At 42.6% G+C, this 288358-nt stretch overlaps 3 protein-coding genes, 2 long non-coding RNA genes, 2 other non-coding genes and 1 pseudogene across 27 annotated transcripts; 6 read left to right on the top strand and 2 right to left on the bottom strand.

Annotated features, from left to right (window-relative positions):
• Positions 1-15684: 15684 nt before the first annotated feature.
• On the top strand, positions 15685-15808 carry LOC123575402 (U6atac minor spliceosomal RNA). Its single transcript, XR_006700693.1, has one exon. It is a non-coding gene; the product is annotated as a U6atac minor spliceosomal RNA (small nuclear RNA).
• Positions 15809-33731: 17923 nt separating this feature from the next.
• PABPC1 (poly(A) binding protein cytoplasmic 1) lies at positions 33732-51812 on the top strand. 2 transcript variants are annotated; one of them, XM_005563816.3, is made up of 15 exons: positions 33732-34429; positions 37518-37711; positions 37910-38025; positions 40161-40300; positions 42552-42646; positions 42933-43070; positions 43263-43358; positions 46019-46291; positions 46528-46618; positions 47736-47846; positions 47928-48082; positions 49056-49140; positions 49683-49813; positions 50339-50432; positions 51364-51812. In XM_005563816.3, the coding sequence occupies exons 1-14, from the start codon at positions 34237-34239 to the stop codon at positions 50429-50431; spliced, it is 1911 nt and encodes a 636-aa protein (XP_005563873.1). In that variant the 5' UTR covers positions 33732-34236; the 3' UTR covers position 50432; positions 51364-51812. The 2 variants fall into 2 exon arrangements, 1 of the variants encoding a protein (XP_005563873.1); XR_012416564.1 differs by lacking the exons at positions 47736-47846; positions 47928-48082 and having other exon boundaries at positions 51364-51428.
• A 3884-nt stretch (positions 51813-55696) lies between these two features.
• On the top strand, positions 55697-60500 carry LOC135964784 (uncharacterized). Its single transcript, XR_010577420.2, has 3 exons — positions 55697-55815; positions 58081-58131; positions 59324-60500. It is a non-coding gene; the product is annotated as an uncharacterized lncRNA (long non-coding RNA).
• Positions 60501-71908: 11408 nt separating this feature from the next.
• Positions 71909-72012, bottom strand: LOC123575353 (U6 spliceosomal RNA). The gene has a single exon (XR_006700650.1). It is a non-coding gene; the product is annotated as a U6 spliceosomal RNA (small nuclear RNA).
• Positions 72013-111132: 39120 nt separating this feature from the next.
• SNX31 (sorting nexin 31) lies at positions 111133-182469 on the top strand. Of its 8 annotated transcripts, none has more exons than XM_065519476.2 (14): positions 111315-111490; positions 111589-111663; positions 124988-125102; positions 129552-129616; positions 137702-137812; positions 142316-142406; positions 143314-143401; positions 146842-146911; positions 154987-155079; positions 158589-158792; positions 166359-166472; positions 171160-171237; positions 178308-178364; positions 181397-182469. In XM_065519476.2, the coding sequence occupies exons 1-14, from the start codon at positions 111425-111427 to the stop codon at positions 181487-181489; spliced, it is 1320 nt and encodes a 439-aa protein (XP_065375548.1). In that variant the 5' UTR covers positions 111315-111424; the 3' UTR covers positions 181490-182469. The 8 variants fall into 8 exon arrangements, with proteins under 8 accessions (XP_045254502.2, XP_065375548.1, XP_005563868.3 ...); XM_005563811.4 differs by having other exon boundaries at positions 181394-182469; XM_045398567.3 differs by having other exon boundaries at positions 111133-111663; positions 181394-182469.
• A 15068-nt stretch (positions 182470-197537) lies between these two features.
• On the top strand, positions 197538-240206 carry ANKRD46 (ankyrin repeat domain 46). 13 transcript variants are annotated; one of them, XM_005563810.4, is made up of 6 exons: positions 197538-197593; positions 226533-226623; positions 227437-227533; positions 231194-231531; positions 233047-233205; positions 238215-240206. In XM_005563810.4, exons 4-6 carry the CDS (start codon positions 231221-231223, stop codon positions 238429-238431), a joined length of 687 nt encoding a protein of 228 aa, XP_005563867.1. In that variant the 5' UTR covers positions 197538-197593; positions 226533-226623; positions 227437-227533; positions 231194-231220; the 3' UTR covers positions 238432-240206. The 13 variants fall into 13 exon arrangements, with proteins under 13 accessions (XP_005563867.1, XP_005563864.1, XP_073855326.1 ...); XM_005563807.4 differs by having other exon boundaries at positions 227437-227538; XM_073999225.1 differs by having other exon boundaries at positions 197538-197923.
• LOC141407442 (glyceraldehyde-3-phosphate dehydrogenase pseudogene) lies at positions 208097-209404 on the top strand (annotated as a pseudogene).
• Positions 240207-259219: 19013 nt separating the features above from the next.
• Positions 259220-266972, bottom strand: LOC102142417 (uncharacterized). Its single transcript, XR_280108.5, has 3 exons — positions 266826-266972; positions 259857-260027; positions 259220-259602 (listed from the first exon to the last, which is right to left on the bottom strand). It is a non-coding gene; the product is annotated as an uncharacterized lncRNA (long non-coding RNA).
• Between the last annotated feature and the right edge of the window lie 21386 nt (positions 266973-288358).

Here is a 288358-nt window from a genome sequence, read left to right as displayed (position 1 = left end):
CATCATGAAGTCAGGAGTTCGAGACTAGCCTGGCCAACATAGTGAAATCCCGTCTCTACTAAATATACAAAAAATTAGCCAGGTGTGGTGGCAGGTGCCTGTAATCCCAGCTACTCAGGAGGCTGAGGTAGGAGAATCACTTGCACCCAGGAGAGGGGAGGTTGCAGTGAGCCGAGATTGCACCATTGCACTCCTGCCCCGGTGACAGTGCGAGACTCTGTCTCAAAATAAATAAATAGGCCAGGTGCAGTAGCTCATGCCTATAATCCCAGAACCGTGGGAGGCTGAGGCAGGTGGATCACATGGTCAGGAGTTCAAGACCAGCCCGGCCAAGATGATGAAACCCCGTGTCTACTAAAAATACAAAAATTAGCTGGGCGTGGTGGCACACACCTGTGATCCCAGCTACTGGGGAGGCTGAGGCAGAGAATTGCTTGAACCTGGGAGGCAGAGGTGGCAGTGAGCCGAGATCATGCCACTGCACTCCAGCCTGGGCGACAGAGCAAGACTCCGTCTCAAAATAAATAAATAAATAAATAAATAAATAACTGGAGCCCCGGAAAAGTGTCTGCTCCATGGAAGCTGTGACCACAAAGGGACACAATCACTATGATTCATAATGAAGAATCACAGGGAGAGAGCGAGAGGAATACATATTCTGACCTTTCTCTATTTCTAGCCTCCTGCCACCCACTGGTGCCTCCCATTGACTTAACCCAAGCCTTCCAGCAAGGGAGCCTAGGTAGTGCACCACATAGACATCAGCCTTCCGGGCACAAAGCGAGGCAGAGAAGGGCAGAAAATGCATCAGTTAGTGGGCTGGGCACTGTGGCTCCCACCTGTAATTCAGCAATTAGAGAGGCTGAGGCAGACTGCTTGAGGCCAGGAGTTCAAGGCCAGCCTCGGTAACATAGTGAGACCATGTCTCTGTGAGGAAAAAAAAAAAAAAAAAGCCGGGCACGGTGGCTCATGCCTGTAATCCTAGCACTTTGGGAGGCCAAGGCAGGTGGCTTACCTGAGGTCAGGAGTTCAAGACCAGCCTGGTCAACATGGTGAAACCCCATCTCTACTAAAAATAAAAAAATTAGTCAGGCATGGTGGAGCATGCCTGTAATCCCAGCTATTCGGGAGGCTGAGGCAACAGAATTACTTGAACCTGGGAGGCGGTGGTTGCAGTGAGCCGAGATTGTGCCACTGCACTCTAGCCTGGGCAATAAGAGTGAAACTCTGCCTCAAAAACAAACAAACAAACAAAAAATAACAAAAAAAACCAACAAATAGTGGGTGTGGTGGTGCACAACTGACAACTGTAGTACTTCCAGCTACTCCGGAGGCTGAGGTGGGGGGATCACTTGAGTCCAGAATTCAGGTTTCAGTGAGCTATGATTGCACCACTGTACTCCAGTGCCTGAGTAACAGAGACCCTGTCTCTCTCTTAAAAAAAAAAAAAAAAGAAGAAGAAGGCGGCCAGCGTGGTGGCTCACACCTATAATCCAAGCACTTTGGGAAGCTGAGGCAGGCGGATCACCTGAGATCAGGAGTTTGAAACCAGCCTGGCCAACATGGTGAAACCCCATCTCTACTAAAAATACAAAATTATCCAGGTATCCTGACGTGTGCCTATAATCCCAGCTATTTGGGAGGCTGAGGCAGGAGAATCATTTGAACCCCGGAGGCAGTTGTTGCAGTGAGCTGAGATTACACCACTGCACTCCAGCCTGGGCAACAGAGTGAGAGAGAGAGAGAGAGAGAGAGAGAGAGAGAGAGTGAGAGAGAGAGAGAGAGAGAGAGAGAAGAAAGAAAGAGAGAAAGAGAGAGAGAGAAAGAAAGAGAGAGAAAGAAGGAAGGAAAGAAAGAAAGAAAGAAAAAAAGAAAGAAAGAAAGAAAGAAAGAAAGAAAGAAAGAAAGAAAGAAAGAAAGAAAGAAAGAAAGAAAAAGAAAGAAAGAAAGAAAGGAGGGAGGAAGGGAGGGAGGCAGGGAGGGAAGGAAGGAAGGAAGGAAGGAAGGAAGGAAGGAAGGAAGGAAGGAAGGAAGGAAGGAAGGAAGGAAGGGAGGGAGGAAGAAAGGAAGGGAAGGATCAGTTGGGAGTTGGGATAGAGTTGGGCACTCAGTCAGTTCAGAGATACCCTTGAGCTCTTCCCTCAATTGCCCTAATCCTGGTGATACTAGTCCCAGACTATCCTTTTCCCCATATTTTCTAGGTGCCTGGTCTTTCTGACTCTTCCAGTCTTCATAAAACTGCTCATAACTGGAGCAAATCCTCTAGTTATGTAATGTAAACCAGTATAATTCAAGACCACCCAGTTCCAGTTAAAACCTGAGAGACTAAGACAGAAACAACCATCAATTCTGCATCAATCACTAGAGATAAAAATCTTTGTAATCCACCAAACTGTAATGTCTAGTAACTCAGGGCTAAGAAACAAATTTACTTAACCAAAGATTACTTTTCAATTAATTGTGCAAAAGTACATGCAAACCACACAAAAAATGAAAGTAGCATCCAAGCGGGAGCAGGATGTTTTGCGAACAGTTCCTCCGTGCTTATAAATTCATACTGGATGTGCATAAATCCAGAGAGGCCAGGAGTTCACCCTAACTGGAAGAGAGCCTCTCCTCCCCAAAAAGGGACCTCTGCACAGTCAGCAGGCCAGCACGCTGCTGTTTGGCCTGAAAAAGGAACTGGCCGAATGCCAGGATGAAAGTTTTCTTTTTTAGCAACATGTTCATCATTGTCTTCATCAAAGTGACTATAAAAAAATGCCACACAAAAGAATGACATAATCCTGGACCTGCCCTCTGTTGTTTATAGTATAAGCAAGATTTACTAGTGCAAATAGGTGTGGACAGATTGAAGACATGTTATGGTGAACCAGCAAAAAAAGAAAAAAGAAAGAAAAGAATTCACAGCCTACACACAAAAGGGATAACAGCAAGAGTTAACAGAATGCACATACAGTAGTCCTATGGGGTAGGTATTATTATTATCCCTTTTCTATAAAATATGAACATGAAGTTTTAAACCTCACATTCACATAGTGAGTGGCTGGTAGAGCCATGTATACCTAACAACTGGCTTGGGTACCTGTTTCTTTTTCTCTCTCTCTCTCTCTTTTTTTTTTTTCGAGATGGTGTCCCGCTTTGTCACCCAGGCTGGAGTGCAGTGGTGTGATCTCCACTCACTGCAACCTCTGCCTCCTGGGTTCACCATGTTGAAACCCTCCTGGGTTTCACTATGTTGGCCAGGCTGGTCTCCAACTCCTAACCTCAAGTGATCTGCCCGCCTTGGCCTCCCAAAGTGCTGGGATTACAGGTATGAGCCACGGCACCCAGCCTCGGATACGTGTTTCTGTACAGCCAGTATGCGTGGTGTCTGACAGACCCACCTGCCGATCCAACCTCCACTACACTAGTTGTTTGATCTTGTAAAAACTCCTTGACCCTCTTGGCTTTTATTTTATAAATAAGTTTCCTTATTTCCAAAAATGGAGACAGGCCAGGCGCGGTGGTTTACGCCTGTAATCCTAGCACTTTGAGAGGCCAAGGCGGGTGGGATCACTTGAGGTTAGGAGTTTGAAACCAGCCTGGCCAACATGGTGAAATCCCATCTCTACTAAAAATACAAAAATAATTTAGCCAGGCATGGTGGTGGGCACCTGTAATCACAGCTACTCAGGAGGCCAAGGCAGGAGAATTGCTTGAACCCAGGAGGTGAAGGTTGCAGTGAGCCGAGATGCGCCACTGCGCTCCAGCCTGGGTGACAGAGGGAGACTTTGTCTCAAAAATAAATAAATAAATATAAATAAAAAGGGAGAGAATCGCATCTACTTTGAACAGGTATTCTAAGGATTCAAGGAAATGTATATATGGGAAGTAAAAGTCCTCAGTAATTGGCAATAATTATTAATAGATAATAATAAGAAACTATAAAAATGGGCATGCAAAAAGTTTTCACTAACCTAGAAAAGGCCCCTGTAAGAGTCTGTTCTGAACCCTTACAACGAAAAGAACGCCTGGGGGTGCTGAGCAGCTTGGTGGCCATGACAGGAGGATCCCTTGAGGCTAGGAGTTCCAGACCAGCCTGGTCAACATAACAGACCCCATCTCTACAGAAAAAAAAAGAATGCCCAGGGGCTCTCAGCATGTGTGTACTGAACTCCCGCCCTTGCCCTCCTTGGCTCCAGGCTACAAGCCTTCTCTTGTTCTCTGTCCCTCTTCCGAGCAAATGCACTGCTGCTTGACTTCTGACTTTAGGGCCCTTAGAATTTTTCAGACGGCTCTAAGGCCAGAAGTTATCCTCTTTCCTGATAAACCAGCCATGTGACTTGTACATCCTGCAGTGCTGAGAGGAAGGAGGGCAGAATGGGAAGTGGGAAAGTTTGGCCATGGGGAGAATGCTCAGGCTACTGAGCTGAGATTATGAAAGGATTATTGATGGAAACCTTCACTAGGAAAGGAAAAGACTTCAGGGGAGGCTCCTTGAATTCAGCTCCAGCAGAATTACCAGGACCACCCATCCCCAGCCTGTTCCCTTCTTCTCCCTCTTCCCTCCTCTTCCCAAAGTGGTGAGTTCTGTGCCAAGACACACACACACGCACAAACAAAAAACGAGAAGAGGGACTTTTAGACTCCACTAGGAATCATTCCATTTGGTGTATAGTTTCTAGGTTTGGTCTGTTCTCACTGGTTTTACATGGTCCAAAGCCCCACCCAGTGCCAGCTCTGGATTCAAAAGGTTCCAAGGCCAAATCTAGTCCAGAGAGGTGGCCAGGTTCTGGGAAGCCAGAATTGCTGCTTCAGAGTCAAATCCAAAAGGCAAGGCCAAGATGAAAGTGGGGAGATTCACTGGGCATGGTGGTTCATGTCTGTAATCCCAGCACTTTGTGAGGCCAAGGCGGGTGGATCACGAGGTCAGGAGTTCCAGACCAGCCTGGCCAAGATGGTGAAACCCTGTCTCTACCAAAAATACAAAAATTAGCCGGGTGTGGTGGCAGGTGCCTGTAGTCCCAGCTACTCGGGAGACTGAGGCAGGAGAATCGCTTGAACCCGGGAGGTGGAGGTTGCAGTGAGCCAACATCGTGCCACTGTACTCCAGCCTGGGTGACAGAGCAAGACTCCGTCTCAAAAAAAAAAAAAAAAAGAAAATGGCCGGGCGCGGTGACTCATCCCTGTAACTTTGGGAGGCCACGGCTGGCAGATCATGAGGTCAGGAGATCAAGACCATCCTGGCCAACACGGTGAAACTCCGTCTCTACTAAAACTACAAAAATTAGCTGGTCATGGTGGTATGTGCCTGTAACCCTAGCTACTTGGGAGGCTGAGGCAGGAGAATCACTTGAACCAGGGAGTTGGAGGTTTCAGGGATCTGAGATCACGCCACTACACTCCAGTCTGGCAACAGAGCGAGATTCTGTCTCAAAAAAAAAAAAAGAAAGTGGGGAGACTCGTAGGGGAGCATAGGAAACTGGTAAATACAAGATCACTTGAGCTTAGAAGTTCAGGACCAGCCTGAGCAACATAGGGAGACCCTATCTCTACAAAAAATAATTTTTAAAAAATTAGCCAGGCATGGTGGTACATTCCTGTAGTCCCAGCTAATTGAGAGGCTGAGGCTAGAGGATCATTCAAGGCTGCAGTGAGCTTTGATGGCACCACTGCAGCACTCTAGCCTGAACAACAGAACGAGACTGTAAAAAAAAAAAAAAAAAAAAAGAAAAGAATAGGCCTACAAGCCAATAAAATCATGTTTTAAAATAATTTTTATGAAAATGAGGCAGTTTGTGGCAAATTTTTTTAAAGGCAGAATACAAAGCCATATATTAACAATGTCCAAAATGAGTTGAATATATATGTATATATAATTCACAAAAACTTTGATTCTGCTTGTAGCTGGGTGATTTTAATTTCCAAGTTTATTTTTTCTGGATTTTTCCTAAATAACATGTATTGCTACCTAGGAAGTTTTTTCTGAAAAAAAAAAAAAAAGAAATAAATGAATCTGGCTGGACGCAGTCACTCACACCTATAATTCCAGCACTTTGGGAGGCTGAGGTGGGCAGATCACTTGAGGTCAGGGGTTTGAGACCAGCCTGGTTAAAATGCGGAAACCCCATCTCTACTAAAAATACAAAAATTAACCAGCCATGGTGGTGGACACCTGTAATCCCAGCTACTCGGGAGGCTGAGGCAAGAGAATCACTTGAGCCCAGGAGGCAGAAGTTGCAGTGAGCCAAGATCTCACCGTTGCACTGCAGCCTGTGTGACAAAGCAAGACTCGGTCTCAAAAAAAAAAAAAAAAGAAGTAAATGAACCCACAGATTAGTAAGTAGTAGTTTCCTGTGAAGTGAATTATGGGTTCATGAATATTTTATATTTCTTCATTTATATTTTCTGTATGCTTTAGATTGTTCTACATCAATATATATTGCTTTTATACTAAAAAATTAAGTTTTCATAAGGGACACAGTAACAGTAGAAAATAAGGGAAAATCTACAGTTGCCCAGTTTTTGTTTTTTGTTTTTTGTTTTTTTTTTTGAGATGGAGTTTCTCTCTTGTCACCCAGGCTGGAGTGCAATGGCACAATCTCGGCTCATTGCAACCTCTACCTCCCGGGTTTAAGCGATTCTCCTGCTTCAGTCTCCCAAGTAGCTGGGATTATAGGCACACACCACATGCCCTGCTAATTTTTGTATTTTTAGTAGAGATGGGATTTCGCCATGTTGGCCAGGCTGGTCTCAAACTCCTGACTTCAGGTGATACGCTTGCCTCGGCCTCCCAAAGTGCTGGGATTACAGGCATGAGCCACCATGCCTGGCCGCACAGTTGCCCAGTTCTAAATCTAGAAACAGTCCTTTCTCTTTCACTTCCTACACCCAACTTATCAGCAAGCTCTGTTAACCTTACCTCTGAAATGTATCCAGGATCTCACCTGTTCTCCTGCTCTTCCTCCATTGCCACCCTGGTTCAAGCCTATCACCTGGATTATACCACAATAACCTCCTAACTGATCTCTCTGATTCCATTCTCTGCCCTATACAATCACTTCTCCATGTCATGGCCAAAGAGAGCTTCTGACACATAAAGAGGATCATGTTGGTCCCCTGCCTTAGAACCTCCAATGGCTCCCAATTACCCTTACAATAAAACCCACACTCCTCACCCCAGCTGGAACTCATGCTTCAACCTCCTCTCCCAACACCTCTCCCCGTTGACACCTCTCCCCCTCGACACTTCTCCCACTCGCTCCTTCTTTTTGTTTCTCAAACATGCCAGGTCCTTTCACACTTTAGGGAGAGCTTGCATTTGCTGTTCCCTCAGCCTTCGAGCCTTCATCCCACGGATCTTTAGCTGCCTGTTCCTTCTTCTCATTCAGGTCTCAGCTTGAACCTCCTCTCTGCAGAGGGGCCTTTGCTGAGCGTCAGAAAGAGCCCACCAGTCCTCTCCAGCTGGTCACTCTCACTATAACCCCCGATACTTTCTATTTTCTAACTGCCTGCATCACCAAAGTAAAGAGAAGCTACTTTATCCTTCTTATTCAGCCATTTTCCCAGAACTTAGAACAGAGCCCAGCACAAAGAAAGCATCAACTATTTTTAAATAAGATTAGGGGAAAGGTGGCTGATTCAAATTACAAGTCTATACTCATCAAGAGAAAGGAAGCAAAATCCTTTCCTCTGACCAATTTTTTTTTTTTTTTTTTGAGACAAGATCTCACTCTGTCACCCAGACTGGAGTACAGTGGTGAGATCACAGCTCACTGCAGCCTTGACTTCCCAAGCTCAAGTGATCCTCCCATCTCAGCCTCCCAAGTAGCTGGGACTTCAGGTGCATGCCACCACGTTCAGCTAATTGTTTCTATTTTTTATAGAGACAGGGTCTCACTATACTGCCCAGGCTGGTCTTGAACTCCTGGCCTCAAATGATTTTCCCACCTCAGCCTCCTAAAGCACTGGAATTATAGGCTTGAGCCACTGTGCTCCACCTGGACTTTGCATTTAACAAGTAAGTTTATGCCGTCATGTAGAGATATGATTTTAAATGTATTTGATTCAATAACATATATACATAGGTCAATATTCCCTGGATGATCCCCTAGGTCCCTTTTCCTAGAGGCAACTACTACTACCAACCTGATAAATGATTACGTCATTCATGGGATTCACTCATGCTTACTGGATCAGAATCTTCAGGCTGCAAATATTTTCTCCAGCCCTTCCCACATGTTCAACTATCACAAAGACTTGTGTAATGAATACAAGATACAAAATCAGAAGATTGTTTACCAGTTTTAATTCAAATTCTTACCAGGCTATTCCCCAGCCCTTTCAGGCCCTAGAAAGGCCTATGCCATTTGCTGCAGTTGGACAAGTTTCTAGACAAACTAGAAAATCTGGATTTCAGGACAAGCTCAACGTCTAGACAGACAACACCCTGGCGGTGGTTTCAGAGATTAAGAGATGTACTCCCCTCCGATATCACCCACATGGGCTTTCTATGACAGGCACAACTCCATCTCCTTTGCTCTAAGGCAGTGTGGTTTCATATGGGGTCATTCAAAGAACACGGGCTAAACAGCCTGGATTCAAACCCCAGGTTTACTTCTTGAAAACTGTGTGACCTAGGACATCTTGCTTAACTTCTCTGAGCTCTTTTCTCTAGTATAAAATCGAAGAATACCTACCTCCTAGTGTTGTTGTGAAGATTAAATGTAATGATATACGTGAATGGCTCTCAACAAGTAGTCATCTCATGGTTAAATGACTTCGGATTTATGTAAAATTCAGATGACCTCCCCCGGGGGTGTCTTCCATGACCGACCACACCCGACTCTGTGGCATCAGCATCTGCAGGTCCCCGAGGAGTCTCTCTCTTCCTGTCTGGAGTCAGCCCCTCTGCAGTTGATCTCCATTGCAACCCTCCTCCTGCTCCTCCAGGATCTGCTTTCATCGTTAGTTTTTTCTCTCTTCTATCTTGAATCTCTCTTTGTCCATTGACTCTCTCTTCTCTCACAGGTTTGCTCAAGTCTTTTTTTTTAAGGCAGACTCACTCGGCCACCCAGGCTGGAGTGCAGTGGTGCCATCATGGCTCACTGCAACCTCAAACTCCCAGGCTCCAGCAATCCTCCCACCTCCTGAGTAGCTTGAACCAGAGACATGCACCAGCATGTCTGACTAATTTTTTATTTTCTGTAGAGATGGGGGTCTTGCTATATTGCCCAGACTGGTCTTGAACTCCTGGGCTCAAACAATCTGCTCACCTTGGCCTCCCAGAGTACTGGGATGACAGGCATGAGCCGCCATGCCCAGTCACGTCTTTCATACTTGAAACAAAAAGCCCATTGGTAACTCTTGTGTGTTTTCCATTACTTCCCACTCTTGTCTTCTCTCTTAACAAGATTTTTTTTTTTTTTTAAGTATGAAAAGTTTTAATCACTAAACTTAAAAAGAGCCTGAGCGACTGGTCAGACCCCTCAGGCTGGGACAGGACTTCTAAGATCAGCTCAAGCCTGAAAGCTAAGTATACCTCCCTTCTCATGGAAGAGCTGGCTTCCATGTTGGTGATAAATGGATCCTGGCTGAGGTCTGGAGCAGAGTGGGACGGACTGAACAGTGACAAAGGAAAGGATCCCAGTTCCTCCACAACTCTTCTCTGCTTTTAAGAGCCTGGGGAAGGCTGGGTGTGGTGGTTCACACCTGTAATCCCAGCATTTTGGGAGGCTGAGATGGGAGGATCATTTGAGGCCAGAAGTCTAAGACCAGCCTGGCCAACATGGCAAAACCCCATCTCTACTAAAGATATAAAAATTAGCTGGCCATAGTGGTGTGCACCTGTAATCCCAGCTACTCGGGAGGCCGAGCCGGGGAATCGCTTGAACCTGGGAGGCGGAGGTTGCAGTGAGCCGAGATCAGGCCATTGCATTCCAGCCTGGATGACAGAGCAAGACTCTGTCTCAAACAAACACACACAAACTTGAATGACTCTTTCTTCCCCTCGAGACGTCTGGATCTCCTTGATTTGATCCCTATCTCTCAGCCACCCCCCAACTTTCACTAGTTGTCCTCCCACTTTGCTGTGCTAATTCTCTTCTCTGTGCCTTGGATTATGCTGGGAATGCCCTGCCTACCTCCCTTTACCTGAAAACCTTATCACCTTTTAAGATAAAATTCAGATGTTATCAGCCAGGCGCGGTGGCTCACGCCTGTAATCCCAGCACTTTGGGAGGCCGAGGTGGGTGGATCACAAGGTCAGGAGATGGAGACCATCCTGGCTAACATGATGAAACCCCGTCTCTACTAAAAATACAAAAAAAATTAGCTGGGCGTGGTGGGGAGTTCCTGTAGTCCCAGCTACTTGGGAGGCTGAGGCAGGAGAATCGCTTGAACCCAGGAGGCAGAGCTTGCATTGAGCTGCGATCACACCACTGCACTCCAGCCTGGGCGTCTGAGCAAGACTCCATCTTAGAGAAAACAAAAAAAGCAATTCAGATGTTAATATCTCCAAGAATCCTCCCCTGAACCCTCAGGCAGGATTGTGGCTACCTTGTGATAATAAATTCCAAGAAGACTGGCAGCCTGTCTGCTGAGATATTTCCTAGCTGACTCAGAAATCTGATTTCATCAGCATTTTAAGAACAAATTAGCCAGGCGTGGTGATGCGTGCCTGTAGTCCCAGCTACTCAGGAGGCTGAGGTAGGAGGATCCCAGTAGCCTGGGAGGTATTTCTCAGGAAATAAAGTTTTCCTCAATATCTCCACTCCTCACCCCACTTTCCCTGCACAGCTCTCACCCCATGCTTCTGATAATAACAGATACATGTGAAAGTTTCTAGTTTCTTTCTTTCTTTCTTTCTTTTTTTGAGACAGAGTTTCACTCTTGTTGCCCAGGCTGGAGTGCAATGGCGCGATCTTGGCTCACTGCAACCTCCACCTCCCGGGTTCAAGTGATTCTCCTGCCTCAGCTTTCCAAGTAGCTGGGATTACAGGCATGCGCCACCATGCCCAGCTAATCTTGTATTTTTAATAGAGACAGGGTTTCTCTGTGTTGGTCAGGCTGATCTCAAACTCCCAACCTCAGGTGATCCACCTGCCTCGGCCTCCTAAAATGCTAGGATTACAGGCGTGAGCCACCACACCCGGCCTCTAGTTTCTATTTGGCTGCTACAGAGAGGCCTTCAACAAGAGCTTGGAAATACAGTTCAGCTCTTGAATGATGACTTTAAGGATCTTGATGACTAAGGATCAAAGTACAAGCTGAGAGGATGGCTTTTACTAACAGGTTCTTCAGTAGCTACATTAAAGGATTAATGAGCAAGAGGCACCCAGGCCAGGGTTTGGGGAGTGACTTTTGGTAGGCCAGGAAAGTAAAACGGGAGTCACATAAACTAGCATGGGTAGTGATTATCCAGACTTCAGCCTGGGATGAGGGGACACAAATGAACTGTCTTCTGATATCATGGTCCCTTTGGCAAACCCATTCCTGATGTAGAGATAGAGGCATCAAACTTTCACCCCGATTCCACCAAATGCTTGATTTACTCAGCTTCCATTGTTCTGATTTTCATTCATCTCCATGGGTAGGTCTGTTTGCTATTTATAACAATAATGACTATTACTATTTTGCCAACTACATTGACTTTAGTAAAAGGGTAAGTCTGTTTGCAGGGAAAGAGTGCATTAGTCTCTCACATTCCAGTATTACAGTTTTAAGAAAATTATCATTCTTTTTTAAATTAATCTGTTCATATCCTGCTTCATGCATTACATTTTTCTTTCTTTTTCTTTTTTCTTTTTTTTTTTTTTGAGACAGAGTTTAGCTCTTGTTGCCCAGGCTAGAGTGCAATGGCGCAATCTCGGCTCACCATAACCTCTGCCTCCCGGGTCCAAGAGAGTCTCCTGCCTCAACTTCCCAAGTAGATGGAATTACAGGCATGCGCCACCATGTCCAGCTAATGTTTTGTATTTTTAGTAGAGATGGGGTTTCTCCATGTTGGTCAGGCTGGTCTCGAACTCCTGACCTCAAATGATCCGCCTATCTTGGCCTCCTAAAGTGCTGGGATTACAGGCGTGAGCCACTGTCCCTGGAGACTTTACACATTTTTCAAGAAAATAGTTAATTTGAGCCCACCGCTAAGAGATGAATTTTTGTCTTTCTTTCTTCCCCTTCCTTCCTTCCTTCCTTCCTTCCTTCCTTCCTTCCTTCCTTCCTTCCTTCCTTCCTTCCTTCCTTTCTCTCTCTCTTTATTTCTCTCTCTCCCTTCCTTCCTTCCTTCCTTCCTTTTCTTTCTTTCTTTCTTTCTTTCTTTCTTTCTTTCTTTCTTTCTTTCTTTCTTTCTTTCTTTCTTTCTTTCTTTCTTTCTTTCTCTTTCTTTCTTTCTTTCTTTCTTTCTTTCTTTCTTTCTTTCTTTCTTTCTCTTTCTTTCTTTCCTTTCTTTCTCTATTTCTCTCTTTCTTTTCTTTCTCTTTTTCTCTTTCTTTCTTTCTCTTTCTCTCTCTCTCTCTCTCTTTCTTTCTTTTTTTTTTTTTTCATGGTGTCGATCACCCAGGCTAGAGTGCAGTGGTGCAATCACAGCTCACTGTAGCCTCAAACTCTTGAGCTCAAGCGATCCTCTCACCTCAACTTCCCAAGTAGCTGGGACTACAGGCTCCAACCACTGCACCTGGCTAGATTTTAAAAATATTTTTGTAGCGTTGGGGTCTCAGTATGTTGTCCAGGCTGACCTTGAATTCTGGGCTCAAGTAATCCTTCCACCTACGCCTCCCAAAGTTCTGAGATTACAGGCATGAACCGTTGCACCCAGCTCTTGGTGAAAATTTTAGGCAATGATTCCTCTCCTCTATCTCCACTCCAGCACTATTTTCAAGAGCTGCAGCTCTTTTAACAACTTGTTAGGGTTAGAAGTTGCCACAGCAGTAAAATTGTGGTGAAAAGAACATAGGGAAGTGATGGAAGCTCAGTGATCAGACCCTGAGACCTATAGAGAAGGAAGGTGAGGAATAGCGCTGTTTTGGTGTTTTTGTTTGTTTGTTTTGAGACAGAGTCTCACTAATTTTTTTTTTTTTTTTTTTTTTTTTTTTGGTATTTTTTGTAGAAGCGGGGTTTTGCCATATCACCTAGGCTGGTCTGGAATTGCTGGCCGTCTGGGACTCCCAAAGTGCTGGGATTATAGGCCACCACGCTGGCCAGCACGGTTTATTCTGTGCATCCATACCTAGCCCCACCCCACCATCTCAACCTCAGTGGATCTCAAGTGCAGTCTCTACATCAGTGGCATCAGCACTGCAGGGGACTTGGTAGAAATTCAGCGCCTCACCTCTGACCTACTGAATCAGAAACTCTGGTGATTGGACCCAGCAATCTGTTTGAACAAACCCTCGAGGTGACTGTTTTTGGATTTGAGAATCACTGATCTAGGGCAGAGTCCAGGGCCCTCCTCACAAGGCACACCCTGACCCATAGCCAGGCAGACCTGCTTCCTGGATGGGTTCCTCCTGATGCTAGAACGTGGCTTTACCCTGGACAACGTCAGGGGCCTCGTTTTATGTATTCCCTGGGTCTAGCACACAGGAAGTATTTAAGAATGGCTAATGGGCCAAACTTGGTGGCTCCCACCTGTAATCCTAGTACTCTGGGAGGCCAAGGTGGGTGGATTGCCTGAGTTTAGGAGTCCCAGACCAGCCGGAGCAACATGGTGAAACCCCGGCTCTACTAAAAATACAAAAATTAGTTGGGCATGGTGGCATGCACCTGTCGTCCCAGCTACTCAGGAGTCTGAGGCAGGGGAATCACTTGAACCCGGGAGGCAGAGGGAGGTTGCAGTGAACCAAGATTGCACCACGACACTCCAGCCTGGACGACAGAGTCAGAATCTGTCTTTAAAAAAAAAAAAAAAGAATAGCTAATGAACTAAACTGAAGTGCATATTTTATATGTGTTTGGAATCAGTTCATTTATTCCATTCCTTAGCTCTCTATGATTCAGCAATATTCAAATTCTCCTCTCTCTCACACCATTTCTTTCTTTCTTCTTTCTTGGGGGGAGTGGGGGGACAGACTGTCACTCTGTTGACCAGGCTGGAGTGCAGTGGTGTGATCTTGGCTCACTGAAGCCCAACTTCCTAGGCTCAAGCAATCCTCCTGCCTCAGCCTCCCAAGTAGCTGGGACTACAGGTGTGCACCACCATACCCGGCTATTTTTATTTTATTTTTGCTATGCTGATCAGGCTTGTCTCGAACTCCTGACGTCAAGTGATCCTCCCATCTCAGCCTTCTAAAGTGCTGGGATTACAGGTGTGAGCCACTGCACCTGGCCTCACATCATTTCTTTCAGTTTTCCCCAGGGTTTCTTTTCTCCCTTCCCCATCTCCCTAATTCCAGTGTGCAGAGCTCTCAAACCATCCTGCTGTGCAGAGTCCATGCTTTCCTCTCTAAATTCAGTCCTTCGGAAATGTATTCCATTCACTGTCCCAAGTATCACAACCATGGCCTATCTTCCAGACACAGAATCCACTTGAAGGCCCCAGCACACAGCATTCGGCGTCGCTACCCCACGCTCTCTACCCCATCATTCCTCCTGCCCACCTGCCCCCAATGTTTTAACTTCATTCCTTCTGTGATTGGTCCCACTATTTTCTTTTACTGTGGCTCCTACTCTTACTACTCTTATTGATATCCCTAAGTCTGTCCTCCATCTGTCACTTCTATTCCCTTCTATTCCAGTTGACGCCACGATAACTAAAGTCTTCATTCCTGGTCAACTATGAGTGTCTCCTAACTGTTCTAATCTCAAGTATCTCCTAGCTCTGATCCAAACCGTAGCGCATTGCTCTCAGATTAACTTTCATCAGACACCACTATGGTCATGACAGGGAGGGGTACACTGCAGAACAAACTATAATGCACAGGCACCAAGCCTATCACCAGGGAATTGGCATGCGCCCCTCCCATGGAGTCCACCCACCTACCTTATCCTCAGAGCTTGACTTCTCTCCCTCCCCATTCACTCTAATTTTCCTCCCTTTTCCTCTCAGACTGTCCTCTGGAATTGATAATTTATTGCGTCCGCTATTTTACTCCTAACTTATTCCTGTCATCCCCTTTCTTGGGGGGGAGCGGGGGGACAGACTGTCACTCTGCCGCCCAGGCTGGAGTGCAGTGGCATGATCTTGGCTCACTGCAAGCTCTGCCTCCCAGGTTCATGCCATTCTCTTGCCTCAGCCTCCCGAGTAGCTGGGACTACAGGCGCCCGTCACCACACCCGTCTAATGTTTTGTATTTTTAGTAAAGACCAGGTTTCACCATGTCAGCCAGGATGGTCTCGATCTCCTGACCTCGTGCTCCACCCACCTCGGCCTCCCAAAGTGCTGGGATTACAGGCATGAACCACCGCGCCCGGCCCTATTTTGGAAATTTTAAGAGAAATTACAACTTACTGTATGTATTAGTTTAATGTATTTGTTTAATGAGAATTAAGAATTTGGAAAAGTGTGTTAATCAGAAAATTGATGTATTTGAAAAATAATCAAATTTTTAAATTAATACGTGCAATTTAAAATGTTTAAAATGATTAACCAAGTGGCTCAGACACGGTTTGATTTTTAAATAGCATAATAAAATTGAAATGTTTAATGTAAAAGCTTGAGATTTTAAATGTGAAAGTAGTGAATATTAATTTTTAAAAACCCAAGCAGTGTTGTATGAAAGGAGAGAAAGTTAGCACACCTCTTGACAAGGATGAAAGAGGCCCTCAAGCCTGACAACACACACATAGTTAAGGCATTGCCACATACTTCGTGGCATCTGACTATCTTTAAAAAATAATTTAAAAAAAAAAGTAACTTTTTTACCTTTTTTTTTTTTTGAGACAGGGTCTCACTCTGTCGCCCAAGCTGGAGTGGACCTCGGATCGCTGTAACTTCCACGTCACAGGCTCAAGTGATCCTCCCACCTCAGCCTCCTAAGTAGCTGGGACGGAAGGCACTCACCACCACATCTGGCTTTTTTTTTTTTTTTTTTTTTTTTTTTTTTTTTTTTTTTTGCGGAAACAGGGTTTCTCCATGTTGCCCAGGCTGGTCTCAAACTCTGAGCTCAAGTGATCCACCTGCCTGGACCTCTCAAAGTGCTGGGATTACAGGCGTGAGGCACTATGCCCAGCCCCAAGTAACTTTTTTTTTTCTGATGGAGTCTCGCTCTGTCGCCCAGGCTGGAGTGTAATGGCGCAATCTCGGCTCACTGCAACCTCCTCCTCCCGGGTTCAAAGTGATTCTCCTGCCTCAGACTCCTGAGCTGCTGGGATTACGCTACCATGCTCAGCTAATTTTTTGTATTTTTAGTAGAGATGGGGTTTCACCATGTTGGCCAGGCTGGTCTTGAACTCCTGACCTCAAGGGATCTGCCCACCTCAGCCTCCTAAAGTATTAGGATTACAGGCACGAACCACCACAACTGGCCCCTAAGTAACTTCTAAATAATCATTTCAGGGTGAAAAGTCCTAATGAGTTTTTAAAAAGCCTTTTATCTTTCTTTTTTATGCTACCATAGAGAAAGTTCACTAGGAAATATCTGAATCTATAAATGTAAATTCTTTGTAATAGTAAATGTACAAAAAAAGTGCATTTGAGTTGGGTGAATAGGCAGCAAGTGTGCAGAGTTGGGAAAGCGAGCCAGAGGCTAATCAGAATGACACAACACAAGCTCTGACTTCTTACCTTCTCTCCAGACTTGTTTCTCCAGTTGCCTACAGACCTGCAATTGAACAACCTTGCTTCATCTTCAACTTTGCATTTCAAAAACTTAGCTCATCACTTCCTCATCCCCATCTCTCTATTCTTGGCCTCAGCCAAAAGGCTTCCTGTCATAAATAATGTGTTTATTACACCATAATCAGCCCAGCACAACAGGCTGGTCGCCTTGCAGTCATTTTTTCACTCTTTCCTCTCCTTCTCTTTTACTCTAAATCCATCAGTCAGTCCTGATGAGCCTTTCACGCTGGGCCCACTTTGCTCCAATATCCTCAGTCACCACCATCAGCTTCGGCCACGTTACCTCATGCCACGATTACTGCCGCAGCCTTCTGTCAATTTCTCCTGCTGCAGTTCATTCCACACAGAGCTCCCACAAGAGCCATCAAACTTTGTTTTCATCTCTAATTTTTATTTGCATAAGCTTTTATGGATTCCCCAATGTCTGTCAAATAAAACCCAAGCTCCCTTTGCTATCCAAACGTTTTTACCAATAGGGGTACTCTTAATCTTCATCTTTTGTTATTCCTTGATGGGACCCCTCTGTTTGGTGAAGCTAATTTGCTGGTCCCGTTCTCCAATGGCGTTGTGCCTACACACACATCTTTGCACAGGCCATTTCCTCTGTCCGGAAAACTCTGACCCCTCTTGATTTCCACCCCTCAACTCTAGTTTCTTCCTCTCCTTCCAAACCTTGTTAAACACTCACCTCTTCTGACGCTTTATAATATATCTCATTTGGCTATAAACAATTCGCAATCTCCTTGGCATCAGTACACATTTCTGTAATTAATTTCCACATGTTTATATTATTCTGTAACAATGTCTTTGGTTTTACATGTGTATTATTTCCTTAAAAGAATATATAAAGTTTTTGGTTGGGCACGGTGGCTCGTGCCTGTAATCCCAGCATTTTGGGAGGCCAAGGCAGGTGGATTACTGGAGGCTAGGAGTTTGAGACCAGCCTGGCTAACATGGTGAAACTCCATCTCTACTAAAAATACAAAAGTGCCTGTAGTCCCAGTTACTCTGGTGGCTGAGGCATGAGGATTGCTTGAGCCCAGGAGGCAGAGGTTGCAGTGAGCCGAGATCATGCCATTGCACTCCAGCCTGCACGACAGAGCAAGACTCTGTCTCAAAGAGAAGAGAGAGAAAAAAAAAAAGGGCTATATAAAGTTTTTAGAGAAGAGTTTTACCAGAAAAATTTAATCCCTCCTAAGTTGCAGTAACCTCACCAGTAAAATGGCCACAAAATGCTTTACAGAGTAGGGGGCTTGGGAATATCAAATAAATTGACATCAATAGAAACTTTGCAGATTGGGCACAGTGGCTCACACCTGTAATCCCAGAATTTTGAGAGGCTGAGGTAGAAGGATCACTTGAGGCCAGGAGTTTGAGATCGGTCTGGGCAACTCAGGTCTCCAAAAAGAAAAATAAAAATGTTTTACAAACTTTAAAGCACCAACAAATGCACATTCCCTTTGTTTTCTTTTCTTTTCTTTTTTTTTTTTTTTTGAGACAGGGTCTTGCTCTGTCACCCAGGTCAGGGTGCAGTGGAATGATCTCGGCCCACTGCAGCCTCAACCTCTCGTGCTCAAGCGATCCTCCAACCTCAGCCTCCTGAGGAGTTGGAACTACAGGCTTATGTCACCATGCCCAGCTAATTTTGTCTATTTTTTGTAGAGACGAGGTCTCACTATGTTGCCCAGACTGGTCTCCAACTCCTGGACTCTAGTGATCCTCCTGCCTCAGCCTCCCAAAGTGCTGGGATTCCAGTGTGAGCTACCATGTATTTTTTGGTAATGACAAGGTAAGCACTTGACTAATAAATTTTGACTAAGAGACAGATACGTGTCAACTTAGTGATTCAACAAGATTATAAGATGAAGAGCATACATTATGGCATAAGCAGCATCACTTCATAAACTGCAATCACAGCAGAGCAAGCAGCCTAGTGATTCAAACACACTGAATGTCTATGACTTATAAAACAAGTTAATGGGACTCCAGATAGAGGCTAATGAATCAAAAACCTCACATAAATCACTGTTTCTATGAAAGTAATTCATTATATTTATTCAATTATGAGGGACTATTTGAAAAGCATAACATTTGTCCAAATTCCCCCAAGTTCTGATCCTATATTTGAAAGGCATTCAAATTTGCTTATTCAACCTTTTTTGCTTTAGCAAATATTAGCTGTATACCAACTATATACCAAGCTCTATTTTAGGCCCTGGAGACATACCAGTGAAGACAGTTCAAGTTCATGTTCTCAGGGATCTTATATTTCAATCAGATAAGTAGCATTAAATAAACAAAATAATTACAGATTATAGTTAAGTGCTATGAAGAAAGCAGAATGGGGACTGGGTGGGAAGGACTATGGATGGCATATTTAGGGAAGACATCAATGAGGGTGCCTTTTTTGTAGAGACAGGGTCTCACTCTGTCATCCAGGCTGGAATACAGTGGCATGCATGATGAAGGCTCACTGCAGTCTCAAATTCCCAAGCTCAAGTGATCCTCCTGCCTCAGTCCCCCAAGTAGGTGGGACTACAGACATGTGCCACCACACCCAGCTAACTTTTTTAAATTTTTAAGAAATTTTTTTAATTTTTTGAGATGGAGTCTCACTCTGTCACCCAGGCTGGAATGCAGTGGTGCGATCTCGGCTCACTGCAACCTCCACCTCCTGGGCTCAAGTGAGCCTCCCACCTCAGCCTCTGAGTAGCTGGGACTACAGGTGTGTGCCACTACACTCAGCTAATTTTAGTATTCTTTTAGTACAGATGGGGTTTCACCATGTTGGCCAGGTAGGTCTCAAACTCCTGGCCTCAAGTGATGTGACCATCTTGGCTAGAATTACTGGTGTGAGCCATTGTGCCCAGCCTAATTTTTCCAAATTTTAGTAAGGACGAGGTCTCACTATATTGCCCAGGTGGGTCTCAAAGTCCTGGGCTGAAGCAATCCTCCCTCCTTGGTCTCCCAGAGTGCTGGGACTACAGGTATGAGCCACCATGCCAGCCAGGATGCAGGATGAAGTAGAGAGGCACAGGAGCCCAGGAGGGAGCGTGCCGGCTGAGAGAAGAGTGAGTGCAAGGGCCCTAGGGCAGCAAAGAGCTGGCTGTGCTAAGAGGTCTATGTGGCTGGAGCCTCCTGATTAAGAAGTCTGGAGCCAGATCACACAAAGTTTGGTGAGCCTTAGGGAGGAGTTTGGATGTTACTCTTTGTGCAATGGAAAACCACTAAAGGAAATTACATAGTATTGAAATTTAAATTGTGTTATTTTTTAAACAGTCATATTTATTATTATATCTTGGGTCACTTCACAAAACTTAACTAGATTTTGTTCAAAATACAAGTTTTTTTTTTCTTTTTTTTTTTTTGGAGACTAGCTCTGTTGCCCAGGCTGGAGTACGGCAGTGCAATCTCTGCTCACTGCAATCTCCACCTCCTGAGTTCAAGTGATTCTCCTGCACCAGCCTCCTGGGATTACAGGCATTGCCACCAGGCCCGGCTAATTTTTGTGTTTTTAGTAGAGATGGGGTTTCGCCATGTTGGTCAGGGTGGTCTTGAACTCCTGACCTCACGTGATCTGCCCGCCTTATTCTCCCAAAGTGCTGGGACTGTAGATGTGAGCCACCATGCCCAGTCCTCAAAACACAAGTTTTGAAAAGAAAAAGGACAAGGTATTTTGAAATGCGAGCTTCTGCATATGGGCAGGGTGCACTGAGGAGCGGCTGTCATAGGCTCTACTTGCTGTTATTATCACCTGTATTATGAAATTATGATTTTTTGAAATTATTTTTGGAGAGACAGGGTCTCACTACATTGTCCAGGCTGGTCTCAAACTTCTAGCTTCAAGTCATCCTCCTGCCTTGGCCTCCCAAAGTGTTGGGATTATAGGAGTGAGCTACTGTGCCCGGTCAAAATTAGGATTTTTAACATTTCAAATGCAAGCTATCTCGTTGACTGTCAAAATGGCAGACAAGTCACCTTCAGGTATCTTTTAAAACAGATTCTTAAGACTACACAGTCATAGGAAGGAGACAGTTGATGAACTGATATAAAGTAACCCTTAAAATATGTTAAGAGGAATTAAAAATGCCTTGTGGATAACAATGATGTGCTAACATTACTTGTAAATGCATAAAGTATCTCTGGGATATATAAGAAACTGGTAACATCGGTCACACCTGTGCTGAAGAGACCTGGGTTGCTGAGGGATAGGATGGGAGAGAATTCTTACTATACATCTTTCTGTTGTTTTAGTGTTTTGAAACAATATGAATTTACCTATTCAAACAATAAATTTAAATTGTAAATTTTTTCAGTATAGATCCTTATCTGAAAGAAAATGGACAATGTTCCAGAATTGATGAGAGGAAATTTGCATCACTGGGTAAACCATCTATTTTTTTTTTTTATGTTTTCTTTTTCTTTTGTTTTTTTTCTCAAGAGGCCACACTGAGGAAAAACCATCTAATTTGAAGGAAGTTTAATAGAACAGTGCAGTGGCTCAGGCATATAATCCCAGAGCTTTAGGGGCATCTCTTGAGGCCAAGTGTTCTAGAGTAGCCTGGGCAACATAGCAAGACCTCCTATCTCTACAAATCAATTTTAAAATTAGCTGGGCATCGTGGCACAAGCCTGTAGTCCCAGCTACTTGGGAGGCTGAGGTGGGAGGATTGCTGGAGCCAGGAGTTCGAGGCTGCAGTAAGCTATTATCACACCACTGCACTCCAGCCTGGACAACAGAGTGAGATCCTGTCTCTAAAAAAAATTAAAAGTGGCTTAAAATCTAGACGTATATTGTCCAATACATTAGTCATTAGCCACATGTGTCTATTTTACTTTAAATCTAAATTAAATGAAATTAAACTAAAAATTCAGTTTCTTGGTCACAGTAGCTACATTTCAGTGTTCAGTAACCATTAGCTACATGTGACTAATGGCTACCATATTGGTCAGCCCAGATATACAATATTTTCATCATCATGGAAAGTTCTATTGAACAGCCTGCTATATACTTAAACAAAATGCCACCAGGGTTACAAACTACCTCTTAAAATTTATTTGACAGGCTGAGCACAGTGGCTCACACCTGTAATCCCAGCACTTTGGGAGGCTGAGGCAGGTGGATCCACTGAGGTCAGGAGTTCCAGACCAGCCTGGCCAACATAGTGAAACCTAGTCTCTTCTGAAAGTACAAAAATTAGCCAGGTGTGGTGGCATGCACCTGTAATTCCAGCTACTCAGGAGCCTGAGGCAGGAGAATCACTTGAACCCAGGAGGTAAGGGTTACAGTGAGTCACTGCACTCCAGCCTGCGTGACAGAGCAAGACTCCATCTCAGAATAAATACATAAATAAAACAAAACTTAGTTAACCGAAACAAATTCGAATATATTCCAACACCAATTTTCCTGAGATGATTCACTAAAATGACATTTTGAGGTGTAATCAAAACCCTCAGTACTCAATTTCAAAGGCAGCCAGGGATACCCTGGGAAGGTGCCTACATACACAAATAATTTCATCACTACAAAAAAGCAGTTTGCACTAGTAGACACAGGTAGTTATGGCCTAAGAGTTAAAGAACTATTTTTCTCAATGTAAACTTAAAACTAACATACTTGTTATTTACTGAATTTGGTATTCTGCACTGATTCAATAAATGAGTCAGTAGTGCTAACATGATAACAGGGTAAATAATGAGATTGATTATATTCAATTTCTTTAGTACAATTCATCGACTTTTCTCATTTTTGCTATCATTATGAATTCATCACCTCCCTACTTAAAGCATTTCAACTAACTATAGCCATCATTTTCCTTTTGATACACAGTTTAACAGAATTTAGTCAATGGGTGTCCCATTAAACTGGCTTCCGTATTCTTCCATTATTTTCAACACTGTTATTTTTATTTGTATATTTATTTATTTATTTATTTGAGATGGAGTCTCGCTCTGTCACCCAGGCTGGAGTGCAGTGGCATGATCTTGGCTCACTGCAATCTCCACTTCCTGGGTTCAAGTGATCCTCCCACCTCAGCTTCCTGAGTAGCTGGGACTACAGGCACACACCATCACAACTAGCTAATTTTTGTATTTTTAGTAGGACAGTGTTTTGCCATGTTGGCTAGTCTGAACTTGAACTCCTGACCTCAAATGATCCTCCTGCCTCAGCCTGGGATTGGGATTACAGGCGTGCTGTAAAATGCTGGGATTACAGGCGTGAGCCACCATACCAGGCCCCAACACCATTATTTTCAGAAAGTACTTGCTTTCTGGCCCAAACAAAAGGTTCCAAGACTCACCTGTGCTTCCCTAGACCCAGACATGGAATCAGCCATTTTTCTGAGGTATGTTGGTTCTTTTAAGTGAAAAATGGTTTTAGACCTTAAAATTTAGCCAGCAGGAGTGCATATGATCAGGCTCACGTTGGTGGTGTAATATTGCTCCTTGACAATTTCATTGAACAAAGTTAGAAAAGACATATTCTATTAAATGTTATTAGTTTGTATTAATATTTTCAACTTAGTTCTTACGTTACTGCATGTCTACTCCAATTTTTTATTTTTCTTCCAAGTTATAATTGTAATTCTCTTTCTTTATAATTCAATGAAACATGAATTATCACTCTAAATAAAAATGTTAAATTCTTAACAAAGTTAGCATAATCCCTTCTTTTATTTGGCAATATAAAAAAGCATGAAATAGTAATGCAATTATTAACACTAACAGTAAAATACTGAATAACGTTCAAATTATTTGCTTTTCTCTTATAATGTATCTCACTAAGGATGACCAAACCAATGATTTTGTCCCTCACAAGAAGTCTCCATTTTGTTTGCTTACTGAATACTTCACGAATGTGCGGTTCCATCCTCTTAGTTCACATGAGAGCATTGGCAGGCAAACAACTGACACCTCTGAGTTCTTAGACGGGAATGGCTTTCAGCGTCTCAATTTTCCTCTTCAGAGGCTAGGACTTTTTAAACATGCAAATTATCTTATCAATAGTTAAATGGCAGATAGGCTACCTTCACATTATCTTTTAAAAATAGATTTTTATATGGAAGGAAATGAACAATGTTCCAAAATTATTCATGACAAGGAAATGGTATAATGTAGGTAACTTGAGGTAATTCTAATTAACAGTAGGTTATCATTCAGACAATACAACTATAGATTTGCAAGACAGAGACACACTGGACAGGTACCTACACACAACATTCTGTCATGACAATCATTCGACACACACTTGTCAGGACATAGGCCATTACCACCATTCAGCGTAAACATATTTTCTTGCTCAGCCTGTGAAGGAGCCAAAAGAAAGATTACTAGAAGGAAGTTATTCATACCTGGTTGGCTTCCTAGAAGAGAAAACAAACCAATGAACCATAGTTACAGGAGCTGTCCCATAATTAGTAATACAAAGCTGGAACTGATTTTGTCATTTAATCTGATAGGTAGGTCATTTATGACTCACAAGCGCTGCCTGGCACCTCTGTCATGGCCTATCCCAGAGAAGGCAGTGCTACCACTCAGCACACTGCTAGTGAGCCTGGACCTGTGTCTGGCTGTGAGCCGACCTTATTTGGGCCTCACTTGGCTCCCCTGAGCTGTTGTTTTAAGCAATAGGGCTCCTTAAGTGGTGACTATTATCATTTTTTTTATTTTTCATTTTATTTTATTTTATTTTTTCTGAGACAGTTTCACTCTTTTGCCCAGGCTGGAGTGCAGTGGCATGATCTCGGCTCACTGCAACCTCCGCCTTCCGGTTTCAAGCAATTCTCCTGCCTCAGCCTCCTGAGTAGCTGGGATTACAGGTGCCCGCCACTGTGCCCGGCTAATTTTTGTATTTTTAGTAGAGATGGGGTTTCACTATGATGGCCAGGCTTGTCTCCAACTACTGACCTCAAGTGATCCACCCACCTTGGCCTCTCAAAGTGTTGGGATTACAGGCGTGAGTCACTGCTCCCGGCTTTATTTTTTATTTGGAGACAGGGTCTCACTGCGTCTCCCAGGCTGGAGTGCAGTGGTGTGATCATGGCTCACTGCAACTTCCACCTCCTGAGCTCAAGCAACCCTCCCACTTCAGCCTCCCAAGTAGCTGGGACTACAGGTGTGCACCACCACACCTGGCTAATTTTTGTATTTTTTGTAGAGATGGGGTTTCACTATGTTGCCCAGGACAGTTTGGAACTTCTGGGCTCAAGCAATTCACCCACCTCAGCCTCCCAAAGTGCTGGGATTATAGGTGTGAGCAACAGTTGCCCAACTCCAGCTCTTTTAAAAAGCCCATATAAAATCACTGATATTTGAGATATGTTGCCTAAAGGGTGCACCACCATCAGTTTCTGTAGATTTCGTAAGCTTTATGTTAAATTTAGTTCTCAACAGGAATGCCACTAGTACATTACAATTTGCCATTATTTATTTTTCTTCGGAGATAGAGTCTCGTTGTGTTGCCCAGGCTGGAGTGCAATGGTGTGATCTCGGCTCACTGCAACCTCTGCCTCCCAGGTTCAAACGATTTTCGTGCCTCAGCCTCCCAAGTAGGTGGGACTACAGGCGAGAATCACCATGCCTGGCTAATTTTTGTATTTTTATTAGAGACAGGGTTTCACCATGTTAGCGAAGCTGGTGATATGCCATTACTAGGAGTTGACAAAAGAGGCTGGGCATGGTGGCTCATGCCTGTAATCCCAACACTTTGGGAGGCTGAGGAGGGTAGATTGCTTGAGCCCAGGAGTTTGAGACCAGTCAGAGCAACATAACAAAACCCTGTCTCTACAAAACATAAAAAATTAGCTGGGCATGGTGGCACTCACCTGTAATCTCAGCTATTCAGAAGGCTGAGTTGGGAGGATCACTTGAGTCTGGGAGGTGGAGGCTGCAGTGAGCCAAGATCGTGCCACTGCATTTCCAGCCTGGGCAATAGAGTGAGATCCTGTCTGGAAAGGAAAGGAGAGGAAAAAAGAGGAAAGGAAAGGAAAGGAAAGGGGAGAGAGAAAAAAGAAAGAGTTGACAAAAAAAATTGTTCTTGCATTAAAAACAGTCACTTGAATGTGGCTTTTGTTTCAGAAAAAATAGAATATAAAAACAAATAAAAACAAAAATCACTATTTAAGACAACTGCCCTAGACAATTTCTCTAGAAAGTAAGCTCCATAAGGGCAGACACTTTAGTGATTTTAATGTTTTATAACAACATTTATAACAACACATGCTGTAGGCCTAAAAAGCATTTGATCTGTAGTGAATGAATAATTGATTTACATAATTCAATGTCTTTAAAGAGCTACACAGTAAGTTCTTTAGAAGATTTACTATAGGAAAAAAAATTAGTCTTCCTGAATAAAACTGTTGTGCTGCTTTTCATTAGACAGTTAGGAACTTATTTCTTTGACTTCCAGGAAGATGAAAGTGAGGCTATTCCAAGAATATCTCAGCTGGTCTTCCTTTGGCTCTCATCTTTCCAATCCAGTACTTTTACACCACCGCTGGAATTACCTTTTGGAAAAAACCTGAAAGCCAAAAGTTTAGATCCTGTGTTCCCTTTTCATTCAAGCCCTAATCTATTGTTTATCGTACTTGCCCCCTCTCCCGCCTGCCTTTACGCCCTCCTATTCACCGTTTCAGCCAAGGGTTCATCATCCCTTCAACACATGCTGCTTATTTCCACCTCCACCACATTCCTGAGGTTATTTCTTCCACCTTACAATGCCCTTTCCTCACTCCAAATGCTGGTCTGCCCCCCGTCATTCCCACATCAAAGGCATCCTTTGAAATTTGCACTGCCTGTGTTTGAATCAAAGTTGTTCTACTACTGAAGCCTCAGTTTCCTCATTGGCAATACTGTAGTTTCCTGCCTGTTAGGATTCTGTGAGGAGGCAATAAAATTATCCAGGTTCAGCCAGGAGCAGTGGCTCATGCCTGTAATCCCAGCACTTTGGGAGGCTGAGGCGGGCAGATTACCCGAAGTCATGAGTTTGAGACCAACCTGGTCAATATGGTGAAACCCCAGCTCTACTAAAAATACAAAAAAAGTAGCTGGGCATGGTGGCGGGCGCCTGTAATACCAGCTACTCGGAAGGCTGAGGCAGAAGAATCGCTTGAACCCAGGAGGCAGGGGTTGCAGTGAGCTGAGATTGTGCCATTGCACTCCAGCCTGGGCAACAAGAGCAAGACTCTGTTTCAAAAAAAAAAAGAAAAAGAAAATTATCCAGGTTCAATAAATATCCATGCTCCATTAATATTAGCTGTTAATAAAATTAAAATTTCTTCTATTTATCTGAAAAGTATTTTTGTCATTCTTTATATCTTCTTGTTGTTTGTTTAGAGACAGGGTCTCGCTCTGTCACCCAGGCTGGAGTGTAGTGGTGCAATCATAGCTCACCGCAGCCTCAACCTCCCTGGCTCAAGTGATCCTCTTGCCTCAGTCTCCCAGTAGGGGGGACCACAAATGCACACCACCACACCTGGCTTTGTTTTGTTTTGTTTTAACTTTGTAGAGATGAGGTCTCACTGTGCTACCCAGACTGGTCTTGAACTCCTGGCCTCAAGCAATTGTGCCACCTCGGCCTCCCAAAGTGCTGGGTTTACAGGTATGAGCCAGCCACCATGCCTGGCCAAATATTTTATATCTTTTTTTTTTTTTGAAATGGAGTCTAGCTTTGTTACCCAGGCTGGAGCACAGTGGCATGATCTCAGCTCACTGCAACTTTCACCTCCCAGGTTCAAGCAATTCTCCTGCCTCAGCCTCCCAAGTAGCTGGAATTACAGGTATGCACCACCACGCCCAACTAAGTTTTGTATTTTTAGTAGAGATGGGGTTTTACCATGCTGGCCAGGCTGGTCTCGAACTCCTGACCTCAAGTGATGGGCCTGCCTTGGCCTCCCAAAGTACTGGAATTACAGGCATGAGTGACCATGCCCAGCCCCAAATACTTTGCATCTTAACCTATGTTCTTAAAGTATTTGTGCCTTAAGAACAGTGATCCTAGAATATGACCCATCACAAGAATATTCTCACTTTGACCCCTCTTGTTAGTTTTTTTGTTATGCATCTAATATTTAATATTGTCTCAATGGGGTCATTGCATTTTTCTGTTCTCTAAATTAGTTCAGGACAGTAACAGCTGTATCTCTTTCATGTGTCTGCATGTGTATGTTTGTTTTATTTTTTTTTGTCCCCCCCCCACCCTCCTATGTATGTCTCTGTTTAATACTTCTGTCATATATTTGACCTCGGTATCTACCAAATCAATTGATGTGTGTTAATAGAGAGATATGAGGTACTCAATAAGTGGTAGCACCGTATATTATGCTATTTAAGTTTACATATAGGCCAGGCGTGGTGGCTCACGCTGTAAACCCAGCACTTTTGAAGGCTGAGGCTGGTGGATCACCTGAGGTCAGGAGTTCAAGACCAGTCTGGCCAACATGTTACAAAAATGAGCCAGGCTTGGTGGTACGTGCCTGTAATCCCAGCTACTTGGGAGGGTAAAGCAGGAGAATCACTTGAACCTGGGAGGCGGAGGTTGCAGTGAGCAGAGACCGTGCCACTGCACTTCAGCCTGGGGGACGGAGCAAAACTCTGTCTCAAAAAAAAAAAAAAGTTTACATATAATATTTTACTCAGGTCTTACAAGAATCCTATTAGGTAGGTAATAGTATCCTTGTTTTGTTTTGTTTTTGTTTTTGTTTTTGTTTCTGAGATGGAGTCTTACTCTGTCCCAGGCTAGAGTGCAGTGGTGTGATCTCGGCTCACTGCAACCTCCACCTTCTGGGTTCAAGCGATTCTCATGCTTCAGCCTTCTGAGTAGCTGGGATTACAGGAGCATATCACCACACTTGGCTAATTTTATGTATTTTTAGTAGAGACACGGTTTCACCATGTTGGCCAGGCTGGTCTCGAACTCCTGACAAAGTGCTGGGATTACAGGCGTGAGCTGCCACTCCTGGCCATAGTATCCCTGTTAGATTAAATGATTATTATAACAACTACACTGGTTTAACATAGATGGCTATGCCATTAGAAAAGCACCCTGTAAGAAACCCTAGTATTTTGAGATTTCTCTTATTCTACAACAAAATCATTAACCACATTTTTTCCCAATATTGTTTCTGTGTTTATGACTCTGTGTTTATGACCCTTGACTTTATGACCCTTGATCCTGCCGCAGCATGTTACCTCTAAACTCCAGGAGCTGTTTCAGGGAGTGTTTCCTGACATGCTGGCTGGGTTCTCATTTCTTTTTTTTTTTTTTTTTTTTTTTTTTGAGACGGAGTCTCGCTCTGCCGCCCAGGCTGGAGTGCAGTGGCCGGATCTCAGCTCACTGAAAGCTCCGCCTCCCGGGTTCACGCCATTCTCCTGCCTCAGCCTCCCGAGTAGCTGGGACTACAGGCGCCGCCACCTCGCCTGGCTAGTTTTTTGTATTTTTTAAAGTAGAGACGGGGTTTCACCGTGTCAGCCAGGATGGTCTCCATCTCCTGACCTCGTGATCCGCCTGTCTCGGCCTCCCAAAGTGCTGAGATTACAGGCTTGAGCCACCGCGCCCGGCCGGGTTCTCATTTCTAGTGCTTAGCTTGGAAGTAGTGGACTTTTGGTACCCAAAGTCAGGCAAGCAAGGACAAGCAAGGACTTCTGGACAAAAGGAGTTTCTGAACCTGCAAAGCTGAGGATGCTGTACGGCGGTGACCCCACTAATGTTCTGAGATCCCCTCTTTGATGTTAGCAGTCTAATTGCCATCTTCTCAGAACTAATGTCAGGTTACAACATCAGACACACAATCTAGAAACAGGACCCCATTTCAAACTCATATAAATTCCTTCCTTCGTTCTTGATTGGTATGAGAAAAACATGTAATGAGTACGGAAGAAAACATAAACTCGAAGTGAGTCTCATTTCAGGAATTCCTCCGATCATGGGCCTGACAATTTGCAAATCTGAGTAGGTGTTATGTTCCTCACCAACCCGGCAAAGCAATTAAGTGGGTAGCTCATCTTCTGAAACACTGCATAGTTTTGATTTTATCACAGACAGCATATAATATTTTTTTTCTATGTCAAGGATCTATAGAAAGTATACCCCTTCAATTGAGAGGGATCTGCTCTATTCACTTATTATCCATTTCAAATATATCTTTCTATATTACCTAAAGCTCTTACAAGGCCAGGCAACTTTAATTTATCTTACATTACACAAGATACTATAAATTACCCTGGATATATTCTGAACATATCCTGGATATAACCTGAAAATTACTTATAAATTGCTAGTGAAGTTCAAGTGAATAAGCTCTCCGGAGAACTTTACAGTTTACTCATTAAATAAAAACAGGTTAATTGAATGACTTTAATGTCATTAGATATTCTTAGGCACCCACAGTGAGATGCTGCACATATAAAGACATTATTCTGTCACACAGCTTGCAATCTAAAATTAGATAAACACAGGCAAGCCAGATAAACATAGACAGCACATTTTTTAAGACAAAAAAAATGATGGGAGATAAAAATGAGAGTAGTGAATCAAAAAGGCAGAAGGAATCAACAAATATTTCATCTTCTGCCTTTTATTCGTAGCCTTAATTACTTCTATCACAAGCAATCAGACTGCTAACATCAAAAAGGGGGTCTCAGAACATTAGTGGGATTACCACTATACAGTGTCTTCAGCTTTGGAGGTCCAGAAACTCCTTTTGTCCAGGAGTCCTTGCTTGTCCCTCCTTGCCTGATTTTGAGTACTAAAAGTCCACTACTTCCAGCACTAGAAATGAGAGCCCAACCGGCATGTCAGGAAGCACTCCCTGAAACAGCTCGTGGAGTTGAGAGGTAACATGCTGCGGCAGGCCAAGGAGTCTGGAGGTGAACACGGCCCTAGGTGCCCACGTGACCATCAGGTTGAGACCTCCCAACTAACCCCCTCCTCATCCTATATGGTCAGTCCATAAGGCCTAGCTGGTCCTCTCCTGAAGGTTTGAAAAGAACCTCTCCTCTTAGGTTTCAAAAGAAAAAATACACCCTCAGTGTGCCAAGCTTCATGGTAGATGATAGGGATGCAGATAAACATGACATAAGCCCTCTTTTGGAGCTTACAACTTATTTTGGGAGACAGCTCATAAACAGACTATTTTGATATAATGTAGTAAATGTAGTGTCGGGGTGTGGGGAGGGCAGGGGAAAAACCGAAGGAGGGGTGCCCAATCCTACCTGGTGGTCAGGGAATGGTTACTGGGGGAGAGGAGGAGGAGTCTGAGAGGCAGAATCAAGAGAGTGTAGTCCACACGCCAAGAGTGTGTGTGACAAAAGAGAGGGAGGAAAACAGTGTCAAACTTTGCAGATGTCCAGTAAAACTGACCTGAAGAAAGTCCACTGGATTCATCAAATAGAAAGGGATCAATGGCAACTGTTGACGGGGCAATTTGAGTGGAGCTGGAAGTCATACAGTAGTGTTGAGGAACTAAGGAGAGATAAAGTAGAAATGAAAAGCTTGGCTATGAAAAAAAAAAGTGAATGAGAGAGGAATATGTCATTAAGAGAAGACTGGTTTGTTTTCTTTTTGATCCGAATTGACCAGTTTCTGATCTGAGCGAAAGGAGCTGGCTGTTGATTGATGGATCAAGGGAACAGGTTCTTGGTTTCACTTCCAGATGCCACTCCTGTTTCCTCCTGGGCTCTGACTCTCTCTCCTATTCTATTAAATAGCAGTTGCCTTTCCTCAGGGATGGACTTTGCTTCTACTTTCCCTTGCACTTACTCAACTGTACCTCCATAAAATATGACAATGACATCTACTAAACCCAAGAGCCACAGCTGCATGGACATCCTAATGACTGACTCCCTTCCCAAACTATGTATTCTCCTACAAAGCACTAATATCCTTTTCTAGTGATGAGAATGCTTCCACTTACCATCCAGGGAATCATTGCCTGTCAAGCTGCCCTGGAAGCCTAACTACTGTTTTTATTTTTATTTTTTGAGTCTCACTCTGTCACCAGGATGGAGTGTAGTGACATGATCCTGGCTCACTGCAACCTCCGCCTCCTGGGTTCAAGCGATTCTCCTGACTGAGGCTCCTGAGTAGCTGGGACTATAGGTGCACGCCACCACGCCCAGCTAATTTTTGTATTTTTAGTAGAGACAGGGTTTCACCATGTTGGCCAGGATGGTCTCGATCTCTTGACCTCGTGATCTGCCCCACTCAGCCTCCCAAAGTGCTGTATTACAGGGATGAGCCACCGTGCCTGGCTACTTTTTGTATTTTTAGTAGAGACGGGGTTTCACCATGTTGGCCAAGCTGGTCTTGAACTCCTGACCTCAAGTGATCCGCATGCCTCAGCCTCCCAAAGTGTTGGAATTACAGGCGTGAGCCACCATGCCCGGTCACATTTTATCTTCTTCCTAATAGGAGCAAAATGGTATTTATGTGGGATTCCATTGGTTTAAATTCTATTTAAATGAGAACAGATAAAAAGTACTTAATTCCACATCTAGCAATACAGTTGGCATCCATTAAAGTTTATTGAATTAAAGAATAAATTGGACAGTCATTTAACTTCTTTGAGACTGTTCCCTTAACAGTAAAATAAAATTATTACTACTTGCTCCACCTCCCACACAAGATTGCTCTCAGGAACAAATGATAGTATGTTTACACAAGTGCTTTAAAAACTGTAAAAGCACTTTACTACTTTCGAGTGGAATTTGTATGTTGATTTAATGTCATTCCTACAGCCGATTTTTATTACTATCAATTCGTTAAATGTAGCATTCCTATTAAAACCCACTACTAATGTGCAGAATTGTTTTATTTATCTATAATGACGTTGTTTTAGACTATTCCTAATTTTGTCTGGTTGCAGGGCTGTGGTGCCATATAGTAGTGATTATGACAAACCCATACTTTCAGGAAAAACATTCATTTTTCTCCACTCCTGGTTTCTATCGCCAAGAAATGTCTGGCAGAAGCAGCACAAATCACTGACTCCAATCTAGCACCTTAAGGTAAGAAGTGATCAAAGACCCCCAACACAGCTATCCCAAATTAAATCCACTTTGACCAACGACAATCTCCAGTGAAGACACGGAGGAGGATCGGGCTGGAAAAGCAGAGGACGAGGAACCTGAGGGGCCCTCCCCTCTCTCTCCCTCCCCCCACCCAACTCCCCGCCGGGAGCTTCGCGGGTTGGCGCCGGGGTCGGGCGCGCAGGACGGTTGCGGGTCCCGGAGCGGGCGGCCACGACCCCCGCAGCCAGTTGGGGTCAGCGAGCGCCGCGGCCGTTGGGGACTCCAGCTCCCAGCAGGCACCGCTTCTGCGGCCGACGCGCGTGGCGGCGGTGCCCGCTGGGACTCGTAGTGCGGTCCGGGTAGGAGAGAGCGGGGAGCCACCCCGGATCCATCTACGCACGTTTCGGAAACCGGGCCCGGAGGGGACCACGCCCGCTCACCCGTGCCCGGCGTCCCTCGGAGCTGGGGCGAGAGAAGCCGGGCCGGCCGCGGCGGGAAGAGGCCCCAAGCGGCCGCGCACGTGGGGGGTGGTTAGCGCGTAGGAACCCGGAAGCCCCTTGCACCGCCCACCGCCGCGGTGACGGGTTAACGCTCCTCCTGGTGGAGGCGGGGGAGGGCGGGGCGGAAGGCGGGGCCGCCTCAGCCGACACCCCCGAGGACCGCCCGCGTGCCGCCCTCCCCTCCCCCACGGACGCGACGCAGCGCGAGCTCCGCTTCCCCGGCCGCGGCGCCTGCGCAGAAGCCCCGCCCCTTCGCCCCAGCCCCACCCCCACAACGCAGCCTCCGCCGCCGCCACCTCTCCCTTCCTCTCTGCTCTTTCCTGCTGTTTTCTCTTCCCTCCTCCCCCTGGCCTCCGCGTCTCCTCCTCCTTCGGCGCTGACGCTCGCGTAGGGCCCTGGCGTCAGACGCGCGGGGGCGGGGCGAGTGCGGCGGGGGGTATAAGTACAGGGTGCAGGAGGCGGTGCTTCCCCTTCTCCCCGGCGGTTAGTGCTGAGAGTGCGGAGTGTGTGCTCCGGGCTCGGAACACACATTTATTATTAAAAAATCCAAAAAAAATCTAAAAAAATCTTTTAAAAAACCCCAAAAAAATTTACAAAAAATCCGCGTCTCCCCCGCCGGAGACTTTTATTTTTTTTTCTTCCTCTTTTATAAAATAACCCGGTGAAGCAGCCGAGACCGACCCGCCCGCCCGCGGCCCCGCAGCAGCTCCAAGAAGGAACCAAGAGACCGAGGCCTTCCCGCTGCCCGGACCCGACACCGCCACCCTCCCTCCCCGCCGGCAGCCGGCAGCCAGCGGCAGTGGATCGACCCCGTTCTGCGGCCGTTGAGTAGTTTTCAATTCCGGTTGATTTTTGTCCCTCTGCGCTTGCTCCCGCTCCCCTCCCCCCGGCTCCGGCCCCCAGCCCCGGCACTCGCTCTCCTCCTCTCACGGAAAGGTCGCGGCCTGTGGCCCTGCGGGCAGCCGTGCCGAGATGAACCCCAGCGCCCCCAGCTACCCCATGGCCTCGCTCTACGTGGGGGACCTCCACCCCGACGTGACCGAGGCGATGCTCTACGAGAAGTTCAGCCCGGCCGGGCCCATCCTCTCCATCCGGGTCTGCAGGGACATGATCACCCGCCGCTCCTTGGGCTACGCGTATGTGAACTTCCAGCAGCCGGCGGACGGTGAGCGCCGGGCTCCGCGGTCGGGCGGGCGGGCGGCCATGAGGCTCGGGCGGCGGCGGCGGGCGGGGTAGGCCGGCGGGCCCGGGGCGGGGGGCGGGAGGGCATGTCACCCCGCGACGGCCAGCGGGAAGGCGCCGGGGCCCCTGGAGTCACGTTCCCCGAACCGGCGGGGACTCGCGCTGCCGGCAGCCGCACGCCCGGCTACTTCCTCCTTTGCGACCATTTTCTCGGCCTCAGACGCTCTCAAACTTTAGGGTGATGACGCGCCGGGAGGGTGGGTAGATTCGGTTCCTCCGCCGCGCTCCCGCCGGTGGCCCCGGGATTCTGGGACGTTGAGCGCTGAGCTCCCTTCGTGGGTAAGAGGTGGAGGCGCTCCCACCACCCGGAGCTCCTGCCGGCGCCCCAGCCTGGGGAGGAAGTGCAGTTCGGTGCTCAAAAAATACCACGTGTTGAACCCTGTAACCTCGCAGGCCCGAGGCCTGCTCCTGCTCCTGGCCCAGTCGCCTGGGGGAGCCACCAGGCCTTAGAATAAAGTTCCTGTGGCGATGTGTGGTGTGGTGGTGGTCCTGAGGCTTGTGAGTCCACTCCCCAGAACTCATCAGTGACTGATGGATCTAGAAATGGAATTTAATGGAGACGTGCATTTGGGGGTTTCCCCTAGATCAAGCATTTCTTTAACATTAAAAGGGCAGAGTGGGAGGAGGGGTTGTGGGAGCCGACCACTTTGAAGGCCAGTTTTCTCAGGCAACTTAGACTGTGTTTAGTTAAATTTTACCTTAGATTCACAATACTGGTAGTTTCGAGTATATTATATGTTACCTTCTGAAATAGTTCTTGTCGTTTTGAGGGGCTTTTCTCTATAAAATAGTCACTTTTGGCTATAAAATATTACTTTAGTGTAATTCCAACTGGACCAGTCTTACCTGTAGCATGCAAGAACTTCAAGTTTCTCTTTTTTTTTTAAAAAGTGGCCCATGATACTTGTAAATCTTGGGAAATGACTGAGTACAAACCAACAGAGATTAAATTGAGCTTGAAATTTATGGGGGGGAAATGCAGCTAACTTTGTGCTTTTATTTGGAAGCTAAACAGTTAACAGAAATACAATTTTGTAAACAGATAATATCTATGATGGTCTGTTGAGTTGCTAGGATTTGTCTTTAGATCAATTGGCTTTGAGAAGTCAGCTTCATTCCATTTTACAGCCCAATTTTGCCTTTTTCCCCCCTACAGGCTGGCCACTTGAATATGTGTCAAATAATAGAAATAAGAATTCGTTTTTATTTTAGTAGAAAATGCCTTAAGGGTGGGATTTAAGCTTCTATTAACATTCATTCAGTAGAACTTAGGTTACTGATCAGCTCTTAACTGTCTAAAATTGATACTGATTTTGGAAGCGAGTATTGAGTGACACAGAGCCAGAAGTTGTAAAACTGCACTGCAGGTTTCCTGCCCTTTTGCTCTGTAAGCAGTAACTCCAAATGTCACTTCGTAACAGTTCTTGTCAACTTTAGGCAGGATGTATCAATGCGTGTCAGATGCGGGTAGATAACTTTGGGGCAGGTTATCACAACCTAAGAGTTGGTAGAGAAAAGACGGGAGTGAATTCTAGAGACCGTAAAATGGTAACTTGAAAGTGTTACTCTTTCTGAACTTGACGTTTTTAAATCCAAAAAACAGTTTTTACGTTTCTTGGGGTTCGAAGAGTTGAACTTCAGGTTGCCGTGGTTATAGTGTACAGTATATATTATCAGTCTGTACCAGTAAGACCAGTACCCTAACTACTGAAAAGAATATGGCAGTTTTCCATTTGTCTAGTTCTGTGTGTACAATTTGCCATCCAACTAATTCAGTGGAGTTCTTGTTCTTATTTTTTTAAAACCTTATTGCTACATTGATAGGCAGAATAGCTTCTGAAAGTGACCAGTTTTCAATTTCATAGGAAGAGGTGACTCATTGAAAAATAGCTCAAGCAAAGTCAGCTAAAAAAAAAAAAAACTAGGGAAGCTGAGTAGGTGTGGTCACTTGATAATGAGCTAACAGCTGATTATCACTATATTCTAGAAACTGGAACTTTCATTTATAAAAAAGGTGGCTGGAAAATTCGTCCTGTGAATAATTTTAAATTTACATTGGCATGGATTTTGTGGAAATTGTTTCAGGACTTAAAAGGGACTGTTTTTCCTCTCTTGGGGGACCAGTCTTTTCATTTAAGGATGTGTTATTTCATTTAGAGCCTTTAATGGTACAGGAATACATCCAATTCAATCCTTTATAGACCCTGAAATTAATTGTAGATTTTGAAATTTTCTAGCACTATTCAGAAATAACTAAATCAATTGTTAAGAAAATCAGCGATCTAAAGTGAAATTGATTTTATGTGTCAAGAAAGCGTTAATAGTGATTTCTGAATATTGCAGACCTGGTGTTTTTAAAATTCTGTGATTATGAAACCGAGTATGTCCAACTTCACATTAGCTTTTGAAAGCATGATTCAAATCTTGGTCTAGCCTTTCATTTTCTTAAATGGAAGTTGTGCCATGAATCACTGAAATCCTCCCTCCTCCCAATAATTAAGAAACTTTCATTTTTTAGGAAATGGACTGGTTTTCGTATAATATTGTCAGTCATTAGCAATGAAATGATCAATTTTAGCAAGTAGTTGGGAAGAAGTTAAACTATTGAAATCTGTAAACTACTTCCAGCTTGTAGATAAATCTATTGGGTAATGTCTTATACTATTAAATGGGTCATATGTGAAGGAATTTGGATTTTGTTAACTAGGGAAAAAAAGTGCTTCTAGATTTAATGGCAATTAAGGCAAGAGATTGCTTCAGGAATTCATTAATTATTAGCAATATGGCATCCTTTTATATGTGAGAAATTTCGGGGGCTTCTGGTATTTGTCTTTGCTTTATACAATTTAGGTCCTACACTAGTGTGTGATACTTGAAAAGGTCTAGCCATCTTGAAGCTTAAAGAGGAAGTGTTCAACTGTGAGACCATGTGTCCACCCACTCCACTCACCATAGTTTATGTAAAGTAGCCAGCAAAAATAATATTGACTCTGAAAATGTCTTTCCTGCAGCGGAGCGTGCTTTGGACACCATGAATTTTGATGTTATAAAGGGCAAACCAGTACGCATCATGTGGTCTCAGCGTGATCCATCACTTCGCAAAAGTGGAGTAGGCAACATATTCATTAAAAATCTGGACAAATCCATTGATAATAAAGCACTGTATGATACATTTTCTGCTTTTGGTAACATCCTTTCATGTAAGGTAAGCCAAAAATGTCCGGTAAACATGTTTATATTGTTGAGCTACTTTTAGTTTAGTGCTTGAAATAGGAACTGTGCTGTAATGGATATCTTTATTTCACAAATATCCAGGTTAGATGGCTAACAGGTTGTTTCTCAACACTGAACAAATGTTAAATCAATAGCAAATAAAGAAAAATGGGTATACGTTTTTCCCTAGGTGGTTTGTGATGAAAATGGTTCCAAGGGCTATGGATTTGTACACTTTGAGACGCAGGAAGCAGCTGAACGAGCTATTGAAAAAATGAATGGAATGCTCCTAAATGATCGCAAAGTGTAAGTATAAATAACTAATCATATTATGAATCTTATTTTTAATAATTCCAAATCCATTCATTTTAAGTTAATATTTGTCAGGGAGAAGTTAGATACACGTAAGATAAAAGAATAAAAATAAAGATGAATAACAAGAAAATTGAATACAGTTGTACTGGAGTGAAAATAAGCTAATCTTGATTTTTATAATTGAATTTTTTACACAATAAGTATAACATACAAATAACAGGTTTAGTATAATTAACATTCATGCCAAAAGGAAAACAGAAGATAGGTAAACAGAAATATGAAGCTTTTTCAAAATCAGTGCATTAGTGAAAAATCAGGAATTCAGACCTAATATTCATAATTCTTGAGGTACTGGTTAAATTAGCCCATTTTATAGGTGAGGAAACTCAAAATAATTTGCTTTTAAGTACTGTAAAATGAGAGACATACATTACTCACAAGTCTGGCCGCGGTGGCTCATGCCTGTAATCCTAGCACTTTGGGAGGCTGAGGTGTGCCCATCACCTGAGGTTGGGAGTTTGAGACCAGCCTGATCAACATGGAGAAACCCCATCTCTACTAAAAATACAAAATTAGCCGGGCGTGGTGGCACATGCCTGTAATCCTAGTTACTCGGGAGGCTGAGGCAGGAGAATCACTTAAACCCAGGAGGTGGAGGTTGCAGTGAACTGAGATTGCGCCATAGCACTCCAGCCTGGGTGACAAGATTGAAACTCTGTCTAAAAAAAAAAATTAGTACTCACAAATGCCTGTCACCAGTGCTTTAGGAGGAAAAAAAAGCAAGCCCAACCCTGGCAGGATCCAGAAAAGAATGCTATATTGCTCTTTGGAGTAAAAGTGATAAAACTCTTTTGGAAATTTGTAGCTGTCCTATGAAGAAGTACACAAAGTGTCTTTCATAAAGTTTCAGCTTTACTGCAGTGTGCCTTTCTTCCCAGCCACTGGGAAGCTGAGGCAGGATGCTTGAGCCAAGACTGTAGTGTGCTGTGATTGTGCCTATGAACAGTTATTACACTCCAGCCAGGGCAAAATAACAAGACCTTGTCACTTAAAAAAGTTGCAGCTTTATTTACAAAGCAGAAAGTGATGCCCACAATGAAATACACTCCCTTTGAGAACATTTATGAAACTAACAGCATAGTGAAGACCAACCATATTTTGTGGGGAGATAAGGCAATTATTTTTATTTTACTTTTTATTCCAAAGCTAGGTTAGAGATAAGGAGATTTAGATGACTAGGGTTAGATTATGGAAGATGGTTTTTCCTTCTGCTTTGCTGTGTATTACAATATGCTATGACACACGTGCTACCTTTTCTTCTTCAGTGATACTTATTCTTTTTATTTTTATTTTTTTGAAACATGATCTTGCTCTCTTGCCCAGGCTGGAGTGCAGTGGTGCAACCTCTGCCTCCCGGGTTCTAGTGATTCTCGTACTTTAGCCTCCCAAGTAGCTGGGATTACAGGTGTACACCACCACACCCAACTAATTTTTGTATTTTTAGTAGAGACAGTTTCACCATGTTGGCCAGGCTGAACTTGAATTTCTGGGCTCCAGTGATTATGCCACCTTGGCCTCCCCAAGTGCTGGGATTACAGGTGTGAGCCACTGCCTAGCCCAGTGATCCTTGTTGTGAATTACTACTCTTACATTCAGGAAAAATTAAATTTTAGTGTCATTTTGTTGAAAATGCTGCAGTTATGTCAGGCTGTTGTATGTTAGAGTACAGGATTGGGAAGTTTAAATTTTTATTCTAGGAGATGGCAGAGAAAGCGCAACGGCCACTTTGAAATGACGATGAAAGCTTTTTAATTTGATAGAGGTCTTTTTATTGGCATGGTACACATGCACTTCCACTCATTTGTATTGATGGGAGTAATCCCTTTAACCCTGGGTTAGCTAGAGAAGTGTGTATTAAAAGTTTCCTTTTTTGTGATTGTAGTTAGAGGTTTATTCATGTATTTCATGGTGTCATATCTAAATTATGGCCCTATTTCTCTTTTGTAGAGTGCTCTTTATTAGGGATTCTGAATATTCTCAGTAACAATAACAAAACCAACCATCAGGCTTAATTAATTTGAACTTTATAAAATAGTATCTAATGTTATAGTCCTTGTATATCTTAGATTTGTTGGACGATTTAAGTCTCGTAAAGAACGAGAAGCTGAACTTGGAGCTAGGGCAAAAGAATTCACCAATGTTTACATCAAGAATTTTGGAGAAGACATGGATGATGAGCGCCTTAAGGATCTCTTTGGCAAGTTTGGTAATGTGTCTTAATTAAATTTTTACACACAAAGTTCTGAATTAGTGCTCAATGTTAATTTTAGCTATTACTTTATACTAAAAATGTCAATAAAATTAGACTTACGTGGTACTTTAAAATATTTGTGGTTATTAGAATTAAACTGCTGGCCATCTATTACCCATAAATAGAATTCTATCCAGGTTAAAGGTTAATAGCATTAGATTAGCACAGTAAGATATGACTAAGTAATTAGGACAGATTTTAAAATATTTTAAGAGGCTGGAGATATATATATGTGTGTGTGCACGTGTGTGTGATTAGAGATCCCGTGTCATCAGAAGTATACATTTGACACAGCCAGCTTACAGTGGAATGCAGTCTCATAGGACAATAAAGCTGGTCAGTTTAAGTAACATCATGTTTGAGCAGTTTAAAACAATGATTTTTCAGCAATGAAGCCAAAAATCCAGATTTTCCAGTGATTCCTTGGGATTTAAAATACTTATTTCCTGCATTTAAAAATAACTTCGTAAAACTTGAAATTAATGAAGCACAAACCAGCCTTAGTTTAGGTAGGGGTGTAACAGAAAATAACTTTTAAGCGTACACGTGCAGATGATTTGCTTGACCCTGCCCTTTGCACTTTTTGTTGAACTTAGAGGTGGCTTGCTTTTTTTAGTATGTCAAATAATAAAGAATTTGGAAATATAATACTAAATCTAGTACTTTTTTTTTTTTTGACTCTTGCTCTGTTACCCAGGCTGGAGAGCACAGTTGCGTGATCTTGGCTCACTGCAACCTCCACCTCCTAGCTTCAAGCAATTCTCCTATCTCCTCCTTGAGTAGCTGGGATTACAGGTGTGCGCCACCATGCCCAGCTAATTTTTGTACTTTTAGTAGAGTCGGGGTTTCACCATGATGGCCAGGCTGGTCTCTAACTCCTGACCTCAAGTGATCCCAGCCACCTCGGCCTCCCAAAGTGCTGGGATTACAGATGTGAGCCACTGCGCCTGGCCAGGAAATGTAATAGCTTATTGCCATGCTAGCATGTCACATTGAGCCCTCCACTAGAGCAAAAAACATACCATTTTGCACAAAGATAATATAAAATGTAGAAAGTGACATCATGTTTCACAGCTCAACCCCCAAATTGTCTTTAGCTACTGTCTTTTATATATTTCAACTATCGTGTTTCTTAATATCTTTTCATTAGAAGCTATTTGTAAAAGTTGATGTTGTTAACTACCTATCCTATGAGTAATGCTGCATAAGTTGACCACAAATATGTGAATATGTCGTATTTTCTTTGGCCTCAGGAGAGAGGCACATTCAGAAGAAAATCTGCCTTGGCCCATACATCTTCTAAATTTCTGTAATCAAATGTGATTTTTAACCTTTTCTGCCCCACTTGCTTGAGAGACCACCTGCCTCAGTTACTTATCTCTCCCACTTTAGAGGGAGTTAGGGGAAAACATGTCTTCAGAAATAAATGCTTCCTCCTCCAGGTAATTCACCTGTGTCTTTAAAAAAAATTTTTTTTTCCTGTCTTTCAAATTCCTAAATCACCTGTGTCTTACCAAAGAGTCCAACCATGTATTCCCTCCACTCCCTATTGAAAGTCAGGTAGGCCAAGGCTTAAAAAATACTTGTGTCTTAATTGATACAAAGAAAATCAAATTGGTCTGGCACAGTGGCTCATGCCTGTAACCCTAGCGTTTGGGGAGGTCAAGGAAGGAAGATCACTTGAAGCCACAAGTTTGAGACTAGCCTGGGCAACATGGCAAGACCCTATCTCTACAAAAAGTAAGTTAGCCAAGCATGGTGGTATGTGGGCCAGTAGTTCCAGCTACTCGGTAAGTTGAGGCAGGAGGATCACTTGAGCCCAGGAGTTGAGGTTAAAGTGAGCTTATTCATTGTGCCACTACACTCCAGCCTGGGCGATGGAATGAGATACTATATAGAAAAGGGAAGGCTTCAAATTATTGGGTAAAAAACGCAACTCTGTTTTGTGCTAGAGCTGAGAATGAAACTTTTTACAGCCATTTAAAGTAAACCTCCTTAAATGGAAGGAGGAATCCTTCAGGGGAGGGAAGGTATTTACCTTCTTAATAATAAAGGGTCTTTCAAGGTGGGAGGGAGGAGTCAATTTATGGAGTTTTGAAATTTTATCTCATTTTTTTCGTGGCTTTGTCTTTGCATATTGAAATTTGAAATGTATAACATGAATATTGTATGGAATATTTTTGATTTATTTAAGAAAATTTTTTAGGGCCTGCCTTAAGTGTGAAAGTAATGACTGATGAAAGTGGAAAATCCAAAGGATTTGGATTTGTAAGCTTTGAAAGGCATGAAGATGCACAGAAAGTAAGTGGTCTGTATTCAGCAGGAAGAAGGGGGTGCAAAGTTGAGTTGCTCTTGTGTTGAAGTTTATGTGCATACTAATAGCTATTTTACATGTTCTTATATTTTCAGTTATTTGCATTTTATGCATTAGCTTTGAGAGTATAAATTGGTAACCTATGTTGTCCCAAAACCTTGAGATTTTGGGATGGGTTTGTCTTTAGCTTTTGTGACTTAACAAATTCGTCTTAACTGTTAAGGAAATGAACTATAAGTTGAAAGTTTTGTGATTTTTTTTTTTTTTTGGAAGGCTGTGGATGAGATGAATGGAAAGGAGCTCAATGGAAAACAAATTTACGTTGGTCGAGCTCAGAAAAAGGTGGAACGGCAGACGGAACTTAAGCGCAAATTTGAACAGATGAAGCAAGATAGGATCACCAGATACCAGGTTCATTTTTAATTGAACAAGCAAAATAAGACAGGGATGAGGAAACCTATTTTACGTTGATTTCAGTTACTCCCAGGTAACTGGAGGGTTTGAGAGGGGAATAGGAGAAGAAACATGGGATAAAATAATAGGAGATGTAATTAGGTACCACCATGGTTTTCTTTTTCTATAGTTTTCTTTTCTTCTTTTTAGGGTGTTAATCTTTATGTGAAAAATCTTGATGATGGTATTGATGATGAACGTCTCCGGAAAGAGTTTTCTCCATTTGGTACAATCACTAGTGCAAAGGTAAGAAAACATATGGTGCAGTTTTTTTGAGGTTTGATAAAAATTCATACATGTAGATATATGTATATAAATTTTGCATTAATTATAGCCATTAGAGAGGTGTTTGCTTCATTACTTCTAAAACTTATATTCACATTTGAAGTAGTTGTCGTAGCCTAAGGGTTAACTTATAAATGGCAAGTGCTGAACTCTTTGCTAAGGAAGACTGATAATCCTCACATGATATGCAGTATTCCAACAATTAGTCATTTTACTAAAGCAATTTATTAGGGACTTATAATTGTTAGTATAGTTCTGATCTGTTTGTTCATGTCTACAATTCATTCTGGGTAGTCAAGCCCCAATTCCTTCCCCTGCCCCCTAGCAGTAAGAAAAGAGATCATATTTTTTTTACTTGAAATGAGAGATTAAGAAACACAACAGTAGTATTCTAGTACAGATTCTGAAATCTTGATTTAAGAAGTTTTCTTCTAGATGTTTTTGTCTAGTGTCCGTGGGCCAAGAGTCCCTCTATATGCAAAGTTTTGTGCATATGTAATTTTGCTGGGGTTGGGGAAGAGTGCATAGAAAAAATTACAACTCAACTGAACTGGAATGATGCTGTGGCTGATCTTTCTAGTCAGCTTTTCCTGGCAAGCCCGAGGAAGCTTCTGTGAGAGTGAGGAAATGTTAGGGGAAAGGTGTGTGAATACAAGTAAGATGGAAGTCCTATGGTTGTCTTGTGTTTCAGATTATGCTTTTTATGTAAGAGTACTTAGAGTATGATAGAATTTATTCCTGAATGTTTTTGTCTTCAGTGTGTTCCCTGGATGTTGTTTAAATTGAGTGTTGTGCATCAGCATATTTTGAATGTATGAAGCATGCATGTTTTTCTGTTTCTTGAGACAGGATCTTACTATGTTGCCCAGGTTGGAGTGCAGGGGCATGGCACAGTCACAGCTCACTGCAGCCTCAGCCTTTCCTGGGCTTATGCCAAGCTTGTCCAGCCTGCTGCTTGCAGGCCACATGCGGCCCAAGAGTGCTTTTAATGTGGCACAACGCAAATGCTTAAACTTAGGAGGGTTTATTTTTTATTTTTTATTTTTTTGCCTTTTTTAAAGATGAGTCTCACTCTCGCCTGAGCTGGAGTGCAGTGGTGCAATCTCGGCTCACTGCAGCCTCCGCCTCCCGGGTTCAAGTGATTCTCCTACCTCGGCCTCCCGAGAAGCTGGGATTACAGGCGTGCGTACGCTCAGCTAATTTTTGGCATTTTGAGTAGAGATGGGATTTCACCGTGTTGGGCAAGCTGGTCTTCAACTCCTGACCTCAGGTGATCTCCTAAAGTGTTGGGCAGGCGCGAGCCACCGTGCCTGGCTGATTGTCTTTTTACTGATTGAGGGAACATTTGTTTTATTATTTTTTTGAGACGGTGTTTTGCTCTTTCACCCAGACTGGAGTGAAGTGGCACGATCTCAGCTCGCTGCAACCTCCACCCCCTGGGTTCAGGCAGTTTTCCTGCCTCAGCTTCCTGAGTAGCTGGGATTATATGCACCTGCCACCACGCCTGGCTCATTTTTGTATTTTTAGTAAGGATGGGGTTTCTCCATGTTGGCCAGGCTGGTCTTGAACTCCTGACATCAGGTGATCCACCCGCCTCGGCCTCCCAAAGTGCTAGGATTACAGGCATGAGCCACCACGCCCGGCCGAACATTTGTTTTATATTGGAAATATTTTCTTCGGATTTTCCACTTTATGGACTTCAGTTGTGTGTGTGTGTGTGTGTGTGTGTGTGTGTGATCTTAGAAAGGCTTTCTATTTCTACATTTTACATTCAGATTCAGAATCTACCTGGCATTTAAGATTTTTCAATGTAATGTGAATAAGAGTTCTACATTTTTTCATTTGTCCCAGTGTATCATATATTGAGTAGCCCAAAGTCCTTTTTCCCCAGTACTTTAAAATGTTAACTTTTAACACAATGAATTCCCATAATTGCTTGGGTATATTTCTGAACTCTTATTTTATTACCATTTGTTCCTGTGCCACTCGCATACTGTTAATTTAGTTTTATAGCACGTGTATATATGTTGCTGGCCTAGCGAGTGGTTCTTTGCAAGTCTTCATTTCTCATTTAAAAGGTCTTTGCAATCAATTTTAGAGGAACCTTCCTCTTGAGTGTTCTTTGTAGTGTAATATTTATGGATCCTCTGCTCTTGAATGTGAAAACTTTAAGATGTGGGTATTGTAAGATGCAACTACTTTTTTTCTCAAAGGCATAGTAAAGCATCTTGTCAGCTTGAATTGTTAGAGTAGTCACAATTTAATTGGGAAATGCTTCCAGTGGTGCCCAAAAGCCCATTTAGTAGACCTGGGATGTATTTATTTAGATAATTTTAATATTGAAAATACAATCAAATTTAGTATCTAAAATCTTTAAAAGTTTCTGTGCGGCCTTCACTTCTGTCAGTTCTTTGGCTTGACTAGGGCAGTGCATGTGTGTAGTTTGCCCTTAGTAACTTGGGTATTAAGGAAAAATTGTGAACTCAATGGGTGAATACAAGATTAAGCATTAATATGGTTTAGTTATTTGATTCGGTGATTTATCATTGTCTAAATTGTAATACTGTTTTTATGTGCCTCATTCTACCATTGCATTAACTTTTTTTTTTTCCTTTTAATAGGTTATGATGGAGGGTGGTCGCAGCAAAGGGTTTGGTTTTGTATGTTTCTCCTCCCCAGAAGAAGCCACTAAAGCAGTTACAGAAATGAACGGTAGAATTGTGGCCACAAAGCCATTGTATGTAGCTTTAGCTCAGCGCAAAGAAGAGCGCCAGGCTCACCTCACTAACCAGTATATGCAGAGAATGGCAAGTGTACGAGCTGTGCCCAACCCTGTAATCAACCCCTACCAGCCAGCACCTCCTTCAGGTTACTTCATGGCAGCTATCCCACAGGTAGGTTTTAGGAGGCAACCAGAACCATGAAGGTTTTCATATTTGGTCATTTCTAGTGTTTTTTATGCCCCATGCCCCCCAAATGTGAAACATTAAGAAAGGTGAATTATGATTGAGTTGGAAAAAATGCCTGAGTGTGAAGGCCTGGTAAATGTTTTGAAAAAGTACGTATAATTTATTGCATTATTTGCTTTTTTCTTCAACTGATAAACTCATGTGCTTTTTTTTCCCTGCAGACTCAGAACCGTGCTGCATACTATCCTCCTAGCCAAATTGCTCAACTAAGACCAAGTCCTCGCTGGACTGCTCAGGGTGCCAGACCTCATCGTAAGTATTTTTTCTTTTAATTAAGGTTGGGGATTGAGTTTAAAAATACGCATTGGGTAAAACAGCTCTTCTATATCAATGTTAGGTTAACTATTGCATTTCACGTAATTTGTGGTTATGGATGTTCATTTTTATAGCATTTAAAAACAGTGCTAAGATAGTAATGTCTACAGTGGTTTGATTTCCTTTTATAAGAGTTTTGGGAATAGGTACAGCTCTTCTTTCTTTCTTTCTTTCTTTCTTTCTTTTTGAGACAGAGTCTCGCTCTGTTGCCCCAGGCTGGAGTGCAGTGGCTCAATTTCGGCTCACTGCAACCTCCACCTCCCAGGTTCAAGCGATTCTCCCTGCCTCAGCCTCTGGAGTAGCTGGGATTACAGGTGCCCGCCACCACACCCAGCTAACTTAATGCATTATTAGTAGAGACGGGGTTTCACCATGTTGGCCAGGTTCGTCTCGAGCTCCTGATCTTAGGTCATCCGCCCACCTCAGCCTCCTAAAGTGTTCAGAGTACAGGTGTGAGCTGTGGTACCCAGCCAGTTTTGTATTTTGTTAGGCCACAGTTTTAAAGGTCTCGTTCCATTTAATCATGTATGAGAATCAGAGTCGTGGCATTTTAAGTCTTGTCCTGTGGAACAGTACGTTATATTCCAAGAGCACTTAGAGTTTATTTTTTTAGACAGAGTCTCACTCTGTCTTCCAGACTGGAGTGCAGTGGCATGATCTTGGTTTACTGCAGCTTTCATCTCCCGAGTTCAAGTGATCCTCCGGCCTCAGCCTCCCAAGTAGCTGGGACTACAGGCACACACCACCACACCCAGCTAATTTTTTAAATTTTTTGTAGAGACGGGATTTTGCCCTGTTGGCCCGGCTGGGAGCACTTAGAATTTTACCATGATTTTGTTCCAGGTATATTTATAAGTACTCATCCTGTATGAATTAATGTTTTTACTTACTGATGCTCTTGAGTCTGGGAAAATGGCAGATGTAAGACTCAGCTTTAAAAAGCTTTGTCACTTTTTAGTCTTTTATGCAAACCTCAGATCGAAGAAAAAAGCATGAACACTTTTCAGTCAGTAAATTTTCCCAGTTAATGTATATTCAAATCTTTAAAATGCAGCATTCCAAAATATGCCCGGTGCTATCCGCCCAGCTGCTCCTAGACCACCATTTAGTACTATGAGACCAGCTTCTTCACAGGTTCCACGAGTCATGTCAACACAGCGTGTTGGTGAGTCTTAATCCTTCCTTTAAAAATTGATCACCAATTTGAAAGAGCAAGATAAAAATACAAAACGTTCTTATTTTTTAGCTAACACATCAACACAGACAATGGGTCCACGTCCTGCAGCTGCAGCTGCTGCAGCTACTCCTGCTGTCCGCACCGTTCCACAGTATAAATATGCTGCAGGAGTTCGCAATCCTCAGCAACATCTTAATGCACAGCCACAAGTTACAATGCAACAGGTATGGATTTAATGATTTCTTAATAAAAATCACATTTCTTGGGTGAAGTCAAAGGTGTGAAGACAGCTGGGTACAGTGGCTCACACCTGTAACCCCAGCACTTTGGGAGGCTGAGGCAGGCAGACTGCTTGAGACCAGGAGTTTGGGACCAACCAGCCTGGGCAACATAGCAGGACCCTGTCTCCACAAAGAAAACTAGCTGGATGTGGTGGCACATGCCTGTAGTCCCAGCTACTAGGAAGGCTGAGGCAGGAGGATTGCTTGAGCCCAGGAGTTTGAGGCTGCAGCAAGCTGTAATCCCTGCTGGGTGACAGCAAGACTCTGTCTCAAAAGAAAAAATGTGAAGACACCTGCATGATAGATTTTTGAGAGCTTAGCCTATCTGGATCATCCTGCTAATATGATAGTACGTAAGATGTCTTATGCTTCAGGAATTGGTGAAGCAGCCAGAAATTCACATCCTAAATCACCATGCCTGGTCTAAAACAACTATTATAAGTAGCTATGGGCCGGGCGTGGTGGCTCACACCTATATGTAATCCCAGCACTTTAGGAGGCTGAGGCGGGTGGATCACTTGAGGTCAGGAGTTTGAGACCAGCCTGGCCAACAGGGTGAAACCCCAGCTCTAAAAATACAAAGATTAACTAGGCGTGGTGTGGCACATGCCTGTAATCCCAGCTACTGGGGAGGCTGAGGTAGGAAAGTTGCTTGAATCCGGGAGGCGGAGGTTGCAGTGCGCCAAGATTGCGCCATTGCACTCCAGCCTGGGCGAAAAAGCGAGACTCCATCTCAAAAAAATATATATATATCTATGGTATATGATATATAATAACTACTTTAGCCTCTGATTCACTGACTCAACTTCTCCACCTCATGTTTCGACGGAAGTCTACCACTTCAGCAGATGTCCATTGATGACTGTATTTGCCTTTTTTTCTGTGCTTTAAACTTAAGTTCTTATTTTCTGTCTAGCCTGCTGTTCATGTACAAGGTCAGGAACCTTTGACTGCTTCCATGTTGGCATCTGCCCCTCCTCAAGAGCAAAAGCAAATGTTGGGTGAGTACTTTCGTCTCACCTTGCCAGTTTAAAGAGACTAGAAAATATAGGAATCACTTAGGAACCATTTGTACCTAAAATTGACAACTAGGGCAGTGGAATTGATCTGAATTGGCATGAATGATTATGATACACAGTTGGTCTGCCTAATTAAAACCACTGGAAAGCCAGTAAGAAAATGTATTGTTAGTAATAAATAGGGTAGTAGGGCATTAGTCACTGTGGGCCCTCACTACATTTTTGAGATAAGGAATTTGGAAGCAAATGAGAAGAAAATTTGTGACTTTGCCTGAACACCGATTTGACAATCTAATGGTAACATTGCTTAATTGGCAAGCCGATAATGTCAAGAGTTAATTGCCTCGTGGCTGATTTTCTTAACTCTGTTGTTCCCATGAAGACATAATGAAATTGTGGATTATGGTTTATTATATACGTAAGACAGAAGTATGGTTCTTAAACCCCAGTTTAATGTGGTAATTCAATGCAGTTAAAAACTTTTTTTTTTATTGAAGGGAGTTTTTGAATGTTTCTGTTCCTAGGTGAACGGCTGTTTCCTCTTATTCAAGCCATGCACCCTACTCTTGCTGGTAAAATCACTGGCATGTTGTTGGAGATTGATAATTCAGAACTTCTTCATATGCTCGAGTCTCCTGAGTCACTCCGTTCTAAGGTGATTTAAATTTATTTACCATGTTGCCTCTTTACACAGTTATTACATGGCTTTTTATGGGGACTTAATTGTACAGAACACTTACATCATGTTATATATAAGCCATGTACAATTGTAAAGTCTGCATAATAACCTGTGGTGCTATTATCCCCATTTTATAGATAGGGAAACTGAAACAGGCTGAGTAATTTGCCAAATGCCTACACAGCTCTTAAGTGGCAGAACCTGGCTTCAAATCCCATCAGCTCCAACAGTCATACTCTCAACTGCTGCTGCTTTCTCTAGTGGAGACAGAAATATTTTTCAAGCATGGGGAGGACAAGGAAAGAGAAGTGCAAGGGGGCGATTCATAATTCTAGAATAATGGTGTAATGGAACTCAAAATTGAATGTATATAGTTTAACATAACAATTTATACTTTCATCTGAGGGAAGAAACTTACCTTTGTTGGGAATTGGTATGTTACCAATATGAAACTCTTCATTTCCTTTCCTGAACCAGTTTATCTGTTTGCACCTTTCTTAGGTTGATGAAGCTGTAGCTGTACTACAAGCCCACCAAGCTAAAGAGGCTGCCCAGAAAGCAGTTAACAGTGCCACCGGTGTTCCAACTGTTTAAAGTGAGCTTTTCCCTCTGGTTTATTGTTTTAAGCTTATTTTCTTCATCTTTTATTAAGTTTGTTGAGCATATTTTTGAAATGTACGTAGTAAAAGATCATTTTACAGGTCATTTAAATGTATTGCTAATTTTTCAAGGAAAAGTAGAACTAACTATAGAGGAATTAAAGGAATTTTAGCTGTTAACTGTTGGATTCTTAAAATCCCAGCACTTTCAGGTTTTTTTTTTTTTTTTTTTTTGAAATGGAGTTTCGCTCTGTCACCCAGGCTGGAGTGCAGCGGCGCGATCTCGGCTCACTGCAACCTCTGCCTCCTAGGTTCAAGCAATTCTCCTGCCTCAGCCTCCCAAGCAGCTGAGATTATAGGCCCATGCCACCATGCCCAGCTAAGTTTTGTATTTTTACTAGACTCGGGGTTTTGCCGTGTTGGCCAGGCTGGTCTGAAACGTCTGACCTCAAGTGATCTTCCCATCTCTGCCTCCCAAAGTCTTGAGATTACAAGGCGTGAGCCACTGCGCCCTGCCAGATTTTGTATAGTAAAATATATTAAATGGCCTGTCACAGGTTGGCTTTCATGGTTACACCTTTCCTTTTCGGGTGATGTCCTTGGGTTTCTACTGCTGTCTTTCATTACTCCCAAGAAATTGAGTAGTGCAGCCAGGATCAGGACCAGGGATTGGTAAATCTTTTTTGTAAAGGGCCAGATAGGAAATATTTTGGGCTTTGAGGACCATGTTATCTCTGAAATGATCTTGTTCCAATGTTAACATGTCACGACAACCGTATACAGTATATATACAAATGAACAGTTATGGCTGTGTTCCAATAAAACTATAGATAAAAACAGGCAGCTACATTGGATTTGGCTAGGGGCTTTAATTTGCTACTGACAAGTGATAGTCCTGGTCTTAATTTATTTTTTTAACATTTACAGATTGATCAGGGACCACGAAAAGAAACTTGTGCTTCACCGAAGAAAAATATCTAAACATCGAAAAACTTAAATATTATGGAAAAAAAACATTGCAAAATATAAAATAAATAAAAAAAGGAAAGGAAACTTTGAACCTTATGTACCGAGCAAATGCCAGGTCTAGCAAACATAATGCTAGTCCTAGATTACTTATTGATTTAAAAACAAAAAAAAAAAACACAAAAAAATAGTAAAATATAAAAACAAATTAATGTTTTATAGACCCTGGGAAAAAGAATTTTCAGCAAAGTACAAAAATTTAAAGCATTCCTTTCTTTAATTTTGTAATTCTTTACTGTGGAATAGCTCAAAATGTCAGTTCTGTTTTAAATAACAGAATTGATAACTGAGCAAGGAAACGTAATTTGGATTATAAAATTCTTGCTTTAATAAAAATTCCTTAAACAGTGCACGGTTTTGCTTTTTTTCAAAGTCTTTATAATTGCCATGCATAAATAGGTAATATCTTAATGGTGCTGAGCTGACATAAGAATCTTTGAAAAATGTACTGTTAAGTTCAAGGGGTCTATTGGTTTTATGTAAAAGGCACAAGACAATTCCTGTAGTGCATTTTATGAGTTAAGGTTTCCATATGGATTATGATCTTAATATTTCATGTACAAGACTGACACCCATCAGCTTTTGAAGATAAACCAGTTTATGGGTTTTTTTTTTGTTTGCGGGTAGAGGTGGGGTCTTCCTATTTTGTCCAGGCTGGTCTTGAATTCTGGGCTCAAGGTATCCTCCTGCATGAGCCACCATGCCTGGCCTGGCCAGTTTATGATTATATTGAGGTTTCTAGGCTATGAGATTATTAGCTTAAACTCTTACATCATGTAAAACAATGACAGCTACTCTTGAAGAGGATGTAGATAAGATAAGCTTTGGTATGATTTTAATATTAAAGTGTTAAAAGTTATGATTTGTTTTAAACCTTATTTTTGTAAGGTCTTTAATTTGGTAGTTCATGATTGTGACTTAATTTTAGTGTAATACCCCAAGTACTTGTTAAAGGTGAAGATATGGGGTTCTTTTAGGAGGATGGATTTACAAGATCTAGCCTGGGGTATAGGGTATCTGCATAAAACTGATAACCCAGGCAATTTACACTTTTGAGTTTTAACTTCTAACCCATCATTCTCTGTGGACTACTGCCAGAGTTGTTAGCTTTCTAAGTTAAACATGTGGTTATCTCATTCCATGCTAAATAAACAATTCTATTAACCTTTGGGATTAAATAAATCCAAACAAAACCCTGGCTTGTGACAGTGGCAGCCCTCCCTGCTGATGAAGCCTAGTGATGCTTCCGTACCTAGGATGCTTTTCACTCTGGCTTCTTTTGAAACTCAAGATAATACAGACTCCACCCTCCTACCTTTTAGCATAGAACAGTGCATCCAGTGGGGATCCTGATTATTTTGTGTTTTGCCTCACTGCAGACATACCCTCTCGGGCTGGTGGTTCATTACAATTTCTTCTGAAAGATTTTCTTCACTGTGTTAAGAAGGTAGAGAAACACCTTATTTTTTCAAAATTGTAATACAAAATGATTCAAATTTTGAGGATTTAAAAGAGCTGGCTATTTGGAGACACTTGAAGTCAGATCTATAAAGTTCACACGCTAGTTCCAAAATCTAGTGCCAGGTTGGGTTATAGCTTTCTATGTTAGGTGGCTGATTGGAAGTCAGTATTTGTTGTGAATTCGAAGATAAGTCATTCATCTGTTCTTGAAATGTCTACTTTTTCAGGTGTAGCAAACTAAGTGGCCAGAGTCAACAGCTCTGGAGAGTAGACATTTGGATTCTTGCAGGAATTAAGGAAACAGAGTTGATCCTCATTTGCAGATTCCATATTTGCAAATTTGCCTGCTCACTGAAATTTATTTGTAACCCCTATATGCTGCTTTCATGGACGTGTACAGAGCAACAAAAAGTTTGCGTCACCTGACATCACACTTCCAGACGAGTATCCCTTTCATGGTCTCTTGAGTACTGTGTTCTTGACATTTTTGTGCCTTTTGTGGGTGGATTTTGCTGTTTAAAATGGCCCCAAGGATAGTGCAGAAGTGTTACCTGGTGTTCCTCAGCACAAGCAGGAAGAGATGAGCCTTTTGGAGAAAATGGGTATTAGGGAGGCTTTTTTTCAGGCATGGGTGTCATGAGGTATATGAGTTCAGTATTAATGTATGTTAAATAAGGTATCTCAACAGAAACACATAAAACAAGGTCATGTATTAATCGCTGGACATGTCACAGGCTTACAGGAACCTAACCCTGCCTTTCCTCTAGGGGGGCAACAATTTGGTACAGGTTGATTATCCCTTTTCAGAAATGCTTGGGATTTTGGAATATTCACATATACAGAATGAGATCTTGGGGATGGGACTGAAGTCTAAACACAATTTATTTCATACACGTTACAGCCTGAATGTAATTTTATACAGTATTTTCAGTAAATTTGTGCATGAAACAAAGTTTTGACTGTGACCCATCACATGAGGTCAGGTGTGGAATTTTCCACTTGTGTCATATCAGCACTCAAAAGTTTTGGGTTTTGGAGCTTTTTGGATTAGGGATGTTCAACCTGTATTTTCTAATTCAGTGTTCATGGTGATTTATTTCTTTTTTGAGACAGAGTCTTGCTCTTGATGCCCGGGCTGGAGTGCAGTGGCACGATCTCGGCTCACTGCAGCCTCTGCCTCCTGGGTTCAAACGATTCTTGTGCCTCAGTCTCCCAAGTAGCTGGGATTACAGGCGTGCACCACCACGCCTGGCTAATTTTTGCATTTTTAGTAGAGACAGAGTATCATCATGTTGACCCGGCTGGTCTCAAACTTCTGATCTCAGGTGATAACCCTCCTCAGCCTCCCAAAGTGTTGGGATTACAGGCGTGAGCCATGGGGCCTGGCCCATAGTGATTTCATAGAATATAACTGCTATGAGTAAAAAAAAACTGACTGTAGTTGTATATGGTAAATAACGTAGCTTATAATCCACAATGGTTTGTTTGAAACTACCTAGTTTCATAGCAGGATTTGAGATGCAAAACAGAATAAGACAACTGACATTTTTTGGGCTACCATGTATCTTTTAAAGCATGTATATGACTGCATCATTTGACAGTTTTGACACAAACTAATAGGTGACATTTTTCTGTGGATACTAGATGTATGATGGTTAATTAGAAACTTCTGGAATCTTTTCTCTGTTTCAATATGTATGCTAAGACTTGCATAGATGAAATAAGCTCAAGTAATGTGCCTTGTTTATAGTATGCTATCTTTGGTTTGGTTATGCGAGAGACGTTAATGGAGAGTACTTTGAAAATTGCTTATTTTTGGTTTAAAATTGTGATCCCAGATTATTCATTTAAAGCAAGTATATGACTTTTTTGTTGTTGTTATTGTTGTTTGGTTTTTGTTTTTGAGACAGAGTCTTGCTCTGTTACCCAGGCTGGAGTGCAGTGGTGCGATCCCAGTTCATTGCAAGCACTGCCTCCCGAGGTCAAGCAATTCTTAACGTCTCAGCCTCCCAAGTACCTGGAATTACAGGTGCACAATACTACATCCGGCTAAAATTTTGTAAAATTTTTAGTAGACAGAGTTTCGCCATGTTGGCCAGGCTGGTCTTGAACTCCTGACCTCAAGTGATCTGCCTGCATCAGTCTCTCAAAGTATTGGAACTACAGGCGTGAGCCACCATGCCTGGCCGAAATCAAGTATATAACTTTGAAGAGCATCTGGATACTTAACGTTTAATGAGTGCAGTAGACAAGTTGTCATGGAAGCAAAGTAAAATCCTAAGTCTGAGTTGGAAGCACCATGGGTGGAGCTACTCAATATACTGCCTAACACTGTCCGACTATGATAGTCTGCTTCTTGGCTCTCTGCTAGGAGACCTAGCCAGTCATAGGGACGTCTTTGAGTAAACCAGTCAGGGCAGACACACAATGCCAGTGCTACACCAACGAATTTTTTTTACTTTTTTGTATTATAGAGACAGGGTCTCACTCTTGCCCAGGCTGGAGTGTAGTGACACAATTGTAGCTTACTGTAGCCTCCAATTCCTGGGTTCAAGAGACCCTCCCACCTCGGTCTCCAAGTAGCTGAGACTACAGGCACTTACCACCTTGTCCAGCTAATTTTTTTATTTGTAGAGATGGAGGTCTTGCTATGTTGCCCAGGCCAGTCTCAAACTCCTGGCCTCCCGAAGTACTGGGATTACAGGTGTGAGCCACTACACCTGGCCCCACACCAATGATTTTTTAATTTTTATATTTATTTTTTATAGAGACAGGGTCTTTGCTCTGTCACCCAGGCTGGAGTTCAGTGGCATGATCACAGCTCACTGCAGCCTCAACCTCCTGGGCTCAAGCCATCCTCCCGCCTAGCCTCCTGAGTAGCTGAGACCACAGGTACACTCCACCACATCTGGTTAATTTATTACTTTTTTAGAAATGGGGTCTTGCTCTGTTGCCCAGGTTAGTCTTGAACTCCTGATTCTCCTGCCTAGGCCTCCCAAAGTGCTGGGCTTATAGGTGTCAGCCACCATGCCTGGGAATGAATTATTTGTCTTCCATTTTCTAGGCCTCATATTGACTCTCCCTCTTCAGTAAATATAGCCTGTCTTCTAAGTTAAATTTAAGGGTTTTTAGTTACCACTTTGTATAACACTCAGATCACTTTGATACATCTTCTGTTGCTGTATCTTCTCTACCACCTAGTTTCACATGCTAGAGAGATACATGGCAGAATTGCAGGATAACCTAATTTTTATTTGTTATTTATTTTTTCTTGAGATGGGAGTCTTGCTCTGTCATCCAGGCTGGAGTGCAGTAGTGCAATCTAGGCTCACTGCAGCCTCCACCTCCCAGGTTTAAGCGATTCTCTTGCCTCAGCATCCGGAGCAGCTGGGACTATAGGCACGTGCCACCACACCCAGCTAATTTTTGTATTTTTAGTAGATACGGGGTTTCGCCATGTTGGCCAGGCTGGTCTTGAACTCCTGACTTCAGGTGATCCACCTGCCTTGAACTCCCATAGTGCTGTGATCATAGGCATGAGCCACTGTACCCAGCCAGGATAACCTAATTTTTAAATTTTAGATAGTATTATTTTATTTGACCCTCAAAATCATGGCAAGTTTGCAAAATACTGTATTATCTAAAAAGGTAGAAAAACATGCAATTTATTTTCTTTGTTTACAATATCCCCAGAAACAGAGACAACATGAGTTTTTCATTAGCTCTGATGTTCTTTTTGTAGAGAAAAAGCTCTACATGTTAGAATATTTGTCCTTTTCAGAAAGTTCCCACAAGATATATAATCATTGATAAGGCATACATGAGCAGCTGGATTTATGATTGGTGATGGGTTTTTGTTTCTATACCCCACGCCAAGTGAAAAAAAAAGTGTGTGGTACATGGAATATTTTTTATTATGCTTATTTGGAATTGCCAGGTAGATGGCCACCTGACATTCAAAAGTATTTTATCAGCCCCTAAATGTCAATATTTCCCAAACTATTTAAATCATTAGAAGACATTTTTGCTGTTAAGAATAAAAAGTTGTAATGTAAAATGGACTAAATGCCAGATTATGTGCTAAACAAGTCCTTTAAATTTTTAAGTTAATATTTTTCTTTTTTTTTTTTTTTCTTTTTTCTTTTTTTCTTTTTTTTTTTTTTTGAGATGGAGTTTCACTCTTGTTGCCCAGGCTGGAGTGCAATGGCACAATCTTGGATCACTGCAACCACCGCCTCCCGGGTTCACACGATTCTCCTGCCTCAACCTCCTGAGTAGCTGGGATTACAGGCATGTGCCACCACACCCAGCAGCTAATTTTGTATTTTTAGTAGAGATGGGGTTTCTCTATGTTGGTCAGGCTGGTCTCGAGCTCCCAACCTCAGGTGATCCGCCTGCCTCAGCCTCCCAAAGTGCTGGGATTACAGGCATGAGCACTGCGCCCAGCTTTAACATATTTTTATAAGCAAATCATTTATAAATACGGGTGACTATTCTTTACAAATCCAATTGTGATGCGCTGGTAATTTGATGGCACTGCAATTATGGCCAACAATGAAAATTGTAAAATAATTGCCTGAGGAACCAAGCTCATGTGCACTAAAAAAAAAAAAAAAAAAAAAAAAGGAAGCAGGGATTCTTAGAAGATTGTTAGAGGTACAGAGCAGTGAATTTTTTGGAGATGGAGTCTTGCTGTGTTGCCCAGGTTGGAGTGCAGTGGTGCAATATCTGCTCACTACAACATCCATCTCCTAGGTTCAAATGATTTTCCTGCCTCAGCCTCCCAAGTGGCTGGGACTACAGGCACCCGCCACCATGCCTGGCTAATTTTTGTATTTTTAGTAGAGACAGGGTTTCACCATGTTGCCCAGAGTAGTCTTGAACTCCTGAGCTCAGGCAGTCTAGTTATCCTGCCTCGGCCTCCCAAAGTGCTAGGATTGCAGGTGTGAGTCACTGTGCCTGGCTGATAAGCCTGTTTTTTAATCAACTAATTTAAAAAAAATTTACCAGAGCCAACTCGGAATTAACATTTGTAACTGCTAATATTGAGTATATGTATGTGTTTACTTATCAAGCAAACTCTTTACATGCCCTATCTCATTTAATTCTTAAAACCACCCCATGAAATTGGTTCAGTAATATGTTCTGATTTTGCAGATGAGGAAACTGAAGCATCAAACTGAACCGTTACTTGTCCAAAGTCACAGAGTAAGTGGGGGTGGAGCTGGGCTTTAAATCCAAGCCGATGTACAGACTCTAGAGTTCACGCTTTTAGGCTTGGCGTAAACTGCCTATAAACTATAAAAAAGTAAAACTCCATAAAATCTCAGGTGCTTGGACTACCTTCAGTCTGAGAGATGGGGGATGGGGAGACACAGGTAGCAAATTTTTATGTTTATTAAAGCATGAAATATAAAGCAAAAACAAAGATGCTTTTTTTTTTAATTTAAATTTTTATTTTTTTACGGAATCTCACTCTGTCACCCAGGCTGGAGTGCAGTGGTGCGATCTCAGCTCACCACAGCCTCCACCTCCCAGGTTGAAGCATGTCTCCTGCGCCAGCCTCCCAAGTAGCTGGTACTACAGGCACATGTCGCCGCACCTAGCTAATTTTTGTATTTTTAGTAGAGATGGGGTTTTACCATGTTGCTCAGGCAAATCTCGAACTCCTGACCTCAAGTGATCTGCCTGCCTCGGCTTCCTAATGTACAAAGATGCTTTTTTGTTGTCATATTTTAAGGCAGTCAAAAGGAATGAGAAAGTCATTGTTTAGAAGAAAAGGAATCGTAGTGACGAGTTGTCTTGAAAGAGAAGAAAAAAGAAAGTTGAAAAACAAATAGAAGAAAAAGGAGATCTTTACCCGTGCTGGGTATAAAATTCTAAATCAGGATACTTCCTTTGAGCATCTTCGACTGCCTGGGGAATATCAGACATTCCTTTAGTGGCCTTGTGAACATTTTGCTGAGCTTGTTCATATTCCTGTTCTAGGTTCTCTTAGAATTGATAAATAGACTTAATGAAAACCTTTTAATTACCATGAGTTTTTAATAGAACATGTGAAATTAATGTTCTGACCTTGTATTGCACTTGTGTGCCAATTAGGAAGATGTTTCAACCTTTTCTCAACAGTTACTAAGAAATATGTTGGATAAAACACGGATTACTACTGCTAAAGAACTTTCCAATAAATTGGGAATGTTTTCTTTCAGATAAGTAACACAGACTACCAGTTAAGTAGCAAAGCCCAATCTAGAACTCCTGGCTCTCTGACATCAGGGTCTGTGCTGTTAACTTGTTTAATTTTGCTTTTATTTCTCTTGCTATTTATGAAGACAAGAATGTTTGATATTTTCTTTACCGATTATATTAATGAATAATAACTACTGTCATTTAAACTTAGCTTTCATCTGATCTCGTGGAGATGACATAGATGTTTTGTGCCATGTGAGTGTAAACATTGATCCTGTTCCAGCTCTTTCCTTGAAGAAACAAACCAGTGGACTTGGAGAGGTGGTGTTATTTATCATGTGTGAATTGAGCCAGAAGACATCTAGCATACCATAAATAAGCTCCCCTTGAAGAATTTCCATTTAATCACATCTTTGATACATGGCAGTTTGGGAACATCACCCCTTGCCTTGCTTTGGGTTTTAAAAAAATTATTCTTTGTTTTTACTATACCCAGATTTTATGCATGATATTTTAATGGAGTTATTTATGTACAATTGATATAGCTTTATGATTTTTGACCAATGTTTCTTTTTAATTTATTTTTCATTTTTCATTTTTTTATTTTTTTGACACGGAGTTTCACTCTTGTCGCGAGGCTGGAGTGCAGGGATGGGATCTCGGCTCACTGCAACCTCCACCTCTTGGGTTCAAGTGATTCTCCTGCCTCAGCCTCCTGAGTAGCTGGGATTACAGGCGCCCATCACCACACCCAGCTAATTTTTTGTATTTTTAGTAGAGAAGGGGTTTGTCATGTTGGGCAGGCTGATCTCGAACTCCTGATCTCAGGTGATTGCCCGCCTCGGCCTCCCAAGGTGCTGGGATTACAGGCATGAGCCACCACCCCCGGCCTATTGTATTTTATTTTTTGAGACAGAGTCTCGCTCTCACCCAGTCTGGAGTGCAGTGGCGCAATCTCGGCTCACTGCAACCTCTGCCTCCCGGGTTCTAGCAATTCTTCTGCCTCAGCCTCTGAGTAGCTGGGATTACAGGCGCCTGCCACCACGCCCAGCTAATTTTTTGTGTTTTTAGTGGAGACCAGGTTTTGCCATGTTGGTCAGGCTGGTCTCAAACTCCTCAGGTGGTCTCAAACCTCAGGTGATCCACCTGCCTCGGCCTTCCAAAGTGCTAGGATTACAGGCATGAGCCACCGTGCCTGGCCCTGACCAATGTTTATATCCTGTAATCACTCATATAAAAATGTAGAACATTTCCAGTACCTCAGAGGGTTCCCTTGGGCCCCTACTCAGTTAATATTTGCCCCCTTCCCCAAAGGTAGACATTCTTCCTATGTCTTATATTTGTGGTAGCTGTTTTGAATTTCATGTAAATAAATACACACATACTGACTTGTGCTTGTCTGCTTTTGTCCAACTCATGTCTGAGATTTCTCCGTATTATATGTAGCAGTAGTTAGCTCCTGTGTTGCCGCATAGTACTCCATGTATGAATATACCACAATTTATTCCTTCTGTTGATGATGTAAACTTGGGTTTTTAGTTCTTGGCTGTTAGACAAAAAGCAAGCTTGTGACTAGGTCTCTGAATCACAATAAGGCAGCAAGCTGGATATTGTGTGCTGCAGTGATAATTGCTCTGCTAAGGCCACCAGCAATCTACAACTTGATTTATTGCGTTGAAACAAGGCCAGAAACTCCAGAGACAATGTAACATTGATAATTGCAGGACAATCAATGTTTTCATATTGATTCCCAAACAAGGGGAAAATGTCTTCAAAAGCTCTGCAAAATCAGAGCAAGTCTTAAAATGAGAACAATTACTGTCCTCATAAAATGAAATGTCTTGAAATGTATGCTATTACTACTACTTTGTGACTTCAAAACAAAGCTACGTATAACTTCCTTTCTCTTAATTCACCTTTTCTCCGGTGTTAGGAAGGGGTTTTGCTATTTAAAGAAGAAGAAGACTACAACGCTAATGACAACTACAGTGATAAAAACAATGACGATGATTCAGAAATTTGCATTGATACCCACCCCTGATGTTTGAATCCTAGATGGGGTGACTCTAGCAAAATGGAAAAAGCACGTAGAGCCAGGCCTATCTCTGTAAGAGCACTTAAGAGTAGGGGCATGACTGGGGTATTCTCTCTCGCTTTACTGCTTGGCACATTCAGTAAATACTTGTTGAATGAATTCAGTAAATACTTGAATGAATGGTTCAAACATGAGATGCCATTTTTCTTCAGGTTATGAATTTCTAAAATTAGAAAATGATTACTTGAGACATGGCATACTTCTTTACTTTTCAATGAAATAATTCAAACTTAAAATTGCAAGAATAATATTCAGAATTTTCATATATCCTTTACCCAGATTTACCAGTGTTTAACATTTTGCCACATATTCTTTTTTTCATTCCCTGCATATGTGTGTATATATATATATTTTCTGAACCATTTTAGAATAGGTTGCATATATCATTTCCTTTTACCTCTTATTACTTTTTTTTTTTTTTTTTTTTGAGGCGGAGTCTTGCTCTGTCACCCAGGCTGGAGTGCATTGGCCGGATCTCAGCTCACTGCAAGCTCCGCCTCCCGGGTTCACGCCATTCTCCTGCCTCAGCCTCCCGAGTAGCTGGGACTACAGGCGCCCACAACCGCGTCCGGCTAATTTTTTGTATTTTTAGTAGAGACGGGGTTTCACTGTGTGAGCCAGGATGGTCTCGATCTCCTGACCTCGTGATCCACCCGTCTCGGCCTCCCAAAGTGCTGGGATTACAGGCTTGAGCCACCGCGCCCGGCCTCCTCTTATTACTTTAAAAAATTCTTTATATATATAATTTATAGATGGGGGTCTTGCTATGTTGTCCAGGCTGGTCTTGAACTCCTGGGCTCAAGCAGTTCTCCCACCTTGGCCTCCCAAAGTGTTGGGATTACAGGCATGAGCCACTGCGCCTGGCCCCCCTCTTCTTATTTGTGTATTTCCTGAGAACAAAGGTGTTCTCTTATATAGCTATACATCGATTATTACATTCAGGAATTTAACATTGAAAAAATCGTAAGTCTTCTTACCTCAACTTTTTCAATTGCTCTGATAATGTTCATGAAATTTTTTTCCCTCCAGTCCAGGATGATGTTTTGCATTTTGTTGTTTTTTGTTTGTTTTGTTTTCTTTAGTCTGCAACTGTTCCTCAGGCTTTTAGTAGCTTTCATTAAATCAATCCTTATTTTACAAATGTTCTTCAATTTGAGTTTGTTATACATTTCCTTAAGATTAGATTTCAGCTAACTTATTCCCAACCCAAATAATGTATTTTTTCCAGTGTATCACATCCTGAGGCACATTTTGTTCCTCTCTTCCTCATTGATGATCATTTTGATTAAGATGTTGTCTGTTTTCTCTACTGTAGAGTTACTGTTTTACCTTTTGTAACTAATTAGCAGTTACAAAGTGGAGAGACACTTTGAAGCTATTTAAATATTCTGTTCCTCACCAAACTTTCCCCCTAGATTTAGCATTCATTAATTATTCTTGCTTGGACCAACCTTTACGAGGATGGTTGAGAATGGTGATTTTCCAATTTCATAAGGTTGGTTGAGAATGGTGATTTTCCAATTTCATAACTCTCTTTACATGTTATCAGTTGGTATAAGGAAGGGCACATCCCATTCTTATTGATTGATTGATTATCAGTATGACCTAAAGAATTCCTGTTTTATAACCAGAGTTATAATCCATTATATTCTTAGTTTGATGCTCACATTTTCTCACAATTGGCCAGTGGTAGCCCGTTCAAATTGGGTCCTGTGTGCATTTAACAATCTCCTATCATGTTTTGAACACTTTCTCACTTCTTGGCTTAACAAGATGTTCGAGATTTATTTGGTACTTCCCTTACCCCAGCCCTGGGACCAGACATTCCTCTAAGGAGTAAAAACCAAGATAAGGCTTTAGGTGTGCTCATTGCAACTGATTTGACATTGTTTCTAAGCCCTTTCAGAGTTAGGAAATTTAAGTGTTATAAAAGTCCATACTGATAAGTCTCAATCTCAATCCAACCTCCGATTTTTTTTTTTTTTTTTTTTTTTTTTTGAGATGGAGTCTCGCTCTCTCACCCAGGCTGGAGTGCAATGGTGCAATCTAAGCTCACTGCAGCCTCCGTCTCCTGGGCTCAAGCAATTCTCCCACCTCAGCCTCCCAAGTAACTGACACTACAGGTGTGTGCCACCATGCCTGGCTAATTTTTAATTTTTTTTTTTTTTGTGGAGACAGGGTTTCCCCATGTTGCTCAGAGTGGTCTCAAATTACTGGGCTCAAGGGATCCTCCTGCCTCAGCCTCCCAAAATGCTGGGATTCCAGGTATGAGCCACTGTGCCCGGCCTAATTTTATTATTTATTTATTTATTTATTTATTTATTTATTTATTTGAGACAGTGTCTCACTCAGTCACTCAGGCTGGAGTGCAGTAGTGTGATTACAGCTGGCTAATTTTTTAAAATTTTTTGTTGAGATGGGAGTCTCACCATGTTGCACATGCTGGTCTCAAACTCCTGGGCTTAAACAATCCACCTACCTTGGCCTCCCAAGTGCTAGGATTACAGGCGTGAGCCACTGTGCTTGGCCCAGTGTAATTTTAATCTGCATTTCTCTTACTATGAGTGAAGCTAAACATGTGTGTGTGTGTATATATATATGAGCATATATATACACATATATATGAACATATATATACACATATATATGAGCATATATATGTGTCATGCAGGCTGGAGTGCCGTGGGGCAAACACGGCTCACTGCAGCCTCAACATTAACATCCTGGGTTCAAGCCATTCTCCCACCTCAGCCTCCCAAGTAGCTGAGACCACAGGTGTGACCCACACATATATATATGTAGACCACTTTTATATCTTTTTGAATTGTCTGTTCATGCCTTTTGGCCATTTTGCTATTGGGTTTTTGGACTTTTTGTCCTGCTCAATTTTAAAGACAGTTTTATGTGCTGTATCAGGGATAGTAACCATTTGTCTGTGATGTACGTCGGGAATACATCCTCCCAATTTGTATTTTGTCTTTTAACTTTATTTACAGTGTTTTTTTTTTTTTTTTTGTCATGCAAAAGTTTTTTTATGTAGTCAAATTTATCAATCTTTCATTTCATTTAGATTTTGAGTCATAATGAGAAAGACTTTTCCTACACCCATTTTATGGAGAAATTTGCCCACGTTTTCTTCCACTATTTTTAGTTTCGTTTTTTACATTTAGATCTTTGATCTATTTGGAGTTTATGCTTGTGTGAAAAGATCGTGTGAAGAATGGATCTAATTTTACCTTTTCCCAAATGGCTCTCCAGTATTTTGTTTTTCTTTCTCTTTTTCTCCCTAAGCCAGACAGATTTGGCATGTTTGGTTGTTTGAATATCATTTATTTAAAAGCCCACCTTTTCCCTGGTGACTTCTGGTACCACCTTTATCATACACTAAATTTCTATTTGTAATTGTGTCTATTTCTGGGCTTCCTATTCTGTTTCATTAGTCTATCTATTCATGCTCCACAATGATACTCTATCATACCAGCTTTGTAATGTGGTTTAATGTCTTACAGGACTGGTATCTCCTCAGAGCCCTTCCTTCTTAGTTTTCCTAGCTATCCTCACATATTTATTTTTCTATATGATCATTTCAATTTGTCTATCTCCAGAAAAAAAAACAAAAAAACCTTTTGAGAATTATATTCGGATCACATTAAATTTATATATTGACTTAGAATTGAAATCTTTTTTTTTCTTTTTGAGTCTGAGCCTCGCGCCATCACCCAGGCTGGAGTGAAGTGGTGTGATCTCAGCTCACTGCAGCCCTCTGCCTCCCAAGTTCAAGCGATTCTCATGCCTCAGCCTCCCAAGTAGCTGGGACTACAGGCGTGTGGGCCACCATGTCCAACTAAGTTTTGTATTTTTAGTAGAGACAGAGTTTCACCAGTTTAGCCAGGCTGGTCTTGAATTCCTGATCTCAAGTGATCCTCCCACCTTGTCCTCCCTCTCAAAGTGCTGGGATTACAGGCATGAGCCACCACACCCCACCTAGAATTGAAATCTTAATGAAGCTGAGATATCCTAGGCAAGAACAGAAGTCTTTCTTTTTGTTTAAGTTCACTTTCAGGTCTTTCAAGAGTGTTTCATAGTTTCATTCATACAGGTTTTGAACATTTCTTGTTAAGTTTTATTTCTATTTTAGCTTTTTGTTGCTTTTGTAAATGGGGTTTTTTCTTCCACCATTATATATCCCAACTGGTTATTACTTGTGTATATGAAAAAATATTACTTGTGCTGATTTTTGTATGTTATTTTTATATACTGCTACATTGATTTTCTTTTTTAAATTGAGTTTATTTTATCATTTTTTCCCAGGGTCTCAGGTGTGCTGTCATGTCATGTACAAATAGAGATACTTTCACTTTTTCTTTTCTTCTAATTTTTATGCCTTTGCTTTGTCTTGCTTTTTTATGCCTTTGCAATTGTATTGGTCAAATACCTGTTGTGTGAATACTAGTGGGCCGGGTGTGGTGGCTCACACCTGTAATCTCAGCACTTTGAGAGGCCTAGATGTGCAGATCACCTGAGGTCAGGAGTTTGAGACCAGCTTGACCACCATGGTGAAACCCCGTCTCTACTAAAAATACAAAAATTAGCCACGAGTGGTAGCAGGTACCTGTAATCTCAGCTACTTTGGAGGCTGAGGTGGGAGAATTGCTTGAACCCGGGAGGTGGAGGTTGCAGTGAGCCGAGATCCCGTCACTGCGCTCAGGTTGGGCAACAGAGCCAGACTCTGTCTCAAAAAAAAAATAAAATAAATAAATAAATAAAGTAGTGGAGACAGTAGGAATCTTTGTCTTGTTTCTGACCTTAGTCGAAAAGTCTTTAGTATTTCACTGTTATGTAAGATGCCAGCTTTAGGATGGAGATATATATCTCCATATACCTACACACACATGTAATTTATATAGGAGATACGTGCATATAAATATATGTACTGATGTATATATTTTGAATAAAGTAAAATATATGTGTATGTATGTTCATGTATGCATATCCATTATGAATTGTGTCTTTTAATATTAAACATGTCCTTTGACACATTTAATACCTTATTGCTAGATATATAATGTTATGTTTTTCTTTATGTAGTACATCTTTACTATTTTTCCTTTTGGTATTTAGGAACGTTTTCATTTTTGTTCTAATTATATTACTTTTTTTTTTTGAGATGGGGTCTCACTCTGTTGCCTGGGTTGGAGTACAGTGGTGTGATTACTGCTCGCTTCAGTCTCAAATTCCCAGGCTCAAGTGATCCTCCCACTTCAGCCTCCCAAGTAGCTGAGACAACCACTTATCACTATGCTTGACTAATTTATTTTTTATTTTTTGAAGAGGTGAAGTCTCACTATGGTGCCCAGATTGGGTCTTGAACTTTGGGGCTCAGGCGACTCTCCTGCCTCAATCTCCCAAAGTGCCAGGATTGCAAGCGTGAACTACCGAGCCCAGCCCACCTGTTTTTGTTTGTTTGTTTCCGAGACGGAATCTTGCTCTGTCATCCAGGCTAGAGTGCAATGGCATGATCTCTGCTCACTGCAGCCTCCGCCTCCCGGGTTTAAGCAATTCTTTTGCCTCAACCTCCCAAGTAGCTGGGATTACAGGCATGTGCCACCACGCCTGGCTAATTTTTGTACAGATTTTTAGTACAGATGGGGTTTCACCATGTTGGCCAGGCTGGTCTTGAACTTGTGACCTCGTGATCCCCCTGCCGCGGCCTCCCAAAGTGCTGGGATTATAGGCATGAGCCACAGTGCCTGGTCCCCCTTTTTTTTTTTTTTTTTTTTTAAACTAAACCTTTTATTATCTGGTCTGTCAATTTTTTTAATGGTATCAACTTACAATCTAACACTCAATGATCTTATTCTACTTTCCCTTCTCTCTCCTCTCTCCCTTCTCCTCTCAATTTTTGTTTGTTTGTTTGTTTGTTTTGCCCTTTTCTCTTTTTATTTTGGAAACTTGCAAATGTGTACGAAAGTATATAAAGTAATAAGGCCAGTGTTCCTATCACCTGCTTTCAACAACTCTCAACATTTGGTTCATTTTCTTTCATTTACATTTCCCCAATTCACATGTCCCTAGATTATTCTGAAGCAAATTTCAAACCTCATATCATTTTATCTGTAACTATTTAAAAGTATATATAAAAGATAAAGACTTCAAAATTACTGCCACAATACCATTATCCCAGTTAAAATAAATGAATAAGAATTCCTTTTTCTCTCTCTTTCTCCTTTTTTTCTGAGACAGAGTCTCACTCTATTGCCCAGGCTGGAGTGCAGTGGCAGGATCTCAGCTCACTGCAACCTCTACCTCCTGGGTTCAAGTGATTCTCCTGCCTCTGCCTCCTGATTAGCTGAGACTACAGGCGTGTGCCTCCATGGCCAGCTAATTTTTGTATTTTTAGTAGAGACAGGGTTTCACCATGTTGGCCATGATGGTCTCAAACTCCTGACCTCAAGTGATCCACCTGCCTCAGCATCCCAAAGTGCTGGAATTACAGGCGTGAGCCACCGTACCCGGTCAAGAATACCTTAATATAAAATATCCAGTGAGTGTTCAGACATCTCCAGTTGTTTTATAATTTTTTTACATGTTGTTTGTCTGAATTAAGGTTTAAATAAGTTCTAGTTATTTGTGTTGGTCAACATATCTCTTAAGCTTCTTTTAATTTAAAGGTTCCTGTTACTGATGACTAGGGATTCTGGGCACTTTTTTTCTTGCATACTGGCCATTCATATCTCTTATGAAGTGTCTGTTCAAGACTTTTGCCCAATTATTTTTAATTGGGTTTTTGTCTCCTCATAGCTGAGATGTAGAATTTCTTTATATGTTCTGGATACAAGTCCTTTGTCATGTACATCTGTCTTGAATATAGTCTCCCATTCTATATGTCTAATAGACAACTTATCTATTCATTCTCTTCACGGCATCTTTTGATGAGCAGAAGATTTTAATTTGGATAAAGTCCAGTGTATTTTTTTTTTTTTTTTTTTTTTTTTGAGACGAAGTCTCACTCCGTTGCCCAGACTGAAGTGCAGTGGCACGATCTTGGCTCACTGCAACCTCCACCTCCCGGGTTCAAGTGATTCTCCTGCTTCAGCCTCCTCTGTAGCTGGGATTACAGGCGCAGACCACCGCGTCTAGCTAATTTTTATATTTTTAGCAGAGAGGGGGTTTCACCATATTGGTCAGGCTGGTCTCAAACTCCTGGCCTCCAGTGATCCACCCACCCCAGCTTCCCAAAATGCTGGGATTACAGACATGAGCCACTGCCCCCGGTCATGTTATACTGAATATTTTAAGTATATTTTATTATGCTTAATTTTACTATATTTATATACTATACTTAATTATATATTATACTTAATTATACTATAATTCATTATATTAAGTATATTAATATTTTAAATTTTAACAATTTAAAATAATATTTTTAATTGTTTGGAGGTGAGGTATGAAGAGGCACCAAACAGCACAACCTTAGAGGCTAACCCAGTTACAGCATATTTTTTAAAGGTGTCTTCATTGTTTTGTTCTTGCTCTTATTTTAAAACTAATAACTCCTCTTAAAAACTAACTCAGAATTCAGCAGAAAGTAAAAGTCCTTCATAATTGAGGGGGGTGGGGGGTGAGATGGTGAGTTAGGTCTGAAGTGAAACTTAAGTCCATTGCACCTAAAGAAAGATTTTACATTTTTAAACAAATCAAAACAATCATATCCACGTCCAAGCCTCCAAATCCCCTACAACAGAGTAGCAGAATCAAAATGTCTTGCTTTTGTGCTAAGCTTTTTAAAATAAATGGAATTTAATTTTTTTAATTTGAAACAATGACAAAGGCTATGGAAAAGGTGGAAACACAGTACAAAAATTTATTTTCTAAACCATTTGAGAGTTGCTAACCTAATGCATCATACCCCAAACACATATTTATTTCCTAGAAACAAGGACGTTCTCCTCCATAACCATGAGACCGCCATGGAAACGATCAGCACCATCGAATTCTCACGCCCCACTCAAGTTCCTTGATTACTTCAATAATGTCCTCCATAGCAAAAGGATCTAGTTCAAAATCGGGAGCTACATTTCATTGTCGTGCCTAAAACATAAGAATTGCTCATTTGCTTTGGAGCAGTTCTTCAGTCTATCCTTGATTTTCATGACCTTGACACTTTTGAACATTATAGACCAGTTATTCTCTAGAATATCTTTCAATCTGGAGTTGTCAGATACCTCTCTATTATTAAACTGAAATCTGATATTCCACCAAAAACATATTTTTGGTGGAAATATCACAGAATTGACATTGCACTCTCCTCATGACATCCTGTCTGGTGGCCTGTGATTCTATTTTATCTCATTACCAATGGCGTTCGTTTTGAGCATTTGATTAAGTTGTTATCTGCCACTGTAAAGTTGCTATTTTTCTCTTTATAATTACTATGTTGTAGGGAGGTATTTTGAAACTATGTAAATGTTTGCTTGCCCATCAAACATTCCACTTGTTCAGTGATTTATTTGTATCTGTATGAGTTTATGGTTTCCTATTTTAGTCAATGAGTTATAATCTATGACTATCATTATTTAAAATTTTTTTTCTGTTTTCTTTGGTTCCCCAGCAGGAAACGATGACTATCATTATTAATTTTAGTGCTTAGATTGTCCCTGATGTGACTCGTGGCAGATCCTTCAAGTTGGCTTCTTTGACCTTTTGACATGTCCCTATTATTCATTTTATTGTATTTATTTATTTATTTTTCGAAATGGAGTCTCACCCTGTCACCCAGGCTGGAGTGCAGTGGCGTGATCTTAGCTCACTGCAACTTCTGCCTCCCAGGTTCAAGCGATTCTCCTGCCTCGGCCTCACCTTGTTGGCCATGCTGGTCTCGAACTCCTGACCTTGTGATCAGCCTGCCTCAGCCTCCCAATGTGTTGGGATTACAGGTGTGAGCCACCGTGCCCAGCCTACTTCCTGGCTTTATGGCACAAGATGTGCCAGTCTTGTCTAATACCCTCCCTGCCCCTGCCCTGCGGTTACCCATTTTTGCAAGAAGCCCTGGTTTCTTTTAGTGCAATATGGCATTTGGAAGCCAAGATCTGGGTGTCAGGTGTGCTCCCATACATCAGGGTGGTCACTGCACCTACGCTCCCTTTATGAACAGAACTAGGGAATATAGGAAACACATCCAACACCTACTGAATCAGTCTGCAGTGTTAACAAGATCCCTAGGCGATTTGCATGCACTTTAAAGCTTTGGAAGCACTGCTCATCTACAGAGTAGACTCTGCTCTCCAAGCTAGCTATTTGAGTGTCAGCCATCGTGTTGCACGTTAGCCATCATGTTTCATTTCAGCCATCAGGAAGGAGGAGTGGAACAAAAGAATTCACTTCCTGTTGAGTTAGGTCCCTTGAATCCCAGAAGTCTCTCAGAACACTTCTGCTAATGTCTCATTATTTAGAACTTAGTCACATGCCTACACGCAAAGGAGACAGGGAAATCTAGTGTTTTAGTTGGGGGCCATTGCCCAGCTAAATAAAATTAATGTTCTTTTTTTTTTTTTTTTTTTTTTTTGAGATGGAGTTTTGCTCTTGTCGCCCAGGCTGGGGTGCAGTGGCACGATCTCGGCTCACTGCAACCTCCACCTCCTGGGTTCAAGCAATTCTCCTGCCTCAGCCTCCCAAGTAGCTGGGATTACCAGGCATTCACCACCACACCCTGATAATTTTGTATTTTTAGTAGAGATGGGGTTTCACCATGTTGGTCAGGCTGATCTCGAACTCCTGATCTCAGGTGATCCACCCACCTCGGCTTCCCAAAGTTCTGGGATTACAGGCATGAGCCACCGCTCCTTGCCTTAATGTTCTGTTTCTAAGGAAAAAAAGAGATGCTAGCTATTGGGTGGGTTATAAGAGTCTCTACACCTCTGGTCTCTCTTAGTAGCAGCCTGTGTGTCCTCTCAGCATACAGGGAAATTGTTGGTAGCAGCAGCCAACACCGGGCACAACAACCAATCACCCTTATGTGGACAGCGGGGAAGTCACTATGGTCAGCTCACAGTTGAAGGACAAATGTAAAACCCCTACCTCAACTCTCTTTCTCTTTCTTTCTTTCTTTCTTTCTTTCTTTCTTTCTTTCTTTCTTTCTTTCTTTCTTTCTTTCTTTCTTTCTTTCTTTCTTTCTTTCTTTCTTTCTTTCTTTCTTTCTTTTCTTTCTTTCTTTCTTTCTTTCTCTTTCTTTCTTTCTTTCCTTCCTTCCTTCCTTCCTTTCTCTTTCTTTTCTTTTCTTTCCCTTCCTTCCTTCCTTCCTTCCTTCCTTCCTTCCTTCCTTCCTTCCTTCCTTCCTTCCTTCCCTCCCTCCCTCCCTCCCTCCCTCCCTCCCTCCCTTCTTTCTTTCTCTTTCTTTCTTTCTTTCTTTCTTTCTTTCTTTCTTTCTTTCTTTCTTTCTTTCTCTCTCTTTTCTTTTCTTTCCCTTCCTTCCTTCCTTCCTTCCTTCCTTCCTTCCTTCCTTCCTTCCTTTCTTTCTTTCTTTCTTTCTTTCTTTCTTTCTTTCTTTCTTTCTTTCTTTCTTTCTTTCTTTCTTTCTTTCTTTCTTTCTCTCTCTCTCTCTCTCTCTCTCTCTCTCTTTCTTTCTTTCTTTCTTTCTTTCTTTCTTTCTTTCTTTCTTTCTTCCCTTTCTTCCCTTTCTTTCTTCCCTTCCCTTTCTTTATTTCTTATATGGAATGCTTTGGAATTGGTGTCATCCTTGCACAGGAGCCATGCTAATCTCTGTATCATTCCAATTTTAGTACATATGCTGCCAAAGCGAGCACTCTTTCTTTCTTTTTTCTTTTTTTTTTTTTCTTGAGACCGAGTCTTGCTGTGTCACCCAGGCTGAAGTGCAGTGCACTCTCTGAGCAGCGCAATCTATGCTCACTGCAACCTCCACCTCCCGGGTTCAAGCAATTCTCGTGCCTCAAGAAGCTGGGACTCATGCATCACAAGAAGCTGGGACTACAGGCATGTGCCACCAAGCCCAGCTAATTTGTATTTTAGTAAAGATGGGGTTTCACCAAATTGGCCAGCCTGGTCTCGAACTTCTGACCTCATGTGATCCATCCCCCTCAGCCTCCCACAGTGCTGGGATTATAGGCATGAGCCACCGCACCTGTCCTCTTTCTCTCGTTCTCTCTTTTCTTCTTTCCATGAGTGCACTGGTGCAATCATGGCTTACACCACACTTGAACTCCCAGGCTCCAGAGATCCTTCCACCTCAGCCTCCCAAGTAGCTGAGACTACAGGTACACACCACCATGCCTGGCTACTTTTTTTATTTTTTAAAGATGGCATCTTGTTGTGTTGCCCAGTCTGGTCTTGAACTTATGGCCTCAAGTGATCCTTTCACCTCAGCCTCCCAAAAATGCTGAGATTACAGATGTGAGCCCCTGCACCCAGCCCCAAACCCTCACTTTGATATAGACCCTGTTACTATCATGCCCACCAGTCCTATCTGCCCGGCCCCAAACTGGAACCAGGGCCAGAATTCAAGGAGCAATAAGGTAGAAAAGAATGTTTGGAAGGCACTGTTTCACACAGTAGCTCAGCTGGCAGACTCTGAAAACAGATTGCTCAGGTTCAAATACCAGTGCCACCACTTATCAGCTATGGGGTTTTCAGTAAGTGATAGCTCTTTGCTAGGGCTCAGTGTACTTGTATTAAAATGGGGATGAGGCTGCGTTCAGTGGCTCATGCCTATAATCCCAGTGCTTTGGGAGACCAAGAGGTAGGTGATGGCTTGAGCTCAGGAGTTTGAGACCAGCCTGGGCAACATAAGGAGATCTCATCTGTACTTAAACAAAATTTTTAAAAAGTAAAAAAAAAAAAAAACAAAAAAAAAAACCCAGGCACAGTGGCTCATGCCGGTAATCTAAGCACTTTGGGAGGCTGAACCCAGTGGATCACAAGGTCAAGAGACTGAGACCATCCTGGCCAAAATGGTGAAACCCCGTCTCTACTAAAAAGACAAAAATTAGCTGGGCGTGGTGGTGTGCGCCTGCAGTCCCAGCTACTCAGGAGGCAGGAGAATCACTTGAACCCGGGAGGCGGAGGTTGTAGTGAATCGAGATTGCGCCACTGCACCCCAGCCTGGTGACAAAGTGAGACTTCGTCTTAAAAACAAACAAACAAACAAAAAAAGTGGAATGGGTGTAGGGCTACCTCACAGGTTGTGGTGAAGATTTGATGGAAATAACTATTATGCAAAGCTCGTGGAGCACCTAGCCCACAGTGAGCTCCCATACACCTTAGTTCTTATTACTAAGCAGAGACACCATAGCAAAGATAGCACCGCCCTGGAGGTGGCTGCCAAGCCTGACGGTGGGCTCAGGCCCAGAGACCCGTTCCACAGAAAGTACAGAAACCACGAACTTGGAGGTGCCATCGATTTACTTAGTACTAAAGCATTCAGTAAAAAGCCCAGTGTTTCCACCATTTTGGAGAAGATTGAAGCGAGCTCCATTTGCCATTCTACACCTCTGTGACGGGCACCCAGGACTTTCCTGTTTTGTTACTGCGTAGACAGCGTCTTTTCTTTCCCCGAGTTTGCTTTTTTTTTCTTGACTGCTGGAAGTATTTCCAACAGATTTTTTTTTTTAAAAACAATATTTTGGAAAAAAACAAGCAGGGAAACAAATTGACCTGCTAGATAGAGCATTTGACTTTGCACACATCCTCTGCAAGACAAAACCTGCCGCCACCCCTGCCCCTTTACAAGAACTTAGCAAACCCTCGCAAGTCTGCATCCGTCACTCGATACGTGAAAAGTGGCACCATCATTTTCTTAGACAAACATCCTGGCAGTTTGGCTTCTTTTACTTTGTCGTTAATACAACCGGTTTGGCTGAGTACCTGAGGGAACCTTGAAAGACCAGTTCTTATTATTTTAACTTCCTCCCTGGCTTATCATTTTGGTGTATAATTCGAACATATTTGCCAATGGCCTCTAGGTACCACTGAAAGAAATACCTAAGATAAACAAAGACCATTTTTTCTTCTTAAGATCTATGTCTCCACATGACAATGGGGAAAGATTTAAAGAATGCCAAAGAGTGCACGAGTGTGTGTCTTTGTGGGTCTTTATGCAAAACTAGGACTAAATGTTCCTGTACAGTATGACTGTAGCTCATTCTGCCACTTCCAAGGCTGGCTGAAACTATTGGAACTCATCTCTGTCCTTTTAACCTCCAACTCAAGCTGGGGCCAAGATGCCACCTCAGGGGCCAGGGAAGTGGCTGAGAAGAGTAACAGTGCCCCTCCTGGCGAGTGCTTATGACAGTGAATTTGACAGTAGGAAACCTCCCCCAGGGGGCTCCTGAAGCAGCTGGAACGTGACCTTTGGCGTCTTGCCCTATAGCATATGCAAACTCATGTTTAACGGCAAATATAAATGTAGCAGTTACTACTAAGTATCTCAGGGCAGCCAGAGACTGGCCACTCTATGTTTTCCCTGCAGTGGCTGTGGTAGCTACAGCTGGGATCTGTTCAGCCATTTTTTCCATCCTTCTTTTCCTGGTAACAGTACCACTTCTCTTCAGAAAATCTCTCCCAAACTCTACGTGAATCCAGTGAGTTTGATCAGCCACAGTACCTGATCCTGTCCATAGGGGTGAGAATGGGATCCAGCCAGGCCAAACTTAGTCCTGCATCCCTTTGGACATTGTTGAGTAAGCTAGAAAGCTGGATGTCATCCTCGACAACATCCTCTCCCTTACCTGCCATATCCAAGCTCCCAGATCTGCCAATTTTGCCTCCTGGATCTCTTTCCTGTCCATCTCCTCAATCACCCAAGTCCCAGCTGTTACTATCTAACTTCTCAGTTAGTGTCCTCCTAGCTGATGCTCTCACATTTGCTCTGGGCCACCTCCATGCAGCCTACTGCAGCTGGAGTCTTTTTTTTTTTTTTTTTTTTTTGAGACGGAGTTCTGCTCTTGTTGCCCAGGCTGGAGTGCAATGGCGCAATCTTGGCTCACTGCCACCTCCACCTCCCGGGTTCAAGCGATTTTCCTGTCTCAGCCTCCTGAGTAGCTGGGATTACAGGCGCTCGCCACCATGCCCAGCTAATTTTTGTATCTTTAGTAGAGGCGGGGTTTCATCATATTGGTCAGGCTGGTCTCGAACCCCTGACCTCAGGTGATCCGCCTGACTTGGCCTCCCAAAGTGTTGGGATTACAGGTGTGAGTCACCATGCCTTGCCATAGAGTCATTCTTTCAAAGGACAAATATGATTGTGACACCTTACCCACTCCCAATTTTGGTCTCGGCTTCCTACGGCCTTAGGATAAATGCAAAATTCCTTAATGTGGCCCATAAGCCCCATGGATTACTCCCCGCGCCTCTCCTGTCCCACCTTGTCCTGCTCTCTCTGTTTTAGCTACTAGACATCCTTGCAGCCCCAGTTTCTGGTATTAACTAACATGCTCCTTTGTACATAGCGGTTCTTCCATCCAAAATGCCCTTTCCCTAACCCTCCACCTAGGTAATTCATCCTTTTTGTCTTAGTGCAAGCATCATTTCCTTAGGGAAGCTTTTCCCAACCTCCAGGGTCAAATCCTCCATGTACACTCTTAAAGTACCACCTATCTCCTTTGCAAAGCACTTGCCACAGTGCAGCTTCACACTTGCTGGCTAATTGATTTATGTTTGTCTCCCCAGTGATTATGAACTCCATGGGGCTAGGCCTAGTACCATTTTTTGCTCATATTTGTTGAATGATTGGCAGTAAATGAATTGGTCCAAGAGGAGGGCATCCAACATAAATCAGGCCAACTGGAGCCTTTCCCCCAAATTTCCCAAATCAAAGTGGGAGGAGAGTTGCTCTCCTTTCCTCTGGGATCATAAGATACAAGGAGGCAGGTTCTGGGTTGCAGATGACTATCTTTCCTGCCTTATGTGCTCACCTGTCTACAAAATAAAACCTGGCAAGTAGAGAGGAGAGAAGGTCCTGCCAGGTAGGGTCCCTCATTCCATCCCCAGGTCTCTGGGCTCAGGAACTTTTCCTTCAGTTCTCCAAGCCTCCCAAGTCATTCCCAGTTGTGAAAGCCAACAGCTCTCCAGTTTAGGCAGGCTTGTTTGAGTTGGGGTTTTGCCACTCACAAAATAAAGATCTCTGGCTAAGGCAAGTTAACCCAGTGGCCTGGGTCTAGAGATCCAGGACTGGAGAGACATTAGGTTAGGACATTAGGGAAAAAACTGGCCTAAAGATGAGGTAAAACTTGTATCTGATAGGCCAACTTTGCCTACTACAATTAGACTGCACAGATGCCCATTGCTATCTGCCATAGAAAAGGTGTTCATAACCTGCTGGCAAGCATTTGTGGCATGGCTGAGATATTTCATTTGAATGGTGAGTACACGTCTGCAACGAACAAGCAGCCACATGTCTAAGCAGTCATCCGGTGATGCATCACACATGCATTGTGCACCTATGAGCAACACAGATGCTACAGGAAACAGTGAATAAGCTTCAGTCCCCTGAAGAGGTTTATAGCATAGTTTGTTAGGGAGTGTGGCACAGACATAAATAGAAAGACAGAAAGTGCCCAGACCTCTGATGGAGCTCACTCCTGAAAGGCTGGTAATAACTAACATGCTGCTTTGTACATAGCGGTTCTTCCATCCAAAACGCCCTTTCCCTAACCCTCCACCTAGGTAACTCATCCTTTTTGTCTTAGTGCAAGCATCATTTCCTTGCATGAGGGGCCAGGCAGCATGCCCAGGAGCACAAACTTCGGAGCCAGGAAGACCTGGGTGTGAATGTCGGCTCTGCTGCTCACCGCCACTCGAGCTTACATTGTTTCCTCTGCTGTAAAATGGGGATAATCATGCCCTTGTGGGTAATCAGGAGGATTGACAGAGATAAAATACATAAGCTCCTCAGCAGAGGAGCATTTGGCAAATTGAAGTAAGTGTTACCTTATGCCCAGGTGATACGTTGCAACCCACCTAGACAGTCCCAGGCCCAGATCATACTGTTTCACCCCCATGAAAGACATAGCTCTTGAAATCCCAGCATTAGGGATTCAGTTTGGGGTTTATGGTTTGATTGCTGGACGACCCCTGTTAAAATGTATACACACTATTTAAAACCGCTAATACTTTTTTTTTTTTTTTGGATATGGAGTTTCGCTCTTGTTGCCCAGGCTGGAGTACAATGGCGTGATCTTGGCTCACTGCAACCTCTGCCTCCCAGGTTCAAGTGATTCTCCTGCCTCAGCCTCCCAAGTAGCTGTGATTACAGGCATGTGCCACCATGCCCGGCTAGTTTTGTATTTTTAGTAGAGACTGGGTTTCACCATGTTGGTCAGGCTGGGCTTGAACTCCTGATCTCAGGTGATCCACCCACCTCGGCTTCCCAAAGTGTTGGGATTACAGGCGTGAGCCACCACTGTGCCTGGCCTAAAAGTGCGAATACTTTTATTTGTACTTTTTAATTAGTCATTGGAAGACATAGACACTTATCAAGGGTCAGTTACATTGATCAGCAAAGAGCAGAATAGGACTTGGAGAAGGAGGGAAATGATAATGGAGCCCTGCTGCATACTATGCACCGTGGATTGTGCTTCTCACATCAAATTGACCTAAGCTCTTGGTGGCCCAATTTCCACAACTGAAGACCCTAAGGACATTTAGTCAGGTATGGTGGCATGCACCTGTGGTCCCAGCTACTCAGGAGGCTGAGATAGGAGGATCGCTTGAGCCTGGAGGTCAAGGCTGCAGTGAGCCCAGATAGTGCCACTGCACTCCTGCCTGGGTGGCAGAGTGAGACCCTGTCTTAAAAAAAAGAAAAAAAAAAAAAAAAAAGAGCACCTGTCTCATAGGATTGTTTTGATAATTAATCAAAAGCACTTGCCACCGTGCTTTAGCAAGCCAGCATTGGAGCCCACGTGTCTGAGTGGCTAGGAAGCGCTTGAAGCCAAGGTCCATTTGGTGAGGGAACAGACAACAAAAGAGGAGAAGACCGAGCACGGTGGCTCACACCTGTAATCTCAGCACTTTGGGAGGCTGAGGTGGGCAGATCATGAGGTCAGGAGTTCGAGACCAGCCTGGCCAACATGGTGAAACCCCATCTCTACTAACAATACAAAAATTAACCGGGCATGGTGGCACATGCTTGTAATCCCAGTTACTCCGGAGGCTGAGGTAGGAGAATCTCTTGAACCCGGGAGGCGGAGGTTGCAGTGAGCCGAGATCGCACCACTGCACTCCAGCCTGGGTGACAGAGCAAAACTCCATCTCAGAAAAATAAATAAATAAATAAACAAATAAATAAATAAATAAATGAGAAGAGAGGGTGCTAAGATACCCTCCGCCAGGAGCAGGTAAGGATGCTGTGCTAACACGACCAGGTTGTACTGCTTCACCGACTGAAAAGGCCACAGATGCAGCTGGAGCCTTTTACAGTAGTAACCTGAAAGAAAACGATGTGACCAGACCTCACTTACCTTCAAGAAATCTGTTCCTGAACTTTCACCAGTTCTGAGAATGTCACATTTCAAAGTGCTTTCTCTCCTCTTATACTTTCCAAGACCTAAGATGTGCTCTCTATCTGGATTCTAAGACAAATGAACTGAAGATAAAATGATGCAGGCAGGAAAGAAACTTGGTTAAAAGATCTAAAAGCAACGTAAACACTGGGACTTCTTATTGCAACAGTCCACAGGGGGGCATTGCATGCCAGTTCATAATTTGTGGAATTTTCCATTCCATTGCTAGACACCAGAAGATGAAAAACAACTCCTGGACATAGACAAATGACAACTCCATTATTGTCTCAATGGGGAAACTTGCTGGTCTTCATTAATTCATGCTCCTCTTTCCTCTTCTGACTAGCAAGCAAAGGGTTAATGAAAAAAAATTATAGTCACTCAGCCTGAGTCACTCCCACAGTTAGAGGAGGCTCCCCAGCTGCATCAGGGACATCCAGGAGCTTTGACATGTGCTCGATCCCCAGGGCCTGTCCCTTGGAGAACCTGATTTAATAGGCCTGAGGTAGGAGGTTGGGGGCATGGTAGAGACTTTTTTTTTTTTTTTTGGTGACGGAATCTTGCTATGTCACCCAGGCTGGAGTGCAGTGGTGCAATCTCGGCTCACTGCAAGCTCCGCCTCCCGGGTTCACGCCGTTCTGCTGCCTCAGCCTCCCCAGCAGCTGGGACTACAGGCGTCCGCCGCCACACCTGGCTAATTTTTTCGTAGTTTTAGTAGAGATGGGGTTTCACCATGTTAGCCAGGATGGTCCCGATCTCCTGACCTCGTGATCCACCCGCCTCAGCCTCCCAAAGTGCTGGGATTACAGGCGTGAGCCACCGCGCCCGGCCTTTTTTTTTTTTTTTTGTAAACAGCTTTATTGGGATACAATTCACATACCATACAATTCACCCTTCTAAAGTGTACAATTAAATGGGTTTTAGTATACCCACAAAGTTATGCCAAACAGCACCACAATCAATTTTAAAACATTTTAACCAACCTCAAAAAGAAATCCTGTGACTATTAGCTGTCAGTCCCCAATCACCCTGTCTCCCCAGTCTCCCCACTCCTAGGCACCCACTCACCTTTCTTTCTTTCTTTCTTTCTTTCTCTTTCTTTCTTTCTTTCTTTCTTTCTTTCTTTCTTTCTTTCTTTCTTTCTTTCTTTCTTTCTTTCTTTCTTTCTTTCCTTCTTTCTTTCTTTCTCTCTCTCTCTTTCTTTCTTCTTTCTTTCCTTTTTTCTTTCTCTCTTTCTTTGTTTCTTCTTTCTTTTTCTTGCGTTCATTCGTTCTTTCTTTTCCTTCTCCTTCCTTCCTTCCTTCCTTCCTTCCTTCCTTCCTTCCTTCCTTCCTTCCTTCCTTCCTTCCTTCCTTCCTCTCTCTCTCTCTCTCTCTCTCTCTCTCTCTTTCTTTCTTTCTTTCTTTCTTTCTTTCTTTCTTTCTTTCTTTCTTTCTTTCTTTCTTTCTTTCTTTCTTTCTTTCTTTCTTTCTTTCTTTTCTTCCTTTCTTCTTTTTTGAAACAGAGTTTCACTCTTGTCACCCAGGCTGGAGTGCAATGGTGCGATCTCTAAAAAATTAGCCGGGCGTGGAGGCGGACGCCTGTAGTCCCAGCTGCTGGGGAGGCTGAGGCAGCAGAATGGTGTATTTTTAGTAGAGATAGAGTTTCACCATGTTGGCCAGCTGGTCTCAAACTCCTGACCTCAGGTGATCCGCCTACCTCAGTCTCCCAAAGTGCTGGAATGATAGGCGTAAACCACTGCCCCTAGCTCATCTACTTCCTGTCTCTATAGATTTATCTATCCTGCATATTTCATATAAATTGAGTCATATATTAATATTTTGTGATCTTTTGTGACTGGCTTCTTTCACTTTCCACAATGTTTCCAGGTTCATTCATGTTGTAGTATGTATCAATATTCCATTGTTTTTGTGGATGAATAATATTCCATTGTATGGATATCCACATTTTTGATGGACATTTGGGCTCTTTCCACTTTTTGGCTATTGTTAATAATGCTGGTATGGTTATTCATGTACAAGTTTTTGTGTGAACAAGGCTTATTTTTAAGTGCTCCCTGGTTGGGCACGGTGGCTCACACCTGTAATCCCAGCACTTTGGGAGGCTGAGGAGAGCAGATCGCCTGAGGTCAGGAGTTCAAGACTAGCCTGGTTAACATGGTGAAAACTGTCTCTACTAAAAATACAAAACTTAGCTGGGCATGGTGGCACATGCCTGTAGTTCCAGCTACTTGGGAGGCTGAGGCAAGATAATTGCTTGAACCTGGGAGGCAGAGGTTGCAGTGAGCCGAGATGGTGCCACTGCACTCCAGGATGGGCGACAGAGCAAGACTCTGTCTCAAAATAAATAAAATAAAATAAAATAAAATAAAGTGCTACCCTAGGAAGCTGAGGCAGGAAGATCTCTTGAGCCCAGGAGACTGAGGCTGCAGTGGGCTGTGTTCATACCACTACACTCCAGTGTGGGCGACAGTGTGAGACCCTGTCTCAAAAAATAAAAATAAAATAAAGTGCTCCCCTAGGTCAGTGGCTGTCAGCCAGTCTTGATTTTTTTACCCCCAGACGACATTAGGCAATGTATGGAGATATTTTTGGTTGTCACACCTGGAGGAGGGGTGGTCCTGGCAGCAAACAGATAGCAGCCATGGATGCTGCTAAACATCCTACAGTGCACAGGGCAGCCTCCACAGCAGTCATCCTGTGAAATGTCTATAGTGCCGGGGTTGAGAATCTCTGCCCCAGGTGACTCAGGTGCACAGCTAGGAGTCTGGGAAGCCCTGAGGGTCCTTATTCTCCCTTCTTCCAACTAAACCACATCTAGACAACTTCGAACCTTTCAAACCTCCGGCCTTGGCTCAGTGCAGTGGTTCATGCCTGTAATCCCAGCTTTGGGAGGCCAAGGGGGAGAATTGTTTAAGCCCAGGAGTTAGAGACCAGCCTAGGCAACATAGTGAGACCCCATCTCTACAAAAAAAAATCAAGAAAATTAGCCAGGTGTGGTGGTGAATGCTTGTAATCCCAGCTACTCAGGAGGCTGAGGCAGGAGGATTGCTTAAGCCCAGGAGGTTGAGGCTGCAGTGAGCTGTGATCACACCACTGCACTCCATCCTGGGTGACAGAGCATGACCCTGTCTCTCAAGGAAGGAAGGAAGGAAGGAAGGAAGGAAGGAAGGAAGGAAGGAAGGAAGGCCAGCTTTATTTTTAAAGTCTTCCAGAGAAAGAGGGATTCTCCCCACCTTTTTTTTTTTTTTTGAGACAGAGTCTCACTTTGCTGCCCAGGCTGGAGTGCAGTGGCATGATCTTGGCTCACTGCAATCTCCGCCCCCCAAGTTGAAGTGATTCTCCTGCCTCAGCCTCCCCAGTAGTTGGGATTACAGGTGACTGCCACTGCGCCCAGCTAAATTTTGTATTTTTAGTAGAGACAGGGTTTCACCATCTTGGCCAGTCTGGTCTTGAACTCCTGACCTCGTGATCCACCTGCCTTCACCTCCCAAAGTGCTGGGATTATAGGCGTGATCCACCGCGCCCGACTGAGAACCCATATTCCTTAGAACTCTTTCCAGGGTCTGAAATTTATTGTTTATAATAAGGATTCTTAACCCAGGACTTGGGGCAGTAGGGAATTTATAAACCACCTGAAATAGTTTACAAAATTGTAGGCACATGTAAGTTTTCCTGGAGAGTGGGTCTTTATTATAAGTAGGCATGTGAGCCAGATCCTTCATGTCTTCTAAATCAATTTTCTCTTATCCTGAGTTTTCTGCAGCAACTCAGATAATTGTTATCTGATGTCAATTAATCAAGACTCAGAGCTGAAAGGGAGTCACTGTGCGGATAAGATGGAGGTTAAGCAATTAGTTTGTCCAAGGTCACCCTGTTGACTGGTGGCAGAGACTAGCCTAGACTTGTTCTCTATCTCTCACAGGGAAGGGGCCTTCAATAGAATATGGTTAGTGGTTAAGAGCAAGGGCCTTGGAGCCAGATGGCCTGGCCTGGCATCCCTGTTGTGCCACCTGTGGTTGTGTGAGCTTGGGCAACACACTTCTTTTTGTGCTTCAACTTCCTTATCTGAAAAATAGAACTAGTAGTAATAACCAACTAACATGGTTGTGAGAATTAAGTGATTCAAGTACTTAGAATGATACCTACCAACTGGAAGAGCTTTGTTAGTTTTTATTTACATGGTGCTGCTCTCTATTTTTAAAAACATATGAATAATAAATGTTAAAATATAAAACAGCTGGACATGGTGGCTCATGCCTATAATCCTAGCACTTTGGGAGGCCTAGGTAGGAGGATTGTGTGATATATATCACATATATTATACATATATATCACATATATATTATATATCACATATATATTATATATGATATGTAGATCGTATGTTTTATGTATATATAACAATGCTGACATCATTCTAAATGTAATATAATTTCCCATTGTCATGTCAGTGTGACTTTTTTGGATGGCTCTGATGTTCAGTATATGATCTGTTGGATGGCAATAAGTGCTCTATAGAACAATAACAGGGGTAAATGGGGCAGGAGTGAAGGGGTGGGAGGAGGGCATGGAGGGGTTTGCATAGGATGTTCAGAAAAGGCATCTCAGAGGAGGTGACATTTTAACAGAGACCTGAAGAAAGTGAGGGATGAGCCAGGTGGCCATCAGGGGAAAGAACATCAGGCAGAGAGAACAGCCAGTGCAGAGGCCCTAGAGTGGGGATGTGCTTGCTTCAGCCATGAGTCCAGAGTGACTTCCCCCAAGGAAGGGAGAGCAGGAAGAGATGAGGTCAGAAAAGGATGGGAGCAGGGTGAGTTACTACCCCATGTGAACTGCTGGAAGCTGGGTAGGAGTGATATGGCCTGGCTTATAGGAGGGGAAAAGGATAGAAGCAGAGGGACCAGTTGGAGTCTATGTTATTACTCCAGGTGAGAGAAAATGGTAGTTACACCAGGGTGGGTGTAGGAGAAGGTGAAAGGGGGTGGAATTCTGGATATATTTTAAAGGAAAGCCAACAGGCTTTGTCAATGGATGAGTTATGGAGTGTGTGAGGGAGAGAGAGAGAGTCCAGGGTGTCTCCAAAGCAAACAGTAGCCCCCTTCTACAACACAGTTCAACTCCTGTAAATGTTAATATGTTAAGCTATATTTACACATTAAACATATTTAACTTTAAGCTCCTCGAATGCTAGACTAAGAAGCTAAACCTTCCCCAAATACTTAAGCCACCATAGGAAAGCTAATGAATTAAATGAGTAACAACAGTGATTTGCCAGTTATCTCAAACATTACAATATTGTTAATAAACTTGAAAAAATGCTATTTTATTTTTCAACTTAAAATCTAAAGTCTACAATTGAATACTCAATTACACATTTTACACTGGACTCCCAAGGCTAATATGTTGCATACCCTACCATGCCAAGTCCTCTTAAACATCACAAACATTGTATCATTGCAGGTGCCTATTGATAAATATTACATAGACCACTTAATTAAATGTAACACAAAAACATTGATACAGTGGATTTAACTTTATTATCTCTAAGATTAAGTCTAAGAGTTTCCTGGGGTAAAGTCACATACCTGGGAAGGAAACATTCCAGGCAAACTAGGGGGTACCTTCTATTGACTAGGCTAAGATTACTGACCAATCAGATAGTTTTGACCAGGACGCAAGTTCTGAAGATACAGAGATCTAAGCAGAGTTTTGGGTGTTTTTGTTTTGGTTCAATTTTTTTTAATGACAAGAAGGAGCACGTTGAGCCTACAGGAAAGGATTTCTTGCTTTCCCAGAAGGTTATGGTGGGTTGGGGTTTAACAGTCCCCAAATTTAAATTGCTCAAATACTCACTGCTTAATTATTTTGTAATTTTTGTTGACTTTATCCCCAGATTTGAGGAGACAATATTTTATAACTCCACTCAGGTTGCTTTACCACTTGATGGGATTCAACTATGAACATGGTTCTTAAACTTGGCTGCACAGTGGAATCAACAACAGAGCTCTGTAAAATTGAGGCTGGTGTCCCACCCAGAGACACTGATTTGATTGATCTAGGGTGAGGTCAAGGCATTGGCATTTTAACAGCTTTCAGGTGATGCCAGTGTGCAGCCAGCTTTGAGATCTATTGGTGGAAAGTGCTACTCTTGTTAAGTGTGAGGCCACAGCTTCCCAAGTCCTGATCATGTGGCAATTCAGGGAACTCTTTAGGGTCTTGGAGTACCTCAGGGGCCAGGGCAGGAATATTTACCAATGTTGAAATGATGCAGGATATTTTTTAATGCTGCTTTGCCAGCTGGAGACCGCCACAGTTGGCAATGTTCCCACTTACTTGGCCTGCTGGACCACACCTGGCTTGCGCTCTGGGGTGGATCCTGCAGCCTTTGCAACTGCACACGCAGCCTGCAGCAGGAGGGAACATGTGAGTGAGTGAGCGTGTGGTCCAGCCGGCTGCTCCAAGCACTGGCACAGTCGTGGGCTCTGTGCAGGGCTTGAGACTCGACCAGGCATGTTGCGGTGGACTCCAACGTCTAGACAAGGGGAATGCAGTGGCACCCGAACAGGGATGCCCATGACCCTGAAGCACTAGGGGGGCGTTACAGCATGCTAATAGCTCTTTTCTCCTGCCATCCACGGACCAATGAATGGGGGCATATTAACAGCTCTGTCAGTCCTGTTGCTCCACTCTGGCCCTAGGCTCTGGAACTAGCCCAGCCCTACCACTGCTTCCTGCCATGTGGGGCAGCTACCCTCTGCCAGCAGAGGCCAGAAGGGTTATAGTGTTACAGACTTCTTCATATTTGTGTTTGGTGGGTCTTAAGCTCTTGTCCCACATCCAAGAAGAATGAGATTACACTGACAACTGGATGGTGAGGAAGGCGGGCAGAGAAGAGTTTTACTGAGTGACAAAACAGCTCTCAGTGGAGAGAGGACGTGAGGGTGGTCCCCCACCTGAAGTCAGGTGGTCTCTCTCTCAGTGTGGCTGGGTCCAGGGCTTTTATGGGCTAAGAATTGGGGAGTGCATGCTGATTGGCTTGTGAGGTCTGCAAAAAAGGCTAAAACAAAAGTGCCACTCAAAAGTGGGCATGACAGTGTAATAAACCAATTAGGGAAGGGCAGTTATATGTAAGTAAAATAGGTAAAGAGCGGGGATCAATCAGAGGTAAGTGTGCCAAATAGGAAGAAAGGTTCTCGATCCAGTCCATGAATTTATCTGGGACTTATGGCTAGGCTTTAAACTGTCCTCAGCTTGAAGGTGGGGTTCCACTGGGAACCCGTCCCTGTCTGCCTAGGATTTCTCTGCCTCCTGCTTCTATCCATTCATTCCTCTAGGGTTTGTTGAGTGCTAACTCTGTGCCAGCCACTCCCCAAGATACTGGAGGTACAGCAGTGGAGTAGACAAATCTCTGTCCTGTTGGAGACTGTATTCTAGAGGGGAGGTGGTTGGCAGTCAAGTGAAGTCAATAGATAAGTGACAATGTAGAGAGCAGCTATAGAGCCTAGTGGTTCAGAGCCTGGACTCAACCTGGCTGGAGTCCAAACCCTGGCTGTGTGTGACCTTGGGCAAGTTACTTAACCCCTTTTGCCTCAGTTTCCTCATTTGTTTGTTTTTTTGTTTTGTTTTGTTTTGTTTGAGATGGAGTCTCGCACTGTCCCCTGAGCTAGAGTACAGTGGCACGATCTTGGCTCACTGCAACCTCTGCCTCCCAGGTTCAAGTGATTCTCCTGCCTCAGCCTCCCGAGTAGCTGGAATTACAGGTGCCTGCCACCGAGCCCAGCTGATTTTTTGTATTTTTAGTAGAGATGGGGTTTCACCATGTTGTCCAGGCTGGTCTTGAACTCCTGACCTTGTGATTCACCTGCCTCGGCCTCCCAAAGTGCTGGGATTATAGGCATGAATTACCGTACCTGGCCTCCTCATCTGTAGAAAGAAGATGATGAATATACAGCATTAAGAGTGAGCACTCCAGCCTGGACAACAAGAGCGAAGCTCCATCTCAAAAAAAAGAGTCAGCTCTAATATAAACGATGGACTCTGGATGATAATAATGTGTCAGTGTAGACTCATCAATTATAGCGAAAGTACCACTCTGGTAGGGGAGACTGTGGGGTGGGCAGCAAGGAGTGTATGGATGGAAATTCTCTGCACTTTACATTCAATTTTGTTGTGAACCTGAAACTGATCTAAAAAGTAAAGTTTATTAATTTTTGAATTTATTTATTTGTTTTCCCACTATATTCCCACCTGTTTTATCTCACTATATTGACCAGACTGGTCTCAAACTCCTGGCCTCAAGCAATCCTCCCAACTTGGCCTCCCAAAGTGCTGGGATTATAGGCATGAGCCACCACACCCAGCTTATCATTTTTTTCAAAAAAGATGATAAGAACAAGCTCAGTACCAATTCATAAAGTTATTGGGAGAGAATTAGTGTTAATGCCCTTAATTAGCTGCGTATGGTGGCATGCGCCTGCAGTCCCAGCTACTTGGGAAGTGGAGACCAGAGTACCACTTGAGCTCAGGAGTTCCAGGCATCTATGAGTTATGATAGTGCCTCTCTATTCCAGCCTGGGTGACAGAGTGAGATCCTGTCTCAAAAAAGAAAAAAAAAGTTAATGTACTTAAAACACAGCAATTTCAGATAAATACATGCACACACACACACACACACACACACACACACACACACACATATGTATTTTGAGACGGAGTTTTGCTCTTGTCGCCTAGGTTGAAGTGCTATGGTGCGATCTTGGCTCACTGCAACCTTTGCCTCCCGGGTTCAAGTGATTTTCATGCCTCACCCTCCTGAGTAGCTAGGATTACAGGTGTGTACCACCCGCCTGATTTTATATTTTCAGTAGAGACGGGGTTTCACCATGTTGGCCAGGCTGGTCTCGAACTCCTGACCTCAGGTGATCCACCTGCCTCGGCCTCCCGAAATGCTGGGATTACAGGTATGAGCCACTGCACCCGGCCTAAATAGAAAATAATAGGAAGTAACCGTTATTTTAACATAAGATACTGATAATATTTTCTTCTCCAGTTTTATTAATGAGACTATTTTGATGAAAAATCAAACTAGGTTAGGGGATAAAACAGGCAGGAATAAGAGAATAAGGGCTGGGAGGGGAAGTGAGAGGGGTTCTTTTAGCTGGGTGTTTAGGGAAGGGAAGGCCTCTTTGTGGAGGTGGCAGTTATGCAGAGACCTGAAGGAAGAGAGGAATGGACTCATAAACTATCTAGGGATGAGAAAACAGCCAAAAATAAGGGCCTGAGGCAGGAGTCAGCTTGATGGGCCCAAGAAGAAGAGGGCAGCAATGCATGGCGTGGAGTGAATGGGGAATGAACCCATGGTGTCATCCAGCACTTCTGCTTGTGGATCATGATCTCACACTAGCTATGAGTCTCAAGTCTTTGTATCACTCGGTCCTGTACCAGGCCATGGAATATGCTGTGCAAATGTTTATTGAATAAAGAAAAAATAATGATTAACCCGTACAACCCCTCCATCAGCAAATTAGAATATCAATATTCTAGGCTCAATTGTTCACTCCCTAGTTCCAGGCACAACCCAGCTGAAAGAAGTGATATTTATGGAGCTCTCCTAAGGCTTTGTTTTTATTAAAAAATATAGAGTTCAGCCCACAAGGAGGATGTCCAGATGGGCAATCAGTTGATGAGAACAATGCAAATCCTTTGCTTGGTTCTTCCAAGTGAGTGGATTCAATTCCCTGGAGTGCCATTATTATGTACAACTGCTTATATGCAGTCAGGGGTTACCAAAATTAGCCCTCCACTAGTATTTCCTGGGGACTGATTCAACATTCAACAGAGGAGCTTGGCTGCCAAGCCCAGCTCTCTGGCATGGCCATCTCCCACTGTGCACAGCATAGCTGGAATTCCTGCCAATCTTAGGCAGGAAGCTTTGTTATTGTTGCATCATCGATGTTGTTTAGAGGGGATCATGGCTCTCTCTTGCAGTTTTCTTGCATTTCAATGATCATTTTCTGTTTCTCTTCATCCTTAGCAATTTGGTTTGTTGTGGACTTGTTCTGTAAGCCCTGCAGGCTATAGTAGGGAATGTTTTGTCAACAGTTTACCATTTCTTAGGTTTCTAAGTCTTTTTCTATGTTTTTTTGTTTTGTTTTGTGCATAATTGTTGCTTTAGCCTGTCCAGCTTCCCTTCTGCCTTCATGTAATAACGGCACCCCATTTTCCCTTTCGGGAGCCCCTCCCTACTCCATGTCACCTTGAGGGGCTATGTATCTTGGGGTCCTACCTATTCTGTCTCCCTCCTTACCCCTTTCCAAAGGGTGCCCCACTAGCCAAGCTAGCCAGGAGCACTTTCTTTCCTGGTCACCCCTTGGGTTCAGGAGTGGACTATGACCCACACTAGACCATCTGGCTCATCCTTACAAGTTGGCAAGGTGATGCTCATTAGGAGGGAATACACAGTCCTCTTCCTCTAAGACAGTGGTTCTAAAATCTAACACTTCCTTTTTATAAACAAGTACTTTATTATCCTTTTAATATACTGAAAGGTAATTCATAGATAATGTACATGTTATTTAAAACTTCAGGCAGGGTGCAGTGGCTCACACCTGTAATCCCAGCACTTTGTGGGTGGGAGAATGGCTTGAAGCCAGGAGTTCAAGACCAGCCTGGGCAACCAAAAAAGACCCTGTCTATACCAAAAAAATAAATAAATAAATAAATAAAAATCAATATGATGCTCTAACTGTAGTACAAAAGAGAAATTATAATAGCTTATAATAAAATAAAATCATTTTTAAAATAGCATGTAATAGAATAATAATGCATCAATATGTAAATGCATGGTTATGCCCACACCAGAAGACACAATGAGAGAGTCGGATGCTTGCTCAAACATGTAGAATCACCGTGAGTGTGACAGCCGCAGATGAAGCCATATGCAGGTGTGCTGTGTGACACCTTCAACACCATAAGTGGCATTGCCATCGGCGATGTGGTTTCTGAAACAGTGAAATCATGAACAGCCCTTGGCAAAATTTCAAACAAAAGAAAATACAACTTTCCCTTGTTTTACACAAGGTAGTATGTATGGACAACACAATATATATTAAAACTGTGCAAGAAATACTTTATACATAAAATGGGGTTAAGTCTAGGCTCAATTAATTACAAATAGGCTTTCCACCCACATAGATGTCCAGTTGGACATTATAAATTTGTGTGGGACACAGGATAATTCTTTGTGTAGGACTATTCCACGTTTCACAGCAAGTCTAGCATAAAATGTAAGCAGTAGCTTTCCACTTCATTGTGACAACCAAAACCATCCCCACAAATCCCCAAAATGCTCTTCAGGGGGTGCTACTGACCTCCCCTTCCACACATGGAGAAGCACTGTTCCGGGATGAGTGGCTGTAACTGCCGGCAAACCAGAGTTACTAGTAGTCATCTTTCCCAGCTTCATGGAAGCAGCCATCTATAGAAGCAGCAGATGAAACCAACATGGAGAGGAAGGCAGAAATGAGAAGTGGTAAGAGAGAGGCAGAGCCCCGAAGGTATTATTTGAGCTCCCAGATTCATGTATGCATGATGTCAGATCACATCTGTATTTCCCAGTTCGCATGAATGTTCAATTTTCTTTTTGCTTGAGTTACATTGAGTGTAGTTTCTGACATATGCAACCAAAAATTAAATCAGACTTATACTTATTTCAAAAGGCCGCTGTACATATAATTTAACCTTTTTGTTTTGCTTCTTTAATGATATTTTATTATTATCACAAATTTATTTTTTAGTCCTGTAAAGTAGGAATAGAAAGAGGAAGTGAACTCCAGAGTGCTGTGTCCTAGCAGGTCAGACTTAGTAAAGCCTGTGAGCACAGGGCCCTACCTTTTCTTTTTCTCATGGAACTGCTACACACACACCACACGCGCGCGCGCACACACACACACAGGCACACACACACGCACACACACACACGCACACACACACACAGGCACACACACACACACGCACACACACACAAGCGCACACACACACACCACACGCGCGTGCGCGTGCGCACACACACACACAGGCACACACACACGCGCGCGCGCGCACACACACACGCACACACACAGGCACACACACACACGCACACACACACACGCACACACGCACACAGGCATATTCATGTAGGATGGCCACGTTCTCTGCTGATTAGACCAGGCATGGACAAATCAAATTCTCTTTCCCAGGAACTTCAAACCAGGGCGCTAGCAGACTGAGTCACTCTCTAAGGCTGGAACTGTTACAGGTAACATGAAAACGAGGATGGAGAAGGGCAAGAGTTATACAGTGACTATATTCTTCCAGGTTATTTTGGGAGGAAGGGAAAATGGATTAGCAGATGTGCAGAGAAAAGAGATACAGAGAGTTTCAGAAACTTTCCAGTTTCAAGATCCATCCCTTCTCAAGACGCAACTATATATATCCTGTCCTACAGTTCTTAAAAGAATCCCTGTGCACTAAATGCATTTCCCCCTTTTATTCAGGATGTCTCAGCCATGCACGGTGGCTCATGCCTGTAATCCCAGCACTGTGGGAGGCTGAGTTGGGCGGATCACTTGAGTCCAAGAGTTCGAGACCAGCCTGGGCAACATGGCAAAACCCTGTCTTTACAAAAAAAAAAAGGATATTTCTAGTGAGTTTCTATGACAAGTGTCTAAAGAGTTCTAAGCTCACATCTCACTTCTATAGCTTCTAAGTTTTCTCCTCACATCAAATTAGATAGAATTAGATCAGATTACATCATAACGCCACACCGCATAGCAGGATCAGCTTCTGCAAAATTGCCTTCAAGGGGTTCGGCTCGGGGATGGGGAGGTAATGTGTTGCCTTTGGGTTTAATCAAATGTCAACATAAGAAACAACTGGAGTTGTGGTTCAAATTCAGGCTCGGACTCTCATCAGCTGTGTTTCTTTAGGTAAATTACTTCAGACTCTCTTGATCTTTAAACTTGGGACAATAATAACCACAACAGCTAACTGAGATGGTAACAAATGTGCTTAGCACAGCACCTGGGCCTAAGTCAGGGCCCAAACATTGTTTCTCCTATGTCTTCCCCTTTCCTCCTTACCACATTTCAAGAAAAGGAAAATGGGCCAGGTGTGGTGGCTCATGCCTGTAATCCCAGCACTTTGGTGAGGCTGAGGAGGGTGGATCACTTGAGGTCAGGAGTTCAAGACCAGCCTGGTCAACATAGTGAAAACCAGGATCTACTAAAAACACAAAAATTAGTTGGGCATCATGGCGCGCATCTCTAATCCCAGCAACACAGGAGGCTGAGGCAGGAGAATCGCTTGAACCCAGGAGGAGGCAGAGGTTGCAGTGAGCTGAGATCGCGCCACTACACTCCAGCCTGGGTGACAAAGTGAGACTCTGTCTCAAAAAAAAAAAAAAAAAAAAAAAAAAAAAAGGTGGGGAGGGGGAGGTGAACTCCAGTATTTTCAGGTTGTTTAGCTGTTAACCAGTTCTTCCCAAAGCATTAGCACAACAGGCAGTATCTTAGAATTTCAGATCTAAGATTATCTTAGAAATTCTGATAAAGTACAGAGGTTATCTAGTCCCACCCCCTCACTTGATTTTATTTTTCATTTTTAAATTTTTTATCAAGACTGTAGTTGTATACAGGTTAAAGAATCAACTAGTTCTATAAGATTTATGTAGATGAGCTCACTCCATTGTCTCCCTCTCAAGAGGCAACGTTTTTCTGCATCTAGCTGATCACCCTCTATGCCACCAGACGTCATGCTTGTGATGTCACTTCTTTTCTGGAGTAGGCACCAGCCACTGATCTCCCACTGTGGAGAATGAAGATCTGCCTCCTCGTTTTGCAGATCAGAAAGCGGATATGGTTAGAGCCGGGTGATTTGTCCAAGGTCATACTGAAGCAGATAATGGAATAAGGCCAGAGACCCTGCACTTTTTAAAAGCTCCTTAGTATGTTTTTCACACTCAAGTTTGAAAGCTACTCCTAAGGCAGAGAGAGAGAGAAAGCTTTGGAGGCAAAACTGCAGGATTTAAATCTCAGCTCTGATGCTTTCTGGCTATGTTATCTTGAGCAAAACTTTTCTAAGCCTCAGTTTCTCCTTCTTTATTTTGTTTTTTTGAGACAGGGTCTCACTCTGTCACCCAGACTGGAGTGTAGTGGCGCGATCTCAGCTCACTGCAACCTCCTCTGCCTCCCAGTTTCAAGTGATTCTCGTGCCTCAGCCTCCCAAGTAATGGGGACTACAGGCGTGTGACACCACACCCAGCTAATTTTTGTATTTTTAGTAAAAATGGGGTACACCATGTTGGCCAGGCTCCTCTTCAGCTCCTGGCCTTAAGTGATCCACCCACCTAGACCTCCCAAAGTGCTGGGATTACAGGTGGTAGCCACCGCACCTGGCCTCTGCTTCTTTAAATTGGGCACATTTTAAAGGACTTATAGAAATAAAGTGAGATGACATGGTTAAATGTTGTACAAGGATGAGTGATGATTGGGAGTTCCAGCTACAGAAACTTGGGCATGTTACTTCACTTCTCAGAACCTGATTTTTCTCTTTAGTACCGTTGAGCAGATAATACCAACCTCATGGTGTTGTTTGTAAGATTATATGAGGTAGGATTTGTAAAGCAAAACTGAATCCTTGGTATGGCCTGTGGGAGCCCTTGCACTCAGCAACCCCCCATGCCTCCTGCACTTTCCCTCCAGGTCACTGTGTCTCCAAGAGAACTTGAAGCTTGCTTTCTTTCTTTCTTTCTTTCTTTCTTTCTTTCTTTCTTTCTTTCTTTCTTTCTTTCTTTCTTTCTTTCTTTCTTTCTTTTTTGAGATGGAGTTTTGCTATTGTAGCCCAGGCTGGAGTGCACTGGTGCCATCTCGGCTAACTAACCTCTGCCTCCTGGGTTCCAGTGATTCTCCTGCCTCAGCCTCCCAAGTAGCTCAGACTATAGGCGCCTGCCACCACACCCAGCTAATTTTTTATTTTTAGTAGAGACGGGGTTTCACCAGGTTGGCCAGGCTGGTCTCAAACTCCTGGCCTCAGGTGATCCGCCTGCCTTGGCCTCCCAAAGTGCTGGGATTGCAGGTGTGAACCACTGCGCCCGGCCTGAAGCTTTCTTACATTTGCTGTTTTTTTCTGACTAAACTCCCTTTGTTACTGAACAAAAGGGATTCGGTCTAGGTCCTGTTGCTCGCTGCACAGAAAACCAATCAGTGGGACAGCAGTATTGCCAGAAAATAAGGCTTTATTATATCACAGGTAGCATCAGCCAAAGAGATAGGAGCTAAGCCTCAAATACATCCCGCATTTCCAGTTAAAGCCAGGCAAGGAAGTGGCATTGGCCAGCAGGCAGCAGGTAGTTGAATGAGGGTTCTAGAGTCTCACTGTAACCATGTGTAGGAAAACAGGAGTTGGGGGGATGGTAAGGAAGGGGAGTGGGTCAACAGGCAGCAGGTGCATCTCACTGGGTGAATGTTCAAGTTTCTCAAGCTTCAGTTCTATGGGCATTCAGGTTGTCGGAAAATTGGGCTGGTTTCACCTTCACTCTCACCTTCTACGAGACCTCTTCATCTAGCTAATCTCAACTCATGCTTCAGACATTGATTAAATGTCCCTGGTCCAGTAAGCCTTCCTGTGCCCAGACTCAGGGCTGACTTCCCCAGAGCTGCACCTGCTGTGCACAGTCACTGCTCTGTGCTTGCCCTTCCTAGAGTGGATCACGCTTGGAATCTAATCCACTTGTGTTCTTTCTTGCTGAATGTCTGGCTTCCCCGTAAGGCTGTACGAGCACATAGACATCTACTGTGGGACCCACAGCCCATCCACAGTGCCAGACCCGCCGTAGGTATCCACTATATATTCATTCTCTCCTTTCTTGGCTGAATACCAGGCCACCTCGCTTGGCCAGCTCACTGCCAGAGCCGCCAGCTCAACCTTGCGCCTACAACTCCCTGACTAGAGATGCAGAAAAGCTGGTTGTCCCCAAGTTCATGTTTACTTAACCGAAATCAAAGTCCGATAGTTGAATAGTAAGACAAGCTCAGCAGGCTGGACATACCCAGGCACATTCTTATTTATAGTGCACCCTGGCATGGCTGAAAATGCCTTTCCTTTATTCTCCAGCCATGGAGCTGTGGTTCTCATTTCTGCTGAAGAAACAAAATCTTCTTTATATGACCTTTTACTCGATAGGGTTTCCAGAGGGCCCCACTCTGACTGCTTCAGAGCTGGGGGACATCGCCGTCTTAATTCACATGGTATCCTCGCAACTGAGGAAGAGGAGCCAAAAAGAATCAAAAGCAGAAACAAAACAACTCTGAAAAAGCATTCCTCAAAAGCCCTGTGTATTCAAAAAAGCCTTGGTTGGGTAATTTCCAGTTGTACTGTCGAGAAAAGAGCTATCTCTGTCTTTTAACTCTCAAATACAAAGATACTGCTCAGTGGCAATCAAAGATTCCTGATTTTTGTTTATTTCTTTTTTCATTTTTATTTTGGATTTGGGGGGTACCTGTGCAGCCAATACACTGCATGATGCTGAGGTCTGGGCTTCTAATGATCCTGTCGTTCAAGTAGCAAACATGGCATCCAACAGGTAGTTTTTCAACCCCCGTTCCTTTTGGAGCCCCAGTGTTTGTTGTTTCCACCTTCGCGTCTGTGTGGACCCAGTGTTTACCTCTCATCTACAAGTGAGAACATGCAGTATTTTGTTTTCCGTTCCTGCATTAATTTGCTTAGGATAATGGCTTCCAGCTACATCCATGTTGCTGCAAAGAGCATTATTTTGTTCTTTTTTTAAATAGAAGAGCATTGATATTTTTTCAAAAGTCAAAAATATGTATTTTTAAATTAGGCCAAGTGTGTTATGATACTCTATTTTTGGGAACAAAAATTTCTAACACTGAGCAAATTCCTACTTCAAAATATTTCCATTCAAGCAACAGCTGAAACAGATATTGTAGAGGGGACTTAAACATCTGGTGGGACAGTTTAGATGAGAAAGGATGGCAGTTATTTATTTTTATTTTATTTTTTTGAGACGGAGTCTCATTCTGTGGCCTAGGCTGGAGTGCAATGGTGCAATCTCGGCTCACTGCAACCTCTGCCTCCTGGGTTCAAGTGATTCTCCTGCCTCAGCCTCCTGAGTAGCTGGGATTACAGGCACCTGCCACCACGCCTGGCTAATTTTTGTATTTTAGTAGAGGTGGGGTTTCACCATGTTGGCCAATCTGGTCTTGAACTCCTGACCTCAAGTAATCTGCCTGCCTCCATCTCCCAATATGCTGGGATTACAGGCGTGAGCCACCATGCCCGACCCAGCATGGCAGTTATTAAGAGCTTGGGTGCTGCAAATACATGGTATATAGGGTCCAGCCCTATGGGGCTTGGCGGGTGTTCTCCCTGTGTGCGGAGACAAGAGATTGTAATAAATGAAGACACAAAACAAAGATATAAAGAGAAAGCAGCTGGGCCCGGGGGACCACTACCATCAAGATGTGGAGACCGGTAGTGGCCCCGAACGGCTGGGCTCGCTGATATTTATTGCGTACAAGACAAGCGGGCAGGGTAAGGAGGATGAATCTTCTAAGTGCAATCTCTTAGAAGGTGAATACTCTTCTAGGGTGAAGCAAGTCACGTGATTACAGGATAGGGGGCCCTTCCCTTTTAGGTAGCCGAAGCAGAGAGAGAAGGCAGCATAAGTCAGCGTTTTCTTCTCTGCACTTATAAGAAAGATCAAGGACTTTAAGACTTTCACTATTTCTTCTACCGCTATCTACCACAAACTTCAAAGAGGAACCAGGAGTACGGGAGGAACATGAAAGTGGACAAGGAGCGTGACCACTGAAGCACAACATCACAGGGAGGGGTTTAGGTCTCCGGATGACTGCGGGCAGGCCTGGATAATATCCAGCCTCCCACAAGAAGCTGGTGGAACAGAGTGTTCCCTGACACCTTCAAGGAAAGGAGACTCCCTTTCGCGGTCTGCTAAGTAACGAGTGCCTTCCCAGGCACTGGTGTTACCACTTGACCAAGGAGCCCTCAAGCGGCCCTTATGCTGGTGTGACAGAGGGCTCACCTCTTGCCTTCTAGGTCACTTCTCACAATGTCCCTTCAGCACCTGACCCTCTACCCGCCAGTTATTCCTTGGTTATATTAGTAATACAATGAAGAGTAATATTAAAAACTAATGATTAATAATGTTTATACTAATGATTGATAATTGTTCATCATCATCTCTATATCTAATTTGTATTATGACTATTCTTATTCTAACTATTTTCTTTATTATACTGAAACAGTTTGTGCCTTCAGTCCTTTGCCTTGGCACCTAGGTACTCTTTTGCCCACAATGGTACAAGTGCCATCTTTCCCCCTGCCCCTGACAGGTGTTGCTAAGTGATCATAGCAGTTTAGCACGACAGTTGAGAATACCAGCTCTAGAATCACACTGTCTGGGTTCATATCCTGGTTCTGTCATTTAACAGCTGCGTAACCTTGGGCAGTTTTCTCAATCATGCAGTTCTTCAGTTAGCTCATCAATAAAGGGAGGAGCAGAAGAGTACCTACTACATGTCATGAGGTTAAATGATTTAATATGGCCACGCACGGTGGCTCATGCCTGTAATCCTAGCACTCTTGGAGGCCAAGGCAGGTGGATCACTTGAGGCCAGGAGTTCAAGACCAGCCAACATGGCAAAACCCTGTCTCTACTAAAAATACAAAAATTAGCTGGACATAGTGTGGTGCATGTCTGTAATCCCAGCTACTCCGGAGGCTAAGGCACAAGAATTGCTTGAACCTGGAAGGCAGAGGTTGCAGTGAGCCAAGATCATGCCACTGCACTCCAGCCTGGGCAAGAGAGCAAGATTCTGTCTCAAACAAAAACAAAAACAAAATAGGGGCTGGATGCAGTGGCTCACACCTGTAATCCCAGCACTTTGGGAGGCTGAGGCAAGAGGATCTCTAGAGCCCAGGAGTTTGAGACCAGCCTGAGCAAAATAGTTAGACCTTGTTTCTACAAAATTTTTAAAAAATTGGCCGTGTGTGGTGGTGCATATTATAGTCCCAGCTCCTTGGGAGGCCGAGGTGAGAGGATGACATGAGCCCAGGGGGTCGAGGCTGCCGTGAACCATAATCCTGCCTGGGTGACAGAGTGAGACCCTATCTAGATTAAAACAAAACAAAACAAAACAAAAACCCAAAAAACGACATTAGCTATTATTATTTCCCACTAACCTTATTCTTTTTAACACAGGGCCTCAGGTGTTCACTACCTGAATCAGAGTCAACACTCAGTTCTAGCCTTATCGGTTATCCCTGGTTTTGATGGACTTTTTTGATCCTCTTGCATTTATGAGAATTTATGATTATATAACTTTCTAATCCTCTGAACCTCTCTGGGCCTTAGTGTTTTTTGTCAGTAATATGGAACTTATAATATCTACCTGCTTTTCTGGTAGGTAGGATTGTTGTGAAGATTGAATGTTCACCAAAATGCTCCTAAAAACTGTATGATATGAGGAAAATATAAAGGGGTGATCCATGCTGCATTAGTGCGAGTGTGTGTTTGCCAGGGCTTGGTCTGCCAACAGAACCCGATACTGAGTAGAACCTCTCAAAGCAGCCCTTTTACAAATATTATTCAGATTTATGATTTTAGAGTAAATGCCTTTGTGATCTCATTCTATGGCTAATCATTGGGGTCTGTGGAGAGGAGGGATTCAGAGCAAGGACACTGGAGTTTGACAGGCCCAGGCCAGGTTGCTAGGAGAGGCCAGGCCAGGCTGCTAGGAGAGGCCAGGCCAGTGTTAGTGTGGAAGGCTGAAGAGAGGAACTTTCTGGGCATCAGGTTTGATCCCTACAGAACCTTCTTCCATTGGGTCAGGGACCCCTGCCACTTGAGTTAGAGCCCAGTGCTGAGTGACATTGCAGGACCTGGTTTGACCTCTTGTGTAAAACACGATTATTTAGTATCACTCTGAAGAGCAGGCATAGGTAAAACATTGTGTTTACAGGAAACAGCATATGTTAGTGGCTAATAACTCAAATGAAGTAAGTTTAAAATAAATAATAAAAATTGCTGCAAAGAGTTTAGGCTTAGAGAGCCTGGATTCAATTTCTTTCTGGCCCTGCCACTTTTAAACAGTGTGACTGAGACAAGCTGACCTCTTTCTGCTTTAGTTTTTTAATCTGAAAATCGGCATTCTACTATTACTATTACAGCTAATACCATTAGCTAATCTGTGGGTAGGTGTGAAGATTGAACAAAGTAGTTTAGGTAAAATGGTTCTCTGGAAGATGCTAAGTGCTCAAAGAAAGGTAAGTAATAATCATAATAACTGATATATAATTTAAGCAAAATCATTTCCACTGTCGTAATTTACTTTCAGCCGAAGAGTGATCTCAATTATATTTTCATTCTTTTTTCCTCCTGTAGTTCCTAAATCATTTTTCTATCTGTTGTTAATCCTTCTATTGTCATCTTTTTCATTATATGGGAGAAATGATACAGCAGAGTTGTCAGTAGATCAAAGAGTTTGTCTCATTTTACCTATGAAAGCAGAATAAGGAGAAAAAGGAAAAGGATTATTAAGTGAAAAAAAAAAAGCTCTAAAGCCGTATGTCTTGACAGACCTCATTTTGAGGGTGGGGGGTAACTTATAAAGCCAGAGTTTAAAAGACTGGAAAGATATAAACTAAAATTGTACCAAATGTTTGCCAAAAGATCCAAACCAAAACACAAATAGTAATTACTCTTTGTCTTGGGGTTGAGGAAGCTTTTTACTCTCTTCTTTTGGTTTATCTATGTTTTCTAAATTTTATACAATGAATGGATATTGCTTCTACAAAAAGAACACTTAAAAAATAGTTCTGATATCTACGGAGTTGCTACCTTTGTTCAGAAAAGCAGGAAACATTCTCGTTACTTGTAACCAATAAAGATAGCCATCTGTAAGCAAGCAAAAATAATTAAAATGCCTCAAACCGAGTATCTTAGATATCTGTCTCTGAGACCTGTACATGGGACAGCCTCAGGCATCTCCTGCTGTGCTCCTTGACCCTGAATGAAAAGAACAGTGATGTTCCCCAACGCCTTTTTTTTTTTTTTTTTTTTTTTTGAGATGGAGTCTTGCTCTGTCGCCCAGGCTGGAGAGTGGAGAGTCTGGAGTGCAGTGGAGCTATCTTGGCTCCTGCAACCTCTGCCTTCCGGGTTCAAGTGATTCTCCTGCCTCAGCCTCCCGAGTAGCTAGGATTACAGGTGCCCACCACCAGGCCCGGCTAATTTTTATATATTTAGTAGAGATGGGGTTTCACCATGTTGGCCAGTCTGGTCTTGAACTCCTGACCTCAGGTGATCCACCCACCTCGGCCTCCCAAAGTGCTGGGATTACAGGCATGAGCCACTGTGCCCAGCCAGCCCCCATGCCTTCTTATGTCCCTTACTTAATTCTTGATCCTGCTTTGTAATCCATATGTGAATCCCACATGAATCTAAGTTCTTCTTAAATCAACATATTTCCCGCCTTTACAATGCAGTTGGAAGCAGCTGTATTAAAATTTGAATTCCCCCAAGCCTAGCAGCCAGTGGGCACAGAGTAGGTCCCACCAGGAGTGATCAAACAGCAGTCATTGGTTCACCCCTAACCGAGACCTTGACTCATCTCAAAGAAGCTCTTGAAAAGTATGGTGATCCTGGAAACATCTCGTGTGTGCTTACACAAAGTCCACATTGGCCATGCCCCACTGTGGTCCTAGTGTCTCACAGGTCACTGAAGAGCCTGGGCACTTGAGTTTCAAATTCTGGCTGTGGGACTTACCAGCTGTGCAACTTTGGGCAAGATACTTAACCTCTCTGATCTCAGTTTCCTTGTCAGTAAAGTGCATACAGTAGTATCTATTTCATAGGGTTGTTGTGCGGATCAAGTGAAGTAATATTGTAAAGTGCCTGAATAGTGTCTGACACATGGGACGTACCCACTGCATGTTTACTGTGCTCTTTAATACTGGCTAATGCCTCTGCAGCAGCATTTGAGCATCCACTCTCTGTCGCTCAACAGGTTCCTAGCAGCACAAGAAACAAACTTCCATTCTACGAATGAATGAAAAAGACTTTGAATAAAATCCCAGGCAATGTTTCACAGACTGCAGTTTTGTCCCTGCAAGCTGCTTGGATGAGATTCTAACGCAGCTTCCCAGGGAGGCATTTCTCCAACAGTAGCCTCCATCTCCTAGACAGCATGCTGGAGCCAAAATTGCAGCCTTCAGAATCTTCAGAGCTGTGAAGGACTCTGACCATGGTGGGTTTTGCTCACTCTCCAGTAGTTTTCACACTTGGGAAGCATTACCATCCCGATGCCCAGGCTATCCTCCAAAAACCAATTAAATCAGGATCCCTGAAGTTGGGACCCAGACATCAGCATTTTTTTAAAGCTTCCCAGATGATTCCCATGGTCAGTCTAGGCTGGGCTGAGCTGACCTGCCGAGGTCTAAACAAAATGCAAAGTATTTGTAATATTTCACAGTGGTAATAAATCACAGGTGGGGACCATTTTTTTAGGGTTGTCTTTGTTGTTGTTGTTATTTTTATTTTTATTTTTTTGAGATGGAGTCTACCTTTGTCACCCGGGCTGGAATGCAGTGGGGCGATCTTAGCTTACTGCAACCTCTGACTCCCAGGTTCAAGGGATTCTCCTGCCTCAGCCTCCCAAGTAGCTAGGACTACAGGTGCCCGCCAACATGCCTGGCTAATTTTTTTGTATTTTTAGTAGAGACAGGGTTTCACCATGTTGGCCAGGCTGGTCTTGAACGCCTGACCTCAGGTGATCCACCTGCCCCGGCCTCCCAAAATGCTGGGATTACAGGCGTGAGCCACTGCGCCCAGCGATGGTGACCAGTGTTACTACTGAAAACCATCAGCAGATGTTAATTTCGTAAACTGACAAGAATGAAGGGCAGAAAAAGCTCAGGTATGAGACCCTCAAGACACCAAAACCGTAAGGTATTTATTCTCTTGCCTGTGTGAAAGACGCTTGGTTTTGAGGGGTTCCTGGTAGTAGTGCTTGTGTCCTGGTATTTTACAGAGCTTTATGGGAACGGCACCTTCCATCTGCAGACATCCACCTTGCTCTCCATAGAATCCCCCCGGAGTCCAAAGAGAAGACCAAGCTGGGTGAGCCTCACATCTCTGAAGTGGCCCTGCTCTCTCCGGTCTTCTGGGGTCTCACTGAGGAGAGCTGATAGACAGAAGGTAAATAACTGGCCTCCAGCGGTGCTGAAGGCTTCCCGACAGGAAGCCAGGCCCGGAATCCTGGAGCGGGGGAGCTGCGGAGAGTCCCAGAGGAGCTGGGGGCTGGCTCAGGGGAGGCCACTAGGGAGGCACTAGGGAGGGTCTAGTAGGGGAATGTCCCTGGGGAAGCTCCTTCTGCTCACTGTGCTTTTGTTTCTTCAAATATAAAATAGGTATAATAGCGCCTCTTTCAAGGTCACTGTGAGTTAGTACAGAATATGAAAAGTGGGTAGTGCTTGGCCCTGAGAAAATCTTCCAAGGGTTAGCTGTACTTACTAATACTATGGAAAGGAGCGATGATGATTTAGACTTTTCTACACCTTGGCTGAAATTTTCCTCAATAACATTCTCATCACCTTTGAGAGGCAGAAAACTCTTTTCCATTGTAGCTTTTGGGTAATGCTTTGAGTGGTCCTTAGAACTCTGATGGTCAAGATTTGTATTTATGTTATCATCATGATTGACATCCACGTGACAGCAATAGCGTGTGTTCACTTTTATCTCACTTCTTGGAGAAAGTCATCTGTCTTGTATCATTCTCATTAAAACCACTCATCTTTCCACACACACAAAAAAGGCTGTGCTGCCCTTTGGGGCAGTTGCCAAAGTGGGCGCTTGCTCCCAGCCCCCTGTGGGGATAGGTCAGGCTCAGAAAGGACATATGGACCAGGCTCCCAGGAGACCAGTGTGCCAGCCAGCCTCTGCTCATTAAGGTGCCACGGGGATGGGCATCTTTCCGTGAGACAATATTCCTGTCTGGGCTCTGCAGAGCACCACCCCCTTCCTGGTATTCTCAGGAACCCGAATGACTAATCAGAGGCTGTTTGGTGAGCATCGGTTCGAAGCAGAGAAAACTGGATGGTCTTGAATGAAATTTTACCCTGGCTGTACAGAGCTTGCTGAACTTTTCCTGCACCCATACTGGGGATTAGAATCCCCATCTACAAGATGCACCTCCTCCTCCTGTGAACGGACCGTGGAGCAGCCTTGGCTTATTGGAAGCCTTTTCCTAGGCAGTCCACCTACTCCTCAGGACCCTGAATATTTCACATCCTTTTCCAGACACTCACAGGATAATGGCATTGGTTAGAGTATGGGTCTAATTGCACTTGGCTCCCAAAGAAGTCTTCCGGTTGCCTTGGCCATACCTGGCAGGCTTTGACTAAGACTCAAGACCATGAGTCCACTTCATTCCTCACCTCTGGGCCTTCGCCAGGTGACTGCACCCTCTCCCGTGACCCTGATTTTGACCCGTATTCCCAATCCCCGTCTTGTCCCTCCACTTCAGATTGGCTCCCAAGCCCTCCAGCTGGACCTCCTTCCCACACATCCAAGCACAGTCTGGACTCCACAGCTACACCTGCTGCCTCCCCAAATGAGGTCCCCTTGGCCAGCAAGCCTGTTCCACCCAAACCCAGAGGCAGCCTCGGGGCTCCCTTCCCTCCCTTTTCTTTCTTTCCTTTTCCTTTTTTTTTTTTTTTTGAGTTGGAGTTTTGCTCTCGTTGCTCAGGCTGGAGTGCAATGGTGCGATCTTGGCTCATCTCAACCCCTGCCTCCTGGGTTCAAGCACTTCTCCTGCCTCAGCCTCTTGAGTAGCTGGGATTACAGGCATGCACCACCACACTCTGCTAATTTTGTATTTTTAGTAGAGACGGGATTTCTCCATCTTGGTCAGGCTGGTCTTGAACTCTCGACCTCAGGTGATCCGCCTGCTTTGGCCTCCCAAAGTGCTGGGATTACAGGTGTGAGCCACCGTGCCCAGCCTCTCCCCCTTTTCTTTACTTGCCATGCCTGATTAATCCAAGTCTTGTGTCACTTTCCCTCCTCATTTTTTTTTTTTTTACAATACATTTTAACAAAATATTAATTTACTGTAAGGCATACCATCTTTCTGTGTAAGCTTCGTTAGTATAGTGAATGACTGTCAAATGCTTGCTCTTGCACCTGTATTTCTTCAGAATTCAATGCCTGGTTCAGTTTTTCCATACTTCTCACTGCCGGACTGGGACAGAGCAGGCTCACATCTGGAAATCATTGTCGGCAGCAACTATTACACATGAAGAGAGGATCTAAGAGAAAGGAAATGAAAACCACCAGAAAGTGGATCAAGTACAAGTAGCCAAACTTTGCAATGCATTGTGAAAGGATCCCAAAGTGGTTTAGGGTCAACAAATCATTAAAGCCTAAATGGTTATCTTTTGGCTTTTTGAGGACGGGAGCCATTTCTAGCTAATTACACAGTTTGTGCTTTGATCTTAAATTTTTTATTGTTTGTTTGTTTGTTTGTTTTTGAGACAGAGTCTCACTCTGTCGCCCAAGCTGGAGTGCAGTGGCGTTATCTCGGCTCACTGCAACCTCTGCCTCCCAGGTTCAAGAGATTCTCTTGCCTCGGTCTCCCGAGTAGCTGGGATTACAGGCACCCACCACCACACCTGGATAATTTTTGTATTTTTAGTAGAGACAGGGTTTCACCATGTTGGACTAGGCTGGTCTCAAACTCCTGACCTCAGGTGATCTGCCTGCCTTGGCCTCCCAAAGTGCTGGGATTACAGATGTAAGCCACCATGTCTGGCTGTTTCTTTTTAATTTATTTTTCAGAGCAGAAGTGGAAGTTTCTTAAAAAGCTTTAGAACAGTAAGGAAAGGAAAAGAACAGTAAGGAAAGAAAAAAAGGAAGGAAAGTACACTTGGAAGAGGGACAAGCGGGTGACTTGAGAGACCAAGCATGCTTCTTAAATACATCCTTTTGGACACCGCCCTAGCCTAGGCCTCTGTCTTCTGTTGACAGACTTTCCTGAGACATTAGCCCCTGCGATGTGAACAGGTACAATGTAAAACAGAGTCCCAGATTTCCTTGCTGCAGACATCTCAGAGCCCTCCATACACTAAAGCACTTTGTGAACATCCAAGTGGGGTTATCACAGATGATGCCACCCAGGCCTCCCACCCAGTTTTTGAGGAGCACTTTACGAAACTCATATTCTACAATCTTTTCTGTCAAAAAACTTCCTTGCTGGTCTGACTGCCTCTAGTTATGCGACAGCCCCCTCATTCCCTGCACACTGGCCACAGTGATCTCCATCTAGAACACATGCTGTCCACACCTTCTTCCATAGGTAGCTCTTCTTCATCTACAGGCAAACTCCAAGCTTCTTGGCCCAGCAGCTGCAACCTTCAAAAGATCAGGCTGCCTCCCTCCCCAGCCTCACTGTCCACTTCTTAGGCCTCACCTATACTTCTCCATAACAACAAACTCCTGCTGATAAAGACATACTCAAGACTAGGTAATTTATAAAGAAAAAGAGGTTTAATGGACTTACAGTTCCACGTGGCTGGGGAGGCCTCACAATCATGGCGGAAGGCAGAAGGTGAAAGGCACTTCTTACATGGTGGCAGACAAGAGAGAATGAGCCAAGCAAAAAGGGGATTCCCCTTATAAAACTATCTGATCTCGTGAGAGGTATTCACTATCATGAGAACAGTATGAGGTAAACCCCCATGATTCAGTTATCTCCCACAGGATCCCTCCCACAACATGTGAGAATTACGGGAGCTGCAATTCAAGATGAGATTTGGGTGGGGACACAGCCAAACCATATCTCCTGGCTTTTTGTTTTTGTTTCTTTTAATTACCCCAGGTCTTTGCTGTGTTGCCTTCCTAAAATGCTCTTACCAGTTAACTCTTCCTGAATAATCTCTCTCAAACATCACCTTCTCCAGAAAGCCTTTCCTTCCCCGCTCCTCCTTTGTGCCTGCTGGGTCAATGTCCCTCCTGTGTGCTGTTGTGGCTGACTGGACGTCACTGTGCCCCATCCCCAAGGTGCTGGTATTTAGCAGTTTTTGAGTATTGTCTGCCTCCTCTTACTAGGCAGTGAGGCAGACAATACTCTGGCAGCTGGCCCCACTTGCTGTTTCATTTTTTTTTTTTTTTTGGAGACAGATTCTCACTCTGTCGCTCAGGCCGAAGTGCAATGGCACAATCTCAGCTCATGCAACCTCCACCTCCTGGGTTCAAGTGATTTTCCTGCCTCAGCCTCCCTGACAGCTGGGCTTACAGATGTGTACTACCACGCTTGGCTAATTTTTGTATTTTTAGTAGAGACAGGGTTTCACCATGTTGGCCAGGCTGGTCTCGAACTCCTGACCTCAAGTGATCCCCATACCTTGGCCTCCCAAAGTGCTGGGATTACAGGCCTGAGCCACCTCACCCGGCCCCATCTGTACTTTTTCCATTTTCATCTTTCAATTCCCACATTGAATGTGGTGCCTGCACAGAGGCCCTGGAAGGGATGGGTGCTTCTCAGCAGCACATTCCCAGGTGCCCTGGGGTGGGGGTCACTTCTGCCATAGCTCGATTCCCAGCAGTTTCATTTCCATAGAATGGTATTTTCCTGATGTCACCCCTCAAATCTGGAGACTCTGGATTTTCCAGAGTTCCTCACATGAGTAAGTACAGACTGAAAAGTTATTTTTGTTTGGATGAGTGATTAGGAGCGAGGGCTTTGGAGACTTTCCAGGCAGCCTGGATTTGAACCTTGACTCTTCTCTTACAAACTGTGTGACTTCGGGTGAGTTATTGATTTCCCTCCACCTCAGTTTCATCTCCTATAAAATAGGGATAACAATCACACCAAAGACCATGGCAGTGGCTCACATCTGTAATCCCAGCACTTTGGGAGGCTGAGGTGGGAGGAGCACTTGAGACCAAGGGATTAGAGACTGGCCTGAGTGACATGGGCAAAACCCCATCTCTACCAAAAAAATAAAAAAATTAGCTGGGTGTGATGGTGCACCCCTGTAGTCCCAGCTACTTGGGAGGCTGAGGTGGGAGGATTACCTGAGCCTAGGGAGGTCAAGGCTGCAGTGAGCCATGATCATGCCACTCCACTCCAGCCTGGGCAACAGAGCAAGACCCTGACTCAAAAACAAAAACAAAAACCAAACCAACCAAGTTCAGATGGTTGTTGTAAGCATTAAATGAGTTTGTGCATGTTACACAGAGTTACGTCTGGCCCAGAGTGAGTGCTGTGTAGGGTTAGCCAGTCTTGTTACTACATTCAGGACACTGTTCCTCAGATTGCAGGTCTCCTTTCCTCTGAGCTGCTCTTTCTCTGTTCCATTCTCCTCCCAGATGCACACATGGCCAGGGGCTCAGCCCTCTGTTCTCTGGCATGAGGCTGACTGTGGCCACAGCATCAGTGTAGGTTTTTCTCATGGCTGCATAACAAAGTGCCTCAAACGGATGGCTTACAACCACAGAAATGAGTTCTCTCGTAGTTCTGGAGGTTGGAAGTCTGAAATCAAAGTGTCGGCAGAGCCATGCTCCCTCTGAAGGCTCTAGGCTGACTCCTTCCTTGTTCTCCTGAGCTTCTGGTGGCCTGAGGCGCTCCTTGGCTTCTGGAAGCAGAACTCCAGCTCTGCCTCCATGTTCACATAGCCTTCACCTCTGTGTCTCTGTATTTCCTTTTCTGTGCCTTATAAGGACACACTAATTGGATATAGAGCTGCCCTAATCCAGTAGGATCTCATCTTGAGCCTTACCTTGATGACGTCTGACAAGACCGTATTTCTAAATCAGGACACTATTCAACCAACTACAGTGAGTCTCTGAGTTTAGATGTTCTGGGCCAGAAAATCCTCCAGGAACCATGGACATTTTAGAACCACTAGTGTGATTTTGTAGTTCTCCTATGTATCATATAATTTTGTATATTTCCTCAAATTCCAAAAGACCCTAGAACACTCAACACAGACCAATACAGGTAAAGACAGAGAAAGACACACATCCCAAGCCATCCAGCCTTACCTTTCTGACTCACTGGTCTGAACCCCAAGAGAGTGAGGAGGAGGTGGGCAGATGAAGAAAGATACACAGGATGTGAAGCCTTAACTCTGCATACTCCACCTTCCAGCTCCTCTCCCTTTCTGTGTTTGCTCAGTATAGGTGTCCACCAACCAGGAATCTCTTCCATGTTTGCTCAAGACCGTTTTTTTCATATGGCGACAGTTTTGACTGTTGGGATGATGTGCCCAACACCTGGGCTATAAGAAAAGATTCAGCAAAGGAACCCATAATGCACATTGGCTGAGGTGTAGAGCACCAGCCATTAGGATCCACCTTGTTGGTTCCCTTGTGGACCCTACTGCCCTCCCCATCCCAGAGGCCCAAGGGTGTGAAGGACTCAGGAGAGGTGGAAAGTTGCACAACAAGACAGAGCCATACCTCATTATCCATACCTCCAAAACAGTGTGGGTACCAGATATCAAAGAGCCAAAAAGATTACACACCAAGTAGATGAGAGGCAACATGCAAATAATGCCTAAAGCTTTAAAAGTAGGAAATAGTGTACTTGTTCTATAACACTATGGACCACACTATAGAAATTGCCTCTTTTTAAATAAGCTTAGGCTCCATGAGGTTAGGGGACTGAGGCTGCCATGTCTAACAGTCTCACTGCAGCACCTGGCCCATAAGAAGCACTCAATGAATACTCCCTGAATGAAGAAATATTAAACTTTGATTGAGTGCTGAATCTGAGCCAGGCACAGAGTAAATTAAAATACCCCTTGGAAACAATATAGAATTGATTCAGAAATTGAACACCATAAACGTTTATTTCAAACTCCATTAGGAATTAAAAACTTGTGGGCTAGGCGCGGTGGCTCACGCCTGTAATCCCAACACTTTGGGAGGCCAAGGCGGACGGATCAGGAGGTCAGGAGATCGAGACTATCCTGGCTAACACGGAGAAACCCCATCTCTACTAAAAATACAAAAAATTAGCCAGGCATGGTGGCGGATGCCTGTAGTTCCAGCTACTTGGGAGGCTGAGGCAGGAGAATGGCGTGAACCTGGGAGGCAGAGCTTGCAGTGAGCCAAGATTGCGCCACTGCACGCCAGCGTGGGTGACTGAGCAAGACACCATCTCAAAAAAAAAAAAAAAAAAAAAAAAAAAACATTAAAAACTTCTGAAGGGTGCACTTGTCAAGTCATGGTACAGATTTCCCCAGACACCCCTGAAAAGCAGCTTCACAGAGCACAGGCTCTAGAGGCAGACCACTTACTTCACATCCCCACTCTACCACTCACAAATTCTGCAATTCAGAACAAGTTTCTTCATTGCTCTATGCTTCAGTTTCCCCATCTGTGAAATGAGAATAACATCAGTACTTACTTCAGGCAATTGTGAGAATTAAATGACTTCATTCATGTAAAGTGTTCAGAGCAGCGCCTCCAATCGCGTAAGCTACCATTATTATACTTATCTCTTGGTTATGTTTGAAGATTGTCTTGTAGTGTGGAGTCCACAGAAGGAGCTCAATAATGTTCACTGACTGAATGACTGAATGGCTACAGCAGACGTCAGGTGTGCAAGAGGACAGTGACTTACACAGAGGCCTGTCCTGTTCCAGTTCAACTCCCGGGGGGCACTTAGTGAAAGGAAGGGAACGGCCCTGTGTGGACATCGCCATGGGGTGAAGCCAGAGTCCAGGCCATTCACTGGAGCAAGAAAGTTCCAGGAAGGCTGGGGCCACTTCTGGGTCTAACCAAAATGCTCTGCTTTGCCCTGAAGATCAGACCAGATTCCGGAGCTGCCCTGATCAGCCTTTGCCCCAAGAGGCACTCAGGAATGCCCCTGGCCTTCATATAGGGAGGCCTTCCAGATCAGAGATGGCCTATGGGCAGGGGAAATACCCTGAGGCCCATCTATCATGGAGTGAAAATTCCCTTGAAGTGAGTAGAGTTATTAACATGATTTCATAAGAAGGAACTGCAGCTTAAAGAGTGCACTAATTTCACACCTGTAATCTCAGCACTTTGGGAGGCTGAGGTGGGTGGATCACCTGAGGTCAGGAGTTCGAGTCCAGCCTAATCAACATGGAGAAACCCTGTCTCTATTAAAAAATACAAAATTAGCCAGGTGTGGTGGCATATGCCTGTAATCCCAGCTACTCAGGAGGCTGAGGCAGGATAATCACTTGAACCCGGGAGGGAGAGGTTGTGGTGAGCTGAGATTGCACCATTGTACTCCAGCCTGGGCAACAAGAGCAAAACTCTGTCTCAAAAAAAAAAAAAAAAAAAAAAAAGAGACCACTAATTTGCCCAAGACCTCTCAGCTAGAAGCCACTAAGCCGGGACACGAATTCCTGTTGCCATTCTCTTAACTCCTATATGATATTGCTTCCCTCACTTAATGGCCGTATGTCTCGATTCCCTTTTCTATAAGACCAGAACTGTCAATCGCTCCTAGCCCAAGGTGATTGTGAAAATTAAATGACATAGCGTATGTCAGGTCCTGGCACACAGCAAGCACACAGGAGGCACCGGTGTTTGTCAGGCGCCACTTCCCCTTCCCAGACATGCAGCTCTTACCCAGAGATGACTGGCATTTGAAAGAACTTTCAATGATCCTGATGAAGTCCTGCAGTAAATGACTCAGACCCATGAAAAAAATGCCCTGTGAGCTTGGACAAGTTCCTCCTCCCCCTGGGCCTGTTTTGTCCATGGTAGGATGTCCTCTGTTTACCTGGAAGAGTTATGGGTGGATTAAGGGAGAGAGGGAAGAATAGAGTTAGCCCAGGGCTTGCTACAGAACAGGTTGGCGAGGCCTGCAACATCTCTGTGCTCATTGATCACGGCGAGGTGGGAGGATTTCTAGTCTCATTTAACTAAAATAAGAGAATTAGGAAGATTATTTTCCACAGCAACTAAAAATGAGAGACTGTTTAAAGAACTTGCACTGGGTAGTCCAGAGAACCAAGTGTTCACGTGAATGCACCTGTCTAAAAATGAGGGCTTCTCAAGGATCAAGAGAGACCCAAGCCATTTCCATTTTGGGGGGCTTCTGGTATTTAAGGGGAAAAAGCAAGATTGAAAGAATAACGCTAAAGCAGGGTTGCATATATTGCTGAATGTCTTGTGTTACATTTAACAAATGCCAATACAAAAAACTGACCAAACATAACCCTGCTAATCATAAGGCAGTTACCAGATCTATGTAATTCCAGAAATCTTAATTAGTGCACTGCAGGCAGTGTTGGCAGGTAATGGAACTCAAACTGTTTTCAAGCCCCTCGCGGGCCTGCTTGGAGAAAATGCCAACAGTGGCCGATGTCCGGGGTGGGGGTGGCCGTGGATGCGCCCCAGCCCCGGTCGCCACCTATTCCGGGACCGAGCGGCGGGGCTGGATGGGGCGGGCACTGGGAGGCGGCGCGGCCCGGCCCCGGCCCCACCTGTGGATGCCCCGGGCCGGGAGAGCGGGCGCCGGGGTTCGCCCTGAGTCGCGTAGCAGACCCAGCTGCGTCCGCTGCTGCCGAGCTCAGAGCTGCGCACCGCGCCGCCGCCGCGGGTCGGGTTTCCAGCGCTGCTCCCAGGCCACCGCCCAGCCATGAAGATGCATTTCTGTATCCCGGTGTCCCAGCAGCGGTCCGACGCGCTGGGGGGCCGCTACGTGGTGCGCCCAGGGCCGGGGTCAGGCTGGGCAGGGAGGGGGCCGGTGACAATGCTCACCTATCCCTCGGCTTACCCGGGAGGGGGTGTCTGTGTTTGCAGCTGTACTCCGTGTACCTGGACGGGTTCCTCTTCTGCAGGGTGCGCTACAGCCAGCTGCACGATTGGAACGAACAGGTGAGCAGGTTGGAGGCGGGTACGAGCCCATCCACTGAGACAGGTGGAGAAAGTTGTCCCCCAAGCGCTCTGTTCCTCTGACTCTGGCAAGACACTGGGCCTTTCAGGGCCTCGGGCTTCCTATCGGGCTTCCTATTGTGAAACAGGGTCGTGGTAAAGATGAACTGAATTGCTTGGCATACAGTTGGATGAATGCACGCTGCGGCTCCTGGTGGCCTACAGCTGTGAGATGAGGGAACGGGGCGTAGGTGATTCTCCCAAGCCCCTCGCAGCCCGGTGATCTCCGCTAGCCCGGCCTGGCAGGGCGCTGGGGCTATGCTGAGCCCCATTTCAGTGCCCGCTGTTCCCCAGGACAATGTCTCCCTCCAAAATGAACAAACTGGGTCTCCATCAAGGCCTAGAGTCTTTGGAGTCTTGTACATGGGTATTTAATCTCCTTTGTCTCAAGAGTTTCTTAAGTTTGCCCCCTTTAAAAAGGTGTGTCACTAGTTTTGTTTTCGAATGGCCATGAGGCTTCAAGTACTGGCAGGCTGGGAACCAGGGAACATGAGTTACCAAGCTAGCTAGGATTGTTTCTCACCCTGCTGTCTCCACAGTATTTTCTCTGGGAGGCAGACTGATTTATTAGTCTGCTCTAATGGGTTTCATTGTTCTTATAAGGAGGTGTTATAAGTCTTCAAAATGGATTAGAGAAGTAAATGAAAGTTTAGACATAAGCTTTACCCTCCTCCTCCACTCTCCCATGAATAGTGCTTTTTTTGTTTGTTTGTTTTAGATTTTAGATTATAAAGAGCACATACCTAACATTAAAAACAAAAGTATAGCCCAGGCACTTTGACTCATGCTTAAATACTAATACTTCGGGAGACTGAGGCAGGAGGATTACTTGAGTCCCAGAGTTTGAGACTAGCCTGGGCAACATAGCCGAGACCTCGTCTTTATTAAAAAAAAAAAAAAAAAAAAAAAAAATAGAGAAAACAGAAAAAGCTTGCCCAGAGGCAACAACTATTAATTTTTTTTGAGAGAGAGTTTTTTCAGACAGTCTCTGGGTTTCTAGTGAGTTAGATACGCCATGTTTCATTTAACCATCTTCTGTTGACCGACAGCTTAGTTTGTTTTTTCTGCTATTGAAATTGTCACTGTAGCAAGCCTTCTTGCTCACACATCATAGTGCATTGGAAAGTCCATTTTCAAGGTGAGATTAAGTATCTTTGAAGTCAACCAAGAGCAGTTGTAATGTGGTTACTAGTTAATTTGAGTGGTCTTCTTTGTGTTACTAGTGCTGTGACCCAGTAGGTCCTTTGGAACGATTGTCAAATGATTGAATGAAGAATGGCATAGATTCAGATCTCCAGAAGATAAGAAGCTACTTGTGACTGAAACACATGGGGAATTGTGAGGACCGCAGAGGCAGGGATCTCAGAGGAAGAGAAATAATGGGTGTCTTAGGCATTGGCAGGGGGAGGCAGGGTATCCTCTCCTACCCTCCTCCGTCTTCCTGCAGCTTGAGGTGGGGAAGGGAAGGGAGCAGAGCAGGAGGCAGCAAGACAGCCTGTGACTGATCAACTGCATCCTGGCTGATCGCCTCACCTCTCCTCTGGCCTTCAATTTTCTCATCAGAAATAATAAGCAAATAGGTCCTTATGGGTGTCAGCCTCACAGTTTGCTTGTGAAGATTAGGGGCCAGCTGTTCGTAGAGCCTGGTACATAATGTATGCTCAGCAAACATTTGTGGACTCAGAGGCTTCAAGCATTCCTGAATCCGGCCCTCCTTACCCAACAGACTTGGGAAAATGCTTATTTTCAGGAAAACTCAGATGAACCAAATCCTGGCAGGTCCAGAAGCAGAGGCATAGAGTGAGTAACTTTTATTCTTGATCTTCTATTTGGTAAGATATGAAGTAGAAATTGTCTGTTATTTACTATGGGGGCCTTTAAATAAATATTGAATTACCATGGCTTAGTGCCCTCAATAGGGTATACAATAGATTTTAATAAAATAGATTTTAATAAATATTTCCTATTTGTCCCAGATTTCTCAAAATCCTAAAATGGAAATTTCTTTGTCTAGTTTCCAACTTCCATATATCTTATATCAATATTTATCATTTTCCCCCTTTCTATACAAACTACTACATTTTTAAAGAAACTATTTAGATCTTAGATGGCTGGTGGTATTTATAATCAATATGAAACAATAACAAGTAGTTACTGTGTGCTGAGTTTGGTACCAAACACTTTACCTGTAATAGCTTAATTTTTACAATAGCCTTATTATAGGCTAGCATTAGAATTAGTCCAATTTAACAGATGAAGAAACTGAGGCACAATTTTCCCAAAGTCATATTGTTACTGTTGGAGGCAGGATTTGATTTCCAGAACCTGCTCTGACCTATTACATTAATGTGGTTTCTTTCTAAAGTTGATAAAATAAATCGTATTAGTAAAACAATGAGTCAAATGACTAAGTCCTAAACTAACATACTTTTACTATATTTTGGAATCGTGTAATGAAATAAAATTCCCCAACTTTATGAGTTCAGTGTAATGAATTTTGGTAAATGTATACAATTACCACCACCATGATCCAGGTTAAAAATTTTTTTTGCCTCACTCTAAAAGTCCCTTGTCCTTGAAGGAAACCAAAATATTTTATCCCAAAATGTACTATTATGACATATTTCAAGATGGCTGTGTAGAGAGCTGGAAATATCAGAATAGCTGAAAAGCTGCCTTTTGTGGGGGAGATTTGCACCCGTAGAGAGAATTTGTATTGATGCAGCCAGGCTTTCTCTGAAGTCCTCTCTTGTTCAGATTCAGGAAATAATCACGGAGAGTCTGACACCTTTAAACGTCTGAAAGAAATGTTTACCAACTATTCTCTCTGAGAGCTGCTGCCTGTGGGTTTCCTCTGTATACTAGACCACCTTTGCTAGCCAGGTCTCTCCTCTTCTTACCATGACCTGTCTTGCCACCATAACCTGATTTGCCACCATAGCCTGTTTTTGGCCATGCTCTAAGCCCTGCTTTTTTCTGTAATCTCAAGATGGTATAAAACCATCAACCATCTGGTCATTTCTTTGAGTTCTTATATTTTGGAAGACTCTCGCGCATGTTAGTGAATTTGTATGCCTTTTCTCCTATGAATCTGCCTTTTGTCAGTTGATTTTTCAGTGAAGCTTCAGAGGATGAAGGGGAAGTTTGCCCTTGGCCCCAATATTCTTTTTGCTCTCAATCCCCTTCACTCAGCCCTGACAGCAGGCCTCCAACATCCACTCTCTGTCATGAGAGCTCCAGACACAGGATTTTGTTCCAGCAAGTCCCCAGTGAGGTCAGCAGTTTAATCATCATCATCACTCTCATTTTATAGGTAAAGAGTCTGAGGCTGGGTATGGTGTTTCACACCTGCAATCCCAGCACTTTGGGAGGTTAAGGTGGGTGGACTGCCTGAGCTCGGGAGTTCAAGACCAGCCTGGGAAACATGGCAAAACCCTGTCTCTACCAAAAATACAAAAAATTAGCTAGGCAAGGTGGTGCTCCTGTAATCCCAGCTATTCAGGAGCCTAGAGTGGGAGGATTGCTTGAGCCTGGGAGGTGGAGGTTGCAGTGAGCCCAGATTGTGCCACTGCACTCCAACCTGGGTGACAGAGTGAGACCCTGTTTCCAACAAACAAACAAAAAAAAACAGGAAGAGTCTCAGTAGGGTTGCTAGATTTAGCAAATTCAAATACAAAGTCCTCCAGTTAAATTTAAATTACAAGTCAACAACAAACAATTTTTTTTAGTATGTCCCATGCACCACTTGATACATATTTAATTGAGCATCCTGTATTTTATCTGACTACCCGAAGTCTGAGACTGAAGGGTTGGGTGACCTCTCCCAGATACTTCTCAGCTAGTTTTTATTTCTCCTATTCAGTGGAGGATGTGAAACAGCTCAGAATTCTTAATCTGATTTAACACAGAGCACTGTCAAAAACGAAATAGTAGAAAGTCCCATCTGTGCGTGTGTTTGGGGAATATGAGTTTATTTCCAGTTTATTTTCTGGGACGTTCTGCATCCTGATAGGATAGTTTTCATCTATAGAATTAACCAATTATTTGCTTAAGAAATATTTACCAAGTTTCTATTATATGCCATGCATTCTGTTAAATTACGACTATTACTGTAGCATGTGTGATCTTCGGCTTTAAGAATTGGGCTTATATTTTGCATGTTGGATAACGAGATTGAGGGGCAGTACCTGGCACAGGTGAAGTGGCCTCTACTCCATCTCAGCCAGGGTATGTGGAGAGCTAATGCATAAAAACTGGACCTGTGTTGGCCAGGAGCAGTGGCTCACACCTGGAATCCCAGCATTTTGGGAAGCCAAGGTGGGTGGATCACTTCAGCTCAAGAGTTTGAGACCAGCCTGGGCAACATGGTAAAAGCCTGTCTCTACTAAAATACAAAAAATTAAGCCAGGTGTGGTGGCATGTGCCTATAATCCCAGCTACTTGGGAGCTACTTGGGAGGATGAGAATTGCTTGAACCCAGGAGGCACAGATTGCGGTGAGCTGAGATCTCACCACCACTGCATTCGAGGCTGGGCAACAGAGGGAGACTCCGTCTCAAAACAAAAACAAAAACAAAAACAAAAAGGAAAAACTGGACCTTGGGAAGAGGTGGGTGTGTTTCCATGGGCTCTGCTGTGACCTGCACCCCCTGTCATCTTCACCTGCAGCCCTGTCTGCAGTGAGGCTCCCTCAGGCTCTGGCAGCTTGACCCTGTGTGCTCAGTGCTGCCCGTCTTCCTGCTGTGTGAACTGGCTGGCCCCAGCTTTTCCTGTGCCTTTAGATAAACAAAACCAGTTTGATTTATGCTCCTGCTCTTGCCGGCACCACCCTGCCCAAATAGATTTAAAGAAATCTGTGAGGGAAGCATTAAATCAGCTCATTTCGACCAAGTTACAGATGAGGCCATCTTGTGAAAGTGATATGGGGCTCTGTGAACAGTGATATGGGACTCCATTTCTTTGTACTCTGCCAGCATCAGACATGGCAATGGGGACAAGTTGGGAAAGCTTGCAAAGGACCCGACAGCAGGAGGGGAGGGCTGTGCAGCCTGTATGCGCTGGTTCAGTTGTCCTCCCTGCCAAGTGCTGACCCAACCTGGCTGCTTCCCCTCTGACCTAACCTGATCTCCTCTTTCCCTACCCATACCTCCTGTTCCTATCAGGCTGGCTCACTCTTTGTCTCTGACTGCCTCACTTCCTCTACTGGGGATGACTCCTGGTTTTAGTCTACCTGTCAAGGGAGCAATCGTTTCTCAAAGCCCACCTCAGTCCCATCTCCTCTAGGAAGTCCCCCTTGACTGCATGAGATGCCTTTCTCTGATTGCTGTGCCACCTCATGTTTCAACCTTGTCATGTTCCTTCCTCTTTTTGTGTGTATATTGTGTCTTCCCTGATTATTTACAAGCAAAACGCAAATATTTGAATGAAGGGACAGAATGAAGGCTTGTGGGTATGGAACACCCAGCCTGGAATTCTGCCTTGGTAGTTGCTCAGCAGAGATTTGGCGGAAAAGGTGATGGTGGTGGTGATGACAGCAGTGAGAAGACTGACTCCATCTTCTGCCAGTCATTAGCTTGGATGTCCTAGTTTTAAGTCACTTCATCTCCCTGAGTCTGGGGTTGCTCCTGCTCAAGGTGGAATTTGACAATGTTCGTGGTGCTGAGGATCTATCTACCTCGTAGTACTGTTTTGAGGAACAAATGGGATAATATGCAAGCTCTAGGCCATGCTCTTAGGGGCTAGATGCCACCACCCAGACTCTGAGCTGTGGCCCATTATCTAGTGAATTTGGGTTTTTAACTACAAGGGGACTTGGAGAGGTGGGATGAATGAGTTGACTTAGAAACAGACACCGTTTGTGTCTGTAATTCTACTTGTCCCTGGCCATCACCATTTTGGCATAGGTATGGGGGGGTTGTGGATGCAGTAAGGTGGGGGAAGTAGTTGACATTTTCAACTGACCTGTAAAGTCCTCTTTATGTTAACAGGGAGAGCTGTACGAAGAGGAAGTTGGTACAGGAGATTGTTCTGGGATTTTTTTTGTTTTTGTTTTTTGTTTTGTTTTGAGATGGAGTCTTGCTCTTTCACCTAGGCTGCAGTGAAGTGGTGCGATCTCCGCTCACTGCAACCTCCACCCCTGCCAGGTTCAAGTGATTCTCCTGCCTCAGCCTCCCGGGTACCTGGGATTACAGGTGCCCGCCACCACACCTGGCTAATTTTTGTATTTTTAGTAGAGACGGGGTTTTGCCATGTTGGCCAGGCTGGTCTTGAACTCCTGACCTCAGGTGATCTGCCCGCCTCAGCCTCCCAAAGTGCTGGGATTACAGGCATGAGCCAACGCCCGGCCTGTTCTGGGGTTTATGAAAATATTTGTCAGATAACAGTCTTAAAAAAACCCCACAATACCCCAAACAAACAAAAACACCACATAATAAAAGAGCAGAAGAGGTATGTTTTCCTTTTGATCTCTTTAAATAGGTTTTTGAAAGACAGATAGGGCTGAACTGTAGTACCAGATAATTCTCAGTACGCTGGTGGTTTTGATAGCTCAACTGTGCACCGAGACCCATAGAATAGGTCATCTTTTGGTGGCGTTGAATTTGGATTTGATTGTTAACTTTTGGCACATTTAAGTACTCAGTTTCTTTTATGTTCATTGTCCCCCTTAGATCGGTATCAGAGAAGGGAGGGGAAAGATTCCTTGACAAGTCAGCTCAGGTTGTAAAAACCTGCTGGGAGGGTTTCTGCTCTGTGATAGGTATTAGAACCTTAATCCTTGTTGATTTTTCCCCAGATCTTGGCCTCAGAGCTTCCCCAAGATACTGCCTTGTAGATAGATAACTCAGGCAGCCCTGTTCATTCAAGGCTGCTGTGATTAGAACTGATTCGGGAGCATCTGCGACATTAACAAACACATGCCAATGAAGACAATTGCCTTTTCAAGATCACTTCATCAGTTAGCCAAGAAATAATTGTACACAAGAAGTCAAATTTTTGCTTCTATTTAATGGAATTAGCAGAGATGGGTGCATCAATCCCAGGTTGTTTCAGCAGCACTGCCTGGGATAATGCTCCAACTGGGATGCCTTTTGGCAGTTTCTGGAAGGGCAGAAAAATTTCCTTGAGTTTAAAAGAAACAGAATTGTCACTACAATATTTTATACTAGGTTTAATCATACTCTAGCCTGGGCCACAGGAGTCTCAAAAAAAAAAATTATTCTAGGTTTAGATGAGAGATTGCAAACCTAAATGGCTACAGGCAAGTTTTTATATATATACATATATATAATATATATTATATATATATAATTTTTGTTTTGTTTTGTTTTGTTTTCTTGAGACAAAGTGTCACTCCTGTGGCCCAGGCCGGAGTGCAGTGGTGTGATCTCAGCTCACTGTAGCCTTAGCATTGACGTCTCCAGCTAAGGTTATTGTCCCATCTCAACCTCCTGAGTAGCTGGGACTACAGGCACATGCTACCACACCGGGCTTAATTTTTTGTATTTTTAGTAGAGACAACATCTTGCCATGTTACCTAGGCTGGTCTTAAACTCATGGGCTCAAGCAATCTGCCTGCCTAGGCCTCCCAAAGTGCTGGGATTACAGACATGAGCCACCGCAGCCAACTGGCAAGTACTTTAAATGAGAGACGAGGATCAAGTGAACAACAGTGGAGAGTGGTGGGAACGGCTTAGGTCCCCTCACCAGACAGTTGCCTGAGTGTGAACCCATTGATTGCAGATCTCAGTTTTCAAGAGAAGCCAGAACATCAGTTTTTTTTTTTTTAATAAACTTTATTTTTTGAAACAGTTTTAGTTAACAAAGAAGATAGGACAGAGGGTTTCCATATAATCCACAGTTTCCTCTATTATTAAGGTTTTATATTAATATGGTACATTCATTACAATTAACAAATCAGTATTGATACGTTCTTATTAACTACAATCTATAACTTTTCAGACGTCCTTAGTGTTTACCCAATGTCCTGTTTCTCTTCCAAGACCCCGGCCAGGGTTCCATGTTACATTGAGTTGTTAGGTCTCCTTAAGTTCCTCTTGACTGTGACAGTTTCTTAGATTTTCCTTATGTTTAATGACCTTGATAATTTTAAGGAGTACTTGTCATATATTTTGTAGAATATCCTTCTTGGAATTTGTCTTACATTTTTCACATGATTAGATGGGGGTTACGGGTTGGGGGGATGAAGACCCCAGAGATAAAGTACCACTCTAATCACATCGTATCAAAGGTACCTGCTATCATCTGACTTATACTCTTGATGTTGATCTTCTTCACCTGGGTGAGGTAGTATTTGTCAGGTTTCTCCACTGTAAAGTTCCTCTTTGTCTTCTCTTTCCATAGCGTCCTCTTTGGAAGGAAGTCACTATGTGCAGCCCACACTGAGAGTGGGGATTTATGCTCCCCCTCCTTGAGGAGTATCTATAGAAATTATCTGATATGGCCCAGCGTGGTGGCTCAGGCCTGTAATCCCAACACTTTAGGAGGCCGAGGTGGGCAGATCACTTGAGGTCAGGAGTTCAAGACCAGCCTGACCAACATGGAGAAATCCCATCTCTACTAAAAATACAAAATTAGCCAGGCGTGGTGGTGCATGCCTTTAATACCAGCTACTTGGGAAGCTAAGGCAGGAGAATCGCTTGAACCCAGGAGGCAGAGGTCGCACCATTGCACTATGGCCTGGGCAACAAGAGCAAGACTCCATCTCCAAAAAAAAGAAAGAAAAAGAAATTATCTGATGTTCTTCTGCACAAGAGATTTGTCTAGTTGCTCCTATTTATTTAATAACAAGTCTATAAGGACTCATGGATATTCACTTTATACTTTGGGCTATATTTCACTACTACTTGGTTGGTCAAATGATTCCATCTTGGCCCATGGAAGCCTTTCATTTTGCTCCTTTGTCTCTGAGGTACTCCCATTTGTGACTTGTTTTTTTCATTTGTTTTGAATATTTCCTTACTTTCTGGAGCTACAAGATACTCCAGGCCCATCTTGTATATTTCCTGCCTCAGTCCTAGAAATCAGCCATTTCTCCATAGATCCTTGGTTGCATTTATTGTAGAATGGTATTGGAAATTAAGATCTGGGCACTAGATATGTTCATTGCTACTGGAGTGTTGTTGCATCTATGTCCTCTCAGCTGACAGAGCAAGGAAATATATGTGTGTATACTAACCCATGTATATGGACATATGAACAAATATTTCTATATGTAATCATCTGTATCTATATTAAACTAAACATGTGGTCATACTAATATATTCAACTCTAGTGCATTATCACATGGATCATTCTAGCCCTTTTCCCTTATGTGTAAACTCCCACTACAACAGTTGGAAACCTGACTCCCACTATCTGCCATTCATTTACTTGTTTGATTCTGTATACACATGTAGGAGTATAGCGCTGTTAACCTATACTCCTGTGGGAAACAGCTTTATCAGCCAGAGTCCAATGCCTGTGTACAGTTAGCTTCTTTGCCTTTAGTTTACAGACTCCACTCAGTTAAAGCGACTTAGGTCAGCACTTTGTTTCTCACCACGTTCAGTGAACCGGTTTCATACATTTGTAACGTAGTTTTATCACATTCTACATTCCATCCTCAGATTCCCCCAACCTCCTAAATTATTTCTAAAAATATTTGCAAACATGAAGCTTCTGTTGTAAACTTCAGAAAACATGAAGTTCTGTTGTACTTTTGACTAATGCATAGTGTCATGCATCCACAATTCTAGTTTCATATAGACTAATTTTATTGCCCTAAAAAACTTCATGTGTTTCAGCTATTCAGTACCTCCCTGCCCCAAAACTTGGTGGCTGTTGATCTTTTTATAAAGTCTCTGTACTTTTGCCTTTTCCAGAATGTCATATAAATGAAATCATATAGTATATAGCTTTTCCAGACTGACTTCTGTCACTTAGCAATATTTATTTACGTTTCATTCATGTCTTTTGTGTTTTGATAGCTTATTTCATTTTATTTCTGAATAACATTTCATTGTGTGGATATATCACAATTTGCTTATCCATTCACAGATTGAAGGACATCTTTGTTGTTTAAGTTTTGGGGATTATGAATAAAGTTGCCATAAACATTTGGGGGTTATGAATAAAGTTGCCGTAAACATTTTGTATGGACAGTTTTCAAATCAGTTGGGTATTTATTGCTGGATTATAGAGTAAGACTATGTTTAGCTTTGTAAGAAATTGCCAAACTGTCTTTCAAAGTGGTTGTAATATTCTGTATTCTCTTCAAGATACACATTTTTAAAATTTTAAATCACACAAATAACTGCTGTTACCAAATTCCAGTTATCTAAAAATCAAACAACCAACCACCAAAAAAATGAATGAGGGGACCAGGTGTGGTGGCTCACGCCTGTAATCCCAGCATTTTGGGAGGCCAAGGCAGACGGATCACGAGGTCAGGAGCTCGAGACCATCCTGGCTAACATGGTGAAACCCCGTCTCTACTGAAAATACAAAAAAAAATTAGCCAGGTGTGGTGGTGGGTGCCTGTAGTCCCAGTTACTTGGGAGGCTGAGGCGGGAGAACGTAGTGAGCTGAGACTGCGCCACTGCACTCCAGCCTGGGTGACAGAGCGAGACTTGGTCTCAAAAAAAAAAAAAAAAAAAAAAGCATGTTTTGCCCACAGGCAGGCAGTTAATAACCGCTCCAGATGTTAGACCAATGTTTTTCAATACAACTTTTGTGCTGATGGAAATGCTATATATCTGCTTTGCCCAACTGAATAGCAAATTACAATATTTCAAGTGGCTATTAAGCATTTGAGATGTAGCTAGCAAGACTGAAGATTGAATTTAAAAATTTTATATTATTTTAATTAGGTTCAAATTTACTCACAGGTGGCTAATGCCTATCATATTAGATGGCACAGTTCTGAGTCATTGTAAGAATTTTGGGTTTACTTGATTGAGATGAGAAGTTGAGGAGGATTTTGAGCAAGCCAGTGGAATGATCTGACTGACTTTTCTTATTTTAAGAGATGATAGAGTCTTGCTCTGTTGCCCAGGCTGGAGGGCAGTGGCTATCATAGTGCATCGCAGCCTTGACCTCCTGGGCTCAAGCAACCCTCCTGCCTCAGCCTCCCAAGTAGCTGGGACTACAGGTGCGCATTACTGCACCTGGCTGACTTACATTTTAAAAGTATCACTTTAGGCTGGGTGCAGTGGCTCACACCTGTAATCCCAGCACTTTGGGAGGCCGAGGCAGCCAGATCACCTGAGGTCAGGAGTTTGAGACCAGCCTGGCCAACATGGCAAAACCCCATCTCTGCTAAAAATACAAGAATTAGCCAGGCATGGTGGTGCACACCTGTAGTCCCAACTACTTGGGAGACTGAGGCAGGAGAATCGCTTGAACCCAGGAGGTGGAGGTTGCAGTGAGCCAAGATCATGCCACTGCACTCCAGCCTGGGCAGCAGAGCATGAATTTGTCTCAATAAAATAAAACAAAATTAAAATAAAGTATCACTTTAGATGCTATGTTAGGAATAGACTGAAGGAGTCATGGGTAGGAGCAGAGAGGCTTGTTGGAAGTCTACTGCAATAATCTAGAAAAGAGATGACAGTGGCTTGGACCAGGGTGATGGTAGTGGGCATGGAGAGAAGTCCTCAGATTCTTGACTTTTTTGAAGTTAAGGCCTATCTATGCAAGGTAAATATTTGCCAAATACTTACTGTATTTGTGACAAAGGCCATGGAATTAAAAATTCTTACTGTTTGCAGCCTCATTTTTCTTATTCCATCTTTCATTTTCTTTAAGCCACTGAGTATGGTAATAGTAAGATTTCAGCCCTCCTGCTCTAGAGGTACCATGTTAAAACCTGATTGGATTTCTGAGTGGTTTCCTTTGTCTTATTTTCAGGAGAATGATTCTGTGCCTTACCTTCAAGCTGCCACTACAAGTGTAGGGCTGGAATAAAGATGCACACTTTTCGTTCTTAATTTTAAAATAATTTTTTATGCATCCACTCTTTAGGTTCCATAAAAATAATTACTACCATGGTCATGGGTCATAGATGAGTAAGTGGGAGAGAAGGGCCTGGCTGGTTTCTACTTGGGATCATATGTCAGCATTATTGGAATTCTGTAACCAGCACTGGTCCAATAGAAACATAACGTGTGTCTCTCGGCTGGGTGCGGCGGGCTCACGCCTGTAATCTCAGCACTTTGGGAGGCAGAGGCGGGCGGATCACCTAAGGTCGAGAGTTCAAGATTAGCCTGGCCAACATGCAGAAACACTGTATCTACTAAAAATACAAAATTAGCCTGGCCTGGTGGCACATGCCTGTAATCCCAGCTACTCAGGAGGCTGAGGCAGGAGAATTGCTCGAATCCGGGAGGTGGAGGTTGCAGTAAGCCAAGATCGAGCCATTGCACTCCAACCTGGGCAACAAGAGTAAAACTCCATCTCAAAAAAAAAAAAGAAAGAAAAGAAAAGAAAAGAAAAGAAAAGAAAGAAAGAAAGAAAGAAAAAGAAAGAAAGAAAAGAAAGAGAGAGAAAGAAAGAAAGAAAGAAAGAAGGAAGAAGAGTCACCTATGTAATTTAAAATTTTCTGATAGGCACATTAAAAAGAGTAAAAGGAAACAGATGGAATTAATTTTAATAATATATTTTATTTAATTCAATGTATCCAAAATATTATCATTTCAACATGTAATCAATATAAAAATTATCAGTGAGATATTTTACATTCTCTCTTCTTTGAAATTTGGAATGCATGTTATACCTACAACACATCTCAATCCAAACTAGTCACGTTCAGGTGCTGATTCACCACAGGTGGCTGGTGGCTACCGCATTGGGTAACACAGCTGTAAGCATATGTCAAGTTCAGATTTGGTGGAGGTAGGGTTGAGGAATTTAATTCCCATTGTCATTGATATCACAGACACTATTGTGGAATGAATCAAGATAATATAGTATGATGTGAGCAGTGGCTAGTCTTGTAAAACAAATGAAAGATAAACATACATCTCAGCTCTACGAAACTTAGACTGGAGCTGCCGGTCTGTGATATGTCTAGTAATATCTCCAGAATATATACTGAAATAAATTCCTCCTTAAGAAAATCAAATTGTCCTCTTTTCCCGCTTTGAGCCACCAGGAAGGCTTAACTTGAAATAAAGTGCTGGGATGGGACTTGCCCTAGAGGAGGCTTTAGTAATCTCATCAACCCTGAACTGGTAGGTCACCTGCCTAACTGTGTTTCCTGGATCTTTCAGCTAAGGCGGGTCTTTGGAAATTGCCTGCCACCCTTCCCACCAAAGTACTATTTGGCAATGACCACAGCTATGGCTGATGAGAGGAGGAACCAACTGGAACAATATTTGCAAAATGGTATGTATTTGCAGGGTTTTTTAAAAAACAGATTTATTGCAATGTAAGTTATATGCCACAAAATTCACCTGCTAAAGTGCACAAGTCAATTCTTTTACAATATATTTATGTAATTAATTGTGTGACCATTACCATAATCTAATTTTAGAATATTGTCATCACCCCCAAAAGAAACCTCATACCCATTGGCAATCATCCTCTTTCCCTCCCCCACCAGGCCCTGGCAACTACTACTGTAATTTTTATCTCTAAAGATTTGCCTATTCTGGACATTTCATATATAAGGGATCATATAATATGTGTTCTTTGTATTTGGCTTTAAAAATACTTTTTTTTTTTTTTTTTTTTTTTTAAAGATATGAGGTCTGGCTGGGCATGGTTTCTCACACCTGTAATCTCAGCACTTTGGGAGGCTGAGGCAGGAGGATCACTTGAGGCCAGGAGTTCAAGATCAGCCTGAGCAACATAGAGAGAACCTGTCTCTAAACAAAATTTTAAAAATTAGTCAGGTATGGTGGTGCGTGCCTATAATCCCAGCTACTCAGGAAGCTGAGGTGGGAGGATTGCTTGAGCACAGGAGGCTGAGGCTGCAGTGAGCCATGATTGCTCCACTGCACTCCAGCCTGGGTGACACAGCAAGACAGTGACTCTAAAAAAGATCAAAAACAACAACAACAAAAAAAATAGATGAGGTCTCACTATGTTGCTCAGGCTGATATCAAATTCCTGGGCTCAAGTGATCCTCCTGCCTCAGCTTCCTAAAGTGTTAGGATTACAGGTGTAAGCCACCACACCCAACTTAAATGTCTCAGCAGTTATATACTTGCTGATTTTATTTTATTTTTTGAGACAGGATCTTTCCCTGTTGCCCAGGCTGGAGTGCAGTGGCACAATCATGGCTCACTATAGCCTCGATGTCCTGGGGTCAAGCAATCCTCCCACCACAGCTTCCCAAGAATCTGGGACTATATATGCAACACACCATGCCTGGCCAATTAAAAAAAATTTTTTTTTATAGAGATGGAGTCTCACTATGTTGCCCAGGCTGGTCTCAAACTCCTGGCCTTAAGCAATCCTCCCATGTCAGCCTCCCAAAGTGCTGGAATTACAGATATGAGCCACTGCACCCAGCTAGTATTTATTTATTTATTTATTTATTTATTTATTTATTTATTTATGACAGAGTCTCGCTCTGTCGCCCAGGCTGGAGTGCAGTGGTATGATCTTGGCTCACTGCAACCTCTGCCTACCAGGTTCAAGTGATTCTCCTGCCTCAGCCTCTCAAGTAGCTGGGATTACAGGTGCTTGCCACCATGCTCAGCTAATTTTTGTATTTTTTTAGTAGAGATGGGGTTTCACCATGTTGGCCAGGCTGGTCTCCAGCTCCTGACCTCAAATGATCCACCCACTTCAGCTTCCCAAAGTACTGGGATTACAGGGGTGAGCCACCATGCCTGGCCTACTTTATGTATTGATATAATAATGTTCAATGTATCAAAATCAGGAAACAACATTGATACAATGATGTTCAATGTATCAAAACCAGGAAACAACATTGATACAGTAATTTATCTAGAGACCTTATGCAAACTTCAACAATTAGGCTAGGCATGGTAGCTCATGCCTGCAATTCCAGCACTTTGGGAGGTTAAGGCAGGAGGATCCCTTAAGCCCAGGAGTTCAAGGCCAGCCTGGGCAATATAACAAGACCCTGTCTGTACCAAAAAATAAAAAATAAACAAAAATTAGCTGGGTGTAGTGGCACGTGCCTGCACCTACTTGGAAGGCTGAGGTGGGAGGATTGCTTGAGCCCAGGAGTTTCAGGCTGCAGTAAACTCTTATCTTGCCACTGCAGTCCCTCCTGGGCAACAGAGAAAGACCCTGTCTCAAAAAATAAAGTCAGCAAACATAAAACTGCTGAGACATTTAGGCTGGGAGTGGTGGCTCACACCTGTAATCCCAACACTCTGGGAAGCTGAGGCAGGAGGATCACTTGAGCCCAGGAATTTGAGACCAACTTGGGCAACATAGATCTCGTCTCTTTTTATTTTTATTTTAGAGTCATTGTCTTGCTGTGTAACCCAGGCTGGAGTGCGGTGGTGCAGTCACAGCTCACTGCAGTCTCGACCTCCTGAGCTATGATTTGAGCAACTGCACTCCAGCTTGGGTGACAGATGGAGACCCTGTCTCTAAAAATAAATAAATAAATCATCACCAACTATTATACTAATGTCCTTCGTAGCTCAAGAAAAAAGATTTTCTCCTGTATGTTGACTTTTTTCTCTTAAAATATATATCTTAGAGGTCATTCTACATCAGCAGTCATAGATTTATCTCATTATTTTTCATGGCTGCATCTTTTTCTTAAACATAGTACGTAAAAATTCTAGAAGCCACCTATTTCCCATTAACTTTTTTTTTTGTTTTGTTTTTTTGTCATGGGACCATACTTCTTTTTAGACCTACTGAATGAGCTCTTTCAAAGTTCAAGTTCAAAATGTAATATCTTTTGAATTTTCATTCTCCCTTGGTTTGTTTTCTCAAGTCTCAGCAAAATTCTCCTTTAATACCTGGCCTTTTTACAAGTTCTCACACTGCTTAAGGTTTTGCTTTTCCAGGACTGGTCTTTATTCTTATCAGAATGACTTGTGTACCCTCTTTGACAAGGTCAAGTAAGAAGACAGTACGGCTTCGCCTCATGACTCAGAGCACAGGTTCTAGAATCAGACCCAGTGTCAAATTCCACTTTAGTTCCTTACCAGCTGTGTGACCTTGGGCAAGATACCTACCTTCTCTGAGCCTCCGTTTTTTTTGGTCCATGAAATAGAAATAATTTACCTCAGAGTTTGTCATGAAGATTAGATAAGCTAAAATATACAAAGTTTTTAGCCTAGTACTGGTACTTAATAGTCATGCAGTAAATACCAGTTGGGTGAATACCTTTTTCAGCAGCTTTCCTCATTCCCAATAACTTATGCTGATGAATATAGCTATTCATAGTTTGACTATATGCCCCATTGCGGAAAATAATGCAAGGGCTTCCCCTCCTCCACCCTGGGCATTACCCCTCAGAAAAGACAGAATGATTTTTATAAATAGTTTCTCGTGTTGCAGGGACTTTCTCTCTTCGTTTATTTTGAAAAACATGATGTCTTTTGGGAAAGGCACAGCCTGCAATGAAGTCAGTGATAAAAAATGCTGGTAGAGGATGTTTAATGAAATTAGTAAAACAGGCCGGGCATGGTGGCACATGCCCGTAATCCCGGCAACTTGAGAGAATGAGGCAGGAAATTGCTTGAACCTGGGAGGCGGAGGTTGCAGTGAGCTGAGATCACGCCATTGCACTCCAGCCTGGGTGACAGAGCAAGACTCCGTCTCAAAAAAAAAAAAAAAAAAAAAAAAAAAAAAGAAAACAGTAATGAAAACAGAAGGAAGAAAGAAATTTGGCAGCATTTAGTAAGTATGTAACACAGGATATAGGAGAGGATCTGTGGCAAGGGGGGTGAACCAGGAGGAACCAGGCTGGGCCATACTTTGTGGGTTTGCAGTTCTCATGGGGGTGTGTCTGCCCCATCTGCTCTGCCCATATCTCCTGGCTATTTGTGTCAGGAGCTTTAAAACTAAGGGTGAAAATATTTTTGTTAAGTATAGAAGAATGAAATATTTTAAATCTCTCTGACTACCTTGTCATTGGTTTTTTTTTTTTTTTTTTGGTAACATCTTGAGAACTCCTATCATTCAAAGGGGTGCTCTTGGCTGGGCGCTGTGGCTCACACCTATAATCCCAGAATTTTGGGAGACTGAGTCAGGCAGATCACCTGAGTTTGGGCATTTGAGACTAGCCTGGCCAACATGATGAAACCCCATCTCTACTAAAAACACAAAAATTAGCCAGGCGTGGTGGCGGGTGCCTGTAACCCCAGCTACTTTGGAGGTTGAGGCAAGAGAATCACCTTAACCCAGGAGGCAGACATTGCAGTGAGCCAAGATCACATCACTACACTCCAGCCTGGGCGACTGGGTGAGACTCCAAAGAGGTGCTCTCAATCGATGTTTCTTGGTTGAATTACATTTTCAAATTACCCTGTGTCTTGTTAGTCTGGGAGTCTAGATGTAGGTTTTAAGATCTTTCTGATTCTTCATATAAACTTCATTATCATCCTGGTAAGGCAACAAAATAGATGTTGAGTAGTATGGGTGTGTATAAATAAAGTGAGATGCCTGGGAACACTGTCACCCTGGATGGGTGTCATGAGTTCCTGTTGTTAAGGCTGCCTGTAGGAGGCAACCTTTGGGGGTTTTCCTGTATTTGAAAGGTTTCAACATTCATCACTTCAGGGAGGAGACAGAGCACTGGCAAGGCATGAGCGATCTCTAGAGGACACAGCAATTAACAGGCAAGGCCCAGCCCAGCTCATGCTAACCTGGCTCACCGTCCATATTTTTCAGTAACCATGGACCCAAACGTGTTGAGAAGTGATGTCTTCGTTGAGTTTTTAAAACTGGCACAGCTGGTAAGCTTGCTCTTCTTTAATGGGGCCATCATTCCTCTTCAGGACACTCTTCATGAACCATGTGTGCAGGTACACACACATGTGTGCACTGGCCACAGCCCCACAGAGCCTGGACTTGGGCAAAATATATTCATTTCAAGTCAATTGGGGGATGGTTCCTATTTTGTTCTTTTGGAGGTTTAGACTTTAGATGGAAAGTGAAGTGTGTCACTTGACCTTTGGCTCATTTTATTAAGTAGATCCCTTTTTCTGTAGCCTAAGAATCATACATCTCAAAACAGGACATGAAGAAGAGGACCTTTGAGTATAGTACAAGAACTACAGCCTTTATCATTAAGGGTTCCCGTAACATGTCTCTGACCCTGCTTCTGTAGCTGAGATTTCCAAGTGGGCCACAGTGAAGACATCAGGAAAGCAGGCCATGCCGGCTATTCCTTGTGTATTCTCTACTTCTACCTTTATTGTAAATGAATCATGGAGAAAATTCAAAATAAACAGAATGACATACAGCAACTCCCTTTCCTTTGTTGATCTAAAGAATCATGGGTCACTTGCTCCCTAGGCTGAAACTGTTAAGTACATTTGTTCAGAACAACACTCATTCTAACGGCACATAAAGAAACATTGTTATGCCTGTATGTATGAGCTTGGCTGGAAAAGCTCTGAAAGAATTGACGTTCTGCAGTAATATGATACTAGTTAACTGGATCCTTAGCCAGGGGAGGGAGGAAGGATCGGATTTGCAAAAACTGGAACACATTTCATTCATTTATTTACTCATTTATAAAATAAAATCCTATTGGGTTCTCAGAAAAAGTCTCATGTAGACAGGGGTTCAAATGTGTTGGGATATTTACTGGCCCACTCAACCTGAGAAATGGCCCTAGAGCCTTCTGTTCTGTAGTGGTTCATATTTTCACATTTGCTTGATGGTTTGTATATACACATACTTTGTTATTCTTTGAAAAGTTTGTTGTGGAAGTGGTGATGATAGTAAAATTCAAATAGCACAAGTGTATACAATGAAAAGTAACTTTTCTTCCCTTATGATTCCCCTCCTCAGTGACAACTGTTGTTTATAGTCTAATAGTTTTTAGTGCTCTTTTGCTATACATACATGCACATATATAAGCATGCATATATACACATACATGCACATATATATACATACATGCACACACACAACCATGTGTCACTTAACAATATGGATTCCTTCTGACAAATGCATCATTAGGCAATTTTGTTGTTGTGTGAACACCATGGAGTGTACTTACACAGACCTAGACAGTAGAGCCTACAAACCTGTATACTACGTTACAGTACTTCATACTGTAGACAATTGTAACACCATGGTATTTCTGTATCTAGACATAGAAAAGGCATGGTAAAAATATGGTACTATCATCTTATGGGACCACTGTCATATGTGCAGTTTGCTGTTCACCAAAATGTCATTAAGGAGTACATGACTACACACACACACACACACACACACACACATTTTATTTTATAAACAAGCGCACACTCAACACACTTTTTGAACTTGCTTTTTAACGACTGGGTGCTGTGGCTCACGTCTGTGATCCCAGCACTTTGGGAGACTGAGGTGGGCAGATCAGCTGAGGTCAGGAGTTCGAGACCAGTCTGGCCAATGTGGTGAACCCCTGTCTCTACAAAAATAAAAATTCAGCTGGTTGTGGCGGCTCACGCCTACAATCCCAGCTACTTGGGAGGCTGAGACAGAATTGCTTGAACCCGGGAGGTGGAGGTTACAGTGAGCTGAGTTCGTGCCACTGCAATCCAGCCTGGGTGACAGAGCAAGACTCTGTCCCGAAAAAAAAAATTTTTTTTTAAATTGACCTTGCTGTTTAAAACCTATGTCGCCGGGCGCGGTGGCTCAAGCCTGTAATCCCAGCACTTTGGGAGGCCGAGGCGGGCGGATCACAAGGTCAGGAGATCGAGACCACAGTGAAACCCCGTCTCTACTAAAAATACAAAAAATTAGCCGGGCGCGGTGGCGGGCGCCTGTAGTCCCAGCTACTCAGGAGGCTGAGGCAGGAGAATGGTGGGAACCCGGGAGGCGGAGCTTCCAGTGAGCCGAGACCGCGCCACTGCACTCCAGCCTGGGCAACAGCGTGAGACTCCGTCTCAAAAAAAAAAAAAAAACCTATGTCTTGCAGATCGTTCTATATCTGCACATATGATGGTACATTGACTTTAGTTCAGTCATCTTTTGGGGGTGCATTATGGGTTTTGCTTTCCGTCATTCATGGGATCATTCAGTGTTTCTGAGCTTTGTCTTATATATCCTTGTTTGTTTGTTTTTCAGACGGAGTTTCACTCTTGTTGCCCAGGCTAGGGTGCAGTGGCATAATCTTGGCTCACCGCAACCTCCACCTTCCGGGTTCAAGTGATTCTATTGCCTCAGCCTCCCAAGTAGCTGGGATTAAAGGCATGAGCCACCACGCCCAGCTAATTTTTGTATTTTTAGTAGAGACAGGATTTTTACCATGTTGGTCAGGCTGGTCTTGAACTCCTGACCTTGTGATCTTCCTGCCTCAGCCTCCCAAAGGGCTGGGATTACAGGCATGAGCCACCCTGCCCAGCCAGTTTTGTATATCTTATTTTCCTGATAATTTGAAAGGTTTTATACCTGCTTTTAGTTCTTCAATATTTTGCCTTTGTGACTTCATACAAGAGCCTTATACCTCTAGCTGTGTTTTTCAGTGCCTCTTTTTACTTTTTCTAACACAATTTTCACTTTTGTAATGGCTTTATTTTCCTCTTCCATTTCTTCCATGAACTTTGCCAGCTCACTTTTATATCTTTTTGTTATCTTATTTCTTGAGGCTTTTATCTATTTTTTGAGGTCTTCATTCAGAAACACCTTCTTTTTATTAACCCATCCATCATTTTCATCTGCTTAATGATGCAATTTTTTTGGTATATGTTTTTTGCCTTTCATTGGTCACGTTTCTTTCCTCCTTTCTTGCAGGATTTTTACATAGGTCTCTTGCCAGTTATCTTGAGGTCATCAATCAACTTTGAAAGGGGCTGCTGTTGTGAGCTAGCTGTTTGCTGACACAGTATTGGGGAGGGGGCCTGAGTTGAATTCATTGAATCTGTTGTATTTCCAGTTCTTGTTTCTTGTTTCTGAGCACTTTCTTATGAACACTCTACCCTAAGGCCTGAGTAGACTGTCTAGCAGCAAAGCTTTAAACCACAGCTCCTCATACCATGATCTAGCCTTCTAATATTTTGATTGACTAAGATCAGCATCCCCTGACCTGGTTTAGGGGTTAAGAGTTCAGGCTAAGTAGTGAGATGGCCTCGATTCAAATTTTGGCTACCCTACTTTTGATTTATATGACTTGGGTCAATTTACTTAGGCTTTTTGTGCCACAGTTTCCCCATCTGTAAAATGGGGAGAAGAGCTCCTGTCTCTTGGGGTTGCTTTGAGGATTAAATTAACTGATGCCCTAAAAACATATAATCTGGCACAATGTTAATAGATGTGAGGTAGTCACTCCTTCTGCCTCCCGGGTTCAAGCGATTCCCTGTCTCAGCCTCCCGAGTTGCTGGGACTACAGGCGCGTGCCACCACGCCCAGCTAATTTTCGTATTTTTAGTAGAGATGGGGTTTCTCCATGTTGGTCAGGCTGGTCTTGAACTTCTGACCTCAGGTGATCTACTCATCTTGGCCTTCTAAAGTGCTGGGATTATAGGCGTGAGCCACCACGCCCGGCCAAGACATAGGTTTTAAAAAGCAAAATCTTAATGCCAGTCCCTTTTCTTTCCCCAGCCATGCTGAGAGATTGCCTTTTGCAAAGATGGAGTGTCTGTATGTCTCTTCAGCATCCCTGCCACTAGGTGGTGTCCAATGGGGCCCGGAGTAGCGCTCCCAGACAGGCTGAGCACCACGTGATTAACTGCTTTCAGGCAGCTTATGCATTGCTTGAGTTCTGCAGCACTTTGAGACTTCTAATTCCCTCCTTCCTGACCAGGTTCAATTTTCACTGCACTTGGCAGCCCTTCTGAAAACCTCAGGCTATTTGTAAGTTTCTTCAAGGATGCTTTCCTTTTCATTGTTTTCTGTCTGCCTCTAAAGAGAGGTCAGGACAGAGGTAACAGTTACTTCCCAGAGCCTTAACACGTTTTAAAATATGTGCTCTTTTTGAGTTCAATTGGGTTGAATTTAACAACTGGAGAAATCTTTTAATTTTTCAAGGAGATCAGTGCGCTTTGTTGCTATTCTGCTCTGAGGCAGAGGAATGTCTAACAGCCATGGTGCCCATCCAGGAAAATCCATATGCAGATTCACCGGGCTGAAACCTCATCACATGCAATGATGGGCCACTGTCATCTCTCTACAAGGGAAATGGGAAACATTCTTAAGAATGTTCCTCTGCCTCAGAGCAGAATAGCAACAAAGCGCATATTTTAAAACGTGTTAAGGCAGCCCATGTATTGGCAGATTTTGAGGTTTCTTTAAAATGAATGTGTTTTTGTTAGTTTTCTAGCATGAATTGTGTTTTTTCATTTCTACTGCATCATAGATCAGTACGGCAGCTGGGCCAAGCGCATGGCAAATGGCTCACACCTGTAATCCCAGAACTTTGGGGGAGAATTACTTGAGGCCAGGAGTTGAAGACCAGCCTGGGCAACATAGTGAGACTCTGTCTCTACAAAAAAAATAATAATAAGAGATATTTAAATGGGGGTAGTGGCACGTGTCTATAACCCCAGCTACTCTGGAGGTGGAGGCAGGAAGATTGCTTGAGCTCAGAGCTTTGAGGCCACAGTGGGCTATGATCATCCCACTGTACTTGAGCCTGGGCAATACAGCAAGACCCTGACTCAAAACAAACAAAAAAAGATAGCAGCTTATTTAATGTTTTGTTTTTTATACAAGCCAGTTCTACCAGTTTGACTTTTCCCCACAATTGGTTTTTGTATTGCTTTTACATTTCATTAATTTTGTAAGTAATACATTAAAACATTCTAGTAAAATTCAAATATCACAAATAGAGCCAAATTGTTCTTTGATTTCCACTCTAAACTTGTTTGATCTGTTTTGTGGTTGCTTTGATCTTATCACACAAAGATCTTTTAATGCCATCAATTCTCCTCTTTATTATATTGCTCTGAAATGTTTGTTTACTTACCAAAGCAAAATGTGCTTATAGTTAGGAAAATGAAATAGATATCATGGATGGAATAAAAGTTTAAAATCTAAAAATAAAAGTGAAATAGTGCTAAAAAGGATTATAACACTCCCCTGTCCTCCAGAGGCAATGACTTTCAAATCGTACAGCCTTTTCTTCAGATATTTAAAAATATGGAGGTTAATTATATATATATATATCTTATTCTTCATTTTATTTTTTCTAGATACAGGATCTCACTATGTTGCCCAGGACTCCATCTCCTGGGCTCAAGTGATCCTTGCTCCTCAGCTTCCCCAGGAGCTGGGATTATAGGTATATGCCATAGCACCCAGCTATTATTCTTCAATTTTTAGACCCTATCCACTGACTGTAAGGGAGGTGAGGATTTCAGCTTTCTTATGTCACTTCTTCTATTCTTCCCTTCTTCCCAACTTTAATTTTAAAAAATTAAGTCCTTAGTCAACACCTTCCCCTTGCCCCCGCCGCATCCCCCAGCACCCCCACCAGCTGGAGTTAAAACTGAATCACTTAAAAGAAAAAAAAAATATGCTTAGTTGTCTCAAAACATATGACTAACTCCTTCCGTTATATAGCAGTGCTGAAGACAGAATTTTCCCCATAGTCAAGCACATCAGGTTCTTTCCCTTGGAGATGATCTACCCAAAGTCTCTGACTTTCTGTTGTTTGCTGGTGAGTAGGAGCCGGTAGAGAAGGAGAAGTGGAAGATGGCAGTATGCAGGAGGGACCTTGATAATCAGTGGCTCCAAGTCCTTCTGGAAGGAGAACTGCACAAGGTCTGGGATCAGGTGGAGGAAGGGCACCTTTTAAATTGAGTGTAGGACAAAGAAAGATAGAGCAAGGCTACAGGCAGGGTCCAAGGCTGGACGGTGAGTGGAAGTCGAGTAAGTTCCCATCTTGCTGTTTTCTCTGTGACTAATAGGAAGTGAGGTTAGCTGGTGGGAATGAGGGAGGAGGAGAGTGTGGCTGGAGTCCTGGGGAAAGTGGATGAGGTTGACGATGAATGTGAGTCAGAATTCCACTGGGTGGGGCAACTGTTTGGTTTTCTGTTCTCCCCCAAATCCCATGTTGAATTGTAGTGCCCAGTGTTGGAGGTGGAGCCTGGCAGGAGGTGATTGGATCATGGGTGGTTTCTCATGAATGGTTCAGCACCATCCCCTTGTTGCTGTTCTTGTGACAGTGAGTGAGTTCTCACGAGATCTGGTTGTTTAAAAGTGTGTGGCACCTCCACCCACCCTTGCTCCTGCTCATGCCTGCTTGCGCTTCGCATTCCACCATGATTGTAAGCTTCCTGAGGCCTTCCCAGAAGCTGAGTAGCTGCCAGCATCACGCTTCCTGTACAGCCTGCAGAACAGTGAGCCAATTAAACCTCTTTTCTATATAAAAATTACCGCATCTCAGGTATTTCTTTATAGCAAGGTGAGAACAGAGTAATACAAACCAGTAGGGTGTGACAGAAGGAGGAAGGAAAGTGAGGGCAGTTGCCAACTGATTTGTCCATCCTGGCCAATGGCTGCGGGTCGGGTGGCTCTTTAACCTCTTGCCTCCCTTGATGTGCAGGTTCTCTACTGAGAGGAGATTACGTCAGCCAAAGCCAGTGCTGTGACATCAAAACAGAACATTGGAGGCTTTAACCTTAATATTCTCTTCTTACATATCTGTAGGATAAGTATGCAGTCGTGGGCTAGAGAGGGAAGTTCATGTATCAACACTCTATTTTTAAATGCCCCCATTTAATTTATTATATGTATGTGTGTATGTGTGTATATGTATATGTGTGTGTGTGTGTGTAGAGAGATATATATATATGTATTTTTTTTTTATTTTTTATTTTAAGAGGGAGTCTTGCTCTGTTGCCCAGGCTGGAGTGCAGGGGTGCAATCTCAGCTCACTGCAACCTCCCCCTCCTGGGTTCAAGCAATTCTCCTGCCTCAGCTTCCCAAGTGGCTGAGATTAGAGGTGTGTGCCACCACGCCCAGCTAATTTCTGTATTTTAGTAGAGACAGGATTTCACCATGTTGGCCAGGCTGGTCTCGAACTCCTGACCTCAAATGACCTACCCACTTCAGCCTCCCAAAGTGCTGGGATTACAGGTGTGAGCCATGGCGCCTGGCAAATGCCCCATTTTGGACACTACTATGCTAGTAATTTTTCTCTTCTCACTGGGATTATTTTGAGAAATATGGAACCAAGATTATTAAGTGTCTATTTGTACAGGGCACTCTTCAAGATAAACTCACCACATAATCCTAATCTGAAGGAGCTTACCTTCTAGGTAGCCATCTAACCTGGCTTTAAACTAATTAAGTGTAAAAAAAAGCCAAGAACATTCTACAAATAAGCATTTACAGTGGAGAAGGTAGAACTCAACTACTTCCAATTAGTCAGGTGATTTTCATTGTCAAGGCCAAAATCACAAAAGAGAAATTTGTTTATTTAACTAAAAGGTCATGGAAAGTTGGCTGGCTCCCACTTCTCACCCCTACCCCAAACCCTGCTCTTCTCTACGTTGACTTTATTCTCACAGAGCTTCCCTCCATTTGCTTCAAGATTAGCAGCCTCAGCTGAAGGCAAGGACCCTGCCCTTCCTTCCTCCTTCCAAGGGAGTGAGAATTGCGCTGAGGTCAGGAGTTTGAGACCAGCCTAGTCCAACACAGTAAAACCCCATCTCTACTAAAAATACACAAAATTAGCTGGATGTGGTGGTGGGTGCCTGTAATCCCAGCTACTCAGGAGGCTGATGCAGGACAATCGCTTGAACCCAGGAGGCAGAGGTTGCAGTGAGCTGAGATCACGCCACTGCACTCCAGCCTGGGCAATGGCGTGAGACTCCACCTCCAAAAAAAAAAAAAAAAAAAAAAAGGTGTGGAAATTTATTTTGCTTTTCTTTTGCTTATAGAATACATTTGACATCACCCCCAAGAAAGCTTATCTGGACATATTTCTGCCCAATGAAGAGAGTATTAACATGGAAATTATAACATCAGACACTGCTGAAAGAGTCCTAGAGGTAAGCTTTGTTTAGACTCCAGCTCCTGAACTGAATCTAGGGATAGTTCTGTTTGGAAAGCGGAGAGTGGGATACGGCTGCCTTCCAGGAGCTTCTGGCCTGTTGTGTTACTCTGTGGATGATTATCTGCAGAGGTACTGGCATTTCCTGGGAGAACAACCAAGGAACCTGAGACACAGCCAATCCTCCAGGGCCTCTTTGATTTCACCCTTCCTGGGGACACCAATTTTCCAGAGATCTCTTGGAAGGCTGCTGGCACTTCCTTGGAACTTAGCCAGGGATGTGGCCTGGAAATATGTAAAATGCTTTATTATTGGATGTCCCATCGTTGGGAGCAGGAAGGAAAGTGGGGCTTGGCAGAGTCTGAAACAGGTCATACCTAGGTGTGCGGGTGACACTTCCTGGCAGAGGGTGACAGGGGAGTTCTTGAAGATTCCTATTCTCCCACAGGGAAAATTCTTGAAACCACTGCTCCGTCAGGGCTAACTCTGGGTGCAGAGGGCCCAGACGTGAGTTGTAGTCCACTCTCCGAGGACTAACAGGACAAGACCCAGAAGGCTTCATCCTTCTTCAGCAGCTCTGCCTCCCAGACCCCTTTTCCATCTGCTAAGCAGGGCTGCAGAGGGAGGGCCGTCTTCTCACACCCATATCCTGCACCCCGGGGTCAGCTCCCAGGCCCTTTTCATCTGGAAGGTTTTAGCTCTAATCCTCCAGAGAAACACACAAGAGAAAATATAAAGTTATAAACATGAAGAAGAGTCAGAAAGTTTCTAGGACCTTTCAAAGGACAGAAAGTTCTTGTTTTTGGGTTATGGTGTCTGACCCTTTCTGAGCTGAGAAATGGAAGCCCTCCCATTTTGGCTGCTAGCTCTTCCGGCCTGCCTTGACTTAACCTATTCCTGTATCTCCAGCTTCTCTCATATTCATTGCCTCTGCGTTTCCTCCTCTCCATCCTACATCTCGACCTTAGTTCCAGCCTTTATCGTTTTGCAGCTAAACCTCTACTGCTGCCCCTAAACTAATCTCCCTGCTTCCAGTCTTGCTAATCTTCTGTATCAATTTCCAGCATTGTCTTTCTAAAAAGTATCAAAGATCCTTGATGCTTGAGGGAGTTTGTATCCCAAACACAAAAACCTCAATTGCCCAGGATCTAGAAGTGGGAGACCGACTCATAAATTAAGGAGGAGTAGGAAGGCAGTGATAGAGTCGGAGCCACAGACTGCATGTGTCTAGGGCCAGGCAGGTAGGTCTGGGGCAGCTGCAGGATCAGAGATAATTTGGAAATGGATGGAATTGTTCAGAACAGGAGAGAGCACCTCCCTTGCCCAAAGACATCATCATTGACTTCTTTTTTCACACACTGGGCTTGCTGACCAAACTAGACATGCCTGCAGCTGAAGGTGGTGGTGGTGGTAGTTTGGGGTCTTCTATCTTCTGGGTTTAGAATGAGTCCTGGATTCAAATTACTGTCATGTGCCACATAATAATGATGTTTCTGTCAACATTGGACTGCATATACAATGATGGTCCCATAAGTTTATGATACAATATTTTACTGTACTTTCTCTATGTCTAGATATGTTTTGGCCGGGCACGGTGGCTCATGCCTGCAATCCCAGCACTTTGGGAGGCCGAGGCGGGCGGATCATGAGGTCAGGAGATCGAGACCATCCAGGCTAACATGGTGAAACCCTGTCTCTACTAAAAAATACAAAAAAATTTAGACAGGCATGGTGGTGGGCGCCTGTAGTCCCAGCTACTCAGGAGGCTGAGGCAGGAGAATGGCATGAACCCGGGAGGTGGAGCTTGCAGTGAGCGGAAATCATGCCACTGCATTCCAGCCTGGGCCACAGAGCAAGACTCCAACTCCAATAAGAATAATAATAACAATAGATATGTTTAGATACACCAATATTACAGTTGCCTACAGTATTTAGTACAGTAACATGCCTACTATACTACTATAAACCTGGGCTAACAGGCTTGTAGCCCAGGAACAGCGGGCCATACCATCTAGCCTAGGCATATAGTAGGCAATGCCATTTAGATTTGTGTAAATTCACTTCGTGGTGTTCACACAACAACAAAATCGCCTAACGATGCATTTCTCAGACTGTATTCCTGTCATTAAGCAACACACAACTGTACAGTGCTGCTGTGTAAGGACTGTGTGAATTTGGGTAAGTTACTTTACAGACAATGTCTAAGTAAATAATTATAGAAATAGTTCACGTTCCTGAGACAATGGCAGTTGTGTTTATTGATCATTATTGGTATTGGTATTGGTATTGATATTGATATTGGAGGGAGTGCTGAATAGGGTTCTGTGGTACTATCTATTTTGTCCGTTTCCCTGGAAACTAATAGCATACATTTGATGAGGTATATTCGCAATCAGAAAAATGTGCTTCCTCTCTTCCAATCATGTTGGCTTGTGAGAAATTCAGACCCAAGACACTGACATCATCAGACCAGATAAGTTTAACTGGAGGTTCTACCCTAGAAGTGGTAGTTTCTGTAACAGGTGAAGTGATCACTTGGCCAGCGACAGGTGTGAATTTCCTTCCAAGAGCTGGGAAATTCTCTAGCTTGCATAAAACTGTAATTCAAGTTTTGTAATTAAAAATCACCTTCTGCATCTTCTCCAGCACACTTGCTGCCATTCTCACTTTGCTTCCCCAGGTTTGCCTTACCCACAGCCTGCTTTTTACTTTTCAATGGTCTCTTTTTTTTGTTTTTTTGAAATGGAGTTTCACTCTTGTCACCTAGGCTGGAGTGCAGTGGCGCGAACTTGGCTCACTGCAACCTCCGCCTCCCAGGTTCAAGCGATTCTCCTTCCTCAGCTCCCCAGTAGCTGGGATTATAAGCACGTGCCACCAGGCCCAGCTAATTTTTTTTTTTTTTTTTTGTAAAGACGGGTTTTACCATGTTGGCCGGGCTGGTTTCCAACTCCTGACCTTAGGTGATCCACCCACCTTGGCCTTCCAAAGTGCTGGGATTACAGGCATGAGCCACTGTGCTGGGCCTCAGTGGGCTCTTTAAGGGCCAGCAGCAAGCTAAAATCTAGGACTACTGTGGTGCTAGTGATAGTGTTCGTGTTTTGAATCATCATTAACATTTGCTAAGAGGAAAAATATTATGTATTTTTTTGCTGATGCTCACTCTTCTCAAAAGAAGGCATTTATATTTATGTCTTTATGAATGTGAAAGGCTTCTTCATTCTCCTTTTGTCTCCACACCTTTCCTCTGTCTGCCTTGGCATGTAAGCTTGTTGTTTTCCCTAAATTAGACAGAAAAGAAGGAAATCTAATTTGAGTGGACCTGGGTCAGGTTTACTCTGGGAAAGAGGTCTTTGCTATGCTGTTACCTACCACACACTCACCCACTGCGTTTGGCTTTTGGGCGTTTTGCAACCCAAAGCATGGGGGAAAGAGAGAGACAGAAAGAAGGGGAAAGGGAATTGCTTTGAAAGTGGTGAAACTATTCCTGAGCTGCTCTTTATTTTCCAAGCTATGCTGAGAACACCCACTCATACCAGCCACCTAATCAGACTGCTTCCTGGGGGTAATTTATGTATCTCTGACAAGAGAAGGTCCCCTGTGAGCCTGGTATTTGTATAACTGCCACCTAGAGAACTGGGAGCCGTGGATAAAGCAGCTCTTGAAGGCAGTGCCTGGAGGCGACTCCTTGAGTGTTACAGAGGTGATTTAGTGAGTTAAGACCAGGAGTATAAAGAAATTACTCGAGAGCCCAGTGTTAAAGAGGGAGGTAGCCTGTGGTCATGTAGAAGTTTCTGCTAAGGGAGCATGAGTAGATGTCCAATGCAGTGAGGTGACACGTGATAGGCTGATGGCAAAAATGAAGCCACTGGTGTTGAAATGAAAGCTGTTTGATACAAAAGTCAAAGAGGAATGTGAAGGAAGGCAACCTGTGCCTGGGATCTGAAGTTTTTTGCAAACATCATAGTAAATGACAGTTGACCATCGCAGGAAACATCAAGGTGAAGCAGGCCTGGCGTGTCAAAGGCGGGCAGTAGTGCGTGCATGTTTGTATGCCAGCCGAGCGGCGGGGAGTGATCCTTTTCCAAATAGCTGGTAATGCAGCCCACAGGAAGGTAAATTAGTGTGCAGGCTCCAAGGACAGACATCACAGAAGGACAGATGTTCATGGAGCATGGCTGCTGCCCTCCAGGGGAAAATAAAGACCAAGACGATCGGGGATCCTGTCCACATCTGAGATGGGATGACCAACCTCAACTGGGGCCAGCCTCTGTCCACTGTGGTGGGACTGATTTTTATTTTCTTTATTCTAATTTTTTGTGTTTTAAAATTTTCTAAAATGGATACTGTTTTTGGATTCCAAAAAGCTTTCTTTGAGTGTTCACTAACCCATGACAGCACTTTTTATTGCTGTGTACTGGCCATTTCCAAGTCTGCATGTCACAGTTAGGATGCATGGTGGGCACACCTAACTTTTCCCCCTTCTGCTTGTTTTTGGTTAAAGGTGGCATCACACAAAATTGGACTGTGTCGGGAGCTCTTGGGCTACTTCGGCCTCTTTCTCATTCGGTTTGGCAAGGAGGGCAAGCTCTCTGGTAAGAAGGAAGGAACAAATGAATCAGCTAGGCGATGGGGTGGACAGGTGTGAGCAGGGGCTTGATGCAGGACTCACAGCTGAGGGACTGGCCACCCACCGGGCTATGATCCCTACTGCTGTTCTCAGTCACTGGGTTAAGGGTTTGGGGAACGGGAGGTTGCGTCCTTGTTAGGGGAGAGTGGAGGCAAACCACTCATACCTTGGGTGGTCCAGTAACTGCACTTGTGCACCCCCAGCCCTAATTCTGATGCCCCTCCCCTTTACTGCAGACTGGGCCTGACCACTGACCACCTGCCTGCACCCTTTCCTGTGAATGGAGTGCTAGACTCTGGGGGTCAGGACGCCCCACCACAACATCACTTTTCCTTGTTAAGGAATATTTGTGGATGATATCAATGAGTTATTAGATACCTTTTTTAAAGCGTAATGAGATAGTGTAAGAAGACAATCTGATTCTCATATCTTTTGTTTTCTCTATAGTATGTTTTAAGATATTACAAGGTTTTTGTGTGAAATGGTGTCAGTTATATCAAAGTAGTTTGTAAATGTCCTCAAGAAGCCAGGGGAGGTGATTTTGAGTTGGAAGATAAGGGACTTGTGTAGAGGGTTGGCTGCTAGGCCCTGTGGTGAGCTGCAAAGGCGCTGGATGTCTCTGGATCTGTTTTTTCATCTGTATCACAGTGTAAAACATCCCCCACTCAAGGGGCTGATATTTTTGAGGATCAAATGATATTTATTTTTTGAATGAACTTCAGAAAGTTAAAATTACATATAAATACAGAGGATATTCTTACTGTGATTTTATTATTTCCAATAATAAGGTTTTATTTTCTCATTTGAAAGCTGCTATATATAAGCTGTCTGTGCTATTTCAGCCAGTAAGACCGGCTTTCCCCTTTCTCTAGTTGTGAAAAAATTGGCCGACTTTGAACTCCCTTATGCTAGTCTTGGAAATTCTGAAGTGGAACACTGTAAGGTTGGACTCCGAAAGTGGTAAGTAGGTACCGAAAATGACAGAGGCGCTTGAGGACATTTCGCCATTGCCCATCAAGACTTATCAGAGTTCCATCACATCCTGCTCACAGCCTGACAGCTGGAGACCAAGAACTTAGAGAAGGTTGTAAGAAAAGCAATGAAGGCCAGGTGCTGTGTCTTATGCCTATAATCCCAGTACTTTGGGAGACCAAGGCAAGAGGATTGCTGGAGCCCAGGAGTTCAAGATCAGCCTGGGCAACACAGCAAGACCTCATCTCCACTAAAAATAAAAAAAAAAAAAAAATAGCCAGCTGTGGTGTTGTGCATCTATGGTCCCAACTATTCAGGAGGCTGAGGCAGGAGAATCACTTGAGCCCAGAAGATTGAGGCTGCGGTGAACCAAGATTACACCACTGCACTCCAACCTGGGCAGCAGTGCAAGACCCTGTCTCAAAAAGAAAAGAAAAGCCATGAAAATGAGAGAGGGTGAAATAAACTAGTTTCTGAATATTTGTCCTAAAGAATAGGATGTTGAGGATGACTTTCAGTAGTCTCAGGTAAATACTCGGGGCTGGGTGGGGTATGAAAATGAGGAGCGTAGTCATCTTTCTGTATCTCTACTGATAGGCGAACAAGAAAGTAAGACTTGAAAACCAGGGGCGGGGCCAGGGGATGTGGATCAAAGCAGGTAATGGTGAGAAACGGCTGGCCTTGGGTTTGCTTTGCAGTGCATCACTGACTGTATTAATGGAGGGACTTTGTTGGTGATTACAATCAGATCCGATTCATCCGTAGAAGTGTGGCATTCCCTGAAGGTGAAGGGTGGAATCAGCCAGTTTGCAGTGAATTTGAACTCTAAGTACTGGGCTTACACAGGCCTAAAGGATGTGTACCACGGCCATCTGTATTCCTAGATAGATAGGACACAAATGTCCCTCAGCAGAAAATACTGTCATTTCCTCTACTAACACAGGGGCCTGTGGAGAACAAAATATTATAGAAAATAGCACCAAGCAGCAGGACCTTATGCATCCCCAGTCCTATAACCTGCAGCTCCCAGCGTTTATTACTGTGGCCACAGGGGATTGCTCCTTAGGCTCGCTCTCTCCCAGTCCATTTATTCTGCTATCTGAGTACAGAGGTTTTAAAGAAAAGTATTTTGAAATCTAAGAATTCCCTTGACCTTGTGATGCCTTGCTCTAGAGCTCCAGTTTGTGGCTTTGAATTATGGAAGGATATTCCCAGCGAGGCAATTTGTATACTGCTGTTCAGAAGTATCTTGAGGAATGGTCCAGCTCTTGAGGTGTGAAACCCTGAGAAGGGGAGAAGGACTTGGTTCCATTCAATGGTTTAGAGAACAGCTCTTCTGGAAGCTGCTTACTGTAGTGAGTGGCTGAGCACAGTTGTTCCTAGAATTACAGTATGTGAATCTAAGTCGCGGCTTGCTCAGGTCTTAGCTGCATAAACCTAGCCAAGTTTGTTCAAGCTCTCTAAGCCTCAGTTTCTTTATCTGTAAAATGGGAATAATAAAAATAGTGTCTACATCATAGGATTATTGTAAGGGTTATGTAGAATAGTCCCATATACTCAGTAAGTTTGGTCATGTTTGTGACTGTTATATTGATGATATGGTGATTATAGGAAGTAAAAAAAAAAAAAATCCCTGGGGCTTAGATTTTCACTCATGTGCTCTCCTGAAAACTTGAGATCAAAGGAGAGATGACAATCTGTTTCTTATCTTGAAGCTTGAATTAGAAATTAGGCACTGCCTATGTCTTTATTAAACAGGTAAACTCTAGGTGATACATGCAAGAGAAAACATCTACCCCAAATTATAAGCCAGCAGCTCAGATTCAGGCAGATTGCCTCTGTTGATGGGAACTGGGAAGAAAGGAGGTCCCACTTCTGTTGTTACAGCTAAGGATCAGGTCTCTGGAGGGGAGATTCTGGCATAGGCTCCTGCAGGTGCCTTGCCCTCTTTCCTGAGGGAAGTCTTGTTGGGTGGGAGCTGGAAGGCTAACTCCAAAAGCCGAGTGATTCCCAGCAGGTGAAGCCTCAGTGAGGCCTGAGTGGCATCTTAAGAACTGTTCTGTCCTTAAGGAGAGATGCCTGGGTGCATCTCTCCAGTGTTGATGATATGGCTTCCTCCAGGTCAGAGGGTGCCTGTGCTGGCCTGTGGGAGCCCCAGTCTGGGATGGGTCTTTTCTCTGCACACAGGCGCCTCTGGGATGTGTGGGTGCATAGTTACCTGGAATGTAAGTAGGGATGCTTCAGTTACTTCTCCCCACCCCAAAAGGAAGTTGACCTTCAAGCACCATATTTATCCCTTTCATGGTCTAAGCCAACCCCATTGGTCTAATAACCCTATTCTTCTGAGCGTAGCAACTCTGCTTACCTCTGCCTTCTGGTTGGTAGAGATCAGCCATAGGTACCCTTTCCTGACAGTTTCAGTCCCTTCTTAACATACTACTGTGCTTCTACAGTCATTAATTTCAGTTCCTCGTGATTCTGGATCTGATAGGCAGACACGGAGCCCCTGCGATTTGCAAATCACTCTACCAAGATCCAGAGGGGCAACTCTGGATAGGCCCCTGGCCTTGGGGTTCTTCACAGATGGTGTCAAGAAAACTTAATCAGGGCGGCGATTGGAATAAACTCAGGGTGCAGAGGAAGCACAGTGGATGGGCAGGCTAATACAGCCTTGGGAAGTAGGGACCAGAGGAGGGGGCATTGCTTGAGGCTTGCAAAGAAAGGCCAATCAGTCAGGGGAGGAGATTGGTGAGGGCTTGGTCTTCCAGGCAGGGGGACAGGAGAGAAAACATGGTTGGAATGTAGCATTGGTGGTGGGGTTGGTGAGAGATGGAACTGGAAATGAAAGTGGGGGTGGTCCCGGGAGGAGCCTTGAAAGCGAGCAGAATAAATATCTAACTCTGGAAACCATGAGAGTCTGAAAAGTTTCACAGGAAAGACCACTCTGGTTAGAATGTGGAGCATGAGGTTAAGGGCACATGGCTGACACAGAAAGCCTGGGAAGGAGGCTCCCAGAGCAGCTCAGGCAACCGATGAGGGTGGCCCTGCTGCAGGGTGCTGAATATGGGGGTGGGTCCGTATGGGGCAGACGACTATGCCAGGTATTGTGCGGTGGAGAAAGGGATTCCAGGGCTTGGTGGCCAAGAGTGAGGCTGAGTATGAACAGGGATGCAGACCATTCCCCTAAAGCTTTATTTTTTGTGCCTCTTTACTCTCAGAGCCCTCCAGGTAAGAGCTTACAGTGTAAAGAAATTAGGAAACAAAAGAGGTGGAGGGGCAGAGTGAAAGCTGGGCGAGTGGAGGTGTGGTTTTGTTAGAAAAGGGGGCCCCGGTTCATAGGGTAGAGGGCCACCACTTTCCAAAGCACTTGCCAGGTGTGTCCATGAGCCATGTCACAGGAATGAATTTCGCGCTCCTGAATTTTGCAGGTATATGGATCCATCCCTCGACTCCACGCTGATGGACTGCAGGGCGGCCTTAGATTTGCTCTACATGCAGGTGAGGGTCACCAAGAGCTCTGACAGCACCGTAGATCAAAGGCCATGTTGGCTTGGAATCACTGAAAAAAAATCTATGGTAGTTAATAATTCTACCTCCATACCTAAAATAGGCAAATTCATAGAGACAGAAAGTAGAACAGAGGTTACCAGGGGCTGCGGGGAGTGAGGAAGGAGAAGTTGTTTGATGGGTGCAAGTTTTTTTGGGGGATGACAAAAAGTTTTAGCTCTAAATAGTGGTGACGATTATCCAACATTGTGAATGTATGTAATGACTCTGAATTTTGTGAACAGTTAAAATGACAAGTTATGTTGTATATATTTTACCACGATAACAATAAAATGTAAAAAGTAGAGGAGTTTAGAGAGAGAAAAGGAACTCTATCTCTGTTTTAACAATCCCTCTCTGAATTTGCAGCTGACGCACCGTCATCATGAGCCTAGAAAGGCTATCCCTGATAACTTAAAGTCACACGTGATCCCTAAATCTCAGTCTAGCATAGCCTTCTCGCCCCTGAGCCAACAAGCAGCCTGGGAGGGCATGTGGCGCGCGCGGTTGCGCTGGGCTCCGGGCTCACAGAACCCATGCTTCTGTAATGATCGCTGTTATCATCTTGAAATTCTTCATTTTATTTTTATTTTTTATTAAAAAAATTAAATTTTCATTGGTACATAGTAGGTGTATATATAATGTTTATGGGTTACATGAGATATTTTGATGCAGGCATGCAGTGTGTAATAATCCCATCAGGGTAAATAAGGTATCTATTTCCTCAAGCATTTATCCTTTACATTACAAACACTCCAATTATACTCTTTTAGTTATTTTTAAATGTACAATTAATTTTTTTTTTACTGTAGTCATCCTGTTGTGTTAGCAAATACTAGGTCTTATTCATTCTATTTTGTTGTGCCCATTAACCAAAATTTTTAATTTTTGAACAGCATTTTCATTTTGCACTGGGTAGACCCTAAAAATTATGTAGTTGGCCCTACCTACTCCTACCCCCAGCCTCTAATAAAGTGAATTTTGAGCTTGGCTTCAGTTCTCTTCTCCTGCCTCGTGTGGTGAAGCTTCTGCCAAGTCGTGGAATGGTCAGCCCGTGCTGCCCCCAACATACACACCCAGGTCACCAGCTGCCCCAGGTGTTCACACTCACCACACCGCCATCTTCAGAGACCTGATCTTTTCCAGGCTTGGCTTCCACAATTCTGGGAAGAAAGCTCAGAAACTTCTTTCAGTGAGTTCCCTGAGAATATCTCACAGTCTATTCTTAGGCAGCAGGCAGGGTGGTGGGTCACAGCCCTGCCCTGCTCCAACCCCTCCCAGACTTTCCGTCTCACTCAGGCTAAACCCCAAATCCCAATGTCCTTGTTCTGTTTCCTCCGCAGCATTTCTTCCATCTGCCAATGTAAGTATGTGTGTGTGTTGTGTATATTTGTTTACTCTCTCCCTACTGGAATGATTTCTCCATGAAAGTGGCTATTTATTTGTTCACTGCTGCGTCCCCAGAAACTGGAACTGTTCCTGGCATGATGTCGGCATTAAGCCCTGTGGTGGGCCTGGCATCGTATTAATTAAGTGCATTATGTCATTGGAGCTTCATAACAACTCTGTAAGGCAGTTGGTACCATCCACATTTTCAGGAAGAAAAACATTAGGTTTGCTGACAAAAGATTGAGTAGTGGGTTTGGATTAATAGAAGATGTAGATGAAGAAATTTAACAACACTTATTTGCAGGTGGCTTTTATTTAGCGTGATTCTAAGCTGCTACACTCGATAGCTTTTATAAACTCAGGAGAGAGAGAGAGATGGTGGGTAAGTTCTTATTTTTAATGAGCTTTTCAAGTGGAACGTTAATAAAACCTTCTGTAGTACTTTGTGTATAGAAAAAGGTCAATGGTGGATTTTGATACCCTGGCTTACCAGAGGGCGTAGAAGAGGGAAAGAAACTTAACCCATGCCTCCTTAAGTGACTTTTAGAGATCAAGACCCCAAAAGCTCTTCTAAATTCTAAGAGGGTAAATCAAAATATCACTTATTAGATGTTTAATGTTCACTATTGTATTTTTATGGCTAGAATATAGCTTTGAGTTTATTCCATATTATACATTAATCAATGTATAATTATGTTCTGGTTCAGCCTGGGCACGGGGGCACACACCTGTAATCCCAGCACTTTGAGAGGCTGAAGCAGGTGGATTACTTGAGCTCAGAAGTTCAAGACCAGCCTGGGCACTATGGCAAAATCCCATCTCTACTAAAAATATAAAAGTCAGCCAGGTGTGATGGTGTGTGCCTGTGGTTCCAGCTACTCAGGAGGCTGAGGTAGGAGGATGGCTTGAGCCCAGAAGGCGGAGGTCACTTGAGATGTGATCACACCATTACACTCCAGTCTGGGCAACATACAAAGAACCTGTCTCAAAAAAAAAAAAAAAAAAAAAAAAATCACGTTCAGTGTACTTGTGTTATATGAGTTAGAGCATAATTTTCCACTCTAAATGTCTATTGAGGCCCATCCTTGCTACTGTATCCTTGCTATTATGATACATTATTAGCTGTGTCTGGTTTGATACCACGTCCTTGGTTGAGATTGCATCACATAATTCTAATATTGTTCCTGTGGGAAATGTCATCTTTGTGGCATGTCTTTTGCTTCTCATTATGATGAGAGGTCAGAGCTTTGAGCATCATAATGTGACTTTTTAAATTTGTCTTCATTAAAGAGTTATAACCAGAGAGAAACAGATGATGGTACTTCCTCTGCTCAAAGCTAAAAAAGAAGGGGGCTTCATGGGAGGCACACTGAATTGCAATTTAAGAAATGAATTCTGTCCCTTGTTCTGCCACTGGTCCTCTCTCTGGGTGACTCTGGGCCAGCCACTGCATCCTTCTGAACCATGACATCTCCCTGTTGAGAGGAGGTGGAACTAACATCATCTCTAAGTTTTCTGCAAACTTTAATAGACTGTCATTCTAACCTTAGCTTATTGCCTGGCAAAGTCTCCAAAAAATTGTCGTTGATGTCATAATAATCTTTATCATCACTGTTATCATCATCATCGTCGTCATCATCATCATCATCATCATCATTGTTCCCTGAATCTGGGTAGAGGAGCTAAGAAGTCAAAGGTGGGTCCAAGTTCAGTAGGAGAGTCAGGACCATAATCACTACCTCATTTGGGAGGCCTGCCTTGGCTCTCCCCAGAAGAAAATGCCTGCCTTCCTCCAACTTCTCCCAACCAGACTCTGAATGGCCAAGGGCAGAGACTGTCTCATTCCTTCTGTGTCCTGGGTGCCTGGAATATGTGAAAGACTAAGAAGTGGCCAGGCGTGGTGGCTCACACTTGTAATCCCAGCACTTTGAGAGGCCAAGGCAGGTATTTTGAGGTCAGGAGTTCAAGAATAGCCTGGTCAACATGGTGAAACCCCGTCTGTACTGAAAATACAAAAATTAGCTGGGCATGGTGGCGCACGCCTGTAGTCTCAGTTTCTCGGGAGGCTGAGGCAGGAGAATCACTTGAACCCAGGAGGCAGAGGTTGCAGTGAGCCAAGAATACGTCACTGTACTCCTGCTTGGGCGACAGCATGAGACTCTGTCAAAAAAGAAAAAAAAAGACTAAGAAGCAGTTATCCTTTAAAAAAGTTAACATGAAAAGCTCTTGAGTTCTGATAAATAATGGAGCCATCATAATTAACTATTAAGGGGCACAGCTTTGATTTTCTAAAGCAGATGTGCCCATTGATAGCCAATGAGTCAACTGAATTCCCACAGCCTGTTTCCTTTCTTCTCCTCCTCTTTTAACCTGAGTTTAAAAATGAGAGATTACATTTAAAACTGTAAGTAAGTATAAATTTTGAAGGCTCAGTCAATTCTGGGCCTGCATTTCAGCAGGGCCATTGCTGGCCTGGACAGTAATACAAATTAGAAAAAGGTACCCCATCCTCCAGGTGGGGCTAGCCCTGCGTCGGGGCCCATGGCTTGGTGAGTGGAGGAGGGCTGACCTTTGGCTTCCTGACTCCCCCATGCCCTGGTGACCTTGTCCAGGCAAATGTGTCCCTCGCCCTTCTTTACCACGCATTAGCCAGAACCAAGTGGCAAGTGCCTGCCTTTGAGAGGCATGTGACCTCCATTTCTCGCTACTGTGCCCTCTGCAGAGGATGCTAGAGCATGTGTGATCGAAGCTCAGGAAGACCATGGCTTATGTGATTTTGCTTGAGTTTTTAATTTTTTAATTTTATTATTTTTTCTTTTTTTCTATCTGCAGCACCTTTAGGATGCTTGATTTTTTTAAGTTCAGTTCTGCATAAACCCCTCTCAGCCAGTGTTCAGGGAACCATGTAACTGAGTAGACTTGCCTAGACTCGACTTTCATTGTCTGGACCTACTCAGAGTGAGGCACCGGATAATATCACATTTGAGTGATGACTTGTGAACCCATAATCAGGGTCAACTCTTTTCAAAGGTAATGATATAAGGCTGGGCACAGTGGCTCACGCCTGTAATCCCAGCACTTTGGGAGGCAGAGGTGGGCAGATCACCTGAGATAAGGAGTTTGAGACAAGCCTGGCCAATGTGGTGAAACCCTGTCTCTACTAAAAATACAAAAATTAGCCAGGTGTGGTGGCACACGCCTGTAGTCCCAGCTCCCAGCTACTCGGGAGGCTGGGGCGAGAGTATGGCTTGAGCCCAGGAGGCAGAGATTGCAGTGAGCTGAGATCACATCACTGCACTCCAGCCTGGGCAACAGAGTAAGACTGTCTTAAAAAAAAAAAAAGGGCCAGGTGTGGTGGTTCATGCGTGTAATCCCAGAACTTTGGGAGGCCAAGGCAGGCCAATCATCTGAGGTATCTGAGGTCAGGAGTTCCAGACCAGCCTGACCAACATGGTGAAACTCCATCTGTACTAAAAAGACAAAAAATTAACTGAGCATGGTGGCACACGCCTGTAATCCCAGCTACTTGGGAGGCTGAAACAGGAGAATCACTTGAACTCAGGAGGCAGAGGTTGCAGTGAGCCGAGATTACACCATTGTACTCCAGCCTGGGCAACAGGAGTGAAACTGTCTCAAAAGGAATGAAACAAAACAGTTACGTTACCTTTGCTATAGGACATCTGCATCTCTGTGTCTGAGGATCCAGTTACTCTGATGGTGAATGACATGTCTTGGGTTAGTACTTACTGCCGTGACTCCTGTTTATCTTTACACAGCCATCCCTTCTTTTCGATACTGTTCCCCTGTGCTAACAGACCTTACCGGATTCTACCATCAAGTACAATTCAGGAAAGAAGGCAGTGTTTAGTTCTTTACACCCATGCTTTCTCGTATGGTCTGTAGATTTGGTTTGAAGAAGAACTGGTGACAAGGAGAAAGCCTTGGGGTAGGTAGCTACCTACCTGCTAAGAATTCAGTGGCTTGGGCAAGGGTAGAAGGGCCTGCTGTAGTGCCCAGACCTGGGTTTGCTCTAACTCCTGCCACTTACTCGCTGGGTCATCTTGAACATCATAACCTCTCAGAACCTCAATTTACTCATCTGTAAAATGGTGGTATTGTTCCTCCCCACAGAATAGAGTAGGCCCACCTTATCCTTGGTCTGGCTTTCTGTGGTTTCAGTTACCTGCGGTCAAGCATGGTCTGAAAATATTAAGTGGAAAAATTTCAGAAATAAACAATTCATAAGTTTTAAATTGCACGCCATTCTAAGTAGTGTGATGAAATGTCTTCCTGGCCCGGAACATGAATCATCTCTTTGTCCAGTTTATTCATCTTGTCTGCATCATCCACCCATCAGTCACTCAGTAGTGATCTCAGTTATCACCATCCTGGTATCCCAACACTTGTGTTCAAGGCCCCAGTTTTACTTAATAATGGCCCTAAAGTGCAAGAGTAGTGATGCTGGCATATTGTTATACTTGTTCTATTTTCTTATTAGTTATTGTTGTTCATCTCTTACTGTGCCTAATTTATAAATTAAACTTTATCATAGGTGTGTATATGCAGGAGAAAACATAGTATATATAGAGTTTGATATTATCCATGATAGTACCAGTCCATCCTGTCTGGGAGTCTTGGATAGTATCCCCCAAGGATAAGGGGGACCACTGTAGTTGGGAAAAAGTCAATAACAAAATCGATCTAAAGCAAGTTTTCAACAAATATTAGTTATTTTTCTTCTCCTCTCTAAACCCATGTCCTTTTCCCAGCCTAAAGCAATATTTAAGGCATATTCAGCTTTTCATTATTCTCTGAGAGATAAAGCATAACCTGCCAATATCACTGAGGGATGTAACAGATAGGCTTATGTTCAGACTAAGGTGAAAATAAGTGCCTGATAATTGGCAAAGAATTGCTGGGCATTGCCGTATGTAGGACACTGGGCAAGGCACGCTGAGATGACGGGCGCAGTGTCTTCCCTTAGGGGTTGACAGCCTAACTGAGGGACAATGGCCAGTTCTGCTCTGTCATGACAAGTCAGAGCAGCACAGGCCGAGTGTGTGCAGCTGAGGAGGTGGACAGCTGATTCCATGGCTTCCCCGGGGCCAGACTGGCTAAAAGGGGAAGGGAGCTGGGTGCCGAGAGGAGAGGGAAGGAGCACAGGAAAAGGTGCCTAGCTCAGGGAGGGTAGGCTGAGACAATAGGCTTTGTTACTTCCACGTTTCATGTTGCTTCACCACAATCCTGACGGGCTTCCACAGGGGGCTGTTGCCTTCCAGGAGATTTCTGCCTTTGAGCCCAGTGTCGTTCTGCTGAAGTCTACAGTGGATTAGGAAGCAACCAAGAACCCCATTAGGGATTTAGAGTTTGGGAACACTTGCTGGTGGTGGTTACCCTAGGCTGACCAGACAGGACCCAATAATATATTCAACTTTAATTTTTTTAATGTAAAATTAGTTTTTATCTTATAAAAAGTTTGCAAGTGTGGAAGAGTTCAAAAATGAAAGTAGATGTCACCCCAAATCTTAAATCAACCAGACATATAAACTATTAACTCTTTGGGCATATTTATTTCATATACATTTCATGTATTTGCACATCCATTTCCTTGACTCGTAAGTATCCATATGAGGAATTCTTGTTGTTTTACATTTATTTTTTGTTGTTTTATAAAAATTAGGGTCTACTACTAGACTCTTACTTGGTAATATGATATTTTTCATGTACATTACACACATTTCCTATGTTGTTAAATATTCTGTGTAATTTTTAATGATAGCATAGCCTATTATTTAGTTATACCCAAACTCAATTACCTCTTTTGGGGCATTTCATAACAGTACTTACGTCATAGGATGGCGGTAAGGATTGACTTTTGTTCTGAAGCAATTAGAACATTGTCTGACACACTGTAAGCACTATACATGTGTTTGCCACTATCAAGTTGAAAATGTTTCATTGTTATAAACAATAGCAGTAATTGACTTATCGATATATTTTTTTCCAATATCTATGTTTATGATTCAAATATACTTATTATTTGGAATTCCTTTTTGTCAATTGCCAATACATAGCTGTTGTCCATTTTCCTGCTGGTGATGCTTACATTTTTCCTATTGCTTTATATAAATATTAACTGTTTGGTATATATGATGCAATCGTTCTCCTTGGTTTTCCATTTGATTCTTAGTTTTGTTTTTGGTGGTTTTCATGTACAGAAGTTTTATGTTTTCACATAATTATATATGACTATTTCTTCATTATGACATTTTGTTTTTATATCTTAAAAAAGATATTACCTACCTCAAGGTCAGATAAAAATATTTACCTTTTTTTTTTTTTTTTTCTAATTGTTTTATGGTCTTATACATTTAAATCTTTGTCTGGAATTTATTTGATTGGGTGGTGTGGGGAAAGAGCTGATTTTATTTTCTTTTTTGCCAAGTGTTGCCAATTGTCCCCAAGCTATTGAACAATCCTTTCTTACTAATTTAAAAAATAAGGCTTATAACATGCTAAATCCCTAAATATATATCCACTTGGGTTTGTTTTTATATCCCTTCATACAAGAGTATGTTTTTGTCAGATTGATTAATTTCTGCTAAGACTGCTAATTTTACAACTTCTGTTATTTTAAGGCAATACAGGACATTGAAAAAGAGTGGGCCAAACCCACACAGGCGCAGAGGCAGAAATTAGAAGCTTTCCAGAAAGAAGACAATCAAACAAAGGTGAATCAAATATTGCTCCAAGAGAAATCCCTTGGAAGGGAGTTAAAGAAACATATTAGAATTGAACTGTTTCTGTAATTTATAAACCTACCAAGCACTAAAAGTGGGGCTCTTTTTAAAAAAATGAGAATACCTTCATTGATTGTTCTGAGTACGGAATTAGTAAAAGCTTATTGTTTAAAGATTCTAAAAAAATACAGATGGTATATTGTGAGTCCTCTGCTAAGTTAATTAATATAGATCCTCCGCATTATTTTTAGTGACTACAGAGTATTCCATTTTATGGTTATATTATCGTTTGGCTAACCACTTTTCTGTTATTGGAAGTCGGGTTGTTTCCAGCTCTTGCTGCTATAAATCACTTTGGCAGCAAGAGCCATGAGGCCCAGGGCTATGTCTAATTTATACATACTCTGCGTATTCACAGCACCTGGTACAGTTCCTGGCTGAAGTCCCTGAATACTGCAGCCAACATCCTCTTTCTATGCGTATGTGTTCTATTATTGCTTAGGATATATTTCTAAACATTCATTTTTAAAGTTTCCGTAAAGATGTTACCAACTCACATACCTCCTGCCCCTAAGCAGCGAATGTGAGTCTGACAGACAAGATGCATTTTAAGAGAAGAAACGGCCTCTGTTTCCTTGTGTTGTCTTTTTAAAAATTCTTTTGGTTTTGCCAGTGTTCACAACTGCAACACTGATTTTTGAATGAAATACAACCAAAATTTAGAGGACTCATTTATACGTAACAGAAAATAATTCTTCAAAGGCTCACTGAGATTTTTATTGATGAACTGCAAAAAAGAAAAAGGAAAGGCACATATTGCCACAATTTAGTATCCCCTGCCACCCGCCAGCCTGGCGTTCTACCTCAGCTTTGTCACAAAAAAAGGAGCTCAGTTTTTCTCTGTGTTTGGAAATTTTGACAAGTGCAGCTTCTATTTTGATAGATAGAATATTGCTGTTACTTTAGATGCAATTACAAACTGTGTACACCACAACCAAGTCTTTGTACGTATCTGCCCTATAAACCTCTTAATTTGGTAAGAATGTTGTTCTTACCATGCTCTGCCAAAATGTGTATTTGTAGTTTTTCCACAAAATAAATTTTATCTTCTATGATAAACATTTGATCTGAATTTACCAGACTATTTGTAATAATGCTATTTTTAAAAAGCTTTGCTTTGACTACATAAATTGAATGAAAAAAATTTAATTATTATTGAAATTTACTTTCTCTCAAAGCATCTGCATGTACTGATATGCAACCAACATTATTTGTTTGTGAAGTTCTTCGGCTAATGGAGCAAACACATTAACAACTATATTTTATGTACAAGAAAACTTGGAATTGAAAATGAGTGAAATTAAGTTAAAGAAGACTCATTTGATCTAAATCAGAGAAAGGCTGTGGTCCATGGGCCATGTTTTTTGTAAATAAAGTTTTATTGGCACACAGTTACAATCATTCATTCATGTGTTGTCTAAGGTTGCTTTTGTGTTGCAGTGGCAGAGGTAAGTAGTTGCAACAGGGACCATATATCTGTATAGCTGAAAATATTTACTAGATGGTTCTTTACATAAAAGTTTACCAATACCTGATCAAAATGAAAATAAATTAATATAAACATATTTTCTGCAGCTGTGTATGTCAAATTGTCTTTTTTAGATACAATCTTAACTAATTTTCAAGTAGATAATCCTTGTAGCTTTCTGTCTTCTGGTGTTCATATAGTTAGTAATATCACAACACCTGTTTATCGAATGTCAAATGCCAACAGGTATTTTATATAAGTTACTTACTGATCACCAACTTTTTTGCAAAATAGAGCTTCACTTTTCAAACACTTTCATTTCTTTTAGTTCATTGCAGCCAAGAGATTATTACAATTTTAAAGAAGTGTTATCAAACAATAAGATAAACAATTATAGATTTATACCATATCAGTTAGAAAGTGTCGTAGCAAAAGCATGACACTACTCTCTGTCTGCTCTGTGGCAAGATGACTCAGCTCCTGTCCCCAGTCACTGCACAAGTGCCATGTACTCACAGCCTGTCCTTTCCGAAGTTTCTCACTGACCCAACCAAAGGCCAGCACCTTACTGCATCTCCCTAGCTGAAGCCTGGACAGTGGCACAATGAGCTGGCACATGTGGCTGGATGGGACAGTGGCTTTGAATACTCCTGCCGGCATGAGATCAGGAGTCAGCTGTCCCTTACTGCTTCTGTCTCGGCCTGTTTCACTGTATCAGAGAATGCCACTGGAGTCTTTGTAAAGGAAGTGTGAGTTACCTTGCTTCAGGAAAGGATCACAAGTTGTCACTGGGTAGTGTTCTTTCTGATTTAGCCACGTGCTAAAGTGGGAACTGTTCTCTGCATGCACATCTCACATACCACTAGGCCAGGCCCATGGCGGAAGCTGGAAGAACAGAGTGGAAGTCACCAAACCCATACCAGCTTATTTAAATGCAATCATTAATAAAATGAAAAGCCCTGGACAGATGTTAATGAGACAGGATGCCTTGATCAGTGGTGTGACTGCAACTGTCCTCAGTTCTTATGTCACTTCAGAAACAGAGGGAAAAGTTAAATTTTAAAAGTCACATAAAAGTGTTCCTTTGGCAACTGGGGACTCTCTGGAATTCTATTTAGAAAGCAGACCAGCTCGTGCCCTCATTGCCATTTCTAAAATCTCTTTCTCTGGCAATTAATAACATCATCATATAAAGCAGCCTGTAGAAATGAACTACTTTTCTTCCTACATAGATCTCAGCTTAACTTTTTAAAAGCCAATATTTTAGGCCAGGCACAGTGGCTCACGTCTGTAATCCCAGCACTTTGGGATCCGAAGCAGGCGGATCACACTGAGATCAGGAGGTCGAGACCATCCTGGCCAACATGGTGAAACCCTGTCTCTGCTAAAAATACAAAAATTAGCCGGGCACAGTGGCACTTGCCTGTAATCCCAGCTACTTGGGAGGCTGAGGCAGGAGAAATGTGTGAACCAGGGAGTCGGAGGTCGCAGTGAGCTGAGATCGCACCGCAGCACTCCAGCCTGGGTGATAGAGTGAGACTTCGTTTTTTTTTTTTTTTTTTTAAAGCCAACGTACACTTTTTTGATTACTTGCTATTATAATCTGCTGAGACAGAATCATATCTGTTCATCCATTTTATGGACTCTTTTCTTCATTCTTCATTTACTCATGGAATATTTTCATTTCCACTGTGTACCAAGCACCATAACAGGGGCAGGGACACAATGGTGAAAGAGGCAGGAATGGTCCCTTTCCTGGAAGGACACTCCAGGAATTTCCCCCAGGCTTCTGGTGAGCACCAGGGCATTATCTCCATTTGTATGACCAAGAAGAAAAGGTGCTTTCACTGTGACTTAGTTCCGTGTATTCTCCTAGAATGGCAGTAGCTTCTGACATGAGGTTTTCATCTGTTTCAAGTGGTCTTTTGCTTCTTCTTGCTTCTCCTCCTGCCCATCACCCTCTTTGGAGCAGTTTTTGGAGCTGGCCCGGGAGGTACAGCACTATGGATACCTGCAGCTGGATCCTTGTACCTGTGACTACCCAGAACCAGGCTCTGGAGTTGTTCTTTCTGTCGGCAATAACGAGATCAGCTGCTGCATCACCCTGCCTGACAGCCAGACCCAGGATGTCATTTTCCAGATGAGCAGGGTGAAGTGCTGGCAGGTCACTTTCCTTGTGAGTATCTTGGCACCTTGCTTTGCCCATGACTTAAAAATCCTAGTACACTTGATGACAACGTTGACACTAGGGAGACAGGTTTACCATTTGAATCTGTACCTTGAGTGGAGTGACATCTAAGCCACATTAAATATCACCTAGTGGTAAAACCTATCTGTAGTCTGATGCAGGTTCCCCACCCAGGGAATCAGAAACATCGATCTTTCCACCTTCCAACAGCAGGCCTCCCTACTGCTTGAAGGGTGGCTGTAGTAATAACAGCAGATGGCAATAACAGCTATCATTTATTGAGCACTTACTACGGGCTCGGTGCTGACAAGGTCTCTACCCTTCAAGACTGGCACCGACTGGCAGAGTTTTTCTTACAACACCTTGGCATCATGCTTGCATTGCCAGCTCCTTGCAAGAGAAACCCTTATCAGATTTATTGAGTGCCCACTTTTTACCAGGGACTGTGCTGCACTGTCTCATCTATTATGTAATTCAGCCCGTAAGACCCCAGTGAGCTAAGTGGTGTTATCCTCTTTACACAGGAAGCTGAGGTTAACTAATAGAGGACAAAAGTTATCAGAGCATGACACCCACTTGTTAAATCCATGGAATCCCTGGGAATTTTTCAGCTGGGCTCATACTTGACCTCTCTGTGGCTTTCGATACTGTCAACCATTTCTTCCTTCTCAAAAATCTCCTTTCTCCCCTACTTTTGTGGGCCACTTCTCCCTCTGAGCATTCCTGAAATGCTGGTGTTTCTGGCATTGCATTGTAGCATAATTCCTCTACATATTCTATGAAACCAATCGCCCAGATCCTTCTCAAAGGCCCAGTTTTTCCTACCTCCGGATGCCTTCAACCAGGTGTCTCACAGACATCTCAAACTCAGCCTTTACCCAAAGCAGACGTGTCCTTTCCTCCTTATGCCTTTCATGGGGTTCTTCTGCCTGTGTTCCCTATCTTGGTCAAGGGAATTTCCACTACCACACCCTAACTGCCAAACCAGAAATCTTGAAATTATCTCTGACTTTTCTCTCTCTCTGACCCTACACATTTAAGTGCTAATGGAGGCCTATCCATTCTATACTTTGCTGTCCCTCAAAAGTCTCCCTTACCAGCCTGGGCAACATGGCAAAATCCCATCTCTACAAACTAATACAAAAATAAGCCAGGCATGGTGGTGTGCACCTGTGGTCCCAGCTACTGGGGAGGCTGAGGTGGGAGAATCCATTGAGCACGGGAGGTAGAGGCTGCAGTGAGCTGAGATTATGCCACTGCACTCCAACCTGGGCAACAGTAAAACCCTGTCTCAAAAAAATAAAAAGACAAAAAAAAATTTCCCTCTATCTCCGCACTCACAGCTTGGTCTCAACATGCCCTGTGTGGATGGATTGAACAGTTTCCTAACCCTTCTCCCTATACCACTCTTTCCTCCTGGAGGTCAGAGAAAATATTTTGTATGATCTTAGCCCTTTGAAACATATAGAAACATGTGTTGTGGCCCCAGCTCTGATCTATCTTGGTAAATGTTTCACATGTATCTTAAAAGAATGTGCCTTCCATTTTGGGTAGAACATTCTATAAATATCAATTGCCTTAGAGATTGGCTCGTTTTTGCTCTGCATAACTTGTTGGAAGTCCATCCAGTTGCTGACTGTATCAGTAGTTTGTCTCTTTTTCTTGTTGAGCAGCAGTCCATGGTCTGGTTGTTCCAAAGTTTGCTTCACCATTTACTCATTGAAGAACCTCTGGTTGTTTCTAGTTTTTAGCTATTATGAATAGAGCTGCTATAAACCTTCACATACAGGTGTGTGTTTGACCATGAGTCTTCATTTTCCTGGAATAAATGCCCAGCAGTACAATTGCTGGGTCATATAGTAATTGCATGTTTACTTTTTAAAGAAACTGCCAAACTGTTTTTGAGAGTGGCTATATCATTTTACATTCCCACCAGGAATGTGCAAGTGAGCCAGTTTTCTGCATTCTCACCAGCATTTGGTGTTGTCACTATTTTTTTTTATTGTAGTCATTCTAATATATGTGTAAAGGTATTTCATTGTGACTTAAGTTTGCATTTCCCAATGGGTTATGATGCTGAATATCTTCATGTGTTTATCTGCCATCTGTATATCTTCTTTGGTAAAATGTCTTCTCATATATTTTACCCATTTTTGAATTGGATTGTTTGGCTTTTCCTGTTGAGTTTTGAGAGTTATTTATGGATTCTAGATACGTGTTCTTTGTTGGCCATCTGGTTTCCAAATATTTTCTCTTACTCTATAGTTTCGGGTTTTTTTTTTTGTTTGTTTGTTTGTTTGTTTTTGTTTCGAGACAGAGTCTCACTCTGTCACCCAGGCTGGAGTGCAGTGGTGCAATCTCAGCTCACTGCAGCCTCTGCCTCCCAGGTTCAAGGGATTCTCCTGCCTCAGCCTCCCGAGTAGCTGGGAATACAGGCATGCGCCACCAGGCCCGGCTAATATTTTGTATTTTTAGTAGAGCTGGGGTTTCACCATGTTGTCTTGGCTGGTCTCAAACTCCTGACCTCAAACAATCTGCTCATCTCGTCCTCCCAAAGTTCTGGGATTACAGGTGTGAGCCACCACACCTGGCCCACTCTATAGTTTTTCATCCTCTTAAACAAGGTCTTTTGCAGAGCAAAAATTTTTAATTTTGATTAAATCTGATTCATCAGTTTTCCTTCTTTGGATTGTGCTTCTACTGTCAAGTCCAAGAACTCTTTGATAAATCCTGTTATAGATGCTGAAGTTTTTCTATTTTTTTTCTTTAAAGTTTTACAGTTAGGGGTTTTACATGTAAGTTCATGATCTATTTTCAGTTAATTTTTGTATGGAGGATCAGACTTAGGATAAGGTTATCAGACCAGGCGCAGTGGCTCATGCCTATAATTCCAGTGCTTTGGAGGGCCAAGGCGGGCAGATTGCTTGAGGTCAGGAGTCTGAGAGCAGCCTGGCCAACATGGAGAAACCCTGTCTCTACTAAAACTACAAAAATGAGTGGGCTGTGGTGGTGTACACCTGTAATCCCAGCTACTTGGGAGGCTGAGGTAGGAGAATCCCTTGAGTCCGGGAGGGGGAGGTTGCAGTGAGCTGAGATTACGCCACTGCACTCCAATCTGGGAGACAGAGCAAGACCCTGTCTCAAAGTAAAATAAAATAAAATAAAAATAAGATGGTTATTCCCCCATCCCCAACCTTTTGTTTGTTTGTTTGTTTGCTTCTGGAGATCCAGTTGCTCCAGTACCATTTGTTGAAATGACTGTCTGTCCTCAATTGAGTTATTTTCACACCTTTGTCAAAAATCAGTCGGGCATGTTTGTATGGGTCTGTTTCTAGGTTCTCTGTTCTGTTTGGCTGATCTATGTGTGTATTCCCCCACCAATATCACACATGTCTTTCTTTGTAACAGCTTTATTGAGATATAATTCACATACCATACAATTCACCCATATAAAGTATACGATTCAATGGTATGGTATTTAGTATATTCACAGAGTTGTGCAGCCATCACCACAATCAATTTTAGAACACTTTATCACCTGAAAAAGAAGCCCCATACCCTTTAGTTGTCACCTTCCTGTCCCCCCAGCCCTAAAAAACCACTAATCTACTTTCTGTCTCTATAGAACAGATTTGCCTATTCTGGATATTTTATATTAATGGAATCGTATGACATGTGATGCTTGTGACTAGCTTTTTACTTAGCATGTTTCCCGGTTCATTCTTGTAGCATGTATCATCAGTACTTTATTATTTTTTATGGCCAAATAATAGTCCACTTTATGGTTATAGCATATTCTACCCATTCGTCCATTGATAGACTTTTGGGTTGCTTCTATATTTTGGCTGTTATGGTTTATGCTGCTATGAACATTTGTGCACAAGCTTTTGTGTAGACGTATGTTTTTGTGTCTCTTGGGTATATACCTAGGAGTAGAATTATCATTGGGTCAAATGATATTCTGTGTTTAACTTTTTGAGGAACTGCCAGCCTACTTTCCAAAGTGGCTGCACCATTTTATATCCCCACTAGCAGTAGAGGGTTTTGATTTCTCCCCATCCTTGCCAGTACTTGTTATCAATTTTTTATTATAGCCAACCTAGTAGATAGATGTGACATGGTATCCCATTGTGATTTTATTTATCTTAGTATTTTTTCTCTCTCTGCTTTATTTGGGGTTGTTTCTATTGCTATAGCTTTAAGATTATTGCTATTTTCTGCTGTAATGTCTAACATTGCTATTTATCCCATCCAGTGCATTTATACTTCTAGTGTTGTATTTTTCATCTCTAGAAGTTCTCTTTAGGTCTTTTTTACATCTTTCATTTCTCTCCTTATCATACTTCTATTTTTCTCCAAATTCCTGAGTGTATGGAACATACTTTAAATAGCAGTTTCAATATTTTTGCTACTATTTCCATCATCTCTGTCATTTCCGGATCTACTTCTACTGATCGATACTTTTTTCTTTTTTCTTTTTGTTTGTTTTTATCACCTGACACTGAGTATGCACCATTGATTGATTTTTCTACTGTTTGCAGATCATATCTTCCTCCTCCTATGCATGCCAGGTAATTTTTTGTGGTATGCTAAACATTGTGAATTTTACATTGTTGAATGTCGCATTTTACTGAATTCCTTTAAAGAATATTAGATGTTATTCTGGCGTGCAGTTAAATTACTTAGGATTGGTTTTACTTTTTTTTTTTTTTTTTTTTTTTTTTTTAAGAGATAGGGTCTCACTCTCTTACCCAGGCTGGAGTGCAGTGGCACAATTATGGCTTACTGCAGCCTTAACCCCGTGGGCTCAAGAGATCCTCCTGCCTCAGCCTCCCAAGTAGCTGGGACTACAAGCATGTGCCTATGCCCCGCTAATTTTCATTTTTTGCAGAAACAGGGTCTTGCTATGTTTCCCACGCTGATCTTGAACTCCTGGCCTCAAGCAGTCATCTACTTCACCTGCCCAAAGTGCTGGGATTACAGGCATGAGCCCCCATGCCTGGCCAGTTTTACTTTTTTGATGCTTGCTTTTAAACTTTCTTTTCTTTTTTTATTTTTTATTTATTTATTTTTTTGAGATGGAGTCTCGCTCTTGTCGCTCAGGCTGGAGTGCAGTGGTGCGATCTCTGCTCACTGCAAGCTCTGCCTCCCGGATTCAGGCCATTGTCCTGCCTCAGCCTCCCGAGTAGCTGGGACTACAGATGCCCACCTGCCTTAATGAAGTTGCAGAGCAGTCTTTAGGGCTAATTTAGCCCTTTATGCCTTAGCTACCATTCTTAAGACTCTACCTGACATCTTGTCTATTGTCTCTCTGCTCTGGCTGATGGGAACATGAACTCTTTCCATCCTTGTTTGTGAGCTCCTGCAATTTCCAACCTACTGCTTTCCAGATGTTCTTTCCCCAGCCTCGTGTAGGTTTACTCTATACACACACAGATCATTATTCAGCCAAAGATCTGTCAAAACCTCTCTAGAGCTCTCGCTGTGTTTAAAGCCCTAGTCTTTGGTGTTCTGCACCACAAATTCCAATCTCAACTTCTTGAAACTTTTACCCTTTCTCCTCCACCCACTGAGACCCCTGGGCTCTGTTTGGGTTCCCTGTCTTTGTGTTATATCCTGGAAACCCCTTCAGGTAGTAAGCTGGGATACTTACGGGCTCACTTCATTTGGATTTCCTTCTCTCTGGGTTAACAGTGCTGCATTATCTGTTGTTCAGTGTCTGAAAACAGCTGTTTTCCAATTCATGTTTTTGTTGTTGTTGTTGTTGTTGTTTTGGAGATGGAGTCTTACTCTGTTGCCCAGGCTGGAGTGCAGTGGTACAATCTCAGCTCACTGCAACCTTCACCTCCCAGGATCAAGCGATTATCCTGCCTCAGCCTCCTGAGTAGCTGGGATTACAGGCACCAGCCACCACACCCAGCTAATTTTTGGTGTGTTTTTAGTAGAGATGGGGTGTCACCATGTTGGCCAGGCTGGTCTCAAACTCCTGACCTCAAGTGATCTGCCTGCCTCAGCCTCCCAAATTGTTGGAATTACAGGCATGAACTGCTGCACCCAGCCTCCAATTCATGTTTTAACTGATGCTGCCAGACCAATATTTCTAAAATATAAATATAATTCCTGTTTTTGGAGACAAGGTCTTGCTATGGTTCCCAGGCTGGTTTTGAACTCCTGGCTCAAGAGATTCTCTTGCCTCAGCCTCCCAAAGTGCTGGGATTACAGGCATGAGCTACCATACCTGGCTAAAACCTCTTAAGGAAAAGCTGTCGCCCTTGGGATAATGTCTGTTGCCCCCTGGGGGAAAAATATCTTTTTTCTTTCCCTATTTCTTTTTTCTGTACTGCATATGATCTGCAGGAAGGGATTCTTAGCTTATAAAACCTGTAAGAGTTAAGGCTCTTTGGTGGCAAGCAATAGAAACCAACACATTGGACTATAGTGGAAAACGGGATGTGTTGGAAGGATATGGAGTAACCTACAGATTCAAAGGAAAAACTGATGCAGAGGTTTTAGAAAGTTAAGAACCAAAGGAGTTCAAGCTTTCTAAGAAATAGGAACTCTATCAGCACCTACGATTTGGGTCTCTCTGACTGAGATAACATGAGAAGCAGAGAGAATTACTTGTCCAGTTGGCCTGAAATTGGGTCATATGCTGCCCTCTGACTTTTCATTCCCTGACAGTCCTACATAGATAGCCAACAGTGGAAGAGGGATGGTTTTCCCAAGGGTATTTGAGACTCCATTACTAGGAAAAAGAATGATGGATGTTGCAAAGCAAAAATCACAGATGTTGCCTACCAGGCTTTCAGGATCTAGTCCTAAGCCTCTTCTCATATCACCCTCCATGCCTTGGAGCCTGTGCTGCAGCGACACGCATGGTCCCTTTCAGTGTCTCCAATATGCCTCAGGACATTTGCACTCACTATAGTATTTCCTCTTTCAAAAATCACTTCTCACCTCCCCTACACACCACCAAAATAAAACCACCACAACAAACTTGGGTAGTTTCTACCTCTGCTCAGATGGCCCTTCCAGGGAGCCTTCCTTTGCCCTCCTAGCCTGGGTTAGGTGCCCCTCCTATTTACTTCCATAGACCTGTGTTTCCTTCCTAACACTTAACTATTAACATATCAAACTGTGGTGATTTACTTTCATGGCTCCTCCATAGACTGATACCTTCTTGGAAATAGGGACAGTCTCCCTCATTTTGATATTTTGCCCAACACATTAATGAGCTTTTTTTTTTTTTTTTTCACCCAGGCTGGAATGCAATGGCGTGATCTTCGCTCACTGCAAACTCCGCCTCCCTAGTTCAAGTGATTCTCCTGCCTCAGCCTCCCGAGTAGCTGGGATTACAGGCACCTGCCACCATGCCTGGCCAATTTTTGTATTTTTAGTAGAGATGGGGTTTCACCATGTTGGCCAGGCTGGTCTCGAACTCCTGACCTCAGGCAATCTGCCTGCCTCAGCTGGGATTACAGGTGTTAGCCACTACATCTGACCAATTAATGGGTATTTAAATTTACATTGAATATAAAATATTTTCCTTTGTAGGGAACTCTGCTGGATATGGATGGGCCCCAGAGAACTTTCAACCAGAACTTAGAGCTCAGATTTCAATACAGTGAGGATAGTTGCTGGCAGTGGTTTGTTATTTACACCAAACAGGTGAGTTCTCAGGGCAGACCTTGAACACCCTCTGTGCTGAAATGCTGTCTTGCTTGCTGGGGTGGAGAAGCACATGACCCTAACCCAACTAGAGCAGGACACTAGAGTATTCTATGTACTCTCATTTGGACTGTAATACCTTTTATTTTGTTTTAGTTTTTGTTTTATTTTACTAGTCACCATGGCCTTTGTGTCAGTTAGAAATGAATTTAGTTACCAAGTAATAGAAGATTCAACCAACAGTGGCTTAGAGCAGGAGTCCATAGACTTTTTCTTAAAGGACCAGATAGTAAATATTTTAGGATTTGAGATCCATACAGTCTCTGTTGCAACTGCTCAACTCTGTTAAAAGCAGCCATAGACAGTAGATAAACAAGTGGGTCTGGTTATGTTCCAATAAAACTTTATTTATAGAAACAGATAGTGATCTGGCCTTGTTTGCCAACTCCTGACTTAGGCAATATAGATTTTTATGATCTCAGTTAATAAGAATACTGAAGGTAGATGATATTATTCTTTTGAGCTTTTCCAAGCAGATAAAAAGCCACCGGTTGAGTAGCCCTTATCCCAAATGCTTAGGACCAGAATTGTTTCCAACTGCAGATTTTTTTTTTTATCTTGAAATATTTGCATATACATTCATGTAGTACATAACATTTTGGTCAATGACAGTGTGTATATATGGCAGTGGTCCCATAAGATTATAATATAGTATTTTTACTGTACCTTTTTTATGTTTTTTTTTTAATGTTTCACCTTTTTCCTGCAGTACCTTTTCAATGTTTAAGTGATACACATACTTATCACTGTGTACAATTGCCTCAGTATTTATTCAGTACAGTAGCACGCTGCACAGGTTTATAGCCTAGGGATGCTCTATCATCTAGCTTAGGTATATAATAGCAGGCTCTATGATCTAGGTTTATGTAACTACACTCTATGTTGTTTGCACAATGACAAACTTGCCTAATGATGCATTTCTCAGAACTTACCCCCATCATCATTAAGTGATGTATAACTGTATATAATGAGATATCTTGAGGATGGGACCCAAGTTTAAACATGATTCAATTATATTTCATATACACCTTAAACACACAGCCTGAAGGTAATTTTATATGATATTTTAAATAAATTTGTGCATGGAACAAAGTTTGTGGACATTGAACCATCAGAAAGCAAAGGCGTCACTACCTCAGCCACCCATGTGGACCATCTGTGGTTGTTGTTGGGCATCACCATCATTCCCGACTCTGAATTTATATGCTACTGATAAGCAATCCATTTCTTATACTTATTCCCATGTGAATAATCGACAGTAGAAAATATGACATACATTAATACAGTGAAGAATTATGTGTTCAGGGTAGCTAATCAGCACAATAGCACCACCAGAATACCTGTATCAGCTGTGAAACCTGTGAAACAACAGTAACAGAATCTGTGCTGTACACCTGGATTTTGACTGTTACTAGTCACAGGAGGTCAGGTATGGAATTTCCCACTTGTGGCATCATGTAAGTGGCATAAAAAGTTTCACATTTTGGACTTTTGGATTAGGGATGCTCAACCCATATCTCTCTTATCTGGAAAGCAAAAGTTTTACCCCAGAAACCTCCAGTAGACTTCCTGTTGTGTTTCAATGGCCAGAACTGGATCCTATGACCACTCCTAGCTGCAAGGGAGTCTGGGAACCAAGCATCTAGCAAAGAGAAACAGGCTTTATGATTGGCTTAGAGTAAGCATGAACCATTGCCAGGGGCTGAGCATGTTATTGTCCCAAACAAAATCAGGATCTCTTAGGAAAGAAGGGGCAATGGCTGTTGGGTAGCCAACTATCCACGTCTACCATAGGTTTTTAACTAAAATTGGAGTAGAAATGCTAAAAAAGAGAACATCTAAACACCAAATCCAATTGAAAAGTCCTTTTTACTAAATTAAGTCATTTCAAATCGGAACCAAAATTGTAGATGTTCTGAAATGGAATCAAAATAGTAAAGTACTCTTTGCATCAATGTCATATTCAACCTGAGTCTCTGGTGATCAGGCTAAGTTCCATGGAACATTCTGGTTCAGAAACCAAGGCCCCTTTCGACTCTTTACTTCTAGTATAGTTGAGTCATTATATCAAAGTCCTCTGAAAACATGAAGTACTAAACCGAAATTCTAGGTTAAAGCAGTGGGTCCTTAGGTTCACCTTAAATATGAAACATCTTTAGGGAAATGGTAGACTGGTTTGCTGAGGCAAGATTGTCAGTCACTTGGAGAGACACAGAGAGATTTGGGTAGTAAAACTACCTCCCAACCTCAGAATGCTAAGTGTGGTTAAATTTTACTATGATTTTTAAATCTAGTCAGTAGCAAATGAGTTTAAACCACCATAAAGAGGTGCAATAAACATTCTTTCAAAGGATTCCTAGTAAGGTCTTATTTCCCCTGGAGTGTGAGTTTTATTGATGTACACCCAAGGGCTACTTTTTAAGAAGTTATAATTTTTATGGATATATAATAGTTGTACATACTCAAGGGCTAGTTTTGCAAAATTGGAAATGTGACTTGTGTGCTTTGCAAATACAAATGAGGGCTTGGGCCCAAATCTTTTTGAGACCTTTTAAATGAAATCTGAATCCTTGGCCAGAAGCGGTGGTTCATCCTGTAATCCCAGCACTTTGGGAGGCCAAGGCGGGCAGATTGCTTGAGGTCAGGAGCTCGAGACCAGCCTGGTCAATATGGTGAAACACCATCTCTACTAAAAGAACAAAAATTATCCGGGCATGGTGGCAGGCACCTGTAATCCCAGCTACTCGGGAGGTTAAGGCAGGAGAATCCCATGAACCTGGGAGGCGAAGTTTGCAGTGAGCCAAGATTACACCACTGTGCACCAGCCTGTCCAGCCTGGGTGACAGAGCAAGACTGAGTCTCAAAAAAAAAAAAAAAAACCAAAAACCACAACAACTCAATCCTATTACTTTGTCTTTTTAAAATTTTTTATTCATTTTCAATCTTTTCATATTTAACAAACCTGACGGTTTATAGCAGAGTCCTGGCCTACGTACTTGTGTACATTGTATAGGAATATGGAATTGGTCTGACACTATTAAACATCCTACCTAGGTGCATTTGCTCAGGGTTTTGTTGTTTATTTTATTATCTGGTTTTGCATAGGTTACATATATGAACATATAAACAGGGCTAGTTATTAGCAAAACTAGGAAGTCAAAATGTTTGCACAAATGCCACATCTGTTAATTCTTTTAAAAATTGATGTCAGTCCTTTCTTCTTCTTCCCTCTTTTCCCCTTTTAAATAAAATTAATTCCTATCATGCTCTACACTCTTGCAAGACACTGAGAGCTGTATGTAGCCCATTTTCCCTCTAATTCTGCTTTCCGTGTTGTCCCCTCTAAGAACTTTCTACTTGGCTACCACCCCAGACTGTGCTTTCTCTCACTGTCTCCTCCCTTCTCCTTTTCATCCTCCCCTCCAACACAGTGACCATCCCTGAACACAACACTGTGCTAAGGTCTTATAGCCTCAACATTCATTGACAGTTTTCCCAAACCTTAGTAGGGCCAATGGAGAAAACAGCAAGCCAAGAATCAAGAGCAGGACAAGAGAGAAAAAGGATTAGTGGGAAAGGAGCAAATGGGAAAATCATAGGGAACCTTCAATTTTGCTCATAGTAGTGCAAAGCCTGGAATAAGGAAGCCCAGCTTTTGTGTAGCAAGATGTACAACTGTGAGTGTCTTGGCACCAATGATGATTAAGCCATGAAGGATAGTGGAGGTGACCATCAGTCTAGAACATGAGTGATTAAAGATACTAGAAAAATAAGAAAGTAGGCCGGACACAGTGGCTCACCCCTGTAATCCCAGCACTTTGGGAGGCCGAGGCGGGTGGATCACTTGAGGTCAGGAGTTCGAGACCAGCCTGGCCAACATGGTGAAACCCTGTCTCTACTAAAAATACAAAAAAATTAGCTGGGCATGGTGGCAGGCTGAGGTGGGAGAATCGCTTGAACCCAGGAGTCGGGGGCTGCAGTGAGCCGAGATCGCAGCCACAGCACTCCAGCCTGGGTGACAGAGCAAGACTCTGTCTCAGAAAAAAAAAAAAAAAAAAAAAAAGAAAGAAAGAAAAAGAAAAAGAAGAAAGTGAAGTGAAGAAAAACAGCTAACCTTTTTTTTCAGTTTAGTAAAAGCAATAAGTTGCTAATATGTTCTTTCAAACAAACCAGTTACTATTTATGATCAGTAGAGGTCTCTCAATAATTATGTATACAATGTCTAGAATTAAATATAGGATTGACCATCATCAGTTCATCTCATTATAACAATAATAATTCATTTTTATTGTTTGTTGCTCAAAAAACATGATCTACTTACAAAATAATAGAAAACATGGGATGCAAGGGGGTGAGTTTTAAGAGGAAAAATATTAATAGTGAGATCCTGGACATTTTTCATTTCTTTAAAATATTTGCTGTAAATATATCCACATAATTGAGAAAATTTATAGTTACTTCCTAACTGGATCTTAAGAAAACTTCTGGAAGTTAACGAAGAAATCTAAATTCTTGAATGTGTGTTATTGGAGGGCAGAGCTCAAAATCTGCCTTGTGGTGTGAGGAGGGAAGGAAGAGAGTGAAGATTTCTTCAGTTACAAGAGTTCTTTATTCCTGCATTTCTTAGGCTTTTTTGCTGAGTAGCTGCTTGAAAAAGATGATCTCAGAAAAGATGGTAAAGCTAGCTGCTAAGAATCCAGAAATGGTGAGTGCTCTCATCTGTGTATATTTTTCACTTTACGTTCCCATCATCAGCCAACGGTTGGAGACCAGTCTACACTTATGAGCTCTCTGGGCCAGCAGGTCTGGTCCTAAAGGGAGGACTCCAAACCACAGAAGTGAGCTCCTCTTCCCACTGGTAGCTCAGTGCTCAGAATGGCAGGGCAGAAGGAAGCCTGTCTTTAGAATTAAAGTCATTTTTCCAATGAGAAGTCATCTTTGGGTTACTGAGAATTCTAACCCTCGACTTTGTATTGTTTTATTTCAGCCTTCTCTGACATGGAGGCTTTCAGATTTATTATAGAAGCTACATCTTCAAGTCGGGGTCTTGAGGGGGTCCTTAACACAATGGGGATGATCTTATTGTAAGTTTGTCTCTAGAAAGAATCCATAGCTTCTTGATAATTCCATTGTGCCAAATGAAAATGCCTTTAACAGTTGGGAGGAGTAAAATAAACTCTCAAGGCTACTTTTTTTTTCTCAATATAAAATTAAACTTTATTGTTCTAGTGTACATTTATTTATTAAAGGCTTAGTAACTCATCAAAAAGGTTGGTGAGAAGGCTGTGTAAATATTAGATTTTAAACTGTTTTAATTGCCTAGTCATCATCATGATACAAGTATGTCCCAAACAAGACAGTACAATTTTTTTTTTTAAATGATTAGAAATACCAATGCCTGGGGCCAGGCATGCTGGCTCATGCCTGTAATCCCAGCACTTCAGGAGGCCGAAGTGGGGGGGATCACTTGAGGTCAGGAGTTCGAGACCAGCCTGGCCAACATGGTGAACCCCTGTCTCCACTAAATATACAAAATTAGTTGGGCTTGGTGGTGTGCACCTGTAGTCCTAGCTACTGGGGAGGCTGAGGCAGGAGAATTGCTTGATCCCAGAAGGCAGGGGTTGCAGTGAGCCAAGGTGACACCATTACATTCCAGCCTGGGCGACAGAGTGAGACTCCATCTTAAAAAAATAAAAAAGAAAGAAAGAAAGAAATACCAATGCCTGGTTGACATTCATAAACTTAATTCTTTTGTAGAATATTACATTAATTTTTTAAAATATAATAGAAAATATTGGGAAATTTTTCTTTTTCTCTTTTTCTTTCTTTTTTTTTTTTTGAGACAGAGTCTCTGTCGCCCAGGCTGGAGTGAGTGCAGTGGCACAATCTCCGGTCACTGCAAGCTCTGCCTCCAGGGGTCACGCCATTCTCCTGCCTCAGCCTCCTGAGTAGCTGGGGCTACAGGCGCCCTCCACCACTCCTGGCTAATTTTTTGTATTTTTTTTTTTAGTAGAGACGGGGCTTCACCTTGTTAGCCAGGATGGTCTCGATCTCCTGACCTCGTGATTCACCCATCTCAGCCTCCCAAAGTGCTGGGACTACAGGCATGAGTCACCGCGTCTGGCTGGGAAACTTTTCTAATGTTTTCATTTAAATTTAGTCTAAGAGGGTGGATAACATCTTTAGTTAACATTGATCTTTACTTTCCAGCTTTTTTCTAAGAAAATAGTTGTGTTTTGTAATTATTTCTCTTTCTTTTAGAACTGAACGTACCTTTTCCAAGGAAAATAAATTCACTGCCTCTTGTTGATCGAACAATTCAAAATGTACTAGAGAGTAGTAAATGAAAGCAATAAAAGAATCAAGGAAACTCTTTTTAAAACAGTCGTATAATAAAATCCAACCTCTCAGGCAGGATGGACCCTCTTAGGCTGAGATTATTGTAGGTATAAAAAAGAAGAAAGAAAAAAGTAATTAACTGAAGTAGCCTCATTAAAAGGGAGAAGTGCTCTCAAATGTGGATGAATAAAATGTAAGCTACTTGATTCAGGAAATACTTGTACAATGAGTAGCTAGAGTTAACTCAGTACAATGGAGAAAGTAGTAATCCATTTAAAGTTTTCAAGAAAAACAACCACACTATGTTCCTTAAGTTTGCACATGAGTTGAAATCCCTAATTTATCTCTGAGGTTAGCAAAATCAGCACATTAGTCAGTACCCTTGTATTGCTTTATCTAAATATTTAACACGTTTTATTTCTGGAAACTCTTTATTTTTTTACTTATTTTGGCTCTTGGAATGAAAAGTTCAGACCTTTCATTTTGAAAATTGGGTTTCCAAGAGGATTTTGTAAGGATAGTTTGCATTTTAATCTTGAATTTTATTTACGAAGCTCTGGGTAGAATGGAACCTGGAAGGTAGAGAGAACAGACAGTTCGGTGTTTGAACTCTTCCTGAGTTCTGGGCGCCCTCACAAGTACAGTCGATTGAAGTCATTCTGTGGCTCAAGGAAACCATATAAATGTACCATGGTGACATTCCCTTGTTTTCCAGGGAAACACACCAAGTCAAAACTGACACATAGCACTTGTAGAAGGCTTGTATGGACTAGGACACAGAGTCTGTATTTTTCAGGGCAGGTTCTGAGTTCAAGATTTTGATCATCTTAAAGAATCTGAAGCAGGGAAGAGAACTGTAATCAAATGAGCCCCATAAACAAGGCAGATGGTCCCCAGAAGCAGATTAAATAGTGCTAGTTTTATCCTAGTAAGAAGAAATGAGGGAAAAAAGAAATGTATTGTTAACTTAGCTTAGTTAGCTTTAGGTAATGTTTCAAAGATAAAACTTGTGCTCTGTTTATGAAGACATCATTAAAATTTTGGTCCAGCAAATGCACTGAAGAATAATATAAACATACAGCCACAACAAAAATATATTAAGTTCTTAAATTATATATGTGTGTGTATATATATATGTGTGTGTGTATATATATATATATGTATGTGTATATATATATATATATGTATGTATATATATATATATATATGTATGTATATATATACACACACACACATATATATACAATTTTTTTAAAGACAGGGCCTCGCTCTGTCACCCGGGCTGGAGTGCAGTGGTGCAATCATGGCTCACTGCAGCCTCAACTTCCCAGACTGAGGTGATTCTCTTACTTCGGCCTCCCAAGTAGCTGGGACCACTGGCATATGCCACCACACCCAGCTAATTTTTTATTTTTATTTATTTATTTTTTTGTAGAGATAAGGTCTCTCTATGTTTCCCAGGCTGGTCTTGAGCTCCTGAGCTCATCCCACCTCGGCTTCCCAAAGTGCTGAGATTACAGACAAGAGCCACTGTACCTGGCCCTTAAAGGCAATATTAACCATAAACCAGAGGAAAAAAAAAAGTGTAACATTCTTCTTAAAGCTATGCTCCTGTACAAAAGCTTGAATCAATTTCCTTAATATTTGCTGCTCTTAATTAGAGCAGAATTATAAAGGAGTGCTTTATTTAAAAATAAAGTATATTAGTTAGAGTTAGGTTTTGCTGCATATAATAGAAAATAAAAGACAAAACAAGTGTCTTAAACACAATAAAAGTTTGTTTCTCTCTCATCTAAAAGAAGTTCAGAGGTAGGCAGTCTAGGGCTGGATGGTGGCTCCATAATATCAACACAAACCTTTCTGTTGTGCCATCTTCTGTGTGTGGCCTTCACCTCATGCTCAAAATGGCTGCCAGAACACTCATCATTACATCCACATTCTAGGCAGCAAGTATGAGGAAAATATGAAGCAGGGCTTACTTCTTCTCTTCAAGGAGGAGTTCCAGAAGTCTCACACAGAATGTCCCCTACAACCATTGGCCAGAAGATAGTCACATCACAGGCCCACGCCTAGCTGCAAGGGAGTCTGGTAAATGTAGTCTTTTAGCAGGGTGTGTTGTCTGTTCAAATAAAACTGGGTGTAATTACTAAGGAAGAAGGGCAGAATGGATAATGGAGTAAACTACCAACAATCTCTGCCGTTTAGAGAATTCCAAAAGACACCAAGAAATGAAAGTTGATGTATTTTATGCAATAGATGTGTTCCTAAGGAATTTCTGAAAGTGCATTATTATTATTTTACATATTGAACCATAATCTGGATATATGAGATGCACATCAGGAGTATGCTGGTGAATAATTTTCTGACTTAAAAAGACATTTTTTTTTTTTTTTTTTCTGACAGGCTCTGTCTCCAGGCTCGAGTGCAGGGGTGCAATCTCAGCTCACTGCAACCTCCGCCTCCCAAGTTAAAGCCATCCTCCCCACCTCAGTCTCCTAAGTAGCTGGTACTATAGTCACACACCACCATGCCTGGCTAATTTTGTATTTTTGGTAGAGACAGGGGTCTCACTATGTTGCCCAAGCTAGCGTCAAACTCCTGAGCTTGAGCTCAGCCTGTCTTGGCCTCCTGAAGTGCTGGGATTACAGGTATGAGCTACCATGCCTGGCAAGAAACAATTTATATTTCTAATAATATATACCTAGTTTGTATATTTTTCCCTTTGATTTTCTTAAAAGTAGATCTGATCTCAAAATTAGTTTCCCTCAAAAATGGCAAAGAACAAGACGGCTTTCTGATTTCTGATTACCTTTCACCTCTCACTCCATCCTCAACTACCATCACCAGATGTATTTTTCCCTCCATTCTTCTTTCCTTTTAGGCAAGGTGAAACTATTTAAAAGGCAACTGGCAATTTAAAAAATGTTTCTATTATATGGTGAGGAGGGGAAACACCAAGGGCAGTGGCCTCTGATATCTGAGGAATGTTAGCCTTTTGAAGAGCTAGTCCAATATAGAAAATGGAAAAACTGTGCATGGCAGTCAGGATAATGGTATGAGCATAGCAGGAGGACACAGTTTTAGAGAATCAGGGGGAAATTACTGTGCAGAAATGAGTGATTGTGTTATTAACAGAAACTATTCTATTGGTTAAAAAGAAAGTGTGGGAATACTGCATTATGAGAAAAGATTTGCTTGTTTCCCCAGCTTTAGTTCCCCCTAGTATATAAAGTATTGAAGGTCTTACTGCAACAAGTCAAGGAAGCTGATTATATCAGGAATTGCTTAACATTTGTAGTGGTTCTATTTTATTTACTTTGACATAGGGGTCAGGAGGGGAAGGAAACTAGGAGAGAGAAAATTCTGAGAATTTTCCTCCAAGTTCTGTATTTCATGGCTGCAAGACTCTTTACAAACTCTAAGGTAACATTGTAAAATAATAATAATAGTAGCAAAACACATAAAACATCAGAGTGTTAATTTCTCATTTACCAAGACTTAATAACTAGTTTTTAAAAAAATATTGAGGCTGGGCACAGTGACTTGCACCTGTAATCCCAGCACTTTGGGAGGCTGAGGCAGGTGGATAACTTGAGGTCAGGAGTTTGAGACCAGCCTGGCCAACATGGTGAAACCCCATCTCTACCAAAAATACAAAAATTAGATGGGCATGGTGGTGCGTACCTGTAGTCCCAGCTACTTGGGAAGCTGAGGCAAGAGAATCGTTTGAATCCAGGAGGTGGAGGTTGCAGTGAGCCAAGATTGTGCCACTGTATTCTAGCATGGGCAACACGGCAAGACTCTGTCTCAAAATAAAATAAAATAATTGAAATAGGCTTGAATATGTGAACATTTCCGTTAAGAATACTAACCTAAAGGAAGTCTTATGCATACCTCCTTAAAGCAATTGATTTTACAACAAAGTTAACCATAGGTAAAAGAATGCTTTTTTGCAGTGACATGTTATTTAGCCTACTTATTTTGAAATGTCTCAGTCTACATTCTCATGAGAAGTAAGCAATAATAAACAATTAATTCACTCTTTCATTCTGTCATTTATGAATGCCTGTGTGTACCATATGATGGCTAAACCTGAGAATCCAGGGTCAAAGAGCTACTATGTTGGAGGAGAAAGGCAATTAGTACAGAGATGTTGACAATTGTAGAGTGAATAAATACTGTGCCCTGTTTGAGTTACATACCTAATGCACAGTTGTTTAATAGCAGTTCTTTTCTTTCCCATTAAGAAGAATCTAAGTACTCTTTCCCCAAAAAACCTGGCTAGGTGGTGTTTACTAGGTGTGCCAGGCACTCTGCCTTTCCAGATTCACTCCCACTCTGCTCTGTGCCCTGAGAGACTGTGTACTGCAACCTTACCCTCAGTGGGATAACTCAAGCTTGTCCAACTCACAGCCTGTGGGCTGCATGCAGCCCAGGACAGGTCTGAATGTGACCTAATGCAAATTCATAAACTTTCTTAAAACACTGAGGTTTTTTTGTGATTTTTAAAAAGCTCATTAGCTATGTTACGTGGGGACCAAGACAATTCTCTTCTTCCAGTGTGGTCCAGGAAAGCCAAAAGATTGGACATCCCTGGATAACTCATTGGGAAACCCAGCAGGAGATTGGAGGCTGGGAGAAAAGTGACAGTGGGTGTTTATTTCTCCACGTTGGAACCTGCTGGGTCTCTGTGGTTGGAATGTCCCTCTACTGAGGGCTACAGCTCCCGTCAGGCAATCTCTCCTCTTTATAGCTACAGTTACTCTCTGGTTCCAGCCACTGTGCTCCCTCGCCCCTTCAGGCCTAGAGGTGGTGGGAATCTTCTGGAAATCCCCCTCATTGCTAGCCCCTGGGGGCCCCAATATCCCTTCATGGATTCAATGTAATCCTGCCCACACCTCCATTAACTAGTTAAACGGTTCCTTCCTAACATACTCCTCAATTACCCCAAGATTGCACCATCTGTTTCCTGCTGGTATATTGAGTTTACCTTATGTACATGAGGTATATTCAAGTGTCTTGAACTTCGCTTTGATTCTTCGTTTGATTAATGGTGCCTTTTGATTAACCAAAGCCCTGCTGGGCTTTGAGTCAGCATATGGATTGCAACCCCAAGAATTATTTCAGGATTTAGAAGGACGTTTCATTTTGTGTGATGTTCTTTTAAAAGCTTTCTTCAATCACAAAATCCATAGGCAACCACTAATGTGAAACATTAAGTTTTACTTAACTTTTTGGGACTCTTATTTCTATAACATTTAGACCCTGACGAACGAAAGAGGAATGCACAGATGACAAGCAGGTGTACCTGTTGACTGGCAGCCTTTGGGAATGTTAAGAGGATTATCGTGGAAGGGAAAGTGTGCTAGTTAAATAGATTGTTTGTGTGCTTGCTTCTCTGGGCGGAGCTGACTGACATTTCACTAATCTATTTAGCAGATTGAAGTTCCGGAACAAAGCAAAAGTAAAAAATACCACATTCAACAAAGCCAGGTCTGTGAGTAAAATTATGTAATTGATATATTATAATTTTGATAAATCTGATCTTTCTTCCTCTTTAACCAAAGTCATCCCACTTTCAATAATAAGTCAGAATTCTGTTTCTCAGAAGCTCCTCTATGTAGATTGGGCCAATTGGAAGGCCATCACAAAAATATAGTATTTTTATTGTAGCACCCCATAGCACTACCAAGAATTTTTACATAGAAAATTTCCAAGAGAAACACAGAATTTCCTTGGTGATTTTTTTTGTACACCCCATGCATTTTTTTGGAGGCAACTCTCTTTCTAGTTTGTATATGTTACATATCTAGTATATTTTGGCCTCATAGGTTTTCTGCAGTATACTCTGTATAAAGTAACTTTTAAGTTTATAAAATACTTTTTTGAGCATTTAGGTCTGCTGTGCAGATAATAAAAGAAAAAAATCACAATCAATGGCATTTTTGAGCACTCATTATTGCCAGGCAGTATTCTAAGCACTTTTATGTGAATTAACACATTCCTCACAGCCCTGTAAATAAGTTGAGGATATTAGGGCACAGAGAGGTTATGTGACTTGCCAAGGTTGCACAGCCATCAATGATGGAAGGAAGCAGGCAGTCTGACCCTGGAACTGTGCCCTTAACTAACTGTGCTCTTACTAACTCTTCCTTTCTAAGTCCAAATCCTAGTGTAGATGAATGAAAGAAAAGTGACTTCTAAGTAGCATTTGAATGGGATTTCTTATTGCTCCAGCACCTTCACAGAGACTGGTGTGTATGTAAGCATCCTTAGTGTATATGTACAGTATTTATAAATATGTAAGTATATAAAGTCCTTTCTTGAATGAATACAGTCAGGGAAAAATAAACTAGCATAAATGCAAAGCATTCTCCTTCATAATCACAGCATTTCTGGCTGGTTGGATAGAGAGAGGAGATAGGAACTCTACTGCTTACCGGCTATGTGTCGTTAGGCAGATCCAAAACCTAACTGCACCGCACTTCCATTTCTTTATCTGTAAGATGCAGATGGTAATCACTTCATCATTTTAATGCACCCATTTTAGCAGCATGCCGACAGCATGGAGCTGTGGTTCTCAACTTTGGCTGCACATTGGAATCACCTGGGGACCTCTAAAAAACCAATACTTGAGTCCCACCCTCAGAAATGGGGAATTAATTGGTCTGAGGGGCCTGGGCAATGGAATTTTTAAAAGCTCCCCAAGTGGTCCTATTATACAACCAGACTTGGAACCATTATCCTAGAACACCAGTTCTCAGTGTGTGGTCCCTGGACCAACAGCATCTGTATCACGTGGATCTTATTAGAAATTCAAATTCTCAGGCCCCAAACCTACCGGATCAGCAGCTCTGGGGGAAGACCGCAGCAATCTCTTTAACACGCCCACCAGACAAACCTGATGCATGTTCAAGTTTGAGAGCCACTGTCCTAGAACAACAGATAACACTCAGCACAACTGTGGTCAGTTCAGCTGTCCTCTCAGATGAGTGGTAACTCTAATCCAGGCCAACTACCTCATGCTGTGACTAGGACCAGCAGGTCAGAAAGAGACCTAATGTCCAACTATACTGAGTTTTAATTTATTTTGCAAACCCTTATATAGACCTTATCCTGAGCCATGAACTGCTATAATTACTTTTTATGTATAACTCTTTTAATCCCAGTAAACAACCAAAGCACTGTTGTTATCCACATAGAGAACTGAAACACAGAAAGGTTAAGTCACTTGCTCAAGGTCACACAGTCAGTTAACATCAGAGCCAGTATTTGAACCCACGCAGTCTTTATTCATTGTTTAACAAATAAAATTAGTTTGTTGCTTTAACCACTCGGGAGTGAGGGCCCTCTATCAAAACAAATCCCTCGTAGAAAAAAAAATTGTAGCCCACCTGCCCATTGAGGGGCTCTGCAGCTTTTTTTCACTTTCCGCTTTCCATAACCCTGTCTTTGAGATTTCTTAAGTACCGAAGGCAAATTACTCATTAAAGATTTGCGGTAACCCTAACCTCTAAAACGTGTTAAGTGTAATATATATATATATATTTTTAAGTGAGACAGAGTCTCACTCTCTCGCCCAGGCTGGAGTGTGGTGGTGTGATCTCGGCTCACTGCAACCTCTGCCTCCCAGGTTCAAGCTCAGCCTCTTGAGTAGGTGGGATTAGAGGCGCACACCACCATGTCCGGCTAGTTTTTGTAGTTTTGGTAGAGACAGGGTTTCACCATGTTGGCCAGGCTAGCCTTGAACTCCTGGCCTCAAGTGATCCACCGCCTCAGCCTCCCAAAGTGCTGGGATTACAGGAGTGAGCCACTGTGCCAGGACTCTTTTTTTTTTTTTTTTCTTGAGACGGAGTGTCACTCTGTCACCAGGCTGGAGTGCAGTGGCACAATCTCGGCTCACTGAAACCTCTGCCTCCAGGGTTCAAGCAATTCCCCTGCCTCAGCCTTCTGAGTAGCTGGGACCACAGGCGCCAGCCACCACGCCTAGCTAATTTTTTTGTATTTTAGTAGAGACGGGATTTCACCATGTTGGCCAAGATGGTCTTGATCTCCTGACCTCGTGATCCGCCTGCCGCCTGCCTTGGCCTCCCAAAGTGCTGGGATTACAGGCGTGAACCACTGTGCTCAGCCGCCCAGCCTCTTTTTTAAAGTTTGTGTTTGTGTGGAATGTGCACTAAAGATTTTGGGCAAAGTTAAAAATGGAAAGTTGCATGGCTTTAAGGGGGAAAGAGGCAAGACAGGTAGAGTTAAATGTTACCTGGGTGACATCACAGGGCCCCAAAAGATGCTCAGGACACATCAAACCAGTAGGCGGCGCTCTTCTCAGCCCTAACGAGTGTTTTTACAGTCACCCCAAAATAAAGCTTCTACAGAATAAAACTGTTTAAAATAACCATTGCTTATACAAATATAATCTTTCTGTTGCCCTTTCAGTACTATTTTAACCTCTGTGATTTTGTTATTGTTATGGAAATGATTTCCTTTCATTTACATTTCTGACCTCTCTGTTTACTTCACAGCAGAAAGACTACTCTAGTTTTCTATCAAGAAAAAGCAAGATTAAGATAGCTAAAGATGACTGCGTTTTTGGGAACATAAAGGAAGAAGACCTCTGAAGAAAACTCTCATATTTTAAAAATCCTTGGAGGCTATCTTAAGACAGTGAAAGAACTTGGGGATTCAGGTGGGCTACCTACCATCAATGGAGGAAATTTGACCTCTTCCCATTGTTTTGGCATTAAGATAGACTGTATTCATCAAGATATTATACCACAGCACTCTATGGAAATCTCAAGATTAGAAAAAAAGGAACCATGTTATAGAGTTAGTTTTTATTTTATTTTTGCACTTCGTCATGACCGTATAGAGTTTGTTTTTAATGTCTCATAAATGACAAGTGGCAAATTCAAATCAACTCATATGAAGCTCATTCTATTTTTTCTCTAAAATACATGTTTATGTGGCTTCATGAAGTCTTTTAGGTGTTCTGGATTTATATAAATGAAAGTCTCATAAAATATCATAAATGTATTTTGGGTCAATTTCTAAAGATGTGACTCTTCAATGGAGGAAAATATGGCTCTAAGAAGTGGAATCACTGAAAAAGAAACCTGGGTTTCTCTGATCTATCCACACAGATTTAGAGCAAGGAGGTGATGAAATACTGATTTGTTTCCTCACAGCAGTCTGAGCCTACCAATATGGATGTAGTGAAAGTAAAAGGCTGCCCCGTTCTCTGCTTGACCATTGTTATGATTGTATTCTGTCCTTAGAGTACTGAAAGCAGTTCGATAATCAACATGCTATTTGGAATGTTTTAATTTGGAAAGCAGTAAGGCCCTGCACCTGATATCAGATACCTTATAAGTCTCTTAGCTTTAAAACTATGTATACTTTCTCACAAGGTTTTTCCTTATCTAGCTTCATTTCTCTCATGGTAATTAATGTAATTATGTATAGAATTAAGACCACAATAAAGGAGATGATCAGAGGAATCTGTATAGTGTAATTAGAAAAAGTGCAATATTCTAATGTTCTAACTGGGGTGTACACCTAATTATATAATAAATACAAAATAATTCTAGTGAATATAAAATTTGTTGATTAAAATTCCATGAATAATCTTTTTGAAATATAGAATATATTAAAAATTCTATAATATTTATAAACATATGCCTATAGCAGTAACTCCTAGTACTGGAAGTTTTTATTTTTAAATCTTAGGCTGTAGTAGGATGTTTTTGCAGAGACTCACAAACATGTCAAATCATCCTAAGTGAATGTATTAATGGACTAGGATCCTCTTCAGATTAAAATGGAAGTTTATCTACTATTTTGCCAATTTAAGAGTAGTCAAGCTCTCTCTCTTTTTAATAGCAAACACCTACACAATGGAAGAGGCTATAAGAGAAAACAAGAATGCAAAGAATTGTATTTGGGATAAGAAGACACATAAATTGAACCGTATATAACTGCTGTCCTTGTAGGCCAAAAATAGTTTTATGTTGACAATTTCATGTTTCAACTTGATATATAAGAGAGTGAGTAATCCCAGACAACATGTGGTTGGTATTAAAAGTGTGGTATGTGGGCCGGGCACAGTGGCTCACTCCTGTAATCTCAGCACTTTGGGAGGCCAAGGCAGGAGGATCACTTGAGCCCAGTAGTTCAAGACCAGCCTGGGTAACATGAGACCCAATATCTATTAAAAAACAACAACAACAACATAGTGTGGACCTGCATGTCAAAGGAAGTCGAGGCCATCAGGAAAGCCCCAAGGGGAAGAGGGACTTTGAAGAATGAGTAGATCCATGTGAGCAAAGGTGGGGGCACCCTAGAGAAAGGGAAGGATAGTTACAGATGGGAGAATACTTGTGACATTGCAGAAAAAATGAGTAAACCTACTCTGTGCTAGCGCAGTTTTAGGTTAAGGGAGTAGTTAGGAGATAAAGCTAAGAAGTGGGATGGATCAGAAATATATGCATATCCTAATGCAGCATCTCCACAATATATGTAAAGCAGTTTATCCTTTGAGGATGACAAAAACAGAAGCATTTTATTTAATAGTTTTTTTTCCAAACATTGAGATTATCATCAGTGTCAGAATATGAGAAGAAAAATACAACTGATGACATGCATTCTACAGCATATAATTATAACATGAAGAATAAAGGAACTAGGGTAGCACCTGATAAACAAAACAAAAATTCAAACAAAATTCTAAACTTATTTTGTAAAATGATACATTTCTTATTAGTTAAATGAGAGAAGAAGGAGCTATTAGCCTTTTTCTGGGATTACTGGGCCTAGTTTTATCTAGGAATTTAGGAGTTTAAATCACTTCTGGATCAAAACACTTGATCATTGCATAAAAAGTCAGAACTTCAGCTGCCAGAGTGAGCTCCCCAGCTGCAGGGAGTGGGAGAAGATGGCGAGTGAGACCCCCTCATCACTCTGGGAGGTGAGGACCTCACCCTGCGGCAGTCCCTGCCACCGGCACAGCTGCCCCAGCACTGGAGAAGCTGTCAGCTGGTGCATGGCTTTATCAGGTAGGTGACTGTTGATATCCTTCAGTAACTGCTAATCCTAAGGAGTGTGACATGGCTTTGCCAGTTACCAGCCTTTGTCCACAGATTCACTCCTCATATCCCTGCAAAAATGGTCCCCAGGCAGTCACATTTTCTCCTGCCATGTCTATGTCCACCATCACTTCTTTCCACTTCTAGACAGTCATATAAGATTTTACTGCTGTTTATACTCCTAAAATAACTAGCATAAGCAATTTGCCCATAGGCAAACACAACTGAGTTTGGAAATTTCACACAAACCATAATGAGAATAACTATTGGACAGAGGTGATTAAATTGTGGTCAGGCCCCACCGAGCCCCCTTGGACCTATGGAGGGAAGCATGTGCAGGTTTGATTGAAGAGCTGACAGCAGAGAAACATGCTACAGGGAGTGGCAGTGCCCAGAAGAGTTCCACAATAACATGGAAATGGTTTCTAGGGGATCATGCCACCTGGGGAATGCAAGAAGGAGATACTCATGAGCAGGGAGCCTCTTTACCCCCAGGACTGACGCAAACTGTGAGGTGCTGCTGGTTTCTATAGACATTTGGACAGTGCCCTGTGAACAGCTCTTGATTGACCAACAAGGAGCTGCTCTGTTTACAGAAAGCATTTCCAAAGTGAATGGACAACATCCTCCTGTTTGGAAGGCTGCTGCTTTGATCAAAGAAGGTAAAAACAGATCAGCTCAGTGGGCTGAACTCCATGCTGTTTTTCTTACAGTAATGGAAGAACTGAACAGTAGTAGAAGCCCCCATGTTTGGGTTTTTACTGATTCATGGGCAGTGACCAATGACCTGGCCATACACTCAGGCAAGAGGACAATGGAAATCTGGTCTATTAAAGGAATGTCCATATGGGATATAGCCCTATAGATATTTGAGGGGTGCGCTAAAGGAGAATAAGTCAATGCCCATCAGAAGAACTTCCTCCCCAGGCTGGGAAGGTGACTGGAATAGACAAGCAGCTATTTCTGTGTTTGCCCTTGTGGTCGCCACCCGGGTCCCTGAAGGGAGTGGATATAGGAATACTGCAGAGTATTATCTGTACTGCAGAGTACAGAGATGGGCTGAATCTAAACATGTTCATTTTGCATCCTTGCAGGCACAGAAGAACTGTCCTGTTTGTCAGCAAGAGAGACAGAAACTGCCGATGGCTGTGGGGCAGATTGCCTGGTGGGAAGGCCCTGACCAGAGCTGGCAAGTGAGACTGATGCTGGTAGCCCTAGGGGGGCTACAAATGGGTCTTGACAGGAATTAGATGCTGACTCTGGACTGGGCTTTGCTTCCTTAGTGGAAGATGAAAATGCTCAGAGCACCATAAAAAAAAAAAAAAAAAACAAGAACTGAAGACATGCATGGATTTGTACAGACAACTGTCATTTCTTCAGACCAAGGAACAATGTATAAGCCATAATATCCAACGATGAGCAGAGAGATACCTCCTTAGAGTAATAGTTTAGTAATAGAGAAGTAGAACAAGTATAAAATGTTGGTTGTCTAGAACAGGGAGATAAAGTATGCAGGGCTGGCTTACACGCCTTCACAGGTAGGTGCTCACACTCAACATGGGTGGGACTAAAGGAGTGTCCCCGCTAGATTTTTCTGGTTTTTAATTTTTTTTGGTTGATCTGGGGGAGAGGGGTTGGGGAGGATGCTGATAGCACTATGCAATTCTTGCCAAGAGAGGAGTACACTGGTATAATGACTATAATTTTCTCTTTCTTCCCCAAATAACCTCAATTTTTTTTTCTCTCCTCTATCTGATGCAATGATCCTAGAACCAGGGCTACAACTACAAGTGCTGGAAGCAAGAATGATTTCTAAGCAAGAAGCTGTAACTACAGTTTTAAAGTTTGTATCTGAATTCCTAACGGGATAATGGGGGGCGGATTGTGCCTTCACCGCATCTAAGAAATTGGGATCAAGAGTGAATGCCGCTATGTTCTCTGGTGGCAAAACTAGCTCACTAGTTCTGCACCTGTGTAACCTTACTCTATCTGAATGGCAGCGGACTGAGGAGGAGCTACTTGCTAGACTAATATTTCTGCCCACCATCTAAACCAGCACAGTGGCAATTCTAATGTCCCTTCCAAAGGTGAAAAAGTTTGAGTATTAATGGAGAGAAGGAGAAATAGTAGCTGAGAGTAAAGAAAAAAATGGTGATTAATAGAAAGAAATTCAATATTACATTAACACCTCAAAAGAGTCTCAGAGCAAAAGATGACATGATGTCTCAGCTCGGTTATTCTAGATGCCTGAAAGGGTGAGGCTATACAGTTGCCAAGACCACTCCTGTTTTTGGCACCTGACAAGATTGAGAGGAAACCTGCAAACCTGAGTGACTTTACTCTGGGAGACATTCATACACTATGATGGACTGGACTAATTATTAATTACTACATGGGATTCTAGTAATAAGGCAGTATCTTTTAAATTATATATCCTTTTTTAAAAATTATTTTTCTGTAGAGACAAGGTCTTGCTATGTTACCTAGGCTGGTCTCAAACTCCTGGGCTGAAGTGATCCTTCTACCTCTGCCTCCCAAAGTGCTGGAATGACAGGCGTGAGCCCCCATGCCTGGCCTCTATATTCTTTTGATGTAAGGGATCTGTGTTTGAAAACCAGGGGGTGGCCTGATAGTTTAGAGTAAATCATTTAGTAATAAAGAAGTAGAACAACTAATTAGAGCATTGGTTGTCTAGAATCGGGAGATAAAAGTATGGAGGGCTGGCTTACATGCCTTCACAAATATGTGTTCACACTCAACATGAAGGGACTAAAGGACTGTCCCCATCAGTGGCCGGTGGTGTTATGATATATATGTGTTTTCATCCATGGTTCCTGGCTTCTAACTCCTAAAATCCCTGGGACATATATATATATATATATTTGCTAACATCCTCCCCAGAACTAGGTCTCAGTCTACATCAGCATATGGTCAGCATACAGCTTGCACACATCCCTATATGGACATTTAAGCAAATTTTGCATTAAATATTTCAGTTAGAAATTATCTTAAGCTTACCCTCAAAGTAAATTTGAGACGAGCTTGGTGATCCTAATTGTGGAAAAAACAAGTAGGTGCCAACCTTTGATGGTAAAACAGTGGCAAAATGTTTCTAAAATACCAAACAAAGGAAAACTACAAAAGAAAACTGAGCAATAGAGGCAAGTCTACCTTCTCAGCTGCTGTTTTAGCTGTCCCTTGTCCTGCAGTGCGCATTCAGTGGCCCATCAGGCAGGCTGAGGGGAGTGGCTTGTGTGGACACAGGACTGTGGAAGACGGGAGTTCTCTCCTTCACAGGGTGGTCTCCTTCCTGTCACCCACAGTCCAAGAAAAATGTCAAAAAAGTAAGTACGATTTTCTGTTACACAAAAAAAGACATGCTGAGTTAACTTTAAAAAAGTATGGCTAACCAATGATTTCTTACAAGGTGGCTTTTAAGCTTTGTAATTGTACTTTCTCCCCACTTTATTGAGGTATAATTATATTTTGCTCATAAGTTACTTTATAATAGCTAACAGTTGTATTCTTATGAAGTAAGTTGTTTGTATCACAATTTTAAGAAAAATTAGACAGCTACTGAAAAGTACATGATGTCCTTAGTGGGCTTGGGTCTTTGGTCTAGCCCTAGCCCATGTATTTTTCTGTAAGGCTAAGTCTTTAGCTAACCAGATAGCTTTACTTGTGTGATAGCTTGAAAGAGGTTAGACGTTCTGTTGATTTAAAGGTGCTGACCTTAGTGATTTTGCACTGCTCCTGCACCAAATGTGGTTTCTTTCCCAGAAATGTGGGAACACACAGTTCGCTGTCCTTCCTAATGGGTTTTCCATCTGTCCACATGAGCTCATATATATTTGATGGGTTCCGAGTTGCAGCAGTTGTCTGGGCGGAGGCACTCAGAGCAGCAGGCTGAAACTGGTCCTGAGTTGGCTTTGCTGTGGGCATGCATGCTCTTATCCTCACTGGAAACTGGTCCTGGCAGAATTTCTGGGGAGATCCCCTTTGTCATGGTGTCTAGTGTGCAGAGGAAGAGAAGATGGAAATCTACTACTGTATTTGGGTCCTGATCAGGGGAAGTTCAGAATTTGATTTTCCAGAAAACAAAAATGCTGAGTAAAACAAGTGAAATGGCAGTTATTAAACTTCTTAGGTATATTGTAAAAGTCAGCTACCTGAAGGCAAATTCCGTTCCAAAATCAGCTATTGAATTGATACCTGGGTGTTGCCTCACAATAGCTGGTGGAACATCATGCTCTCCAGAGGCACATTGCCAAAAAGTATCCCACTTATGCACAAAGAGAAAGCGATTCCACTACCATGACTTGCATAGCACCACATTAAGGAAGAAAATAGTAAGATTATAAATTAGGGCTTATTTTTAATTATTGACTGGATACAAGTCATAGTGGTTAAACCTAACATTTTTACAGGTAACTGGATTTTTACTAATCATGTAATATAAGTATTAGTTACTCTTTTGCAATTAACTCTGGGTTGTTTGTGTCATAGATTCATAGATTTTTTTTTAATCCCCCTTCTTTTTTTTTAACTTCCTCTGTTTTCCCTTTTTCTTTGTCAAAATTAAAACAGGTGACAGGCATGCAGTCTGGGGGTTCACAATGAAGATAGGATGAGGAAATCTTAGCCAGTGAATTCACTGTAGAAAAATCCTAAAACCTTACTGCCCTACTGCAAACTCTTACCTGGGACTTAAAAAATCCTGTTGGGTGACTAACAAAACAAAAACACAAAAAGCAACTAACTCCATTTATTTTGTTAATGTCTCTTGTGACCTGCCAGATAAACATATAAAATTCAGTTTTCAGGTCTTTGAAAAATAAAAATCAGGCCAGGCATGGTGGCTCACGCCTGTAATCCCAGCACTTTGGGAGGCTGAGGCGGGAGGATCACGAGGTCAGGAGATTGAGACCAACACGGTGAAACCCCTTCTCTACTAAAAATAGAAAAAATTAGCTGGGCGTGGTGGCAGGCACCTGTAGTCCCAGCTACTCGGGAGGCTGAGGCAGGAGAATGGCTTGAACTCGGGAGGTAGAGCTTGCGGTGAGCCAAGATCGCACCACTGCACTCCAGCCTGGGCAACAGAGCAAGACTCCATCTCAAAAAATAGTAATAAAATAAAATAAAATAATTTGAAGTCATTGTTAAGAGTCTTTTCTCATTCTGTTTGCCTTAAAATAAATGCATAGGCTAACAGCAATTTGTATTACTTATCTACCTATTTGTTTTTCTTATAAAAATGTCAAAAGTTTCCTTTCTTGCTGGTCACAAGTTGCTATAGTTTCAATGTATGTGTCCCTACAAATTTCATATGTTGGAGCTTAAACTCCAAAGTGATGGTTCTAAAAGGTAGGGCCTTTGGGAAAATGACTAAGTTAAGAGGGCCCTCCCTCATGAATGGATTAGTGCTCTTATAAAGGAGGTTGATGGGAACACCCTAGTGCATTTTGCCCTTTCAACTTCTGCCACATGAGGACACAGCAAGAAGGCACCACCTTGGAAGCAGAGAGAAGCCTTCACCAGACACAGAATCTGCTGGTGCCTTGATCTTGGACTTCCCAGCCTCCAGAGCTGTGAGTAATCAATTTCTATTCTTTTTAAGTTATCTAGTCTGTGGTATTTTATTATGGCAGCCTAAATGGAATCAGGCAGGAGTGTATGTTCAAAAGATATGTTTGCTCAGTTGTATTTGCAGAAAATAGTTGTCAGAGTATGACTATATCCTCAAAAGTCAGAGTAGGATAGCCTCAGGCTTTACCCTGACATTGGCATCACAATTTTGTAAAGGTGGAAATGAAACCACAGGGTCAGTGTTTTGAGACGAGGAGAGCAGATCTGAGGCAAAGTCTAATACAGCTCCTGGCATATGTTTCAAGATTGAGAAGGAGATGTGCTTTGCTTCTGTTTCAATGATTGCCAGGAGTTTGTTTTGAGCTAATGTGAGAGTTAAGATCCCTCTAAGCCTAAGATTTCAGTTCAGTATAAGTCTCTGGGGTAAGCTAAGTTCCATTTTAGGGTTGAAGTGAATCTTTTAACAACACAGATTGCTGGAATCCTCAAATCTCCTATTATCTGAACTGAATGGGTATCCCAGAGACTTATGGGACCCATATGATCCCTTAACTTTACCTTTGCCCAGACTTAAGAAGCCATGAACTATCCTGGTCTCAAAGGAGTTGAAATATTACAAGATTAGAAAGGAAACTGGGGTCAGAAAGGAACTGGAGGAAAGGTAAGATGAGCCTGGACCATGAGCTTTTCTAGTATTCTGTTACTTTTCCTTGCCTGCTTCTAAGCAAATTTATCAAACCATTTGCTATGATTTGAATATGTTCCTCAAAAAGCATGTGTTGGAAACTTAATTCTCAAAGCAGCAGGGCTAGGGGGTGTATAGGACATGAGAGCTCCACCCTCACCTCATGGATGGATTAATGCTGCTTATAAAAGGGCTTGAGTCTTCAAGGTTCATCTCTTGGTCTCTCTTTCACCCTCTGGCCTTCCATCATGGGGTGACACAGAAAGAAGGTCCTCCCCAGATGCTGGCCAGCATCTTGATATTGGACTTCCCAGCCTCCAGAATTGTATTAAAAAAAAAAAGAGTATCTTTTCTTCATAAATTACCCGGTCTTGAGTATTCTGTTATAGAAACACAAAATGGACTAAGACGCCTATTGACTTCCAGAATTTCTGGTGCTTGTTCTGAAGTATAAAATAAACGACCAAATACGTGGGCATCATCACTTCTTACACACTTTGGAGTTTTCATTGACTTTTTCAATGATATTCAGCAGTGCTCTTTGGTATCATTTTTAGGAACTTCGGAATCCAAGTTCTCATATTCTAAATCCCAAGTAAGATACAGTGTTCTGCTGTCATCTTCAGTTTCACTTTCCATGGTTTTGGTTACCAATGGTCAACTGTGGTCTGAAAACAGGTAAATACCCTACAATAAGATCTTCTGAGAGAGAGAGAGATTATACTCATATAACTTTTATTACAGTATATTGTTATAATTGTTCATTAATTTTTTACTGTGCCTAATTTATAAATTAAATTTTATCATAGGTATGTATGTACAAGAGAAAACATGGTACATGTAGTATTTGATACTACCTATGGCTTCAGGTATCCACTGGGGGTCTTGGAACTTATCCTCCATAGGTAAGGGGGGACTACTGTACTACTTTAAAATGCCTGATATTCGTATCTCACAACTCAGTTTGAGATCTGGTGGCCACAAGCATAACTTTGTACCAGAAATCCCCTGTAACCCAGGTGCCCAGAGATGACAGAATCAAGATAGTCCAACTTAGGCATAATGATGGTACGGAAACTACTCATGGACTCCTAGCCTAGGGAGGAAACTCAGAAGTGACGCATAAAATATTTCTATGATTATCTGCTTGAAACACTTAAGTGTTTAAGTTCCACAAAAGATGGGAGGCATGACAGTGCAGTGGAAGATGATCCCTCTGATCTGAACTCTACGCTTGCTTCTGCCTCTAGTTACCAATGTACATTTAGGCAAGTTACCTAACTTACATGGTACTCAGTTCTCTCATCTGCAGAATTAGTTGTAAGAGTCTACACCATAATGTGTGTTAGATTATTTTTGTGTTTTGTCAGTTTGGCTAAGTTGGGAACTACATTTTTCCAGAATCCCCTCTCCTATATGGTTCCAGTTTAGATTTAGCCCAAAGAGGACTTTGCATGAAAGTTGGGAGACAATAAGGGAATGGCTGATACCCTCTGAAGGTCTTTTTACAATCACATAGGGTGACATGCAGAGGCAGAGGTGCCTGGCAGTCTCCAGCTTGCTTTTGACACCCTCCAGTCCATATTCAGCTCTTCCTGACTGCTGGCCCTTCAGACCACCAGAACCCCAGGCCCACCACCAGATGCTTGGTGGAGGCCTCTCAGAAGCAGTAGCTACACAGAGGCAACAGCATCCACAGACCATTCCACCAGCTTCCTCTTAGTGGCTCCACATCAGTAGGGACCCAAGCCATGCTTGGCTTCCCAGAATCATCAGACTAGTTTGTGATTTTTTATCTGATCCTTGAAAAATCCCTCCCAAACCTTCACTTTCTGCACCCTTGCTGCTGCCATGTAAGGTGGAATTCCTGGAATAAATCTGTTATCCCATAACACAGTAGTTCTGCTTCCCTGACTGATACCAGCATTTCACTGACCACCTTTACAAGCCTTACACAGCATTTGCTTAAACGTTTGCAAAAGGTATTTCCTTACAATCAATTCCTTAATTTTTAGAAGGGAATATTAATCAGGGAGAGAGGATTCTGGGGAATGTAGTTTCCAACTTAGTCAAACTGACATAAAACAAAAATAATCCAGCATACACATAGGCTCTTGCAACTAATTTTGTGGATGAGAAAACTGAGTACCATATGTCAGGTAACTTGCCTAAATGTACATCCCATCACATTATCTCGCTGCGTGTGTGTGTGTGTGTGTGTGTGTGTGTGACAATCTGTGTGGTTCTGGCATGTGTAGGTAAGTGGAAAGAGAAATGACAGGTGGATGTTATGACCAGGAGCTGAGATCTTTTTCTTTTTTTTCTTTCCAAGGGTCCAACTGTTATCTTAGTAACTTCAGAAACTCAAGGACATCTAAGATGTTTACGCTGCAATTAACAAAAGAGATCCCTTTCTGAAAGTTTTGCTTGAATATTTTTTAGTTGTACCAGTTGCTCTAGGAAAATATTATTCTCCTAGGCTTCAAATGTTTTCCCTAACAGTTTCGCAAATACGTCCGGCACACAAAACACTTCGCTTTTTTTTTTTTTTCTGGTTGTTTAAATGTTTAAAATTGTTGGGGAACTGAAATGACCCTAACTTTGGTGTAGATAAATATGTGCTACTTGTCCCCTCTCCTGTAGCTTACTCATTCCATTGTTATGCCTGAGAACTCACAGTGTTGTGGAAAACACCTGATTCGTGCTAGCCGGGCTTAAGAGATGGGGGAACCCATGGAAGCAACACCTGTCAGGAGCATGTCTCCCTCTCACGGTCATTCATCAGTACTACAGAAACCAAATGCACCCTGGAATAGGAAAGTAGAGCTCAAAACCCCTTACTTCGTAGGTGCGGTGTATTTTTTTCAAACCCCTCCCCATTCTGACCACTTCTCCTTTCTACAGAGACAACTAGTTACATTGGGATAGTTGCTAGATCACTTTCAGTCTCTTGATGAGCATTCAAGTATAATATTTTTGAAAGTCTGTCTGCATTTTTTAAGACTGGATAGGAACTTATATCACAAATATAGCCAAAACCTTTCTTATTCCTAATAAGAAAATTTTCTAAATGAAAACCCTACCCAAAGCAAATATTTCCTTTCACTTATTCATTAATTCACTCAATTGTATCTAATACAGCGATTCTTAACTCAATCCTAGCTGCACATTAGAGTCCCCTGAACAGCTTTTAAAAATGTAGATATCTGGGCTGTACTTCCAAACAATTCTAACTTGATCTTGGCTAGGGTCCAGGCACTGTTTTTTTTGTTTGTTTGTTTTTGTTTTTGAGACAGAGTCTCGCCCTTTTGCCTAGGCTGGAGTGCAATGGTGCGATCTTGGCTCACTGCAACCTGTGGCTCCCAGGTTCAAGCAAGTCTCTGCCTCAGCCTCCCGAGTAGCTGGGATTACAGGAGCCCACCAACAAAAAAACATTAGCCAAGCTAATGTTTGTATCTTTAGTAGAGATGGGGTTTCACCATCTTGGCCAGGCTGCTCTTGAACTCCTGATCTCATGATCCGCCCGCCTCGGCCTCACAAAGTGCTGGGATTACAGGCATGAGATGCCTCGCCCGGCTGGCACTGGTATTTTTTAAGCTGCTGCATGATTGTAACGTGCTGCCAGGTTGAAAACTACTAAGCTAATATCCCTGAACACGTCTGATGTGCCAGTCACTGTGGTGGTGCTAAGGATTCAGTGGTAGAGATACTGCCGCAGAAGGTGACAGCTTTCTGCTATCACCATTCACAGGCCACACATATCATCTCCTCTGTCTAGAATACCTCCCTTGTTCATTATATAATTAATTCCTCATGCTTTGCACCTTAGATTAAATATCACTTATTTAAAGACATTGTTGCCCTTCTATCTAAATTAACTCCCATATTGTTTGCCCTCAAGGAATCTTTTCTCTTTCCCTTCATGACATTTATCCCGGTTGTAATTCTAGGCATTCCTCCGCCATTGGAACTCTCACAATCAAAACTCAGGACCAAATAGATTTTGGTAATTCTGGCTAACATTGGAGTGACTAGAGGCATTTTGGGGATCCAGCTAAGCAGAAATGCAGTTGGGGGTACTTCGGTTTGCATTTAATGGGACATGTTCATGTGGTTTGTGGTCACTTCCATGCAGATTTGGTAAGAAGAGGCAGACTTACCTGAAGAGAATGAAGTTTAAGCTTCAGGGCTCTTGCGGTAGGCTGGATAACAGTTGCTCAGAGATGTCCACATACTAATCCTAATCCCCAGAATCTATGAATATGTTGCTTTGCATGGTAAAAAGGGCTTTGCAAATGTGATTAAGTGAAAGATCTTGAGATGGGGAGATTATTCTGGATTATCCAAGTGTGCCCAGTATAATCACAAGGGTCCTTATAAGGAGGCAGGAGAATCATAGAGGAAATGCAAGGACAGAAGCAGAAGTCAGAGGGGAGAAAAGATGCTACACTGCTAGCTTCAAGGATGGAAAAAGGAGCCATGAGCCAGGGGATGTAGGTGGCTCTAGGAGCTGGAGAAGGCAAGGCAACCAACTCTCCAGAGAATCTGCAGAAGGAAAGCACTTCCCGCACTTTGATTTTAGCTCAGTGAAACTGATTTTGGACTTCTGACCTCTTGAGCTGTAAGATAATTCTTGTTTTAAATTATTAAATTTAGGATAATTTGTTACAGTGACAATAGGAAGCCAATATACAGCCCTCCCTTGTTCAGGCCCCTTCCAAGACCCTGGGAAGCAGTCTGGAAATGTGTTGACATGGTTATATGTTTTTATAAAGCTTGCAAAATTAAAATACTTTACCTACAATTGATTAAGATTTCTCTTTCCACTCAGACTTCCTGAGTATTCTTCTACTGGCTAACATCGGAGTGACTAGAGGCATTTTTGGGATCCAGTTAAGCAGAAATGCAGTTGGGGGTACTTGGGTTTGCATTTAATGGGACATGTTCATGTGATTCATGGTCACTTCCATGCAGCATTAAGTTATTGCTGGAGTGTAGCAATGGCTTCTATGAACGCTCCTGTATTAGTCCATTCTCACACTGCTATGAAGAAATACCTAAGACTGAGTAATTTATAAGAGATGTAATTGACTCACAGTTGAATCACAGTTCTGCATGGCTGGGGCAGCCTTAGGAAACTTACAATCATGGCAGAAGGCATTTCTTGACAGGCTGGTAGGAGACAGAATGAGTGCTGAGCAAAAGGAGAAGCCCCTTATAAAACCATCAGATCTCATGAGAACTCACTCGCTCTCATAAGAATAGCATAGGGGAAACTGCCTCCATGATTCAATTATCTCCACCTGGTCCTGCCCTTGACCTATGGGTATTATTATAATTCAAGATGAGATTTTGGGCAGGGGACACAGCCAAACCATATCAGCTCCCAACAGCCACTGTGTCAAAGTGCCCAGGTGTAGTAACATGAAGGAGTCATAGAATATGTGCCCCATGCAGTTCACTTCTTTAATCCCATCAGAGAAAAAGCTGTCTTCACCATCCCTAAATTTTTTCATATCAATCAAAAGCAGTAATTTATGAAGAGGAAGAGATAAATTTGAATAGAAGTAAAAGGAGAGGCTCTCAGATTGTTGGATGAGTCAACTAATGAAGAGTAAATCTTACAAATACATTGGGAAAAGCTTTAATTTCCTTGCTAATTTGGCATAATTTATAGGCATCAGTGGAGATATTACAAACTCAATACATGACCACAAGGAGGACATCAATAACGAACTGATTAATAAATGTCATCAATTTAACAAGTAATATTGCTGATTAGTCATAGCACAATAAAATGTGAAATGCCCTGAGATCTTAAAACTTTTTTTTTTTTTTTTGAGATGGAGTCTTGTTCTGTTACCCAGGTTGGAGGGCAGTGGTGAGATCTCGGCTCATTGTGACTTCCGCCTTTTGGGGTTCAAGGATTCTTGTGCCTCAGCCTCCTGAGTAGCTGGGATTACAGGTGTGCAACACCATGGCTGGCTAATTTTTGTATTTTTAGTAGAACCGGGGTTTCACCACGTTGGCCAGTCTCGAACTCCTGACCTCAAGTGATCTGCCCACCCCAGCATCCCAAAGTGCTGGGATTACAGGTGTGAGCCACTGTGCATGGCCAGATCTTAAAATTCTTACGTGAAAGAAATTTAATAGTGATTTCCTCAAATATGACAATAGTCCTAAACCTTTACATGACATTTTCAAGAACAAATTATTGGACGGGGTAGATGGTCCTTGAATGAATGAACCATGAGATACCCTAGAGCAGGTGTGTCCAATCTTTTGGGTTCCCTGGGCCACATTGGAAGAAGAATTGTCTTGGGCCACACATAAAATACACTAACACCAGCAATTGTTGATGAGCTAAAAAAAAAATTGCAAAAAAAAAAAAAAAACCCTCATAATGTTTTAAGAAAGTTTACGAATTTGTGTTGGGCTGCATTCTAAACTGTCCTGGCTGCATGCAGCCTGCAGGTGTGGGCCATGGGTTGGACAAGTTTGCCATAGAGGATGGCTTGGTTGGATGAGGGTGCTAGAAATCAGCGGACGGTCACTGTGCAGTGGGAGTGTCTTGGCTGTAGGACTGGAGTTGGTAAACTGAAAAAAAGGAAAAACTAGTTTTGCATGAAAGAATGTTTCCAGCATATAAATGTCCCACCGTGCTTTTAGTTAGTCTTGACTGTACATGTTGCAATAAACCAAGGAACCCTACAAAGTAGGATGGAAGGATTAAAACCGAATCGCTTGAACTTGGAAGGCAGAGTTTGGAGTATGCAGTGAGCCGAGGTTGCGCAACTGCACTTCAGCCTGGGCGACAGAGTGAGACTCCGTCTAAAGAAAAAAAATTCAAACTGCTTTTGAAAAAAATAAAAATGCAGGGTTATATTTTAGAAATAGCGCAGCCAATCATTAGTGGCTATTCCTGATATGTCAATTTGGGGTCTATAGAAGACCTGCCTAGCGGCCAGCAACTATTAATTGATGCTTACTTATAGCACCTAATGAAACTGCCCTTGCCTTTGAAGCCCCCATTTAGCTAAGGAGATTGGATGTGAATTTAGAATAGGACGTGAAAAGTGCGAAATGCTTCCGGACTCAGATCGGATAAACCTCTTCTAGGTTGTCTTTCTCTTCTGAAGCCACAGTTTTGATGCTTTCCCTAATTCAGAGCAAGCTTTCCCAGAGTCTCTGACTCAGAGCAGCCCGAGCCACCGTGAGGACAGCCCACCTGCAGGGGGCGCGCCGGGGGCTGCAGCGCGAGACCGCTCTGGCCCAGCTGGGACTCCGACTGCGCCCGTCTGGCCCCTCCCCTCCGCCCGTCACCCCCGCTGGGAAGGTGCTGCTGTCGCGGCCGCTCGTTGGAGTCGCAGGTAACTGGCCCCGGGCCCATGGGCAGACAGAGCCTGGGCGAGAGCCACTTGATACCTCTTGCACCGTCCCTGTGGCACTGGAGGTCCAGTAGGCCTGGCCCAGGGCCCTGAGGGGCGAGGGTGCCCCGGCTCCCCGCACCTTCCGCGGCGACTGGAGGGAGCCGGGCCGAGGAAGCGACCGCGGGTCCGTGATGGCTTCTTCGCGGTCTGTGTGTTCAAGAGGGCCGGGAAGAGGCCTGCGAGGGTTCTCGTTTGCGCTTGCGGGTTAGGGCTGTGGTCCGGGGAACCCCTCGGCGGCGCGGGCAGCGCTGGCTCGCGGTTAATCTGGAGGTGAGCGCGGAAGCCTGGCTGCAAGTCCAGCTGCTCGGCCGGGGCGAGACGGTGCTTTCGCGGTGTGTGCTTGGAGGAGCGCACAGTTCAGGCGCCGGGACAAGCTGTTGGGGTGTGAGTGAGCTCTCCAGAATGGCACATTTAACACGGGGTGCCCGTGTTAAAAGGCAGGATTTGCACACCTTCCACTTAGGGCTCGGGTAATCGCAAACTTCCTTTCTGAATTGGCGTGCAATGCTAAAAAGCAGATCGTTCTCTCTGAGGTTTTCCCAAAAGTACCTTAAAAAAAAAAAATCTGTTTTTTAAAACGTTCCACGGTATTCGGAATTGGCTACAGAACGTAATAAAGTAAAAATATGCCATTGAATAGTAACACTTCTCAATCTTTAAAAAATGACGGTGGTACCTAGGAGCCTCTTAAAGAGCTGTAATATGAGTGGTGTGGGGATTATTTTTATGCTCTAGTAATAGCTATTTTCAGTGCTTATTTTATGTCAGACACGGTGCCGTTGCTTTAAATACCTAGTACCTTTAATCCTTGAAGCAACCCTATCAGGTACCATTTCCATTATACAGATAGGGAAACTGAGGCACCGAGAGTCTGACTTGTCCAAGGTCAGACAGCTAGCAAAGGCTGAGCGAGATTTGGTCTCATCTTCCTTACCTCAGTATCCCTGCGTCTGTTATCTAGCCAGACATGTAGTGCTAAGAGTTTTATCAATTAGATTTGTAGCCTGAACAGTTTTCTCTGAGGCTTAGTTTTCATGGCTATATGCAGGAGTCCTATATGAACTCCTTTTTAGTTTAAAAGGAGTTTAATAAGAAAAATGTTAGCTCATTAAGGACTATAGTGATAATAAAGTTAAACTTGGACTGGGGTTCTCACTGTGCCAGTACAATTTGATTTGAAATCGAGATGAATTTGTTTGGTTGTTAACACACTTTATTACATTTCTTCATTATTTATGTTTCCATACCACTTTTAATGAGTTCACTTTGCCTTTGCAATATTATGATAGCAGTACCAGAGGGAAATCAAATATTTTTTGATGATAGTTAATATTTTACAGAATACAGGAAAGGCATTGGAGAGAGGCTGTGAAGTGATAAGGAATTTTTGGCATGTTATTTAGAGTAAATTGTGTTACTATGGAAAACAAGGGATTCTCACAGTTCTTTGTCAAAAGGGAAATTGTATTTCCCATTGTGGAAAGAAGTTGGGCTTTATAGTCCCAAACTTCTCAGCCTTACCTATTATAGATTTAAGAATTTGCATATTCGGCATCCATATAGCAAGCATATATTGAGTGCCTTCTATGGCCAGGCTCTGTTCTAAGCACTTGGGATGTGAGAGTGAACAAATGAAGTCCTTGTCTTCCAGGAGCTAACATGTCACTGGGGGAAGGTGGGGTTGGGGACAATAAACAGAGTTTGTGAAAGTTAATGTATCTGCAGTTAGCTGGTAACAGTAAGAAGAAAAATAAACTAGCAAAGGGGGATAGGAAGCATCAAGGCAGGAACAGGTGCAGTTTTAAAATAAGGACTGGTGCCATGGAAAAGACTCAAGCAAAACTGAAGGCATTGGGGACCGCCGTGCAGCTGTCTCGGGAAAGAGCCTACGAAGCAAGGGCAAAAGCCAAGAACCCGTCAGTCTCATTGGAGGAACAGCAAGGGAGGAACAGCAAGGGGGCCAGTAGATTTGAGCACCCAAAGGGAAGGAGGATGAGACAAGGTCAGAGAGCTAATGGGCCCGGGTAAGGACTTTTGCTTTTACTTTGAGTAAGAAGGGAGGTGGTTGGAGGGTTTTGAGCAGAGGAGTGAGGGGATTTTTAAAGGATCATTCTGGCTGCTGTGTTCAGAGTTGACTGTAAGGGCAAGGATGGAAGCGGGCAACCTGTTAGGTTGATGCAGTAATGGAAACCAGAGAGAATGGTGGCTTAGACCAGGTGGGTAGTAAGAAAGGCAGTAAGAAGCTGTCGTATTCTGAATATTGCTGATAGGATTTGCTTATGGTTTGGATGTGCTTATGAGAGGGTGAAGCATGACTCTGTGGCCTTTGGCCTGAGCTATTGGAAGGCTTTAGTTACAGTGTACTGAGATGGAGAAGACTGAATGTGAAGGTAGTGGAGCCAGTTTCAGTCAGGTTTGAGATGCCTGATCAAGTGGAGTTATAGAGACGGGAGTTGAAGAGAAAGGTCCAACTGGAAATAGAGGTTTGGGAGTCACTAATGCAAGCTTGTGCAACCCAAATTTGTAAACTTTCTTAAAGCATTATGAGATTGTTTGCATTCTTTTTAAGCTCATCGGCTATCGTTATATGTGTGGCCCAAGACAGTTGTTCTTCCACTGTGGCCCAGGAAAGCCAAAAGATTGGCCACCCCTGCATGGAAGGGTGGTATTTAAAGCCATGAACCTATGAGATCTAGTGTAAGGAAATGAGAATTGAGCCCTAGGGCTTTCCACATTCAGATATTGGAGAGATGAATAATTACAAAGGAGACTACAGAGGAGAGGCTTTTGAAGGTAGGAGGGAAAGGGGCCTAGTATGGAGTACTGAAGGCCAAGTAAAGAGTATTTCAGGGAGAAAGTGGCCAACTGTGTCACCTCCTGCTGATTGACAAGTAAGATGAAGACTAGGAGATGACCACTGGATTTAGTAATAGGAAGGTCCTTGGTAACCTTGCAAGAGCATTTTCAGGAGAATAGTGAGGAAGAAAACCTGATTGGTGTGGTTTCAGGAGACAACAGGAGGAAAGGAATTGGAGACTGCAGTACGGGCAGCTCTTTGGAAGAGGTTAGCTGTAAATTTTTCATGTGTCTGTTATTTGAAAGTACTGTAGTCATTCCCATAATAAATTTTTATTTCTAACTTAAGCTACTGATTAATACCTACTACACTTGAATTGTTTTATCAATGACTGGTGGAAATAAAATAGCTATCCTACTGCTAATCATAATAATAACGTATACTTAACTTTCTAAACCAGTAAAGCTTGTCCTTTTTACATGGTACATTTCAGAGCCCATAAAAATGCTTGGGGGAGCTGGGCGCAGTGGCTCATACCTGTAATCGCAACACTTTGGGAGGCTGAGATGGGAGGATCTCAGGAGTTCGAGACCAGCCTGGACAACATAGGGAGAGCTCATCTCTACAAAAAATTTAAAAATTAATTGGGCGTGGTAGCACACAGCTGTGGTCCCAGCTACTTGGAAGGCTGAGGTGGAAGCATCTCATGGGCCTGGGAGATTGAGGCTTCAGTGAGCCATGATTGAGCCACTGCATAGTTTCAAAAGGTAGTAAGTGTGTAAAAATAGTGCAATTTTAACCTTAAGACATGAGTTCAGGTTCTTGTTTCTGCCCTCAGCAAGTTAATGTCCAAACCCAAATACAAAATAATCAAGGTATGCAGTAAAATACCAGATTTACACCATCCTGACTGGACACATGTGCCTTTTCCATAGCAAATACAGCCATCTGTTGCATTGTAGATGTAAAATGATTAAAATATTTCAAAGTTTAGGGTTATAGCTACTGATTTTTTAAATCCAATAATTTTATCTAAAAGGTGACAGGTCCTTTATACATTTAAATCTTTTTTTCTTTTTAGCTGAGGAAAATATTAAGTTGGTGCCTTTTGTTTTCTTCTTGTTTTTTTCTCCAGGAATTTTTCATTGGTTGGCTTTCCTTTCTTGTTCTCATTGCTGTCATCTCACACATCCTTTCTAACTTCTTTCTTTTGCATAGCTTCTTAAGTTAGGCCCTTCCATCACTGATTTCCTTACTGCTTGCAATTTGGATTTTAAATTTCTGTTGTGTTTTTATTTAACTTAGTCTTTTTTTTAAGTCCCAATATTCTCCAATACTGTTTTTCCTGCACCCTGAGTTCTTAATTTTTTGTATGTCCCTGAAAGCACAGTATTTTTCTGGATTTTTTTCATTTTCTTATGGTAACTAATTCTCAGTGATGTGCTTTTCTTCATGTAGATCTAGTGCACCTCTTTGCTTCTGGTGTAGAATTTTTTCACTGACTCCATGTTGACATTCTTTTTTTTTTTTTTTTTTTTTTTATCCTTTAAAAATGAAAGAACTTTTGAGACTATAATTTTGAATTTGTCATACTAGTACCATTCTACTGAAGATTTTCTCTAGATTTCCTATAAGGAAAATAGAGAATTGGGTTTTGTCTAGGCATTCTATAAAAAACACTATTGTGATGTTTGTAAAAGATTTCTATTTAAAATAACTTTCAGTATTATTAAAACTTAAGTTTATGGTTATATCTTTGTGAAAGTTTTGTTTTTTTTTTTTTGTTTTTTTTGTTTTTTTTGTTTTTTTGGACGTGGAGTCTCACTCTGTCACCCAGGTTGGAATGCAGTGGTACAATCTTGGCTCACTGCATGAAACAATTCTTCTGCCTCAGCCTCCTGAGTAGCTGGGATCACAGGCACACACCACCACACCCGGCTAATTTTTGTATTTTTAGTAGAGATGAGATTTCACCATGTTGGCCAGGCTGGTCTCTAACTCCTGACCTCAAGTGATCCACCTCAGCCTCTCAAAGTGCTGGTATTACAGGCATGAGCCACTGTGCCTGGCTAAGTACTTTTTTTTTTTTCCTTGTGTTTTTTTTGAGACAGGGCTTTGCTCTGTTGCCCAGGCTGGAGTGCAGTGGCACAATCATGGCTGAATGCACCCTCCACCTCCTGGGCTCGAGTGATCCTCCTGCCTTAGCCTCGAGTACCTGGGACAACAGGCACGCACCACCATGCAAGGTTTATTTTTAAATGTTTTTGTAGAGATGGGGTTTCACACTGTGTTGCCCAGGCTGGTCTGGAATCCTTAGGCTCAAGTGATCCTCTTGCTCCAGATTTCCAAAAGTGCTGGGACTACAGGTGTGAGTCACTGCACCCAGCCGAGTACTTTTAAAAATTAAACTGGTAAACAGACATTAGAAATTACCAATGGAAACTTTATATCTAAAACCAAAATCAGTTACAAAGGATCATTATTTTCCAAAGTAGATACTTTTTTTTAGTGCTGTTCAGTTTTTCTGAAGCTTATCTTTGTTCACAAGGATTATTAGCACTTCCACCAGATCAGTGTTTAGATACCTTAAATAACTTAATGTCTGACTTGCCAGTACATTATTAGAGAAACAATTCCAAGGCCAAAACATGTTGAATAAACAGGAGATATACACCAATTTGATTTTAAAAGGGACAGCTTTCCTGTCTCTAGCTCTTTCTCATGTTGCCTTAAACACACATATGCCAAAGAAATCATATACAGATACTTGCATGCATTTAGTAAACTAGTAAGTGGTACTTTTAATAAATTTCTGAATACAATCAATTAAAAGATTTGTGCACAATATTATTTAGGTATGGTACCAAGTAAATCAGAAACAAATGCAAGAGCACAAATGGTTTATTTAGCTACCTTTCCATATTGGGTCTTTATGACATTCGATACTCTACTGTATTTTATTTTTTAAACTAAACATATGAAAACTAGCTAAATAACCTGTATTTTCTTTTATTACATTATGATGCCTTTTTTTGGTTCACCTAAGTTTTTTTGTTTTTTGTTTGTTTGTTTGTTTTTGAGATGGAATTTTGCCTGTCTCCCAGGCTGGAGTGCAGTGGTGCAACCTCAGCTCACTGTAGCCTCTGCCTCCTGGGTTGAAGCAATTCTCCTGTCTCAACCTCCCAAGTAGCTGCGACTGCAGGCACATGCCATCACACCCAGCTAAGTTTTGTATTTTTAGTGGAGACGGGGTTTGACTATATTGGCCAGGCTGGTCTCAAACTCCTGACCTCAAGTGATCTGCTGGGGCCTCCCAAAGTGCTGGGATTACAGGCATGAGCCACCGAGCTCAATCTGCCTAAGTTTAATTAAAAAAACAAAAATGTTCTGAGTGTGACTTTGTTGAAACAACTTATACAGGCATTTTAACTTTGGTGGCAGTTTTAGTCCTACTATCAGTCATCTTTTTTCCATTAGCCCAGCAGTGCTGCTACTTTAATTTAAATCTGCCCCTCTGCCCTCTCCTCAGTCTTTTGGCTGTATTTTGCCCATTGACTGTTAATGCTGATTTTTTTTTTTAAAACACAACAGAAACTGTGGATTGCTTATAAAAGAGTTTTCCCACAATAGGCTTATTTTTATTTCACTTGTTTATTAAGAATATTCTTTCAGCTTGTTCTTCAGGTTATCTCCTTGGTTATTTCCTAGAATTTACCAAGTTCTCAGTCAGTGTTCAATCTCCTGTGCTGAACATGAGATTTCTTAGGCCTTAATTCAACTCCTTCTCAAAGGGAGTTAAATATCAGTGTACTTCACCCTTCCTTTGACCTTTGTCTTTTGCTGAAACATGTACTACAAACAATATTTTTTTCCCTTTTTAAGAAGCAATGACAGGAACATATAAGAGTGGAAATCAAATAGTAATGACCACTTCAGATTCTGTGTCATTTAGATATTTTGTTCTAAGTAACAGAAAACCTAATTTAAACTGTCTTAAAAAGATCCTTTATTGATACCCGTAATATGAAAAGCCCAAGGCTTGGCCCTGTTTATCTGTTCTGCCTCACTCTGTATACTTGCTATCTATGAAATATATATCAAAATGACAAAAGCAGTTTTAGATATCTCATTTACATACCATATTTTTAGAAAAATAAAGTGAATGTATTTCTCTGGCATTCCAAGCAAAGAGTTTTTATTGCACTGGTCACTTGCTCACTTTTAAATAAACCACAATAGCTGGGGGAATGTGATCTGTTACATGGCTTTAGATAATGAAGACTGACCCCTCCAAAGCATATGAGCAGTGAAGAGTAGTAGAGCTGAGTATCAGCGGAACAGGTGGGAATGGAGTCTAGGTAGGCCGTGGACATCTGAGGAAATTAAAAACACATAGTTGATTTTCAGTCAAAGTAATATATTAAATTCATGTTTGGGCACCTGGCAATAACTGATGAGGAAAAAAAAAAAAGCCCCAAAGTATAGTCAGAATAGTAAATAGGTTAACCATCTCTATAGAGTACAAGCACAAAGTAATGAGTGAGGCTGTAGCTGTTTTGGAATTGGCCAAAATAGAAATCATCCAATATCTGATCTCAGACCAAAAGGAATTGAATTAGAATTTGATAACAGAAAGATAGCTGGAAAATCACTGAATTCTTAGAAATTAAATAACACATTTCTAAATAACATAAGTCAATGAAGAAATCTCTAGAGAAATTAATAAATATTTTGAACCAAATGAAAGTGAAAACATAGCCTGACATTTGTGGGATACAGCAAAAGCAGTGCTTAGAGGAAAATTTATAGCATTGAATGTATATATTGGAAAAGAAGAAACATCCAAAATCAACCATCTAAAGCTTCCACCTTATGAAACTAGAAAAAGAAGAGCAAATTAAACCCAAAGTAAGCAGAAGAAAAGAAATAAGAATTAGAGCATAAATTAATAAAACTGAAAGAGAAATCAATAGAGAAAATCAGGGAAACTAAAAGTTGGTTCTTTGAAAAGACCAGTAAAATTAATAAGCCTCCAGCCACACTAAGAAAAGAGAGGACATATATTACTAATATCAGAAATGGGAGAGGACATCACTAGAGATCCCATGGACATTAAAAGGATAATAAAGGTATACTACGAACAACTCTCTGCCCACAAATTTGATAACCTAGATGAAATTCACCAATTATTTGAAAAGCACAAGCTACCAAAATTCACACAAAAAGAAATCAACCATCGGAATAGGCGTATATTCATTCATTAGAGAAATTGAATAAAAAATGCATAACCTCCTAAAACAGGATCAGGCCCAGGTGGGTTCACTGGTGAATTCTACCACACATGTAAGGAAGAAGTTATACCAACTGCCTACAACCTCTTTCAGAGGATAGAAGCAGAGGCAATACTTCTTAACTCATTCAATGAGGCCAACATTTCCCTAATACCAAAACCAAAGACATTACAGGAAAATAAAACTATAGACCAATATTTCTCATGAACAAAGATGCAAAAATCCTCAACAAAATATTAGCAAATCAGATCTAACAATGTACAAAAATACTTAGCATCCTCACCAAGTGGAATTTATCCCAGATATGCCAGGCTGCTTCAACATTTGAAAATCAGTTAATGTAATTCATCACATTCATTAGGCTAAAGAAGAAAAATCGCATGATACTATAAGTAGATGTAAGAAAAGTATTTAATAAAATCTAAAACCTGTTTATGATTACGAAAAAACTCTCAGTAAACTACAAATAAAGGAGAACTTCCTTAACTCAATAAAAAAAAAGATCTTCAAAAACCCTACAGCTAATATACCTAATGATGAGAAACTTGGAGGTTTCTCACTGAGATGAGGAACAAAGCAAGGATGTTCCTTTTCACCACTGCTTTTCAATGCCATATTGGAAGTCCTAGCTAATGCAGTAAGAAAAGAAAATAAAAATTACACAGGCCAGGCGCAGTGGCTCACGCCTGTAATCCCAGCTACTTGGGATTCTGAGGCAGGAGAATTGCTTGAACCCAGGAAGCAGAGGTTGCAGTGAGCCGAGATTGCACCACTAAACTCCAGCCGGGGTGACAGCATGAGACTCCATCTCAAAACATAAAGTAAAATAAATAAAAGTTATACAGATTGGGAATAAAGAAATAAAACTACCTTTATTTGCAGATGACATGATCATCTATGTAGAAAATCTGAATAAACTGACAAAACCCCTCCTGGAACTAATAAACAATTATAGCAAGAATGCAGGATACAAAGGTAATAGGCAAAAATTAATTGCTTTCCTATATAACAGCAATGAACAAGTGGAATTTGTAATTAAAAACACAATACTGTTTACATTAGCACCCTCCAAAAGCAATCTAACAAAATATGCATTAGACTATAGGAGGAAAACTACAAAACTGATTAAAGAAATCAAAGAAGAACTAAACTAATGGAGAGATATTCCAGGCTTGTGTATAGACTGACTCAGTATTGTCAAGATGTCACTTTTTCCCAACCCAATCAATCCCAGTCAAAATCCCAGCAAGTTGTTTTGTGGATATTGACAAACTGATTATAAAGATTATGTGGAAAGGCAAAAGACCCAGAATAACCAACACAAGATTGGAAGAGAGCAAAGTTGGAAGACTGACACTCCCCACCTTCAGGATTTACTGTGAAGCTATGGTAATGGAACTAAATAGAAAGCCTAGAAATAGACCTACATAAATATAGTCAGCTGATCTTTGACAAAAAAGCAAAGGATACAATGGAGAAAAATAGTTTTTCAATAAATGATGCTGGAACAACTGGACATTTACATGCAAAAAAATTTGATCTCGACACAGACTTTACACCCGTCGTAAAAATGAACTGAAAGTGGATCGCAGACCTAAATGTAAAACACAGAACTATACAACTCCTAGAAGATAACATAGGAGAAAATCCAGATGACCTTGCGTTTGGTGATGACTTTTTAGATACGACACCAAAGGCATGATTTCTTTCACGATTAGGGTTCACTCGGTGTTACATTTTCTGTGTGTTTGGACAAATTTATAATGACATGTATCCATATTATAGTATCATACAGATTAGGTTCACTGCCCTAAAAATCGTCTGTGCCCTGCCTGTTCTTTTCTCCCTCCTTTCTAACCCCAAACCATGGATATTTTTACTGTCTCTTTAATTTTGTCTTTCCCAGAGTGTCACTTAATTGAAATTGTACAGTATGAAAGAATTGATAGTTGGACTTCATTAAAATTAAAATTCTCTGCTCTGCAGAGACACTATTAAGAGAATAAAAATAAAAGGCACAGACTGGGAGAAATGTTTTCTTTTCTTTTTTTTTTTTTTTTTTTTTTTAGACGGAGTCTCACTCTGTCACCCAGGCTGGAGTGCAGTGGTGCGATCTTGGCTCACTGCAACCTCCTCTCCTACCTCAGCCTCCTGAGTTCCTGGAATTACAGATGTACACCACTATGCCTGGCTGATTTTTGTATTTTTAGTAGAGACGGGGTTTCACCATGTTGGCCAGGCTGGTCTCGAACTCCTGACCTCAGGTGATCCGCCCACCTCGGTCTCCCAAAGTGCTGGGATTACAGGTGTGAGCCACTGCACCCAGCCCAAAATGTTTTCAAAAGACATATATGATAAAGGCTGTTATGCAAAATACACAAAGAACTCTTAAAACTCAACAAAAAGAAAGGTGGGTATGGGCGCTGGCTGGAGTTGCTCAGTGCTCACCATCCTCTTCTCAAAGCCATGTCTGTAAGACACCATGGTGAAGGTGAAGGCCAGAGTAAATAGATTTGGCCATATTGAGCGCCTGGTCACCAGGGCTGCTTTTAACTCTAGTAAAGTGGATATTGTCGCCATCAATGACCCTTCATTGACCTCAACTACATGGTCAACATCTTCCTGGTATTTCTACCCATGGCAAATCCCACTGCACCGTCAAGGCTGAGAATGGAAGCTTGTCATTAATGGAAATCCCATCACCATCTTCCAGGAGCAAGATCCCACCAAAATCAAATGGGGTGATGCTGACGCTGAGTACGCTATGGAGTCCACTGGCATCTTCACGACCATGGAGAATCTCGGCCAGGGCTTACGTAACGGGGGAGCCAAAAGGGTCATTATCTCTACCGCCTCTGCTGATGCCCCCATGTTCATAATGGGCATGATCCATGAGAAGTATGAAAACAGCCTCAAGATCATCAGCAATGCCTCCTGTACTACCAACTGCTTAATCCCACTGACCAAGCCCACCCATGACAACTCTGGCATTGTGGAAGGACTCGTGACCCAGAAGACTGTGGATGGTCTCCGTGGGAAACTGTGGCATGATGTCTGTGGGGCTCTCCAGAACATCATCCCTGTATCTACTGGTGCTGCCAAGACTGTAGGCAAGGCCATCCCCGAGCTGAACAGGAAGCTCACTGACATGGCCTTCCATGTTCCCTTCTGCAAGTGTGTTGGTTGTGGACCTGACCTGCCATCTGGAGAAACCTGCCAAATATGATGACATCAAAAAGGTGGTGAAGCAGGCGTTGGAGGGCCCCTCAAGGGCATCCTGGGCTACGCTGAACACCAGGTTGTTTCCTCTGACTTGAACAGTGACACCCACTTTTCCACTTTCAGTGCTGGGGCTGGCTTTGCCCTCAGTGACCACTTTGTCAAGATCATTTCCTCATATAACAGTGAATTTGGCTACAGCAACAGGGTGGTGGCCCATATGGCCTCCAAGGAGTAAGACTCCTTGACAGCCAGCCCCAGTGAGAGCACAAGAGGAAGAGAGAGACCTTCAGCTTCTGGGGAGTCCCTGTCACACTCAGTCCCCCACCACACTTGGAATCTCCCCTCCTCACAATTTCCATGCAGACCCCACAAAGCTCTGCCTTGTCGTGTACCATCAATGAAGTCCCCTGTACTCAAAAAAAAAAAAAGAAAGAAAGAAAATGAACAACCTGATTTTAAAAATAAGCCAAAGATCTTAATGGACACCTCATCACAGAAGATATACACATGGCAAATAAACATATGAAAAAGATGCTCCACGTCATATGTCATCAGGGAAATGCAAATTAAAACAGTGAGATCCCACTACACACTTACTAAAATGGCTAAAATCTAGAATGCTGACACCACCACCAAATGATGGTGAGAATGTGGATTAACAGGAACTCTTATTCATTGCTAGTAGGAATGCAAAATGGTACAGCCACTTTGGGAGACAATTTGGTGGTTTCTTAAAAAAACTAAACATGCTCTTACCATCCAGCAATTACATTCCTTGGTATTTAGCCAAAGGAGTGAAAAACTGTCCACACAGAAACCTGCATGTGGATGTTCACATCAGCCTTATTCATAATTGCCAGAACATGGAAGCAACCAAGATGTCCTTCAGTAGGTGAACAGATAAACTGTAATACATACAAAGAATGGTATATTATGCAGTCCTAAAGAGAAGCTATGAAGCTGTGAAAAGATACAGGAAACTTAATACATATTACAAGGGAAAGAAGCCAATCTGAAACAGCTACATACTGTATGATTTCCATTATATGACATTCTGGAAAAGGCAAAATGATAGAGACAATAAAAATATCAGGGGTTGGGTAAAGGGAGGGATGCATAGGCAGAGCCCCGAAGATTTTTAGGGCAGTGAACCTAATCTGCATGATACTGTAATGATGAATACATGTCATTATACATTTGTCTAAACCCATAGAATGTATAACACCAAGAGTGAACCCTAATGTAAACTACGGACTTTGGGTGATAATGATGTGTTAGTGTAGGATCATCAGTCATAACAGATGTACCCTCTGGTGGTGGCAGGGTGGGGGATATGGGAAATCTGCTCAGTGTTGCTGTGAACCCAAAACTGATCTAAAAAATAAAGACCATTTTTAAAAAGATAAATAATGAAAGATATGCTCATAGCTCAGTCGTGATACTAGTAATGCAGTTTGTTTTTTTTATTTTTTTTTTGCAGAATTGTGCTTTTGAAGAAATCAGAATGTTATTCTCAATTTTTTGGTGATTATTTAAATTTTCCCCATTTTTATATGGCTTCTTTTAAAATGTTTCACTTTATTCTTTTCCTAATTTATATTAGAATGGCAATATATGTTTAACACTTGTATTTTTATACATTTATGGGTTTTTAATGTTCTGAAATGTTGTTTTTTACTTCAAATGTGTTGAATATTTAACTTGTTAAAACATTCCAGGCTGGGCACAGTGGCTCACACTTGTAGTCCTAGCACTTTGGGAGGTTAAGGCAGGAGGATCACTTGAACCCAGGAGTTTGAGGCCAGCCTGGGCAGCATAGTGAGACACCATCTGTTTAAAAAAAAAATCTGAATTAAAAAAAAAAAAAATAACCAGCATTAATGCTAGTGTTCCATATTATGTAAAATAAGTGTGAAATACCCAAACTATTGTTTTGCTTTCATACTGCTATTGCATTTCTTTCTTTCTTTTTTTTTTTCATTTCTGAGTAGATCTTTAAAATTTGTTTTTAATTTAAAAAAATTTCTTATTTCTAAAAATTTTTGTGGATACATAAATAGGTGTATATCATATTGCATTTCTATCTAATATGTACCTGCTTATGGGAAGAGTCAACAAATGTTTATTATTTCTAAATACTCCTATTTCTCGGACATTAAAAGATGTTCAAGAAGTAGTCATGTGAACATGATTTCTTTTTAAATGTGATATCAATTTTATTGGTACCCAATTTTTGTCATACATTTTTAGTTTAGTTATATTTTTTGGGTACCTTCAGTGAATGCCTTCATTTTCTTTCTTTTTTTTTATTTTTGAGACGGAGTCTCGCTCTGTCCCCCAGGCTGGAGTGCAGTGGCACGATCTCAGCTCACTGCAAGCTCCGCCTCCTGGGTTTATGCCATTCTCCTGCCTCAGCCTCCCGAGTAGCTGGGACTACAGGCACCTGCCACCATACCTGGCTAATTTTTTGTATTTTTAGTAGAGATGGGGTTTCACCATGTTAGCCAGGGTGGTCTCGATCTCCTGACCTCGTGATCCACCCGCCTCAGCCTCCCAAAGTGCTGGGATTACAGACGTGAGCCACCGCGCCCTGCCAATTCCTTCATTTTCATTGTCATTATATAAGCATTTATACTGACTTCCAGACTCCACTGAAAGACTTGTTTGAATGCATATTTTGTGTTTGGACCATACATTCACTTAACAGAAAAGATACAGGTTGAGCACTTAGTGTGTAATAGGTAATGCGAAATACTGTGGATAGTGCAGAACAAGACAAACTCATGCGCTCAAAGTTTACTTTCAAACTGGGGAGATGTGTACATCATGATTAAGCACATAAATAAGAAAATTATAGATTGTAATGAAAACACGAACAAAGTAAGCGGGGTGATGAGAGAAGTAACGTGGGGAGAAGTAGGTGACATTTGAGCTGAGACCTGAATGATTCTCCATCCAGGGGAAGTACATTCTAGCAGAAAGAGAAGTAAGTGCACCCCTTAGGCAGGAAGGAGCTTCAGGGAATGTAAAGGAGGCAATCACGGGTAGAGTATAGAAAACAAGAAAGGGGAATGGTTAAAGATGAATTTGGAGAGGTAGGCAGGAACAAAATTATCAGGGCTTTGTAGCCTTATAATTTATCCTTTATTAAGGATTTTGGCTGTTTTAAATGCATTGGGCTGCCATTGACATATTTCAGGTAAGGAAATGGTTTGTGTTTTTGGAAGATTTTTTTTTCCTGTATTGAGAACGGATTGTAGAGAGGCAAAAGTGGAAATGGAGAATAACTAAAGTAGAAGGCCATGCTTGGGCCATGGGAGCTACTAAAAATACTTTTAGCTTGGAAGTGATGCTCACAAAGCATGGGATGAAAAAATGAGCATGGTAGCTTTATGCGATTGACTGGGGTTAGGGGGTGACAGAAGAGAGAGTGAGACTGAGAGACCAGTTAGGAAGATACTGGAAAACTTCATGTATAAAATTGTTTGTTAGGGCACAAATTAAGAGTGAAGGCAGTGTCAATAAAATGGAAAAAGAATTTGCAAGACAATGAAAGAACTGACAGGGCTTTGTGTCTGATTCAGTGTCAGGAGAAAAGAAAGCATCAAGGATTTGAAGACAGGGTTTCTAGGGAGGTATTGTTACCACCGGCAGAGAATTTTGGAGCAGTGTCTTTGGAGTATGTGTATGGGGTACTGGTTTTATTTTATTTTATTCTATTTTTTAAGACAAGATCTTACTCTGTTGCCCAGGCTAGAGTGCTGTGGCATGATCACAGCTTACTGCAGCCTCAAGCTCCCAGGCTTAAGCCATTTGAATTAGTCTGTTTTCACACTGCTCTAAATAGCTTATAAACAAAAGAAGTTCAATTGACTAACAGTTCCTCATGGCTGGAGAGGCCTCGGGAAACTTAGAATCCCTGGGGAAGGTAAAAGGTAAGCAAGGCACATCTTATATGACGACAGGAGAGAGAGAGAAAATGCCACTTTTAAAATCATCAAATCTCATGGGCACTCCCTCAGTATCATGAAAACAGCATGAGGGAAACCGCCCCTATGATCCAGTCACCTCCCACCAGGTCCCTCCCTTGACATATGGGGATTACAATTTGAGATGAGATTTGGGTGGGGACATAGAGCCAAACCATATCGTTCTGCCCCTGGCCCCTCCAAAATATGTCCTTTTCACATTTCAAACCAATCATGCCTTCCCAATAGTCCCCCAGAGTCTTAACTCATTCCAACATTAACCTAAAGTCCAAGTCCAAATCTGATCTGAGACAAGGCAAGTCTCTTCCATCTATGAGTCTGTAAAATCAAAAGCAAGTTAGTTACTTCCAAGATACAATGGGGGCACAGGCATTGGGTAGATGCTCCCATTCCAAATGGGAGAAATTGGCCAAAACAAAGGGGCCTCAGGCCCTATGCAAGTCTGAAACCCAGCCACGCAGTCATTAAATCTTAAACTCCAAAATCTCCTTTAACTCCATGTCTCACACCCAGGGTACGCTGATGCAAGGGGTGTGCTCCCATGGCCTTGGGCAGCTTTGCCCCTGTGGCTCTGCAGGGTACAGCCCCTGTGGTGCTTTCATGGGCTGGCATTGAATGCCTGTTGCTTTTCCAGACGCACGGTGCAAGCTGTCATTAGATCTACTTTTCTGTGGTCTGGAGGACAGTGGCCCTCTTCTCATAGTTCCACTAGGCAATGCCCCAGTGGGGACTCGGTGTGGGGGCTCCATCCCCACATTTCCCTTCCACACTGCCCTGGCAGAGGTTCTCTATAAGAGTTCTGCCCCTGCAGCAGACTTCCGTCTGGACATCCAGGCATTTCCATATGTCCTCTGAAATCTAGATGGAGGTTCCCAAAGCTCAACTCTTGTCTTCTGCACACCTGCAGGCCCAACACCACATGGAAGGTGCCAAGGCTTGGGGCCCGCACCCTCAGAAGCAATGGTCTGAGCAGTAGTCTGGCCCCTTTTAGCCATGGCTGGAGCTGGAGTAGCCGGGACGCTGGACACCATATTCCGAGACTGCAGAGAGCAGCAGGGGCTTGATCCCAGCCCACAAAACCATTTTTCCCTCCTAGGCCTTCTGGCCTGTGATGGAAGGGGCTGCCATGAAGATCTCTGACATGCCTTGGCGAAATTTTTCCCATTTTCTTGGCTATTAACATTCTGTTCCTTGTTGCTTAGGCAAATTTTTGCAGCATGCTTGAGTTTCTCCCCAGAAAATGGGGTTTTCTTTTCTACCAGTCAGGCTGCAAATTTCCAAACTTTTATGCTCTGCTTCCCTTTTAAGCATAAATTCCAATTGCAGATTATCTCTTTGTGAACCCATTTGTACACTCAGAAAAATCCAGGCCCCATCTTTAATGCTTTGCTGCTTAGAAATTTCTTCTGCCAGATACCCTAAATCATCTCTCTCAAGTTCAAAGTTCCACAGATCTCTAGGGTAGGGGCAAAGTGCCACCGGTCTTTTTACTAAAGCATAGCATGAGTGACCTTTACTCCAGTTCCCAATAAGTTCCTCATCTCTTTCTGAGACCACCTCAGCCTTGATTTCATTGTCCATATCACTATCAGCATTTTGGTTAAAATCATTCAGCAAGTCTCTAGGAAGTTCCAGGCTTTCCCATATCTTCTGAGCCCCCCAAACTGTTCCAACCTTTGCCTGTTACCCAGTTCCAAAGTCACTTGCATTTTTTCAGATTATTTTTATGGCAGCGCCCCAATCCTGGTACTAATTCTCTGTATTAGTCTGTTTTCACACTGCTATAAAGATACTACTTGAGGCCGGGCATGGTGGCTGACGCCTGTAATCCCAGCACTTTGGGAGGCCGAGGCGGGTGGATCACGAGGTCAGGAGATTGAGACCATCCTGGCTAACATGGTGAAACCCCGTCTGTACTAAAAAATACAAAAACTTAGCCGGGCGTGGTGGCGGGCACCTGTAGTCCCAGCTTCTTGGGAGGCTGAGGCAGGAGAATGGTGTGAACCCGCAAACTAGAGCTTGCGGTGAGCCAAGATTGCGCCCCAGCACTCCAGCCTGGGCGACAGAGCAAGACTCTGTCTCAAAAAAAAAAAAAAAAAAGAAAAGACACTACTTGAGGCTGGGTAATTTATAAACAAAAGGTTTAATTGATGCGTGGTTCCACATGGTTGGGGAGGCTTCAAGAAACTTGGAATCATGGTGGAAGGTTATGGAGAAGCAAGGAACATCTTATATGGTGGCAAGAGAGAGTGTGGGGGAAACTGTCAATTTTAAAACCATCTGATCTTGTTAGTTCTCCCTCACTATCATGAGAACAGCATGGGAGAAACCACCCCTATGCTCCATTCACCTCCCACCAGGTCCCTCCCTTGACATGTGGGGACTACAATTTAAGATGAGATTTGAGTGAGGACACGAAGCCAAATCATATCACCATCCTCCCACCTCAGTCTCCCGAGTAGCTGGGACTACAGGTGCGTGTCACCACACCCAACTAATACACACACACACACACCCCCACATATATATATGTGTGTGTGTATATGTGTATATATGTATTTTTTTTTAAGAGACAGGGTCTCACTATGTTGCCCAGGCTTGTCTCGAATGCCTGGGCTGAAGCAATTCTCCCACCTCTGCCTCCCAAAGTGCTGGGATTACAGGCATGAGTCAGCACACCCAGCCTCTGGAGTGCTGGTTTTAGATATGATATTAAAGCTTTGGCAAAATACCCATTTGAGACTTTGATCTGCCCTATGTACGTACTCCTGTGCCAGTGTACAATACTGTTATTATCTCCTTGGGCTTCTCTGCTTGTTCACTCTGTAAAGAGCACCAAACTCTACAAGTTGCTCTGACCCCGTTCAAGGCAGAAATCTTTTTACTTGTTGTTACCAAGATGTGGAAATCATTTTACCCTTAACTCAAAGTGAACTTATTTTGAGGGAAACTTTTACTAAGAAACTAAGAAAAAAATATATGGCATCTTATATTTGTATATTTCATTATAGTTTTCAAAGTTCTGTACAAAAATATTGTGAAGTAGGTAAGACAGATATTATCCCAGTTTTGCAAATGAGGAAACTGGGACTCTTAGAGTTGGACTACTCAAGAGAGTACCTTAGAAAATGGCAGAGTTGGGACCTAAGATGCAAACCTTTTGATTGGTGTGTAGTACTTATTGCTTATCCTGAAAAATAATTCTGGATAAATTCACAGATCATGGATCTCTTGATTCAAGTCTGGAAGTCTGCCTTCGCTGTTTATCATTTAAGATCACTTGGTTGTTTTTCCTAGCTTCAGCCTTGTCTAGAGTGAGAGGCAAGTTGTACTTTGAGGTTAGCAGAATCCTGACACTGAGATTTGATCCAATGCTCAGTTCTTTCTAGATGTTGATTATAGTCTTTTCTCCAATTGCTAGGCCTCTCCCCAACTTTATACTTATGTTCATTGTCCTTGCTTCTGTATGTCTTGATCTCATGGATGGGTAAGGGATTTTCTTTCCTGGTGGAAGTGGAAGTGATCTGCTTTGAAGCTGGCTGAAGAGAGTTAGGGATGGTGGTACAGGCAGATTTCTTCCTGCTAGGGGTAGCCAAAAGGAGGATAAGTGAGAGATTGAGAGACATAAATGAGAAATATTTCCTAAAGTGTAAGGGAATAGAAAAGGTAGTTGTGAGTCAAGATCTGGGCGGTGGAGTTAAGTTCTAAGTGTGCAAAGTCCAACTAAGTGATGGAAGTGATGTGGAGATAAAGGTCTTTGACATTAAAAACTCGGGTTAATCTTTAAATGATTACACTGCTGAAACCATCCAATAAAATAAAATTAAAAACAAAAATTTGGGCCAGAGAGACATGGTATGAAAGGACACTATTTGAATAAAATATTTAGATGTATTTGGAATAGATTTATTTTGGTAGTTGTCACTGAAGAAGACATGCAAAAATATTAGTGGTAAATTTAATAGCTACCTTAAACCTGAAAGTTTGCCTTTAATTTGTTTTTGTGTGTTTTTTCTTATATTTCTCTACAGCTTAAGATATAACATTTTATATTATAGTTAATTTCCCCAAATTCAAAGCTTGTCAATCCTCAGAGTGTAATTTATTTATTTAAAAACAGGAAACTTACTCTCTTATTGTTTGAAGACTGTGAAGCCGTTATCTTCTGATAGCATTTTAAAGAACAATTTTTAAATCATAATTATCTTTGCTTAACACTGTAGTTCTCTTGAGTACAAGGACAAAAGTTTAAAGTAGCAGTTGTTCAGACTTTTAAAAACGAGTTCTTAACAGCTTTATATTGTGTCCTGCTCCTATCTACAAGTCATTTAGAAAATTGTTTTTTGAGATAAAGAAATTTACCATATTATTTCCAGTTTCCTTAGTATTTGTTATAGAACGAATGGCAAAATATTAAATGGTTTTGAGATTGAGAATAAGAATTAGAAGGAAATAAGGTTTGTATTAACAGTTGCTAACACTAGGAATTAGTTTTGGAATTAGTTTTAATTGACAGTGTTTAAACAAAGCCTGTTTATTAAAGACATTTCCTAGAAAGCAGCAAATCTGGAAGAGCTATGTAGCTATTTAAAACTTAAGATCCATAGTCTTTGACCATTCTTTCCCATGTTAGTCACAATGGGCAAGTCTCTGGTCTCTGGGCAGTTTGCAAAAATAGCTCCATGGGAAACTGATACAGGAACTTGTCATCCTCTATTCCCTTTTCTAAAAGATTGTCCAGAATGCTCTGAGTACACACATGTAAACTGAGCTAACTCACAGATTCACCATTTTAATAGGAGAGGCTGTGTGTAGGGGCCAGGGCTCAGTCAGAAAGAGAATTGCTGTAATTCATTGTCTTCTGCTTGAAATTATTACTCTACTGAAGAAGTTATCAGGACTGGTGATTGAGCTCTGCTTTAGAATATTGATGTCTTCCACTTCTTGCCCCACCCCTTCCTAATTGGCAGCATGAAGAAGGCGCTAGCCAAAAGTTACAACTTCTGCCTATAATCCTTTATTTATTTCTATCCTCATAAACTAGGCTAGAAAACCTGGGGGACAGCGAATCTCTGTTTTTCTTTTGTGAATCTGGAGCCATTTCTAAGCATGTACTTCCTACTTTCTTTGCAGAAAAGACTCCTTCCCAAAATAGGTTACCCCCAGTCCAGAGCAGGGACAGCAGGAAAAGAGCCACACATTCCCTTTAAACCCACAGACACTGCTCAACTCCCTTAGATATAAGACTATTTATTCCTTTTCTACCAAAGATCTCAGCATTAAATCAACATTTCCAGTGGAGAGAAAAGAAATACATCTAATACCACACATACGAGTCATTCTGCTGTTCCTCAGTTGTTTCACGTCTGTTCTAGAAACATGCCATTTTAAAAATACAGTTTGACTAAGCCATCTCTTTAGTCCACTGTCCAGTTGTCTTTTGTTGTATATCCTTATTTACGAGGGCCCCAGAAGGTTGGAGTGAGTGAGGTGGGATGTGGGTGTAATAAGGATATGTAAGGAATTCTGAATTTTAAGGGTTTACCTATGCCATAGATGTAAATATGGTAAATGTAGGCTAGAGTGATTTGCATAGCTTCACACACAGCAGACCCCACCTTAAAGAAGTCCACTAGATCCTCCAGGGTTTTATAGTGTAGGGAGGAGGGCCCTTGTCCACCCACTGTCGTTAGGTGTGTTTTGTGTGAAGGATGCAGTACATGCTTGTACCCATCTAGCACATAATCTAGAGCATGGAAAGGAACAAATTACAACAGAATTGTGAAAAATAAACTATTATGTTGAAGATGATGTACAGTCATGCGTTGCTTAATGACAGGCACATGCATTCTGAGAAATTCACCATTAGATTATTTCACTGTTGTGTAAACATTGCAGAGTGTACTTACTACCCAAACCTAGATAGAAGAGCCTACTGCACACCCAGGCCATATGGTATGGCCTGTTGTTCCTAGGCTACAGCCCTATACGGCATGTTACTGTACTGACTACTGTAGGCAGTTTTAACACTGGTGAATATTTGTATCTAAACATAGAAAAGTTATAGTAAGAATACTGTATTCTAATCTTACGGGACCACCTTCGTATATGCAGTCCATCGTTGACCAAAATGTTAGTATGCAGTGCACGACTGCATTTTGTATTTCGACAGTGAATCATGAATAGGACTGGAACCTGTGGGGATAAGGGGTAACGTGTAAAGTAGCAAAGTTACAGCCTTTCTGGTTTCAGTGTCCTTATTTGTAAAATAATGAGATTGAGTTAAATGATGTTGGATGGCCTTCCAGCTCTAAGAATTTTGTGGAAATACAGTCATGTATAGCATGGGCATGTAGTAGGCTATGTCCTCTAGACTTGTGTAGGAACCTAAGGATACTCTGATGTTCACATAACAGTGAAAGCACCTGACAGTGCTGTTCTCAGAACATATCCCCATCATTAAGCGACACATGGCTACTACAGTTAAGCTTCTTCTAAGAATACAGTCTCATACCTTCAAACTTATTTAGGGTGAAGTCTGGTTTAAATTTTGTAGACTATTTAGAAAATAAGGAATATTTTGCAAAAGCTACAATTCTTATATTTTGAAACAACACAATAAATGAATAAGTTAGAATGCCATTTAAGCAGCACTTTATATAAAGTCTGCTAAGGTGAGTTTAATGAGGTTTAGATTTCTGAATAGGCCTAGAATCATATTTTTGCTATTAATTTTCTTGATAAAGTTTTTTTAAAAGGAAAATTGAACTTCATCCCAACTTTAGATTTTCACAAATTCAGTTAGTGAGAATTATGGTAAATAACTTGAAATGGAACGGTGAAACTTCAGAGGTACAGTCTTCTCACCTTATGCCATACTAGATGCTGTTGAACTTGAAGCCTACGCAGGCCACAAGGTGGCACCCTTAGGCCATATAAGTAAAGTGCTGTTGCAACTAGAGAAAACAGTTCTAAAGAATCAAATAACTTTATTATGTAATGATAGACAATAAACTGGAAGCCTCCTGAGGAGGAAGTCCCTTGCTAAGAATTTTAAACATGGTAAAATTACGTAGTAAAGATTTTGGAAAATACTAAGATATTAGAATGTGAAATAAAATATCCAAAATAACCAGCATTCCTTTTGTGAACAATTAATTTTGATTTGTCTTAAGCCAGTACCTTTTCTAAAAGTTGAATTGTAACTAAACTTTAATAATGCAAACAAATAATAGTTAAGCAATATAAATATTGCCAGAAATATATCAGAAATCCTTGTTTGGTGTTTTTTGATTTCCTGAAGGAGAAAGAAAAATTTAGGTGTTTTCTTGTTATCCCAGTCAGTAAGAAGTACTTGAGAATAATGAATCTAAGAATTTAGTCACCTGTGAAGCAGAAGATTTTTCCAAAAATATTTTATTGTTATTTTTCCATACTTTAAAAAGTTACTTTGTATAAGATGATTAAAAAGAGTTAATTTGGCTTATGTGTGCTAGAATATTTTCTGTAAAGTAAAAGACATTTCCAAGTATTGTTTCTACAATTTAAAAAGAAGTTCAGTTTGAATGAAATGATTGTAAAGAGTTATATGGAATGTATATGCTAGACTAATGTTCTTATGTTTGATGAAGACATTTGCTAAGCTAATTCATTAGACAAAAAATCTTATGAAACAAACTTAGTGACTTTTTTTTTTTTTTACTCATGAAATGGTTATAATGATAGTATGCAGTACCTTGTAGGGCTTCTATGAGGATTAAATGAGTTATTACAGGAAAAACACTTAGAACTATGCCTGCAGTGTAACTTAATAAATGTAGAATACTGTGTATCTCAGATGTTGCCAAGTAATTATTTGCATAGTAATACCAGCCATAACAAACAAGAAATTCTTTTTTCCCTTTTCATTAAGCTTAATTCCAGAACAACATCTAAGTAATAGCTGATTAACCGAGTTTTAATTATTATATGAACTTAACACAATGCACTGGCCTTTTTTGTTTTTTGTACAGACAGGGTCTTGCATTGTTGCCCAGGCTGGTCTCGAACTCCTGGGCTCAAGCAATCCTCCCACCTTGGCCTCCCAAAGTGCTGGGATTATAGGTATAAGCCACTGCACCTGGCTAGTGACCTGTCTTTAAGTATCATTCTGTAATTCACATACTTCAAATTAACCTCACTTTTACTGCATTAATAGTTTTAATTATGAAGTTACTAATAGCTTTGTATTGAAGACATCACGAAGTTAATTTTAGACACAGCCACATTAGACTAAAATGTTGGAAATAACACAAAATATGTGTTTTCTACAAAGTTGGATATAAAATAAAAATATGTGTTTGTGGTAGATCCATATCTGCCTAAAAATTGCTCCAAAAAGTTGCTAAAAATGGGAACTTCTGTTATTATTGAGCCTTGGAAATAAAATTCAGAAGATTCTGCTTATGAACTTCTTCCTTCCAATGTTCTTCATAGTACTGGGATATCCTAAAAGGATAGTATTCTTAGTTCCTTCTTTTATTTACTTCCTGTAGAAAGAGAGCAACTCTTTTCCTAAGAATCCAAATAAATATTCACATATTTTATCTTTATTTAGGACAGATTACTAAAAGGTTAAAAACTGGGGTCCTAGCCATATGATCAGGGAGAATTTACTTCCTAGGCCCTTGTAATACAATTTTCTAAAAAATAGAGAAATAAGGAACTTAAATCCAGCCAGATTTAGGATGAACCGTAAACCAGAATCTTAGAAGTTTTGCAGTGAGCAAAGAAAGCATTGCATCAAGACTGTCATCACAGTAAAACTGTTCACCGGTCAGAGACTGGTTCCACAGCCATACATTAGACAGCTTTCATCTGCATCACAAAATTCTGTTTATATTTTGATTAGCCAAAAATGTCAATGAATCTATGTGATAGGAAAAATATAGGACAAATTTATAGGCAAGGAAAAAAGCCATGTTGAAAAGAAATTTAGCTGTAAGCAAGTAAGAATTTTAACAATTTAAAGTCCTTCCCAAAACATTAACAATATATTTCTTCAGTCTGCTTATCTTCAGCAGCTATTTAAGCAGTAACTATTTCTCCAACAGAGAATACATAATGTGTATTCTCTTTTAATGTGCTAAGGAATTCAATAAAATTATGGTACATACCCAGAATACAGTCATCCCTTAGTATCCATGGGGGATGGGTTTCAGGACCTCATGCAGTTACCAGATTCACAGGTGCTCACATCCCTGGTACAGAATGATACAGTATTTGCATATAACCTATGCACATCTTTTCATATACTTCAAATCATCTCTAGGTTACTTATAATACCTAATACAATGTAAATGCTACAGAAGTAGTTGTTACACTGTATTGTTTAGGAAATAAGAAAGAAAGTGTACTTATGTGTTCCGTACAGATGCAATTTTTTTCCCCGAATATTTTTGATTCATGGTTGGTTGAATCATGAATTTGATTTGATTGTGTGCAGCCTTTAGTTTCTTCTCTTTTTTCATATTTATTTCCTAAAAATTTTTACAATGCACTGCAGAACTAGTCATAAGAAAAAAATATTACTTTAAAATCCTGTGACAATGAACTTGAGTGTACATTCAGGAAAGAATTATTGGATTTCCCTATGTCTAGACTTCAAGAAAAATTAATGTACCAGGCATTGCAGTCAGCCAGTATATATAGACAAATCAGACCCATTTCTTGGCTTCTAGAAACATATTCTGGCAGGAATTTTAGGACGGTTGTGAACAAGCAACAAAGTTTTACATGAACTGTTTTCTCCTGATTATCTTGACAGCTTACAGTGGCTGCAGGGCACATTGAAAATATATAAACTAAATATGAAGCGTCACCCTGCCGCTTAAAGCAGTATGGCCCTAGACTCAATGCCTGTGGGCCTTAGGAATTAAGATCACTCTGTTAGAGAAATAGTTACTGTTTAAATAGCTGCTGAAGATAAGCAGACTGAAGAAATATATTGTTAATGTTTTGGGAAGGATTTTAAATTGTTAAAATTCTTACTTGCTTACAGCTAAATTTCTTTTCAACATGGCTTTTTTCCTTGCCCAATATCTTTGGATTTTTGCAGAGCTCAGGTTTTAAGAACAGTAATTTTAAAGTACTAGCAGTTTAACAGATTTAATGACTTCACTGGAAATTTTTGTTTTATAGTTCTCTGAGATTGTATTTTGAAACAACTGCATCCTCCTAAAAGGATAAGAATAACCAAGTGATAGAATCTAGATTTGGGGTTTCATTTACTGTGGATCATTCATTTTTTCAGTTTTAGTACTTTTCTTTGACATTAGAAAATGGCAAAGGCAATAAGATCTGATAGAATATCTTTCCAGCTGTGTCGTTTTTTCCTTGTGTTTTGCTGAAATGTCTGGTGCTTTGATCTCTTACCAAAATTGCTTGTGTAGGCATAATGTAGTCAGTCCATTTGAAGCAAGAATGTGGTACTTAGTCCTGCCTTTCCAAATGGCCTTTCAAAATGAAAAATCAATCTATTATGTATTCTTGTTGATATTGGATATAGAACAGTTTTTAGTTATCATAAGTATGCATTAACCGAACATATTTTCTCCATTAGTTGTAAACCATTAAGGATACTATTATATCTTAAAGTTTTACAGATTGACCTAAGATTGTGGATCCAGAATTTGAGATATAAAAGAAAATTAGGCATGATTTTTCCTCAAGTCAGTGAATCACAAGCTCCATCAAAATCTTTTTATTGTTGTTTGGGTTGGGACAAGCGCGCTGGTTGACATAAGAAGCTCTTGTTGCCGAGATCTAAGTGACTGCGCCATGTGAAGAAAGGATAAATGACTCTATCTTCATCGAGTCTCTCAGGCTGTGCCACAGAACACAGAGTGAGGAGTTTTAAGTGTCAGGCTGCACCAGCCCTCTAAAACCTGACCCCCAAAGTTCTGCTTTTAACAATGCCAGCTAGTCTGCCTCTGAACCAGTCGTTGGACACTGTTCCTCATGGACACTGTTCCTTGGGAACCAGGGCGCTGGTCAGCAACCAGTGTCCTTTCTGGGGCGTGGTTATTCCCATATTGGCTGTTCTTGCACTAGACTACGTGGTTTTTCCTCTGCCAGGAACCAGTTATTTTATTTTTCTTTCCTGAAGGTCTTCACTCCCCACTAGATGTCACCCCATTATCAGAAGCTGCTTTATTACCAGGGGCTCAGTGCTGTACGCAAACTTTCTTCTGTACAGCTGAGGACGGTCTCCCCAGAGCTGTGCTAGCCTGAAAAGGATAATAACTTATTTTTGAGTGCTAAGTCATACAGCTAGTAAGTAGCTGAGCTGGGGTTCAAACCCAGGCAGTCCAGCTCCATATATGTTCCGGGTGGAGTAATCCAGTTCTTTTAACAGCATCTGACAAGAAAATTGTCTCTCTATGTACACTCGTAAGAGTAGTGCCTTTCAGGAGAGTCAGACTATCACATATCTCTGCCCCCTACTTTTCCCACCTCTACAAGCAGGCTTCATTGTGTTTACTTAGGTTTCACATCCATTCACAGGGGCACAGACTCAGTCCTCAGTGAATCTTGAAAGATTACTGGTTCATTATTGACACTTTAATTAGTGCCTCTAATTCTGTTTGTAGAATGGTTTATATTAAACACTTCCTTTGGTAAATGCCAGTATATCCACCTGTGACCTTGCAAATGCTTGGTCCTACAGGTTCTTCCATAAATAACCTGACACTGAGACACATGACTCCAAAGATGACCTTACGTTCTTCTTGAATGGGGAAAATAGACACCATCATGCTCAACAGTCTTTTAGTCACAATCTTTAGGCCTTCATACAACTCACCAGTTGTTCTCCTGACCATTTATCCTAGAGAAATGAAGATTTACAGCCACATACAAAAAAATGTTTGTAGAAATTTTAACAATGGCCAAAAACTGGAGACACCAGATGTCCTTCAGTAGATGAACTGTTACATTGTGGTACACCCATGCCACGGAATACTGTTCAGCAATAAAAAATGGACAAACTATGGATACACATAGCTACCCTGGATGAATCTCCAGAGAGTTAGGCTGAGTGAAAAAGGCCAATCCCAAAAGGTTCCTGTATGTGCTGTATGGCTCCATTTACACATTCTTGAAATGACAGAATTAAAGAAATGGAAGACTAAGTAGTCGTTTCTAGGTGTTAAGGAGAGACTGGAATGGGAGGGAAGCAGGAATAGCTATAAAAGGGCAACATATGAGAGATGGTTTGTGGTGATGGAAGTGTTCTGTATCTTGACTATATCAATGTCAGTATCCTGGTCGTGATGTTGTACTATAGTTTTGGAAGATGTTACCATTGGGGAAACTGGGTAAAGGGTGCACAGGATCACTGTGTTAGTTCTTACAATTGCATATGAATTTATAATTATCTCAAAAAGTTTAATTTAAAAAAGTCTTTACTCCACTCATTTGACAGTCGTTAAATATGTGCTCTGATTTGTATTCACTTTATGACTTCTTAGGTCAGCTATTAATAGAGTCTAGTGAGTAAGGTCTAATTGAGGTCTTGGAAGTTTTCTTGGCAGGTTTCTAGTAATTTAGTCTAATGAATTTGTGTAATATTAATATGAAATCACACAAATCTGTCATTTGTTCAAGTGTATTTTCTTATGGGGCATTGTAATACCCTTAGAAAATGGCAGACTGGGTACGGTGGCTCACACCTGTAATCCCAGCATTTTGGGAGGCCAAGATGGGTGGATCCTGAGGTCAGGAGTTCAAGACCCGCCTAGCCAACATGGCAAAACCTCATCTCTACTAAAAATACAAAAATTACCCAGGCATGACGGCACATGCCTGTAGTCCCAGCTACTGGGGAGGCTGAGGCAGGATAATCACTTGAATGCAGGAGACCTCTGCAGGTGAGTTAAGATTGCACCACTGCACTCTAGCATGAGCGACAGAGCGAGACTCTGTCTCAAAAAAAAAAAAAAAAAAAAGAAAAAGAAAAAGAAAATTACAGAAGCATTGTCTTTCTTGTGGATTTAAGAGAACATTAGGATTATTGGCGGGCATAGCCATATGAACTATAATTCTATCTCTAGATAAAAAACAAAAGTTATTCTTTTTCCATAATGTGAGCTCTGCCACATCCAGAATAACCCACTTGCACCATTTTAATTAACATTGAAAATTGAAACCAAATCATACATTAAAGACAGGCTCTAGTTGTTAAAGACCCAGCTCTAGCTGTCAGAACAAGAGAGGAAAAATATTAGGCTTTGGGTGAATACATAATATTTGTTTAAGGAAACCAAGTTAAGTGGCTCCATGATATGAAGTTTGTCTACATTGATACTGTAGTATCACAAAAAAAAGTAGGAAATGAGGAGCGTAGATGTTTGGTGTATTATCATGTCTTCGTGAAATTTGCTGACCCTCATGTGGGACTGGTCCTGACGTACAGTTTGTCAGCCATTGTCATCAGTTCCAGCTTAGCACTGATAGCCTTTATGATACAGTCTGACTTACATATTGTAAATGGAGCTCCATAAAATACCATTAATTATTTCCCTATATAAATTTGTTCACAGGGATTCGATAACGATGAGCATGGATGACCAGTAAAAAGTTAACCTGTATTTCACCCTGACCAGGAATTTGGGATTTGGACTTGATAGCATGGTATCTATCACGTTTCAGGCATACAGTGAATGTTTGTTTCATGAACTAATATTGCTATTTTTGTGGTCCTTACTGCCTGCCCATGGCCCTGCTTCCACGGTCCCTCCAGAGAAGAGTTGAGTGGGTAGACAGGGTGCCCTTGAAGTCTCTCTCAGTGCAGAGGGGTGTAGCCTGGGCGGGCCAGCACCACAGTTAAGGGGGAGCAGGGTCAGGCTATGTAAAGAAGATTACAGATAGATTTGGGCCAGGTTTTCTTTCACGATGAAAAGACAGGGAAGGGAACAGATTTAAAGAGATTTAAGTATCAGCATTCAAGGTAGATTCGAAATATTTTTTCTTAAATGTATCCTGTTTGGTTTAAATATAAGTATTGGCTTTTTTAACTTTCATTTTTTTTCCCATTATGAGTAGTATTTTATTTATAAAAATGCTTTTGTGAACTAATCTGGGATGTAGCCTCCATTTATAATGTGAAAAATATGCATTCTGAATTCCAAGTAATGACTGAGAGAATTTTTGGAGCCCAGTTTGTTCTTTACTGATGGCACATAATTTGGTTCTTATTCTTTTATCTTTCTGTCTTGCTTTCTTGTTTGTGGGCCACAGAGCAGCTTCTATTAAGTCTGTGGCCTTTGCTTCCTTTTCACTACTTTGTTACTCATCATGTATTTTTCTGGCTTCACAAGTTGATGCCTCACCTACAGATTTTCTAGAGAATTTCTACAGGCTCAGTAACCTGTCTGTATTTAATAGAACAGTGAGTTCTGTTTCTCACCACACTTCTGTTATAACTGAATTTTCTATTTACTGTAGATCCTTGCCAGCACATTACAGAATATTTTTGTTGAACCTTCTTGAGAATTCAGAGAAACTGCTGAGTGACCACTGAACGAAAGATCTAATCTTTAGAGTTACGTGAGTATTTACTACTGTGGACTTCCTCACAAGATGTGAAACCTTCAGTGAACCTCTTTAGGGCAGATTCAGTTCTGTGATCAAGATGAAAAATATCTATCATTGGGCTTATTAAATGTGGGATTAAGTTTAGCAGTTGCTCAGGGACACAGAGAAACTGACAAAATACACACTTATTCTCACCTGAAAAATAGACACAGAGACTTGTATTTCTTGCTGAGCCAACATTCAGAAGAATCCTAGTCTGCAAACCACAAGAATTCTTACTGTGTTTGAATCAAAAACGCCAAGTAGATTTTAAAAATTATTCTTAAAAATTTAACCAAAACACATTACCTTTTGAAAAGTACTTCATATGTGGCATTTCATTATTAAAAAGGTTTATGATAGCTTTTCCATTTTTATGATTCAATACTATGCAAGCTCGTCCAACCTGCAGGCCAGAACAGCTTTGAATGCAGCCCAACACAAATTCATAAACTTTTAAAAAACATTCTGAGATTTTTTTTTTTTTTTGAGACGGAGTCTCGCTCTGTCCCCCAGGCTGGAGTGCAGTGGCACGATCTCAGCTCACTGCAAGCTCCGCCTCCTGGGTTTACGCCATTCTCCTGCCTCAGCCTCCCGAGTAGCTGGGACTACAGGCGCCCGTCACCTCACCCGGCTAGTTTTTTTTTTTTTTGTATTTTTTAGTAGAAACGGGGTTTCACCGTGTTAGCCAGGATGGTCTTGATCTTCTGACCTCGTGATCCGCCCGTCTCGGCCTCCCAGAGTGCTGGGATTACAGGCTTGAGCCACTGCGCCCGGCCCTGAGATTTTTTTTTTTTGCAATTTTTTAAAGCTTATCAGCTATCATTATGTATTTTATGTGTAGCCCAAGACAATTTTTCTTCCAGTGTGACCCAGGGAAGCCAAAATGTTGGACACCCTTGCTGTAAGGGAAAATATTTAGATTACCCTCACAAAAGAATTCCTGACTATTTTATTGAGTAAATTCTTCTCATTGAGTTTTTCTGTGTGTTGGTTTGGTTTGGTTTGGTTTGGTTTGGTTTGGTTTGGTTTTTTGAGATAGGGTCTCACTCTGATGCCCAGGCTGGAGTGCCGTGGCTCAATCTCAGCTCATCGTAACCTCAATCTCCCAGGCTCAAGTGATCCTCTCACCTCAACGTCCCGAACAGGTGGGACAAAAGGCGTGCGCCACCATGCCTGGCTAATTTTTAAATATTTTATAGAGACAGGGTCTCTCGCTATGTTACCCAGGCTAGTTTCAAACTCCTGGGCTTCAAGCTATCCTCCTGTCTTGGCCTTCCAAAGTGCTGGGATTACAGGTGTGAGCCACTGTGCCCAGCCAGATTTTTTAAAAAGTCATCATATGTATCATAATCTGAAGTTTATTTTAATCTCTGTATTTTAAAATCATAAACATATATTTTTTTCTTATTTGAAATTATTCTTAACAGCCCCTTTTCACTCTTCATTTCATATCCAGTGAGTCATTAAGTTGTGCTAATTCTGTCTTCTCTATTCCTCTCCAGCGTGTCCCCTTCTGCCTGCCACTGCCTTAGGTCAGGTTTTCATTTCTTGCCTATATGGCTGCAGTGACCTAATGATTGATCTCCCTGCCTCCAGTCTTTTTCTCTACAATCCAAACCCTCCATATTGCCATCCAAGTAATCTTTCTGAAAGACTAATAAGACTGTGCCATTTCTTTGACTTAAAATCCTTCAATGGGCTGAACTCATTGAAATAGTAGTCCCAGCTATTTAGGAGGCTGATGTGGGAGGATTGCTTGAACCGAGGAGTTTGAGGCTGCAGTGAGCCATGATTGTACCACTGCACTCCAGCCTGGGTGGCAGAGTGAGAACCTGTCTCAATTTAAAACAAAAAATCCTTCAGTGGCTCCTCACTGAAATTCAGGTATTAAAAAAACCTTACTGTGGAGTTACTAGGAAGATTAAATTAAATTCATTAAAACCTCCTAGTTGGCACCTGGCTCAGAACGAGTCTCAATATATGTTAATGCCCACTCTTCCCACAGAGAGCCCATGGTAGCAGCAGAGCCCTTGTGTAAGGCAGCCCCAGATTTTGGGACAATGGCTCTGCTGAGAAGCCAAGTTGGAAGGAATAGGGGCAGCGATCTCACCAATCTCAGCAACCAGGCTTCCCTGAATCCCCTTGAGGTTAGGCACAAGAATAGATGGGTCTAGCATCCAGTTCCATCAGTGTTTCAGAAAGAGACTTTACCTGATCAGCTGTATAAGCCAAGTCCATCTGTGACTAAGCTTTTGTAACCTAAGAACTAAAAAGCCATCTCTAGAAAAGCATTGGTGTCTGCCTTTCTGTTTTCTTGTCAATTTTGTAGCGAAGTTTCTTTTGACAGGCTTTAAGTCTTTCTTAAATGAACCTTGGGGAAGAGAGAGAGACCTAGTTGTATGCACTTTGGTAGAGCAGAATGTCCTGAGAGTTCAGGTGCAGCAGGCAGGTGCTGAACTCTCGCCTGAGTTCAGGTGCACCAGTGGGGCCGGGAAACATCCGTGAAAGAGATGTGGGCAAACTGGTGAGCTGGATGAGTCCTAGAGATGAAATTCACATCAGACCTGGTTGAGATTGCTGCTTTGTCCTGACTTGGTATTCCCAGACAGCCCTACTTGTTTTTTTCTCACCTCTCAGTCTTTGGACAGTGGGAATTTGGCACAGTCACATATTAAGATAACCACAGAGCACAGCAGAATAAGATCAATACTGTAAAAAGAAGCATAATCTGAATTGATTTCATGCTCTGATTTTTAAATTCAGTTTGTTACTTTCCTTAGCCTTTCTCTTAAAATTTGTGCTATAGGCCAGGCACGGTGGCTCACGCCTGTAGTCCCAGCACTTTTTCTAGGCTGAGGCGGGCAGGTCATGAGGTTAGGAGTTCAAGACCAGCCTGGCCAACATGGTGAAACCCTGTCTCTACTAAAAATACAAAAAATTAGCCAGGCATGGTGGCAAGCGCCTGTAATTCCAGCTACTTGGGAGGCTGAGGTGGGAGAATCGCTTGAACCCAGGAGGTGGAGGTTGTAGTGAACTGAGACCACGCCACTGCACTCCAGCCTGGGCAACAGAGTGAGATACCGTCTCAAAAAAAAAAAAAATTGTGCTATAAACATAACATTCCACAGGTCTTTGTTGAGTATAACTTCTTTTCATGCAAGTAGTTTTAGTTACCATGTAGAATATCTCAAATACAAGAAGAGGCAAATATATCAAAGATAATCAGTTTGTTTAAATATGAATGTCTACCAGCAGTAGCATTTATATATGGGTAGTTCTTTGATGTTTAAACATCATGTTATCTATGTGTTCTGACAACGTAATACTTAAATCTAAGCTATTATATCTTGCTTAACTTTAAAAATATCTCTTAATCTTTTTACATGATGAAAAGCAAAATAGAGCTTTACAGTAATTAAAATTTTAATCCAGCAGATATGAAGAAAATAAAATGTTTTAATGGAAAATAAAATATAATTGATAACTTTGTTGTTGTTTCTGTTTGGTAAAGTAATTTATTAGAGGCAGGAGGCCAAAAAGGATGAGAAATAGTGCTTTTCTAAATGACTCCTTTGCCTTGTTTTCATTTGTCTTCATGGTATCTCACTCACCTGTTTCATTACAGGCGTGTTCCATCCACCACATCAGAACAATGTCGTATGTTTTTGTAAATGATTCTTCTCAGACTAACGTGCCCTTGCTACAAGCCTGTATTGATGGGGACTTTAATTATTCCAAGCGGCTTTTGGAAAGTGGCTTTGACCCAAATATTCGTGACAGCAGGGGCAGAACAGGCCTTCACCTTGCAGCAGCTCGAGGGAATGTAGACATCTGCCAGCTACTGCATAAATTCGGTGCTGACCTTCTGGCCACCGATTATCAAGGAAACACGGCTCTTCACCTCTGTGGCCATGTGGATACTATCCAGTTTTTGGTTTCCAATGGACTCAAAATTGATATTTGGTAAGTTCTCTATGGTTTTAGAAGTCTAGTCATTTCTTCCCATTAGTCTCTCAGCTGATAGTCTTATCTCGGGTCTTTGGATTTTGTTTTCTCATTAATCAGTTGAAATAAGTTCAGAAAGGCATTGAAGACAGTGTAATCCTGTTAGGCAAGTAAGGGAATGAGGGGCTGACCTCTAGGTTTTTGCTGAAGCAGCATATTTTTTTCTATGAAAATAGTGGGTAGTTTCTGCTACTAATTAATTGTGTAGTGTTACAACAAGGGAAGAAGAAGAAAAGAACATTTGTTGAAAATCTATGAGCTGGACCCTGTTTACTTGTTAGCTCATTTAGTCCTCAGAATGAAGAGCTCTCACGATAGGTGTTTTCTTCATTGTACAGATTTGATAGTTAAGACAAAAAAGGATTGGACAAAGTTCACACAGTTTATAGAGGATTTGAAAAGGTCACAGTTTATAAGGGACAGAGCTGGAATTTGAACCTAGTTCCGCTGACTCTTAACGCTTGTGTGCCTTCTGTCATGTAATGCACCATGTGAGCTTCGTAATCTCCCTGGAGTCCAAGATCCTTTTTATACTGAACAATTTGAGGAAGTCATGGGGCTTTTTGTTTGTTTTAGTGATACTCTGCTTTTTCAGTGGGAACGATGTCAAGTCACCTGTAAAACTGAGCTTGACCTTTAAATTACAGTTACACACTGCCCTAATTTATTGATGCCATAACGCCCCTAAATCTGAATAAGACAGTAAATGCTTCTGTTTCTGCAGGACACAATGGGGTAGGAATTGACTGCAGGATTTAATGTGGTTCTCTCCTATTATTAGCGTTAAATAGCTGCGTGAACCATGGCAGCTTATTTGACATTTTTTTCTTAGACGTTAAAAAAAAGTACTCGTCTCATAAAATGTAAATATCAAATAAGAATGAGTTTAGAACTAGATTTATCCACTTTTTTTTTTGACTGTATGTTCTCTTTTTCCTTTTCCCTGGAACTAAAAAAAAAAAGAAAGAAAGAAAAACAAGGGTTAATTCAAAATTCAGCTCCACTGGATGTTTGGCTCAGCTCTGGGTTTTACTTTTGAGTTAATTGGACCCATCTTCCCCCCCCCCCCCGGTGATTTGTTTATTCTTCATAAACACTTTCTGTAGTACAATTCAGAAAAAAAATGGAGGCACACGGCTATAACGTCCACCACAATCTGCTGTTGAGGAGACATTCAGTGTGAGGATGGGGCTGGAGGTGGGGGACGTGTTTGGGTAAGAGGATAATGGCCTCTGTGATGAACTGTGCAGAAATCCCATCAGGCAAGGTCTGATTGCAGCCTGCTGGTCAAGGCTTATGGTAGAAAAGTTGCAGTGAGCCAAATACTCCTTTGGTTCCCCACGGCCCTAGGGTAGGTCCTAATTGGGCCCATTCTTTCTTCACTGAGATCTATACAAATGGGTACTAAAAATGGAACTGACAATGTAGTGTAACTGCTGTGATGGCTTCTTTATTTTTATGAACTTTTTTTAGCAATCATCAAGGTGCTACCCCTTTAGTTCTGGCAAAGCGCAGAGGAGTAAATAAAGATGTCATCCGATTGCTGGAATCTTTGGAAGAACAGGAGGTAAAAGGATTTAACAGAGGAACCCACTCGAAACTGGAGACCATGCAGACAGCTGAGAGTGAAAGGTACTGGAAATTTTTTTTTTCTCTCACTGTATTATTCATGCTGGACTTGAACTCCTGGGCATTCCTCCTGCCTCAGCCTCCTGACTAGCTGGGACTATAGGCACATGCAGCCACGCCCAGCAAAATAATATGATTTTTTAAGGGGAAAGTCACTTTAAGTACCTGGATTTGTGGTAACTTTGTGAACTTTAATATTCATTTGCTTTTAAGTGCAACTTGAACTTTATATAGGACCTTATGGCTGCAGATTACAATTGAGAAGCTATTAACAGAAAGTACTACATGTCATGTGCACATAATGTTCTGTTAGCCATCTGCTGTATTGACAGTACAAAGAAGAAATAGTAACAACTGAATCTAAGGGAAGGAAACTGGAGCTTTGGTTTAAGTACAGGTCACAAAAAGAATGGAATTTCAAAAAAAAAGAGAAGTATAAGTAAAGCCAAGAACTTGGGCAGTTTTAGAAAAGACCAAAAGGTAGTTTCATGGATAGGGAAGTGGACTGCTGAGAAACAAGAAAACAGGAGAGGGAAAGCAGGATAGTATTTAACACATGCACAGTTCAGTAATGTGAAAGTGAAAGTGATGATCATATGAGTTGGAGCTAATGAAATTTGGACTCCTGTAAGTAATTGAAGCTAAGATGTGGTGACTGACCGGGTCTTGAATAGCTCATCATGTCTCATCTAGAAGCAATGGAGAACACAGTTCAGGAAGCTCCAAAAAGGTGGCAAACCATCTTTTCTCCTGACATCACTGGGCTCAATACGTAAAGTTAATAGGCCAGACTTAGTTCCAGTAGCATATAGTCTGATTGACCACCATGCAGTTTATACACGTGAAGGAAAAAGGATGCTGAGCTTCCATAGTCTCTTCCCAACATTCTCGGTAGGTTGTAAGTAGAATAAACAAGGGCCCACATCAGCTGTTTACCTAGTAGCTGATGGACTAGGACTTGGATTTAGAATCACATAGTCCACTTAGACCATTGGGATCCTTGTTTCTGTGAGTTCTAGATGAAATCCTCTCTGTTTTTCATAGCTCACCGTTCATTTGATTCCTTTGTACCTGTTTTTGCTTTCCTCCTCTCTGTGCCAGTTGATGTGCTCTTTGGGGACCATTAATTCCGCTCTGAAGCTTAGGTCTGTTTTGTTTAGATACTTTCAAGCACTTAGTACAGTCCTGAGGAAATCCAGGAGCTTTACTTCTGGAACAGTGCATACTCCTCATGAGTGATCACTGAAAGCTGACAGATAAACAAGAAGTCAGAGATGTATTTACAAGCCCTTTTTTTTCTCTCCTGTGTACTTTGGATTGACAGAATGGCATAAGCACTTTAACAACATTGAGTTAACTATTATTTGTTACAGATTTGTTCCTCCAAAATAACTTGAAATTTATTTTTATCTTTTTATAAAATAACATTAAGTACTTTAAGCTTCTTTACCATGAAAAACAGCCAAGAATGTGTTTTTGTTTGGAATATTTTTAGGGCCTTTATTTTGTTAATAGCCAGTTTCTTGGCACCTCTTTAGCAGAAATATACTTTTGGCCTTAGTTTGCCTCAGTTGTGATTACTTACTAAGAAGTGATTAGTACAAAAAAATATTCCATTGGATGAGCAGTTGAAGTACTCCTGCTTCCTTCACATACCTGCCATTTCACTGCAGCATGAGAGTTTGTATTAATTGTAACACTGTGTAAAGCTCGTTTCTCAAAAATTGAGTTATTAACACTTTTATTGCCTAGTTTTCCTATCTTACTTCTGCCCCTCAGTTTCATGGTAGAAATTCAGTGGTTGAAGTTTAAATCAGAAAGTTGAAAGGTAATGTCGTTAGGAAAATGCAGATGAGGACTACAGTGAAATGCCACTTCACACCCACTAGGATAGCTGCAATTAAAAAGATAATAACAAGTGCTCTGGAGGATGTGGAGAAATTGGAACCCTCATACACTGCTGATGGGAATGGAAAGTAGAACAGCTTCTTTGGAAAAGTCTGGCAGTCCTTCAAAAAGCTACACATAGAGTTACCGTCTGACCAGCAGTGCCACTTCTAGGAATATACCAAAGAAAACTGAAACATATGTCCACACAAAAGCTTATATATGAATGTTCATAGCATCATTATTCATAATAGCCAAAACGTGGACACCACCCAAACATCCATCAGCTGACGAAGGAATACACATCATCTGTTCATCCAGTGGAATATTGTTAATATGATTATTTTGTACTGATACATGCTACAGCATGGATAAATTTTGAAAACATGCTACATGGGAGAAGCCAGGCACAAAAGGCCACATATTATATGATTCTGTTTATGTGAAATATCCAGAATAAGCAAATCCACAGAGACAGAAAGTAGACTAGGAGCTGGGAGAAGCGGCAATGGAGGAGTGACTGCTAATAGTACAGTTTCTGATAGAGGTGCTGAAAGTGTGCTGGAATTAGAAGAGATGGTTGTATAATTTTGGGAATATATGAAAAGCCACTGAATTGTACAGTTTCAAAAGGTAAATATTATGGGATGTGAATTATATCTCAATAAAAAGTAGAGGAAAAGGTTTAAAGAGATTGGCTAGCACATGGCATTATGGCATAATTGTGTAACAGCTTTTTCTAGAGCAGAAGATAAAGCAGGGTTTTAAATGTGTTTACTATAATATTTTTCATTTCTCTTAGGAGTCCCCCGAGACAGCACAACTTCTACAGGCCTTAGAAGGGACTATAAATCAAGTTAATGAAAAATATTTCCCCACTCCTCCATATAAACTCAAGTTTAATTCCTTTTTACTTTGTAGGTGTGGGATAACAAAAACAGTTTAGCTGTCACATTTTTTTAAAAAGGTACACACAAACACAACCCCCAAAGACAGTGTAGATACCACGTTTTTAAAAAAGGATTACACACACACCCCATTATGTTAGAATCAGATATTCCCTGGACAGTAGAAAGCATTTCATTGGATAAAGTCTTTATAGAAGATCCTGATTGGCAGCGCTTCATGAGCTCTGAAGAGCAATGAGAGAATGCTCATTGAATTTTCATTTTATACCTAACATGTTTGAGTATAAGGGCATGTCAACTCATAATCAGTAAATTTTACATAGGCCAAACTAAGCCTCTCCAGAACTTTGTTATCCATTTGTGGTTTTACTCTTTTAGGCCTTCTCAAAATTCTAATCTTATTTTTAAACTTGCTCTCAAGTTGTCCGAAATTACTGTATTGCTGTAGATTCCCACTGAAAACATCATCTCTTATTCAGAGAATAAACATGTTTTAATTATTTAAAAAAAAGTTTGGGTGTTAAGTAGACTGGCCCATTAGGAAGTCAGTTTCCCATGATCAGAGAAGACCTCTAATGATGGTAAAGGCTGAAAGACTTTTGTTTGATGGTATCAAGAAGTAAAATAAAGTTGTAGGTTAAAAAAATGCCAGTTTTGCATGTTTACTCAAAGTTCATAGTGAATGAGACTCTAAGAGATTGTTTTATGGGAGTTAGGAAGGATAGTAATGAACTTTGATAACCAGTAGATAGTTGGTTCCTATGATCATGGTCATTGTGGCTTTAATCTAAATGATACCCTCTTATTGGGCCTGTATGTTGTGACATAACCATGGGTGCTCTTCCCTTAGTGCTTCCAAGTACCAAAGTCAGATGCAGTTTCTCTTTGTGGTAGTCATATTTCTCATTGATAAAGTTCTGAAAACCAGAATCAGTGTTTTTATGGTATTTGCACTACCTTATTTTCAATTAGACTAGCCTTTATGCAGAAGAGAAATGAACATATTCTGTCTTATTGTACAAGATAGAACTAAAACCAGTAGGAAGAAACTATTAAGAATTCCTAATGACTAGGCCAGCTGTGGTGGCTCATTCCTGTAATCCTAGCACTTTGGGAGATCAAGGCAGGTGGATCACCTAAGCTCAGGAGTTCAAGACCAACCTGGGCAACATGACGAAACCCTGTCTCTACTGAAAATACAAAAATTAGCCAGCCATGGTGGTGTGCACCTGTAGTCCCAGCTACTTGGGGGGCTAAGGCAGGAGGATTGCTTGAGCCGGGGAGGTGGAGGTTGCAGTGAGCCGAGATCACATCACTGCATTCCAGCCTGGGCGGCAGAGTGAGATTCTGTCTCCAAAAAAAAAAAAAAATTCTGATAACTAGATGAGTCCACATGGACAACAGGCTGAAGAGTAAGCTTCCATTATTAGAGAATTACACTTAAAGAAGGAATTCCTTCATTGGTCAGATTATTGAACTAAATTAATAAAAATTCCCTTTTAACTTTAAGATTCACACACACTATATAAGTGACTTTTTAGATTTACTCATCTTTCCCACCACTGCCCCCTCAAACAGACGTTTGTTTTCTCAGTTCTAGGGCCTAGAAGTCTGAGATCAAGGTGTCACAAAGTTGGTTTCTTCTAAGGCCTCCCTGCTTGACTTGTAGATGACTGTCCTCTTCAGGTGTCATCACCTGCGTGTCTGATTATTCATATTAATACGTTCTTAAATTATGAGTCTACCCTTTGAATCTTCTAAATTTAACATAACAATAATGTATTGTGGTTTAATATCTTGATGGAAACAACTCATTTAACCTATTTCAAGACTTCTGCTCAGGACACCTTAAAAAAAATAGAGATGGGGTCTCGCTATGTTACCCAGGCTGGTCCCGAACTCCTGGGCTCAAGTGATCCTCCCTCCTTGGCCTCCAAAAGTGCCAGGATTACCGGCATGAGCCGCCATGCCCAACCAGGACCTTTTTAACAGAATTTTTAACTTGACTTTACTAAATTCTAAACCAAGAGAAACATACTCATTACCATTTAGCAATTTACAGTTTAGGATATATTGTTCAGATACATAAGCATGTAAGAGTGTATATATGTATGTGTGTGTGTATATTTGGTCTTTTCTAAATAATAGTCCTGTAGTTTTATGTTTTTGGAATTGCTGTGTTTTTTAATGCCCTTTTTGCTCTTTCTTCTTCCACAGTGCTATGGAAAGCCATTCACTCCTCAATCCCAACCTGCAGCAAGGTGAAGGGGTCCTTTCCAGCTTCCGAACCACGTGGCAGGAGTTTGTGGAGGATCTGGGCTTCTGGAGAGTGTTGCTTTTGATCTTCGTCATTGCTTTGCTGTCTCTTGGCATTGCCTATTATGTGAGCGGGGTGCTGCCCTTTGTGGAAAACCAGCCTGAACTGGTGCATTAAAGGAGCTCATGGAAGATGAGGCAATGAATTGCCTATTTCCTGGCTTCCAATGTTTGTTCCCAGTTTCTCAGAATTTTTCTTAGTGCAAAGCAGTGAGAGCGGTACATGTTTCTTTTTGCATTTTTAATTATTGTAATCCTTTTAGATAACGATGTGTTCATTTGAAATAACTACATATTATGATCAAGTATATTGCATCCTAACGCTACCTCTGACTCAACCTGACTTTGTAGGAAAACCTGCACATAGCCTTGTTTGGTAAAAACACAAATGACTAGAGAATGGAAGATAAAGGAGGAGGCTAGGAAGTCCTTGCTATCAAAACCTTATCCTAATATAGGACCAATTGAAGTATTCAAAAAGAAAAACAGTGTCTTATATGATTAGTTTTTGTTGGTGGTTTTGTTTTCATTTATTTTTGCAAGAGCCACTTTTTATTTACTGTCTCTAGGGACAAGAGATAATTTAAAACTTGAAGTACTTTTTTCAAATCTTGTGCAGCAAATTAGTATTGTTAGAATCTATTCGGCTTATTTTAGTATTTTTAAGTCTAGTCACAAACCAAACAAAACTTTTGAAAATGAGCTATATTTTGTTCAAAGGTGATTGATTTGATCTTATATTTATTTGTTTTTAGGTTAATTTTTGATTTTTTGTAAACTGCTTTGCTCGTTAATATCTGTGAAAAATAAACGAGTTCATTTTGTTCACTTTCCGATTTTCCCTGGTACCCTATTCATCAGAGATAACCATTCATCAGAATTACAGTCAGAAAATCCTTTTTCTATTGAAGAGTTAGCAGGGAAAAATAATTCTGATATTTAACTGTCATAAATCTGTAGTGCTATTATAGTGAAAAATTCAGTTCTATAAGCTAGCTGTGTTGTCACAATTTTATCATAGTTCATAATTATTTCATGTGCAGTTCTATTTAGAGGCCCTGTTAGACTTTTAACAATCCCATCCATATCTGTAATTCTCTGATGGCAAGAATGGATGGAGCATTTCTGAGTTAACGTGCTGAACAGTATTGTACTGGGTGTCATAAACTCTTTATGAATGGTAATATTATGTAAATTGAAATCTGGCCCTCAAACTATATTGCAGCTTTCAGCAATATGTTTGAAGGCCTCTTTTGTTAATGATCCTGTAATGTATGAATTATGTTCTTGAGTTATTAAAAAAGAATATGAAGGCTTGATAATTATTCATTGGGTAAAGTCAGGAAATTGTAGTGAAAGAACTAATGGTTTTGTTTTTTGGAATACAGGCACCTAAGCTATTGCTAATTGAATTGCTGCTAGAATTAGAAATTATGCTTTAGAATAGAATTGGTATTTCTGTGATTCTTTTTGCTTCTTGGTGTTTTCTCTTGTATCTGTATATCTAGTATTGAGGCTCGCTCTTTCATGTGGCTTTATCCTCTCTCTAATAGCTGTTGTAAAATTCCTGAGTAACTGGCTGCTTCAGGATCAGCTTGCAGAGTCTTGCTTTTAGGTTAGATACAAAGTAAATCATAGTTGGTGTAAATACAGCAAAAAACAGCTGGCTTTAGAATGGAGAACACTACAATTCAAATTTGAAGTATATTCAGAAGAAAACTTTGCTTTACATTTGTTTGTAAATCTAAACAAATATGCAAAATTGGTCAAAATGTAAGTATATAGCATTTTTGAAGATTAATGGTTCCTTGTATGTGCTGATTTCTTTGTATTCTGTTCTCTGCATTCATCATTCAGGAATACTACCAATAAATGTATTTATATATCCCTTAATCATGATTTGTCTTTTTTTTTTTTTTTTTTTTAAGTGTATTATAGTTTTTCTTGTAATCTGGGGATTTTGTAACGGATTGCAATTAGCTGCTTTTTAAAACACAGCTTTTTTTCAAACCTAATGTAATAGGTATATTGAGTTTCATTTATGTTTGCCTTATAAATACTCAAACTAGTTTGAGTGAATTGCTTGTAGATTTAAGGGTGATGATAATAACTACCACAATTAAGCCCCTCCCAATTATGCAAGTTTTTAGCGTGCCTCACCTCATTTTACCCTACGCTCCCTTGAGCACTACATGTCCCCAGTTTATAAGATGAGAAAATGGACACAGGGAAGGCTAAGTAACTTGTCCAAGGTCAAACAGGTAGGTCTTGGTAGAAGAGGGATTCCAGATTAAGGCTCCAGCCCCAATTATGCTTGCTCTTTCCTCCTGTCCCACTGTCTTTCATGAATCTGGAAATGGAACCATGTTTATTCAGAACCTCGCCTGATACCATTTCAGCAGGACATTACTAAATTTTCCACTCGTGGTCCTATATACTTACTTTTTTTCCTTTTTTACACATCTTCCCAACGATAGAAACTTTAATACTCAAAGTCCAACCCTGGCTTGTCAGAAAGTCTTCCATAGTTAACCGTACCTGACTGCCTCCTTCCCAACCCCTCCCTTCCCCACCACTTACCACACCCAGGTTTATTACTTGTATTTTGCATTCATTCATCCGTTTCTCTGTAAACATGATTTTCTTTCTAACTGGTTTAATTGTAAGCTTCATGAGAGCAGGGACTTGGTCTATTTTTATAACCTCATCTGTCCACAGAGCATCCTGTAGAGCTCTTTGTACACAAATACTAATAACATTACTTCAATACCTGTAGCTATATTTTTTCTTTTCAGGTTTAATAGCTCTTTGCCTTTTATGCATCCCCCGCAACAAGCTGCAGGTGTGAGCTGTGTTTGGTCCTCCTTCCACAGCGCGTCTGTAGCTTGATGAACTAACTATACAGGCTGGCAGTGTGGAGACCCCACACCTGTGGAGCATACAGGCTTCTGATCAGCGGCACCTGCCATAAGTTTACCGCTTGGTATAGAAGCCCAGGAACAATGTTCACCTGCCACTGCTGCTGTTTTGGTTTCGATGTTTTTATTTCAAAACCAGGCCTCAGTCTTTGACTTGTGAAATTGTTTATGCATGTATCAAAGTGCTTTCAGCTGCAAGAACCAAAATCCAAATTCAAAACAGCTTACCCCATAGGAAATGTATTTGTTTATGCAACTGGAAGTCCAGTCACATAAAGCCCATTTACATAAAAAGGTAGGGTAGACCCCAAGGGTGACATCATCCAGAATCTTTAGCCCAGTTCCCTTGTGCTCTTGCCTTGCCCTCTTTGTTGACTGCTTCCTCCGACTGGTTCTGTGATGAGTACAGAATTTTTAGACATCACATCCATTTACAACCACGTAGAGAAGAGACCATCTTTCCTGTGACTCCCTCTTAGGGGACTTTGATGCAAACTTAAGCTGTTTCATTGGCTGACATTATATCACATACCCCATTCTCACACCAACCAATACCCTCCACAGGTTGACTTAGGCCTGGATTGATGAACCAGTCATTGGCAGGGGTGGGGTTGGTAGAATTCATATGTTAGGCTTGGACTAATGGTTTTAGAAGTGATTGGGGCCACTCCTGGCAATCAGTGGGCAGGGACCATAGTTGTTTTACATCCCACAGTACATGGGACAGTTCAGCCTAACAAAGGATTGTTCTACATCCCACGTGATTCTTGAATGTTCTGCTGGACATTCATGTGTTTAGAAAACAATTTTAGATATCTGAACCTAAAACCCAGCCATTTCACATTTTAAAACAAGATATTATTTGGTATAGTGTTAATGTATCATAAATTTTCCAAGAATACAGCCACAAGATAATTAAGGGAAGATTCGACTTCATTTTGTTCAAAACTTTATCAAGAATTGCACCGCTTTTTAAAAATCTTGTTATTGACAGCAGTGCTACTTATACTTAAGTCATCAACATAATTCTACTACAGATATTAATGATTTTGTTGTTTCTTCTAATGTAGTTGGGCCTGAGCATTTACATATTGAAATATACATTTTATTATAAATTTCTTTCCCTTTATTTTGTGTTTCTATTACATAATTTATGTGAAATCATTTTATTGATTTTGACAATTGTTAACTCCTACTTATCTGAGACCCATCGTATAGCTTAACTTATTTAATCTTTTTTAAGACAGAGTCTCACTCTTTCACCCAGGCTGGAGTGCAGTGGTATGACCTAGGCTCACTACAACCTCCGCCTTCTGGGTTCAAGCTATTCTCCTGCCTCAGCCTGCCTAGTAGCTGGGATTACAGGTGTGCATCACCATGCCTGGCTACTTTTTGTATTTTTAGTAGAGATGGGGTTTCGTCATGTTGGCCAGGCTGGTCTTGAACTTCTGACCTCAAGTGATCTGCCCACCTTGGCCTCCCAAAGTGCTGGGATTACAGACGTGAGCCACTGCGTTCAGCCTTATTTAGTCATCTTGATGTAACTTTTCCAAATAGTATATCTTGGAGTGAACACCAGGAAGTAGCTTTTCCCAAAGTTAATAGAACATTTTGGGAAAATGAGGCCAGTGTCTGATTAAACCACCTTTAAAATTGTTCAGGACGAAGCAATTCCAGCTGTGCTAAAGTAGAACTTTGGGATGAGGTTCATTCCTTTGTGCTCCAAGTAGATTCAAAACTATTTTCTAGGGGGCGATCTTGGCCTTGGCTCCCCTCGAAGCACACATAGGCTGGCATTCTGTTCTGTTGCCCAATCTTGACTTTTCACAGCACAACCAGACTGCTCCACAGCCAGAGGCATAGGTGTCTGCATTCACTTGGGGACAGAGATTTGGCCACACTCCTTAGATGTCAAGGACTACAATCTGGAGTTCCTCATTACCTAACACTCCTTAAAAGCTTAGCTGATAACAGTATTTAGAGAGTATTGCTTGGAGGATGTTTTAGAGCAACACTGTCCAATCAAACTTGGCAACGTTGAAAATTTTCTATATGCTGTCCAATGCAGTAGCTGCTTGCCACCTGTGGCTGTTTAAATTACATTAGAAATTCCTTTCTTCATTATATTAGCCACATTTCTAGTACTTTTGGGCAGCACAGGTAAAGAAGATTCCATTTTTACAGAAAGTTCTCTGGGACCACACTGTTACAGAAACTGCCTTGAGTTCGAGTCAGGTCAGTGGAGAGCTGGGTACTTGAACTGTGCTAATGGTAGTGCCCAGCCCAAATGCTTTTACTGAACTTTTCATTAATAAGTGGTAATGCTATACTTACTAACTCAATCTCCACAAATGCTGTTCTTATCTGCACCTCACCATTAGAGAAACTAAGGCACATGAGGCAGGTTTGAATAGCATGCCCAAGGCAACATGACCAGTAAGCGGCAGAGCTGGGATTTGAACTCAGCAATATGGAACTGGGGTCTCTTGTCACCATCATGCTGTTATGCCTGTCTACTTAGTTGTGATGCGATTGTCTTAAAGTGAAAATTGCATTCTACCCTGTGGATTGGACCATTGGATCTATAAAGGAAAGCTACTGAGGATACTGTTGGCACCATTCTTTATGAAGACCCCTGACAGGGAACTTTTGTTTCTTACTGCACACAACTGCATTTCTGCTGAGCAGTTACCTTACTTTCATTTTATGTTCTCTAGGAGTTGCGTAATGGATCAGGTAGAATTTGTCTTTCACACTGGATGCCGAAAAGCTTAATGCTAAATTTGGGTTTCACCACAAGCAACTGTAATATACGTCATTATGATGATTTACTAGAACCTCATTCCTATGTATTTTAAATCCTCATCTTTAGTTTTATTTTCTCATTCTAAATGTTCACTTTAGCCTACTTAAGTTATTTTTAGATTATGATGGGGGGTGGTGGATAGTTAGACAGCTATTAGTATGAGTTGATATGACTACCATAAAATTACTTTTTGATTTCTGGAACATAACAGCAGCAAATGTATTGACCTTTTGCAATTTGAAACAATACTTTGTTGCCTCATAATCAAAATGTAGTTATGGTTTCTAGCGTACCTGGAAATGTCAGTTTACCTTATTTGTGTCTTTCTGTGTTCCAAAAAAGTATTTATGTTCAGCTGAATAAACAGATCTTATTCTAAACTATGGAAATCAAATGATCTGAGTTCTATTCTAGCATTCTGATGAATCATTTGAATGAAGCCTGAAAAATGAACATTAACAAGTTACTGGAATCATAGAATTTTAGAGCTGGGGCATTAGAAGTCATCTGGAGTAGAGAGGGATGGGGAGACCAAGGGGAACTGAATCACTATGGTCCCATTCTTAGGAAAGGAGCAGAACCATTATTTGAATCCAGACACAGTCTGTTGCTCTTCCCTCTTCCATACTGCCCCTCCCTCACATGCTGCCATCACCGGCCCCCCACCTCAGTGTGCCATTCTAAATATTAAAATTATAATAGTCTGGTGTGTTCTGTGTACTTTCATAGGCCAAATACGGACTGATCTTGATCTTTTCATCAAACTGATAGTCATAGCTGAGGATGTGGATTTCTGTAACCTAGTTTCTATTTTTGTGTTAACAGGAGACTCACTCTAAACTTACCTTCTCTTGATGAAAAATTTTCTTTTGAGAAACTCTGCCACTTCTCAAAAAAAAAAAAAAATCCATTTCAATTAATGCACTTTCTCTGTAAAGCACCTTGAACCATGGAAATACTGTGAGCAAGCTGAGCAACAGGCCCCAGGGTTTCAAGAGCAGACATGATGTTACCACATTTTGCACTGGCTAGTCACGAAACTTTTCTTAATAGGAAAGCAATTATTTATTCAAGCTCATTGTCTGCTGCATACTTTTGATTCATGTTAGAAGATCAATGGTTGCAGGAACGTTTGTCAGCTTAAGCCCTGGGATTATAAAATGCCTTTTTTGATGGCATTAAAGAAAAAATTTACTGCCTGTTTCTCCAGTCTGCCAGAGATGTCTTCAAGGTATTAATTAAGCTCTTCAATGTTTTCCTCTGTATCCTTTGCCACATCTTTAGAAGCATCTCTGAAAAGGCAATGAAATATGTATGAAGATGGGGGAATAGGGCTTGGCATGGTGGCTTACACCTGTAATCCCAGTACTTTGGGAGGCCAAGGTGGTTGGATCACTTGAGGTCAGAAGTTCAAGACCAGCCTGGCCAATGGTGAAACCCCATCTCTACTAAAAATACAAAAATTAGCCGGGTGTCGTGGCACGCGTCTGTAGTCCCAGCTACTCAGGAGGTTGAGACACGAGAATCACTTGAGTGAGCCCCAGGAATGACTTGAGCCCCAGAGGTGGAGCTTGCAGTGAGCCGAGATTGCAGCACTGCACTCCAGCCTGGGCGACAGAGTGAGACTCTGTCTCAAAAAAAAAAAAAAAAAAAAAAGGAAGAGGAAGAGGAAGAACACTTAGGATAAAAGTATCATTGTTTCTGCTTAGGAATCACTTTTTTCAGGATATTGAATAGATTCTCCTCCCTTTTTTCCATAGAGATTTATTATTGTTTTGTTGTTTTTAATTTGGATTATTTTTTCATGTCTGAATTAGTTTAAGAATCAATTTAAACATAAGCTCTGACCTAGGGAAATTTCTACTTAAAATGCACAATAGTAAATCTTCTAAATTAAAAAAATAGATAAATATTTGCTGGAATCATTACAAATTAATGTTTGCGTATATTATTTTATGGATAGATACATCTTGGCAAATTTCAATGGTTTTCTTCTTTTTCACAGTATCCGTTTATGTACATTTACAATTTTATGGTATGCAACATCAGCTTTACAGAATGCTTTTGTGTTTTTATGTGTCCCTAGGCCAAATTACTTTTTGGAGGTTCAAGAATAATTGCTAGCCTAATTCTCTTGCATCTTTATATCATAAATTGCAAATAGGAAATGTGACATTGAAGAGTTAGTTATTTCTCCCTATGATTGGGCTATGAGAAGATTATTCTCTGCCACAATAAAAGTTGCTCCTTTTCTTTGGGGATTAATTTCTAAATTTGAAGACTCCGGGTCACAGTTGTCTGGACCGTTTCACCGAAATTTCAGCCCATAAGAAATAAAAATAGATTTTGAAGTAGTTTCTAGGTCACTGGCACAGAAAGCTGGCAAAAATCTGTAACTTACTTTGGATAGTCCTAGTTAGTACAATTCCACCAGCACAGTCTGTTCTTTTAGATTGTGATTCAAGTTTAGGAGAAAAGAAAATTTAGAGATCCTTAAATGTTACCCTAACCCCAAAAGTGCTTTTGCATTCTTACACTAGGAACTTTAGTTTGGGTAATTCTCTTTGTAGATCCCCTGATTTAGGGTAAAGGTAGGCATATTTAACCAGCTAACAGTTCTATATTTCACCTTATTGAACAATCCACATTTATTTGTTATTTTAGGTAAGTTCCAATTTTGGATCAGACAGTGGAGGCTGTGGTTATACAAGAAAACACGTAGACTTGGAGCCAACAAATCCTGACTTAATATGAACTGACCTTGGTCAAATACATTTTCTGAATCTGTTTTCATGTTTAAAACAAATAATAGCAACCTCACAGACCTATCATGATTAATAAAAATAATAATTATGTTTTTTAAGTGCTGCATGTGTACTAGGCCTTACCAGCGTTTATAGTTATTATCCCCATAAAGAAAGTGAGGCTTCAGAAGTTAAGTATGTATCCTAAAGTCAGGGGGTAGAGTCAGTTTTGAAACCAGATTCTGCCTAACTCACTCCAGTGATTTTGTGCTCAACTATTATGCCATCCATGGTGCTTCTTTGAAGGAAGACCCACATCTGAAAGGACCTGGTACTCTGTAGGGACTCGATGTCTGTTATGTGTGTTTTATTTACTAAACTCCAGCTTCTTATGGTCAACTCATCTACACACTATCTCAATATTTCTGATATGCTAAAGAAGTATTAATAACCACATTATCAGTTACAAATCCTGTTCATGGTTTTTCATAGCAATGGCCTTATAAGAGCCCATGGAACCTTCCAGGCATCCTCTCGGGAACTCTAGCAGTCTCTTCTCAAGAAAGCCTCAATAGAGCCCAGAGACCTTTCTAGTGATGGGAGAAGGAAAATGCCCGGGCTTCTAACCCCCGAACTGGCCAATCTCAGGTTTACATTGAACAGGGAAGAGTATACTTTTTAACCAATCATGAAATTTTCCAATGCCCAATGCACATCCTGTGACACTCAAGAGGATGATTTTGATTGAGTTCCATGAGCAAAAATCCAAATATTGGTAGTCACCATTGCAAAATTCAAAAGGTATTCCTCTATTAGAACTTCTGTCAGGGCTAAGAGTCAGTGAGAATTATGGAAGCTTATATTTTCTTTCTGGTTGAGATTTTTTTTTCTGTTTAGGAAGCATGAAACTGTTCTCTCACGATTTTTGACACTATAAGACCCTAGAACTGTGGTGACATCATCTTGCCTAATTACAAAAGAGTTCTAATGGCTGAGCTCAGAAATCCACTCAACTTCTTATAATCTTCAAAAAGTATGTGTTGGTCACAAGAAACAGGAATGCACTACATCCTCAATGAACACCTTCAGCTATTGTCTGGTCATCATTCTGGAATTCTCATTCTGGGAAGTGCCAGTCCCAGTCCCCAGTGGAGAGAGCTCTATCCTGTTTCTCCTTGACAAATTCTACACCTTTTCAAGGCCTGCCCTGCCCTAACCTTGAGCTGCAGGCGGAAGAGAGGCTTGAAGGTAAGCAGCCGCCTTGCTCCCTGCACCTGGCTCAGAGAATGCTATAAATACCAGGGTCCTGGAGCTCCCCACCCTCGAGATGATGCTGTTCTACAGACCAAACACCTGACCTTGCTCAGAATGCAGTTTCTGTTAAATAAACAGGCTCATTCATTCTCACTATAAAGAAGTTATTCCAATCCCAGAGTTATGTGGCAGAGCCTCCTTACCCCCTTTCTCCTACTGATTGAAATTCTTTATTGTCTTTTTGTTTGTTTAAGATAGAGTCTTACTCTGTAACCCAGGCTGAAGTGCAGAGGCGTAGTCTCAGCTCACTGCAGCCTCCGCCTTCTGGGTTCAAGTGATTCTTCTGACTCAGCCTCCTGAGTAGCTGGGGTTATAGGCATGCGCCAGACCACCCAGCTAATTTTTGTATTTTTAGTAAAGATGGGGTTTCACCATTGTTGGCCAGGATGGTCTCGAACTCCTGACCTCAAGTGATCCACCCGCATTGACCTCCCAAAGTGCTGAGATTATAGGCGTGAGCCACCATGCCCAGCTGAAATTCTTCATTGTCTTTAACGGAATCCTAATGACTCAGCCAACAGCCTAACTTTGGTTTATCGGTTTACTACTGTTCAAATAACATTCCCAGCCATGGAATAAATACAGACAGTCAACTTATTTCAATGTCAACCTTTTAAAATAGGTACATGTATATGATGTTTTTTGTCATTTAATTTGGATAAAATAAGTAGTAACGGGAAACACAGTGCTTCTGAGTTACAAGAATAGATGTGAAAAGATGAGATGCCATGCCTACCCTCAGCCAGCACCCCACAGGACACACACACACACACACACACACACACATACACACACACACACAACTTGGTGATAACCTCACCATTTACCAGATGCATAAGAAAATAAACAAGGCACTCCTTGTCACAGATACTCACTCTTTGGTGACTGCGAGGCAGAAGAATGTGGTGGTGAACACAGGGGTCTTGCAATCAGACAGACCTGGGTTTGGATCCCCAGCCTATATTATGATGGAGTGGCCTTGGGCAGGTTACCTACCCCCGCTCCCCTAGCCTCAGGTGCACCATCTGTTCAATGGGTATATTCCTTCCTGACTCAGCTCATCATCTGTTACATGTGAATAGTAACGCTAACCAGGGGATCAGCTGCAATGTGTAAGCCGCTCAGCGCTGGTGTTGGTGCACAGCAGCTCTCAATAATCAATGTAATTATATGATTACTTCCTCTAGGCCAAGCACAATCTAGAGCTCTGCCTTGTGCTGCATTTGGAAGCATTTATTTGCTGAAAGACAGGCCAACCTCTATTCCTGTGTAATTGGTTAGGTCTGCAGGCACTGGGTAATTGGGTTCCCAGATGGCTTCAGCTCTTCTTTGAGCTTCCATTAAATAATACCTTAATTATTAGCTCAAGAGGACATTGAACACAGTCCCTGCCAATCTTCCCAGCCTTCCCTATCGGAAGCCAGGGACAGTTGTGGAGGGGCAGGACCCTTCCTGTGAGCGTTGAGAACTGAGATGGGCAGGAGAGAAGCAAGCCCACGCTTTCTGGTTCTATATATTTATGATTGTATCTGGTTCTGGCACATCTCTGCAATAACAGAACTGGGATTTTTTTTTTTTAAACCTTCCCCACATTTACAGAGAAGGACACTGAGGCTTGGACGCTTTGCAAGGCAAGACAGAAGCTGAGTCCAGGCCGTCTAACCTCCAGGTCAGTGTCCTGGGCTCCTGAGCCTCAGAAGGCAAGAAAGAAGGGACACAGACGTCAGCGTCCCTGATGGGTGGGGCTGTCTCCGTCACGACTTGTGTCATGGAGCATCATCACAAAGCTCTGCAGTTAGGAGGCAGAGCGACCTGCTACCACCTGTCCCCTCCTCTCCAGTCCTGCCCTGCAGGCAGCCCGGGCACCTGCTGTCTTTCTGGCCTCCCAGATCCTCAAGACGGAGCTCCAGGAACTATCCCTTCCTCCGCCCGGGCAGGATGCCACCTCCGCAAGGCAAATCACATCCATTTGATCTTGAACAAAAGGCTGCCGTGGTGTCTGAAATGACAACCCCCAGGCGGGTGATGTCATGCTGTTTTGTTTGTCTCCATGGACTGTGTGGATCCAATTTCAGTTGTGAAGAAAACGGTCTGGGGAAAAAAGTTACTTCATTCGGAAAATTCCGAGAAGCCATAAATACAGCTTGCAGCGGAGGAAAGCACTTTCACACTCAGACAATGGATTTGGGTGGAAGAAAAGACTTCCCACCCCCAAGGCTGAGCCCCTTCACTCCTACCCATCGCCACTGGCAGCCCGCTTCTGCCAGCAGATAGACGTGTGCATGGTTCTGGCAAGATCTCAATCAATCCCCTTCCCCAAGGAGACTCTCCATGACCCAGTGGCAAGTTGGCAGGGGATGTGTTTTCCCTGGTTCTCATCCTAAATTGTCTCCTGCCCAGAGTCCATCCCTCAAGTATCAGGCACTTCCCTCTCGTAAATGGTTGACCTGCATCTCTGAGTTGCTGTTAAAGCAAATTTAAAATAACATTTTGTTGTTTTCATTTCTTATTCACTCTCTAGCCTTGCAATCTCTAGTGAATCCTTTTTGCCTTTCTTACTCTTTTCTTTTTTCTTTACACTTGGCACGGTGAGAAAGAGGCAGAAACAGAGGGTCAATGTTATTGCTCTTTTCATGAGAAACTTAGCGTATAATTCCCAGTCCAGATCTTCAGCCCTAAGTCAGGAAGGAATCGTCCCTGCTGGGAAAGACCAGGGCCAGAAAGCTTAGATCCAGGGGGCAACTTTTCTAGAGATGTTGCTCCCTGGATTCTCCCACTTTATTTTTTTAATCCCATAAAAACAATATGGCAAAATAACAGAATCTTGGAAGACAGGAGAAAGTCTCTCTAGACCACCCCTCCTTTCATTACTTGTCTTCCTGGTGCCACGTCCTGTTGGCCACTGAGCTCCTCTCTGTCTTCCCTGCTCCCCTGTGACTCCTAGCTTTGTTAGGGCACCCTTCTCCCCTGGGCCTGGCCTCCAGGAAGTTGCAGCTCCACAGCATTCCCCAGGCTCTCAGACTCATCTTTCCTGAAACTCTCCCACAGCCTCTTATATCCATCCCCAAAACAGTTCCCAGAGTCAATGGGTCCCTTGCGTTTAGTCCTCAGAACACAAAGCCTCCCTCCCTTCGCCTACAAAGCACACAGATCTCTGAGCAGCATGTGCAGTGTCAGTGCCTGACCATTGCTGGGGAGGAAAACTTTTCTTCTATGCTCTTACATTCAGTGTTTAGGGGCCTGTACATTAAAGTGACAAAAGACAGATTAGCAAAAGAAAAAGCCAGGCATGGTGTGGCTCATGCCTGTAATCGCAGTGACTCTGGAGGCTGAGGCAGGAGGATCACTTAAGCCCAGGAATTCAAGGCTGCAGTGAGCCCTGATCATGCCACCGCACTTTAGCCTGGGTGACAGTGAGACCCTGCCTCCAAAAAAAAAAGAAAAAAAGAAAACATACTATTGTTCAAATTTGTATGTACATGAGAGTTCACACACACACAAAAGCTGAGGAGGTTAGAATCTGGGGCTCATATGCCATCTTAATAGGGAGTGGGCAGATGCAGAGGGGAACTTCTACGTGACCAAACAACTTAGGAAAAATAAATAGATTCTTAGGTGACTCCACGGGAAGTATGTATTGTCTCCATGGACTGCGGGGATAGTTTTGTGACAATATCTGTTCAGGCAATTTCTTATCCAGGTGTTACCTTGTGTTGACTTATCTTCAGTGATAAGAGTCAATCTTCTCTTCTTGTGAAATTCCTGGGAAAGGGATTTATTATAGTTGAATTCTTTGGGGAGGCTTTGCATTTAGGAAGATAAGGGGAGTTCAGGAAGAGCCTCTTCCTGCAGCTGTTGATTTTCAAATGTCCAGCTCAGAATACTCCACATGGTCCTGTGGCATACTGCAGACCTCTTCAACCTGCAAGTCTTTCCTCTAGAATACCCTGCCAGCCACCAGCAGCCTGTCCACAGGCTGAGCTCAGGGCCCAAGCTTTGCTCCTCTTCCAGGCCTGTACTGACACTGGCCCAGGTCTGATCAGGCACCCAGCCCCCAGTTCCATGGCTGCCCGTGTGAGCTTCAGTGGGCGACCCACCACGTGTGCCATGTTAGGAGGGAAGCTTAGGGAAGGGAGGCTGGAGCCAGGCTCATTGAATCCCCAACTCCTCACCCAGCTCCTGGCATACTGTAGGAGTTCAATAAATGTCTGAGGAACAAATGGAGGAGACTCTGAATGTTTTGTGAGGGCTTCCTCAGGCAAAGCATCACAAGATGATATAAGGATACAAAGCCAAAGCTTTTAAAGAAAGCCTCATTAACTGAGTTAGTCATGTTCTGAAGTGGCTTTTATCTTAATGGAATTTCACTGTATCTCAGTATTATTTGAAGTAAAGGAGCCATCAGTTTGGGTTTAGGAAATGTGGATTTTCAGGGTCTTGGGATTTGATTTCTAGATGTGAGTTGTTTTTCCTCATACACCAGAACCATTCTGTAGAAATATAATGCAAGCCACTGATATCATTTTAAATTTTCTAGTAGTCACATTAAAAGAGTAATAAGATACAAGCGGCTGGGCATGGTGACTCATGTCTGTAATCCCAGCACTTTGGGAGGCCTAGGAGGGAGAAATGTTTGAGCCTAGGAATTCGAGACCAGCCTGGGCAACATATTGAAACCTCCCCGCCCCCTCAATCTCTACAAAATATCAAAAATTTGGCCAGGTGTGTTGGCATACACCTGTGGTCCCAGCTACTCGGAGGTTGAAGTGGGAGGATTGCTTAAGCCCAGGAGGTCGAGGCTTCAGTGAGCCACAATCCCACCACCACACTCTGGCCTGGGTGACAGAGTGAGACCCTGTATCAAAAAAAAAAAGAAAGAAAGAAAGAAAAGAAAGAAAAAAAAAAAGAAAGAAAGAAGGAAAGAAAGAAAAGAAAGAGAGAGAGAAAGTAAAAAGAAAGGAAATAAGAAAGAAGAAAGAAAGAAGTGAACTTAATTTTAATCATGTATTTTATTTAACCCAATATACCCAAAATAGTATTGACATGTAATCAATATTTAAAATTATTAATGAGATATTTTACATTCCTTTTTGTACTAAATCTTTGAAAATTTACCCTTTCAACACATCTCAGTTGGGACTGGCCAAATAAGTACTCAGTAGCCACATGGCCAGTGGCTGCTACAGTGGACAGTGCAGTCATAGACATATGTCGTCTGAGTATTCCTGGAAGGTCCCCGAGAACTATGACGCCAAGCAGTGGGCAGTGGCTCTGAACACACAGCTGCAACCTAGCGGACCAGAGGCCCAGGTCTGTCTGAGGTCACGAGGCACAACCAAAGACAATGCAGGAAGAGTCCAGAGCCTCTCTCAATTCTCCCGTCCTGGGACAGGGCAGGATCCCTCCAGATCCACCTTTTCTCTATCATCTCAGTCTGCTCAGACCTGGGCCGATAGGCCAGAGGTAGGAAGGGTGCTCCTGCTGGTGAAACTTTATGACTTCATTCAACAAGTACCTACTGGGCAGCTACTACGGACCAGGCTCTGCTCTAGGACTTGGGATACAGCCGTGAACAAAACAGTTGCCTGCCCTTGAGTAGATAGACAATGAAAAGTAAACAAAATAAATAAGCAGATTGAATAATGTACTGTAAAGTAGAGTGAGTGTTGTGAAAACAAAGGAAAAATAACACAAGGTAAGGAAATAAGAAGTGCTGGGAGTAGGGCAGGTTACATTAAATTCTGTGATCAGAGCTGGCCTCAGGGAGAAGGTGAGATTTGAGAAGTTTGAATGCACAGGGTTGAAGGAAGTGAGCAAGATGGTCAGGAGCGTACCCCAAACAGAGAGAACAGCTAGAGCAGAGGCTGTCAGGTGGGCAGGAGCACACCCGACATGATCGAGAAACTACAAAAAGACCTGAATGTCTGGAGAAGACTGGGCAAGGACGAGAGTGTTGGGAGCTGAAATCACAGAGGTAAGGTATCAGGAAGGAGAGAGCAGATCACTTAGGGCCTTGCAGGCCATTGCCAGGGCACTGGCTTTAATTTTGGGAGAAATGAAGAATTGCTATGTGATTTTGAGTGTAGTAGCAGTGAAGATGCCGAAGGATCAATGGATTGTGTATGTATTTTGAAGGTAAAGCTAGTGGGGCATGAGAAACGGTAGTCAAGGATGACTCCTAGATTTTTAATTTGAGCAAATTGCAAGATGCCAGCCCAGGAAAGGCTACAGCAGGGACAGGTTTAAGGGAGAAGATCAGTTCGGTTTGGGACATGTTGGGTTAGAGATGTCTATTCAACATCCAAAGAGAAATGCCAAGTAGGCCATTGGAATTATGAGTCAAAATTTAGGAGAAGGGCCTGGCTAGAGATAGAATTTCTCAATCGTATTGGAAATTCTCAGCATATAGGTGGAATTTATAGCCCTGGGACTTGGTGAAATCATCTGAGGAGGGAGCACAGAAAGGGGAATCCTGAGGCAGCCAACATGAAGGAATTGTGGAGAGGTAAGGAGAATCAGCACAGAAGATAGAAGAGGAGTAATCAGAGGTAGGCGGAAAACCGACAGACTACTGTGTCCTGGAAGCCAAAGGAAGAAAAAGGAGTCAACAGTATGGAATGCTCCTGACAGGTCAAATAAAATGTGAATGGGAAATGGGAACTAACCACTGGATTTAGCAACATGGAGGTCACTGCCGCCTTGATGAAAATGGTTTCCGCGGCACAATGAGAATAGAAGGCTGGCTGGGGTGGGCTTCAGAAAGAATGTATGGGGTAGAAGTGGAGACAGTGAGTATCAACAGCTCTTTCAGGAGTCTTGCAAAAGGGGAGCTGGCAGGGTAAGTGGGATCAAACAAAGCTTTTCAGAAAATCAACCTTATTAAGGCATAATTTACATGCAATAAATTTGAAGTATACAATTTAATGATTTTTGACAAATGTGTGCATCCATGTAACCACCACATCAAGATATATATCACTAACATCATCCCAAAAGGCTCCTTGTGCCCCTTTTGTCAATGTCTCCCATCATCACCTCCCCAATCCCCAGCTCCAGGCAGCCACAGACCTGCTTTCTGCCTCTGAGATTAGTTTTGCATTTTCTAAAACGTCGTATAAACTGAATCATATAGGATGCGCTCCTGTGTCTGGCTTTTTTTGCTCAGCATATATTTGAGAAATATCCATGTTGCTTAACTATGAGTAGTTTTCCTGTTGAGTTATATTTCATTGTATACATATACCACAATTTGATTACCCATTACTTGTTGATGGACATTTGAGTTGTTTCTAGTTTTTGCCCATTATGATGAAAAATGGGATGAATATTTGTATACAAGTCTTTGTGTGGACATCCATTTCCTTTCTACTGGGTAGATATCAAGGAGTAGAATTGTTGGGTCATTTAGTGATGTATCTTTAATTTTATAAGAACTACCAAACTGTTTTCCAAAATGACTATATAATTTCACATTCTCGCCAGCAAGGTATGAGCTCCAGTTACTCCACAGGTTTATCAATACCTGATATTGTCCGTCTTTAAATTTTAGAGGAAGTTTTTGTTGTTTGTTTTTTAATAGATTTATCTTTGGAATAGCTTTAGATTCATAGGAAAGGTGAAAAGACAGTACAGGGTAGAGAGTTCCCGTATGCCCTTCACCTAGCTTTCCCTTATGTATATTTGTCAAAACTGAGAAATTCACATTGGTATAATACTAATAGCCCAACTATAAACTCTGATCAGATTTTTTTCAATTTTCTCACTGATGTCTTTTTTCTGTTCCAGGATACCACTCTGCATTTTGTCATCATGTCTCAGTCATCCCTATCTGTGATCATTTCTTAGTCTTCCCTTGTTTATCATGACCTTAAGGGCTTTGAAGAATACTGGTCATGTATTCTGGAGAATGTTCCTCAATTTGGGTTTATCTCATGTTTTCTTATTACTCAATAGATTTGAAGAATACCACAGTTGGGAAGTGCCCTTCTCATGAGATCGTATCAGCAGGTGCATGATAGTAACATGACTTATCAGTGGTGATGTTAACCATCATTTGGTTAACAAGGTATGTGCTGGGTTTCTTGCCTCTAAAGTTACTTTTTCCCTTTCCATACTCTACTCTTTGGAAGTGAGTCACTAAATCCAGTCCACTCTCAAAGAGAGTGGATTTAAGCTCGGCTTCCTGGAGGGGAGAGTATCTACATATGCTGTTTGGAATTCCTCTATAGAGAAGATTTTTCCCTTCTCATTTATTTATTTGTTGAATCACTTATAATGAAGGCATTTTTTTAAAGATGGAAAAAATAAGAGGTATTTATTTGTGTGTTGATGGAAATGATCCAATAGAGAGCAAATTATTGTGAGTTTCTTTAGTTTCTACAGCAAGTGTTGAAAATTTTTTTCACTGTTAGCTTTCCACCAGGCCTTTCCTCATGTCTTTTACAAATGCACTTCTTGGCCAGGCATGGTGGTTCACACCTGTAATCTCAGCACAGGAGGCCAAGGCGGGAGGATCACTTAAGGTCAGGAGATCAAGCCCAGCCTTGGCAACATGGCAAAACTGTCTTCCCAAAAATTTATAAAAATAAAATAAATAAAAATTTTCTTTTACCCACAATTCCGTTTCCTTAGGCCCTGTAGGAGGTCTGCTGTTAATGTCAGGGCAGACACTTCACAGCTGGCTGGTGGAACCAGGTGTCAGTTCTGGTGATCTGGCAGAAGTCCTTGGTACCTGGTGGCAGGGGTCGCCTCTCTCCCCAGCACTCACTCTTCACACCTCCTCATCTCCTCAGCCACTCACAGGAGTTCAGTGCAGGGCTGGGGAAGGGCCTGCGTTTTCCTCTGGGTAGGAAAGAGCCAGGTATCCATAATGGGGAGCTGGGACAGCTATAGGCCTCTGGAGGAGACTGGAGGGGCTAAGGGTCCGTGGGGGATAATTCAACGGAAAGGAAGCAGCAGATCGAATTTCTTGGCTCCAACTCAGAATCCAGAAAAATGGGTCCTGTGTTTCTTCTGTCCCTTTGTTGGGAGGATGGAACTCTGAGGACAATGGTCACGGCCACAAGCCCAGCTGGGGGCTCAGGAGAGACAGGTCTGAGCACCCCAGGATGCAGGAATGAGATATTCATAAACTTAGAGACCCAGGTTAGAAATTCAATGGTGGAAGTGACAGCCCGGGGAGAGGCCTAGGACAGATCCTGGATGGAACTTGGACCACTACCAGTGGCTTACCACCCCATTCCCACCCCACCGTCCCCATCCCCACCACACAGAGACCTCTAATCTGGCCTCCAGCTTGGGAGCTCCCCACCCACACACCTGGCCCTTGCAGGGTGTGGAAGTGGTGAAGAGAGAGTGGTGGTGACAAAGGTGACATCTCCTGGGCAGCAGAAATGGTCTCCAGGCATGTATTTTGCAGAGGCTAGCAGAATGGCATCTATATAGATGTGTATATTTGTATATGAATCAATCCACACCCTGCGGTGACACCAGAAAAACCTGTCACCATTGAAAGGAAGGTGGTAAATTCCCTCTCATTCAGAGAATACTTTTCTCAACCAGCTGCCCACGGGTTTCTCATCAAGATAGTAATTCATTGTACAGGGAAAGGAACTCACCATGTGGAAATTCCCACTTCCTCGGAGAACAGTGTGCACAGTGTTAACCTTGGTGAGTAAGAATTCCCCCTCCCCTCACACGCCTGATGGCAGCTTTCCTCTCGGAAGCCTGTGGTCACTCTCAGTCTTATCCACATCTGAAAAGTGACGTAGGGGCAAATCTGCCAAGCACCAACAACCCGAGCGACTGGAGTAGATATTGTCATCTTTTTGGTCTGCCCAGCAACCCCTCTGACAATAGCACTTCAGTTTTCCTTTGGGGGAAAGCGGCTCTTCTTCCCTCTTTTCATGTGATTCTGGTAGGGGAGGGAGTATGTGACCCAAGCCTGGCCATCACAGAGGTACATCTCTCTGGCCACAGCGAAGGACATATAGCCCAAGCTGGGCCAGCCAGTCACCTTTGGCCAACACTGCTAGACTGTAATGCAGGGCAGAGCCTGTCTGAGGATGGAAAATTAAGAGATGGACAGAGGCCTGAAAGCAACCTCAGAGCTCCTGGGTCCAGCTGGTCTTTTTAGTTATAAGCAACTTTCTTTCTTTCCTTCCTTCTTCCCTTCCTCCCTCCCTCCTTCTTTCCCTCCCTCCCTCCCTTTCTTCCTTCCTTCCTTCCTTCCTTCCTTCCTTCCTTCCTTCCTTCCTTCCTTCCTTCCTCCCTTCCTTCCTTCCTTCCTTCCTTTTCTATTGAATGAAATTTATAGGAGGTCACTGATTTGGGCTGAACTCCTGCAGGAGGCCTCAGTGGACCAAACCAAGATGGAGTCACTCATGCTAAGTTCAATATCACCAAACTGAAACTAAGCCATCAGACCTTCCCAGAACTCAAGACAGAGAGAGATAATATGCAAATCCCCACACAGGCCAGTTGTAACCAGCAGGATAAGGAAGTCCCCTCTACTTTAATCTTCCTAAGGAAAGTAACCTGAAGTAACCTGAGCTTACCGATCTGCTTTTTGTTCCCTGTGTCTGCTTTCTTCACCCTTTTCTGCCTAAAAAGCCAAGCTTCTCTGTTCAGCTCATCAGAACACTTTTCCTAAAGTTTTAGAGGAGATGTTGCCTCAATTAATGAATTACAAATAAAAACTAATTCAATCATTTAACTAAATTTGTTGTAATTTTGCCTTTTGACATTTCTCCCTTTTTCTTTCCTTTTCTTTTTCTTTCTTCCCCCCGTCCCCACTTCTCTCTTTCCTACTTATTTTGGCTCAGGTCAGTTTGAATTTGGCTTTTGTGTCTTGCACTAAAATTTTTCCAAAAAATACCCTAATGGCATTGTCACCTCACATGCCTGTCTGTCCTCCAACATTGGTTGAGAAAGGCTTAAGGTCTCCGTTTTTGAGTTGTCACAAGGAGACTGAACCGTCCCAACCCACAACTTCTTTTGTCCCGTAAAGTGTAAAACAAGAATATCTTTTTAAGATTGAATACATGTATTTTTCTATTATACAAGTCATACAAATATTTAATTTTAAATGACAGAAAGGGGAAAAATCAGTCATAGTCCAGCAACTGTGATTTTAGCTTATTTTATTAATTGCTTATTTCCTTACAAATATTTCCCTACACGTTTATATAGCCACAGGCTCCACGCATACAAAATGTACGCTGCTATGATCATCAGAACCATCAGCAAGCAGGCATTGTCATCAGCACTTCTTTCTTTCTGTGGTTTCTCAGTCTCTTTTCTTTCTTTTTCTTAAAAAAACAAACAAACAAACAAACTTTTTTTTTCCCCTGGTCAACAGGGCCTGGGCAACATGGTGACACTCTGTCTCTTTAAAACAAAGAAGAAAAAAATTAGCCAGGTGTGGTGGTGCATGCCTGTGCTCCCAGATACTTGAGAAGTTGAGATAGGAGGATTGTTTGAGCATGGGAGGTCAAGGCCGCGGTGAGCTGTGTAAAATAAAAATAAAAACTAAAAAAGAGGAAAGAATAAACTTAGTTTTTTGAAGAGACACTATGTTGCTCAGGCTGACTTCAAATTCCTGGCCTCAAGCAATCCTCCCACCTCAGCCTCCCAAAGCACTAATGATTACAGGGATGAGCCACACTCAGCCCAACGTCTCAATTTTCCATGACTTTTCTTAGTGGAGGTAGAGTTGTGAGATGGGAAACTATGTCAGTCACCTACAACAATGTCAACACACCTGTTAGGTGGGAGCTGTTCCGTCACCTGGAGTTTTTATGCTGAGGCCTGGGTCCCGCCTCCAGAGATTCTGCCTCAGTCGGTCCGGGGTGGTTTCCGATGAACCTTTGCGAGTGGCTCCTGGGTGACACCCACGCTGGCAGGCCTCAATGTGTAGGAATGCTTTTGCTATCTAGATGATAAGCATATTCAAGTTTGAGAAGCCAAGATATAGATAAGTCCTGATTTCAGTTTAGTAGTCATTTACTAAACACTGATTCATGCACCTGTGGTTTTCAGAAGCATACATTTCTCTTGGGGACCAAGTTTCCAAAGGGTATGACCCACAGCTTCATGCCTAAAGCCCTTGGGAACTGCCAACTTCACATAACCTAAATGGGGAAAACATTAGAAAAGCGTTTCTTTCACTATTGTCTCATAATCACCCTTCAAATGGGTCAAGGTTAAGGGCAGGCTGTAGGGGAGCTGGAGCCTTTGGTGCAGTTTCATAGTTCTCGAGTGTTGGGGACTATGCCAGGGATGCAGTGATGAATAACCCAAAACATGATCCCTGCCCTCTAAGAGCTGACGACCAATGAGAAGATGACCACAAAACAAATAACTGCTACACAACTGGGAAATAGCTGGGGCAGAGAAAGGCACAGCATGCCCTGGGAGCAAAGAAGAGGCACCTAGCCAGCCCTTGGGGACCTGGGGAGACACCCTGGAAGCAGAGCTGAGGGAGGGTTAGCCACATGGAGGAAGGTGCGAAGGGCATCCCTGGCAAAGGGAAGAGCAAAGGCAAAGCAAGGAGATACAAAACATCATGGTGCCCTTGGGTGTGGAATAGTGAGCAATGGAGTGGGAGGGCGAGGTGGGGCCAGGCCCAGACACCTGCAATTGGACGGGCAGGTGGAGCCTCTGAGGTCTCTAGTCCTCAGCCCAACATGGGGCCAGCTTTGGACCATTTGAGAATTTTCCACCAGTCCGCTAAGTGGAGTGACTCGGCTTCTCTGATTACTTGTGGTTTCACCTCAAAGGCACCACATTTTGTCAATAAATCCCCAAGCCTGGTCTAGGCCTGCACACACCTGCCTGTAACCACACATTTTTCTAAGGACAAGGACAATGTATTGGTTAAGTTGCTAATAGCAAACATATATAGCGGTGGCTTACATGAAATATAGGCATTTTTCCCTGGGAAACAGAACAGGATGCATACAGTGGTCCCATGGTCAAGGTTAAGTATGTCCAGCATTCTAATCCACCACCCTTAACTCTCTTGCTACCAAAAGTGGGACCATGGTCCAGCAGCAAGTACCTCACTGGGTGCTTGTTAGAAACACAGAATGAACTCTACTCCAGACCTACTGAACCATGGTCTGCCTTTTAACAAATCCCCAAGTGATTTATTTGCTAACTGGTAGTTGAACAAGTTGGCCTTATTACTGGTTGCAACGAGGAAGACACCATGGGGGAACCATTTCAGTAAAAAGGTGTTCGAAAGGACTTATAGGCTTTGGGCTTTGGTTAGGTGAATTTGGGGACGGTCTAGGAGGGGAGGGCTTGCTCTGCATTGTCTGCTGTCTGGAAGTGGGACAATTCTGTGGCTGGGTATGTTAGTAAATCTTATCTTTAAGGACAGCAGACAAGATCAAGCCTATAGTTGTAGTTGATAAGGAGGCCCTTGTCACTTAATGAGCCAGGAGGGCGTGTGTTTAGTATTTTCTGGGGTCTTTTGTTTGTGCTTAGACTGAGTTCTGAAGGGGTCTCTTTTGACCTCTTCATCATAGTTGCAGAGTGGCAACTGACAACAGTGTTTGTGAAAATAGCCAGGCAAGCTTTTAATAAGATTAAGCCCTAGCTCAAAGTGTCAGGCCATTTCCCGGATGTCAGGGGATACCTTTTCTTTTCTCAGCATTAAAGGTTGAGAGTCAATGTTTTAGTTTGTGGCTTCCTTTTTCAAAGTTGCCTCATGGCCCAGTATGGTTGCTAGAACTCCAGCCATTACATTAGTGTTTTACGGTTAAGAAAGAGGATGGGGAGAGTGAACAGCACATTTCTTAGATCCCTTTAAGAAGCTTTTAAGGCCCGGTGCAGTGGCTCCAGCCTGTAATCCCAACACTTTGGGAGGCTGAGGTGGGAGTGTCAGAGGCATTTGAACCAGAGGGACTCCATCTTGAGTAGGGGCTGGGTAAAATAAGGCTGAGACCCATTAGGCAGCATTCCCAGAAGGTTAGGCATTCTAAGTCATGGGATGAGATAGGAGGTCAGCACAAGATGCAGGTCACAAAGACCTTGCTGATAAAACAGGCTGCTGTAAAGAAGCCAGCTAAAACCCTCGGGATCTGGATCAGGACCCCTTTCCTGTAACAGGAGCATAACTTGAGCCTAGGAATTCAAAACCAGCCTGGGCAACATGGCAAGACCCCATATCTACAAAAAAAAAAAAAAAAAAAAGCCAGGCACGGTGGCACACACCTGTGGTCACAGCTACTCAAGAGGCTGAGATGGGAGGATCACTTGAGCCCAGGAGGTGAAGGCTGCACTGAGTCATGTAAGCCAAAAATAAAATTCTAAGTCCCCTCAACCATCTGAATGGACCCTTCCTCTTAGTCAAGGGCATTCCAAAGTTAACCTGAAAAACTAGTTCAGGCCATGATGGGAAGGGGGAGTCAGACATGCCTCATTCTACCCTCCTCCCTTCAAAACCCCTCATCATAACCCCGACATTCTTTTCTATGGATAATAACTCTTTCAACCAATTGCCAATCAGAAAATCTTCGAATCCACCTAAGACTTGGAAGTCCCAGTTTTCAGTTGTCCCACCTTTCCAGACCAAACCAATGTACATCTTATACATATTGATTGATGCCTTAAGCTCCCTAAAATGTATAAAACCAAGTTGGGCACCAGCCACCTTGGGTACATGCTGTCAGGATCACCTGAGGTTAAGGGTGTGCCCTTAGCAAATAAGCTTTCTAAATTGATTGAGACCTGTCTTTGACACTTTTGATTTTACAGCCGTGATGCTGCCGCTGCACTCCAGCCTGGATGACAAAGTGAGACTCTGTCTCAAAAAAAAGAGAAGCTTTTAGGACCCCAGCCCCAATAATTTTCATTTATACCTCATTGGCTGTCCCTAGTTTCAAGAGATTTGGGAAGTATAGTCTTTTACTTGGATGTATTGCTGCCTGCCACCCCCACCCCCATCCCAAATCAAGTACTTTTGGTAAAGCAGAAAGAGAAATTGGGAATTGGTAGGTGACTGACAGTCTCTATCTCAGACAGGGAAGCCAGGGCTCAGGAATGGGGAAATGCCAGGCCCTGGAGGGTGAAGGTTTTATCTTCTCTTCTTTATCAGTGCTTAACATTCCTGCAACCAGAACTGCCCTAAGCTTCCTTGGTAAAAGAGAAACAACCTGTCTGCACTGTCTGTAAGAAATGTTTATATGGCAGAATTCCCTTCTCAGGTTTTCTATCCTGCTGGCTGGGAAAGTAGGAGTGATATATAAATGTAAGAGCCAAAACAGCCCCTAAGGCCATGGCCACATTGGGAGAACTGTAGGGATAAAGAGGATCGGTCTGCTCTACAGGAAGGCTTTATCCCATCCTTAGGGAAGGTGAAGGATCCTTAAAACAAGGCAGTCAGAGCTAGTAAGAAGGAAGCCTGGCTTCCCTTTTCATTCCACAAACCAGCACAACTCCGAAAAACGAGTTTCAGGCACCATGTGACCGGCTGCAGTGACTGAGGCGCCCTCGGAAAGGGTGGCCATGACACCTTCCACTTACCCACCCCATCCTCCGCTCCCGGTTCTGGATCCCCTTTCGTCCCCACGGTAATCCCTTTCTGCAGGAAGGGAAACTGAGGCTTAGCAAGGGTTAAGCAAGTTGCTCAAGATCATACAGCTTCTAAACAGCAGAGCCCAGCTTTCCACCCAGTTTGACCCGTCTCAGCCCCTGCTCCTTCCGCTCCCTTTCACAAGAGGCAGGCGCTGGCCTAGACTTTTAGGGTCCAGCTCTGAGCCAGGCGATCACTCCTTTCCCTGCAACCTCAGCTTCATCGCCTTCCAAGCCATCCTCCCACTTTCCAGGTGAGGGTCTTAGGGTGGGGCAGGAAGAGACTAAAGGATGAAATAGAATTGTAAAAAGGTGTCCAGCTGACAAAACTGCCTTTTGCAGCCATTTATACCCATTTCCCCTAATTCGGGCAACTCAGAATGTGGGAAAAGCATTCAGCTGTTGCAAGAGTGTTATTTTACTCATTACAGAGAACAATTATTTTGAATCTATGAGAACTGTCTAGAAGTCACATGTCATTTTCACTTTCACCTATTAACGCTGAAGCTTACATTCAGCTGTTTAAAAAGCTTCCCAGTGCAGGGGTAGCTGCCAGCTAGCAGCCCGCAGGCAGGCTGGGTCTCAGGCCTGTGCCCCAAGTCACACTGCTCTATGGACACATAGACCCAATCAGCAAGCTGCAGTGCTGGGCTCAAACCTGAATATATTTTGAAAGAAAGAAAGGCCTGCCAAAAGGACACAGTGAACCAATAGGAAACAATCAACATCTGTCATTATCTGGACTCTCCCCCTGCTTGGGAGCTGCGTTCAGCACGGTCAGGAAGCCTGGAAAGGGAGGAAGGCAGCTGAGAGAAAATGGAGTTCCTGGGCCTGGGCAAGACCCCCTCGCCTCTCTGCCTGCCTCACTCCCAGGCTCTGCAGTGGGCCCGGAGCCGGAGCCAGGACTTGCCTACAAGGGGCATCTGTGAAGTTCTTTGAGCCAAAGGCCAAGGCTGCTGCCCCTATGATCAGGGATTCCGACAGCAGAGTCCCCAATGTCCTGGCTACTATGTTAGTAGAGTCATGTTTCAGTTTACTGGGTACAGAGGAGACCCACCGCATGGGGCCAAGCAGAGGGGACGTGTGTGTGTGTGTGTGTGTGTGTGTGTGTTTGTACACACCTGCAGTTTTGGGGAGTCAGGGTATTTGCATAACACAGATATCTTTGCAGATACCAGACAAACAGGAAGTTTCAGAACCTAGTCCGTTTCCTTTCACTGTGAATCAGTAGCCGCTTTTTTCTCACATAGAAATGATGACAATCACAGGGTAGGCCACGGACGCGGAGTTCAGGCGAACAGCACAAGTGCCTCCGAAGTCTCCTCTGGTCAAGGGACTCCCTGTATTCCCCACCCTTGCACTCACTCCTGCGGCCATGGCCCCCCTGCTGTCTTCCTAGAGCGCTTCAAGACACCTCTGAAAATCCCAGCCACACACCAGGAGCACAACAGACTCCCGCACACAACCTCTGTTACACTAACGCTTGGAATGGGGTCCAGCCACGAGGCTTGGGGGAGCCCTCACCCCCGAGTTCCCGGCGAGACTCTTGTCACAGAGAGGGATTGCAGAGTAACAGGCACACCCTGGACTTGGCCCTGGAATGCCTGAGCCCAGAATCCCATTCTACCCAGCAAGACCTTGGGCACGCAGCCTCCCCACTGAGACTGGGCTTCCCTGTCAGTTAAATGAGGCTGATAATGGCTACCCTGCAGGTTTGGGGTTAACATTACACACAAAAGGGAGGAAGATTAGGTAGCAAATCAAAGCACGGGCTTTGGCCGGGCACAGTGGCTCACACCTGTAATCCCAGCAATTTGGGAGGCTAAGGCAGGAGGATCATTTGAGCCTAGGAGTTCCAGACCAGCCTGGGCAACACAGTAAGACCCTGTCTACAAAAAATTACAAAATTATCCAGGCATAGTAGTGTGTACCTGTAGTCCCAGATACTCATGAGGCTGAGGAAGGAGGATCACTTGAGCCCAGGAGTTTGAGGTTACAGTGAGTTATGACCACACCACTGCACTCCAGCCTGGGTGACAGAGTGAGACCCTGTCTCAAAAAAAAAAAAAAAAAAAAAAAAAAAGCGCGCAAGAGAGAGAAAGTGAAAAAACTCAGGCTTTGGAGTCAGATACTTGAGTTCAAATCTCAGCTTTACCATGTATTGGCTATAAGACTTCGGGTAGATTACCTAAGTTTCTTAAGTCTTAATTTCCCCATCTATAAATGGAAAAAAGTGTCTACCTGAGAGTCTATTGGGAGGGCTAAATGATATAATCACTTAGCACCAAGCGCAGTGCCTGGCTCACAGGAAACTCTGAATAATATGAAGCAGACTTATCACCACCTCCTCCCCTCCTCCTTCTTCCCACCTACTCACTGCCGCAAGAGGCATGAGTTAGGGACCGCAGCAGCTCTCCTTCCCCAGTGTGTGCCCAGAACCTGGGCTGGCCCCTAAAAAGGCTTAATAAATCAGTTAAATAACAAATGGATGCTCCTGGTTCATAGCATGTGCCAAGGAAATATATCTATAAAAACATAAATTTAAACAAAAGCCAAACACCAAATCCCACCCTCTCTGTTTTTGAACTTCCTATGAGGGGACAGTATAGAAGAATGATGACAGACATCACAAGCTTTAACAGCAGTCAGGTCTGGTTTGCATCCTAGCTCTGCCACTCACAAGTGGTGTGTCCTTGAAGTTCTCTCAGCCTCCCTTTCCTCATCTGTAACATGGACATCATATAGTCACTCAGTCACACCGGGTTGCTTTTGGTTTAAATGAGATAATGCATGCAAAGCACTTAACACAATGCTCATCTTGCAATAAGCATGTGGAAGAATGTGTCAGATAAATCCCACCCTCAGGACCTTAGAAGAAGATGATGTTCTTTTTTCAGGACAAGCCTTAGGGCCGATCTCGCTTGTGCCTCATTTCTCTTGGTCCTCTCCTTCCCAGAAAAACTCCCTCTCCCTCCGGAAGCCTAGTGGTCTTCTCTTGTTGAAGAGCTGGTGCTCCTACCCACTGTGGGACTCCTGAAGAAGACAGTGAACTACAACCCATGCCCTTCTACCCGCCACCTCACCCCAGCCACAGTAGGAAAGTAGGGGTTGCAAGAGGCCCGTCTCTGTGCAAGGAAGACAGCACACTCACTCAGGCATTTCTCCAGGGCATGTTTGTTTCACTGGCCAGTGCTCCAGGGGGAAGTCCGGGGTGCCGTGGAGGTGCAGGCCAGCTGTGAAGATCTGGGATCAGACAGCCTGGCTTGGAATCCAAGGCTCTGCCACACACGAGACTGTGATCTCAGGCAAGTCGGCTACCCTCTCTTAACCTCAATTTCCTAATCAGTAAAATGGGAACCAATCCTAGGACCCAAGGCCAATGGTGAAAATATTCAATAACCAGCTGAGGCACTAACCTATTAAATGGCAGGCAGCCAGTACAAGGGTGCACCTGCTAAATATTAGCCCTGCTCACCTCTCCTGCAGAGGTTGCTGTGGCACCTGATATGTTGCGAACACTCCTAAACATTTGCCACTATTTTTACTATTTTGATGTTGAGCTCATGTCCTGCAGTTCCTAGTACAGCCTCCAGTGGAGGGCAGTTCAGTGAGGGTGGTGACCCTAAACAGACCTGGCTTGGTTCTCCCCAAGGCTAACTAAGGCTTATTTCCCTTCTTGCCTCCCTATGTTCAGTAAAAAGTCACAGAACTGCTGGGGATGGGATGAGACCTTAGTCTTACCTGTCCAAGTAAATCTTGGACAACATTCCTTGCTGCCCATGGATGGGAGCTGTTTTCCCCATGAATATTCTTTGTACATTTCATCACAGCAACATAGGAGCCAAATATCTAATGGCCCCATCACTGGGTACATATTTGCAGTACAGACCAAACCAGGGTGTAGCTAACATATCTCACCTGGGGGCCTCTTGCCTTGTCTGGAAGGAATGCCTGGAGATGTTGCTTGTGCACGTACCGCTGGACAGGTTTCCCTATCAGGGGCCAGAGGTGCTGCCCCTCATGTTATCACTCCTTGGACCTGTGTTTTTAAATGGGCTCCCAGGGCTTTCAGGGCAAGGAGGCAGACCTCCATAGCAGCAGGAGTTTAAGCTCAGCTATCCCCAGCTCTGCATCCTGTGCCCCAACAATGCAGAGCCACAAATATCAAGGAAACCAAGCCTAGCTGCCCAGAGATCAAGATCATCTCTGCCCCCAGGGAAAGCCGGCTGGAGTCCGAATCTGGTAGCAGCCAGGACAGCTGGTCACCCAGGGAGGCCTGTGATTCCCCGCCTGGGCTGTGACAGCCCACTGGGCCCTCCTGTTGTGAGGATTAATAGCAACCATCCCTCTCCTGCAGTCCCAGCAGTACCAGCAGCCCAGGCGGCACAGCTATGAAGTCCCCTCCAGTCATCTCATAAAAGATGCTCCCACTGCAGACAGCATGGAAGCCAGCCAGGGAGGGGGATGACTAAGCCTCAGAGCTCTAGCTTGGGAAATGCAACTGACATGATTGCTGCCCACCGAAGCCAAAGAACAGCATGCAAAACTAAACGGGATTTTCTGGTAGCTGTTTTATCCACAGATTTTAAAAAATTAGAATCGCAACCTTCGTGAACACAGCCTAACAGGAATCCATACATGGGTTACGGGAGCGCCTATATCAGTCCTTGGCTATGTCATGACTGTGCACAATACAACATAGCAGTGTGCTCACCAGGCTGCTGCTTCTTGCGTGTAAGCTAGGTTTTCCCTCGGTCAGGTTTTTGTATATATTTTCTCACCTATGATTTATCCCTTCCCAAAAACCCATGAGGAAGACATTATATATTAAGAACAATGAATTGGTAACATTTATTAAACTTTTTCAGTGTGCCAGGGACTGTGCTCCAAGAACCTCTAATGAAGTAAGTACTATTGTTGCCCATTTCAAGGATGAGGAAGGAGAGAACTGGGACCCCATCCCAGATCTGTTGCCCCTGGAGCCAGTGAGCTTCCCGGTGGCTTCCTCCTGCCTCCTGTGTGAGTCCTGCTTCTCTCTCATTCACTTCCTGCTTATGCAGGCAAAGGCCAGGGGGCTGCAGACCCATGGCCAGAACTTGGGTAGCTGAATTGGTCAAGCTCCAGGACGCAGACCTGCCTGGCTGCTGGCAGGTCAGAATTCTTGGGCCGTGCCCACCACCTCCCTGCCCAGGAGGCATCAATACAGACCATGTCAGCTCTCCTATTCACACAAATAAAATAACTTTCATTTGTGCGTCAGCATGGAACATTATTACTGACTAATGTCCCTGGCTTGCACTAAGGTTCACTCTTGGTATTGTACACTCTATGGGCTTGTAATGACGTATGTAGGGGCCAAGGAAAACTTCCCCTTCATCCTTTGAAGTTTCACTGAAAATTAACTGACAAAAGGCAGACGAATAGGAGAAAAGGCACACACATCTATTTGGTCATAGTTTTACATGACAGGGGAGCCTTCGGAATGAAGACCCAGAGATGCAGGGGACACTGCCCACTTCTATGCTTAGGCACAATAAAATATGTAGAAATGTGATTGGACAAAAAAGGGAATGATCTAACCCCCATAGAGGGAGTAGGGCCCCCCACAAGCCCTGTCTAGATTCCTCGTGGCCTCTCTGGGCAGCACTGCTTCCTGCTGGGTACGGGGCAGGGCCCTCTCTGGAATGGGGGTCTCATGACCTACCACCAAACAAGGCAGGTCAGATGACTTCCTTATGACACATTTGCACACGGAAGGGTGGTCGGGGGGTGGAAGTTAGAGTAACATTTTTAGGTTTTATGACTGGCTTTGGGGAAAAGGGGTTTGAAAGTTTCTATGACCCACCTTGGGAAAAAGGACTTCTGATTTCTATGGCTGACCTCGGGGAAGAATGAGGTCAGGGATGGGAGGGCAGGGGAAACTTTTGCTTCCGAGGCGTTCATTTGGGGGTATTGTTTTCTGAACCCCAGCTCACATATCCACCATTCTGGTATGATATGGAATTGTTTCACCGGCCTTAAAATCCTCTGTCCTCTACCTTTTCATCCTTCCCTCTTAACCCCTGGCAATCACTGATGTTTTCACTGTTTCTATAGTTTTGCTTTTTCTAGAATATCATACAGTCATGTATAGCTGTAGCTTTGCAGGTGGGCTTCTTTCACTTAACAATATGTATTTAAAGTCTTTCTGTGGCTTCATAGCTCATTAGAAAAAAAAAGAAATTCAAGATTTTAACTCATTTCTTTTTTTTAATCACCAAATAATATTGCATTGTCTGAATGTACCACAGTTTACCCGTTCACCTATTGAAGCACATCTTGGTTGCTTCCAGGTTTTGGCAAGTATGAATAAAGCTACCATGAACATTCGTGTGCAGGTTTTTTGTTGTTGTTGAGACGGAGTCTCACTCTGTCGCCAGGCTGGAGTGCGGTGGTGCGATCTCAGCTCACCACAACCTCCGACTCCCTGGTTCAAGCGATTCTCCTGTCTCAGCCTCCTGAGTAGCTGGGATTACAGGTGCGTGCCACCACGCCCAGCAAATTTTGTATCTTTAGTAGAGATGGGGTTTCACCATCTTGGCCAAGATGGTCTTGATCTCTCGACCTCGTGATCCACCCCACCCGCCTCGACCTCCCAAAGTGCTGGGATTACAGGGTAAGCCACCCTGCCTGGCCTGTGTGCAGGTTTATTTTTATTTATTTATTTATTTATTTTATGAGACAGAGTTTCACTCTTGTTGCCCAGGCTGGAGTGCAATGGCACAATCTCAGCTCACCGCAACCTCTGCCTCCTGGGTTCAAGTGATTCTCCTGCTTCAGCCTCCCAAGTAGCTGGTATTACAGGCATGTGCCACCACGCCCAGTTAATTTTGTATTTTTAGCAGAGATAGGGTTTCTCCATGTTGGTCAGGCTGGTCTCGAACTCCCGACCTCAGGTGATCAGCATACCTCAGCCTCCCAAAGTGCTGGGATTACACGTGTGAGCCACCGTGCCCGGCCTGTGTGCAGGTTTTTATATGGAAGTTTCCAACACATTTCGGTAAATACCAAAGAGTGTGATGCCTGGATCCTATGGTAAGACCATGTTTGACTTTGCAAATAGTATTTTAAACTTAATTTTACTCTGGATGTTTCATGTTTTAACGGGATTACTTGGTTTAGGGATTTGCAACCCTTCCAGCAAGAGCAAGAGCCTTCCTAAGTCCTCGGGGTGTGACAGCCCAGGGTTCCCTCCCTCCGTTCCTCAGCCTCCCTGTCATTCTCCATTCAGCTGAAGCTGCTCTCAAACCCACCTGGATTCTACATAAGTGGCCGGTTCATACCTTTTCCAAGGCAGGAAAGTGATTGTTGAGATTTAAAACCAGCTAAGATGCAGTTCCTGCTGAGGGTGCACAAAGATCTCATTTATATCAAGCTAAATAGTTTAGAATGTCAATCAAATTTGAAAGGAATATTTTGGGAAATTTCTGAAATATAGTCAAACTCATTGTAATATACATTATTCTAATATGACCTGAATTTTTATATGTTTTCCTTCTTTCTCTTCCCTGAATGCGTTTTTCTTACTGAATCGCCCCTTCCTTTTCTCGACATGCATACCTCTAACAGGCGGGGCAAGTCATATTTGTCTTTGTAAAGCCTAAGTAAATATTTATTGAACGAGTATTTTGGAGAAAAGTATCTTGTTTTCCTTCCGGTTTGGCAAGGTCTTTCCACTGAGTTCATCTTTGCAGGGGTGACCCCACGAGCAGCGTTGGAATGTCATTCACACGCTGACTTCACATGTGTTGAAATGTACTATTGACTTCCCCAGGTCACAGAATCTTGGAGGAGATGATCAGGGTAGGAGATGAACCTCAGGGGCGAGTCTTGGGTTTCCAGGCCTTTCTCGTCAGCTCCTAGAGGAGTCTGTTGCTGCCATCAGAGTCCTTGCACACTGTCCCTTGGGGTCTCGCCACTCCCTATACCATGGAGGGTCTCTGCCGTCCCATCACCAGGGGTACCGTCACCTCAGCTTTGCCCCAGCAGTTCCTGCCAGTTTCCAGAGGAGCTCCTGGTGCCTTGGGCCTCTGATACTGTGCTGCTCTGTAAGCGCTGTAAGCCCGTCAGCCCCGGGTTTTCCATTCTTACCAAGCTCCTCAAAGGAAGCCTGCTGATGGCTGGTTTGTCTGATTAACCTGTGCTGCCCTCCACTGAAGAAACAAACTCAAGTTTCCAGACACCATTTTGAATGACATGTCACACTCAGCATCTCTCCTCCTCATGACCCAGGTGTGGCTCAAGAAGAGCCCTGCTCACGGGGACCCTCCTCCCACCTCACAAGAGGATAACTCACCCTCCCTGCTGTGTTTAGGGGCCCTAATTTTGGCATCCTGGGTCTTGACTGGCAGCTCCGGTGTCCTCACCTTTTCTCCCCTAGGGTGTGAGCTCTCTGAAAAGCGGAGTTTCGGTGGACCCTGCTCCCATTCCAGAATCGCTGAGTGGGGCGTGCTGAGTGGGCCCTGCTTTAGTTAGGGTAGGCTGAACCACCATTAAAAAAAGATCCCAAGGCATGCTGGCTGAAATATGGAAGTGTATTTCTAGACCACCTTCTTGCGTAGAGGCTCTAGGGCAGCAGCTGGCTCTGTGCTGTGTGGTGACTCAGGGACCCAGGCTTTTTCCAGCTATGATTCCATCAACATCCAGGGACTTTGAGCTACTGCAAGGGGAACAGGAGTGTGGAAGGGGCAGCCTGCTGTCTCAGAAGCCCCTCACTCCACTGGCCAGAATTCAGTTTGTGGCCACCCCAAATGCAAGAGGAGCTGGTAAATACTGCCTAGCTCTTGCCCGGCAAAAAGGAGAGAATGGGTTTTAGTGGAAAGCCAACAGTCCCTGCCACAGATCCCATTACTCTTCCTCCAATTGCTCCTTCTCTTACCTGCCTACTCACCCCATGTGTCACTCTTGCAATGCAAAGGATTGAGGTTTTTATAACTCCAGGACTAATACAATCAAGAGGCAGCCACCTACTGCTCCTAAGAAGCAGATAATAGAATCTGCTTACCAAGGAGTAATCATTGCTCTCTTGTAACACACATCATATCCTAGCACTGGTCTACATTAATGTTCTTTGAGTTTTTATTTTGTTTGTTTTAAAATTTATTGTCCATGCTGTTATTCATTATCTCCAGGCCTCACTGACGTGTACAAGTTCCAGGGGAAATAAAAGCCAAACATTAGCAAATATCTTCCCTGAGCACAAATACATTTCAGAGCTTCCAGCTCACTATCAGTCTTGTGATATTAACCTTTGAATAGGTTATGTGAATCCCATTCAGGCACATTCAATGTGTTTACAATTATATTGTTCGCAGAAAACAGGACCAGACTTGGGATTACAACCTTTGATACAAGTGTGTAGCTTCCACCCCAACTCCAATGAAGGCTGGTCCTCGAATCTGCCAAGGAACAACAGAAGTCAAGTTGATTTAGGGGCAGATAGACATCTGAATAATGTGCACTTTGGGTGTGGAGATGGGGGAGGAGCAAAGGGAGAAGAGGGGATCAAAGGTGGCATCTCCAGAAATTGCATGGTGGTCCATGGAAATTTGTCCAACTGGAGGTAGCCGTCTACCTTGTGATAACAGACTCCCCCAGTTTTGTGTCACCCCAGGTTCCCTTTTCTTTTCCTAATTCTTCTTATTGTGAGTGCCCTGCTAAGGGGCTCTGTTCTTATTTTTCTCCCTCTTTGTGCCTCAGAGAAATTATTCCATCGTGTGATTTCTTGGGATTACTTTTATACCCAGGCCTCTCAAATCAACATCTCCCACCTGAGACTTCACCTGAGGCTCCAGGTGGGCGAAGCCAGCAAGGCACTTCCCTGAGATGTTCCATGTCGCATCAGACTCTGTCAAAGGCAGAACAGAGCTCAGCTGTCACGTGGGATTTCCAGCCCTTTCTGTTGAAGGCATCTATCTCCACATTGCTAGACAGGGGGTTGTGCCTGGGCCAAGTCTTGCTGTGGGCAGGACCCATGGGTTGATGACACTAACCCAAACATGCTGGAGACATCTTTTCTTCTTATCAGTTTACAGCTGCTCACACGTAGTCACCAAAGTCTGTGTTTTCTGTCACGCTGCCCCCTGAATTCATTTCTTCCTCCTCACTTCCATTCCTACCACTGCATCTCCACACAGAATGCCATCATCTTTGACCCCACACTCCACACTCCAACCTGGCTACACATCACCTTCTTTGCAAGTTTAGTTCCATCCAACCCCATGATGGTTCTTTCTTAAGGAATGTTCCCAGGAAAGAGATGACAGCTTTCTGGCTGAGGCATATTGGAGCCCTAGCAGTAGGGATTGCTAAAGGAGGCAGAAAACCAGGAAAAGCTGGGCTCAGGGCTATGGGGACAACCATGTTGACAGGGCCTATAGGGAGGAGAAGACCTGGTGATACTCACATTAATCATGCTGGTCACAGTGGCCTTGGAAACCCAATCTTAATTCCAGCTGGCATCACTGTCCAAGAGCATCCCATCAGTTGGGAGGACAATAGGAGCTTCTGGGCAGCAGGAACGCTCAGTCAAGTAACAGGCAGCATCATGGTGCAGATGGCTTTTCCATTGGAGCTCCCCTTTCTCTTGGGGTGTGATCCAGTGTCCTCAATTTAGAAGACAAAGCCTTTTGCAAACCGCCACATCCATCCTACTTCCCAGCATGAATCTGGTATCCCAGGTACCAATGGAATCATCTCCCACCTGTCACAGCTGTGTGCCCACCTGGTTTCTGAGCTGATCTGAGCACTGTGGTGAGGTAATAGGACTCACTCTCCCCACTTCAAGGTCCAGAGTTCATTTGCTGCCACAGACTCCCTGAGCTGCCTGAGCTGCAGGCTTCTTTTCTCTCATCCTCTGGGGGATGGACTTTAGCTTTGGTCTTCCCCACTGGAAATTCACTTTGACTCTAAAACCAGGCCCACAGACTGACGGCTGACCTCCTGCCTGCTCTGGATAGCCTCTCAGGAGCTGGATTCAGCAGAGTTACAGCCTTAGAGGCAGAATCTTGGGCCTTCAATGGGGACTACTACACCCCGGTAATGCACTGCCCACACAAAAGCTACAAGCATCCCTAATTCACCTCTGAGTCCTCTTCAAATTCTTCCTAGGTCTTCTGCTAGATTCTCCATCCCAGATGGAGTTTGTGCCATTTGGAGCTGGGTATTCTGCTGCTAACACACTCACTGACCTCAGTTTGTCCTGATGCCATCCATCACTGTTCCAGGGCTTAAGATCTTGCTGATACTCTTCAATGTGTGACTTGGAAAGCTTCCATTTCCAGGTTCAGTCCTCTCCACCTTGATGGCCCCCTGCCTGGGCCTCTGCTCCAAATTCCTTGTGAGAACCCCCTGCTGTCTCCCCTTCTCCCAGTTTTAACTCTCCCAGGTACCAGTGCCTGGACTGCATCCTGCATGCCAAGGCCTGGACACCATTAGGCACTGCCCTCTTTCTCCCTGGCACTGCCTCCATCAGCAGTCTGCAGTGGCTGCTGGTCCTTCCAGCTCAGGACCCCTTCTACTGCTCCTTTCTCTCCCTACCAGCAGGGAAGACTTCTGTGTGCTTCCTGTTGCCAGAGCCCACACAGGAACTGAGGGCCACTTCCACCTGCCCCCCTTCCTTCCCACTGGTTTCCCTGCCTGAAATCCCTGATCCATTGCATTTTGTCTAGGCTTACCTGCACATTGTTCAAGGTCCATGGTCTTCCATGGAGCCTCCTCTGATAAGCCTGCAGGGGATTTAAGTTCTATCTCATTGTGTTAACCCATTCTCACACTGCTAATAAAGAGACATCTGAGACTGGGTAATTTCTAAAGGAAAGAGGTTTAATTGACTCTCAGTTCTGCATGGCTTGGGAGGCCTCAGGAAACTTACAATCATGGCACAAGGGGAAGCAAACATGTCCTTCTTTACATGGTGACAGCAAGAAGTGCCAAGCAAAAGGGGGAAAAGCCCTTATAAAACCGTCAGATCTTGTGAGAACTCACTCACTATCATGAGAACAACATGAGGGTAACCACCCCCATGATTCAATTACCTCCCACCAAGTCCCTCTTGCAACACGTGGGGATTATAGGAACTACAATTCATGATGAGATTTGGAGGTAGGGAGGGGAACAGTCAAACCATATTACTTGTTCAGGACCATTGGTTTGGGGTAGCTTTTACCAGACCCAGGTGGGTAGTACTTAAGCAGAGTCCTCCACTCTGGGATTCAAAGGGAACAAAAACTCCGCTATATTGCTTCACAGGGCTAGAAGTAAATAAACCATCCCTCAATAGAAGCTTTTAACCACAAAGCAGTTGTGGGGTAAGGCACACTTTGTCTTTGGACAGAAGACAGTGTAGAAACCCCAGGCGAATCCCATCTCTAGGGGCTGTGGCCAAAAGTTACTGCTTCCTTTGTTGGGGGGAATATATTGTGACCTTAGGAGGTTTGGGTGAAATTTTTACCCTAGCTGCCCCTAGAGGTGGAAGTTTCTCCAGGTGTGGTCCTTGGACCACCTGCATCAGAACCATCAGTGGTGCTTGTTAAAATGAAGATTGCTGGCCTTCCCCAGACCTACTGAACAAGAACTTTGTAAGGCAGGGCCCAGGCATCTGCATCCTTATCAGGTACTGTCTCTAGTGGCTCAGATGTGGTCAGGTGTTAGGCACAAGATGCTGTCATCAAGGGCCTTGCAGCATACCTTGGGGTCCTGGGGCCTCCCGCCTCAGTTCAGAGACCTGTTGGACCCACTTCATGGCTCCAGGCTGAGTCAACCCTGATTTTGGCAATGTATCCTATGCCATTTTGCCTAAGTGGGCATTCTATGGATATTTGTTGAACTAAACCAGTACCCTTGCAGGCCAGGCATTGTCTGCTCTATTTTGGGGGGCCACCCACTGGGACACAGAAAGTGCGCAATCTATTCCTGACAGTAGATTGATGAAGGCGTGGGTCCAGGCTGTATCAATAAAAGTAAAGAGAAGAGGAGACAGACACTTTAGTTATCACCCAGCCACATGGCTCCTCCAGTGGTTTCTGGAGGCAGAAGAAGCTGTTTCATTCATGTTCACTGTTCATAGATTCTCGGCTAGGCAGGGACACCCTTGGCATGACTCAGGAAAGGCAGACATCAGCACAGATGAGTTTTCTGAGAAAGAGCCTACACTAGTAAGCGAATGAAGTCAACCTTGAGGGCCTTTCATAATGACATGGCCAGACAGAACTTCTGTGGGCAGTTTTGGCTATTGTTCTCTAGCATTAGTTATATCAGCTGTCCTTGGTATACTTCTGGTGTGGCTGGTAAACTCCCACAAGGACTCTGGTCCTCATAAATGTCACGGGGAGAGGCTATCCCATGGCAAAGGTCATGGCCAGGTCTTACTCAACAAACAGCCTGTTTGGCAATGCCCTGTGGGCCTGCTTGGAGGTATCATGTATGGCTTCTGTCTACAGCTGTCCCTCAAGTCCTCCCAGTTTCCAGCAGAATGATGTGGGAGTCAGTGACTGGGATGGCCTCTCTTACTTACTCAAGGTGAGGGGGAGGTGCCTAACCAAGGAACTTGCTGGAAATGAGCTGACCTTGCTTCTCTGGACTCCTGGATTTTTGAGCCTCTTGCAGGGTCTGACTGGGGCCTGGGATCACTCAGTTTAAAAGAAGAGTAGGTATTTGAATGTGGCCTGGAGAAAACTTAAATCATCTGGATACAATTTTCTCATAAGTCAAAGTCCAAAAGGAAATCAGGAAAGGCTGAAATAGCCCTCGGACAACGCTCTAACAACCAAAAATGAAGGGTCTCTTGCTGGATCTGGGAAATGCACATAACACAAGCATGGGAAGAAGTGCAAATGATTGACCCATGAGGATCATGCTCATTCATGCTCATGAAAAGCAAATCACCTTCATTCATGTCTCAATCAATCAACAAGCATTTACCAAGCATTCACTACAGGCCAGCCTCTCTGCTGGCCTACAAAAGCTATGCAGAACAGCCGCTGGCCTCAAAGGCTCAGATTCTGAGCCTTACTTTGAATCCTAAATATTCAATTTTTCAGTATCTTCTATACTTCTATAGTTGAAATCTACTTGTCATAGAGTACTCAGTTGCAAGCAACTTTACCTGACTTGAAATGAAAAGAAATTTAGTAGTAAATATGTAACTGAAAGGTTGAGGAACTAAGCTCAGAAAAAGGCAGAAACTATGAGAGGCTGTACAGCAGGAAGCACCACTGGGTAACACTGCAGGAATAAGTACAGGAATAAGGAATAACCCCATTGTCATCACAGCAAGATCCAGGACTCCAGGGTTTGCACCACCCACACCCTGGCACTGTACTCTGCACACCACAGCCGCAGCCTCTGCCCCGGCTGCCACTGAAACTTGAGCAGATTCTCTACAATCCCTGTCTTTTTAATCATTAGTTGTCAACTCTAAGTCTGGGACCAGAATCCTGAGCCACATGCCCACATCCTAGCTGCAAGGGAAGCTGGAAATAGAGTATCTGGAAGTTTCTGGTTTTTAGGGGGAGGTGGGCACCCATGCATGAGGCACAGAATTTCACAAACATAGGAAGGGGTTCAGATGCAGGGCAGCCAAAATCAATCACAAATGTTCACCACACCTCCCATATCTTGCACAGGAACAGGAAGTATGAATGTGAAAGAATAGCAATTAGTTAGTTTTTTTTTTTTTTTTTTTTTTGAGACAGAGTCTCACTCTGTTGCCCAGACTGGAGTGCAGTAGTACAGTCTCGGTTCACTGCAACCTCTTCCTCTCGGATTCAAGCAATTCTCATGTCTCAGCCTCCCAAGTAGCTGAGATTACAGGTGTATGCCACCACACCTGGCTAATTTTTTTGTATTTTTAGTAGAGATGGGGTTTCACCACGTTGGCCAGCTGATCTTGAACTCCTGGCCTTAAGCTATCCATCCGCCTCGGCTTCCCAAAGTGCTAGAATTACAGGTGTGAGCCACTGCACCTGGCCAATTTATATGTTTTTTAAAAGGAATTATTCAGACTAGGCATTGTGCTGGTTGTCAATTCAATAAGCTTCTGCCCAGTGGGAGTTGGGGGATTCTTAATGAAAAGGGAGCCCTTGAAGAGTGTGAAGGTTTGGGAGAGGTGGGGAGGAGTGGAGAGGGACCTCAGCCTGGGGAAACTACACAGTGGTGGGGAGTTAGCTTGACACAGTGTTGGGGCAGTGAGGTCACAAGGCCTTCTCTACCTCTGTGGTCAAATCTTCCTCTGCCTCCCCCTTCTAAGGACCCCGGTGATACATGCAGGGCTGCCCAGATAATCCAGGACAAACTCTTACCTCAAAATCCTTAATTCAGTCACATCTGCAATGTTCTGTATGCCGCATATGGTGACATTGATAGGTTCCAGTGATTAGGATGCAGATGTTTTGGAGATTACCACACTCACCAAGCTGGTAACTCCCTATCTCCCTTCCAGGTTCTGCTCAGACTTCATCATTCTCCTCTGAGTGGCCTCCCCGATCCCCAAGGTTGTGTTCGGGGCTGCACCTTTGCTCTCCACAGCCCCCAGATCCCTGCTGAAGCTCCCTGAAGTGCCCTGGATTGCAACTGCCTTTTCGCCTCTCTTCTCGCAACTATTAGCAGCTTGAGGGCTGGATCTCATCCGCTTTCTTCCTCTCAGTATCGTAAAGATCCGGCACAGCATACATGCTTGAGATGTTTGCAGGAAGGAAGGGGTCCCTTCTGGCTGACAACCCCAGGATGAAAAGGCCTGATGACGTGGGCACAGAGGTCCCCTATTTAAAGTGATAACGGGGCCCGAAGAAAGCAGGGCTATGGCTGGGAGTGCTGGTGGACCAGGCCATATTATGCCTTGTGGGTGTGCCCCTTACATCTGGACTCCAGAGCTTTGCATAAGGAGTGCAGCAGCCCACCACTAAGAGAGCCCCCAGGTCCCTCTGGTCATATCTGTTGCTCACTGCAACTTTCCTGTCACTCTGACCCCAGGGACATGACCTTGGGGGGAAAGTGCTGGGAGTCCAACCTCACTGTACTTCTGAGGTGGTCTGTAACTGGCTCACTTAGACATTGATTAACTTTTCAAGGAAACACAATCATTAGGCAAATTCCATCCACCTATCAGGTAAGGTAAAAACATCAGCAAACATTAACCCAGACCCATGGGTTTACAGCTCACAGCTGCCCCAGGGCACACTGGCAGTGGCAGCTTGCCTCGGGTCCAGGTAGCTGCTTGGTTAAAGGGGATAAAATTCACAGTCCTGTGCAACAGATACAGGAATATGACCCTTGGAATGGGGGCCTGCGCATCACCAACGTTTATGAATCAGCAAGAAACACAAAACCCACATGCCCTCCAAGGCTGAATGACAGCTCACGCTGCATCTGTTCATCTCTGACAAGGCTAACCTAGTTTTAACTATTTATGCTAAAACTTATAAGCCACTAAAAATGTCCGGCAGAATGAGGATACGAGGGAAAGAAGTCTGGGTAATCTGAGACCCTGCTGCGCTCTGCTCTTCAGCCTCACTGGCAACAAGCTTGGGCTGTTTCTGGGGAGTCCTTTGCTGTGTGGGCAAAGCAGAAAGGGTGGGAGAGGTTTCTGTGAGTTTCTGTTGGAAGGGTAGGGGTGGAAATAGAGCTAGGGAGTCTAATCTACCCTCAAAAAGCATAAACCTCTCCGAGACTGCTAAGGCCAGGGCAATATAGGACGGAGAAACCCCCTCCATGAAGCCCACCAGGCCACTCTGCTATCACAACCCCCTCAGGTGTCTGGGTGCTGGTGGCTGGACATTCTGGAACTCACAGTCAAAGCACTGGTCATATTGGCAGCACCAACAGCTTTGCTCCAAGATGATCCCTCAGCTGATGGTCTTTGACCCTTTTTATGCAGTTCAGAGGCCTTCACTCCCTGAATTTCCCCAAGAATCACCCTTCTACCCTCTACATTCCCCTTCCCTTCTCACTGCTCTGCATCTTTAAGCTACACCTTCACTCTGTTACCTCCTCCAGCTGGAGTCCTGTGCCCTCCAGCATCCTGGGAAAGGGAGAAAGATGACCCCAAGAGAGGGATCTCGGGATGAATAAGAACTATTCATGCGAGCCTCTCATGTCACATGACTCATATCAGTTATATAAAACTTGGGTTTGTTTTCTCTGTCATTAACCCTGACTTGACAGGCACCCTAGGGCCATAATTAAGAACATGAATTTGGGGATCAGACAGACCTGGGTTAGTGGTGGCTCTGTTATTTATAAACTGTGTGCTCTTGAGGAAGCTAACACACCATACTCTTCCTCAGTTTCCCTACCCATTCCCACTAAAATAACAGTGATACCCAGCTCACAGGGCAGTTATGAGAAGGAAATGAGATCTTGCATGAAAAAGGTTTAATGATTCTTGTATGCATAGTGAGTGTAATTGACGTAATAGGATTGTGGGTAATATGAAAACCATGTAAAGAAACTTTGGTTAGAAAATGCTGGTGAATCAACCACTGTGACCTCTATCTTATATTCAGGGTGGATGAAGTTGAGTGGGAAACTTTCCCAAAAGCACATGGGAGGTAAGTTCCTATAGGGATGCGATTGTGCAAGCTGCTTCCAAATACCACCTGGATCTCCAAGCAAACAAGCGTCATATCCGAATCCCGCATTGCTTTTGTGGAGAATCTGGCCCACAGCAAAGCATCTCAACAGACAGGATCACGCAAAGTTTTTGTGCTGGGGAGGGGCTGGGCCATCCAGCTTCAGAGTGTAGGTCTGAAAAAAAAAGAGCAAATGGTTCAGGGATCGCTTTATCTCACCTAGTCAGCAGCCTGATGGGGCCCAAAACTACTTTATCAGGTCAGAACCTTTAAAGAAGGAACTGCTCAGGGCTGAAGTAACCACAAACAGATCCAACTGGTTTTTGTGTTGGGTAATATTTGTTTGACATTATGTCCAGATGTCTAGGTTGTGAGACACATATCCTTAGCATCAAAAAGTGTTTGTAAAATTCTTAGTTGAGCTCCATAGTGAGTTAGATCCTGGCATGAATCAAACTGAAACCAAATTAGAGGTGCCATCCGTGTAAGGAACAGGCTGGAGCCAGTCCCTAGTTTCAAAAAAGTGGTAACCAAACTAAAGGAATTATCTGGGAGCAAAAAGGACTTGCTCAATGTTCTCAGCTGTTTTCCAACTCCAGGAAAAATGCTACATCATGGACATGGCAAAATAATCAAGAGCTTTGTTAAGATCTATTTTCCCAGGGGAGTCCGGGACAGGGAGAGGGCCCCCTCCCTGGGAACACTTGGCTGATTTCCATTGCTGGGCATTTCATAAGATGCCCTGCTTAGCAACCTCTTAGAAGTGTGAGAAGTCAGCACTCCACCCCCCCCCCGACCCCCCCACCCCAAAAAAAACCTTCCCCCTGCTGTGCTGGGTTACCCTTTCTTGGCCTTTCTTTGAAACCTAAGCATCCATATCCTCTCTTTGGGGATGACTTTCTCTTCTAGCAAAGAAGTGGAAATGGTTTTATTGGTTCTTGGGTTTTTTTTTATATCCTGGTGCTGGCTATAATTTCAGATTTGTATTTTTAGGTTTGACTTTGGGTAGCAGAATGGAACACAAGCAGACCAAGTCAAGAACTTCCATACAGAATCAGCTAGGGACAACATTTGCTCCCCTCCTGGGAGATGCTCTCAGCGTAGCATCCTAAGAAGGAAACTGTCCCTAAGTGTCATTCTTGTGAAAAAAGATGGAAGTAAAAATAAGAGCCTTCATCAGCTGACTTAATCTCAACAAAGCCCCGCTTATACCTGGGCCTTAGACAATGACAACAAACTTCTCCACAAACATACTAATATGTTTGTAGCATCTGAAAAATTATTTGTATTCACAGTTAATTTTAAAAGAGCTCTATGACTGAGATGCTGTTATCTTTAAAATAGTCTGAAAATTACATCCTGTATTTGTCCGTTTTCACGCTGCTAATAAAGACATAGCAGAGAATGGGCAATTTACAAAGGAAGGACTCTGTGTGGCTGGGGAAGCCTCACCATCATGGCAGAAGGGCAAGGTGGAGCAAGTCACATCTTACGTGGATGGCAGCAGGCAAAAAGAGAGCTTGTGCAAAGAAACTCCCATTTTTAAAACCATCAGATCTTGTGAGACCTGTTCACTATCACCAGAACAGTATGGAAAGACCTGCCCCCATGACTCAGTCATCTTCCACCAGGTCCCTCCTACAACACGTGGGAATGATGGGAGTTACAAGATGAGATTTGGGTGGGGATGCAGAGCCAAATCATATCATATCCTTACTTTGATGGATAAGAGGTGAAGGAATTGGAAAATAGAGGAAGAAACACACTTCATCCCCCACACCACTCCATTTCCTATGAACGTTTAAACTACTCATGCACACTTTTTTTTCTTTTCTGTTTGAGGCAGGATTTTGCTCTGTCACCCAGGCTGGAGTGCAGTGGTGCAATCACAGCTCACTGCAACCTCAACCTCCTAGGCTCAAGTGATCCTCCTGCCTCCACCTCCTGAGTAGCTGAGACCACAGATTCGTGCCACCCACCGCAGATAATTTTTATTTTTTTGTACAGACAGGGTCTCACTATGTTGCTCAGGCTGGTCTCAAACTCCTAGGCTCAAGCAATCCTCCTGCCTCAGCCTCCCAAAGTGCTGGGATTATGGGAATGAGCCACCGTGCCCAGCCGAGGCAAACTTTCTTAAGCAAATTGAAGATCAATTTGAAATATTGGAGTAACTGGTGATGAAGTATTTCCTGCTGACAATTTAAAGCAAATAATGTTGCTGTCAAACCTTTACCACTGAGGTCACTTGGCAATTCAGAGCAACTCTGGCATCAAAGAAATTCTGAAAGTGGATTCAATGTGCTTAGAGCAAGGTTAGAAGACATAGAACATTTGAGCTAAAAACTAAGATGGGAAATTGGGCCTTTGTATTCTGTTGAGTGAGCACACAGAGAATTTTCTAGACATACTTGATTTGATTTTAGTTTTTGAGACATGGTCTCACTATGTTGTCCAGGCTAGTCTCAAACTCCTGGGCTCCAGTGATCCTCCCGCCTCAGCCTTCCAAGCAGCTAGGATTACAGGTGTGAGCCACCACACCCAGCTGTGAAGTATTGGTTTTAAAAAGTTGCATTTGTGTGGATGGGGCATGCTAGAGTATAAGACTAGAGAATAACATCCTAGAAGCAATGACTATTGCCTGGGCTAAGTTATCATCATGCCTCTAGTAGATGTTGTGAGATTTATAGTAGGAGCTGAATATATGGGGATGACAATCATCTTTGAGCATTTTCTAGTGTACATAGACACTAGAGGGGCCCCAGAAGCCTTCTGGTCTACCAGTTTCAGAACACTCAATGGTCAATCCTCCTGCCTCCACCTCCTGAGTAGCTGAGACCACAGATTCGTGCCACCCACCGCAGATAATTTTTATTTTTTTGTACAGACAGGGTCTCACTATGTTGCTCAGGCTGGTCTCAAACTCCTAGGCTCAAGCAATCCTCCTGAGGCAGGCTCTGGTGTCAGCTGAACTGGATTGGAATCTTGGCTCCACCATTCACTAGTAAGTAATTCAACCTCTCTATGTACCACTTTCTTTATCTGTCAAATGGAAATTATTATATGACTTGTATCTTTCAAGGTCCTTGAAGAATAACCGAGGTGATGCATGCAAAAGCTTCAACATGCTTGTCAACCACAGACTAAAAATGCATTTGATGTGAGACTCTCCACTATCTCCCAAAGGCCACAGCAAGAGGGTGATGTCATCAGGAAGCTTGTATTAAATTTATATAGACATTAAAGACCAGTTTCAAGCAGGCTTAAAACTAAAAATGTCAATATACACTGTTGCCCCCTTTTTTTTTGAGGCGGAGTCTCGCTCTGTCGCCCAGGCTGGAGTGCAGTGGCCGGATCTCAGCTCACTGCAAGCTCCGCCTCCCAGGTTCACGCCATTCTCCTGCCTCAGCCTCCCGAGTAGGTGGGACTACAGGTGCCTGCCACCACGCCCGGCTAGTTTTTTATATTTTTTAGTAGAGACAGGGTTTCACCGGGTTAGCCAGGATGGTCTCAATCTCCTGACCTTGTGATCCGCCCGTCTCAGCCTCCCAAAGTGCTGGGATTACAGGCTTGAGCCACTGCGCTCGGCCATGTTGCCCCTTTTTTTAAAAGAAGAAGGAGAAGGAGAAGACGACGACAAGGTACTTTGCAAATAGTAGAGATTTTGCAGGGCTTTCTAGAATAAAAATGTGTCAAATGCCAATAAATTTTTTTTCAGTGGTGCTAATACAATTTTATTACAGGAGTTGGAATATGAATAAATGGATTCAAGCTCAGGACTTGCCCAGTACAAGCTGCCAACTTCTTTGAACTTCAGACTTCACGTGTCTAAGACTGATATCTTAGTACCTAGTACCTGGCAGGGCTGCTGCCAGGATTAAGTGAGATCATTCAGATGGGAGTGCTTGGTTTACAATGAACTACCAGTCAAGTGCTAGTTATTTCTATTATTTTGTATTCCTCCAGAAAGTATCTTGTTACATCGAAATGGCAGAGCAGCTCACGAACCAACTCTTCTTCTTTTGTCTTATTTTTATTTTTTTATTTATTTCTTATTATACTTTAAGTTCTAGGGTATATGTACACAATGTGCAGTTTTGTTACATATGTATACATGTGCCATGTTGGTGTGCTGCACCCATTAACTGGTCATTTACATTAGGTATATCTCCTAATGCTATCCTTCCCCCCTCCCCCCACCCCACAACAAGCCCCGGTGTGTGATGTTCCCCTTCCTGTGTCCAAGTGTTCTCATTGTTCAGTTCCCACCTATGAGTGAGAACATGAGGTGTTTGGTTTTCTGTTCTTGCGACAGTTTGCTGAGAATGATGGTTTCCAGCTTCAGCGATGTACCTACAAAGGACATGAACTCATCCTTTTTATGGCTGCATAGTACTCCATGGGTATATGTGCCACATTTTCTTAATCCAGTCTGTCACTGATGGACATTTGGGTGTGCCAAGTCTTTGCTATTGTGAACAGTGCTGCAATAAACATATGTGTGCATGTGTCTTTATAGCAGCATGATTTATAATCCTTTGGGTATATGCCCAGTAATGGGATGGCTGGGTCAAATGGTATTTCTAGTTCTAGATCCTTGAGGAATCACCACACTGTCTTCCACAATGGTTGAACTAGTTTACAGTCCCACCAACAGTGTAAAAGTGTTCCTGTTTCTCCACATCCTCTCCAGCACCTGTTGTTTCCTGACTTTTCAATGATCACCATTCTACCTGGTGTGAGATGGTATCTCATTGTTATTTTAATTTGCATTTCTCTGATGGCTAGTGATGATGAGCACTTTTTCATGTGTCTCAAAAAAATGTCTTCTTTTGAGAAGTGTCTGTTCATATCCTTTGCCCACTTTTTGATGGGGTTGTTTGTTTTTTTCTTGTAAATTTGTTTGACTTCTTTGTAGGTTCTGGATATTAGCCCTTTGTTAGATGAGTAGATTGCAAAAATGTTCTCCCATTCTGTAGATTGCCTGTTCTACTCTGATGGTAGTTTCTTTTGCTGTGCAGAAGCTCTTTAGTTTAATTAGATCCCATTTGTCAATTTTGGCTTTTGTTGCCATTGCTTTTGGTGTTTTAGACATGAAGTCCTTGCCCATGCCTATCTCCTGAATGGTATTGCCTAGGTTTTCTTCTAGGGTTTTTATGGTTTTAGGTCTAACATTTAAGTCTCTAATCCATCTTGAATTTATTTTTGTATAAGGTGTAAAGAAGGGATCCAGTTTCAACTTTCTACATATGGCTAGCCACTTTTCCTAGAACCATTTATTAAATAGGGAACCCTTTTCCCATTTCTTTTTTTGGTCAGGTTTGTCAAATATCAGATGGTTGTAGATGTGTGGTATTATTTCTGAGGGCTCTGTTCTGTTCCATTGGTCTATATATCTGTTTTGGTACCAGTACCATGCTGTTTTGGTTACTGTGGCCTTGTAGTATAGTTTGAAGTCAGGTAGCGTGATTCCTCCAGCTTTGTTCTTTTGGCTAAGGGTTGACTTGGCAATCCGGGCTCTTTTTTTAGTTCCATTTGAATTTTAAAGTTGTTTTTTCCAATTCTGTGAAGAAAGTCATTGGTAGTTTAATGGGGATGGCATTGAATCTATAAATTACCTTGGGCAGTATGGCCATTTTCACGATGTTGATTCTTCCTATCCATGAGCATGGAATGTTCTTCCATTTGTTTGTGTCCTCTTTTCTTTCATTGAGCAGTGGTTTGTAGTTCTCTTTGAAGAGGTCCTTCACATTCCTTGTAATTTGGATTCCTAGGTATTTTATTCTATTTGAAGCAATTGTGAATGGGAGTTCACTCATGATTTGGCTCTCTGTTTATCTGTTATTGGTGTATAAGAATGCTTATACACCTGTTTATCTGTTATTGGTATATAAGAATGTGATTTCTGCACATTGATTTTGTATCCTGAGACTTTGCTAAAGTTGCTTATCAGCTTAAGGAGATTTTGGGCTGAGACGATGGGGTTTTCTAAATATGCAATCATGTCTTCTGCAAAGAGGGACAATTTGACTTCCTCTTTTCCTAATTGAATACCCTTTATTTCTTTCTCCCGCCTGATTGCACTAGCCAGAACTTCCAACACTATGTTGAATAGGAGTGGTGAGAGAGGGCATCCCTGTCTTGTGCCTGTTTTCAAAGGGAATGCTTCCAGTTTTTGCCCATTCAGTATGATATGGGCTGTGGGTTTGTCATAAATAGCTCTTATTATTTTGAGATACGTTCCATCAATACCGAATTTATTGGGAGTTTTTAGCATGAAAGGCTGTTGAATTTTGTCGAAGGCCTTTTCTGCATCTATTGAGATAATCATGTGGTTTTTGTCTTTGGTTCTGTTTACATGCTGGATTATGTTTATTGATTTGCATATGTTGAACCAGCCTTACATCCCAGGGATGAAGTTCTCACTTGATCATGGTGGATAAGCTTTTTGATGTGCTGCTGGATTCGGTTTGCCAGTATTTTGTTGAGGATTTTTGCATCGATGTTCATCAGGGATATTGGTCTAAAATTCTCTTTTTTTGTTGTGTTTCTGCCAGGCTTTGGTATCAGGATGATGTTGGCCTCATAAAATGAGTTAAGGAGGATTCCCTCTTTTTCTATTGATTGGAATAGTTTCAGAAAGAATGGTACCAGCTCCTCCTTATACCTCTGGTAGAATTCGGCTGTGAATCCGTCTGGTCCTGGACTTTTTGTGGTTGGTAGGCTATTAATTATTGCCTCAATTTCCGAGCCTGTTTTTGGTCTATTCAGGGATTCAACTTCTTCCTGGTTTAGCCTTGGGAGAGTGTGTGTGTCCAGGAATTTATCCATTTCTTCTAGGTTTTCTAGTTTATTTGCGTAGAGGCGTTTATAGTATTCTCTGATAGTAGTTTGTATTTCTGTGGGGTCGGTGGTGATATCCCCTTTATCATTTTTTATTGCATCTATTTGATTCTTCTCTCTTCTTTATTAGTCTTGCTAGCAGTTTATCAATTTTGTTGATCTTTAAAAAAAAAAAAAAAAAAAAAAACCAGCTCCTGGATTCATTGATTTTTTGAAGGGTTTTTTGTGTCTATCTCCT

Source organism: Macaca fascicularis, chromosome 8 (assembly GCF_037993035.2).
Source record: "Macaca fascicularis isolate 582-1 chromosome 8, T2T-MFA8v1.1".
Classification (NCBI taxonomy): domain Eukaryota; kingdom Metazoa; phylum Chordata; class Mammalia; order Primates; family Cercopithecidae; genus Macaca; species Macaca fascicularis.
The sequence above is the reverse complement of the archived record's forward strand: the minus strand, read 5'-3'. Positions and strand labels throughout refer to the sequence as shown.

Bases quoted from the DNA above. Each gene is read 5' to 3' on its own strand.
- SNX31 (XM_045398567.3), top strand. From the start codon at position 111,148: ATGTCCGGGGTGGGGGTGGCCGTGGATGCGCCCCAGCCCCGGTCGCCA. The intron at 143,402-146,841 runs GTAAGTAGGTAC...TGAATTTTGCAG, and splicing joins AAGGTTGGACTCCGAAAGTG to GTATATGGATCCATCCCTCG. The intron at 166,473-171,159 runs GTGAGTTCTCAG...TGCATTTCTTAG, and splicing joins TTGTTATTTACACCAAACAG to GCTTTTTTGCTGAGTAGCTG.
- ANKRD46 (XM_065519475.1), top strand. From the start codon at position 231,221: ATGTCGTATGTTTTTGTAAATGATTCTTCTCAGACTAACGTGCCCTTG. The intron at 231,532-233,046 runs GTAAGTTCTCTA...AACTTTTTTTAG, and splicing joins GGACTCAAAATTGATATTTG to CAATCATCAAGGTGCTACCC. The intron at 233,206-238,214 runs GTACTGGAAATT...CTTCTTCCACAG, and splicing joins CAGACAGCTGAGAGTGAAAG to TGCTATGGAAAGCCATTCAC.
- PABPC1 (XM_005563816.3), top strand. From the start codon at position 34,237: ATGAACCCCAGCGCCCCCAGCTACCCCATGGCCTCGCTCTACGTGGGG. The intron at 43,071-43,262 runs GTTCATTTTTAA...TCTTCTTTTTAG, and splicing joins ATAGGATCACCAGATACCAG to GGTGTTAATCTTTATGTGAA. The intron at 49,141-49,682 runs GTGAGTACTTTC...TTCTGTTCCTAG, and splicing joins AGAGCAAAAGCAAATGTTGG to GTGAACGGCTGTTTCCTCTT.